The 274,345-nt window shown below is 45.9% G+C and overlaps 4 protein-coding genes across 16 annotated transcripts; all 4 read right to left on the bottom strand.

Moving 5' to 3' along the window:
* Positions 1-9,532: 9,532 nt before the first annotated feature.
* LRRC75A (leucine rich repeat containing 75A) lies at positions 9,533-170,613 on the bottom strand. Its single transcript, XM_014608005.3, has 4 exons — positions 170,347-170,613; positions 118,831-118,959; positions 73,482-73,594; positions 9,533-11,973 (listed from the first exon to the last, which is right to left on the bottom strand). The coding sequence occupies exons 1-4, from the start codon at positions 170,530-170,532 to the stop codon at positions 11,337-11,339; spliced, it is 1,065 nt and encodes a 354-aa protein (XP_014463491.1). The 5' UTR covers positions 170,533-170,613; the 3' UTR covers positions 9,533-11,336.
* Positions 170,614-201,601: 30,988 nt separating this feature from the next.
* TMEM248 (transmembrane protein 248) lies at positions 201,602-219,483 on the bottom strand. Of its 3 annotated transcripts, none has more exons than XM_059717664.1 (8): positions 219,333-219,483; positions 212,069-212,205; positions 210,954-211,130; positions 209,879-210,164; positions 208,458-208,608; positions 206,639-206,822; positions 205,963-206,106; positions 201,602-204,505 (listed from the first exon to the last, which is right to left on the bottom strand). In XM_059717664.1, the coding sequence occupies exons 2-8, from the start codon at positions 212,075-212,077 to the stop codon at positions 204,485-204,487; spliced, it is 972 nt and encodes a 323-aa protein (XP_059573647.1). In that variant the 5' UTR covers positions 212,078-212,205; positions 219,333-219,483; the 3' UTR covers positions 201,602-204,484. The 3 variants fall into 3 exon arrangements, with proteins under 3 accessions (XP_059573647.1, XP_019348896.1, XP_006274077.1); XM_019493351.2 differs by having other exon boundaries at positions 212,069-212,397; XM_006274015.4 differs by lacking the exon at positions 212,069-212,205.
* Positions 219,484-223,304: 3,821 nt separating this feature from the next.
* RABGEF1 (RAB guanine nucleotide exchange factor 1) lies at positions 223,305-250,771 on the bottom strand. Of its 9 annotated transcripts, none has more exons than XM_019493344.2 (11): positions 250,682-250,771; positions 239,006-239,191; positions 236,331-236,497; positions 235,174-235,293; positions 232,824-232,844; positions 232,059-232,225; positions 229,917-229,998; positions 228,584-228,716; positions 228,070-228,161; positions 226,866-227,122; positions 223,305-225,560 (listed from the first exon to the last, which is right to left on the bottom strand). In XM_019493344.2, exons 2-11 carry the CDS (start codon positions 239,182-239,184, stop codon positions 225,162-225,164), a joined length of 1,617 nt encoding a protein of 538 aa, XP_019348889.1. In that variant the 5' UTR covers positions 239,185-239,191; positions 250,682-250,771; the 3' UTR covers positions 223,305-225,161. The 9 variants fall into 9 exon arrangements, with proteins under 9 accessions (XP_019348889.1, XP_019348886.1, XP_019348887.1 ...); XM_019493341.2 differs by having other exon boundaries at positions 232,059-232,228; XM_019493342.2 differs by lacking the exon at positions 250,682-250,771 and adding an exon at positions 244,499-244,991 and having other exon boundaries at positions 232,059-232,228.
* A 622-nt stretch (positions 250,772-251,393) lies between these two features.
* KCTD7 (potassium channel tetramerization domain containing 7) lies at positions 251,394-264,213 on the bottom strand. Of its 3 annotated transcripts, none has more exons than XM_019493349.2 (5): positions 263,672-264,213; positions 262,160-262,329; positions 259,650-259,828; positions 258,796-258,869; positions 251,394-253,253 (listed from the first exon to the last, which is right to left on the bottom strand). In XM_019493349.2, exons 1-5 carry the CDS (start codon positions 263,945-263,947, stop codon positions 253,248-253,250), a joined length of 705 nt encoding a protein of 234 aa, XP_019348894.1. In that variant the 5' UTR covers positions 263,948-264,213; the 3' UTR covers positions 251,394-253,247. The 3 variants fall into 3 exon arrangements, with proteins under 3 accessions (XP_019348894.1, XP_019348893.1, XP_006274081.2); XM_019493348.2 differs by having other exon boundaries at positions 258,568-258,869; positions 263,672-264,145; XM_006274019.4 differs by having other exon boundaries at positions 251,394-258,869; positions 263,672-264,145.
* Positions 264,214-274,345: the final 10,132 nt, after the last annotated feature.

The following is a 274,345-nucleotide window of genomic DNA, read 5'->3' on the forward strand; positions in this document are numbered from 1 at the left end:
CTAGTGTTGATGTCAGGATCCTATTTACATTTTCATAGTCTTTCCCCCCCACTCTCTGCATTAAAGCTACAGCCAGTCAAGCCATCACTGCCTGCTGAAGAATCCTTGTCCATTTATTTTGAGATAAGAGCTGTCAGAAGATTGAAACCACTCTGGAATAGCGAGCTAGGCCAGAGGGGCATGCAAGAGCAGGTCATATGCTGAACAGGCCAAATAGCAAGTCAGTGGAAACAGAGATGGCTCTGATACAAGATCCTATATGCACCATCTGAGGCATATTGCAAGTCTCAGAGCCCATTGCTCCAGCAGGGAGTGCTGGGCTGGTTTGAGATGGCTGTCTGGTGTTGAGGCATGGCTCAAGCCCTGGCCCGAAGCCCACAGAAACCAGTTGGCAAACATGCGCTTTGGTCCAAAACCTGTGAATCTATCCACATCCAGTGAAAAGCTGCCACCACACACATTGGCTTTTTCCTTATTCCCCCTTTGCCCATTTGGAAACCTTCAGTTCTGAATTACCAGACAAGCAGGGCAGGTACAAGAGAAGGGTGTACCAGGTGAAAGCCAGCTGGTGTTCTGGGATGGTAGGAGAGGATCCTCTAGGGTGGGGAAGTAGAGACTAGACCCTGGTAGGTAAAAAGCAGTGGTGGGGTTTAGAGTTTCCCCAAGTGTCTCAGAGACTTGGCTACTCAGATGTCCTTGCGGATACAGAACAGGTAGGAAAGGTCAGAATCCTACATCATGTTACCTGCCCAAATGGCAGGTACCCAGGCATGTGCTATTCTGGCAGGCTCACTAATGGTACCCAAGTGTCTACTGAGCACATGCAGTAGGCTGAGCTCCGACTGGGCAGGTAAGGGGCTCTGTACATGGACACAAAGCCCTGGACTTGTGAATGGTGGGCGACAGATGCTGGCACAAAAGGCCCTGCCTATATTTTAGTCCAGTAGCTGAGAGGTTAGGGCACTTGCCCAGCAAGTGGAAGGGCCCTCTCATCCAGGGCCCACATTGTAACTTCTCAGCACAGTTCTCTCCACCTGGCCTCTCTAAGCCTGCCTTTTGAATTCAAACTGCTGCACCTAGCATTTACTATTCTCCATGCATTTCACCCAGTGGGCAATGCAGTTGGAAAATTATTGCCCTAGTAGGAGCAAGGGTTCAGGCCTGAACCCACATCCCCCTCCTTTCTACAGTAGCAGCCATCTCACCAAGCCATGCACCCTCTAGCATGCTCTGTCTTGGCCCCACATACCTCCCTCTTTTGGTTCAGGAAAAGATGTTGTTTCTTCCAAGATCTATCCCCCTATTTAGTCTGTAGCATGTATTTGTATTACATTTGTTGGAAAAAATATCCAAGATTATAATAGCAAAGAGTGAATAGATGGATTGGAGAATCACCAGGTGATTAGACAGGCTGTAGTTCTCAGCCCAGGGACCGTGACTCAGCAGCTGTAAGTAAGGAGAGAGAGTAAGGGAGCATTGAAGTGTTAGCTGGATGCAGGGTTGAATCCAGGGTGGAGGTGCAGTAGTGCAGTGGCCGTCGATTGCTGGTTCACCCAGAGTTTAAAACCAACTGCTTGGCAGCGGCAGCAAAATTTCTGTTATGGAAGCAGCGTCAATCGACTTTGTGGCTCATTATACTCCACCCGATTCCTGTTAAACTCTTCATTCCACACATGTTAACAACCCTCTCCTTTTAAATGGTCTTAATATTCCACAAATTAAACTATTCTCTCTTCAGCAGTCTGTTAGCTCTCTAGATAATGTAGCTTCTATTTTATAGTCATACTACTATAGACTGCTTTTAATTCTAGCTAAAAAACAAACTCAGGTGTGGAAATAGCTCTCAGGCACTGGCAAGATGCTCAAGGTGGCTAGTTTGTTTTCTGAATCCAAAAAGATGTCCATGCAGTCCTAATGACTGCAAAACTAGTGAAACAATTTTTTTATTTATTTATTTATTTTTTTTACTTAGTTTGTTGTATTTTTAAATACACAATATGATATAGCAGACTTATTTGCTTTTCCTCAGATCTTAATTTGAATAAATAGGATCCTAGGCCACAATCTTTTTAGTAAAGCTTCTAGTTTTATTTTAAAATGATCAAAATATGCATTGTGTTATAGGTGATGATGCACAACATAATGTACACCCCCTTTCAAGAGTAGGTCTGCCATGACTAGATAGAGGGGTATTATCCTCACTCAGTACTAGTGTGTTTGCTGACAGGGACCCAGGAAGTTCTAGCTTTATAGACCTGTAAAGCAGCTCTTTTGCCAAGTCAGCCCCTGCTCCCAGCCGGGGGGGGAACAAAAAACCAAAATATCAAAATTTAAAAAACAGAAAGCAATTGATAGTGAAACAAAGGAGACAAAATGCCTGGGAAGAAGTGTGTGTGGCCTGGAGTAGTCCCTTGTTGTATAACCCTAAGCCAGTGAGAGGCTTTGAATAATGGGTTTATCTTTCCTTCTTAATGAGATGGAGAGAATTTACAGGGTAAAGGAAGAGTGTGTCTTCTACTTCCCCAGAGATAGTAGCAGTCATTTATGAGAAAAGCCCCATCAGAAAGTTACAATTAGAAGGGACCTCAGGAAACCTAATCCAACCCCCTGCTCAACAGCACCATCCCCAGCTAGATCAACCCAGCCAAGGCTTTGTCTGTCTGGGTTTTGAAAACCTCCAAGGAAGGAATTTCCACCACCTCTTTGGGTAACCTGTTTCAGCATTTTACTGCCTTCCTAGTGAGGACTTCTTCCCAATACCCAACCTAAACTTCCCTTGCTGTAACTTGAGCCCATTGCTCCTTGTTCTCTCATCTGCCTCCACTGAGAACAGTCCAGCTCCGTCCTCTTTGGATCCCCCCGGCAGGGAGTTGAAGGCTGCTATTAACACCCCCCTCCCCACCCCTTCTCTTCTCTAGACTAAATAAGAGTAGTTCCCCCCAGCATCTCCTCACAAGTCATGTTCCCCAGTCTGTTATAGGTGAGTGAGGAAATAGACTCAAACCCTAGATCCATGTGGTTGATATTATGTTAATTAATCAGATTGCCTTTAGACACTTCGTAATGATTTTTTTTTTTTTTTAAGAGTAATGCCTAGTGCCTTGGTCCTACATCACAGTCCATCCGATTAGCCCCCTCTTTGCTTCATATTCCGCTTGGCGATTGCGGAGAATGCTGCCAGTGCAACATGCTCAAATGCTATCGCAGCTGATCAAGCTGAAGTTGTGCGCCCTTGTCCATTAATCATGTAGATTTCTTACTATTAAGCATGTGCATTTCCCTTTTTCTTGTTTCTTCTCCAACCCACATGGCAGGGCCAGAATTATGGATAAGCCCTCCCAATAAGACATCAAGCCACTCAGATGCCATCAGCAATAGCTCCCCATCCTGAACATCCCTTCCCCCTGTGACTTGGTAGTAGATAACTAGTATTCTCAGAACTTCTGCTGTGATAGGCATAAGGCAGGGCTTTAATCAGAAATGATTCACAGCCTACATCAAGTAGTCCACATGGGCAAAAATAATCTAAACTATACCTGTGCTGTGATGGGCTTTACATTATCTGTTGCCAAACAGGAATGAGAGCCAGGCATCATTGATGTTTGCTAAAAATATCAGCTCAATGCTCAGCAGCCGTCAGAAAGGCAGACAAAATGTTAGAGATTACTAAGAAGGGAATTGTACACAAAATAGAAAGTATCATAAAACCCCTTTGTAAGTCCATGGTGCATCCCTACCTTGAATACTGTGCCCAGTTCTAGTCCCTACACCTCAAAAAAGATAAAGAAGAACTAGAGAACATCCAGACATGGGCAACAAAGATGATTAGTGGTATGGAAGGGCTTCCCTATCAAGAAGGACTAAAAGAGCTAGACCTGTTCATTTAAGGAAAGGGATGCTGGGGGTGGGGGAAATGACAAGGTACAACAGGGGTCTATCCCCACACCTTGGGTAACATCTCCATCTCAGGACTACCCCCCAACTCTCTTCTGCCACACTCTGATGGAGCAATAATGATGATGTTACTCAGGTGGGAGGCTGCCTATTTAATACCCTAGCACTAGGAGTAGTTATCCACCACTCCAAACCTCACCTACGTAGTGGCCAACACTTCACAGATAGTATACATGTTGAACCCCCAGGGCCAGGGGGTGCAAGTCAATCACCCCCTGTCACTACACCCCCTGGCATTGGGGTTTGCATAGTAGTGTGCCCCACTAAGGGCTCTTTCTCCCCACATAGCCTCATCCCAGTCCACCATACAAACAACAACATAAAGTGAGCCCCTGGGCTATATATAATAGAAGCCCTATAAACCACGCTCGGGCTCCTTAAAACCCCCAAACTGCTCTTTGCACACCAAACACCCCCCAGCTGTGGGTACCTTATAGACTCCTTGAGCCTCATAAACCACAGCAGCAGTCTGGCCATAGCATGCTTAGATAATCCTGCCATGCAGGAACTCTCTTCCCCTACCAGCCTCCACCCTGGGCTTTATACATGCCCAAAGGCCTATCCCCTTCCTGTCAGCTGGCCAGCTTGGGTGGTTGGGCTGTTAACCCATACCCTCCTGGTGCTTGTTTTTTCTGTAAACCCAGGTCTTAAAGGGGCTAGGGTTCCCTGTTACACAAGGGTTTACAAAGTACTAAATGGTGAGGAGAAAGGAAATAGGGATTTATGATTTACCGTCTCTCACAAGACAAGGGCTAGGGGTCACAACACAAAACTAGTAGGTAGTAAGTTTAAAACTAACAAAGGAAGTTTTTCTTCATATCGCGAGTCATTCAGGTGTGGAACTCGTTGCCCGATGTGATTCAAAAAGGGATTGGATCAGTTCTTGGAGGAAAGGGGCAACAGTAGCTAGCTATTGAGCACGGGTGTTAGGGCTGCAACCTCTAAACCCGAGCTTCCCAGACCTTAAATGCTGGAGACTGCAAGTGGGAGAGGAACAGGGGAAAAAACCTTGGTCATAGCCAGTTCACTCTCCCTTTCAGCATCCACTCTCTGCCACTGTGTGACACAGGATACCGGGCAAAATGGACCTACAGTCTGACTCATTAAACAGCAGGTGTTATGTTCATCTCATACGTTGAGTTATTGCTCCTTCAGCTGACATGGAGCTGAATTCTGTACTCCGTTTCAGTGGAGTTCATGGCTTGATATCAAGATAACGAAGATGAGACTCAGGTCCTTCATGTTTGATGTTGTACTGACCCCAGTCTTTGTCTTAAAAGCCTTTGCAAGTGACATGTGATCCATCCAATTGGATACGTTTGCTACCGTGCTGGGTTAATGTGCTTCTGAATTCCTGCGCTGAGCTCTTTTCTTTCTCCTCCACAGATACCTTCTCGTACTTTCCAGGTTGCTCCTCTTCAGCATCCTGTCTGATAACTGAGTCTGGGAAGTGATCCATGAGCTGAGGGCACTTGGGCACTCAGAGTTTTAAACAAATAAAAGCCACATACTGGGAATTGATGCTTTTCTTTCTGGACACGGCACTGCATAGTGCCCTTTATTAAAGACCTCTGTGCTGAGTTTTAGCAGAGAAGTCCAGACCCAACTTCTTGAGCACTCACCAAAGATCTCAGGGTGCACTTTTCAAGAGTCAACAGCACTGTTGACCCCTGTGCTAGTGGGCTAATTTTAGTTTGCATGCGTGATAATTTACCTGGATATCTGTCCTGATCCACATCTCTTCCTGTCCTTTATCAGCTGCTGTCTGCTGATATACTAGTTGTTGCATTCCTCACCAGAGGTGTTTGCATTTCAGCAACAAAGTGCCTTAATCCTAAAGGCTGCAGGTAGTTTTTCACATCTTCCACTGTTCAGAATTTTTTCAGAGGTTTTTAAAGACATTGGGTTTCCTTTTGTGCCAAGCCCAGTGTGTGTCTTAAAGGCCCCTGCAAAGTTTGGCATTGCTATATGGCACTAGAAGTGTGCCAGAAAATTGTGTGCATCTATCTCATGGTATGCTCTTGTCCGGAGGAACAGTCAGTAGTTAGATTTGGAGTAGGAGTGAAGGCTCCTGGGCTCTAATGTCAGACCTGAAGCACACTGTGTCGTTGCCACATGCCCCAGTTTACCCATCTGTAAACAGGGCTTATATGATTTGCCTGAGCCTCTTGCGTGCTGTGGGGGTTTTTACACTTGATTTAATGTTTGTATTTCAACATCATGTGCTCAAAGATGCCAGGAATGCATAAATGATCCTGGGTCAGACAGTGTCACTTGTTCAAGCATCAGCCCTACTTGGGATTGACCTTTTGTTATGGGTGGTCTGAAGCCCTAGCCAGGACCTGTCCAGGAAGGCAATGAGGCACGGTTGTGTTTGCTGGAAGCTGCTCTCCACGTTGGGAATCCTTTCTTTTGTATTTCCTACGAACAAAGACCTGTGGAGGAACGCAAGAACACAGAAGGGGGCTGCTGGGATACTCGGGGGTTAAAGGAGAGCCTCTTGCACAAGGGGAGGCTAGAAGAGCTTGGCTTGTTTATCTTATCAAAATAAAGTGGGGGCTGCGGGGTGCAGTTGCTGTCTATAAATGCAATGGGGGGCAAACATCTAGGAGGGAGGAAGGATAATGTTGGCACAAGAACAACTGTGCAGAGAGTAGATGCTAGTATGTTTAACCTGGAAAGTCAAGGCAGCCTTCTGCCCATCATGGCAACGAGGTCCTGGAGCAGCCTTCCAGGAGGAGCAGCTGGGTTAAAAAAATTTAACTAGGTTCAAGATGAAGCTTGATCATTTTATAGAGGGGTGGCTGTTTGTTGGGGGACTCTCTGCAAAGAACTGGATTCTGCCCAGGAGAACATAACAGAAAAAACGTAAGAACCATTTACTGGGTCAGACCATAGGTCCATTTTGCCCAATATCTCATGTCGCACCGAGACAGAGAATGGACGTTGAAAGGGAGAGTGAACTGGGTGTGACCAGGGCTTTTTCCACTGTGCCTCTCACTTGAAGCCTCCAGCTTCTAAGGGAAGCCACCCTCCTAGTTTTGTTTCACATTGCATTAGTGTTGTGTGCGCTCAACTTGCCATCGGCCCAAGTATGTGCGTATTTTTTAGGTACAGGTTAGTCACCACCTGTGTGATACTGTGACTCTGAAGATGCAGCAGAGCTGGAAATCTCTCAGTGACTGTGAGTGATGTAGAAAATAGCTTGCATATGTCTGGCCCTCTCCTTCTGAGAACTTTACTTTGTGGTTAAAGAGGGCAAACTTGCCAGCAGTGCCCAAGTGCTGCTTCGGTGACTTTTGAAGAGGGGCCTTCAGATAACATTCACAAATCCTGCCACTCTGAAAGAGCTGCATGCAAATGGATATGGAAACTGAGGCATAGAGTGGGGAAATAACTTGCTCAAGGTCACACCAGGGGTTAGCTGAGAATGTGTCCCCAGGTTTTCCAGTGCTGTAGCTTCCCACAGGCTCATGCTTGCTCCATTTGTGCTGATTTTCGGGTATGGAAGGTTTTCTTGGTGCTTTATTGCAAGGTTTATTATTGCTTGCTAATATGTTTTGTTGCATTTGAGAAGAGAGAACTGGAGAGAATAGCAGGGTGCGTGCTGGGGACTGGAGTCGGTATTGTGTACTGTGCAAGTCTGATATTGTCTCTTCATAGATGGATGTATAATGCCACACAAGCAAGCTGGGATCTGAAAAGATGTGCTGTCTGCTGTGATACGGAGACAAGCACGTTTACCTGGGTGGCAGGCTTGCTCTGTGCGTTTCTTCCCCTGCATTACTATAGCATGGTTGATTTTCTCAGAGCTCTGTTCTTATGCATCCTAACAGTTACAGGGAGCTTTAACGTGTCATGACATGCCATTTTTTTCAAAGCTGCAAATACTGCAGTGAAATGTAATGAGCTTATTTAGTGAATAAGGAAAAAAAACTAGGATTTTGTTTCTTTTATTTAGTTTTGAAAGGGAAACGCTGCTCACTATTGAAGTACACTCAGTCAGATGGCTTCCTGGTAGAAATCGAGAGGACCCTGACCACAGCGCAGAACATCAGTGAGCTCAGAGCAGCGGACCTGCAGGTCAAAATGTTGCTGGTGTGACTGTATTTAAGTCATGGAAATAGCCAACTTGGCTGCAGTAGTGTTACTTTAGATGTACAGCAGTGTAACCGAGGACAAAATGTGGTGTAAGCAGCTGCACTGGTATAAGTGAGTACAACGGGGCTTCTTCTGTTGTGTTAGCACCTACCGTGGATTCAGTACTCCGTTGTACAGAGAGCTACGTGTGTTCAAACAGCGACCGCTATCTCGTAGAGATCTTGTTTTCAGCAGAGACTAGTGAATTAATTCCACAGGGTAGACTATAGCTCTTCTGTGGAAACCAGGTTTCTAGTAAGCAACATCCCTCCTGCATTCAGTAAATCTTGACTGGTGCGGGAAAGAGGATGCCTAGTCCCGCAAGGAGCAGTGTCATTTCTTGCTGATTAGGTCTCTGTGCCCAGTCACCATGAGTTGTAGTAGTGGTGCAAACTGAGTGCCCAGAAAAGCTGATACTTGTGCTAGGAGAGTTAAAGCCTAAATGTATTTTTCAGCATTATTACCTCATAGCAGCCGCAGGTTCTGCATTGGTTTTGCTCCAGTTCACATGCGGTTGATGCTGAGAAGCATCAAGATTGGACGCTTCTCTTTGTTCCCTTCCGTTCTGCGCAGTCCACACAGGCTGGGTGAATGCTTTTCACCACGCGAGCCAGAACTGGGCAGAAAGGAACCCTGCTGGGGAGATAAGGCACGTGCTCTTAAGTTTCTCGACAACCCTCCAAAAATCAGAACAGTGCAATCTAGCCCAGGCTTCTGAATAAAGACCTTGCTGGTTGTGGAAGCTGCATCCTTAGGACTCTGACCATTTAATTTCTGTCTTAGCGGCTCCACACTGTGTGAAATACCATACATATTCATTCAAAACTCGTGGTTCTCCTCTCAGACTGACAATGAGAAGACAGTCTCCAACTGCTGTGAGCAGCAGGTTTGCTGAGTCCCAGTTAATCATCAAGTGAATGGTGCTCAGCGTAGGCTTCCCTGTTGGAAACAACCCGACGCTAATGTTAGTACGGAGGTCTAGGAGCATGCAGAGCTCTGAGAGCTGGAAATCCTGCCTTTAACGTCTTCCTATTCAACTGTGTGGGCCAAACTTCCTTTAACGTATCTGGACCAAATTCAATCCAGATGTAAGTAGTGCAGCTCCGCTGACAATCAAGCTTTCTTTTTGTAGACAAGTATTCTCATGTACAGATGTGATTTACACAATATATATATACAGTGCTAAGGGTTTAACACTTGCGCTGTTTTATACAGGTGTCAGGATGTTACAGTCGTCCAAGAGCCAAATTACCCTGAAGCTTGTTTAGGGAGGGAGGTGCCAAATACAAAAGATTTAGAAAGCTACAGTATTTACAGTGTTAATCTAATATGCCTTTAGACTACCCCAGCAGATTTCCATCAGGCTGATATTACTAACCTTCCTCATGTGGATTGTGGTACCAGTTGTGTGAAACAAATACAACCTCCAGTCAAGGCATCTATTAAACATTGTCGTTTATTTTGATTATGGATAGTGCCTTTATTTCAAATAGAATAGTTTACTCACTGCAAAGTTGTATGCCTGTTGAAAAGAATTAGCATTTAAAAAAGTCTTGGATACATGCAAATTATATTGAATTTTGCCAGATTTAGTAAAACGAGAAGCAGAGCCTCTTCTAAGTTAGCTACTTGCATATGAAGGAGAAGCAGCAACTGGCAGTGTTAAGCCCCTCTGGAAAAGGCATGCAGATTTATAGTGCAGGGATATGATGTAGACAGAGCCGAGGGGAAGACTGAAAATTTTGAATGCAATTGAACCCAGAGAAAACCAAGCCAAAAGTTTTGCCATTCATGCCTGAGCCAGAGAGTTGGTGCAGTAAAGCTATTCAAAGAAAGGGACTCTAGCGGAAAGCCAATTGGCTACATTTTATGCCAGGAAATTGTTTGATCCTTGTAAATGTATTAAAATTCTAGAAAGTGGAGATGGGTCTTGCTGCGTTTCAGATCCTTCCTCCACTCTTATCCCCTCCCCAAATTTAGTGGAAATTAAGATCTGGGTTCAAACCCTGCAGCAGGAGTCCCATCTCTGCTGTAACGTGGTCCATTTGCTGTCAGCAATTCAAAGCTGTTCCTCTTCTAAAAATTTTTAGAAACAAAGCACTTCTGGTCACTGGGAGGAAGGAGGGAGTCAAATGACCTAAAAGCCTTGCAGAGGCCTTCAGCTGACTGACGCCTGACTACCCCAGCATGGCAGTGTATAAAAACCTCCTTTGGAAAGGGTTTGTTTTTCATTTACAAACATTCAGTACTGTGATAAGCATCTGGCAGTTTTTTCCCTTTTCTGCATCTCGAGACAGATGTGAACTACAAGCCGTGAGCCCAACTTTGCAGATGGCCCCCCGAGTCTCTAAAAACAGACCCAATGCCACTCTCAGATCCGCTGACGTAAACCCCAAGTAATGACATGGAGATCACGAGTTATCTGGGGTTCACAGTGGCATGACTAAGAGCAGAACTGGGCTTAGGGTTTGGCAAAGTCAAGGTCAGTTTGCTGGTCCAACTCCTGTTAAGGCTAAAGAGAGAGACAGTGGTTCTGGATTGTGAATAGAGCTAAGGAAGCAGGAACTTGAGTGGAAGTGCACCTTTCTGCAGGTGCCCAGCACGAAGAATATGCACCGGTTACATGGTGCTTGTTGCACAGACCCTCTACAAAGGGCTGAATTTCCTCCTCACTGCTTGGCAGCTGGTGCAGGGAAAGATCCCTACTTGTTTTTACTAATCAAGCACGATACCTTGCAATGCCAGTTGAGAAAGGAAAAAGGTTTAATTTTTGTCTCTGCAAGAGTCCTCTTTGGGACAACAGCAGCCTGTCGCTCACATACGAGAGAGAGGCTATTTGAAAACCAAGATTTTGGTATTAATGATCTCTCTTCCAAAAAGGAAATCCTTCCTGCAAAGTCTGTTCTGTTTTCTTCGACTTCTGTGCTATTTAAGGGGCTGGTATTACGACACCACAGAGACCAATGTTTTTGGAAAGAGAGAAAGCATAGCGCATCACTAATGTTTAAAAATATGTGGTCAGCTTTAAAAAATATAGGTATACAATGATCACATTTATGTTCTGTATGAAAAGAAATAAGACGACATTTGCAAGGATGAGAGAAATTGCCAGTCTCAAGTTCTCAAAGCATTGTATAGAAATCTGAACATGTAAATCAACCCTTAATAACCTTCATAGTTGAGGTATCAGTTTTAAAGTGTCTCTGTGTAAAGTACCCAGCCCGGTGATACACAGCCGAACATCATGTTTGAGATGTCACTGCAGCTGTCACGCAGGCAGCCTCCTTCTCGGAGTCGTGTTTATTTGGCAGTGTCCCGACCTCCGTTGTTCGGTCTGGCAGGGGCTGTCTGGAGCCTGTGTTGTTGACCTTGTCGGGTTCATTTCTGCCTCCATCACCTAAGCACGCATCCTCCTGACTCTCTGCCAGGCCATCCTGGCTTTCCAAGTCACTCATCTGGCCCTCTCCAAACTCCAGGATGGTCGGCAAGTTGCCCTGTTTCGGGCATCGTTTCCGTAGGCTGACCAGGAAGGGCTGTGGCAAGGAAAAGATGTCCACGTTGTTGCCCAGATCAATCCAAGTCACCCTGGGAAACTTCTTCAGGTCCTTCAGCGTTTCTGTCAGATCCCGAAGGACGGCTTTTGTGAGCCGGTTCCCATTCAGGGCGAGCGTGGTGAGATGAGGCAGAGCACTGAGGACAGGCAAGAGTTGGAGGAGCATCTCATCGGTCAGTTCGGTGAAGCACAGCTCCACGCTGTCAATGTGCTCTGAGCTGTGCTGGAGGTACAAGTTGACACGGTCCAGATCTTTCGGGGTCAGTGGGATGCCGGACAGATCTACCGTGTTGTCTGCGGGCTTCCCCACCAGGATAGCTTTCAAGCTGCAGAGAAATGACAGAAAGGTTAACAAGGGGCAGGTGCAGTTGCTGATAAGCATGGCTTCCCGGAGCGGGGGGCGGTGGGATTCTTTCAAATAAGACCCACAGCAGCAGGATGGTAAACACCAGCCTCTTTCAGTGCCAGGAGTTTTAAGTCCTGTTTTGTGTTGAGGGGAAAAAGTAACTCATTGCAAAGCCATGCAGCTGAATACTGGAAGCCTTTTAAAGTCACAAAAATAGGAAGTGATAGGAAGCAGTTGCACAGAAAAACAGGAAAGGTAATGGCATGACAGTGCTAATGTATGGCATTTATCTGCCTTGGTAAAGTGTGTTGCATTGGGTGAAAAGCATGATAATTTTTGCTTCTCCCTGTATTATAAAGGAGAAACCTGAAATGACAAGATGAAGCATATTTAGCCTAAAGACCACATCCATGGTGACCTAGCACCTGGATGGCCTGACTCAGTCTAAATTGAAAGCCTCCCATGATTTAGTCATAATAACCATAGTACCCTTCAGCCTTGGAGACCATGGAGATGAGCACTACGTTAGTGCTTTTGATAAAACAGCCCTCTTGAGGGCCATGTGGCGGTTGATTCGTGTCTGTGCCAGACTGGATTTACACAGATGAACAAAACGTGGACATGCCTGCAACAGGGACCCAACCACCTGTCACCAGCTTAACTAACTGTCATAGCTGAGGACTTTCCACTAATTAATTATTCTGCATGAACTGGGGAACTGAGGAGTTCCATGCATGTTAACGACTCCTATCAACTTAGTTAGCTAATGTTTCTCATCTGTTGCAAGGGCAGGCGTGAGAGCTTTGTGCCAAAACAGCAAGCTGCAGGAAGCCCCCAAATTTCATTATGCTCCGAGCTGAAAAACAGTTTTGTCAAGCTACTGTTTTGTCAAACCTTAGCAATTCTCTTTATCTAAGGTTTTGTTGTTAATTTGCTGTGTTAATCAAGATGGAAACAAACCCTTTCTCTGGTGTTTTTTAGACTGTGGAGAATGACTAGAGCTGAAGAGCGTCCTAGAAATCTTAGAGAGAAGTCAATGCAACTGCCTTCATGCTAGTGCTGTTGATTTACTCACTCCACAGTGCGGTGTGAGGTCTAGCTCATCTCTGGAAATGTTTTTGTTGCCTAGGCCTAGGATTTAAGGCTGCACATGTTACTTATTGAAGACAGAGGAGCACCCTAAGGGCTCCAGCGGTGAAGATCTTTTTGCTCAAGGCCTGGTAGGGACTGATAGACTACACAGTCCACGTAAGCAGATATACAACCTCATGGTATGATGCTCTGCCTGAAAACGCTAGAGTAAATTTTCTCAGGGCGGTAGCTAAGCAGGATGGAAGGAAACAATTAAACATTTCCTCCTCATAAAGCAAAGGTTTGGGGTTATTTTTAAACCTCCCTAATGCCGCATGCAATACTCCAGTGTCCCAACATGGACTGCAGAGTTCAGAGAGCTGCTTTCTGGGCATTTTTCTGTTTTGTGACCCAGGACTTAGCAGGACTTAGTCCAGGACCCAGGACTTAGCAACATGCTTGCTGACAGCAAAGCTGCCATGGCTCTCTGTTATCTCCCATTTCAGATATGACCTTTGAATACATTGGTGCTGGCTGCTTTCCACTGGCATTTTCCAGAGAGCAGGAACCCAAAGGACTCGGCCCCTTGAAGCCTGTACTAAACACAACTGATACACTGATTATGATTTTGGTAAATGGGTCTCTGAGTGCAACTATCCTAAGCGATACAGGAAAAATGTGAAATTTCAGGGCAGGTCGTGCTCTAAGGTTTAGCCAAGTCACTGTAGTCACCCCAATCCATGCTGGTATAATGGACAGCCGTGCCTCTACCTCTGTAAAGTCAAGAGCAGATGGGTTTTGAGTATTCTGCTGGTGTAGATACCTTTAGTCCTTTGACAGCTTCGATGTTCAATTCTTAATATGGTGTGGGCTGTATCTGTTCCACGCCGAGAAGTGAAAGGGATGTTTTGTACACTGTGATGCCTGTCACCATAGGGAGCACAACAAGGGGTGATGCATAAGGCTGCACAGAGTATTTCAGACCTCTTGGCAGGCGCTTCGCTGTCCTGAACTCCCTTTACCTGCAGGCAGAACTAGACCTGACACAACAAAAGGTCTGGAAAGGAAATCTGAAATGACACTCCCTGCTTAGGAGGCATGAGAATGGAGGTTCAGGGCCATCGCTGTGCCTGCAAGGCTTTACCTAAATGCCAGCTGTAGAAAATTCACCAGCAAATACAGGCCCAAGATCTGCCCTAAGTCCTATATTCTCACCAAGAGGCTCTGGGATTCTCGGAGCTCACAGACTCTGAATAGTCAGGCAGCACCATTATGCCAGTAATTAAGTCTCTTTGGAACTTGTGTAAGGCTTTCTCTTGAACTTGAGCTAAGGTAGTCCTGCTGACAATATTACGTGCAGTTCACATTTCTCCCCCCCTCCAGAATGAACAGTTTGAAGCAGTGGAGCCAGATGCACGAAGTGCAGGCATGTGCTACGGGTGTAGATAAGTCCATTAGCATAATATAATGGCCCTAGTGTGGGTGCAGCTTTACCATTATAAAGGTGCCATGAACTGCTACAGTTTGTCTTCCTGTTCACACACAAGCTCTGTGATCAGTTATTTGATACCAAAATGACTGTGTTGACGTTAACGAATGTACTGGAATAAAGAGTGATTTGGAAGGAGGTAGCATCAACCCCCAAGCAGCACAGCGAAGTGGGTACAAACCACTGAGCACAGATCTGAATTAACTATGTGTGCTGCTCCAAGTCTGCAAGCAAGGGTGTGTGCCACAGTTTTGCTAGGGGCATCGCTGAGCCATCGTTCTTGCTCTGCCTTTGGAAGTAGATCAGGCTCTGGTTTTGCAAAAGAGAAAACTGAAGTACAAAAGCAAAGGGATTTTACTCAAGGTCACTGAGAAAGCCAGGAAGAGCATGCTGGCCAAGAAACTCTTAATTCTCCTTGCACATGCCTCTTGCTGGGATGCACCTTTTATGCATCCCAAATGGAAGCAGAAGCCCTTGTACATTGCTGCCCTTTAGGGGGTGACATGGAATCCTTTTCCCACACTCCTTTTGCACACATCCACTCCCAAAACACGTCCCACATCCCTTGTTTTTAGGGGATGTTATTAGCTAGACTGGATAGGCATCTGGCTGGGGTCATCTGACCCCAGCACTGTTTTCTGCCTAGGCAGGGGGTCAGACTTGATGATCTGTTGGGGTCCCTTCTGACCCTAGCGTCTAGGAATCTATGAATAAGTTCAGAGCTAACATAATCAGCTGACTAGTGCTGCCCCCTCCCTATGGCGCGAGACCACAAGGGGAAATTGCATTTGTGTGTGTGTTTAAGCAGTTTAATCTTTTGTCCGCTCCCTCCCCACTTTGGCCCAATTCCTTCTTTTAATGGAGAACCAGGGTGGGCAGGGTGTGGTTCTGCCCGAGTGCGATATCCTTACAGTACTGCTGAGTAGCCTGAAAGCTGCAGGCTGCTTCACATGTGGTTTTGATTAGCAATTCGACCTCGCTTCTCCTGGCTCTTGCCAGTGCTCCATTAAGCCTCTGTGAACCCCTGACTGGACGCGTGGCATAAAAAAAAAGACTCGTAAACGTGATTTGAATGTGGAAAACCGGTCTGTTTCTCACTCAGGATGGTTTCCTGGCAGCTCTAGGACATCAAGGAGAATGAGTGTGAAAGCTGGAACCAACAGCCATGGATCACTTGCAGGGAATTAAGATTACTGGCTGTTTACAACCTGTGATGTGCCAGGGAACACAGTTATCAGGTGTTATAGCACAACCCCAGAATAGCAGAGAACATGTTGGGGAGAGGGAGGAATGAGAAGCCCCATGCCACCTGGTTGTAGAAGCCGGGTGCTGGGTAGGTTAAGACTCACTGCCCTCCTTCCCTGCTTTCTGGTGCAGAGTAAGTTTTGCCCAGGGTGCAAATTACACCTCTACAGTTCCAGCATCAAGCAGCCACCTATCTATTGGATAGACTGCTTAACACTTGCACAAAGTTGGAACAGAGCAGCCTAGTGAATAACTGCTTAGCAAAGAGGATAACAACCTGGTTGCAATCTGGTCTCTAGTGTAGTCAGCTCAGTTTAAAAATTAGCAACTACATTTAAATGCCTGGTTCCACAACTGCTGTGTAAAAGGGTGTTGGCAGTGGAGTGGGAGATCGAAGATGCCAGATCATTCGGGCTGCAGAAAGGGAAGTGCAAAGCTTTTATTGCCATCATTTTGGTCTGCTTGATGAGAGCAGCTATTCCTGAACAAGTGGCAGCAAGAAATGTATGACCTGCTTCACCAGATCTCATTTATGACACACACTGCCTTTTTTTCCCCACTCCCAATAATTATACGAGCCAGAGCAGATAAGGAAGAGTAGAACTGAAAGGTCTCTGCTCTCTCCCTCTAAAGAGGCCTGTGTAGCCCAAGTTGAAAGAGAATGTGCATTTGTTTCAGCTGTGTCGGAGTCTACAAGTAGTATGTGTAGGAAGAGAGACGCTTCCACACAAAAGGATAATAATCATACACACATGCACAGACCACTCAGGCACATAATAGCCCGCGCTCTGTAATTTCCCAGATACAGGTAGAGTATACCAAGTGCCATTTGAAATCCAGGCACAGCACTGTTTGCAATTTGTACCCTGTTTCAGGCACTTTAGTGTTGGCTTCCATAGCCATGTTTGTGTGCGCGTGTGTGTACGCTCCTAGATGTGCTTTTTGGAGCAGGCCTGTCCCCCTCCTCCCTCTGCCCAGCCAAATGGAGCCCTGCTAGATCTGGCCCACGGTGGGACTGGCTGCTGCCTATTCGGCCCGCTGGCCAAAAAGGTTGAGCACCATTGATCTAAACAGTCGTGAGAGGGTCAATACTGACCCAGCCATGATTCAAACCTTGCCTAGAGGTGAAGGGCTGGATTTCCTCAGCAACACTAGGGCTTGGCATGTTAAAAACTGCATGGATGCATTGTCTCATTACCTATCCCCTGACCGCACCGACCAGGTTTATTGCTTCCCTTGCTGCTGTAGTCGGACCTGTTGGGAAAACACTGAGATCTGCTGGGCAAAGCTGCTACATACTATACCTACAAAATATGCTCTGGATTGTCTGCGCAACACCGAATTGCAGTAACTTAAAATGAAGGCGGTAGGTGTTTCTATTTACACTGAAGATCTTGTCAACCATTTGTCCCTGGCCTCCCTTGGAGTGACCAGCTATATACAGAAAGGGACTCTTGTACAGATGACCTGTGGTGTTCAGCAGTAGTCTGAAGCTGGAGTCCAAAATGTGATTTATCTGGTTCTGCTGGAACAGGCTCTTGGCTTTATCAGGTCAGGCTGTTAACTTATCAGGCTGTGCTTTACTAGGAGATGAGCTTATTTGATTGCACGGATGATGCCTGACTTTGATTCATTAAGCTATAATTTTGACTCAAGGTATGAGGCTGCCTGCTTTGATGAGGAAACAGAATTGATTCAGGTGACAGAGGAAATATAAATAGGATACAGGCCTAGTTTAATAGTATATGCATGTTTTGGAGTGAACTGCAGGCAAGGTTAGCCTACAACTTATTAACTGTGGTGTGAGACTTATGGGTTGTCTTAGTCACACAACATATCTGTCGGCCAAAGAAATACTGTATTTTCTCACACACAACACGCCCTAAAATATAATACACATCTTGTTTCTGAAAGGCAGAATGAAGCGGGGGAAAGGCCTTGTAGTATCTGAGTAGTAGCAAGTGGGAAGTGGAGCCTGCTCATTGTCTGTTCCCAGTGGATCACGGCAGATTTTACTTTTGGCTTCAGCCAGTAAATGGCAGAACCTGCTCTGACTGTTTTCTCGCACATAAAGCGCACTCCAATTTCAGCAGCTGGTTTGGGGGAGCGGGAAGGTGAATGCTGTTGGAGAGAAAATATGGTACTCCCATGTGGGTGCCACAGGCAGTAATGAAATCATACTTCTCAGGCAGTCCGATCTTATGGTGTTGAGCGCAGTATAGATATCTAAGTAACAGCCTCCTTTGCCGCTGCTATTCTCATTAGCACATATCTACCTAGACAGAGTGGATATAAAAGCAAGCACTTGAACTTATGTCTGCAAATTGCATGCGGGTGGACAAAGGGAAATGAAATCTCAGAAATGAAAATGTAAAGTTGGTAAGGCATTCACAATGGTTCTCTGCTACAGGAGCTTTCCTTAAAAGGCTAAAGTAGTCATTTCAGCGTGGCAGCCTAGACACATGGTAGGTCAGTCCTCACTAATGTTTAATTACCAAATCCCAGATTGGATAGGGCCGGGAGGCCACAAAAGGTTCAGGCTCCTTCCACTCCAGGCTCAGCTGAACACGACAGCTGCTTGCTGTTTTCAGTTTCAATTTGTGCTGTGGCAGTGTCTTTTAGATGTTTTATCCTGGTGGGAAGGTAGCTTGCATCAGAGAGTCACCAGGTCCGGGAGGGTCTGCCATCCCTTGTGCGAAGGAAACGATGCAATAGGAGCAAGCTCCTGGCCTTTTATCCTCCTCCTGTTAGACTAGTGATTGCATGTAGTGTGGCCTGTGCTAGGGGAGCACCTGACAAGCCAGGAGAATTAAAACATATTTCATTTGTGGCTCAGCAACCCCTTTATGCACTCACGTGGGGCAATCTCCTCTGCTCCAGGGGCCTGTCACCGTGTCAATCATGGGCTCTGGCTGTGGAATATAAGGCTCTGTCCACACTCGCTTCATTGCTGATCTAAAGAATACAAAGTCTCTTCCCTTCCTTGCCACCTGCAAACAGCCTAATGCAATGAATTAGCTGCACAAACATTGTCATTATCTAACGGTACTGGCTTTGTGACTAACACACACAACTTAAATATCTAGGCTCCCTGGGATCAAAACTTTGAATCCCAAGAGGTTGAGCTTACTGCTCTGTCCAGCTCTGCTCTCTCAGAAATCGATGGTAGTCTTAGCACTGACTTCAGTAACAGCAGTTAGATCAATGTGGAGGCTTTTGAAAATGCGATGCTAAGTGAGTTGTCCAGAGTCACAGAGGGAATCTATGGAATGACTGCGAACCGAGCCCTAGGTTTCCAGGCCAGTACTTCAATCATAAGATCATCCATTTATAGTAAGTGTTTTGACTAAATCCAAAATAAAAATGCTTATAAATGTCTGACTTGTAACAATTATTATCCAGGAGATTTTTTTTTTATTAAGCATTTTGAATACCGTTTTTCCAGCCCTTGGTCAATTTTACACTGAGTAATACAGTTTGACTTACACAAAGTTGCAACCTTTCCTAACTGTTTAATTCTATGTAACCATAAGTTGGAGGGGTGTTGTGATTTATGCTCATGACTACAGGTTTGGCAGCGCAACAAAGACCCAAGGCAGCTCATGCAAATTTTGATCAGTACAATATGCAGAACCGTTTCCTTGGCTTGTGCTAGGGCAGCTTTGTGAAACGTGACAGCAAGCCAGGAAATTAAGAAAAGTACTTCCAGCCGCTTTCAGCTTGCGCCAATTCATATAATCCTTCTTACTAAAAATAATAAGAGAAACCTAGGCTTAATGCTAATGTACTGCAGGTTGCGCTGGGGAGAATTGTTCCTGGATCTCAGACCAGTCACATGAACCCAGAGTTAAGTTCAGTTTAATTATGCAGACCCGTTCCAGTCTGCAGCACTCCAAAAAGTCTTTACATTTAGGACAATGAATTTCTGTTCTACAAACATAAAAAGGCTGGTTGGGTGCCAAACATATTCAGAGTTGTTCAAGGGAACATTTAATAGTTTCTTTTACTTTGTCTCTTTAGAACAATGTCCCCTTTCCTCCAGATATTTCTTTCTGTTCAAACTATTTTTACACAAAACAAAGTCTCTTCTGAAGAGGTTTTTGACAAATGCATCATTGATTTAAATAATTTTAACCATCCTGTTGTACCTCAGCGGTGGCCATGGCCCCGAACCTGGACCGAGGAACAAAGAATCTCATTGCTCTAATATAATCCTCTCAAAATTATAAAAGCACTGATCGGTGTCCACTCGTGGCTGGAAGTCAGGATGACGACAGAAACAAAAAGGAGAAAGATGCATCATTCCTTGAGATACATCAGGCATGCACACACACAATGATGTCATAAATAACGAGGTTGCAAATGATGGAGTAGTCATGTCTGCCCTTTAATAAGGAGTGAGCATAAAGCAGTGCCTTACGACAGAGCTGGGAGTCTTGTCTCTTGGCTTCCGTTCATAACACTGTCACTAGCTTGGTGCGCAATCTTTGACAAGTCATTAACCTCTCCCTGCTTCAGTTTTACCTGTAAAATGGGGATGTGTTTTACTTATATCCTTAGAGTACTGTCCAGCTTCTGTTGTAAAGTGTTTTAGGATCCTTGGCTGAAAGTCAGTAAAGAAAAGCAAACTTTACTATTAACCTTTTTGCACTGGTCATTGGTTTTCATTCTATAGCCCTTGTACATGAATCATGGAGTTTTTACATGATTACACTGTTACAAGATTATTTTGTAGCGTCCCTCCTTATAGCTAGGCAAAGTCAAGACAGTGGCATAATTTTGGTCATTTATTTCATACTGACAGTGATTATCTCCACACAAAAGCCATCTGCTACCTCTGACCCTTTTCTGTAGTCTTGTTAGCTTAAAGAACACCAGCTTCCTTTCCTTCTCCGAAGAAAATGCATACCTGCACTTGGTGTATCACAGTGGAAAACAAACCTGCACAGGCTGATCTTCCTCACTAGCAATGTTTGGAAACAAACCTCATGCTATAGTAAATGGAGCATCATCTCCATAACCCCTGTGCTAATACTAACACTTGGTATAAGTTTACCCTGCTTCCAGGTGCATCCCCAAACAAGTAAGAGCCCTGGTGATACAACATTGCTCACCTGCTCCTAACGCACAGAACTACAAAATAGCATTGTGGAGCACACCAAACAGGCCTGGTGCAACACCAGATGCTCTGTAAACTTAGGGTGACCATATTACTTTTAAGAAAATCTGGGCTAGGAGGCCTCCGTGGCCAATCTCACCGAATGGAAGTGACCGCAGCGCTTCATCCAGCACTCGCACTCCCCGGCCAGCACTGGTAGGGGGGTACCAGCACTTCCACCTGCCCCTCCTGCCCGTCGCCTAAGTGGGGAGCATGGTCTGTCAGGGGGTGCACCAGCACTTTCAGGGGGTGCACATGCACCCCTGTACACCCCCTACACGTTGCCACTGTGGTCACCCTATGTAAACTGCATTGGTACTGGAACTGTTCTATAATCATTTGCTAATAAAGGAGTTTCCAAAGTGGCCTTAGCATTATCGCCCTGGACTCTAAAACAAACATTGTTATTTCCTGTGCCAGTTTTAGCCTATGTTTAGGTAGCAGGCTGGCTTTCACAATGGTGGCTTCACTTGTGGCCTTTCTTTTGGGCTGCTTAGGTGCAGAAAGACACTTCCGTTTTCATAATACTAGTTTTTCACTGGCATTTTCAGCCAGAACGATTTACTAAGAACTTCTAAATGGCCGGCAGAAACAGAATCCAGAAAGACAGATCCCAGCCTGCTGCTCCAGGACAGAGGGTCTACAATGTTGCTGGTGAAACTTTTAGGCTGTTGGTTTTTGCTGGCAAATTATTATTTGTGTGTGCTCCTTTGCTTTCTTGACACTTGAACCTCTGTCCTGTGGCCCACTTCTGAGGTTTTCTCTTTACATGTGTAACCTGCAGAGTAGCTCTCTGTATCGAGTTAGCCCTTCTGACAGGAGGATGGGGGTGGGTCCCTGCAACACCCTAGAAGTGTGGACAAGTGGTGTCGCTTCTATTTTAGCAAAGACCACATGGAGGCAGAAGAAGGACTGGATTTTTTACTGCAGTGCCAGCTAATTTGCAAGCCCAGTTTTTAGATAACTAAGAGGAGGACTGTCTGTTTTCACCATAATGGCAGTCAGCAGCTGATGCTTCTGTCAACTTCACTCTAGTCTTAGGTGTGTGTGTTAGTTAAGTTTTTGGCACTGCATAATTAGGGCCACATTTCAGAAGTTTCCACCAAGCAATGTAAGCCCAAAGCCACCCAGGAGGTTAGTGGCAGAGTTTGGTATAGAACCCAATTCCCTCAAGACCATCCTGCAGGGTGAACTGGATGAGCCAGAATATAAGACCGAACTTCATACTCCTAATCTTATAAAAATGTGTCATCAGCACATCAGTAGCCCGCAAGATGAAGGCCTTGTCTAAGATGCGATCTGCACTGCGTTGTCTGCCTACCTTGGGGCTCCAGTTGAACTTCTGGGGACGACTCACCCTTCTGAGATCATCAAAACCTTCCTGCAGCACCGTGGTTTACTGGGATCTCTCTCCGTGTGCTGTCTTGGGCCAACACTACCTTGCTGATGAGCTTGCATGGCAGAAGTCTGATCCTGAAGTTTAACTGAATCGGTTCAGCAAAGTTCAGCCTGCTATACAGACTTCTTCCGAGCCTTTCTGATGAATGTTCCTGGGCCATTTGAAAGCAGTTTCCTGAACCATTTGCCCTGGCAGCAGTGAGTAGGTGGAGTGTGCAGGAGAACTTATCCAGGCTACCTTTGTGCCTCCAAAGTCTCGCTTTCTTTTTATCCCTGCTGGATACCTTGCAGCTCTATCTGAATGTCTCTTGCTGGGAAACATATCAGCATGTGTGTGGAACGATGTAAAAATCAGAAGTTGGAGACTCTCTTAAAACGCTTGCAAAATTTGGTGAGTTTCCCCCCCCAGCATGATTTTTGATGGGGTATAAAACGTAAATACGGGGAAGCTAGGCTTGTCAGGGGAATTATTTTCTTAACAAAGACTCTCAGTGATTTAAGTTTCCTTTTCAAACCAGGAGGGCTGGCCAGTAGCAACCATTGGATGTGAATCTGATCAGTGACCACAGACTTTGGAAATAGGACAAGCACTAAATTCAGACTGAAATGCTTTTCCAAAAGATCCTCTCACAGTGGAAGTTAGCCAAATGTGACAGACAAAGCGTTGGCCTGACTGGCAGGAGGGAAGCAGTCGCTTAGGGCAGGGAAGAATCACCAGGAGATGAAACATTATTTGGCAGTGACAGTTGTGACTACCCTCTGAAAGGGAGGACATGAGGGTAAGATCACAGCCGTTCCACAAGGCGCTACTCAGCATCAGTCAAGAGAGTAGAGGTCTGCCTGTCCTCTACAGAAAGCCAAATTTAGATATGTATTTTTCTTGGCTGCCTGGACAAAATACATAGCTGTTACACTCTTACCCAGGCTACATCACTGCTCCCCAGCTGTTTTGTTCTGGCTGCAAAGACACAAATAAGTTGTGTGCATAGCATTGGATGGGTTAAGGAAAGGGACAGAAGGCACCTGATTCTTGATTCAGTCTGCAAGTTTCTGCTGCTTCTGTTATGGTGGTAAAGTTTCAATGTACTGAGATCCTTGCAGCAGACTCTTCCTCCATTTGCTGCAGTCCTGGACGATAGTCTCCTATGGTTGATGTCAAAGTTACATTTTTTCAAGTTGGCCTTGAGGATGTCCTTGAAGTGCTTTCTCTGCCCTCCTCTTGACTGAGCTGGGAGAATAAAACTTGCTTTAGGAGTCTGGAGTCAGACATCTGGATGCCATGGCCAGCCCAGCAAAGTTGATGTTGGATAATCATCACCTTGATGCTCATGGGGTTTGCTTGCAAGAGGACGCTCGTGTTGGTGTGTCTGTCTTCTCTCTGGATTCGAAGCATCTTTCATAGGCAGCATTGATGGTACTTCTCCAGCAACTTAAGGTGTCTCCTATACGCTGTCCACGTCACAGCTCCATTCAGTAAGGTGGGGATCACGACTCCTTGATAAACCATGAGCTTTTTCTCAGCTCTGATGTTGCAATGTTTCCTTGGGTGTCTGAAGGCTGTACTTGCACATTTGAGGAGATGTTAGATCTCTTCAATATCAGGTTTCTGCACATTTCCAGAGCCTCACTTGTAAATCTGAATTACTGGAGATGGGGACTACTTATTAAAAACTTGTTGATGGAGGATCTCAGTCTTCTGAATGTTAGTTGGGGGTGTCATCGGTGTTAAGTCTCCTCTTTGGGCTGGTAGTTCTCTTTCCCTCTCTGCCCTGCATCAAGTACCATACATCGCACCTGCATACCATGCATGCATCCCCTGTGAAGGACCGAGACAAATGTGCCGCTGACAGGCTCACAGCCCTTCAGCTGGAGAGAGAAGATTCCTGCAAGTAGTTCTTAAGGCCTGGGGTGGATATATTCATAGGAGACAGATGGAAATGGAGGACAAGAGAAAGGGAAGTAGAAACCAGTCTGGACAGATGGGGTTAAAAGAAATGAGAGAGAAGGCCATAGCAGGGCATGCATCAAGCATAAGAGTAGAGACATGAAGAGTTGTAGGGAGCAGGGCCTGCATGGGGGACAAGCAGGACAGCTAGGATGTGACACAAGGTGAGAGGAGGGGAAAGCAGGGACAAATCAGCCTGCTTTTTCCACTCTGAAATACGGTGCCCTTCCTCCAGCCACTGCAACATGGACAGGACATTCCTTTGCAGGCAAAACAAATCTAGTGAACATTTAAGTGGGAAGTAATTACAACCAGGCTCGTGATTCATTGCCACAGGAGTAATCCCAGTCACTCAAGGGGACTTCCCTTCTTCTCTGATCTCAAACTGAGCCAGTTTTCAGGGCTGACTGTGGCTTGTTGCCTTCCAAGGCAAGGCAAGCTGAAGATTACTTGGTCCCTTACTTCCTGGGGACCTGTTCCAGATCAGGGGAATCCTGTGCATTTTAAAATGAATCACCAGTTTTAAAATTTGCTGTCATACACCAGGTATGAGAGGATGTCCTTCCCTAGCTTCCCTTTGTTTCCTTTTGGTTTTAGTTCCCAGAGACTTAAAATCACATTCTGCAGCATTTGGGTTTGTGTAGTCGTGATGCTCCTGGGTTGCAGCAGCGCTCCATGGTGCTTTGGCTAAGATTCTCCAATGACAAGTTATTTCAGGGACCTAACCTCCTGATCCACCTTCTGAAGATCGGGCCCCTCCCTATTTGGGGGTCCCACAAAACTGGAGCAGCCAAAATCGCCAGGATCTCTCTTCAGTTCTGCCACTGACTGACCTGGGCCAAGCATCTACTTGCTGTAGGTAAGAGGATTTCTGTTTTGCAGGGATCCTGTGAGGTTTACCTAATGTTGCCAAGCACTGTGAAATCCTCAGAAGGAAGGTTGTGTTGATGAGTAAATCCTGATTTCGGGATTGCTGTCATTTTACTACAATTGGGCACAAAGTTTGGTCAGTAACAGCCCAAGATAGCCCAGGCATGGCACCCCTACAGGAGACTGCAAGGGAAATCTGGGCAGCGTGCTTGCAAGACTGGAGCCAAGAAATCTCCTACAAACAGATGGTGTTGTGCATGGCCCCCTTTCCTAAACACTGGCCTGGCTCTGGAGTTTCAAAGGCAGGCAGGTGCCCTAATCAAACTAAAAGAGTCCTTCACTTGTCTGACACCAGAACAACAGATATAAACAGCTGGTAACAGTGAGGTACCCAGGAGTCATTAATAACCTTTGTCCAGACACAGATTAAAGAGTGAGAGGCAGCCATTGCCAGCACGAGGGTCCTGCTGCTACAGCAGCCCCTCTGCACATTCACAGCTCCAGAAACAGCTCCCCAGGCTCCCCTGCGCTCATCGGGCCCAGGGGCTGCTCCTGCTCTGCCTGCTCCAGCTCTTGGTGCTGCAGACCCAGGTGTGGTCCCGGGAAGCCCGGTGCGGCCCTGGGCGGAGGCGCCGGGCTGTGCAGTTAAGGCATTACGAGGCAGAAGTCGCAGACAGCCGTGACACAAGAGAGGAAGAGGGTCCAAGTTATTAATGACTCCTGGGTACCTCACTGTTACCAGCTCTAATTACATGTGTGGTTCTGGTATCAGACAGGTGAAGGACCCTCTTAGTTTGATTAGTTTGAGAGGCCCTGCACTCTGTACCACAGGGCCCGGCTGGTTCAGCCGCTGGGGAATTTGTTCTGCTCCTTTTTAGCTGTGGTACCAAAGCCCAGGAAGTTTGGCTTTTGGGATTCAGCTCTGTCCCACATAGCTGTTTACCAGCCAAACCCACACAGCCTTGCCCTAGGATTTCTGGGTTACGAAACAGCATCTTTCAACTCATTCTTTCAGGTGATCCAGCCAAATCACAAGCACAGCAGGAGAGGGGAGTCTGGTACAGCAGGCAGCCTGAGCCGCTGAATACATTTCAGGACTTCTAGCAGCAGGAGACCAAGTCTGATGAAACAGTTTGATCGATAGCCCTGATTTGGTAAAGTGTTTTTTTGGTGCTATACAGGCTTGTGCTTTACCAATAAACAGATTTTAAGCCTGATCATCACTCCTGGAAATCATGCAATGTAGACCCAGCTTGGAATAGGAGGCAAATCAGATTTGAAGCACTTTACAAATCCTGGATCATTAAGTGGGTCCCTACAACTTACTATACGTACTACCTTGATGTTAAAGGCCGCTGCAGGAGTTTGGGCCAATCAAGTGAGACTAAAGACAGCTTATGTTAAGCTTTATTCCAAAAATTTCAGTCTTGGGTGTTCCCTGGGTAAGGTTATTCATGTGTGCAGTTTGGCAACTAGAGTCAAACCCTTTCTGCAAACAGCTTTAATAAATCATGTTTTCTGATGGCTTAGTCCGAGAACGCATTAAGTTCCATATAATAGCTGATTTCATTTCAGCCACACGAGAGGTAGGAGTGTGGGAGATATATAGTTGAGGTGGCATATGTGCATGTCCTTTTAGCTCGTATTAATACCCAGACCACCTTCTGCCCTATTACTAAAGCATGTATTAGAATATGTATGCTGTTTAGAGCAGATACTTCCACTAACAGCACTCACTGTAGCTGTCTCCTCTTGGGAAACTATGAATAACAGGATACACAGCTCTTCACCTTTGAATAGCTAGAGCAAATGCAGCACTAGCTGGTAGTCTTTGCTATTTAACACCTGGGGTGCTGAAGTGAGGTGATGGTCGCTAAAAGACACGTTCAGTCAGTGCAACACCCAGGCCAGCCTGGTTTAATGTCAGTGTTCCCAAAGCTGGGTGGGGGGTTTGGATCCAATACTCCTGCACTGTCCCTGTAAAAAGATGGATTGTGAGTCAAAGTTTGGATCTGGGGCTAAGTTATTTGCATCGCGAGGTGTTGGAAGCCTAGTGCTAATAGCGTTCTGGACTTTTAGCAAGTGAAAGTGTGTTGAACACAAATGTCAGAAAAAAAAACCCCAAACCAAACCACAAAACCTTAAATTCTTAGAGATAAATCTTTGTGGAAGCTCTTGTTAAATTCATTTCCAAAAGTATTTTTCTGGGCTGCCGATTTATACAGCAATCCGGACATGAAAAGGTCTAGCTAGCAGGAGAAGGACAAACAGATAGATAGTATTGTTTTCCCTAGTTTATATCAGATCTTAATGGAGCTTTCTTTTTCCAATAAGAGTTCATGCAGTGGGAATGCTCCAGCTAAATAACTTTGTATTAAGGTTCAGTAAGTCCATTAATGATGTACTGGGGCTTAATATACGTTGAGCCTTACTAAAATCTCTAATGTACCTTGGGGACCCTTCACATTACAGCAGCAACACTTAAGTTAGTAACAGTTCCTGGTTTTCTGCATTAATCAATACAAAACACCTCTGCAGTAGTTTAACAAGATCCACAACTATACTTATCCCTTTACGTTTAAATTGTATGTGGGCAGAAAGACCGTCATTAATCTGATACGGCACATTCTGCTATTAGTTATTCAAGCAAGACTGGGGAACAAGACCATTAAAACAATTATATATTGTCATTACAAAAGGACAAAAGTCTCCAGCCTGATACTGAGAAATAAGTGTAGCCTCATAAATGAGAATTTTCTTCCCATATGTTCCATGTGCGAGGCAGAATTACTAGCTAATTGAGCAACATTTGTCTTTTTAGGGTGATTAGGTAATTCCAGTAGAAGCAGTTCACACCCCCCACCCCTTCCAACCATGGACTGCCTTTTAGTTTTTTGAAACAGCACTTTGGATAGCTGCAGTCAACAGCCAACCTGGTGTCTGCTTGATCTAAAAAAGTCTGAATTTAGGGATATCTTATGACACAAGGCATCACAGGCAACTAAAGGCAGACAAGAACTGCATACTTCCCTCCGATTAGCTGTCTTAACACATGGCTACCTCACACTTGCTACAGCAGAGTCTGTATTTTCTACTTTGCAAGACTATGAGATATGCTATAGGCAAGTGACTTCACTTGTGTATCCTTTTCTAAGCGCTTCTGAAATGGGCTGACAGAGGGTAGCTCCCATGTTAGCCAAAATGCCTCTGTCCACTGCTCAAAGTTAAACTGATTAAATATTAGCTTTTCTGCAGGTAAACTACAATGGAGCTTGCTTTGAAATTTTGCAATTACAATGGTAGTTTCTGGCGTCCCTCCCTTTGGTGCCTTGCAGCAATCACCTCATCAAGGGTTTGCTCATAAAGAGCAGCTTTTGTCCAAGAAACTTACTTGTGCAAAACACTATAGAAGTGGATATGGGGCAGTTGATCACCATTGGAAGGTAGTGCAAGAAAAGCAGGCTCAAACAAGCATTCAAAGCAGGGTGCAGAGGTGTTCGGATATCAAAATACGGGGGGGGTTGTGCCCGCTGCAGAGGGTCATGCTCAAGACGATGCAGTGCTGAAAGCAGGACAAAACTAAAGGCCCAGTTCTGAAGTGTCCTCACATAGAGGTAAAGGTGCTTGGTCCTTTGCAAGATCAGGCCAAGAGAGAAGTGTTCGTGGAAGGGACAGCAAGGAAGAGAGAGCGGAGAAGCAGAAGGAGAGCATGGCCAGGGAAGGTCTTGAAGGATGGCACTGATGTGGCTTAACACAATGTGGGAAGCTGGTAAAAGGGTTTGGGGAATGGGAGGACAGAAGGGAAGACCATAGACAGCACTCTCCTCTTTTAGAGCTACTATGAACTTGCGCAAAGCAATAACACTGGGGTGCATGTGGTTTTCTGTCAAGAAGATACCAATGGGGAGAGAAGAGAAACTGCCGCACTTTCTTTCTTAAGGATCTTCCACCTCTGTTGAGAGCAGCACTTGTTGCTTACAGAATCACAGAAGCATAGAAAGTGAGAGTTGGAAGGGACCGCAGGAGGTCACATCTAGCCCAGCCCCCTGCTCAAAGCAGGACCAGATCCAACTAGATCATCCCAGATAAAACTTTGTCTAGCCAGGTTTTGAAAACCCCCAAGAATGGAGCTTCTGCCACACCTTGGCATATCTTGATATGTAAGAAAGGAAACACAAGCAAGGGAGTCTCTTTTGTTTTTTATTCAGAGCATTTATGGGAAAGGCAGCACAAATGGGAACATAAGTGGTTGATATCCAATGCTTTAAACCCACACTGAGCTATTGAGTCTTTTCCTTGGAGGGTGGCTGAACAGCTCCAAAAATGAAGTGGAGGCCAACCAATAGCTTAGAGAGGAACGCTAGCAAGAAAGATTTTTAATGAACCCCCCAGAGAAACTGTTCAAAATAATGAGTTGGTGACAGCTCCCAAAAGACTCTTCCCTGCTTTAGGAAATTAGCACTTACTTTTAGTTTGTTCTCAAAAGTGTTGGCTCTAGCTATAGCTCAGTCTACAAACTGCAATACTTTTAAAGGGCATCCAAAGTCCAGGGATGGATTCTTGCATTGGCTTCTCATTAGTGTAACGAGGTGTGAACTTGTGAAGGGCACCAACACTTGAACATTAAGATGTTTTCACTACAAAGCCAATGAAGGAGGTTAATTGTGAGTGTAATATGTGGGAAGACATTCTCTGATCACCTCTTGCAAGCTCTTTATTCTTGCTTCCAATAAAGTCAAACACTGCTATACTAGAACAGACACTTCAGATGTTGGAAAGAGGGTCAACCTATCTGGCACATCCTCGCAGTGTAACTGTAGTAGTGGCCACATCACAATTAAGCTCCACATCCTTGTGGGATGAATCGGGTCCAAAGCTATTACTATTTAGTTTAGAGGGATCAAAAAAGGAACATGATAGAGGTGTATAAAGTAATACAAGGTCTAGAGAAGGTGATAGGTTGATCCAGTTTTTCACTTCCCAAGAGATGAACTGAAGGACACCCAATGAAATTTAAAGACACGTTATAAAACTGTGGAGAAATGTTACTTACAGCTTAATTTAATCTCTGTTAGTCACTGCCATGAAATACAGTTTGAGGCCCAGGGTTTTGTAGGTTTCTAAACTTACGGCAAATGCCAGAAGTCACACCATGATAAAGGGGTTTATCGAATTCAGCCGTCTGAAATGGAAACTGTACAACATGAAAAAGAAAGAAGCCAAACTCAACAGCGACATATATTTTCTAAGCCTTTGCAAGAAACACAACTTCATTCCCCGAGGACTAAGCATCTACAATCCCCTGACTACTACCCACAACTCCAAATATGCTTCCCAGCTATGCAGAAGAACTTCAGAGAAAATTAGAAATCATCTACTTCACCTACTCTACTCCAAAAGAGACCAACTCAGGAAGGAAATCACCATACACTACAACAACTTAAAAGACAGAAATCCATGCATGTTCCCTGACAATATACAGCGGATACAAAGAGACTACGAAAAACTTTCTACAGCATTCTTCCTACATAAAAAGAAGAAATGGAACAAATTACTCCAAGAACAAGCTCCCCAGCCACAAAACAACCATCAGAGGAACAACACCAACACCATACAACCTTCCAACCACAGACTCGATGAAACTGTAAGCAGCAACCAACCCACAAATATTATCAATCTCTCCACACACACGCTTACCAAAACTGAAAAATCTGTCCCTTCTAAAGGCCTAAATTTCTGTCTAGAAAAATACCCTAATAAAATACTTCAATGTGGAGAACTAGAAGAATTCTTCCGACGCCTGCGCCTCAAAGAATATTTCCACGACCAAACTGAATCCACTCCCAACAACAACTCATCCTCTGACAACATTCAGGAAAGGATCAATGCCAAAAAGCCCCAAAAAACATCAGATTGCACACCTTGCAGTGGACGAAACCCTAACCTTGACCGCTACATTGACTGCTTCAGGGAAAGAATGAACAATGAAATAATCAGCAACACGCGCCACCACAACAACCTCTCTCTACCAGAGAAAAAGGCCATAGAATCTCTAAGATCCAACCACCAAATAGTAATAAAACCAGCAGATAAAGGAGGAGCCGTAGTCATACTAAACCATGAGGATTACATAAAGGAAGCCAAGAGACAGCTCTCTGACACCACCTACTACAAAGAACTACAAGAAGATCCTACTCCCCTTTTCACCAAAAAACTCAACCATCAATACCATCAAATCATTTCCATCAAGACTACAAGAAAAACTACAGACCTTGATCCCCCCGCTACCTAAACCGGGGACTTTTTACATGCTCCCTAAAATCCACAAACAAGGGAACCCTGGCAGACCTATCATATCCAACCGTGGGACCCTAATTGAGGAAATATCGTTTTGTTGAATCAATCCTAAAACCGCTCGTCACCCACTGAGCAAGTTTTGTACAAGATACTACAGACTTTCTACGGAAACTTAAAAACATAGACCACCCTCCCAGCAACACACTCCTAGCCACCACGGACGTTACCAGCCTAAATACCAACATCCCACACCAGGATGGCATCCAAGCCTGCCTTACATATCTACAGGAACAAGATTACAACTCAGAATACAGACCCAAAGATATTAGTGACCTTATACACTTCATCCTCGCACAAAACAATCTCACTTTTAATAATCAACACTTCCTCCAGGGAACACTAAAATGGCCCCACAGTATGCCAACCTTTTTATGAGCCACCTGGAAGAAGACTTCCTCAAGAACTGCACCATCAAACCCTTGCTATACTTAAGATACATCGATGACACCTTCATCATTTGGACTGAGAACCTGCAATCTCTGATTGACTTCCATCAGAAATTCAACAGTCACCATCCCTCCATCCGACTTTCTCTAGAATACTCCAGCACCAACATCCCCTTTTTAGACACGATGATCAGTATTCAGAAGGGTAAAATACAGACCACAGTATACAAGAAACCCACAGACCAACATACATATCTGCACAGAACCAGCAATCACCCTAAACACACCAAAAAAGCTGTAATATACAGCCAAGCCCTCTGATACCACCGAATTTGCACTGAAGAGAACACCCGGGATTGCCACCTCACCAATCTTAAAGAGGCTTTCACCCAGCAAGGACACTCGCCCAGAGACAGAGATCGCACGTTTGAAAGAGCCACCTGGATACCACGTGAAGAACTGCTGCAGTACAGAAGAAAACCCCCCACAAATCGCACACTGCTGGTTATGACCTATCACCCATCCCTTGAACCTGTACGGAAAATCCTCAAACAATTACAACCCATACTAGAAAGAGACCCTATTCTTAAAAAGATCTTCCCAGAGCCACCCATCCTAGCCTTCAAACAAGCACCGAACCTCGCCAACTTCATCACCAGAAGCAAACTTTCTCAAGCCCAGAACACGCCAAAAGGATCCAGGCCGTGCCATGACAAGAAATGCAAAACCTGCCAACACATCTCCACCACCGCCACTATTACTATACCCCGCAACAGAGCCATCAGCATCTCAGGATCTTACAGCTGCACCTCCAGGAATGTAGTATACCTCATCCAATGCACCAAATGCCCTGATGGAAAATACGTAGGGGAGACCAAACTTAGCCTGACGAAGGGTTTTTGAACCCAAAAGCTTGCTTAATAACTATTCTCCAACTATTTGGTTTGGTCTAATAAAAGATATCAAATTCACCCAAGGAACCTTGTCACACCATGATAAATGCACTGCTGTCTGAGGATCTTGGTCTCATCTACCTGTTTGAGGTTACAAGAAAGCATGTAGGCAGTTTTCCCTTAGAATGATCCTCTGAGAACCCTAGCATAGGGCATTAACACGTACAGGACTGTGAACATGATGCATTTTTGCTCTGCCCGTATGGCAGTTTCTGGCAATAAGTGCGTTTGCCAAGCAGTGCTAGCTGTGTCCGTATGCGATAGACACAGCTGGTGACAAAAGGTGTCACAGGCCACGGGGCATACTTTTTTGCGCAGCTGCTCCTTCTTCAAAGTATTAGCAGCACGCAGAATTACTCCCAGAGCAAAGATGTGTCAGGCTTGGAGCAGCAAGGAAGGACCTGACTCTTTCTAGGTAGGTTCAGAAGTAGTTTTTTTCCAAGAAGCTGAAGATTAGGATTATGATCAATTTGGTACTGAAATGTGGGTGATCAAGTGATTTCTGGACTCAAAGGCTTGACACAGATAGGCCAGAGTCAAAACTGGAAGTCTGAAGACATTCGGATCTAGGTCTGGGTGTGTAAACTCAGGCCTCTCTCTCTTGCGGACAGCTTTTCCTGTCCGTGCTTTGGAATTTGTATTCCATTGCAATTATGCAAGAGGCTGGTTCAGCTAACTGTTTACTGCCACAGAAAGTTTTAGGAGATTATTAGTCTGTGTATGTTTAAGCCTTTGTTTTTCACAAGGTCTTAACAAATGAACAGCCTGCAAAGGTCTCTCACCTCCTTCTAAGGAGACTTTGGCTAAAGTGGGTTTATATGAAATGCTCCGAGTTTACCAATGAATGTGTAAAAAATTCCTAAAGCCTTTGCCGGCATGAAGGAAGATACCAATGGGAATTAGTTATTTTCATTCTCTTCTTGTTCCGAGAACCTTTGTAATTCTGTATTTTCCACTTTTATGAAATCTAGACATCCCACCAGCTGCTAACCTCTGAGCGTGCTGTCTGCATTGGAGGAAGGCAGAACCAGACCACTGATTATAGTGACCACTGCTAACAAGACTCCAGTCAAACAGTGATTGCCAGCATTTATCAGATCTTGTGTTCATCCCAGTTTTTGCCCTTAAGTGATCCCAAAAGTCATTTCATGCCTTTGTAATTGGTCAGTTTATAAAATGGGGAGAATAACTACTGCTGAGAGATCTCTAGTGAATAATACAGCACTCTGCCAAACACACGCACGCCACTCTTCTTGCAAGGCACTTGGATCATTAAGGCGCCAGGATAGTATTAGTCTCTCAGCAGTGCTAGAAGCTTAATCTATATTTGTGCTGCATAAGGGACCATGTGAAGTCCAGATCTCTCTCACTCAGTTTTGGGTTTTCATGGATTTCCAGACACTATGTCTCAAGAGCAAGTAAATACTCTGATGACTGAGGGCGATTGAGGGTACTGTTATTCTAGACAAGCTACAGGAGAATTGTTGCACTGGAAAGTATGCTTATTAATTCTCCCAATGCACTCAGCACATATCCCTCTGCTGTTCTAGATGATACATCCATCAGTTGACTGAAGACAATGCATTGGAAGTGGAGAAAAGAATACAGTATAAATCAGCTAGTTATTCACGGAGCAGTCTAGGCACCTGGACATCCCTCAGGCATATGCAAAAGGCATCAATCATGTCTTAGACATGATGGCAGCATCAACCATGCTGCTGGCTGGTCTCAAAGATGACTGGATAGGTTCTTCAGGGCTGGCTGGTCAGATGCTTTGGGTGGCTGTCTGTGCTGGCCCCAAATGAGTCTGCTTGGCCAAAACTGTTTGCATTCCATTAAAAAGACGCAAACCTCCTGCAGCCACCATCTTACCTCCCACGGGGTCTACACTGGCATGGCGGATTGTGAACCCCAACCAAAAAAAAGCAAAGACTGCAGGCAAGTGAACCAAGTGAGTGACACTTGCCAGCCTAATCGTTTACTAAACACTGTGCATATTCAGATCTAACAAGAATCATTTCAGTGACAGTTTTTTGGATATTTAAGCTTGTGTACACTTAAAATATTTTCAAATGTACATGTTTTGTAATTTTCTAACACTCGGTGGTGGCATAAACATTAATTAAATCAATGCAGCAAAGCAGTTAGCAAAGAAATTGTAAACACTGCCAGAACAGTACTTTGTTCAAATGCTTTTGATCCAAACTGTAATTAGAATCCAGTCTTAATTGCAAGTGAAACACTGCAATCCAAGTTAGGGCAATGCAACAGGTGCCCATCATCTCCACTTTTATAGCCTAAAGGAGACACCATGCATGTGGCAATAAATATGAAGGGAGTTAAAGTGGGGGCTCCCTGCCCTGAGGCTTCCCTTTCCAAGGGTGTAAGGGGACCCCATGACTTGCCAGGTCCTGCCCGAAACAGGCTGAAGAAGAGAGCAGCGAAGGGGAAGAGGCAGGGACTTGACTCCAGGCCCCATCATTCTGCAGGCGTGCACACCTACCCACCATGGGACTACCAGGGAGGCAGGCTGGGGGGTCTGGACAAGCAGCTAAAGGTCTTAAAGGAGCAAGAGATAGGTAGTGTGCTAAAAATACTAACCTCCTAGAGGCTGGAGAATAAGAGGGCCAGACAGGGGTAATTCAAGGCACTCCATACAGCTTGGATCCTATGGTACTGCTAACAGCAGACATGTAATTCATGCCCACGCCCACAGGCCCCTTCTGATAAGACTAGAATTCTGCTCCTTCCCAAAAACACAAGCCTTATTCCCTCGAGCAGTTGACAGGTGCAGAATGATCCAGCAAGAGGATATGGACCAGGAGCAAGCAGGCAGAAAGCAGGGCAGCTGATCAGGCAGAAGAATGGGATTGGAGCAGCACTCGGGGAGGTGTGGGGCTCACTTGTGGCATGCCTACCAAAAAGGTTGGCCTCCACTGGTCTAGTCAGCTGTATACATATAAAGCTATACCGTTTAGGAGAATGACTCTCCCATCATGGCCAGACACTGAAATCGAGATTAGTCGAGGACTGAAGCTGCCACCTGCATGTTTTAGGTAGCTGGAGGCCAGTTATTAGCCGTTCTTTTAGGACCTCACAGACGTGAGAAGGTACTTGGCCCGCGCATTCAGAGCCTGCTAATCGCAGGGCCTGGCACCAAACTTCTCTCTCTTCTCAGACTCTAGGCAGCGGCGGTGAGGTTTGCTGACAGGAGAGCAGTGCCGACAACACTGGTATGGACAAGGAGCAGCATCCATCCAGTGTTTGCCGGTGCCCCTCTGTCCAAATGCTGAAGCAGTTGTAACGCTGGAGCACGAACACATGACAGTGCATATCGCTGGTGTGTCAGCCGTCTTAACGTGCCAACGTGGCTGGTTTGAGTAACTGCGTCTTTAATTCCACGTGTAATCTGTTGGTAGTATTGCCCTAGTCCCAGGCTAAATATGGATCCAGACCTGCATCTCATGTATCTTACAGTATTTTGAGTCTGGTGGGCTTGTGCATTTAATATCCCCATGTTCAAGGGTGTTGGAGTTTGGGATTTTGGTCATAGCCCCACTTGTGCTCTGGGGAGAAGTTCCCAGATCTGTACAGCTGCACCGGCTTTTGTATGGTAGGATTAGCAATTTTTTACACTGAGAGAGGGATAGCTACCTGCAAACTTGAGAAATAGATGTCTTCTTGTATTAATGCTCTGTTCCTCCAAAGTGAATATATGTAGTAATTGGTCTCTCTTCCCATTCTGATGGCTCACAGCATTCTGCTAGCACAGTGAAAGACCTGACATCCTTCATGCCCACAGGAAAAAGACAAAGCTATCATAAAGAACAAAGATCTGCATACAAGTAGATCACCAGAGCTCCCCAAGGTCTAACGGCCATAAACTCCAGGAAGGCTGATTAAGACTAGACATAAGAAAAAAGTTCTTAATCCCAGTTTGTGCTGGGATTAAGGACAGCTGGACAGTACACAGCACCTCAGTTTAAAGAGAGAGCCAAATGCATTTAAAAGGAAAAACCAAACCAAACCATCTGGAATGCTTTACCATTACTCAAGTGTCATGCCTGACCTCTGAGAAAGTTCTGAGATATACCAAGAATTGAATCTTATATCTGGTTTCTAAACTTGAAAAATTGGCAGCCTGAAATCCTAGAACCAAATGCAGCGAACTTCTAGAGAAGTTCATATATCTGGATCCAAGCTTGCTCCCCGTATCCCTAGTTTGGGAATCTAAGTACAAAATATACAGATCAAGAGACTCTAGGGCCTCTATATGTCACAACTGTCGACACAGCAATTATACTAGTTTCTGCAAAAGGCCCAGTGGATAAAAAGCATATAGCAACTCTGTATAATAAGGAAAAGAAACCAAAGGCCCTGACACACATTTGGACTTTGACCTCTAGATTATTCTTCATTTCAGATATGAGAACTGACTATGGGACAGCTGACTAGATCTAAAACAGCAATGGTTAAACCATAATTTTCACCATAAAATGTCCCTGCTAAAATAATTGAGTTGCATGTGTATTATAGCCTGCATTTTCCAGTAGGAAAATTGTGTGCATTCCCAGCCAGCTCTATTCTGGAATATTAAATTGCAGCCGAAGCCTCAGAAATAATGTTTTTTGGAGGAAAGGAAATTTGTTCGATGCCAAGAGAATCCACAACATATTTTGAAAGAATGGAATAATACTAGGAACACTGCTCCCATTATAACTTCCTCAACAGGAGACCGAGCAGAATAAGTATTTTAGCAAGTCTCTTTTTTCCTTTTTTTTGTTTTAATAATTGAAAAGCAAACTTTTGAAATGGCACATCTTGTGGAGGTTTTATAGGGTGGCAAAAAGGAGAAAGCCCTTTAGATTTAAGAACAAGTTATCAACTTCTCCAAGCAGCCCCCCTTGCTGACCCACCACCCAGTGAGTTCAGGACAGAAGGAGGGATTGAGTGTCACATGACTTCTTTTTTTTATTTTTTTTTTTTTTACCTCTTTTCAGTCAGGCAAATATAGAAACAAAACTCCAACATTCGAGTAATAAATAGGAACTGCATGAGGTTGGAGTTATTAAATATTTACCAAGGAAATAATATACAGCAAGTCTTACAACTTACCATCTGTACTAGCAATAGCAAAACAATCTGGCTAGAGACACTAGCTTACTGGCTGGTGAATATCTGTATATATTAGCTGGAACTGCTTTTACCTCTTTATAATATAAGAAAAAATCATATCTAGATTATGTTTGGCCTACTTAACATACCTGCAGTACTGTTTTGGTGCCTGTGTATTCTTTCATATGTTCTCATCCTAAAATTAACTTTATTTACTGAAGCCTGCACTTCTGCTACCCTCATTCTTTACCCAGTTGAATTTCCTTCCTTTCCTGTTAGATTCCCAAATGATCTTCTTTACCCTTTACCCCTTTCCTAAAACATGGAGATTCACCCCAACCCCTCAATGGAAAGGAATATTTAGCCCCTTTTTCTTGGGGGGGGGGGGGGGGGGGTACCTGACTCTTACCCTAACAGAGTCATGGTGCTATATTATAGTTCATCGCTCAGATGCTGTTTTCTGGAGGGAGAGCTGCAGAGCCATATTTCAGGCTTCCCCCCAGTCTCTTTACATGCTACACTACATTTATATTCCTCTTCCACTCTCTTACACTTTGCTTTAGCTTTCTAATATGTTTTCACTTCTCATTTTCCTAATTATTTCCATTTCCAACATTGTAGTTTGAGCTTCTTCACCACTTGCAATATTTCCCTTTCCATTTTTTCTTTTTCCATCTCTTTCATACTGTTATTCCACAGGGCGCAACACAGTATTAGCGCTGTTAGATGTGCAAACCCCTACACATGATTCACAAAGCAAACTCAGAGATTTTAAATAGGAATCCATAGTGTCAAAACCATCCTGACCTGTTGGGTCTTTCTGAGTTCTTTGCAACAGGAGAGCTGCTCTACTATTTTGGCAGAGTCAAAAAATGAGTAAAAGGTAAGAGCTGACATTTATTTTCCAAGGGGTGCCTTAGGTGTGAAAAGGTTGAGAGCTGCTAGTCCAAAGGATGTGAGGCCACAATATAAAAGTCACTTGCAAATACTTAGAGATGTATTATTTGCTGCCAGTTTGTTTGTTCGTATTATTTTTAAAGACTAGTGGACATGTGGGTGAAAGAGGAAGGAGCTGCTAGGGCAGGATGCCTGTAGTAAGTAGTGGGGAAAAAAGGAATGAGTTGGGTGGAGGTGGGTGGGATGGGATAATAAGCAGGGAAAAGATCTGGAGAGAGCGGGAAGAGACACAGGAACTGGGGAACAGAAGATTTTGTAGATCTTAAAGATGCACCATGTACCAGCCAGATGCATCCAATGGGCAGGCAATAAGTAGGCCAAGACTGTGACTTCTATTTCCTAAATGGGCTGCATGTCAAAGGAATAAAGCCTAGAAAGATTTTTGTGTGGACTTGATGATTATGACCGCTATCTGCTATGGCGTTTATTTGTATGTTTTTTGTGTGCTTGCTTTTGGCTTCTAGAGGCTTTAGTAATATCACGTGTTGGCCAAATGCATGAGCAATAGGTAGTTCAAGAGCAAGGGGGGAATTTCCTTGATTCAGTCTTATAGAAACATTGAAAAAGTGTCTTCCTCAGTTTACTTACTTCGTCCTTCAAAGATGACCCACAAAAGGGAGAAAGAAATGCTGAATCCAGTTAGAGAGCAACATGAGTTATAGTAGCGTAGTCAGTGAGGTCCAGGCATTACGTGCTGACATCCTCAGCACTAGATAAGTGTCAGACAGGAGCACAGCGACTGTGCTGTACCATGGGTATCCAGTCTGTACACTGGGGCTTAGACCCATGTTACAGGAGCAGGGGAGGATTAAAGGTGTGGAAAGTCCTTGTGATTTAGAGATGACCGGTGGTAGTAATAATTATTGCAGTCCATCCCAACAGTCTGGAAGTAGTGGCGAGAGTCACCTCGGCCAACTGCAGGACCCTCAGAGCCTGGGTGTAGGGACCCGGGGTGCGGAGAAATGAACAGTCCCAGAGAATCACAGAGACACTGAGTTGGACCCGGCCCCGAACAACAATGGCCACTTATGCCAATGGCAAGCTTCCCACTGACAAATGGGTCCCAGTGTAAGAAGTCCTACTGAATAAGAGAGACCTTCAGGGAAAGGGTAACTGCCATAAAACTGAGCAGGGATTGCATCAAGCTCCCCTTCGTGGCAAGTCTCTAGATTCCGTAGATGTAGCTTCTATTTATGCTTCACGTTTCTTTATATAAACTTCATTCCCTCAAAGGAAAGGAAAATGGAGCTTCAGTGGGGGGGGTGAGGGGAGAAGGAAACTTCAGCTCTGATTCTTCAACTCACTTTTCTCATTAGAAAGCTGGAAAAAATATCGCCACTGTTCTTCCTGCAATTAAGAGAGCAACTGGCTGCCAGAGTATGTGCCTGGAGCGTCATTCCCCCCCCATAACTGTTTATTTTATTGGAACACAGATCACATTTGGAAAAGTTTAAGCAACCAGTTGTCCCCTATTCCCTTGTTGCTCTGATGAGAGCCAGAACATGAGACCCAGCAGTCAGCACTGCTTTCCAGGGCCTCTGACTCCAGCTGACTAGGGAACATGATCTCTGGAAGACTGGGCTGTGGAGCCGGATCTGATGTCTTCCTTCTTTTTTTTTCTTCTTTTGCTTCAGGGTTTGGCTCGTCTCGGTGCAGCCTTCAGCTGAGAACGGTATTCCTTGCCCCCACCTCCTCCTACCCCTGAAGGAGGTCAAAGCATTGACATGGGTCATGAAGCCGTGAGCAATTCAAGGAGGATCAAAGGCAAGTTACCTGCTGCTCCCTCAAGTCAGATTGCCACGTGACACTACTTAGCTCCTGGCATAGGTACATTCTCCCCACAAGCAAGTAAATCTCTCTGGTAGCCACTGGGGTAGTGGGTGCTTTCCCTCGCATACTGCCCTTTTCATCACTCCAAGCTGTGGCTGTCGAAAGGGAGCAAAAACAGCTTGGGGCTTCACATCAGCATGCTGTTTTGCAGCTAGACTGCAAATATCTTTTCTGTTTTTACAATCCTCTATCCCCAAAAATGATGCTCACCTGATTACATGAGCTAAAGCAAAATATTCAAGACTTAGAGAAGGCAGAAAAGGGTGCACAGTTTAAATGTTCAAATAAAACTCACTCATTCCCCAGCCTTTACATTCCTATTGGCAAATTATTTCCCCAGTAATATGAGGTTCCAACACGCTGCATGGATTTCCCTAAAGACACAAAATCAGTTATTCCAGGAGATAAGAAAGGCATTGCCAAGGTCAAAACAAACAGCCTTGGCAGAATAAAATTGTAACCCACTGTATTGCTTTTCGGAGTGAAATTGCTGCGACTGCCTGACTCTCCAAGCTTATAATAATCCTAGATGTCCTGCAAAAGTAACCAGAAGCCTTGAAAGTGTCACTGCATTTTGCTTTTCTGATAGTCAGACTTTGCTGTTGGTCATCTTGAATGATGTTTGAAGATGCTCTTAAAACTATAACAGTGCCAAATCTCTTCCCTACACCTGTCTGATCCCAAGGATTTTGCTTGGAGTTTCCCCCATTTGGATCACTTTCTGAATATAATGAATGACAGAGAGCTGTATGGCCTTGATCTGGGATGACTATTACATGACGATGGGAAACTGCAGGGGTTAGCACAAACACCTCGCAAGGAACATGCCCTTGTTAGGGGAACACATTTTAATAAATAAGCCAAGTCCATGAACTGTTCAGTTTTCCCTCTTTGGGAAATCTTGTTGTATCTGTAAGCAGGGAAGCCAGCCAAGGGCATCTTCAGAGGAACATTTCTCTGAGGCTGACAGGTGGGTTGATTGGTGGTGTTATTGGAGTCTCCCTCAATTAGCCAAGAAGCTGTCAGTGACTAATACTCATCCCCTACCTTTGTGTAAATACTGACATTTGAGAAAGGAACGATGAGCACCGGGGATGGCTGCCTCCCAAGGAAACATCTGAAATATTCTGGGCAGAAGAGCTCTTTTGTCTAGTCATAACAACATCTACCCTGGAGTAGGGAAAGAAGAAGCACTGCGAATATGAGAGCACCACCAGGTGCCACGAAAGAAACATCAGCCCAGACAAGAGAAATCCAAATCCTGGATCTGAGCACCCAAACCTGCAGAGGGTTCACACCAGACACCTGGACCCACCTCCCCGTTCTACCCATGTAAGATAGGCACAAAGCAAAAACCTTTGATCAAAACCTGGCCAGATTTGGGAGACTTTCAAAATCTGGATCTAAATCTTACGGTTTGGGTCCATGCCTACTATAAATAAATACAAGAGCTGAGATAACTTTCTTCTGTGTTTTCCATGTCTGCTCTTCGCCGGTGCATGTTTCTAATCTGCTTTGAATTATAGGCAGGGGGATACGAGTCCATTTATCTGAACCTGTTCGCCTATCTCAGGTGAGCTAGGGGTGAATGAACTGTAAGCAGCTCAACCCCCGTTTGAAGAAGATGGTCCAAATGTGGGCAACAAGCATGCTTTCTACAAGTCATGTTGACAGATCATGATACTGCCTGGTTTATAATGGCTGGTAATCTCCAATCATGAGACACGCCGACCTGGAAAGGGAGGAATGTGGGCGGTCAGGATTAAGATGCATTGGCAGTTGCCAAGTGGTTTGGGGGTAAGTTGGAATGACTGCAGGCGGCACGATGCCCAGATCTCACACGTGTTACCAGTGCCTCCTTGTCATGAAAAATGTTAGGAATCCACGGCAGACGTTCCCCAGCTATTCATGCTTTCCTGCTCAGCCAGACTCCTGCACAATCTGCCACTTGCTTCTTCTCACCTGGCCTCCCAACTCACACAAAATGACTTCCTGCTTCAAGAAGTACCAACAGCATGCAAACTGGATCAAACCCTTCTCCAGCCTTGGGGATTATATGCAGTTCAGAGGCCAGCAAGTTCAAGAGAAGCTGATCATTCTGGGTGGCCCTTTCAAAGAGCTTGATTTCCATAAAGTGCTGAACAGTCAACGTCTGCAAACCAGACCCCTGTAAAGTGCCTCGCACTAAGCACCCAGAATCACTCCTCATTGTGAAAATCTTGTCCTGTGGTTTTAATGTTCTGTATCCTAGAGACAGGACCAGCCCATCAGTTTGGTGGGGCTATTCAAATGCAGACCTTGATTAGGACCGCTCTTTGAACACAAATTTGACAGAGAAATGAGTGGAAAATGAGACACGGTGAGGAGGAGCAGGAGGTCAAAATTCGTCTTCCTACAGCAGGATGGTTTAAATTAAAGAATACAAGTGACAGTTCTCAGTTGCAAGTCGGCGTCAATGAAATACAGGAAGGCTAAAAAACCAATTCTCTATCATGCAGGCATTGTAAAAGTTGATTCTCCTACATGGGAAATGCAACTGAGATCCTTGGGCACTTATACAGATGTGGGGAGCCTGCTCTGATGTGCTGGAAATCCAGCGTGTCGGTGCAAACTCAGTTAATCAAGTCTGCTGGAACACATAAATGGATGTGCTCTGGCAGCCTCGTGCATCACGTGTATCACAGCGCAGCGTGCCTCCGCGCTGCAAAAATGGCAGTGGTGCACTTTGAACTAAAACATGTTTGATGTGCTTTAGTTCAAAGCTCTCCGCCACCATTTTCTCAGTGTGGAGAGATGCACGTGACACACGGGCGCTTTCAATAAGTACGGCTCACTGATTAAAAACACCCAGCGCCATGTTGGTAAAAATGCCCCTTGCGTGAGGCAGATATTTTGGACTGACTTTTTGGAGAAGCGACTGACTCAGGGTGGCCTGAAGACAAGTACCATGTGCGGTAGTGACAGCAGTTTCCTTGCGAGGATCACTATTTTTTTTCAACACTGAGGTGGAAGTCAGCTGTAATTGTTTTCATAATGCAAGTGCTCGTGGAGCAGTCGGTGACATTTTGAAGCTGGGCTGGGGAAGGAATCAATGTCTCCAGCTGAATCTCCATTTAATAATTTCTGCCTGCCGACTCCCAACCTTGCAGCCCAAATTTTGGGAATGGACTACAAATATGCCCAAAGTGAGTCTCATCTCCACCCGCTCCAGGAGGGCAATGATTATTAACAAGTTGCCCTTGCAGGCTGCAATCAGAGGCCTATTCTAATCAGGGTCAGAATAGAAGACATATTTTCGGAGACTACCGGACACGCCAAGGTGTGAGATCTCCCTGAAAGGGTAAAGTGAATTTTCTGTTGCTGGTGGCAAATTATTTGCCTCCTTGCCTTCCTGCTCAAGCTTAAAACCTCCAGTTTGCCTCCACTAATCTCTTCTTGTTGAATGGAGCACACAGTTTCGATTCGCTTTGCAAGCCAGCTATCACCTAACCAGAAGGAATATCGAGAACGAAGTCTCCTTTTCAGGTGCTGAGGCTCGGCTCCCTTCAAGACAGGGGAGAAAAAGCCGTATAGGGTTTTTTTTAACAGGATGTGAAGCCTGAAGACTCAGCTGCTAGGAAATAAATGCTGAGTATGAGCGGTAGGCACCGACTGTAATTGCCCAAGGCTTTGGAGACCAAACTGTGGCTTGAATGGTCTTGACAAGCTCAGACAAACATGCGAGGTAGAAAGAAAAGTTCTTTTACTGTAGGTCAACAAATCCCATCTTCCCTGCCAGAAGAGGATTTTTCCTTTGGGGATATCTTCCAGAATGTCTGGCTGTAGATTCATTTGCTCCGACCAATGGCAAAAACAGCTTGTCATTATTAATATGCTTTTGGAGAGGAAAATGATTGCTCTGCTTCTAAGGGTAGCTGCTTTAAAAAGCAAACGGTGTCCAGCGTGTGTGTTGCAGGTGACCAACAGGGTAGGGGTTCACTTTAAGGAGTGACTTAGTGGAAAAAAATTAGCCTCTTTCAAAGGCTACGTGCTATTGTCTACACACAACTAGTATACGAGCAGTATCAGCTTGAATATTATACAGTCAAACCAGCACAAAGCACCACCTTAGTCTAAATGTCATATATGATCAAAGTAAGTCTACCCTTGAAGGGACAGGAGGGGAGGGCTGCCGACTGAGTGGTGTGCGTGCTGCAGGGTTGTGTGGGTGGGACAGCGCAAATGCGTGCACTAAAAACAGCAGGGGGTCAGATCTGTGACCACAAGTAGATGCCGAAACAAATAACGGGCAGCAATGTGAATCGTAGCAGGGGTGCTGATTTGCTTTGTCTCTTCATTTGGATTTAACAAGAAATTCTAACAATAACCACATATTAAATGACCCTTACATGCACTCTGTAACCCTGGCAAACAAGAGAATGAAGGCTGCTGCTCAATTAAGCATTCAAAAATCAGGAAATGCCAAAATGAAACCTTAAACTGCTCCAGGCTGATGTGCATTTTTGTGACAGCCTTGAATTGCAAGCTCACATTTCCCAGATGCTGATATAATATAGCTTCTCGAGCACACCTAATAGCTTGTAAACCGAGTCCTTCTCTTTGTACACCGGCCCTGCGCATGCAAATCAACTCTATGAAATACACCCCGTAAGCCAAGATGCGGGAGACCTCTCTCTAAACTGTCCCAGCCTGCTATTAATTATTCAGTCCAGCTTACATTAGACTGAGAAGTCCTCAGGACAGAGACCATCTTTGTGTGTATTTGTGCAGCCTCTAGCAGAAAGGGGCTCAGATCCCACTGAGGTCCTTTGAATGCTACAATAGCACAGGACCAAAGACCCCATGTGTCTAAGACATTCAGTCTGAATCCAGACTTTGCAGCTTATCCACATTCCTTGTTGGCACAACCGAAAGCCTGGATCTGATTGCCCCTAAACTTGAAGAAATTCAGATCCAAGCCCAGAAATCTGCAACTCAGGCTCATCCCTAATTTCCATGGGCCACTGCTCTAATACATCGTGGCACAAAACCTACCTTCCTTCCCATGTAGTGAATCCAGATGTTCAGGCTCAAAACCCCACACAGGTACAACGCTCTTGCCCGTATCCATTCTCCCAGGCACAGCCTGGTTTCTCAACCAGGCTCTCTTGCTTGAGCTGACTCATTAACTCTGCACCATACAATACTGCGTGCATCAAGATGGCTCTGCCGGTAGACACCCATTCGTTCTGTATAAATATTATCATCAGTGGGTAACAACCTGTGAACAACGAGCTTAGAGAGGAATCTGTATTTGCTTTTGTTGGTGATTTTTATTAAGCATAAAGAAAGGAGAAAAACGCTGTGTAGTAGTTGATCCCCAACCCACAGACCAGACCGACTCATGAAATCTTTTCTGCGCAACTGAATGAACGTAGTCCAAAATCTAATCACTGTCAGTCACCAAGAGATGAGGGCATTTCACTACATTTGTCCTACCACAGCCTTTTGCATCCATGCAAGGACCAGCCTGGCTGCCCGACGCGGAGTGCTAGTTTCTAGCACTTCCGGTGAGAGGCACTTGAGAAGCTTAATTAAATCTAATGAGCCTCAAGCTCATGGTGCAGGAGAATAGTAGCATCCTCATTTTACAGATGAACTGATTTTTCCTAATGACAGGAAATAGGGGGATGGGTGCTGCCCATTTTCCACCAGTTTTCAAACAGAGGGAGGCTGACATGGTTTCCCTGGCACTTCATAATGCTAGCACAAAGTGAGGACAGTGTCCACACCTGGCACACCGAGGAAGAGGTCTCTGCCGCTGCCTCCAAAAGAGGGGTCTACAGGGAGTGGCAGAGCTTCTGCCTGCAAGTCTCCATTTTAGCTCTTCCATCAAATGCTTCAATGAACTGTCTTGGATGCACAGGCTTCAGCCTCCTCCAGTTACAGAGCACGCCATCAAAAATCTGCTTATTCTACACAGCTTCAGTCACAGAGCCTAAGCTGGCTCTCCCCAGTCCTGTTCCTCTCTTGAGCACTTAGAGCAGCAGCTCCCAATCTTGGGGTCGCTACTCCATTTGGGGTCACAACAATAAAAAATGAGGTTGCGCACTCCAGGGGAGGGAGGCATGGGAGGGACACATGCCCCCCAGATGTGCGTGCAGGCTTGGGGCTCCCTGCCCCGCTGTCCTCCCCCCGGGGCCTCTGCAGCAGAGCAGGGCAGGGAGGCTCAGTGCTGCTCCTGGGAGCCCCACGCTGGCTATGATGCCATGGCAAGGCACCCCTGCCCACCTGGCAGCAGCAGGCACAACTCCATGCCACCGTCCCCATTGCCACTGCTGCTGGGCAGGCAGGGGGTGCCTTGCCATGGCAGCATGGCCAGCGGCACCAAGCCTCCCCGCCCTCCCAAGCCAGGTCTCACCCACTGGGCTGCAGACGGCCCAGGGGGTGAGCAGCAGGGTGGGGAGCCCCAAGCCCACAGCAGGCAGCCTGCATCCTCCCCTCTCCCCCACGGGTGGCATGGCTGGAGCGGAGCCCATCGGGGAGAAGGGCAGAGGATGGAGCCTGGCTCTGGCCAGCTGGGGCTCGGGTGCTCCTGGGGGAGAGGGGGCAGGTGGCTGTGGGCCCTGGTCCCATAGCTATGGGGGGGACAGGTGCATCTCAGCCACCTTGGGACGGACTTTGGACGTCAGCCCTGTCAGTCACCAGCTTCTCTCGGAGGAGGAGGATTTAATAGTATGATTCATCAGCAGGAGCCAATGTAAAGAGCCCAGATGCTGTCAAGAGAATTAGCAGACACATCACCACGCTTCTTCTTTGGGAGCCAGAACTAAACTCCTGCTCCACCAGCACCCAAACCAAGATACTACCCCCGGGGCTAAAGGGAAACGTCATTAGCTGTAACTCGTAGCAGGCCTCCTATGCTAGCCCTGCGGCTGCCACTGGAAAGCAACCTCATTTGCTCACGCACACAGACACGCCACGACGGTGGCACAAGTCAGAGAAGTCCACCTCCCTTCAACCGATTTGCTCTTGGCTCTTTGAAAGTTCAGTCGCTTCCCAGCTGCGCCACATCCCTCTTTCAACAATTTCTCCGTGGGTTTGGGCGGCTGCAGTTTAGGTAATAACCAATAACGAAATACACAACTTGATGTAGCTTCTCATTTCAGCCAGATTAATTAAAGTTACTCATCACCCAGCTTCCTGCCTCTAAACTCCAGATACCAGGCAACCAGGAGCAACGAAGCCTTGCCTTGGCACTGCTAGGAAGATGTATTCACAGCATTCAGCCTGCTGCAGGATCCCAGCGGAGGGTATTCTTCAGAGTGTTGCTTCCCAATGACTTGGGGAAAACAAAGATGACAGCCCTCAACTGAGCAACCACAGGAGATCCCATATACTTCATGAGCATCAGTGATAAACGCACATAACGGCAACCTCTTTGTCTGCCTTAAATAGCATCTAGCTGAACTGTTTCCTAATCCGAGTACAATACTCTGGACTTACAGCAATTAACCTTTAGCTCCACAAAAGACATTTAATGTGCTTGCACTTGATTCCATTTGCCTTGCCCCGCAGGTCATTCCAGTAACCCTGCCTCTCTAAGCAAACCCACCCCCATTTGAGAACTGCTGCTGCCGCGTTTTTAGCCCCAGCATCAGCCTTGCAGCATGTCTCAGCAACGTAGTCTGCGCATCAGTGAAAGGCAGGGACCGCTGCCAGCTGAGCAGGGCCAAAGAGCCCCGATGCTCCAGGGACTCATGGACTGGGATGGTCCAGAACCCAGTCACCTACTCGCTGTTCCTTCCCCACGTGCAAGCCACCAAAGGATTGCTCTCTATCTCTGTCTTCCCACTCTCCGAAGGAATTATTTCTGCCTCAGCTACTCTGGGGTAACTGGGACGCAAAGGCTGCACGTGATGGAGCAGAAATACACAAACCTTTCTGAAGGCAGAACGAGGTGGGTAGCAAGGGCACTGCAGAAGCACAGGCAAGACACCCCCAGCGATATTCTAGCTCCTGCTTACATCCGTTATTTCAGAATAGCTCTCTATCGGCCTGTGTCACAGACCAGAGAGATGGAAAGATGAAGTAAGAAAGACCATCTCGAAGCTGCCCAAACAGCCTGGGGCTCTAACCCAATTGCAGCTCTTTGTCACTTCCCTTTTGTAGATTAGTTTTACTTTTCTATTAGGGAGAGGGATGCGCTGTGTGAATAATCATAATGGTTTGGTGTAATTCAGAATGATATGTTAGCAATCGGAGATGTAAATGAAACCCTTTGGGATGAAGTCTACTCTTCAGTACAGTAGCACTATCCCAATTATTACAGTGGAGATGCCACGGTGTAATGGAGAGGAGAATTTCACCATGTTGGTTTAGCTTTTTATGTTTAATCTGTCTCCACGGACACCTTCATATTCGTATTTTTAGCTTGTTTTATACCTGTGGACAAACGTCTCAATTTAAAACACGTGGTTTAAAAAAGTTCCCTTTGTAAGGTATTCTAGATGAGGGCTAACTGCTGCAGCCTGTAACAGGAAAAAAAAAAGAGTTCCAAAAAAGACCTTCTTGTTGTGAACTCACGTTTCTTCCCGCAGAGTAATTGTAATTTTAGAGAGAACAACATTCAGTGGATTGCGGTGATCTGAAACCGGAGACTTCCGTTTAACTTACTGTGTCAGAGCCCTTTCTGCCCTTTCATACAGCAAGCAGAAAGGGAAGGCATCGTCTGACATTTTCTTTGCTCCTCCTTAATGTCCAAAGCCAACCTGGAGTCAAACCAAAACCACTGATCTAAACATCTCCAAGTACTTAGGCCAAAAACTGGATCCAGTTCTGAATCTGGTGGCTCTGGCATCAACCCTATTGTACATCAGACCTAGGTTTTCATTACCTCCTTATTCAGCAGAAACCTACTGTATCACAACACAGGACAGTTTAACACACTGTTGTTTCATATCACCATAGTCTATAAAGAGCACACTATTATTTTTGCTTTCACATGGCTTAGGACATTCTTTCAAGACGTCTGTTGTTCAGTGGATTTATATTTTTCTCCTTTTGCATGAAACACCCTTTCTCCCCCATGCGAGTTTCTGACTTATGAGTGATGACTAGTGACCTCGCAGGCCCTTCTCTCTGTAACATCACGGTCTGTTCTCGCAGAAAGAACAACGGTGTTTTCGTTACGTCTTTCCCACGGTCATGGGGTGCTGGGCACACTGGATGTGTTTTAATAAAGCTGTATGCATTTAAAAAACAGAATGAGGCACCTTTGAGAAAAGGCTTCGTTTGGTTTATTTAATTTGCAAATGAAAGCGCTAGCACGGCTGGCCAGCCTTGAGATGCAGAAGTGTAGGATTAGCCCCAGGTTATCCATCTTACAAAGATAATGTTGTCGTGCTATAAGCCAGTCTGTAACTACAGAGGATTTCTAATAGCCCCTATGCTAAACACTACTGCTGTTCAAATCCATGCGACTCAGACAAAACTCAGCTGTGCAATGCCCAAAAGAACAGGTTCCTTCTATTCCTTATAAAGAAAATATAAAGGAGACTGGCTCTCTGCATCCAACATTGAGCTCTACAACACTAGAATGAAATAACCAAGGTATGTGTATGGCACTGCTATCCATTCTGACAAGATATCATAATTAATCCTAGTTACTGGATGTCCTGTCACTGCCCTTGATAGACTGCTACAAATTGTGTTCACCCCATACTCCAAGGATCTGAGCTATTTTGCAGGGGACCAAAAGGAGATCTAGCCACTACAGGGGAGGAAGCACTCTGCTTCCTTTGTGTCTGCCTCAGAGAAACTGTCTTCAGAGCCAGAGGGAAGCACAGAAAGGTCAGAGAGAGATCAGGTGTATGCTGCAAGAAATATAGGGCACTGACAGAAGTGACAGCTTGTTGCACGATCCGGCCCCTGGAGCGCTCAGCAGCTGTGCCCTGACAGAAGTGCATGGCTGCAGAGTGCTTTAGAAGTGCCTGATCACGTGACCCCCATTACATGAGGGTTCACATGAACGTACTCCAAAGTGAAGCACCTTCATTAACTTGTGTCACTGCAGGCCAGGAGTAGGCCTGAGCTGACGCAGGCCAGCCCCGCCCCAGGTGCTGTCTTCAGAACGGGAGGGGAGGGACTTCCATCTGGGGTTTGCCCAGCCTACACTGGAAGGTGGTGCAGGTGGACTGGAGCCCTCCACCCCTCAAAGTGGGGGGCTGCAATCCACCTGCTCTACCCTCCAGCACAGGCTGGGTAAACCCTAACCAAGCTCCCTCCCCCCACCATTTTGAAGACGGCACTGGAGCTGGGCAGAGAGAGGTGTGGGGCTATGGGAGAGCAGCTGAAGACATGCAGCTGCTCCAAACTGGAGGTCAACCCCCCAGTCCCCTGGACCCAAAAGCAAACATCTGTTGGGTCCAGGGGATGCTGTAACTCATGGTGCTTTCTCTGAAGTGCCATGAGTTACAGCGGGGAGCGCATGTCTGCCAGCACTCACAGTATACACAGATAGACTTTCACCACATCTCTGTCTATGCACACAAGGTGTGGGCCATGCTGGGTCTTCTGTCGTCTCAGCTACGTCTTCTCTCTGACATAATGAAGGGAAAACCGTACCTTCTACAATTATTGTTCTTAATAGGGTGCAGCTAAATCCCTGCAATGTAATTTGTTTAATTCACATTCTGTCAGGTCAGGACATTATTAATTGAAACAACCAGGCTGGGTGGGGAGGGAAAGGAAAACACAGCATGGTAGGAAGCAGAGCTGCCACATTCAGGACGGTTTACCAGATCTTTTCATTATCTCAGCAGAGAGAGGGAGTGCGTGGGCTGCTGGGTTCATTAATGAAGCTAACGGAGTTGCTTAATCAGTCACAGCCTAATGCCTCAGAGGAGGAAAGTGAGGAAAAGGCAAAGGAAGGACAAGGGTGCGGTGGGTGGTGCAGAATGTATTTCTAATGGTGCTGAGTCTGCGTTGTATGGGGACCTGTTGCCACAGCTGCACCGTTAGCCACAGCGATATCACACGGCTGTCCCCGGGGAGACAAACCACATTCTCTGTGAAGTCACAGGGCAGGTCCCGAACAACAGACACGTAAGGGAGTTATCTGCAACACAGTAATTCCCCCTTGCTTTTCTGCACTATCTTTCTTGGTCTCGGATAAATTCTCATTTCTTCAGCCCTGGCCTTCTTGTTGCATTGGAGGATCAACTGGTCACTTTAGGATCAACTGGTGTCAGCTCTGACCCTCCCAGCAGTTCCAGCACTCTCACGCTAAGCCACCTCTTCACAGCAAACAGATCCAAGGCTCCTCTTTGTCTGGGGCTTTCTAACAACCAGCGTCATGGTGGGGGAAGATTAGATGCCAGGCACAAATTAATTTAAGTTCTTAAGGGCGACCACTTAATATTTCCAGAGGAGACTTTCGTTGGACTAAAATGGGCTGGAATTTGAATACTTAAGTGTAGCCACATGGCAATGCACAAAGATCAAATTCCCATCCTCAGTCCTCTTAGTGCAGCTTCTCCTGAAAGTTTGGTGCAACAAGCACATCGACGGAGCCTCTAATGCTTTTAGAGCAATTAAAAAAAAAAATGAAAGCTGTGGAAAAAATCTACCCTATTGCTGCTGCTGCTATGGGAAAAAGTTGTGTCGAGCCCCGGTAGGGCTCGTACTAACCAGCACCAGGGTGTAAGTAGACAGCAGTTTGTATTTAGTATGTGCACTGGGAAGTTAGTTGCCTCCCACTTGCATCCTGCTTGCAACGGTAATCACGTGATTAATACAGATACAGCAGGAACAGCTAGATGGAGACCTGGAAGTGCTGCAGTGAAAGGCCTGGTCAAGGACTAAAACAAGCACGTCAGCTGTCCTAAGAACTGTCATCCCCCCCCAAAGAAATCAAACCGTGAGACCTGTCACGGATCTGCCTGTATCTACTATGTGGCGCACTCCTCACTGCCCTCCACCCACAGCAGTGGCACGTGGGGACAAGATTCGGCATTTGTACAAACCTAAGAGATTTTGAACAATTTGGGATTGTGTTTTAAGTAAATTCTCCTAAACCTCCTGTTCATGTCTGTCACACATGCACACGTGCACACACATATACACACACTCTGTTCAGGCAACACAATTCTTATTTCAGTGCCCTCCCACTGTGAGCGGGTTTGTATTTGCAGTTCTCAACCGATCATTTGTTGCAGTAGCTACAACTGCTGCTTATTGCTCGCCTACAAACCCGGGGCAGCTGCTTTGGATTTTTTCTTGCAAACGTTCATTCTCCTTTTGTTTTCAAAGGAAAAAAAACCCACATAATTCATGCTGCATGTTTCCCTCCATGAAGCCTTCTCTTGTTCTCTGAAAGCTTTGCAGAGACACGAGGGCAGGCAGAGAAAGCAGTGCGAGTAACGGCTCCATCATCGGCGTTCCTCCAGGAGAGGACTGCCTTTTGGCCTTGAAGAACTGAAGAGTGGGATGTCAAAAGATTGTTCTCACCAACAACGAGCAGCTGTTTAATTTTTGCATGCTGATCTCTTACATCAAATCATCCTTTTGTCTGCTCCAAGAAAAAACAACTTATTTTTCTTCTTTGCCCTCTTGTATGAGCTGTTTGGGCTGAATCATCAACACTGGTAGACTCATGTATGTGCCTGTGCCATCCACCTCCCCCCCAACCATGTAGCCACTAGGTTTAGAAATATCACATAGATCAACGTTTTATTAATAAGTTGCATGAAACACACGTATGATGCTGTAATGCACTGGCAAAATGTGTTACGTTTCTCTGCTGACCCAGTGGATAACAGCCCACTTCTGCTACCGGTGAATATTCTCTCCCGTCTTTCAATCAAATAAGAGCGGGCACTATTGAAGAGCTGATGATCCAGGGTTCAAACTCCAGCTGATAACCTAGCAGGGAGATCTTAACCCAATTAAACAGATCACTTGGATCAGGTTTTGAAAGCACATGACTGCAAATAATTAGAGTGAGTACAACGGTACATTTAAGAATCTGGATTGTGGGCATAACTACACAGGTAGACATCCAACTTACCTCAACAGACTGCCAAAATTACCCTGGGTTGAACAGTGCACCAAAACCATTTGCTCCTATAACTTTACACACTCGGAGCCAAATCGTTCCTTTGCACAGGCAACTGCATGTTTTCCATCCCATTCTTCACAGCGCAGTGCAACACATCCTGTGTGCGCCAAAGGGAGTCCAGGCTGAACCCCAGATTGCAAATTCAGATACTTAAATGCCCATTTGTATGTACGGTTACCCCCGATTGTATCTGATGCCAGCCCACATTTTAAGAGTAGTCATAATCATTTTGACTGGAAGTGTCAGGTGGTGATGGATAAGCACTGAACTATCCTCCCAACCAGGATGATAGAGGTGTTGCTGACGCAAGAATGACCCTCAAAGGAGATACCGACACTGAAGCGAACTAGGAAGCAAGCGGAACGTGTTTGACTAGCATGCTTCTGCATTCCCTTTAATACTAGAAAAAGCAGGCTGCCATGTTACTCACAATACTACTTCAAAAGCAGGCTGCTGCCGCGCTGCCCAGCAGCACAGGTAGAACACCCAGTTATACCCAGTATAACCCATAAGCTGCTAAAGTTGTACCCACCAGTACCTGGAACATCATTCCAGATTCGGCTCTCCTCAAGGCATTATCTTAGCTTTGATCCACCTGGAGATCCAGGTCCTATCAGAATAGGTGGGAAAATGCATCAGCGCGTAGGAGCTTTATTCAAATAATCTCAAAGCAAACGGTACAGATGTTCTCCTAATCGCAACCACTGGGAAGATGAGGGGGACTGAGAAGCAGGAAGAAAAAGGCAATGAGAGAGCAGAAGCAGCAGACGGCTGACACGTTAGCAGCCTGACAAGGAGTGAGGTTAGAGAATATTTCCCCCGGTGCCTGCCCTTCCCCTTAACAGAATTAAAATAATTATGTTAACGAAACATTGGGTCTCTTCTGTAATTAGCTACAGTTTGCCTTCGTCCACTGAGGAAAGCCATCTTGTCACACCATGACGATCTGAAGAAAATTGATTTTAACTTCTCATTACACAGAGGGCTTCTAAGGATCCTTAAGCCAGTTGCTGTTCGCTACAGAGACGCAACAGGCATTTAACAAAATACCTGCCAGCGCCAATCCAGCACCGTACATTTCCCCTTCTGAAACTTGATTCCCGTCTCCAGGCTCTCAGATCTGCCTGGACGTTACCAGCCTGCCAATAAAAGCCGTCGGTGTGACAAGTCCCAGTCAGTGCTCCCCTCCATGGCAGAGCCCTTCTGCAAAAGCACCTCCTTAAATCATACGGTGTAGGTTGTAGCTGTGTTGGTCTCAGGACATAGGCAGACAAGGTCCCCTGGGTAAATCCAATCTCTTTTATTAAACCAACTAACAGTTGGTCTTCTACACGAAAGCTAGGTCAAGCACTAATAGTTGGTTTAATAAAAGGTACTGGATTTACCCAGAGAACCGTGTCTCGTTAAATCATAAGGATCAGGTTCTCCCACCCCACAAGATCTGTTTGAAGATTCGTATGTGGGCAAGGAAGACACAGATCTACCCACTACTGGCATCGATAGCTGCTTGGGCACCAGAAAGAGAGCGGATGCTAGCTGGCACGAGCCCCTTGCTTCCTTGACTTGACTTCACATTTGCACATCTTCAAGCTATGCATCTAGTAACTTAACCCACCCTCCCGGCTCCCATCTTTGCAGATGAAGCATCAATCAGAGTGAATATTCAAAGCATCGCAGGTGCTGTTAAATCACACAGCATGGGCTGTTAGCCCCAGGCTCAGGCTGCTGGAGCTCACATCGTTCCACTGCTCTTTATGCCACTAACGATGCTCTCCTCGTTTCCCTTCGCAGTGAGACGTGAGAGAGCCCAAACCAAGGGCCCTGCACACTTTCTCTGCTGGATGTGGGTACTGAAATGCCATCTTCCAGCAGCACTGAATTATTCATAGACAGCTCTCAGTGAAATACCTGCTTCCATCCTGCACAGTGAAAAACTGTGGTCAAAACCCCTTTTGCAAGGTCACCAAGACACCCGCGAAAAGAAACATGCCTCGTTAAGAAAAATGAGTTCTGTTAAAAAGCTGCTGGAGGCTCCCTGGTGGAACAGGCAGGCCAAGAAGGACACGCTTCAAATAGACCGGGAAGGCTGGATTGGCCTTTATTCTGAGTGGTTCACACATGTATCCCTTAGCATCTAGGCCTTCTGCGCAAAAGCTAGATCAAACACAAAGCACCCGCTTTTGCCAACGCCGGGAGAATCGACACCCCAAGCCCAGCAACACCAATCCAATTGTCCTGCCCTGCCCACTTCCCCTCTGGTAGTGGAGAGGCAGGTGACACATGGTGCAGTGCCACGGTGCGGGCAGAGAAATTCACTGTATGCCCCAAGCCCCACTCCGCAGAGGGCTCCCTGTGTCCTGAGGTCAAACCTGATGAGAGCAAAATTGGCCCTGATAGTTCAGCCACTGGCCTCCGTGGTGCTGAGATGCAGGATTCGTAGGGTCCCCTTGCGCAGGCTTGAGGATGCAGCGGCAAGCTCAGAGCAGCTCTGGTCCCCCCCTCACACAGACTCCTGCAGACCACCTTGCACCTGCCGAGTGGCCTTGAAGCCAGGCCTGCCTAATGCTGGAGAGAAGCAGACCTGCCCGCCAGATCTCAGGACCTCCCAGCTGCAGCAGGGAAGAGGCAGAGCGGAGAAGGAACCCAGTCTGCCTGGCTGGCAGGAGACAGCCCCACCACTGTCCAGAGCCACTTGCTGCAGGGGAATTGGTTATTCTCCCGACTTACCAAACATCTTCTGGGGGAGTATTTTGAAGGCATGAAAGCTGCTCGTACAGTAGAGAGAGAGAAGTCTGCGAGCAGGGGGCTGAGGTTGAGGATGCAGGCTCTTCCATGTCCCGCTGCGCACAGGGAAGTTTGGAGCAGGGATGTTGCAGCCCAATGTGGTTATATGCAAGGGCTGAGCACTGAGGCAGGTAGCTAGAGTTACCTTCAGTGGAAGGAAATGCATCTTCCCGAGCGCTCCCGAGGTGTAACCCACTAGGTAAAGAAGCACAGACTGCGCGTTCGAATGGGCTCCGCACCCCACGCCTCACTGAGAGCAAAGCTAGAACACCTTTTAAGTGAGCCCTGAGTGAGCAGGTCACGGACTGGAGAAATAAAGGCTACTTCCTTGAACTGCTGCCCTGTTCACATCTGGTACAAGTGGAAAAGTGATCCAAGAGGCTCAACACACACGTACCGGTATATGCACGGGTGGATGCTGAAACGGGAAACAGCATTCTTGGTCCCTGTTAGGATACAGCCCTATGGTTGTTCACTTAATTCATCTGGTAGGAGCCCGTAATCAACACATTACATTGAAAGGTACCTATTATGCTAGGGTTGCCATGTACTAAGTGCTTTTCTCACTGAGTTACAGTACTTGGCTGCAAATAGTAATTCCTCTGTGGTTTCACACCAAGGGAACTCAGTAAATACACATAAGACTCAAACAGCTCAGGACAAAGCATAATTAGAGCGTATGGGAAAAGAATCACAGAAACTAACAGCAGAGCAATCCCCACAGCTTCTCAGCATCTGCAGTGCAGGCTCATAGCCCTTTAGACAGAAGTGGCATTGCATACTGCCTTGACAATCCTGGCTATGCTCTACAGATGGGAGCCGAGGGAGGAAGTAGGGGATGGTTTGCTTGTGGTTTGGTGAATTCGAATATTCATTTTGATCTTAATCCCGTCTACTCAAGTGCATGGCTTCAGATACAGCCACCTAGCAAGCATTTTGTATCTTGTTGGAATCGCACTTCTTGCTTTGCTAGTGCGATGATTGACCTATCCCAATATATGATCTGTTAGAGCGCCAGAAATAGATCTTTCCTCATATTAGAGCGCACAGGCTTCACTCCCAGAAGCACAGGTCTCTGTTAAACAGGAAGCCAGAAATCAAGTCAAGGGTCAAATAGAGCATGTCCTCACCTGGCCAAGGAACCGCAACAGTTGTGGTAAAGGAGTAATGCAATCAGGTTCTGGCAACAGGAATATAAAGATGGGCTTGACTGGTACTACTGGAAGGGAAGGGTACAAGAACCGACAAGGAAGAGGAGCATTGTCTCTCCACTCTTAATATATCCCAGTCCCTACCCGTTCAAAAAATCCTTGCAATGACCTGTAGAGAAGTCCACCTCCCTGCTTCCTGGGCACATACACTGAGACAGGAAACAGATATATCAGGAGTTATGTCTGTAATTTGTTTAGCAGCAGCACAGAGCTTCCTAATCATTATCTTAATCTCCTGCATCAAATGGTTTCTGTATCAAGCGCTAAACCTCCTGTCAAGTGGAAACACCTCTTTGAGAAAGACATTCACTCACAGCACTTCAGTCCCTGATCCCATTCCCATCCAAGTCAGTGGGAGGACTCCTGTTGACTTCCCCAAGAGCTGAATAGAAACCAGATAGAAGCTACTGATACGAGGGTTGGGGGAGGCATGTAACAGGCCTGCAACACGTGCCTGCAACAACCCATCCCACTACCTGTGGCTGACCCTGCTGGCAAACGTATACTGTATGGTCCAGCTTCATGCTGTGGTTGGGTTGATGCTCTTGGTGGCACCAGCCTTCACAGACAGAGAAAGCAAATGTGATCCAGTGGGCTGGGTGCTGAGCTAGGACTTGGGAGACCTGGGTTCAAGTCACTGCTCTGTGACAAGCTTGTTGTGGGCCTCTGGGAAAAGTCTCTTTGTCTCTCAATGCCCCATCTGTAAGATGGAGATAATATCACTTCCTTCTCTCACAGGGGTGCTCATCTAGATAGGTAGTTTTTCGATCTGTAGTCCACGGATATCTGAGGGTCCACAGACTATGTCTAAGGGGTCTGCAAAAAAGGACTACGGTCAATCGAAAATATGTGAATACCCGCACTTACAGTTCAAATAACACTCATTCCCACCCTCTTTTGCTGGTTTTGATTTGAAGATGCAGAGTGGCTGCCCAAAGAATACCAGAAGTCAGAGGTGTGTTAGGACGTGTCTTCTGTCCTATTTACCCATCCAGGCCAGGATGGCTCCCGAAAGCAATATCTCCAAGGCCACTGTCTAGTTCACTTTGAAGAACCCAGGTCAAAGAGCTTCCAACAATTTTGTGAGAGAAAGGCACATGCAGCCCTGGCTCAGTTCCTACAGGAGTGGCAAATTAACACATTAGAGACTGTAAGGTGGTGGTCAGAGAGACAAGAAGAGTTTGCCTGAAACAGGAAGAGAAATCAGGCTAACAGGGGAGGCTGAGGCTTTCAGGGCAAGCAGTTCTGCAATTCAGCCCATGGGAGTTGTGTTCTTGCCTGGTAATATTCTGTTTGGGCCCTTTCCAACCACTTACACAAAACCTCCGACATAGGGGAATAAAGACTGTTTACCCCATAAAATTAGATACTGCACAACACAGAAAAAAATGTGATTGCTGTTCTCTACATTCATCATCATAATGTTCACAGCTCGAATGATAATTCTGCTCTGTGCAAGACATTTTTATGATTAAATATTTCCCTTGTCTCAGGGAATTGCATTTTATACCCCATTTGAGCTAGTTTAGGAACCTCTCTCAAGAGAAAAGTGATAGATAGCCAGACATAAAGCTCTTGTCAGAGCCACAGAAAAACAATGCAACTCAAATGATGAGCCAAAGTAAGGGCGGCCAGAATCGGGAACGGGCTGCCAAGAGAGGTGGTGCTATCACCTAACTTGGAGGTCTTCAGGAGGAGGCGAGATAGGCACCTGGCGGGGGTCATCTGACCTTGGTCTTCTTTCCTGCCAGGGGAAGGGGGTCAGACACGATGATCCTTCGTGGTCCCTTCCGACTCTACAACCTATGAATCTATGAATAAGCTGAGTGAGGCTGCCACCCCCTTCCCTGGTGAAGAGCTACTTCATCTTTGCAGCAGAATCAAGAAATGGCATCCTGATGTCTCTTGCCATCCAAGGGTGTCTACAGGCAGTTGGTCGGGCATGCAACACACGGGTAGCACTGGGCCATCATCAAGAGAAATGGGAGAGGGCTTTCAGCACAGTGGGGGACATCTCAGAAAGCTTCAAAGCTTGGAGGAAGGGTGATATGATAACCATCACTTGGCATGCAGGAGTACAGACACGCTGTCCATCCCTGGCTACCCCAAGTGTGTCACCAATGGTGAGGTCAAGAGCCCAATTTTCAAAATGAGGAAATAGAGGTTTTGAGAAGACGGGTCTACAGCAGGTCCTAGAATAGGCTCTCACAGTCCTGACTCCCAGACCCCCGTCCTTCCGATAAAACTCCCAAGTCCTTCCGATAATAGTCATTCCCATCCTCTTCTACTGGTCTTGATTAGAAGATGCAGGGTGGCTGCTCCAAGAATACCAGAAGTCAGAGGTGTGTTAGGACATCTCTTCTATCCTATTCACCCATCCAGGCCAGGATGGCTCCCTAAAGCAATATCTCCAAGGGCACTGTCTAGTTCACGTGGAAGAACCCAGGTCAAAGGGCTTCCAACATTTCTGTGGGAGAGAAAGGCTCACTGAGCCCTGGTTCAGTTCCTACAGGAGTGGCTTGATTTCTGATAATGACAGTACCCTGCAATCCCAAAGGGAAGCCAAACTACTTTACAGATAATGCGTAGCTGAACACCAATGTATTCTACTTCTTCACCTTTATGGACCCCTGGTGAAGCCCATGAGGCTGCACAAGGATACGGGAGGAGAGGACCAGGCCATGTTTGAAAACTACTGTCATTTCAGTTTCCATCTCATCCTCCTGCTCCCTCTGGGCTCTGCAGGACCCAGCTCGTTTTCAGACTTGGAATTTGGATGTGACACAACCAACTCCTGGCACAGTAAATGAAAACAGTCTGCTGAGCGATGAACGTGGAGTTCTGCTCTCCTAAAGCAATGCCTGTGTGAACACCACCTTGGATTAATGCACAGTACAGTGGGAATGCATTTTACCAGCTGAACACCATGGTTAAGGGGAGATGAAAGAATACTCTGTGTGAGCAAAGTAGTGTAACTACACAAGGAAGCGTATATGGTCTGGAACGAAGGAGGGAACTGCCCTAAAAAACCATGCAAGTGAGTTGGCTGCCTGTAAAGGATGGATGCATTTTAGGGAGAGGAAAATCAAAGTTGCAGAGATGCAAGACATCACAACATTAAATTCAAAGCAAGGAAAAGGTACCTTCCCTGTGCTCAGAGCCAACTAAGTCTTTGGTATTGGCCTTTGACACAGGGAACAGAGTTTAGCCTTTAGGCAGAAGGGTTACAAAGAGACGTGTAATAAGGAAACTCGTGGATTTGTACTTGCGTCCACATCATGAACTGTAGCACCTGGGGTCCATCCTCAGTTCTTACATGAGGGAAACACCCGGGGAAAGCCCATCAAAGTTTTGGTTGGATAAGGACAAGATCTCACCCAAGGAGTTAATGAGGGGTCACACAACTTGGGTAGATCAGCCAACTGGAAAACGCATGTATTCAACAAGTCAAATACACAAAACTTGTGAACCCTACAGAAATTGCATATGTTTAATTGCAAGGTATAAACCACTGGCTCTAAGTAAGCACGCTGCTTTTTAACGAAGGGCCATTCTTGCGGTGAGGAGTTAATCCAAAGCATTTGTAACCTTGCTCTCATAAGACTCAAGCACGGATGAAGAATACTGCTTTCCCCTAAGGCCCTTATCTCACAGCTGTCCCAGGCAGGCACATCCCTTTCCATAACAATGCGGGCTATTAAACAATCAAGATCCTCTAAATTAGCATCTTTTTTGCCAAGGCTTCACATGCAGGGCTGTGGGAGAGTTGGGCGAGGTTACTCCAGAGGAAGTCGCAGGTCAGCATGTTTCCCCTCCAGTATTACTAAGAGAAACAACAAACCCATCTTCCCTCTGAATCCCCATTGTCGGACACATTCCTAGGAGCAGATTTCATTGCAGAGTTGACTTCTGCTTCACCCGGGCTAAACACTACCACATGCAGCCCTCATCATTGCTATCTAGCTGTTAACCCTGAGATGTTATACTCAAAAGCATGCCAAAGCTTCATCAAATTGCCTTAAAAATCCAACTGACTTGAAATCACTCGCACCATTTTGCTGCTTTTCACACTTCCCTCCATTCCACTGGGGAAACTTGTTCAAGTCCACTTCACTTTTGCTGCTGAACCACTTTTGCTGGGAGGTCTCTGACACGAGCACAATGCCAGTGAACCCTGGCTTCATTGCATTGGGGGATTTCAAAAGCAGTCCACTTTGCCACCCAAAAAAAAGTGTCTTTTCACTGACTTTGAAAATAACTCCACTCCTCTTGGGACTTCTCCCCCTTCGGTAATTTTGTTTTAAACAAAACCCCCCGCACGTTGCATTAATGCCGTAATTCAGCAGTGTCCACCAAAATACTCTGGAGAATAAGCAACAATGCCTTATTAAACAAAGGACAATGGGAAAAAGCACTTGACAATGTTTTTTCATACGGCAGGGCGATATTTTCAAGTCTTTCAAGGAACTACACAAATTGAAGGGGATTTAGAAACCGAAAAGGGACGTTCCTCTATTGACACAAGGACTGCCGTTTACTGGGTCGGACTATAGGTCCATCTTGCCCGCTATCCTGTGTCACACAGTGGCAGAAAGGGATGCTGAAAGGGAGACCGAATTGGGTATGACCGGGTATTCTTTTCCACTGTTCCTTCCTTGCAGCCTCCAGCATTGAAGGTCTAGGAGGTTTCAACTCAGAGGCTGTAGCCCGAACTCACGTGCTCAATAGCTACCGATGCCCCTTTCCTCCAAGAATGTGTCCGATCCCATTTTGAACCTGGCTAAACTGCCAGCTCCCACAACACTGTCAGCCTCCACACTTGAATTACACAAATCACATCGACACACAAGGGCTAAACCAACACCCACTGAAACCGGTGGCTGCCTTCCCGCCTGCTTGAGTCAGTCCCACGAAAACGTGCTGATCCTGTGCGAGGCGGTGGGGAATCTGGACAGCCGTGGGGGAAGCAGACAGACGTCCGGGAATTTGGGAGCAGGGAATGCACGTGCTCAACTCAGCATCAGACGGGGAAAGGATGGAGGAAAGTTGGTGCCTTTTCCTTCTGCTGCAAGTCAAAGAGCAGTTTACCGTGGTGCCATTCCCCCACCTCTGCTCAGCCCATCACAATAGTGATCATGCCACCCAAGGAAAGGGCGTTCATGTTAAAACTGTTACTCTCTAGAGTCTGCCGTCCTCACCCACATTTGCACTGAGACATCAATGGGAGCTGTGAGCGAGGAAGGACTGAAAGATCTGGCCCAGAGTCCGACTCCGAATTCCTTTGTTTTAACTCTGGGCCAGAGACTGAGTATTTCAGAAGTCAGCCACATTGCACTGGTAAATGAGAGAGTTGTAAAGTCTTTGAGGCAGGCAGCATCTTTTTCTTCTGCGTTCATATACAGCATAAAACGGAGGGGCTCTGACTCGCAACTCGTCTTCCGTGGTGCAATGGTAGTCCAGCCACAAAACCAAAGAGCAGCAATACCTCTGGCCATGGCTATTTTGGCATGTTATTTAGGGGGGAGCGCTATACAAAGAGGCAGTTTTCCAGAGGGGCCAGCGGGCTTTCCCCCAGGGAACCACAAGCCGGTGCCCCTAATGCAACCCAAATGTGCTGCGCTTTAATTACAGCAGCCTCGCTTTTCTTTATTTTGAGAGGCAAGTGCTTGGCAGCAGGAGACTTGAGGAGGTTCCAGGCTTTAATTCAGGGCTTGCTAGTTAAACGTCAGAATTGTAATCAAGTCTTTAGGCGCAGTCAGGGATGCATAAATTGCTTTTGCAGGCTTGTTTTCATCAGCCTGCCATTGGCTGCACCACCAGACAGGGCCAGGGAACTCTCCTTTTCATCCTGCGTGTCTATAATAGCAATACGTGCAATTCAGATGAGGACGTGAAGAAACAGACAACACGTGAGAGACACAGACAGATCTGTAATGGGCAAAAACAAGGTTATTTAGCACAGCTCTGCTTTACCCAACAGGACAATAAAAGAAAGTAGGGCAGCCAACTCTGGAGGTGTCCACATGCTTTCCTGCTACACTTGCTGAAAGCGATTCCTGAGTTAGGAGGCAACTGAAACGATCTCACATCACAGTGTCCTGACACGCTGCTGCCAATTTGAGAGACATCTGCCTGACCTTGAGCGCTGGTGGGAAGGTTTTCACAGGACTGACCCGAAGGACTGATCCAATTCCCTCCATCCTGTACAACCGTCCTTCTCTTTCTTCTCTGTTTTCTATTATCACCTGTAGCCAAGGCTGAGCAGACGGCATACGAAAGCAATTTTCCACTGTAATTATTCACAGTGCTTCTGGAGAAAGCAGCTGCAAGACCAATTACAGCTACCTGGATTTCTTCACCACTCGGTTTAGTTTATTAATTTGGTGCAGCACGTACTTACCCTGCGTCTAAAAGAAGCTGGCAGGATTTTTACTTGGTCCCAGAAGTAACTACCGACCTGACCGACATCCCCAGCTGCAGCAGGGACAGAACCACCCGACTGCTGCGCAGCAAGAGGACTGCGACCATCTCACTTCTTTTTGGCTGGAGATAAAATTGCACTCCAAACACTAATGCTTGCTCTGTTTTGAAGAGCTCCCCTCTTCAAAAGGTAGCTCAAAGCCTCTTCTGCACTCACTGTTTCTGGGGCTAAGTCAGGGCCTTGGGGCTGCTCTAACTTCTACTCTCCTCCACAGGTCCCCAAAGAAACCTGTGCTGCCAATTGCTGTGGCCATGCCCCTCATATGTTGGAGCATCAGAGTAGGGCCAGTTAAGAGTCCTTAGTGCCTGAGCTATCTAAAGGGCATGTCCCAACTCACTTGACAGCCTCTTTATAGTGCCAGATAGGTGTCAAGGGGTCTTGAAGGGTTAGCGTTAGGGGTCTTGAGCAATTTTTCCACCCATTTATTTGGTCTAATAAAAGTTATCACATCTACCCAAAGAACCTCATCTGCTAAAGGGTATTGAAGTAACCAAGAACAAGGCTGGGAACATGGGGTCTGTGCTCATCCTGCTCTGCAAGGTAAGTGCTACTGAGCAGCCCCACGTTCCTGTCGCACAGATCCTCCCTGCACAAGGGAACGTCCCAAACCTTTACCCCCGCCCCTGTTTTGTTGCAGGTGAAACTATTTGCCAAAACTGAACCTGATTTCATGAACAGCTGAGGGTCTAATTTTCAGGAGTGCCAAGTGCTCCAGCGAGAGCTGTGGATGCTCAGCCCAGGCTTAAATCCTTGCTGCGACTGCACCTTGGTAGGCACCTGATCCACCTGCTCCTGAGATCAGTGTGGTCAGGCTGGGCCATAGGGTGGGGTTATCTAGCTTTAAGGCAAATCAGCCCCAGCGTTTATAACTCTCCCGTCACGGTATCAGGGCGCCATCAGGGCCACGGACAAATTATGCCGTGCACTGAAGCCAGGTCTCAGATGACAACGTGCACGCTACCTGGCAGCTCTGAGTCAGTGTTCACAAGCCCTTCCCCAGCAGACCAGAGAGACAATGCTCTAATTAAGGAAGGATTTGCAAGTTACTTTGGCTACAGCCCATTAGCTTCCTGTGAAAGCTGCCACTGCCTTTGTGGTTTTGCTGGAACTGGTGATTACCAGTGGGAAAACACAGTAAAAACACTCAGTAAAGGACAAAAATCATCACGTAGGCAACTCAAACCCAGCTTCTTCTGCAGCATATGCTGAGCCACCTCTTGAAGAGCAGCTTTCTGTGCGTCCCCCCACCATCATCTGAGCAATAAGCAGGTCCCACGCTGTGCTTCTTTTGCTGGTTTCCAATACAAATCATCTCTGACCCGGGGAAACATTAAGGACTAGAAAAGCACGTGAGGCTGGCTGCAGCCTGGCAGGTATGGGAGAGAGTTGCTGGGAAAGAATGGAGAAGGCATCACCTCTGGGGCAGTAACAGATGCTTTATTCCCCTTCACATGCAGAAGTGAAATGGGAACAACTTCAAGCCAGCACGTTCGTCTTAGCCAATTAACCCATGGATCTCATCCTAGCAAGTCACATATTTTCCTCTATGCACCTTTCAGGAAGGTTCAGATTCACACCTCATCTTCTTGAAGTGCGTTCGCACATGCCTCATGGAAGGACGCCTGCTCTACAGCACTGCAAAGACAGGTATAGACAGGGCCGGATAGCCAAGGAGCAGATATTACTTTCTGCAGGTAACATCCCATGTCAGGATCTAACACCCCCAAAGCTAAAAATATTCACCTGTTTCACAGTCTGCAATGTTGTCCAGTCGGTGTGGGCACCACTGAGTTTTCCAGCAGGGTCCAGCTACAGAAGCTATATCAAGTTTCAATGACATGAGTTGGGGCAGAAGGAGAATGGGGATTACAGCATATACTCATTCTCATTTCAGAGTGCCAGGCCATGACAGAAAAACAATCCACAGGCAAATGGGTAAAATAACAGAAACCCCCTGGTCTGAACAACACAGTAACTAGTGCTGTTCCTGCTAGCTAAAGCTGGCTTTCCTCAAACATTGGGTTTTCTTCTTAAAAGACTCAAAGAGCCAATTACCGGTCCAGAGTAATGAGAGAGCTCACCGTCACACGGGCTTCAGGTCCTGTTGGATGGAGACACGGCCAGATGACCAAATCTCAATGTGATTTTGGCTTCATCGATGACAAATCACCTTCATCACGTAAGAGAGAGCTGATGACAAACAGCTAAAAAGACCATCATCTTGCAGGGGTCCTGCAGGACCTCAGCCCCCTGCCCACACCCTTTCAGCAGGACTTGTCTGCAGCCTATTGCTTTGGGGGATATATATATATATATGTATCCCCCAAAGCAATAGGCTCCTACATATGTATATAGCTGTATATAATTCTTTATATGTTAAATAAATTCTGTATATAGTTAAGAACCCTTTGTGTGATGTGGCTCTATAGAGAATAGAGGGATCTGTACCCAAGTCACAGCTTCCCTCTCACAGCACTGTTGCCTGCCCACCTATCCCATCCAATTGAGGATGATTACATTTGCTTACTGACAAACCAATGCTTTCCTGGCTCCACCTGTACAGCAGATGCAGCAATTCAGATGCTGGCAGCATGCAGAAAAGTGGAGACCTGGTAGACTGCAAAGAGGCAGCAGAAAAGAAACAGATTCCATAAATTTAACATAAATTTAACACTGGAGAGTCATCAGGACACCTAATGAGGGGGAGAGAGAACTCCACTCACCAGTGCTTTATAGTTTTAATAATGAAAGGCTCGACAGCTAAGCATCACAGACAGCATTACCGCCTGCCTAGGAATATTAAATAATTAAGCATCACGATGCCCTTAGGAGCAAGTAAGTGTGGGCAAACCTGTCTGGATCCCTTCACTCAGCAGTAAAATATCCCGCTGTTTCACGGTGTGCAGCAGTACGACACGAGAGCCAAGGACAATTCTGCATCAGACTGATGGGGAGCTGCAAGCTGGCCAGGATAGAGGGCTGACAAAGCGCTGGTCACTCCTGAATCACCACCGCTGGCCCAGGCCCCATTTCTACTTCGCTTCATCTCTGCCCCTGTAGAAGGGACTTCCCACAGCGCAGATAGGTCTGTGCCGTGTTGTGAAGTTTGCTGACAGTCAAACTACCTGGGAGGAAATGCAACCACCAGACTTTGGCCAAACTTGTGTTAGTCCAGTTGAACCAATGCTCCTGGGAATAGCACCCCTGGGCACCTAAACCGGCGGACTCCAGCAGCTGTACCACAGCGCAGACCATAGCACCTTGAAGCATCCCAGCCCCTCGCACCCCCTGGGGCATATTAGCAGTGCAGGGCAGATAGCCCTTTTGCAGCTCTGACTGCCTCCATGGAGCAAGCCCCGGCCCAGCCAGGCAGTAAGTTGCCAGCTCAAAGCACAGGCCCGGCAGGATACTTAGGACAGCAGGAAAGACGCTGGTTCGTGCCTCTATCCGGGCTGCAGCTCTGAGAACTGCGTGTAAGCAAAAGATGTTCGCTGGCTACTTTGGTACAGTCACCAAGACACAAAAATGGCACCTTTCAGATTGCATTTTCTGTGACACTTTAAAGAGCCTGCCTCCCTCAGAGGGCTTTCTGCAAGCATAGATTTGTCATATTTGCTAGGACAAGACACAGCTGAGACAGCAGTGGGTTTTGCACTTTGGAGGTGGAAGGCTTTGCTGAATCAGGGCTTTGTCTGTACCAATAACTCACCTGTTTTATACCAATTTTCCAAATTCCTTCCAGTCTCTTAAGTGAAAGGCAAGGGGACGAGGCGAGTTAGAAGAGGGCTACATAAGTAAGAAAAGCAGATACAGGCCAAGTTCCTTTGATACTCCTCTTTGTAACTGAAAGGCATGCAAAAATAAGGGGCAAATTTGATCTTCTGCAGCAACATCCAAAACCATGCTGGCCATACTCTGTGGGAGGCACTGACCAGGGACCATCCAACACAGACTCACGCACATGTGCACGCAATCAAAATCCTATCATAAGCACTCACTAACAACATGATTCATGGAGAGGGCCAGAGATCACAGGCCTTCAGATCAAATGTTACTTATTGACATTTTCCGGGCATTTAGATGCAAGAGTAGTGGAAATATCAGAAACAGAGATAGGACAAAAGAAGACTTTCTTTTAATCATTTAGGAATTCATTCTCATAATAGCTTAATGGATTTTCCTTGCCATTTACTATTAGTCGTGATCATCGCAGCCCTTTACCTAAGACAGGTTTCAATATGCTGCACATCTAGCTCCTGGAAGTCAATGGGAGACAATATATTTTGTTTTTCAGACTTATGCACAGTTTCTGGCCTTCTTCGTGGGACATAATTGATTCAGTCTGAAGGGACCTCACTCAGGGAAACTATTCCTTATCCAGCGAAGCATTTTTGACAACTGCTTAGCTTCAAGTCTATTCTTAAATCCCACTGCAAGCCAAGAGACTGGAACTGCTGAATAAGGATGGATTTATGTATTTGCCCGAGTGCTTTCCTGAATCACGCCCTAAAACGGAACTACGATCAGATACATCAACATGCATTTAAAGAAAAAATCCCAGAACAAGCTAACAACTGCATGCCCAATAAAGTCCAATGCTTACAGCCATCACAGCCTCAGGGTTGCTATCATGTGGTCATAGCTTGACTTTTTATGACTCTGAGCCATTAAGACAGTCAAAACTCTCAGCTATTTCTTTCCTCTTCCAAAAGAGAAAGTAAAACATTATGACAGGGTTGGGAGATGAAGCCTGCTAGTTCTCAGGCATGCACACACACAATGCACACACGATAATTGAAGACAGGGGACTAGTAAATTAAAGACAGAGAGAGGCACAAAACCAGCTCAGTAAATGCCTGTTTCAGAGGGTTTCGTCGGTCTCTTCGGCTCTGAAGAGCTCCGTGCTGCCACAGAATAATTTTAATTACAGTACGCCCTAATGGGATAACAAGAGGTGGCTGCTTCCTAGTCTAATTAGGGGGAGAAATTAGGGTAAACCAAGAACCGAGCTCTCCACTTCCTATCCTAGGCCCACACACTGAGAACACCCCTGGGTGCGACCTACAGCATACAGCTGGGGTGGGTGTCCACCCTGCTCTTGTATGCAACGAGCAGAGCTGGTCACTGAGCAAGAGCCCCCTCCATGCAATGGATGCAAAACAAACAGGCTTGACAACACCCGAGTGATAGCTGTGCAGAAGTTCAGGTAACGCCGTCTGTCAGTCTGAGGCATTGCTACCGCTCTCTTCACAGCATTAGCAAGAAACCCTGGAGTCTAGGGAATAGGGGCAGTAGGACCTCGGAAATGCAGCGCCGTCGTTGCCCCTGCAAAGCACGCAGCACTATTGAAACCAAGTGGCCTGAATACATCATGGGATGGCGCCGGCAATAAATTAACAACCTGTGCATACACAACCTGTCTCTAAACCAGTGTAGCACCCTGTAAGGAATCCCAGGAGTTCATATTTGGAGGTTCAACGGCTAGCCAGTGGCTCTAGCGGAGGAAAAACTTCACTTACCAGGTCCTCTGCCCACTTAGCACACCAGGCTCAAATCAGGAAAATCCTTGCGCCTTCCTCCCAGCACCCTGTCCTTTCCACATGGTACTGCTCCTGTCCATGACCAGCATCTGCTCTAGTGCCCAAACCACCTGGGCAGCAAGCTCCTGTACAATACTCCAACAACTACAGGAGTTCCCAGACCCAACTTTAAAAGGGGAGGAGGAGTTCCCGCTCAGGAGCCTAAATCAGCCATTACGATGCAACTGTTATGCCTGCCTGCTTTTACAGCAGTACACGTGCCTGAAATCGTGATTTAACCCTGAGTGAAACAGGGCTTGAAGTTAAATCGTTCTGCCACACTTAGGAATGTGCACATATAACCGTTAAATCATGCAGCTTGCACTCATGTCGATACGGATAAAATTGTGAGGTCCATTTACCTCCAGGGCAGACACCCCTCAGTAACACCCCCAAGTACCACTTACATGTTCAAGCCAGTGCCATCCTGGGGTACTCTAGCAACAGATTAACTGAACCAGACCTTCGTGCTGACCAATTCAGTGACATGCCGGGCTTCTAATTTAGTTAAGAAACAACTTAACTTGCAACAACAGCGGAGGAACCAGCAACCAACCAACCTTCAATGGCCTTGGGACGGCAAGCGCAGCAAAACTGACCTTACTGGAGGCTCCACATCAGCGCTAGTTGGACAGCTGACCTTTCCGGTTTCTGACCATGCTGCTTTAGCCATGCGCTTCTGGGCTCTGGAGCGGACACACACACAGCAACAGTGCGGGCTGAAGGACCTGGGATGCTCTTTTATTTTCTCTTTAAGATGGTTGCTTTTAATTACGTGTTTTCCTTCCCTTCTCCATTGCCAGTTTTAGCCCACAATTCCCCATGTGCAAAATACCCACGAAGCTGAGACCTGTGTCAACAAAGCAACTGCTGTGCTCATTCCATAGTAAATGCCTAATTAGCAAGCCTCTCCTGTACCAATTCATTAGTGCTGTTGTCGCTGATTATCCAACTGCATGTTGGACTGTTCATTTTGATGGGGAACATAATGGGCTCGGTTTCTCAGCTGAGGATCTACCCATCTGTGGACTTTTTGTGCAGCCTTCCCTGACATTCAGCACATGGAGAGAAGGCAAAGGATTTCAGAAAGGGACCTGTTTCACAAACATTGACTTAATCCGAGCAACCAGTCTTAAGGAAGTAACATTGACTTAATCAAGAAGAGTCTCAAGGTGGTAAGTATATACTCAGCTTCAACTGCACTCCCATTCGCGGTTAGGTCCTTAAGCCAGTCAAAAATCCCAAGCCAACAGGCCTTCCTGCTAAAAAAATAAACCAAAAAAGCAACGATAGCCCCAAACACAACTGCTACACAGCTTGTAGCGTTACATGTTCAATTTAACACTTGCTAAGTTCAGTTAAAACGCAAGCAGATGCATGTTCAAAAGCTGAGCTTGTATGAAGTGCTCTCCTGGCATGATGAAGTTGTTCCCTTTCAGACCAGGGCTCTCTCCCAACACAAATGAACTTTAATGCAGTACAACAGGCCAACGAGTCCCAATTGTTGCAAGTGAATGTGCGACACAGCCATTTCATGCTGCAAGATTGACCTAGCATTGCAAAGACCAGTGCCCATCTTCACATCTGCAGTTAAGCCCTACTTCCAGGTCGTGGCACATGTAAAACAAGGTATGAAAAGCAGTTTGGCAAGGCAGCAAGTGCTCTGAGAAAGGCTGGTGCAGAGCTGCTCCCAGCCTTTCTGCCACGTCTGGTAAATGGTGGGCAGTCTGCCATGCTGAGGGCTCTCCACCTGCGCAGCTCGGGGCAGTGCCAGGCCCAGATACCCAAGCAAACTTCTTCAGGGGCAATAAAGAGATAGAGACTCTGCTCCAGGCTACTGTACCCTGCTTCTCTGTCTTGATGCAGCTAGACTGTGGTTGGTACCTCAACTTGTTTGCTGATACACACATGATCCTGGTACATAAGCATAAGCCTCATCATGTTAAAAAAGCCCTTGTTGCCCATGCTCTTCACTATTACTAGGCAAGAGCAACCTGATGGCCAGCCCTCTCCTTAATTCAGGATCGGGCTATCACAAGCTCCCTCTCCCCCTTACTTGGCATTTGCACACTCTATACTCTACAGCAGGGTCATGCCCACTGGCAAGGAAGATGTCCTGCAACCCCCAGCTCAGTCCAATAGCTATAGGCACTCAGCTATGATGTTTATAACATGTAAGAGCTACTCAGTAGTACAGGAGCCCTTGTGCATATGAAGTGAAACCCCTGTGTCTGTTGCAGGGTGCATAAAAATTAATTAAAAAAAATTAAAAATCCAATTTTTTTATTTAAATCAGATGTTAATTTAAAAAAAATTTTTTGTTAAGATGCTTTATTTTAAAAAATAAACCTATATAAAGATAGCTTTAATTTAAGATATGTTAAAGCTCAAAGATATCATCGTGGAATAAGGATTATAACTTCTAATTACATACTACTGGAGACAATATATTCATTTAACATTTTAGGAAAGTTTTATAAATAGGTCACAACAGGCCATGTAGTATATTTGGGACCCAGTCGTATAGGGATCCTCTATAGATTAGTAAAGATGAAAGAAAACTACTCTACCCAATGGGACTCAGTGGTCAGTCTAAGATCCCATTAAGCATCTCTACGATGCTTAGTTTCAGTTCTCAAGCTGTGGATTCGTGTTCCCAGAGATAACATCCTTGTTAACAGCAGTATATGGAGATGAGAGATAATACACCTCATTATCTGCCCATCAGCCCTATTGTCTCTGCAAGTTACATGTACCCAGAGTCAAGCCCTTACCTCTCTCTAAAAGTGCAAAGTTTCAAGAAGTTTAATGAATAGAGCATTGTTGGGGTGGAGTAGATCTGGGCAAGGAGGAGGTGTCTGGAGACAAACACAAGGAAGGAGGAGCCGTAGAAACAAAAGAGAAACATTTTGCGCAGAATTTTGTTGAAATTGCAAAATACTTCTGTAACAACCACTTTGCAGCAGCCGCTGCTCTGAAGAAAGCAGGAGGAACCAAACTGACTTTCCCACAGGACGATCAATGGCACTCAGTAGTGGACTACTTTGAGTGATATACTGAGAACTGGCCTAAGCTGATGACAATTTGTTAACAAAATTGTGCCAAAACAGATGGAATTGTCATAGCCAAAGTGCTCACCATCGAGCTAAAGAGAAATGTAGAAGGTATGCTGGCTACCCTGAAGCCTATTTTCGTAGCCTTGAACACAGGTTATATCCAACAACAAGAATGCACTTTTTGTAGAAAACAGTGATTAAATTGAGGCTTCCTGACCAGTGATTTAAACTGTGATTTAAATTGAACCCACCCTGGGGCCCAGCTGACCGGCAAAGCAGTGTTGCCAAATGCTGGAAACACAGCCGAGATGAGCCAACATTTGACTGCGATGAATGATGCCAGGCCCACAGTGGCTGGTTCACAGCCACGTACCTGTAGACTCAGATCTCTGCAGCAGGAACAACCTCCTTCCCATCCAACCCCTCTATGACCCCGACAGCACAGAGCAGGGGACAAACAAATGGTGCGCGCAGGCAGCTGGCAGCCTTCGGCAGCTGACTCACCAGGACTGAGGCTTCCTCTTCATGATGCCCTGGCGTCTCCACTGCGAATGTGGACTGAGGTGGTAGGTCAGCTGTCTGCAGAGCTTTTCCATGGCCCCCAGCGAGTCTCCCTCCTGGAAAGGCAAAGGGAAGGAGGTCAGGTGGGTTGTTTATACCAATACAGCCCGGGGGATCGATAATGAGGACAGATGAGGTGGTTTGCAGTACAGTGAAGCTACTCAAGACATGACGGCCAATTCTAGGTCATTAAAATTGTGCACGCACGCTCATAGAGCCACGTGACCACATCAGTGGTGCTAAAGCCCTCAACCCTGCATGGGACACCTGCTTTGTGGATGTGATTCTTACTGTGCGAATCCCACTCCAAATAGCCTCCCCACACAGCAGCACCTGAGAGGTCGTGGAAGCTGTCTCTTGACTGAATTGGGTTTCCTAGATTGGTTTATCTGTGCAGAGTCTGAACAGATGCCCTCTGAGACGAGGACCATGCTTATTTTTGAGTCTCCTGCCATGCTTCTCCTGTCGTCGGCGCTCCCTAAAGAACAGCACACCCGCCATCCCATTTTGTTTCCCTAATTGTTCCCGATGCCACCAGAAACCGAAGGATGAGTCAGGATGCCAGTGGCATTAGCGCATCTCTGCAGGTTTCATTTCAAGGGTCTCCCCAACCCTACCAGCCCATACGGCAGGTGGGGTGAAGGTCCACCAATTTCCATTGCCAATGGCACACAATTGCCGTAGCATGACACGGCCAGCGTCACACCCAGCCACATCAGGACTCCCAGACTACACGGTCGGAAACCTGCTCGCACCTGGGGCAGCCTTAGGTGTAGACTCAAACCTTCAGCATTAGGAAGTCCTTAAGAGAAGCAGGAACCCCAAACTCCTCAGTGTGAGGGCTGATCAGATGAAATAACGTTAGGCAATATTGGCGCAACACCCCCCTTTGATTTGCATGCAGTATTTTAGGAAGAGCCCTGGGATTAGCATCCCTGAAACCTACCCATAACCTCAGGATGAGACCCCCTTGTGTCAGTGACGGACTCTCTCTAGGATCCATGGAAATATTTTAAGATATATAGGACAAAGCATCGGGGTGAATCAGTGGCAGAGAGAACAACCCTGCAATGACAGAAGGGCAGGCCCAATGCTTGACGGGTCTTCCCCATCCCTAGGCTTGGTGGTTCTGCTGGGCTTTGCATACACACTTTCATTCAAGCCCATTAAATGTGGAGGCTGCAAGCAATCACATTTTTTAGAAGACGTTTAAATTAAAAATAGAAAACTGGGGTCAGCGAGTCATCGCCACAGGTGGCAGGATGGCTGCTCCGACACCCGACTGGAGCATCAAGGCAGAGACTGTCCAGTTAGAGTAGCTCCATGCGCTCATCTGCTCGGACACCCTGCCTCACCGGACAGAGGACTTCCTTGAAGGAGGCCCTGTGGGAATGAGAGCATCTCTCTCTGAAAAGCAGCTCCTACACTGCTTCGGGGGCATCTTTCCCCTACAGCTTATAGGATTCAGCCAAACTCTGCGGTAGCTCACATCATCATAGCTCTTTGTTCTATTACAGTTGTCACTATAAATCTTTAATCTTTACAAATCAATTAAATCTTTTATCCAAGAATTCCAAAGTATTTTCTGCCCATTGACTTGTTAACCTGTACAACCCACCCATGACAGCTAACGTTAATTAGCAGAAGGCCAAACACCAAGAGATCAAGTGGGTTGCTCAATGTCACAAAACACATTGGTGGCAAGCGCTGGAACAGACCTCGTGCAAGAGAGCCAATCTGGGAGTATGCACTGAATGAATGTTGCAGTATGATTTTTTTTCTTGGAAAAATTTTAGGAAAAAATCAAAATTCAGATATTTTTCTGCAGAGCTTTATTGGGTGTGTTTATTGATGCCCATTGTTTCTGTTGTCCCAGGACAATAGTGTGTCGTGCTATGGCAATGTCATGAGCAGGGGCACATGTTAGGGCACTAAGTACTGTAAAAATAATATCAATGTAAACATTGACCCTCTGTCAAACCAGGAGCACCCAGAGGATGGGAGCCCTAAGGAAGAGCATCCTGAGGCTACAGTAGAGTGAAGGGTCACGGCTGGCCCTGGGTCACATGAAGGAGAGAGGAAAGAGCCGCTGGACGCATCTGGACCCTGCGTGTTGAACCCAAGCAGCCTGGTGAGTGCTGACAGGCAAGGTGACCTGGAGTCCCTGCAGCAAGCAAGCACACATGCCCTGATCCATGTTTCTACCCTGGCTCCACAGCCCAGAAATGCCAGGGGATGCTCAGCAGCCCGTTTTCTGGCTTTGTGCTGCCGCGCGTGCCTGTAGATACAAAGCAGGCTGCATTGCCTGGCTCTGGGAACCTCTCCAAATAGCTGTGGCTGGGAGGCAGGTGCAGAGGACAGAGAGAGGCACATGCTTAGCTGGTGAAAACATTATAGCCAAAGGAGGGCAAAAGGGACTTTCTGTCACTGTTCCCAGTGTACGGAGAGCAGCAGACGCGCACCCCAGGGGGAGGAGAAAACCCTGCAAAGTTCTCCCAGCTGAATGAGGAAAAGAAAGGGCTAGGGGAAGGACTCGAAAAGAAATGCTGCAGCCAAAGCCAGTGGAAGCTTTGATGCTGAAAAAACCCCCAGCACCAAAGATACAAAGGGCTGGGACCCTGCAAAAACCTGAGCCAGGAACCACCTCGGACCCAAGCCTCCCCTTGCTCTCAGGGCTGAGAGGGGCTGGAAATGCAAACTGAAGGGCTCATACATGGTGCTACCGTTCAAATGGGCCAAACCAACCCTGGAAACCAGGACATGCTGGCCAGGGCACAAGTAGGAATGCCATTTCACACGGGGCACGCACCCTGATGCACATCACCAGAGAACCAGAACTCACTCGCTGCCCTGTTCCTACACAGGAGGTTGGGGTGTCCCGAGATAAAACCCCCAAGAAACATCCCTGCGGGCGCTCAAACGTGACACAGAACCGGGCCAGTCCCTTGGGGAGGGCGCGGACACTTGCTGCCAACTCTACATGCATTCAGCGTAGAGAAGATTTCGGTCCAGTGCTAGACTCACAAAGCAGAGGTACCCAATTCCCCTCTCCTGGCTGCTCACCCTCCAGGAAGACAGAAACTCTGCAGTGAGATGTTTCCTAAACGGTCGCTCTTTCTGCTGAACTTCCGCCTAAAAACAGCTCATAAAGGCTAAACCGATCTTTTATGCAACAGCTTTCTGCATAGGTCTAGAGCATGAAACCCCCAGCCGGTCGACAGGTTGTGTATAGCTATTCACAGAACCGCTGTATCACTCACGCTCCCCACGCCTGTACCATCTACCTGGCCACTTATTAACCTTTCCAGCAACCCTCTCTAAGCAGAGCCATCACCTTACGTGCGGTTTGGAGAACAGGCTAACACAAAGATTAAGAAAGAGGCAAGACTAATCCCAGCCGCTGCAGATAGCAGGCGAAAGGGGAAAACGGCATGAGCTTCATTAACCACACCAAGCTCCATGTGGAAGTCTGTTCACTGCCATCCAACCCCTGGAGTAGGGGGGTTATGTCACCTCACTCATTATAAGGGGTGTCTCACAACACTTCTCAAGTCTCTGGTCATGAAATGGTGACCCAAGAAACAGCACACATTTAAGAGGAGAAGCACGTCCCTGAAGACACTGTCCTTTGAGGCTCTGAGGGCTGCCACTGGTAATTCCCACCAAGTGTTTTATATTTTCTTCTGCATCAGAACGAACTGGGCAGGAATGCTTACTAGGATGTCACGCCTTATCCAGCAGGGCCATCCAATTCCTACTGACTCCACATCCACTCCTATGATCTGAATACTCCGACATAGCTGTGAGCTGCATATTTCATACGGTGTAATTTATGGAACACAATTTACCACTTCGCCCCAGAAATCATCTGAACGGGATGGGACAGATAAGGATATTATAAATATTAAATTAACCAAGGAGCAATATGGGTCCTGACAAATTGGCTGCAGGCACACACGGAAATGCTGCATAACACCTCAATCTATTTTTCTGAGTAACAATTTAAGACAAATGCTGTGTATATAATGGCCAGAGCGGAGGTGTTAGCATGCGTCTCAGAGTGCTTAGCTCTGCTATTCAATCCACTCTAAAAGGTACTGAGCTTTGACACAAATCACAGAAAAGGGGGAAGCTTATTCCAAGACATGTTCAAGTTCCAAACTCGGCTTATCCTTCCCGTAACAGTGCAGTCTGAGTGAAAGGAAGGGCCAGGTCAGGATGAGCTGGAAACAGGGGAGAAGCAATTGGACAAATAATCTTTAGAAGACACTGAGCAGTTGTACATCCAGGTTTGAATTTACACTCCTCTTTATGGAAAGCATATCAGCATATGCTTAGGCCACAGGCCTGTTCAGGAAGGCACGCAGACAGGAGTGCAAGTCATGCAGACTTTGCAAGCACCTGCTTAAGTGTTCTTCTAATCAGTGGGCGCTGCTGCTTTGGGTCTAAATTTCATTACAAAATAGACAGGATTTACTTAGGAATCGTACTTTCTTCCAGCTCCCCCTTAGAGCACAACCCCACGACACGGGTCACATCTGTTGCTACAGACCCCGGAGCTCCTTTTCATCCACCAGAGATGAATCCTAAAAGGGGTTTGTGCCAATAAGCTTCCTGCTGCCTCTTCTGCAGGCTGTTCTCTAAGCACACGGCAGCCTCCAAACCTCTCTGGAATAACAGGCTACATCCTATTCCTTACAAACAGCCCCCGATAGTCTGGCTGATGCCTCATGCAGCATCCCACAGACCTATGGGCGAGTGGAAAACACCACTAATTTCAAGACGTCGGGACCTCCCCCAGGTTTTAGCTGGTGCAATTTGTCATTGTGTCTGTGAGCCGCTTATTCCCTTGTGATTAAAACAAAAAAGAGGCACTTTGTCATGGAAACACCATATGAAAGAGAAACCAAAGGAAAGTGCCCTGTTCTGGATATAAATCACTCAGCAGCTGGTGATGACAGTCTGTTAATAGCTAAATACACAGTTGGGTTTTCTAATCAATGTTTTTCGTGTGCCAGTGTTTTGTCAGGACAAAATTGCAACAAAATGCTAAACACAATGCCAACAAGGCCACACTCAGCATTTCTGAACTGCCGCGGTTCGTGCAGGTTCAAGTGCTTTTGTAACTCTGGCCTCTCAGTGCTAGCGACGTCCCGCTGCTCCATCCAGCAGCGATCCCGGAAGGCTGACTGACCGCAGCTTCTTCAGCTAAGCCTATCCAAAATCTACGCGCCGGGGCCCCAGTTCAGCATAGATTGGACCCCTCTACCTTTTAAGAGTCCCAGTTTTGAAGAAATTTGGCTTTGTACCCACAATTCAGTTATGAGACATTGCAAAGACGTGGCTACATGATGAGGTTTGATCCAGAACTGATGCAGAACATCGAGACTTTTCAAGACTGCTCAGCATCCAGCAGTTCCCATTTTGAAAGACAGAAGTTGTGATGGAAACCCCACCGGTTGTGTCACTGTAAGCCAACGTGGGCAAAACAGTGGACCCTCCAGGGAAGAATCTAGCCCCGGCAGGAGAACCACCTAACTCTTCCACCTCTGCCCAGGGGAATCGTATCAAATCCAAAGGCTGTGCAATGGGACAGCGTGTTCTCGGTTTCCTCTGTTAGATACTTCTCTGGCCTTCTCCCTTATTGCCATTTCCCCCAATGCAGAACCATTACGCAGACAGATTAAGTAACTTGCCCAAAGCAATGCCATCTGCTTGTGGCAGGCCTGGGACTTCAAACCAGATCTCCTAAGCCCAAGCCTAGTGTTTTAACCAAAAATGATTCAAAGTCCCTTTTTTCCAGCTGCTGTTAAGGGGAAGCGCTGAATGTGAGCCTCAGATGCTGCGTGTCAGAGTAAATTGAATACAATAGCAGGATCCACAGCTCGTTGCAATCAGTGCTCACTTAATTCACTTCACTCGGACGTGACCCTGGCACAAGCTCTGATGATGCAACGGCCACTTAGATAATGGATTCGGTCTTGGGCACCGTCCAGAAACTCAACGTACCGGCTCAGCCTAGGCCTCAGTCTCTGAATGTTCATTAGGTTGTTTTGAATAGATTTTGTCAGAAACAAAATTAAAAAGTTAAAAACTTCAGAAAAGGTGGCAGCCACGTCACGATGTTGTGCCAAAAATTATCTCCAATATTGTTCTGAAAGCTGCAGTGGTGAGGAGGGGAGAGGAGAGCAGAACGTGACAGCAGAGGATGAAGGAAATACAAGGTACCATGAAACCAGTGGAAGCCACTCTATTATCTATACCCCGAGTGAAGGGTAAAGCCTTTCAGGCTGAAGACAAGCTGCCCAAGCTCTTGGTACACAGAAAAGAGACTTGTGTGAACCTCAGGAACAAAACGTGTCCAACCCAGCTCTAAGGCCCCTCAAACTTTATTGGAAACTTTGAGCTAAACTTTGTGTCCCAGCCCATCTCTATGATAAGCAGGGATCCAGGTTTTCCATTTCCCATGGCAAAGCAGAGAAGAATGTGGATTTCCCTTTTTACCCGAGAAAAAAATGCAGATTTCTCATTTTTACAGAGAAACACGTGGATTTTCCACTTTCTCTGCAGGCTGGCAGAGTCCGAGGCCCCACGGGAGGGCAGCAGGGCAGGGAGCCCGAGCCCGAACCCACCGTGGGCAGCCTATGCCTGCATCCGCCCCCACCCCACGCACAGATTGGGCACCAGCAATTCTGCGAGTGCAGGGGGCAGGGGGAGCTCTGATTTTCCATGGTAAGAAACCCAATATCAAATACCAAAATGTATAGGTATTTAGAATTTATTTTATGATAATGCTTGAGGCACTGGTAGGCTTCCAAACTGCTTTCAAATTGTAAGTATATCTATAAAATATTGTGTTCAATTGATACCTACATTATATATATATATATATATATATATATATATATATATATACAGATACACACACACACACACACACACACACACACATATCCCTACATACATACATACACCCCCCCCCATATGTATGTGTATATATTGGCATTTCATTTTAATCACTGATTTGGGGGTTTAATAAGAGAATTTACAATTTGTTATGAAAGAATTTGTGATTTTTTTTTTAGTCAGAGAAAACCAGGATCCCTGATGATAAGATTTACTAGGAAGAACTCCCCATTAGGGATTAAGGCTACATGCATTAATGCTGGTAAAGCAATTTGAAGGGCTGAGCTGGGAGATGTCAAGGCAGGGCACAGGCTTGTTATGATCCAGACCTCTCGGGCTGACAGGATTAAGCTGGAATTCACATGCAAACAGGTGTGCTGATGAGACCTCTGGTACTTTCTGTTTGTAGCCAGGCCAGAAATGTTGCACAAACAGCCCCGTGTTAACTAGGATTCAAGCTGCAGCCCCAGCTAAGCTGGAACCCAGAAGATCAGAGAGTCCCAGAAGATCAAATGGGATGAAACATGACCCTCCTTTTCCGTGCCTTCATAAAAACCTTTCAGCGCCAGGAAGATTTGAGTGTGCAGATTAAGCCCAAGGTTGGGCTTGATCTGGTTCAAAAGCTCCCACCGGAGCTCTTACGGAAGTGCGGAGATGTTCGCAGCTCAGGTTCACGACACTACAAGGCTTTTTGCTTTTCCTCTCATTTGTTCCCATCCAGAGGGGACTGCCTGGACTCATCCAGATGGTCTAAGGCGAGGCTAGGATACAAGTACCACCTTATTTCTTAAAAGGCACTGATTTTTAGGCCAGGGTAATGGCAGCATTCGTGTCACCTGCTAGAAGCCCGACTTTCCTACTGCCCATTGCTATTTGGGGCACGCAGCACATAACTTCACAAGTTATTTTCGTCCTACAAGGACACTACCGATTGCTGATAAGAAGCAACTGTAGCTTTTAAATCACCAGTCGCTGCCCACCCATTACATTTGAGATGATTGCTCTCCACAGGCAACCGCTTCAGGATGACATTAATCCCACACCTCTTGAGTACCAAGCTCTAATCACAATGCCAAAGCTTTTTCCATTTTAGGATCTCAATAAGCACTCGGCACCAAGGACAGGGAGTGGGGGGACCCTGCCAAACACTGAAACTTGGCCCAAGCAAAAGGAGTCCTAGTCTAGATGGGGAAACCAGGCTGTGACTGACAGCATTACCCCACGTGGCTTCAAGTTGGATTTCACAATTAGTAAAGAGGGAACACGTGTGCCTCAATTGTGACCTGCATCCAGCTCCAATCTGGTGCAAAGAGAAGGAGGGCCACTTACAGCTCCTAGTTACAGCTCTAGATGCTCACGGGCTCAGATCTGGAAGTCCTGGCGGTTGGCAAAGGTAGTAGCCATGATATGGACCGAACAGTCTGGGGTCTGGACGGCAGGAGGCTTTGGACAAGCGTCTTCTCTTTGGCAGCAGCACATGACTCCACACATCCTCCACTGGGCCCAATCCAGGCAGAACAGGGGCCTGCTATGGGCTCTTGCACTCAAGCTACAAGGACTTTTCCTTTAATCCAGGGGGTCCTCAGTTCAGTTCCCATATGACGGCTTCACATTTAGTCCCTTTAGAAATACTGGAGCTGGCTGTTGCTTACCCTAGAGGGAATATAGTTTGTAGGGTGCATCATCATCCTAGCAAAGCTTTCTGCATGTTGGACAAACTCCTGGGCCAGCACTAGACCCGCGGAGCAGGGCTTGCAAGACAGAATGATAGAAAATGAGGGTTAGAAGGGACGTCGGGAGGTCACATCGAGTCTGGCCCCCTGCTCAAAGCAGAAACAGCCCCAACTAGATCATTGCAGCCAGCGCTTTGTCTAGCAGGGCCTTAATCTCCAAGGATGGAGCTTCCACCACCTCTCTGGGTAACCTGGTCCAGTGCTTCACCACCCTCTTAGTGAGAAAGTTTTTCCTAATATCCAAATTAAACCACTGAGAATAGTTTAGCTCAGGGGCTCTCAAACTATGGGTTGTGACCCCAGAGGGGTCGTGAACAACTTAAAAGGGGGTCGCAAACCCGCACACTGCGTGCTGCCATGCGGGCGCACAGGGGATCCCCCACTCATTGATCAGGACCGGTGCGGGGCGCGCAGTATCACGAAGTTTGAGAACCCCTGGTCTAGCTCCATCCCCTTTGTAACCACCCTTCAGGTAATTAAAGGCTGCTATAAAATCCCGTCTCGGTTTTCTCTTCTGCCCAGTTCCCTGAGCCTCTCCTCATAAATCATGTCTCCCAGCCCCCTAACTATTTTTACTGGTCTCTGCTGGACTCTCTCCAACTTGTCCGCATCCTTTCTGTAGTGGGGGGCCCAAAACTGGACACAGCACTCCAGATGTGGCCTCCTCGGTACAGAACAAAGGGGAATAATTACTTCCCTCAACCTGCTGGCAGCACTCCTACCAACGCAGGCCAGTATGCTGCTAGCCTTCTTGGAAACAAGGGCACAGTCTTTACTCATATCCAGCTTATTGTCCACTGTAACCTCCTGGTCCTTTTCTGCAGGGCTGCTGTTTAGCCAGTTGGTCCCAAACCTGCACCGGTGCATGGGGATTCTTCCATCCTAAGTGCAGGACTTTGCACTTGTCCTTGTTGAACCTCATGAGATGCCTTTTGCTCCAATCCCCCAGCTTGTCTAGGTCACTCTGAATCCTAGCCCTACCCTCAGGCATATCTCCTACTCCTTGCAGCTTGGTGTCATCTGCAAACTTGTTGAGGGTGTACTCTGTGCCATCTTTCAGATCATCGATCTTATCTGGAAGGGGGGATCTGGGGAAAGGCCTGCATAGAAACTAGCTCCCCGCCATATTCCACACACTATGGGCAAATTAGGAAGGTTTTCAGTCAAATATGCTTAGGGTATGCTCTGCCCCAATCCTCTGTGTGCTGCTGCAGGGTCTGTGCCAAACAAGAGATACAGAAGGGAGGGCAGGACAGCTGCGCTGGCATGAAAAATCTCCCTGCACTGACGCAAGGAACTTTTTTTCCTATGGGATTTTATTAAATGCATCAGAGAAAATCCATCAAAAATGCGTGGGCTTCCACTCAGCTTCTGCATATTCCAAGCCTGAGTGCACTGCACAGCATTTGGTTACCATTTTCCCAGCCTCGGGGCTCTGGAGGGTTTTGCCTTTTCTCTCTCCAGAAGGTGCTAGGCACCACCTGACACCCTCTGGATAGAGCCGATTCATATAATCATGCTCCAGGCAACAGGGACTCGATAGATTCATCCCAAACAGCACCAGCTAAATTATCTGAGTTATCCAAATGCCGAAAGAGTTTGCAGAGACTAGCTTTTTTACCCTGTGCACGTGGCTTGTGTCAGCAGAGCCAAGTGAACCGGACTGGGTCACCTTCCTGGAGAGGAAGCTACAGCAGACCTGTTGGAGGAACTGATTTAGGACTTACTCTACGTTCCCATACATGGATGTTCAGCTGGCGCCAAGGCTTTCTCCCGAGTCTAAATGTCAGGACAGATCTACTGTATATTATCTAGGGATCCTAAAATGTAGCATCAGATTCAATCCGGCTGGCACATCAACAGCAGCAGAATCACGGTGACCTGCCGTTTACTCAGACCTCCCGTGTAGACACGTTGGGGCTGGCTCAGGAAGCGAGGCTCCTCTTGCTGTGGCAACACCAGACCGGGGCCAGGGAGGCTCTCGGCTGTGTGTTGCTAGCAGGTGTATTTATCAGCATTTACGTTCATCAGGGAGTTGTGCCTTGTGCTGCAGGGAACGGCTCTTCTCCAGGGGTTTCACTTTCTGAATGGAGAAGGCACCAAGCAAAGAGAAGACCTTGCATTGTTTGGGTCTCTCGTGGCTCCCTGGGCACAGAAACCCCACTCAGTGCCAGATCAACGCTCTGCTGCATTTGCGCCTGTCAGTGCAATGGCAGTGCCCCTGGGACCGGGATGCACACATTGAGGATGGAAGGGATGCCCCAATTTTGGGGGGTCCTGGCTTTGGAAAGATCCATTACTGGAATGATACACATTGCAGTAGTGCCTGTGAGCCCTGTCCCAGGCCAGACCCCATGTGACTAGGACTGCACAAACAGAACAGAAAGTGAGTCCTTGCCCCAAGACATCTAGATACAAGACATGAGACAACAGGTAATGCAGAAGGGGAAAGAGGCACGAGGAAGCCAGAAGACGGTATCAGGCAGCACTGAAGGCAGTGGCCTCTGCACTGCACAACCAGCTGCCTAAACTGCTGCCTAAGCTTTTCGTAGGAATCACGACCAAGGCAAGACTTTGCATAAAGCAGACGCCAGGTCCTGCCTGTTCATCGTTATTATGGATCCCCAGGCATTTTTTGCAAAAACAGGGCTCTTAGTCCCAGCATCCTGGACAAATTCCAAGTTGGGCAATTACATTCTGCTGACCTACATTTCCGCCGGCCCTGCGCTCTCTTTGCTTCCTCGGCTCTGCTGCATGCAGCAGACCAGCTGCGGTGCCCGCTCTCAAGCGAGACCTCACAGAAACAGCTGCGCTTTGAGCAGACATTTGGGCCCGTACGACTGTAGGTCAAGGCCAGCGGGGAGCGTACAAGCAGACTCCCCAGCACCTGGCAGGAGCAGAGGAGAAGTGCAAAAAGTAACCCCTGTAAGAAAGCACACCATGCCTGAGGGAGGGGAAGGGTGGTCAGATATTGGCCCTGCCTGGGGGCACAGGGAGCTGAAGAGTGCACATGGGGGAGTTGCTCCTGCCCTCAAAGGGGTGTACAGACACTGCCCACTCTCCCCTGTGGAGCCTAAGGCCAGGACGGGCCAGGATCCATGCCATCCTTCCTTGGAGTATGGGCACAGACCTAGGCTAGGCATTAACACTAGCCTTTTCCAGAGACAGCTGTCCCCCTGGAAGCGTGCATGAAGCTCCCATCAGCATTGGTTGCAATCACAAGCAGGGAGACTGCCCTTCTTGTGTACCTGAGAAATCCTGGTCTAACACAGAAATAATGGGAGGGCAAGAACGACAGCAAAAGCCACAGGGGCCAAGGCAGATTCGCCCACGCTGAAGTGCCCGCTGCAGAGCTGTGGCACAGACAGGCATCCTGGCACTGAGGTGCTGTGAAGTGAAGCTGGAGGAAGTTATTTCCTGCCTCCCTGTGTGTGAGGGCGAGGGTAAGGAGCTTGGAGCGAGAGGTGCGAAGTCTCGCTGCAGTCGGCTGTCAGTGCTTGCAGGGGTGCGCTATTCTGGGAGTCGCCGAAGTCGCTGCCACCTTGCAGCATGGTTGCTCCACATTCAGCCCTGAGGTCCCAGATCCCATTTCCATGCAGAGGTGGCATTCGTTTGAGCGAGGCCCACCCTGATCCAAATGTCTCTTTCTCTGGGGGCTTTGGAAACTGGACCTTTGATTTGGGGCTCTCATGTTCACTACCCTCGGGGCAGGTCACATTGCTTCAGGGACTCCACCGCCCATCTGCCACCTCCCTGCCACTGCTCTCACACTCGCTCCATCTTGTGCTCATCACAATGGCTCTTGTGTCGTTGCTGTTTTAACCAACCGAGGCCCCCTGATGCTCAGGGCAAAGTCCCTTTGAAACCAAATTTGCCAAACCAAGCCCTTCATATGCACTTTGATAAGGGCAAGGCACACAACCATGGCACACTCTCACCCCCGTGCCCTGAAACCAGAGCAGAGATTGATGCATCGTTTCCTCTTTGTCTAGGCACTGATCAGCAGATGATCCTATTTTCCTCTTGGCTCATCTGAATTTTTTTCACTATTAAAATTAAAAGCTGACAGCATTTTCCCCCTTTTCCTCTGTAAGAGCTAACTTGGAACGTGGCTTCCAGCTTTATTCGCTTCCACCTCCGATCCGGCGCTGACAGATCCACCTGAAATAACTCTGCTCTTCTCCTTCTAGGGTTGAATTTGGTTTTGGAAAATTGTAACCACTTCTCTGGGTTGTTTCTCCCCCACTTTTAAGGACTTTTTTCTAAATGGTTTTGCTTTTCCATAACTCTTCATTTATGTAGAAGTGTCAAACTTCACTGCTTTCCAGTAGGACAGCAGGGAGATGAATAGAGATCTCGGTCCTATTGCCAGAGAATTAAAGACTACCAGAAAGTGCGTCACTACGGAAAAGTTTAACCATCCACTTATATATTGGAGAATAAATGGTATCGAAATACTGGGGAGGCCTACGTATCACTCAGTGTGATAGATGACCTGTTGCTATCAACCAACAAAAGGCCATGTTATTTTGGCTTTTGGCAAATCATGAAGGAGTTATATAGAGGACAGGACTATCACAGGGGAGGAACTGGATGACTTCAAGGGCTGGAGCAGTAGAAGGGGACTGAAAGCACCAAGATCTGGGGGAGCAACTCTTTAGAAAGGCACCCCTCGAGAAGACGAGGATCAATGGTCACAAGCTAACAGAGGGAAGATTTAGACTGGACGTAAGGAAGAACTTCTTCCCCGTAAGGGTAACTAGGACCTGGAACACACTCCTGGCAGAGGTGGTGCGGTCGCCATCCTTGGAGGTTGGATAAGCACCTTGTTGAGCTAGTTTGAGCTCATTAACCTCCTGCATATGGCAGGGGACCGGACTTGATGATCTTCCAAGGGATCTCCAGTCCATTGATTCCATGACAGCTCTGGGAGCACTGCTCTAGACTGCCACCTTTAGCCAAGGGACCTGCTGCTATGTGGTAGATTTTAGGAAAATACCTAGAGTCCCACTGAGTTTCAGCACTTATTTCCTTCCTGGAGACTGCCCCCCTTCCTGTCCCTTCAAGTGATAAACTGCTCTGCTCCAAACCACAAGCTGCAGTTCTTCACCTTGGGACCGCTTCCCAACTTGCAAGCCTTCTCAGGGATAATGCTATTGATGCATATTGAATTCACTTGTCAAAAGGCTTTCTTCACCATCTGCTTCCACCTCCATCATCATACTGTTTATTTAACAACTCCTTCCCTTCAGCGTAAGGACAAACACAAGGCTTTTCCCGTCGGCGGAAGGCACACAACTGGCACGGGACACTCGTCTAGCCCAGCTCTCCACGCCGAGAGCGCTGGGGCTTGGCAGACAGTACGTATTCTTTCCATGAGAGAGACCACGAACAAGCACAAAAAATTACAGATGGGGAAATCTCCACGTTCTGCTTTCTTACAGCTATAGCCATGCCTTTTTTTGCAATAGTGATCATTCCTGCTCTGGAAAATCCCTTTCCCCATCGTCACCTCAAAGCAATTGCCACATGTAAGGCCAAAGCTTTGACAAATGATGTCAATGAAGCTCTCATGTCTTAGCCACTAAGGATCAGACCCTCAGATGGGGAGGAACTGTAGAGAAATAAAGGCACAACGCTCCCTGCCATCCTGCCCAGGACATGCACGCTCCTCATGTAGGTGCCCCACCTGCAGTAGGAACAGGAATTGTTCTGCAAGCTGGAGAGCCTGATATTAAAAAGGCTGACAGGCAGGGAGGGACGAAGGGGCACTTGATATTGAGCTCAGCCTTTCAAACCATCAGATCCTGCTGCTGTGGAGGGACAGCTTGCTCCATAAGATGCTTCATGGTTTCAGTTTAGTGCTGCACACCCAGGCAGGCTGGTGGTAAGATGCTTTGAGCCAGAATCTCAGCTGGCACAAACAGCTTCAGTTCCTTCATCCACACCAGTGCCTGGCTAAGGACTGGGCTGCCCAGACTTCCCACCACAAAGACCTTCCCAATCCATCATCCTATGCCTCTGTGTGGCGCCAAGCTCAGCAGGGCCCTGACCCAAGTGGTGCATGTGGGCAAAAGCAGGAAAAGCCAGAACGCCACTTGGAACAAAAGACCGGAGACAGGCAAAGTGTGTCTCCGCTTCCCCTGTCCTTACTTCAACCTGCCTGTTCAGAGGGAAAGCTTCCATAGCATCTAGCACAACAGGGGCCATTCTCCTAAACCAGCACATTAAAGACACCCAAAGAAAGCAACTCAGAGATGCCTGCTGATAGGGCACAGCCGGTGCATCAGTGACTCTCTAGCATCCTCATGTTCCTCATTCTGTACAACAGGCAGACAAGGTTCCTTGGGTGAATCTGATATCTTTTATTAGACTAACCCAAATAGTTGGAAAATAATTCTGTACAAGCAGCTCACGTACAAATCAAGGTAAAAGCTGCCAGAACAAATTCTTCCATGCAAAGGTCCCTTTTCCACCAGCCCCAGACAAACACATACACACACACATCTACCCTTCCTCTTTTTCCAAGAGGAAAAGGCAACTTATTGCTAGAGAGGAAGGCAGTGGATGTGTTGCTAAACTATCACTTTAAGGGGCTTCAGCTGAAATGGTGATTCATTGCACGTGCCTGGTCTGCGATCCATGACCATCTCTGCTCTGAACAGATCCAGTTAGGGAATAAGGAGGCACGTATGAGTCATACCCTCCCTGGCTATGGCGTCAAACCTAGTAGGAGGGGTAATCAATGCAGCCTGTGGTCTGGGTGAGTGCCCAGCTGGCTCACCAACGGCTCCGCTCTACCAAAAATACCCTGGGATGGAGGAAAGGGGTGGCAGCCAAAAGGATTCAGACGTGGAAGTGGCTAATCTCAAGGAAGAGACTGTAGTCCAGTGGGGGCCAACCTTTTGGGCAGATGTGCCAGAAATTAGCCCTGCACTGTCCCTGGCTACCACTCCAATCCCCTTCCCCCGGCTGACCTGCTGCTCTGCTATCTGCCACTGTGCTGCCTGTCCTCTTCCTGCTCCGCCACGTGGCATACAGAGGCTGTCTGTGCCACTTGTGGCACTCCTGCTACAGGCGGGCCACCCCTGCCGTAGTGCATAAACAACCAAGGGCCAGGTGCCCTACTAGTGTATACTGGCTGCCAGTTTTACACCCACTGGCCCCATCATAGGAAAAAGCCCTGCTCCAAACCACTGACCAGGGGCACGTACTGGCCAGGCAGCCATCACGGGGAAGACCCCTATTGTTCTGAGCTTGTTCCTCCTTCCAGGATCTCTGTCCACAAGTTGGAGACTGGGTTGTGTGAACAGTGATGGCCGGGCAAGGAGAGCAGAGGTAATTCCAGAAATACAGCAAGAGGTTTGGGCAGTGCCCATCTCACAGGCCTGACCAGAGAGGCACAGAAAAGAAAGCACGGAGCAAGGCATGAGGTTGGGTTTGCTTCACAACCGGAGCATACAGGGCATCACTGTACGGCAAGCTGAAAGGGATAAGGCAGAGAGGGGGCAGAGGTGGGCAGCAGCTGTGAGAGGCCATGCGAGACGCAGAATGAGGATAAGGGACTTCCCAAAAGCAGACTTCAACCAAGACCGGGAACAGGTAGGTAGGTAGGGAAGAATATCTGGTTGAGAAAGGAGTGTGGGAGGATTCATATTTCCTGAAAAAAACTGTATTAAAGGGACAGAAGCAACCTATTCTGATGCAAAGGGAAGAGGAAACACAGCAAGAAGCCAATGGGGCTCCATCAGCTCGTCTTTAGAGACCCGAACAATCAATCACACCAAACATGGAATCAGTGACATGGGCGTACGGGACTGCCCAAGCAGGGAGGGCTAGAAACAGAAAGGCTAGGACGTAAAATGAGCTTTCATTAGCAAAAAGCACAAAAGATAACACAAGGTCTATACATGTATCAGAAATAAGAGGAAAACTATGGGAAGTAAAAGGTCAGTTGCTAAACAGGAAAGGTGAGCAGAGATGGTTTCAGTATGCAATGCCTTCTTTGCTTGAGTCTTAAAAAAAAAAAGCAAATGGTGAACTTAATCTCACCAGGCAGACAGAAGTGCAGGCCAGAGAACACATCAAAGACTATTTAGATAAAAGAGATGCCGATCCAATTGGCAGTGCCGGATAAAATTCACCCCAGAGTGCTTAATCAACTGGCTGAAATCATCTTTGAATCACCAGTAATTATCTTCAAGAACTCGTGAACAATACCGGAGACCCCAAGGGCTGAAGAAGGGCAACTTAGTACCTGGCCTTTTTTTTTTTTTAAAAAAAAAAGGGAGCTGATGGGGCTCTGGACCAGTCAGCCTAACTTTGATCAAAATGCAAACGCAGGGTTGCATTGAGGAAGCAAAAAAAACCCCACATGCACAGCAAGAGGAGGTGACCAGAGCTATGAGAGGTTCAGTGAACACGGCCTGCGAAGAAAGGCTGGATACATTGGGCTTTTCTCGACAAAAGATGGGGATGAGGGAGGACATGACAGCAGTCCTTCCCGTGGGGAAAAAAGGCTGTCATAAAGAGGACACTGAGCAACTGTGCCCCACAGTCACAGGAAGAAGAGTAAAAGGGAAAAATTTAATTTACAGCAAAGGATGTTTAGGCTGGATGGTAGAAAAAGCCACTTAGCTGTTTAGGCAGGGAAGCGCTTGGAGAGGCTGCACTGGAAGTCTTTAGCAAGAGGTTAGACAAACATCAGTCAAAGAAAGTCCAGGAAGACTAAGTGCAGGAGGTCAGAGAAAAAGTTCTTGGCCTTTCCGGCCCTCCATATCGATGGCTCTTCCTTCACGCCCCAGAAATCGCTGCCTACCTCTTTCCCCTTGTCGGAGTGGCATGAAACATGCATGAATCCCTTGCTTCCTCCCCAGCTACCCGAGTGCCAGACAGCATGGTGCGATGGTGCGGTAGTTCATGCTAGGGCTGCGCGGTGCGCAAAATAGGTCACAATTAATTTTTAAAGAGACACGATAAAGAATTCATGCTGGAGTTCAGCAGGGGGCTGACCCAAACGGGAGGTTATCCACTGGCCTAGGCTGGAAGAAGTGACACTGAGATCTTGGAGACTCTGTCCAACAGACCCTTCACTTTGCCTCCCAACCAACCCTGCCCAGGGTCTTTCAAAATTATTCCTTAGGTGGGGAAGATGAAGCCACAGGACTGCCAGTGCCCAACCCCCTGGACCACCAGGAGCTGGGCCTCCAAAAATCCCAGCATAGACTTAACAGACAACGAGTGTTTTCTAAAATATTTTTTGGATCTTTTATTTTCTTTGTCTTCTTCCCTTTTTTTTTTTTTTTGCAATTGTAAGACCCAGGAAACTTTCTTTTTTAAAAGAGAAGCTGGAATTTCCCTTTTAATTCCCAGAATCCAGGGGCTGTAGCTCGAAAGAAATGCCAAATGTCATGAGACCCCCAATGAATCGTGCGATCTGGCACCACTACGGGTGTTTCGTGGGGGTCACGGTGGCAGGCTGGAGTCTGAATCGGGAAGCCCGGGCTCCGATCTCAGTGCATCCGTCACTAGGAGCTCAGAGAGCCCATTCTGGCGTGCAGCGTTGCTGCTACTCCAGCCCTTGGCCACTTGTATTCAGCCCCCCATCCAAACAGGGCTACTCAAACAGGATCCATGGACCCCCCCTTGAAACTAGTACCGGTCTTTCTATTGGGCTTTAGCTCAAGTCCTTGTGCCCAGCAGTATTTGCAGCTACAGACCCTACTCCGCCAGTATGCAAGAACATTGATTTTCAGTGAAGTAAACCAATGGCATGGCACAACTAGATTGGGAAGGGAAGAAAGACAGTGTGGGTGTTTAGTATTCCCAGCAGCAGCCACCACACTGAAAATGCAAAAGCAATCGCTTAGGTGCGCCCAGCCCTGAGAAACCAAGGAAATGCTGTATTTTATCATCAGGCACCCAGTACGTGTGCAGATCGTTACAGCCCGCAAGCCTGAATAATTCTGCGCTGAGCAAGGTGATCGCTGTTCTTCACATATAAAAAATGAGGCCTGTTCAGAGCCCTCTAGACCAGAACCTCTGTTTTCCACCAAGTTCAATAAATGTTTGCTTTTAAAAACAGGATCTTTTTCAGACGCAAACGTAGCCTATGGAGGGTGATGGATTGCAGTCTAGTTACTCCTGTCACCTTATCTGTCTGCTGTGATTAGCTAGGGGTTTCCCACCTCCAAATGGACTGGACTATTAAACACAAAACACCAATGAAAAGCAAAAGAGAATGTCTTATTTGTAAGACGGTAAACTGGGTTCTTAGTAATAAAATGCAGAGATGATGTGGTGGTAGGTGCCTAAGAAAATCCCAAGGCTGACAGAGTATTACAGGTATCTCCTGACATGCACCAGATCCGCTACTAAAAGTTAGCACAAAGCAAATGTCCCATGGCACATGCTTATAAATGGACAAACTCCTAAGGTCTGAGTGAATGGAAACAAAATGAAGGAGGAACTCTTGTCATCTAACCATGCTTCTTGCAGAACAGGTCTCAGTATCCAAAGCTTTTACGCGCTGAGAGACTGCTCAGCCCAAACCAAACCTCACACAACTTATAGGAAGTAGGCTAGGGAAAGACATGGGAAGAGACATGGCGCAAGCACTTTCTACGGAAACAAGAGCTGTACACTAAAACCTGAATCTCCCTTAAGGACACTTCTCAAAACCTCCCATCATTCACCTCCCGGCACGTCAGCCACGCTCCAGAAAAACTAAGCCAAGGATCAAGCCCAAAATCCACTGAAGCCAATGGAACAACTCTGAGTGGCTTGGATCAGGTCTCAAATGAAGTGGCAAAAAGACAAAGGAAATCCCTTCTAGGCAATTAGGACGGGAACGTCAGGAACAGTAAAGCCATTGCAGTCGACCAGATCTGCAATACTATAAATCACCAAACATCATCACCAAAGGTCGCGGTTCTTTGCAACTGGCTCGACAGCTGAATCTGGAAGAAGCATCGAGCAGTATTGACGGCTGTGGCACCAGGCGTTTGAGAGGCTGAATGTAGCCCCAACCAAAATGTCTTTGATGCAATTCTTTCTGTGACTGAATTGCTCCTGCGACTTTCACTTTAGACTCCCAGCATGTATTGGAGGACAATATAAACCTGGGTAGACAGCTTTGGGACAGGAGCTGAGAACAGGAGGTGCGCCAGGAAGAGCAAGAGGATATAAGAAGTCATTTTTACTAAGGAAAGCATCACTCAAGAAGCCCAAGCAGGCTCGGGCAGAGAGGCCTGCAAAACATCAAAGAGCAGCAGCCATATTGCCTAGGAAGCCCTTGGGTTTTTTTGAGAGCAGAGAGTTATATATGATTATGGATTTAAACCAGAATGTCAGCTCATTTATTTGAAAAAAAATGTAATAGAAAATCCTGAGCAAAAGAAAATACAATGAAAAATTTTCTTTCACCACCCCTCCTAATCAATAAAGCCAAACAAAATCACCCAGTGTTTCCAGGGAAGAGAGGTGACATTTCAGCAGCAAGGGAAGGAAGGGCAGTGCCAACAGGCACGGCTCATGCTAATCCTGTTGCTAAGAGCCTCAGTGCATTTTGTCTGGAGGCAGGAGAGGCAAAGAGCAATGGGCTCAGCTCTGATTATTTTTTGTAACTGGATGATTGTGCCTCATTTAATCTCTTGTGCCATTTCTAGTGTATTCCAGCAATAGAGTCCGTCTGCAAAGAAATCCCAGTAGTAGCTAAATGATCTAGTGCCCAAAATGCTGGATGGAGAGAGCCAGGAAAGCCCGCTGTCTGCTCCGGGACCCGACTCGCATGCACTGTGCAGCCACCAGCAAGGGACACCTTTCCCGCTGTCATCGCCAGGTGACCTTCAAGCTCTTCACACTGGTGATGACATTGTTTTATGATGGCTCAAACAACATGCTGAAACCGCATATGCTAAATAAAGTGGAAGGTGAGAGGATCAGGGCCCCGTTGAGTCCTCCACTGCTGGCTGCCCAGGAGGGGAGCTACAGACACTAAAAGAACCCGAGTAAAACGTAAGATATGACAGCACTTTTAGGGGGGAAAAATCCTAATATCACCCAACAGATTCTCACCGTTCTAGCACTGGGATAAGCCAGAGGGGCTTGGGGACACTGGGAAGTACTGGGATTGTTAACCAGGGGTTTGAACAGGAAGGTGGGAGTCGGGCTTCTTTGGCTTTGTGCTCCGTGGTATCATGGGTCAGCTTGCAGCACCTCGCGGCATTGCTCCACGCCTTGGTGCCTTCCCTGGCGAAATGGTTCGGAGGGCTCTTCCTTCCACTGTGCAGCTTCACTGGCATTTGCAATCCACCTGGAGATCCGCTGAGGAACTGGACTCATTCAAACTCACCTGGGACATAAGTCCCCCTGAGAGGCTATTTTCAAAGACCAACAAGGACCCGGGTGCCTAAGTCCGTCAGGCCTCTTTGGAGGCTTCTTAGTTTCCAGCCTCTACTGAACCTGCAAGTAGTCAGCAAAAGCCACGGCCACCTGAAAAGCGATGCAGCGGAAGCAGTTACCTTGGTCCTTCACGGAGGCACGTCCCACAGCACAAAGCTGGTGCTTAGTAGTGACTTTCAAGTGCGGCCCCAGTGGGGAGGGTGCCGGGTTTGCTTCAGCCACTTGCTGCCTTTGTCCTACACTTGCTTGTCCCCGCCAAGGTATCTCTGCTGAATTGCACTCAACTCCCACTCCTTTTGCCCGCCAAGCCCAACCGTAATTTTCCAACCCATTTGAAGCCGTGAGCAATGAGAACAGCTTGCAGCAGAACGGCTGCCAGCCCCTCCTGCGCCCAGGTCTCCTCGAAGCTGCCCGACCGCTGCAGCAGGAGGATCAAGGCGCAGCCAGACAACGCAGCCCCATGAATGCTTGTGTTAAAAAGCAAGGGTGTCTTTTGTTGAAAGGAAAAATTTCAACCCACTCTTCTGAACTGCTCCAGTGGTCCCAGTAGAGACTCATTCCAGTCCACTACAAAAGGTCTCACTAGGTCTGTTGTCCTGAGCTTTTAAAGTGGGAGTCCCCCTAGGCTGCCTCATCACACAGGGAGGGAGAGCTCTGAAAGAAGCTTTTCAGGCACAGGGTTTTCACAAGGGACCTTGCTGAGGTTGCCTTTCCATTAGTTTGGGCACTCCTTGGGGAATCTGGCAGGGGTTGTGCCACTGGGCAAGAACAGGAACAGGGATGTGAGCCCAGTGTGGCAGGGGAGCTGATGCCTGCAGAGGGGATGGCAGAAACAGAGGAAGAATTGATCCTCTACGCTAGGGCTGAAGCACGAGTAGGGCTAAGCACCTACAGCTCAATGCTCAGGGTTTGGTTTGCACAGGGCTATTTTTCTGGCATTGCAAATGCACCTTCCTGGCTTCTGTTGTAGGGGTATGGCCCAGGATCAACTCTCAGCAGGACACGTACAGTCAAGTGCCAGCAGGGCCTGGAGAGGAACAACTCTCTTCTTTCTATGTGGAGTGCTTCTTATAGGAAAGGCTGATTTACTTGTCACGGGATGCTGGATCTGGGCCTGCTGACACCCCCTTTCATCCTCCAGCACTGACTCAGCCATGATCTCACTGCGGATTCTCTCTCGAGCTTTGCTTAAAGGTCCAGCTCCTTCCCACACAGGCACCAAGGGGGGCTGGAAACGCACAAAAGACAAATTTGTGGCCACTGATTTCCAGCACTCAGGGGTGGCAGACTTGGGACAGCAACCCTGGAGAGTTCAAAGCTAAGCCTCCAGAAAAGGACACAGCAGTCAACTGCAAAGCAACGCTTTTCAGAACCTGAAAGTTGCAGTGTACAGCGTGTGTGTGTGTGTGTGTGTGTGTGTTCATGCATGTGTGGGCGTGCACACACACCTCCCCCCTGCACCCCCCTTAGGGTAATCCTGTATAAAGAGACAGAATAAAAAAAATCCTCCCTATCGTAAAAATACCTCATTGCTCTCCTCCTTTAGAAGTCAGACAGAATTTAACAATGATTTTAACCATTATCATCTCATTAAAAATTGCGCAGCGCTTTTGCTATTCAAGAAACTATATTATTCTCCAAACCTATGCGTTTCATGCAGGATAAGATTCTTGCTACAGTTTAGGAGTTTACTCAAAATTACCTCTAGAGCCCTGTCGCAGGGAGCCATGCAAACCTGGAAACGTGTACGTGTATGTGTGCTGTAGTTTGCACACTGGAAAATAATTCGATTTGTAGCAGTTGGGCTCTCACTTGAGCCTACATTTGGCCTTTATAATCCAAAGGAAACAGACACCCAAACCCTTAAACAGAGGTTCTTTGCTGCATGGTTACAAAATCTGCTTTCCTGGAGAGCTGCTATCTGGTGTCTTTATATTTGAAGACAACTTAACTGGTTAGAAGCATATGGAAATGGGGTTTTTTTCATCACAGGGGAGGAGAGAGTGCACCGTGCCAGGTAACCAGACCAGGCACGAAGCAGCGCACAGAAAGGGAACAGGTGCTGCTTGTACCTGAAATGCAGCACCCCACCTCCTGCGAGACCCCTGCTTAGTTTCAGCAGAGCTTCGAGATCAAGGATGGTTTTAAAAACAGAAGCGGAACAGGAGATAGTTGTAAACCAAAGCAAAGGAAGCAAATAAGGCGAATCCTTTCTTTTCTTAACGATGCAGTTTTTTTCTCTAGCACTAAGCAAACCCTTGATAAAGTCTTATCTGAAAGAGAAATTCCCTCCCTGACAGCCAGCTCCACTCTGCGCAATGGACGTTTCAAAAACGCTTGTGAGAAAGAAGAGGCTGCCGCTTATCTGAATTCCTGGCTATAAAACTCTTTTCATCTTGCCTGCTGAAAAAATAAAGCTCACTGCAATAAAAAGCTCTAAAGACTAAAAGCCACATTGCTCCAGCCTCTCTACGGGTAGGTAGTGATGTGTGCGGAAGTCTGACTGACAGCCCCAAGTAGCAAATAACATGCCTCTGAGCAGAAATTGCTTTTGTGGTTGAAGGCTAATTGAAGGTTTATAGTGTTAATTATCTGCAACACTGGACTGAGAGCATGTCATGGAAGCAGCATTTCTCCTCTGGAATAACTTACCAGGGAAGCCTAAAACACTGGCCCAGGCATCACTGAAAAGTGCCACATAGCAGATGACAGGTAATCATCACCTGGCATGAATACTATCAGCCAGAATGGCTCCAGTAATAATTGGTGTGCTGCCTAGAGCCATGCAAAGCACTCCTTCCAAACTGTGCAAAGTGCTGTAGACAAAGTTGCAATAACATGAAAGGATTAATGCATGTTATTAGTCATTAATCCCATGTTTCATCGAACCCTCAGTAACCTCCATTTCTACATCAAGAGGATTATTTATATGATCTAAATGGTTCCCATCACGGCACTAGTACTTATATTGTGCATTTCAGTCAAGGTTTGCTGTTTGCAAGGGCAAACAGAGAGATTATCCTGGTTTTAGAAACAGAAGAATACTTCAGGCTTGAGTCTTAGAGGGGCTGCCTCTTCACTGCCGGTGAAAGCCAGGCTGGTTGGGATTCTGCTTTGTGACGGGTCGCACTGGAAGGGCAGGGGGAGAAGCTGTGTGCGGTGCAAGGACTAAGGAGCTCCTTAGAGTGACTTCTGCCCACGACTCTTCCACCCTATTGTGGGCAATGCCCTCTGTCGGTGTGCACCCTGCAGCAGCGCATGCAAACCCAAAAGGGCTTAGGAGGAGCAGGAGAAGGGGACGCTCGTACTGGAGCGCTACTCGTAAACTGGAGCCTGACCCCCAGGATGAGATTTCTGTCCAAATAAACTGGACCCGCTTGCAATATTCTGAACTTTTTGTGCCACTTTTCATTCTGCGAACGGTCACAGGACCCTGCTTTTAATCATGCGTCTGTCTGGCTCCGTCTGCATAACCAAACCGTTACAACAAAACAGAGACAAGCGCTGAAAACCCAGAGTCATTCATTATATCTAAGATGTCTCTGCAAACAACGGGCTCTCCAGTTAATCCTCATAGCCTGCGCAGAATATCAAGCAGACAATAACAAACTCCCTCGCTATCTTCAGCTCCCACCCGTGTGCCACGTGTCATGAAATGCAAAGAACCAGGATGGAGAGAGAGACGGGGAAGAGGCTCCAAAGTAAAGTATTGTACAGGCCGGGGCGGCCTCGGCAGCTGTTTAAATGAAGACCTGGTTGGTTACAAATGGGGAAAAAGGGAGTTTCATATACTCCCATGAGAGCCAAGCAGACCCCTAGTGTAACACCTCTGAAGGCAATGTCCCCTTCAGATGCTGGTCCCCTTCTTGCACACTCACTCACCTCCCGATACCCCTGGACAAGTCAGCAGTATTTTTGCCAAACCCCAAAGTGAAGGTTGTTCAGATTCTGGCCCAAACTTCTCCAAATCCCTGAAGTGTTGGGTGGTGGATCAGTCGCTCTTCATTTGGCCTGATTCTTGCAAGCCTGCATCTCTATGCAGACAGAACTGCTCACTAACATGGACGAAAAATTTCATACTGGGAAGGTTGCATCCTTATCTGGGTCAGCTCCTGGGTCAAACTCCACTTGCAAAGTCCAGTAGGCCGACGGTGTCCTTCTGCCCCAAACTCTGCAATGCCCCAAGCACCTTTAACTCCCACCAGAGTCAGCAAAAGGATGGGACCTTAACACCGATAGGCAAAGCAACAGGTGTGGGGCAAGGTGCAAGCACAGCACGTGGAAGAGGTGCGAGTGCCGCACAGGGAGACGGTGCAGAAGAGGGTGACCCAGGATCCAGCCCAGCAAAGGGTTGTGGCCCTGCAGACCCCCCACGCACACTCTGCAAATCATCTTGGGGAAGAAGTCACGTAGCCGGCACGCGCACCTGCAGGGCTCCTGCCCCCACAGCAATTACTGTGCCATAAGCTGCTTACTCTCCAGCAGGCTCTTTTGTCACTGCTGGACTTCACAATTCCACTTCTCCTCTCCCCGCCTCTGCAAAACTCATTTGACAGCTCTCGAGTGACTAGCCGCGTGGTCTGTCGGTGCCTCCCTGTTCCAGCAGAGTTCAGCAACAGCTGCCCACTCACTGCCTCCGTCCACATGCCATCTGCGGCAAACCCTTAAATTGTTCCGACAAACAGACCCTGATGCTTACAAAACTGCAGCCTCCGGCTCCGCACATGGCAGCGGAGCAAGCACTGCCAGGGCTTCATGCCCTGGCCCAGGCCTTACAGCACCAGTATTGCTGCACATGGGAAGGTGAGGAGGATCCCGAGGCAGAAGAGAGAGGCAGACCTGGGAAAGACAAGGTCATGAAGTCCCTGATTTGGGTGTCAAGAGACACTGAGGTTTATGTTCCAAGCTATGCCACTACCTGTACAACCTCTGGCAATTTGCTACATCACTCTGTCCAGCCCAACCACCTTATCAATGCACCCAGGGGTCCTGATCTGGGCTGAGAACACTGCGCACTAGAGTGGCATTGCAGTAATACATATGATGAAGGCCTGAAAGAGTAGAAAAGAGAAGAGAAGAACAGACGGGAGGTGGGCACACTCTGGAGTTGCACATGAAGAAAGTTCTTTAGGTACCTGCTCAAGACATAAAGCACTTTCCCAGCACACAGGCCCATTCAGGTGTATGGTGTGTGCAGAGAAATCGCTGGGGGAAGCCAAGTGGAAGGACACATCTTACATTATTTCCATGATTATGCCTGTCCTTTTTAGAGTGAACTGCACAAGGTCTGTGAACGCTCCATCAGCCCCACTCACAACCCGGGTGCAGCACAGGGAGACAGGGTTGCCTTGTCAGCTGGCTCTTTTATGGGGTGGGATGAGATCTGAAGTCACAGTGGTGGCAGGAGAGGCTCACTCTTGGAAGATCCCAGTTCGGGGATGATGCACTCATACTGTCTTGTGTTGAGAAGCAGATCAGCTGCTGCATTTTGGACCAGGCAGCTCTTTTTGAGGGTGTGTGACTTCATGCCTAGATCCACCAAATTGCAATGCTCAAGCTTGTGGATCAGTCACCTGGGCAGTGGCTGGTAGGCTGGTGTACAAATCTTCCAAATAGAGGTGGGGAGGCTGTTTTGTCATCACAGCTATTAGAAGAGCTGAAAAGGACATGGAAGACACTTGGTTTTCCTAGTCAAAAGTGAGGGTGTTTCAGAATAACTGCAGCACATGGCAATTTCCTGGGCTTTGCAGTTTACCCTGTGCCCTTTCATACCACTGGAGCCTGAGTCAAAGCCCACTGAGGTTGATGCAAGCCTGGCCACTGCCTCCAGTGAGATGTGGATCAGGCCTTTGCTACCAGGTCAAATATTGATGGGGTCACACACCTGCTAAGCTATTTAGGAATTGCTGAAGTCATGTAAAGCAGGCAAATTTAAATCAATCTGATTCTTCCCGTGAACAAGAAATAATCGCGGGAATCACCTAGTTCGGGTTGGTATCGATTGCTCGTGCAACATCGGCAGAGCAGCACTTGACATTCCAGTTAGCTACCAACGGTCAGAGTACATTAAACCGTGGCAGGACTGATGTGCCAGTGAAGAATAATGTGCAATTCAGCTCTAATGTTTTATATCTGTTCCTGTAAGTGAATTCTGTGCTCAGGGTAGAGAAGCATCTGACTGCCATTCTGATTACTGCAGAGTTTCTATATACACCTACCTAGCAAACAGGCATCTTGTAAGGCTGGCGGGCTCGGCAATGAATGAGGTGTCTCTCTGAAGGGACCGCAGTGAAGGGAAACCCTATTCCGAATAATGAACCCAGCTTTCTCATACAAATAGCACAGAGGAAAAATACAGAGGCTGCTGTTCACTGATTGTGTTTTGCCTTGGGCTCATTACATTCTGCTGCGTCCCCTTGGGAGGTAGCCCGTCCCTGTTTCAGCTGAAAAGGGCAGCTCCATTTAAAGATATCTAATCCCCACCTAATGTGGCTGTAAAGAGCACCATGCTTCCTCCTCAAACATCCAAACTTGTGGTACATGAGTATCCCAATATGGCATCACTTAATCAGACTGTATTTACAGATTCAAGTTGCTAGAGTAAAACCAAGGGTATTAAAACGCTACGAAGAACAGACAGGGACTCAGAGCACTTCAGAGCAAAGCTTAGAGAAAGGTCTGCTACAATAAAGAAGTGAAGAATTAAGAGGAGACCGGGAGAAAGTTATTAGGGAAGTTGATACAGAGGGAGAGAGCTTCGGAGATGCAATAAAGGGACCCACAAAAGAGACAACAGGAATAACTCCAAGTGTAAAGAACAAGGACGATTTTTTATGAAGCATGAGTATCAACCTACAGCAAGGGTCTATGCCTTCACAATCAGAAGCCATCTCACGCTGAGAAACACAGACAAGCCAAAGAGGCCGAGAGACTGGTCAGACAGTGCAAAAAACCGTGCTTGTGGTTTGGATGTGGAGCTTGGTGAAGAAGATGGAAAGGGATAGAAGCACTAAAAATGTGAGAACATTTTACAAGGGGATAACTGATGGACGGAAGAACTTCAGCTGCCTGCAAGCCTAATAATAGGACACAGAATGGGAACTTTAAATACCCAGATGTGAGGATTCAGAGTGAAAATACAGAAAGGTGGAGGGTGCACTATAATGAGCTCCTTAAGGGTGAGCTGGATAAAGGCAGATGACAACCAGCACTTTCCAGCCAGCTGAGCTGCTTGGGGAAGAATGACATTTTGAAGAGATTCAAGAAGCAATCCCAAACGCTCAGTAACAGCAAAGTGCCAGATGCTGAGGAGAGGACAAGCCAAGGCACAGACTTTATAAACCAACTTTCAAGGTAGAGAGGTTTGAAATAAATGTCCCCCAGAAATGGAAGGAGGCTCTCATGAGAGGGACAAATATTGAGTGTAAGAATTATGGTGGCATCTTCCTCCTCATTATAGCCATTAAAATCCTCTCTTGGATACCATATGTACAGACTTACTCCTGTAGAGAGGAGAGGTATCAGAGGATCAGTGTGGGTTCTGGAAAAATCAGTCCACTGTGGATCCAATATTTTTAAGTCATCATCAGCTACTCCAGACAAGAGGGGAATATAATCAAAGTACTTGCACAGCTTTTCCAGATGTTAAGAAACCACATATTAAATGTCACCAGATGGTATCAGGGCCACAGTTCAGAGAATAAAGGCTGGTACCCAGTCTTTCAGACAATATAAAAGGACTCCCATCCTTCCACAACCCTACGGCCGTTCACGGACAGCACTTTTCATCTGTCGCTCCCCTGCCCCTGCCCACGGCAGTATCACGGAGAGGGTACTCTGCTCACAACAGCAACAGGCTCTCTGCACACACCTGGAGTTTGCTCGTGTTAGTGAGAAGAAGCCAGCAAGAGCCAGAAACCCAGCGCGCTCGCTCATTGAAGCTACAGCTGGAGATAGATAAGGCAGAAAAAGAGACAAAAAGTAAAGTAGCACAGACACAGATCCTTCACTGCTGGCTTGTGTGCAGATGCTACGTGCTGGAAGAAGTTATTTGTTGTACATGTATACGCTACACACACGCGCGCTTGCACATAAGAACAGGAGGGACTGCATACAGAGAGAAGGAAGAAGGTGTTGACAAAGGGCGGCAGACAAGCTTCGTTCTCTAGCTACAGATCTCTATCGGGGATGGGCGAGGAAGCAGCACAGCTCAGATCCAGGCAATTTAAACTGCCGTCCACTTCCGATTCAATGGAGACTGAATCCACATAAAGCAAAACTATGCATCTGCTCGGCTGCCATCTAACTCCAGGTCTGGCTAGCCAGTCCCCAGCTGGGCTGGGGTGTGCCCGAGCCGTGGGACTCCTTTCTCCACCCAGACACACAACAGAGATCACCACTCGCAGCTGAACTCTCCTCTCCCCTTCGGCCTCGGCGTTTGAGCTTTGGCGTAGGCACAAAAGAGGGGAAGAAAAGATAAAGAAATTAGGAACAGGAGGCTGGGGGAGAACCAAGCCTGTAATTGAAACGCCCTGGGGAAATCAGGATCCTTCTCACGGGATTTAGGGCTTTAAAGAGAGAGATGGGAAACGGCACTCATAACTACATCTTTACATGACACCGGCTGAACATTATCACTGAGGAGCAACGAAGACCTCACACGTGCTAGTAACCCCCAGGACAATCTTGGCCCCTGTGGGGTCGCATTCCCTGCCAGGGTTACAGCACAGCTGGGTCCAGCCGTGCACGGAGGCAGTGCCTGTTGTGTTTTAAGTCTGTTACCCAGTGCTGAGCACCCCGCAGACAACGTTGAGCATCCCACAGAAACCGGCCTTGACTTCTTAGGCAGAAATCAACCGCCTTGAAGTCAATGCAACTTCTGTACCTTTATTCAGGACTTGGCCCAACACCACACACATCTATAGAGGAGGAATTTGAGCATCTGGAATCGATCAGGTCCCGCCAGCTCTGACGCTGTAGCAGATGGCGAGATGTGTGGGAGCATACTCAAGAGCAAACAGATGCCTCCTGCCTAGATGCGGCATGTGCGATTGCTATAGTGTGACTGTGCTTCTTGCATGCCTCGCTGATCTCGAGTAACAGGAAGCTGTAAGTGGCAGAAATGGCGTGGGCATGTGCCAATGTAAACGGACAGCGTGCCAGGCAGCGTGGCTGTGCCAGCGTGACTGCAAACACCGCAACGCTTTGGACACAGAGAGAAATGCAAAGCGCCGTTCTCTCTGGAGTGCTGACGGCAGCCAGCACCAAGGGGAAGTTTGGATTTGGGGTGCAGGCTTGCCACTTACAATGCTGCGCCCCGGAGGCACCAGTCCCCACTGGAGAGAGCATCGCCTTGGAATTACGGCACCGGACTGGCACTCGCCAGCAGCTCCCTGGGCAACCTCGGACAAGGCATTTGAGCCGTCTCAGTTGCGGCTCTGTAAGACGGGGATACTGCCAAATGCCTTGGGGCTTGATGGAGCTAACTTCAATGTCTGTTGAGCTCTCAGACACCATCGTGATAGGGGTCTGACAAGCAGACAGATGGACTTGCATCACAAAAAGCGTGCTTGTGATCCTGAGACACACTGGGCTGAGCAAATCAATCAAATGGATCCCATCTCCACTGTAGTTTCTTCTTTCATTCTTGCTCAGCCACTGGTGATCGACACTTTCCTGCCTGCTCATGCAATCAGAGCAATTAAGCCTCAGAAAAGTGTCCCCACCCCTAGCTTGGAGGCAACACATGCCGACCGGTGTGCTACTGTTTATCATGGGCGCTCTCTCTACACAAAGCTTTGCTCTGCTGAAGACCTACCAGAGAAAGACCTTCAGCAAATCCTCTTTATTAAATCATTCATCTTTGCAAATCCAATTTGCTGTTGGGCCATCGGTTCACACAGAGCTCAAACTCGCATGGGTAAAGCTGGAGAGAGAGAGATTAAAATGCCCAGTCAAAAGCTTTCACTCCACTAGCCAGTGCCTGAAACACATGCCGGCTCCTGCCTCCTTTTGCATTTACTTTCTTAAGGAAGAGGAAGGATTTCATTGCACAGTCTTTGCTGTTAAATGTAAATAAATCATGAGCCCAAAACAGAGCAGGAAAAGAAATCAATACGTTTCCTTCCTATGCAGTAAATTATGCTGTGATTAAAAGCTAAATGAGCTGAACACAAACATCAAATATCATTGGAAAACGTCAATAAAACATAGTGTTACTATTTAATGAGGTACCTGGTTCTTGATTGCTTATTCCCCTAAGAAACAGGTGAATTACTGTAATGTTCATAGACAAAGTACCTGGCTTGAGCTGGGTGGACAGTTCTGGAATCTGTCCTGGACACTTCTGGATGCTGTTCACACCCAGGATAAATAGAGAATTGGCCTTGGAAACCTCCTTCTACCAGCTCCACATTGAGATGCTATCAGGATGATGCCTCAACGCCTCCATTGAGCCTGCAGCGCTAGGTGCTGTGCATGCCCAATCTGAGACAGTCCTTACCCAAAAAGCTCTGATGAAACAAAGAGGATGAATAAAGGGTTGGAAGGGGAAGCGAAGGGGTAACGGGAGGCAAAGTGACCACTGCAGGTTGATCCATGACTCCAAGGCCAGGCCCACACCGCAGACTTGCACTTGGCAATACTGCACATTCCCTATTCCTCTAAAATGTTCCTGCTATGGACACAGCCTAATTGGTGGTCCAGGCTCACTACAGTCTGGAACGCAGAGAAAAAGCCATAAATACCAAGCAAGGCCTATTAGTCTGCAAATGCTTGTTCAAATAATAAGGCAGCATATGGTATTGTTCACCAGACAATCTGCAGACTCTCCACTCTACTGAAACAAGCCTGGGAAACGCTTTCCCGAATAGCTCAATCTTTCTCCTCCGAGATACATTTTTGCAGCGTTTTTCACATTGGATCTTGTTGGCTGCAAGTGACAGGGTCAGGTGAAGTCCTGACTTGATCCTACTTGGCGTCTAGTCAAAAGGTTATCAGAGCAATCCTCTGACTCGTTTCCCTGCTGACATTTCTTTGGACGGGGAAGGAGACACTGAAAGAAGCAAGACGCGGCGAGCGAAACCAAGACCTCGGCTCCGATGCCCCTGCCTTCATTTGCTCACGCTTTCAGTTCATTGCATCTCACATCGAGTGCAGCAGCAAAGCTTTCCAGCGTGTGAACTTCCCAGCACCTTTGATCCAGAAATCTAAAGACACCCGAGTTGGGCAACTGTCGGGCTCAGTTTGCAGCAAGGGAGGCAAGACATGGAGGAGGTGGGAGGTCTTACCATAAAATTAATTATTTGCATGACAGTAGCACCCAGAAGGCAGTGAACGAGATCTGTCTTCATGGACTAGATGCTATCAGCAAAGGGTAGAAGAAAGGCATGGTCTTCATCCGCCATTCATACAGGGGGAACTGAGGCAGAGAGATGATGTTTCAGGGAGGCTGAGCTTTCGCGAGTGTTTTTATCCTGGGGCAACTAGCACGCATTCACTATCCCGCAGTAACATCCTGTTGGAAACCAAACAGACTGTGTGAGATCAGCGCAGTCTCCTGCGAAAGCACGAATGACCTCACACAGCTGAGATCACGGAAAGAATAACTAGGGTGGCACAGCTGGGAGGCTAGCAGGAGCTCGCTATCCCAAGGCAAAAAACACCCCTTATTTGCAATGAAGGCTATGGCCTGGGGCAGCACCACAGCAACGCAAGTAGGCAAATGCATTGAATCCAAATGGCCTAGTCTTCGCCGCCGGTAAGACGTGTTCTTCACCGCCGGCCAGCAAAGGCAAACCCCAGGGCAGAGCAGGCAGTCCACAGTTTTCAGTTAGCAAAACAAAGTACAGTCTGGGCTCTCCCCCAAAGCCATTAATTCAGTCTGCTAAGCCACACGAAAACTGCCAGGTCTTCGTGTGCTGCCAGCTCTGCACTAGGCTGCTACCTTGAGTTAACGAACTCAAGTTAACAACTTCCCTTTTCCATAGTGGAGACAAGGCCCGTAAGAGATGGGGCAAGAAGAGACGGGGAGTGAGGACGGATCTACTGATGCCTGTCAACTCACGCTCAGAAAAGCATCAGTCGATGAGCAAAACAGCTAGGGAGGAAGCACATGTCCCCTGCATCAATCCCGCTGCAACCCTGTCTCCGCAGAAGTGAGCGTGGGAGGAGGCTCCAGAGGGCTGGGCAGGTCCTACTTCTGACCAGCATCCCAGTAATCCGGTAAATCCCCTTCCACACACAACATGGTCCAATCATCATTCCTCCTTCTGCCAGGATTTAAAACACTTGTGCCGACCTCCTGATTGGAGTTCAGTTCTGAAGTTTACTTTGGGCGCTTAGTAACAGTTGCTTTTAGAGAAAGGATCAAATATTTCCTAGAAGACAACTGAGAAATTGCTTTTTCCTGCTCTGGGTCCCTGCTTTAAGCCTGATCCTTTAAGACAGGACTGCTTAATTAAGCTCCTCATTGACAACTGATGGAGCAGAGTCATCCACGATGCCCTGGCAAAGTCGATGGAGCACAGAAAGTTGTGCAAACAGCGCTGCTCTGCGCATCACTTGCCAGCTCATCTGGCATCTGACATTTCCGAGGCATAGAAAAATGCATCTCAGCACAGACACGATCCATCTCGTGGCATTCAGTACTGTTTGCATGCGACTGTGCACTGATTAGCAGAGGTCCTTTTCTGATTAAGGGAGTCAAGCAAGGGTCGCCGCAACCCTGCCGGCTTGTGCAAAGTGCTGGATTCTAGGATGCCAGATTTAAATTGCCAAACAACGACACATTGCAAAGCATCCTGTTTGCAAACAGTGAGCAATGAGCAGACTGCGTTCCCCTGCCAGCCAGCCTATGGAGAAACATAATTTCCTAGCCTGGGAAAGCACTGCACAGAGAACGCATCCCCTTGAGATATAGGGCCAAGCAATGGTCTGTCCCGCTCGGGGGGAACGGCACCTGGCTTTTCTGACTCCCTTGGACCACTGACTCCCCAGAAAGTCCCATACTCAGTGGAAGCGAGCATGTCCCCGTTTGGATCACAGCGTTTCCATTATATGCACCCACACCAGCTTTGTGACTTAAAGACAGACCCTCGCACAGTGACACTAACCATCCATCCAGAATGAGTGCAAAACACGTCGATGCCCTCGTATAATCCCAACTGGATCAAACAAGATGATTATATAAATTCTCCCCTAACTTTCCAAAAAACTACGGTAACAATTAGAAACTCCAGTTCGTCAGACCGCTACCATAAAAATATTGTTGTTCTTTTGAATCCAGGGTAGTTTTTTGTTTTACTGAAAAAAGGACACCCTTGATTTTTTCCCCCTCCTGCAGATAAATGACTAGCCAAAAGCTGACTCTCCCATACTTGACTCTGGTGTCGAGAAGACCGAACCTGCATCACAACCTGAATTTCCTTCACAGACGAGACAGGCTGAAGCCTGTAAAAATCTGTAATGAGAAATCTAATTCCATTACCTAACGACAGCCGAGTCTTTTGAGAAAGATGCGTCGAGATATCAAGAAGGGGTGCTGACCCCATCAGGCTGCTTCAAACTAAGGGAAAAAAAAACAGCACATGTTAACAGTAGATAGATAATCTCCCGTGCCTTTACAGGAGGCAATTCGGTATGCTACAAACTGTCCAAAACCACGGTTTACAGGAGGAAGTTTTGGGGCAGTCGTTTTGGAAACTGCAAGGCTGTTTTTTCTAAGGGTTGGTATACTACTAGTCTCTTTGACATTTTGTTTTTTAATGGCTTTTACAAAGGACAAACAATGTCCCTCCATTCCTGTTGCAGAGTGAAGTTAAATAAAAAAAACCCCCACATCTTGATATCGTTCCCAGTGAAGTCAGAGATTTTGTGTATTTAAAAAAAAAAACCAACACAAAACGTATCCGAGTATGCTGTGACCACACATTAGGCTTCACTTAATTGGCCTCCTGATAAATAGCTTGCACACTTAACTGGGCTGATGGCCAGGGAACATATTGAGGACATCACACAGCACAGGCGCTAAATGACAGCTGCGTGACACACAGCCTGTCCAGACCTGTCCGCTCGGGATTCCTACTCGTTATCCGTATTGCAGAAATGCCAAAATCAGATTGGGGACTCAGCGTTACGTGCGCGCGCACAGCAAGAGGCAGTCCTGCCCTGGAGGGAGTGGAATCAGAGCAGACAAGGCGGGTGGGGGAATTATTAGCCCCATTTCACAGATGGGAGCATGGAGACACAGACACTTCCCCGAAGTCTATGGCAGAGGTGGGATGCAAACCCAGATCTCTTGGGTCCCAGCCCCGTGCATCCTTCCTCACCTCCTTTCTACCTCACAGCTGTTTGCCAGGGATAATCACTCTCGGAGAAAGGAGACTGCGTAAAGGTGGAGTCACGTGCTCCGGGGTGCATCCCATTTTCAACTGCCCCCATCTCAAAGCTGCTGTAATGATTGATTTGTTTCTTTTTGCAGAAAACTGCAGACCTGGCCGCCTCCGCACTAGAGTGAGCATTAAAGCTTCTTAATTAAATCCCCACAACTGGTTTGCTAGTGGGCTTGAGATAAAACACGGCGGAGAATGCTGTCCGAACGCTGCCACAGACAGCCTGGGCTACTCAGGACAGCCCTTGGAGGGGCCCAGTAAGCTGCCCTACATCTCAGGGAGAGAAAAGCCAAAGCAGAGGATTTATGCGACTCACCCAGGTTCACAGACAGTGTCAGCCACGTTGTAAGGATCAGAAGTTAAGAGCACTCGTGGTCACGACCAGCAGCTGCTTGGCAGGTGAGAGCACATGCAGCAGCAACACAGTACTATTTTCCATTTCTAAATCACGTCCCCTTGAAACACTGAGAGCGCTACCCCTGCCAGTTTAGCAACACGGAAAATGCTTCTTCGGTGGAGACACGTGACACGGAGCCACAGAGAACTGAACCGCGCTGCTTCTGCCTGCTCTGTGAGCCTTATGCGTATCAAGGGGCATCTAGCACTGAACCCCAGAGTGTATTCATGCCTAGGAAGAAAACAGGTGATTGAACGGCCCATTGTGCTAGCCACAGTTATATCACAGAATATAACTAACGCTGTGGGCTGCAAATGACTGGACAACATGGGAGAACCGTATGAATGTACAGTGGGATATGACAACGTGAGCAAATTGATCCTTGTGACCGATGCCGCTATGGTGCAACCTAGCTGACAGGTCCTCAATAGGTGATGGACTGGATTTGCTAATTCTTACCAAGTAGGCTCCTGCGTGGCGGCATGGCTTCTGCATTGCTAGATGAAAAGACAAATGGCTTATCGTTGCCAGAGCTTTCTTTTTGTGACAGTTGTGCTTCAGTCGGTGAGCACCGCTGAAGAACGTGTGTCCTTGAAATAAACCATCTCCTTTAGAGTCGCTATAATTTTTGCATGCTTGAACGTTTCTTTATTTGATCATCGTGTCAGCTGTAATACTGCCATAAGCATTTCATAACTCCATGAATCTATGAACTCCTCGTGAAGAAGTCAAGCACTATTAACCACAGCCCTTTGTGCTTTGATGGTGCCTTTCATCTCTGAGCCGCCCAAGGCAAGCAAACAGCACGGGAAGAAAACCATCTACCGTTCAGATCCAGCCAAGGGGAGAAGATGAGGTAAGTGTTTAGCAGCACACAGGAATATCACCACAGTTTAAGACAGGTAGTGAGAAATAAAAACAGCTGCGATAGCTGCAAGAACTCAGTTCAGCAGAGTCAAAATAGAGAAACCCAATTTTTGCAAAAATCATTGTAGGGTCTGCAATGGTTATGGGTTATCTGGAGTTTGGGATTACGTCCACCAGCCTGGAGGAACAGATTGACGGCAACAGAAGCAGCAGCACTATGCACTGAGCTAGGCCCAACACTGTAAGCCAGATCCTATGTCACAGTTTAGATAAGCATTTCTTGGTGCCGCAGCAAGATCCTTTTAAGGATAAACCCAGAGATTTCAAACAGGAATCCAGAGCCTCAAAAACATTCAGACCTGTTGTGGTCTTCCTGAGTTCTCTGCAACAGAAAAAGTACTTTATCATTTTCTCTCAGTCAAAAAGACAAGTGCATGCTAAAGCCTGGCATTTTCTGAGGGGCGTCTTGAGTCTTAAAAGGTTGAGAGCCACTAACTTAGATATTTTGATGCAAGATACCAAAAAAAGACCTGGTACAACTAAGGTTGCATAGATTATCCTTCCAAGTGGATGAGAATCCAGAGCAAATCCATCATCCATCAAAGAGATTTCACTTGTAGGTGCAAAATTTGTGAAGATCACAGGGTAAGACGGTCTAAAAGTTTTGTGGTTCCAGTTGTTCCAATACTTGCAACAGCCTATTTTGGTTGACGGCCCTGACTCTGCTACTGGGTGTTAGTGATGCTCCACGAGACCACGAGGAATGGACCACTAAGCTTCTAGACCTAGAATCAAAGCAAATGAGGGTTGGAAGGGACCTCAAGAGGTCACATCTAGTCCAACCCCCTGCCCAAAGCAGGATCATCCCAAACTAGATCATCCCAGCCAAGGCTTTGCCAAGCTGGGTCTTAAAAACCTGCAAGGATGGAGACTCCACCACCTCTCTAGGTCACCTGTTCCAGTGCTTCACCATCCTTCTAGTGAGAAAATTTTTCCTAATATCCAGCCTAAACCTCCCTCGCTGCAACTTGAAACCATTGCTCCTTGTTGTGTCGAGGAACCTGCCTCTTTAAAGGTAAGACCATATATCAACCTATACTGGTTCATGGTCACACCCAGATGTCCAAGCAAACCCACTGCTGTAACTCCAAGGTGCCACCTCCCTCCTTTCTGTGGGATAACAGATGTGAATTTCAGGATCACACAAAGCACATCCTTGGAGATAAAAGTCTGCCGTGCTCTCTTCAGGAGGCAACGACCTAGCCCGGTATTGGATCTCAAGTTGGGCTAACTTTTCCTGCTTTGGGTTTGCTCAGCACTGACTGCCAGTAATGGTGTCACTGACTCTTAATGCAGGTATCACCGTTAATCAATTCTAGCCCTAATAAAAATAAACTTTTTTTCATTGTTTCCCAAGCCTTTGATTCGGCCTCTTTCTGTTTTTCCACAGCTCACCCGGAAGTGCCTTGAAGAGTACCTCTCTTTATAAAGAAAACACAAGGTGTGGCATAGCACGTTCAGTTACAAAAAGTCCTGGCATCGTCATTAGTAAAGTATGAGTTTCCTAGCCAGCCTGATGTTGCAAACTATTTTAATGCAATGCAGATGTATTAAATCCCATCAAAGATGGATCTCCATGTTGCAGTGAGCTTGTCAAAAGAAAGGAGTGTTAATACAGGATGCAATTGCCTGAGGCTCTTAGATCATTGTTATCCCCTGGGCTATTGTTTCGAATATTTGGGTATAAGAGGTTTCTCACTTATAAATCACCTTCCCCTTAGGACAGATCTTGCTGAAAATAATAAAGAATACTTTGTGCTTCTATAACTCTTTGCCTGTGAAGATTGCACAATGCCTTCGCAAAGATGGGTGTCACTTTTCCCACATTACTAATAGCAAAAACCAAAGCAGAGAGAAGTCAGCTGAGGTACTCATAGTCGCGGACTGAAACAGTGGCAGAGATTCAACTAAAAGCCAGGATCTCTGAATCCTGAGTCCTTAATGTAACCACCAAGACTGCACAGCCACCTCTGAAAATTTGTGACATGAGCACCACCAAGATAATTAATGCAGCATCAGGATCTCAGCATAACGGCCGAGATCAAGTCACAAAACCTCAACAAGATCAAGTCATTAAACTAGAGGATAGAAAGGCTGGATGGATTACATGGTTGGTAATAGGTTACAGGAGGGTGATTCTGTGATAAAGGCACAGGACAGACAATTGCATTATCTTGGTCATATTCCACTGACTTCCCTGCAAGAAGCAAGTTTATTAACAGAGCATCGGAGCCACAGGCCATAGCATGTCATACAATAAATATGAAAAAAAAAACCCATAAACGTCAAAAATCACCACACTGCAATAGGATGTGCAATGTACATCCATCATAAAAACTAGTATCAGTCCTAAGTTATAACCCCTAGGACAATATTAAAATTAAATAAAATCTGTTTGTGCAACACAGGCCTACAGAGCACAAGATTGATATCTGCTTTCTGACAGTTTATGCTCAGACACTCCTGCCAGCTAAAAGAGCTGAAGCTTTCTACCCTCTGCTCCCAGTCTACCACTGTGGGATTTCAGCCCTGTCAGGAATGCCTGATGATCAGCAACTCTTAACAAGTTAATGAGTTCAAAAGGAAAATAGTTAAAATATCACCTAACGTTTCTTCTTTTGGAAATCGGGTCTGTTAGCTCACCCCATGCCTTACCACAATTCAGCTCTGGTGGAGCCTCGAAACAGAGTGACCTGGAACCTACAATAGCCTTTGCCATTTCCTCCTGGAACCCACCTCAATCAATGGAGGAAAAAACTAATTTCAGACCAACAACAGCTGGGTGCAATCATCCCACCTCCGGGGAGCAAGAGAGGCAGAACTGGTCATGCTCCATGCAACTGAGCTCTAGAGACTTCGCCGCCCTTTCTTCTCCCCTCATCTGGGAAATGGGGCAGCAGTAACACACCTGAGCTCAACAGAGGGTACAGATGGAGGTCATCATGGCCACACGTCCATGACATCCTCAGGTCAGAATGAAAAAGAGTTAAAGAAAAACAAGCTACCCAGAAGCCAGTGCCCAAGAGGAAGCAAATACTCAATTAAATGCATGCGATTGTTAGTCGTTATCTTCCCTGGAATCAGCATAGGAAAACTACCACTGGGAGCCTCTCTCAGTGTAACACCCTCTCACGTTGCAACCTGCACACGCGTACTAAAATGCACTGTAATAACCAGTATCAGACAATAAACGCTGATGGTGGCTCCTATTTGTACAGCTCGGCACAATTATCACGTGCAACCACCACAATGTACGCGTGCATGTGCCACTGGGATCAATCTACTTCAGGTCTGACACTGATCTCAATGTTTAAATCTGGGGTTGCTTTATTAATTCCACGGGAGTTACTACCCATGGGGCTATCTATGATCATGGAGAACAGGACCTGGGCCTTATGAGGAGCTGGTAGCAAGGCAAGAGGGATTTGGGCTTGGCAGAAAACCCAAATCCTGGCTCCTTGTTCCCAACACTCCCAGATTTTGCAGAAGTTTTATTGTAGGAGCCAAATTTCAAGTCACCACCACAACTCTGGTACTTTAGGAAAAGCTGGGGCCAGAACGTAGATCAGAAGTATGCAGCTGAGGCTCATCTACAGCCCCCACGCAAAGCAGGATGGCATCTACAGGAAAACTTGCCCAAATAAAATCTGGATTCAGCCTCACTCAACTCATTCCAGCTTCATGCAACATAAATTAAAAGCTCTTTCACTGCTGCTGTTTTGAATTTATTCTCCTGGACTAAACACATGCTGATCTATAAAGCCTGGGCTAGCTTTTTCACATACGGGAGGATGCGTTTGCTCAGAGTGCAGCGCCGCTATTAAAAACGCGTATTTTAGCTAGAAAGCTTACATGCCAGAAGGTCACCCTTAAGTTAGAGCTGTTATAAATAGACCCTGACCAGAAAGGATAACAGTCTGTTAACTAAAAGCCAGGAGTGGACTAAAGCAAAAAGCAGTCAGCAGGGATAAAGAAAGCAAGAGGCCCCAGTCCCTCTTGGGGGTTGTCATTACTGTCAAATAACTGGGGCAAAATCATTCAAGACATGTACGCCCTCATTAGGGATAGGTACCCCATAAAGGTTGAAAGCCTTCAGGATAATGAAGTGAATCAGGACCTTCTAAACCCTTTCAGCTTCATAGTACATAAAGGCCTTCTTCCCAAAATGAGTGATCACTTGGATGTGATTGCATGGATCTCCAGGATTTTGCTCCTCTCTGTTCTCATGTCTCCTAACTACCACCAAGGTAGACTGCAGGACTGATATTTAAAATGTCCATGCTGGCGTCCAAATTAGCACCCCTTGTCCTGAGGGGCTCCCAACTGCTAGGCCAGTGGTGCAGAGCGGCTGCCAAGGTCATCATAACGAAGAGGCTGGCTGGATCATGCAGCAGAGGCAGGCGGCCTCTTTGGAAACAGGAAAGAAATGGACACTTAGGACCAAGCAGAGTCAAATTGCCTCTTGCAAGAAGTCAAAAGGCTACAAGGACAGGTCAAAGCATGGGCAAGGAGTAAGGGAGTCGGTCACCATTCAGGTCCTTGCTCTACTAGATTAGCAGTTCAGCCTTGCTCCATTCACTTAGCAAGGCTGCGCCTGCTTCCTCATCTCTAGAAGACAGGTAATATCACCAGTCTCAGAGAAGCAGAAGCCCAGCTCTGGATTGCAAACAGCTTTGAGCACCTCAGAGGGGATGCGTGAAAAAACAAGGTATGTTTAATTGTTAGGATTCTTACAGTCGTTGTTAACGTGGAAACACGGACCACCAGCAAGTGGGTAATGCATGTGCTAAGCATGAGGTGTCAGCAGCCCCTACCTATTCTAGGTATAAAGTCCTTCTGTATTGCACCAATATAACAATACTGCCTAGAGCAAACTCCCTTTTTGATGCAATCCCAGTGCTAGGGGACCTTGCACATATTTCAGGCCAGCAATTAATTGCACTAAGCTGTGCTGGCATTAGGCCTTGTGCGCAGCAGCGGCCACTGATTCCTTTTTGTGGAGGGTGCTTTTGTGTGTAGGCTCGAGGACCATTCGCTGCTCATCCTCCTGGAGAAAATGAGGCTGAGAAACAAGCCACATCACAGAAACACGGGTGACAACTTCAGCACCTTGACAGAGCTCTCTGCTTTGAACAAGTGCCTATTAAAATAGGCTCCTCTGGTTTCATGTCTAACTGGGGATGGGGGAAACGCCATTCTCTACAGCAGCAATTTTCAAACTGTGGGGCGTGCCCTTGGGTGGGGGGTGAAGGAACACGGGGGGGGGGGGGGGGGGGGGGGGCACATTGCAAAGGGGCACGGGCAAAAAGTTTGCAAGGACCCAGCACCGCTGCAGCCTTGCAGGGTGGTGTGGGGGCAGCCTGGGCAGGCTGCTGTGCCTCCAGGAGCTTAGTGCGGTGGGCGCACAGCCTAGAGTCACAGCAGGGCCAAGGCAGGAGGTGCTGGAGCCACGGTAGGTGGAGGCCACCCCGCCGAGCTGAGTGGGGCCAAGCCACAGCGGCTGCTAGGATGAGGAGCATCCTGAGCCTTGCTGTGCTGTTCCTCTGGAGTGAGGGGAGCAGAGGGGCAGGGGGGGCGCAAACAAAATTGCAATGCAAAGCTCAAAAACGTTGAAAACCACTGCTCTACAGGAAAAAGCACTGGTACCATTAGAGCTGTTTGCATCACTGCTGCCGATTCAGCTGCATCAGTCAACAGATCAAAAACGTAGGCCTTCCTCTGTGCAGAACAGCTTGTTCCCTTTCAACCAGAGATCTAAACATGTATGCGTACTAATTGCATAAACGGCTACCCTTAATTTGCCAGCCCTTTAAAGGCACCGTTATAGCCTTTCTACTTTGAGCAGGGGTCTCACAGGGATGAAGCAATTTCCTACATATGGCCTTACATGGGTGTCAAGATTGCTTGGGGGCAGTCTCATTAGCAGCCCATACTCAGGGCTCAGGCGATCGTGCGTGCAGAAGCAAGCTAAGAGCTAAGTGTCATATAAAAGCTGCTTGTAAACAAATCATAGCTGCTCTGGGAAACCTCCCCGACTTCCCAGTGTCTGTGTAAGCACTAGGATTCTCCTTGTGGAAGCTCTTTCAGTGTTTCAACCCCCCCCCCCAGTTGCAAACTGGTGGTAGTGGTAGTGCAGCCAAGGCTCCAGCAATGGAAGCACAATGTTCCCTAACCCCTGTTCAGAGCCAGTCAGTGCGACAGCGGCTCTGAATCCACTATGGGCTGCAGGAGGCTTCTGAAAAGCTCCTGCACAGATGCCAGGAATGGTGGCTATCATTGCAGGAGGACGGCCACAGTGACTTCTGCACTTGCTCTGTGCTAAAGTCCAACGCATGCTGCCCCTTGGGGGAAAAAAAGTCTTTAATTGAAAAAAAAATGCAATTCCTTCATTGTTATATAACAATACAGGTTATTATTAACACTCAGGGGAAATTATTGCGACAACAGGTGATGTTAGCCTGACTGTGTCCTTCATAAGCTTTCACAGGGAACCTGGGATACCCCTTGAATCCTCTTTGCATTACAGCAGCCCTGGGTAGCCTCACTGCACATAGACTTGGTAAGAGACAGCCCCTGTGCAGAATACTTTACAGTCACAGTAGTAAACCTAATGTCTGGAGAGAAAACAGGGGCACACGGATCAAGGTCATTCTTGAAAGCATAATGCAATTAAGCTGTCAGTGAAAGCTGTCCTTAACCGTCCGGCTCTAGGATCCACTACAAAATGCTACAAGGGATGCGTGCCACTTTGTGGAAAAAAGCAGCCTTGCCCCACCAAACGCATCCCACTCTATTTATCCTTACACCTCTCCTCTTAGGCAAGGGGATATATTATTGCATCCATTTTCTATATGTACAACTGAGGCACAAAGATGTGGAACCGGGGATCTTGAAGAGTCTGGCATTTAACACCTGCCTACATCAATGCAATTACTAGAACCAAACAACTTTGATATAATCCCAGCAATTAATTAAATAAAGAAACCCTTGGGAGAGAAAACCTCTTGCTAGTTCAGAGCAGCTTGCAATCCCAATGAGAAGAAACATTCCATGTATTTTATTTGCCATCTAAAAGACCCAGGGTCAGGATTTCAAAAGCGTTCGGTGCCCTGCAACGATCACTGATCCTAGGGTGCGGAGGCCTTCTCAGTGTCCTGTTGTCCAAGGAGACAAGCTCCTGGGAACGCAAGCCATTGATGTAGAGACTTGTGACAAAAGCTCCAGCCATTAACACAAAAATGCTTTGAAGGCAGGGAAGGATCCAAGCCAAAGGGAACATTTGTCTGAAAACACCTTGCTTCCTAACTCTGCAGGGCAGACAAAATGCCCAGTCTGTCCTGCCCAACAAACCCGGAGTGCCGAGCTCCAAACCCAGGATCCCCTCTATTTCTGTCCATGCCTAAACTGGAAACAGGATCTAGATTCCTTTTCCAGGAGTGTACTGAGCCAGATCCTCGGAGGGTAGAAATAAGCATTGCGTGTGCTGGGAGCTGCAGAGAAAGAACTGCCCATCAGGCACCAGGAGCACTTTTACATGTGCTCTGGAGTAGGGGGGATGGCGCTTTAATTAGAGCCACTCTAATTAAAGTGCTGCAGCATCTCATGTATCAGTGTCTCTGCGCTTCAAAATGGCAGTAGGGGCACTTGAACTAAAGCTCATTTGATGAACTTTGGTTCAAGCGCCCCCACCACCATTGTGAAGTGTGGGGATGCTGGTACAGGAGACATGGGAGGCTGCTGGAGCGCAGTAATTACCACACTCCACCAGACTCGATTAATTGAGTCTGCTCTAATGCACTGTAATTACAGCACATCGGAGCAGCCTCCGCGCTCATGTATAGGCAAAAGTGCAAGGCAAAGCAGGGTACATTAGGAGGGTTCCTGCCATAATTGCACCTGGCCTAAGGCCCCCCCCGCCATGCTGATGCATCTCTTTGAATGATGTAGGGTCCCATTTCAGAACTTGAACTCCATATGAGGAAGGGGACGTGCTTCCTTCAAGGACAGGATAAATCACAGAATGGGAACAGCAAGCAAATCCCTGTTTTGCCAGCACTGCTCAATCACATCACCACACCACAGATGAGTGCACAGCCCAGGCAAGTCCTTGCAGCTGCTGTGGCTCCAGGCTCTCAGTACTGTCAGCTTTTATCTCCACAGGCCCAAACACTTGCAAAGACAGAGTACACTCTCAGCTGCCTCCCCCCTTACTGGTATACAAGTGTGGCAGCTGGGTACTCCCTCCTGCTACAGGCCACAGTGGGAACCAAAAGGCACCACAGAAGTCAGAGAGACAAAAGGCTTAGGAAGTCATCCTAGTTCATCCCCTTGCAATGCAGAAATATTCCTACAATTTTAGTTGGGAATATAGTTCATCGCCCCAATGGTCCAAACACATCCCCTCCACTCAAGCTTGCAAGAACAGCACTGTGCATGGCACCGATCATTGACAACACGATGCAGTTTCCCGAACGACGGATGGGAGCAGAACTCCTTTGGCCACGTAATTAGAGCAGAAGCGCACAATGGGCACCTACCGGTTTGGGGCAGTGAATGTATCTAGCGAGGCTGATGATCAGGTCATGGGTGATGGGGTCCACCAGGTTGCGGAAGCTGGCATATCGGTACAGGACGTCATCCAGCGAGGTCGACTCCATTCCTAAGTCCTGCAGAAACAGGGTTACAGAAGCAAGGTCAGGCGGACAATGACCCCCAATGGCAACAGTCTCTCTCTCCAAACTGACCTGTGTTGGTAGCCTCGTACAGAAGCCAAGGACTAGAGACAAGCCCTCCCTATTCCCCCTGATGTATGTCCTCAGTGAAGGGAAAGGGGGACGCTGGCATGGTGGCGCGGCAGTTTGCACTCCTGTGCTTTCCCTGTCCCAGAGAGAGGACACATGAGGCTTGAGGGCTGTCAACCTGGCACTTTTCACAAGTCCAAAATTCAGCGATTGAGCTATACAAAGGAAGTGGGACTCTCCTTGCACCCACAGCAGAGCAACCAGATGACTCCCCTGAAACTATCCACTACCCAGCAGAAGGCTGTGAGATGAGAATTTGGCTCAGCTTAATCCAAGACAGACCAAGTGGAGGGATTTTGGCACGAACCCCACAACTGTATTAACTACACTAGTGCACTTACGGACTCTTCTGCTCCCTGGCCTCTATTAAGTGGGTGGGGAGGGCTTAGATATGCCAGACTGAGTCCGCTTCCAGCATTTTTTCTTTTAATCACCTTTTGTTTCTCAAGAGCAACTCCCTGGGGGGTTCCACGTCATCGCTCTTAAATCAGCTGCAGACTACAGCAAGTTCCACCGACAAAACAACTCCTCTTGCCTGGCTCCTGCTCTCCCAAGGGAGTGAGCCTTTGAGAAAGTTTCCAGCACCCAGGCCACACGGGACCTGGACTCTTTCCCTAACTTGGCCACTGATTTCATGTGTGATGCCTTCCCTGTAAACCAACAGTAATATTGCTGCCGATCCACCACTCTCTCTCCATCTTATCTGTTTTATACCAGGGTTACCATACATCCGGGTTTTCCTGGAAACATCCTCTTTTTGGGTCGTCCAATTTCCGTCCAGACGTTTTTCTGAAATCTGAACAGATGTCCAGGATTTTGCTCTGTTCTGCAGGGGGTGGGGGTGGGGGGAGGGTGTTTGGAGGCAGGGGGCACATGCACGTGGCCAGCATGCAGCCAGGCAGGGCAGTGGGAGCAGCTGGATGCAGGTAAGTCTGTGGGAGGCTGGGGGGAGCACAGCACAGGAGCCCAGTTTGGGACAGGGGGTGCTACAGGCATCCCTTCCTCCCCCTCCAAGCCCATGTTGGGGCTGGACTTGCTCCACCATGACCTGCACGAGCCAAAGCCACTGCTCTCCAGCCTGTTTGGGATGGAGGAGCTGGAAGGGATAGGGGGGCTGTGGGTCAGGAGTGAGGGGCACCAGCAGGGCTGGGGGCACTATGGGTGGGAAGTGAGGGGCACTGGGGGGTGGGGGGCTGTGGACCAGGACTGCAGGGCACTGGCAGCACCAAGGGGCTGTGGGTCAGGAGTGAGGGGCACCAGCTTGGCCTGGGGTGGGGGGGGATGGACACGATGACTGTGAGTAGGGAGTGAGGGGCACTGGCAGGGGTCTGCAGGTCAGGAGTGAGGGACAGCAGCGGGGATAGAGGGCTGTGGGTTGGGGGAGAGGTGTCCCCATAATAGATGCCCTCTTTTTTGGAACTGCAAATATGATAACCCTATTTTATACAGTGACCTTGCTGGGTCGAGACAAGCTCTTCTGCTCTGGATGTACAGCTCCACAGAATCATAGAAAATGAGGGTTGGAAGGGACCTCAGGAGGTCACATCTAGTCCAGCCCCCTACTCAAAGCACAACCAGCCCCCACTACATCATCCCAGCCAAGGTTTTGTCTAGCCAGGTCTTAAACACCTCCAAGGATGGAGCTTCCACCACCTCTCTGGGTAACCTGGTCCAGTGCTTTACTACATTCCTCATGACATCATTTTTCCTAATATCCATCCTAAACTTCCCTGCTGCAACTTGAGATCCTTGCTCTTTGTTCTGTTATCTGCCACCATTAAGAACAGTTTAGCTCCATCCTCTTTCCAACCACCCTTCGGATAGCTGAAGATTGCTATTAAATGCCCCCTTCAGTCTTCTCTTCTCCAGACTAAATAAACCCAGCTCCCTCACAAGTCATGTGCCCCAGCTGCCTGACCATTTTCATTGCTTTCCTCTGGACTCTCTCCAATTTGTCCACATCCTTTCTGTAGTGGGGGGCTCAAAACTGGACACCGTACTCCAGATGTGGCCTTGCCAGTGTTGAATAGAGGGGAAGAATCCTTTCTCTTGGTTATGCTGGCAATGCTCCTACTAATGCAGCCCAGCATGCCATTAGCTTTTTTGGCAACAAGGGCACACTGCTGGCTCATATCCATCTTATTGTCCACTCTAACCCCCAGGTCCTTTTCTGCAGAGCTGCTGCTCAGCCAATCAGCCCCCAGCCTGTACCGGTGCATAGGATTGTCTGGTCCTAAGTGCAGGACTTTGCGCTTGTCCTTGTTGAACTTTTGCATGGTGTAGCCCCGAGCTCCGTTGAGGCCTCTAGATTTTACTGTAGATCCTAAAGGCTTCTCCCTCTGAGCAACACACACGCCTCACACTTAGCAGAGTTGCGGTGATCGCTCCATGTACTTCAACACACTTAGGATCACGGGCCCCCTCTCTGCAGCACGAGCACAAACACAACTGGCCTTAGTGTTTGCCTCCTTCTCTATCACATCTTTGTGCAAGATAAGCACTTGGGTTTGGTTAACAGAAGTCAATTCACCCAGGAGAACCTGGAACCCGTCATTTAAAAGTTAATACTGCGTTTGTTAAGGAAGCTATTTGGCAAGCCATCACCAACCATGCTCTCTCAAAACAGCTGCACTAACGCAGACACCTTTGTGTCAGTGGGTACCCATGACAGCTTGTAGTTCACATCTTCTCCTGGGAAGGCGTAAGCCAGTTCAGATCCCCTGGCAGCTGACCCATTCGTAGACACGGAGCCGAGATAGAGAACAGCGTTAGAGTTACAGACATATGCTGCAAACCTGGCCAGGTTCCTCCCCTGCCCTGCGAGAGAGAGCCAAGAGGGGCTCTCACAGGGAGCCAGGGTGAGATGCAGCCACATGCAAAATCTCTACCGGGTGTCCTGAGAGCAGGGTGATGGAGCAGTGCACGAGGATCGCTTCAGAGAGGCAGAGACATTCAGAAGGACCAAACAATCCCCATAAATGTCTGAGACCGTGGCACAGCAGGTGCTTTGAAAAAGGCCTGGATCTCCTGACTGCCCCTAATTGCATCTGCAGCTGTGCCAGCTCAGATTAGTGATCAGCACGATCACCCACAGGCTTCAACACACAAGTTGTGCATTCCCATTAGTGTCAACACTGCACAGGAAGTGGCCGACTTCCTGTTCCAACGGCCACTTCGTTACAGGGAGGGGATCTCAGCCACCCATCTCCTCCACTTCCCCCCAGTCTCCTGGCTCTCAATGCTCATCGCAGGGTGGATGGGATCTGCGGTTTCCATATTAAATTCTGGGTTTGGTGGATTAAGCACCTTAAAGAGGGACTGGACTCTATAGGACATGGCGCCAGCATAATGTGCTGGGCAAGAATAACAATCTATAAGCCACCATACCAATAAAAAGGGTGAAAGTTGAGTGCTGATATCTATTATATGAACCATCTAGAAGGATTGCACAATGCACTGCAATCAATCATCCAGAAGCGATACATGGGGATCAATTCAGCTACGATTGAAATCACCCAGTGATGAAGCGCAGCCCAGCAATGATGGCAGAGGGAGAAGGAATGAAGTTTTACTGGAGCAGAGATTCCCTACACTGGGTGCATACCGCTCTTGGAGAAAACAGGTTTTGGTTTTCATTTGAAATGGCAAGTCAGGAAAGGCTAAGCAAGCAATGACCGAACACATACTCTGCAGCCCAGCAAGCCGACAGAGGCAAAGGTGAGAGAGCAGGCAGACGTTAGGTGGGCTCCAAAAACTTGTTTGAATAGGCTTCCCCTCCAAGGGCAAGTGAAGCATAAAACATTGGTACAGAAACGCATCTTCAGCTCCAGATGCACAATCCTCTCCCCTGTCAAAGTAACAGTAAAATTACAGCCCCTTTACAATAACCTAACCCAAGACGGAGTCGCCCCGGCATGGATCTAGCTAGCCAGTCCACCCACATGCTTGACAACAATGGGTAAAAAGCGCTCCCAATTGACGGTTCCTATTGCGGAAAATTTAGCAAGAGCTGTCCTTGCATTCAGGCAGCCACCTTAACGAAGCAAACTGCCCCTACTAAGCAGTCTCGGTATGTTTTACTGATACAATCACCCAGGCCAAAGCCCGCCCAAGGCATGAGCTTTCAGACTAGATTGTAATAGCATGTCAATGCTGCTTAGTCCTCAGGCTGCCCCTGCACACAGGTGGAAATCCAGCCACAATGAGCTGCCGCCCCATCATACAGCAATTCAAGGCATAGAGGCGGCACCGTGTTCAGCGGTCGCTGATGCCGAGGGCAGGTGGAGGCACGTGATAACAGAAAACAGCAAGAGGCTCGATCTGTCTGAGACCGGTGCAAAAGGCGGCTCTCCAGGGACCCACCATGACGTTCAAGCTCCAGCCACCCTACTTAGGCAGCATTAAAGAACAAACAACGATTTTACTCCAAAGGCTGGAAGGCAACAGGAAAGAGGTGAGAGCTCTGGGCAAGAGGAACACGAATAATACAGAAAAGATACATAAGGGGGGAACCGCTCCATGTTTCTGGGCTCGTGCCTCAGTGCAGTCAGTCGCCCATTGATATCAAACACTGGAAGTGAAGCCCCTGGGGCAGGCCCGGGGCAGGGTTGATCTGCTGAAAGTGAAAGGGAAAAGCTCTTTACGAGGTGCTAGGGCTACAAAGGGGCCATCGGACACAGCAACCATGCGAGAGCTCCAGTCCAGCTAAGGAAAAGAGTGAGATATTTAGGACAACCAGACACACAAAACCCTATTGAAATATTGTCTTCTTCCAAGCCAGCTTGCAAAAGCAAGCCAACTATGACTAATCTTTAGTCTTGGTTGCCACTAACGATTTAGCAGCGAATACAGGGATGTGAAACTCATCTGGCATCACAGCACAGATCCCTGGTGCGCGGCTAGTCCACAGGCTGAATGAATGGTCCAGTGCCAGCCCTGTGGGCTGGATCCAGACTGCGCCCCCCTGCCCTTTGCAAGTCCTGTTTTTCTGTGGCCCTGCAGGCTGAAAGCTGGAATCTTAAATCACTTATTTAAAGAGAAATGGATTTGCTTCTTTCCCCTTTTTTTGACAAGACACTAAACCGAGGAAGTTGGCAGTTAGTTATAAAAGGAACCGGTCTTGCATGGAGCTGCAGCCTCAAACAGGAAGCAGCAATGCAATGCTTCTGCAATTGGACTGTTCCCTATTTAATTTTAGGTGCGCCATCATGGCACCGGGAGAGTTAAGATGGCATTTTCACTATGAACACTCAATTCAGTAGGAAATGTTGACTCCAGACTGAAATTTTGCACGTACCACCTCAGCTGAGAATGCAAGGATTAGACTCTTAAGAATAAAAATAAGATGTCCAGTAGATTCTGTTAATTTAATGGCAGTACATAAAGATCACATTTAACCAGCCGTGCCCCTACCGCTTATGATCAACACACAGCAATTATCCATCATATGGCCCCTGTCAAGTTGGACCTTTAAACAATATAATCATTATAATCTCAGTACACAGATATCTAAGACAGGGGTGATTTTATATACTGTATTCCTTAGATACTGGGCTGTAATTCCTAGGCAAGCCCACTGAGGCTGCACTTCAGTTTTCACTTTTAATTAGAAATGGAAGGGCTCCAAACTCCTACTTTCAAGAGTCTGTTACAACTGTGCAGGTCCTAGAGCGATGTCCAGAGCCAGACGGACTCTTGAGCCTGGAATCTGACCCTGCAAATTCCTGACAGTAAAATAATTCAGTGCTGTGCCTTCTGGAGGACACAGCCATTGAGAGCGGGCCATGCTCTAGCACGCAGTCATGTCAAGCTATGCAGATTCTCAATGGGCTGCAAATCCCTTTTTTAACACGATCTAGAACTTAAAACCACACGAGTCCTACAGTTAGGGCTGTGAGAGTGTTGGGTAGTCTAGAAGGATAAGTACAGACAGTCAAAAAGCCTGAGGCTGAACTGATTCAGTCTTTCTAGGTTAGTCTAAGCTGCAAAGATTGAACCAATAAGCAAATGAACAGACATTCACTTCTAATTCAGGAAATGCCGCCACATGTCTGCAGTGGCTCAAGCCAGAAGCTGGGGGACGCTAGAGCAAGGCTCTCAGGTACGTATCCAGCATAGGTGGTGTATTCACTTCCTCTTCCTGCTGCCCCCAAGGTCTCTGGGATTTGCAGTCCACAATCACAGCAGCACGACTCTACAGGGTAGCTCATCACTTCCTCTTCCTGCTTCCAGGTGCCTCTGGGATTTGTAGTCCACAATCACAGCGAGCAGTAAGTTTATCAGGGAATTCTGTACTCTGGGGAAGGGAAGTTGAACCCTGTTCCCTGGCCCCAGACCTCAGCCAAGATTTGCCTGGGGGGACGTGAGCCAGCCCTCACTGCTCCAGCTAGGGAACAGACGGGCAGGGCCAGCCCTGCTCTCTGGAGCAGACAGCACAGCCCAGCCCGGGGCTGCAAAATGCTGGGATGCTAAGGGACTCTGATTTAACTTGAACCAGGAAGGGGTCTGGGACAGAAGTTTCATAAACTGGTTTGACCCACGTAAGTTTACTACATTCAACCAAGTTTATCTTAAACCAGCTTCAGCCCTATTGAAACTGGTTTATATGCACTGAACTTCTATTCTGTTACAGGTTTAAACCAGTTTCTGATCGTTTAAACTGGTTTATGTGCAACTTCTGTCCCTAGCAGAACTGATTTTTAGATCCCGGGCTGTTACTAAACCAGAGGACTGTTACAATGTTCAAGGTCCATTTAGGAATCCAGTTAGAGGGAAGGAAAGAGAAAGACGGTTCTTCCAGTGGGCAAAGGCTGCTCTCTCCAAGTGCTCCTCCTAGCTTTTTGTTTGCCCTTTTGGCTTGTGTTGCCACACAGCTGAGGTCACTTTGCTCCTGTCCTCTCTTCGGGGCATGGCACTGATTCCCCAAGAGTATGCACTATAACTGCCTGCAGAGTCTCTTCCATTTCCAGTCTCAATTATGCAGAAGAAAAGTCTCCAGACCTCCGTCTCCTGGACAGCCAGGAGCGCACAAAATCCCTACACTGGACAAGTTTGGCTTCCCATCCAGTGCAGTCTCTCTCATTATTTCCGACTGGCTCGCTGCTCTCCTCTGCCTTATGCTGCCTTCAGAGCAAGATGGGAGCAGAACGGCACAGCAGGCCAGTCAACCGAAGCATCTCGGTCACCTTCCAGCCGTGAGGGAGGAGGGCTGCTCTACGGTTCAGCAGCAGGTGCAACCCCTGGAACAGCGGTTCTCAACCTTTTCAGACTCAAGACACCCTCCTGTGACTCAATGCATCCCATTTCAAAAACAAATGCATTTATTTCAGTGTTTATCTCCTTGCAGAGGGGTTAGGCACTGGGGGCGGGGGGGAGCAGCCAGGCAGGGACAAACCTAAGTCTGCACTTACCTCCTTGCACCCTTGGAAAGATCTCCTGGCATCCCAGGATACCCTGGTTGAGAATCGCTGCCATATTGGAGGATTCCTCTAAATTGATGGCAATCCCTAAGGGCCTCCTGGATAAGAGACAGGCGGTTCTCTTTGGTGCTGATGGATCGGTTTTGCTCAAGTGAAAAACTCACAAGATTTTCAAGACTTGGGCTCACATTAGTTCTTCCATCCAGGCACGACCACTAGAGCTAATGGCAATATCTGCTCATGGATTCATGGATTGTAAGGCTGGAAGGGACCTCAGAAGATCATCAGGTCCAGCTCCCCCTGCACCAAGCAGGAAAGATAATGGGGTCAGGTCATTATTATCATGTTTATTCCAGGGCCCACTAGGAATAGTAGCCCCCGTATAACCTAAAGTAGCAGAAAAGAGCTTCAGAGATGAGATGGACCTGGGGCAAACAAAGGGATATAAAGAGACAAGCAGAGCAGGCCATGAGATGACAGCGAGTGTCACATTAGTTCCACAATTTCGGCTGCAGATTTTCCTTTCATTTCCCCTTAAAAGCACATGGAGAAATCCTGGAGGTTTACACTCAGATCAGCTTTCCCACAGAGGAGAGGGGGAGTTTTGCCCAAGTAAATACCTGTTGCTCAGATAATGCTCAAGTTTGAAGCCAGGACCTGCAGGTCCGCAGCACAAATCTCTACCGCCTGTGCTGGAGAAATATCTTTTCTCACTAGTAACACAAGGGCTGTTATTCTCCAGCACCTGGCCCAGAGGGTGACACACCACACCTGGCCAGCGCTACATGTTAGGGCTGAGGACACACTCAGTGTGGCCTTCTGAAGCTCACCCATATGGTCTCACTGGCAAGGAACAGCTGCCACAAGGGAGCTGGTTTCGAGGGCTGGGAACCATAATCCCTGTACAACCAGCTTTCAGCATGCTGGGATCTCTCCGGATGAAAGCAGGCTTGCTATTATGCCACCTCTTCTTAAGCGCCTCAAAAATTTGGCAATTACCCAGCCTGAAGTTTAATAGGAAACCAGAGCCAATACGTTCTGTAATTCTCCCTCTCCTGGGAGAGTCTGAATTTTTCGCCTGACGTGCTCTCCCCTCCCCGTGCTACACAGTTGTGTGCAGAGATGCAACTCTCAGCTGCTCTATAAATCCCTTCACCTCACCAGTGTGACCCTCCATCCCCACCACATGTGATATTTTACAACCGTGCAAGGCTGGAACTTGCTCTCGTCCAAGCGATGAGCTCATCTGCAATTTAATAACTTCACACCAGTCCGTGCTGTCAGCAGCAAATCACAGAGCTCAGACTTTGGAGGAAACGCCCAGGCCCTGACTGGAATCGTTAATATTCCTCTCAGCACATTTAGACTCCAGCATCTTCCCCTTTTGCAAAGGGGCATTCACCCGGGGGGCCAGCGCAATGTTATACAGAGAGCAGTTTGGATGCAGAACGATGCATTTCTCAGGCAGGCAGAGCATGGCCATCTGGGTCCCCTCGCTTTTCTATTTTGTGCAGACACACACATCTCCCTTTGCTAGGGCGGTGTGATATGCAAGGGTTTGGGAGACAGGAACCTCTCCGCTCTCCCAATCTGTTCCCGGTTGCCGGCATCCCCAGAGGGCTTTTGGAGGACCAAGGCTGTAGCTTCCGAGAAGGACATTCAACAAGGACATCCCTCTGTGTGGGTGGCTTACATGACAAACTTAAGTGCCATGCAGAGACATCTGCTTCTCAGCAAGGCCAAGAAGCCTGATCACACTAATGCCGGGAGCTTACTTTGGTATCCACACAGCTCAGCCGGGAACCGTCCTGATCTGCAGATCCACACATCTAACACTAATGTTACAGTCAGACACAACTCAGGATGCAATGACAAAAATGGAGCAGACAGAGGCTGTCCTGCAAAACCAACTGGAAGCAACTCAGCACTGCATCTGTCACCAAGCGAAAGCGCTCGCTGCCACTTGCTTTTATTAAATATCGGAGTTGGCCGTGTGCCCTTGCCAACGTCCTTGCCAGGGAGCCTGCTCTCCTCCTATCCAACATCAGAAAGCCCCAGGACTTTTGATGTTGCCTCCCAGAGACTCGTACATTGAATCCCTCTTATTGAATTCTGCACCTTTCCGAACGCAGCTGTTTCAACCAAACCGTACGTTTGGCCCTGCCACAACAGAGCACTAGAGACAGGGACTCTTTTGGGGACAAAACAGTGACAGTCCAGTTCAAACCATTTTGCTGCCCTCCCTCCCCGATGATCCTATTAGACCTGTACGTATTTCATGTCCGATCCAATTTTATGGTTGCCGAGACAAAGCAGAAGCATTACCTAGTGACCAACTCATCCTGGATGGCTCACCAACTGGAAGGATGCAAGAGAGAAGGCTTACAGCCTCTTTCCACGTGCCGCTTGTATTCAACGCCAGGAGAAGACAGCAGTGCAAAGGGGCTTAGATTTCAGGGAAGCAGACTGTGAGAAATTAAGAAATCTAATAAGTAAGTTTTAGTCCTTCTTCTTATTAGACCTTTCCAGTTAAGGGAGATTAGGGAATCTTCCTAAATGCCATCACTAAAAGGCATAATGGAATATATGTGCGAAAATACGGTACTCCCAAAAAACCAAAGAGCAACAATGACTAACGGGACTTCCCAAAGGACTACTGGGCCATTCTAAGGCTTGTGAGGAAAAGCTAAGTGCAGCAGAAATAGCAGAAAAAGTTCATGCCAGACCAAGGCATCTGGAAGAGGAAACAGGAGGGTCTTTTAAACCGCATCAGGTTGGAAAGTAATTTTTAGAGAAAAAGGTGAAGAAACACAACGGGGAATAATAATCAACAAGAAACACTACATTTTTGAAGACAGAACACGGCCTTTTCTCCATTTAGTGCTGGGCACGCCAGCCCATCTCAAAGATTCATCTCCCCACTCAAAGACTGCAGCACAAGAATGAGTGATTTGTCAGTTTGCTAATGATGCTAATTACTGGGCTTCCACAGCTAAGCAGGAGCATGTAACACTTCTCACAGTGCAAGCCACAGGCACTGGGAGCCACACATATCTTCCCTTATTAAGCCATTTGTCACTGCAAATTGAATTTCAGCTTAAAGAAAATTCAGCAGGCCCTTGTAACTGCCCAGGAGACACGTGATGAAACAGAGTATGGCCCACTGCTTGTGTCATTAGTGATGGGAATGCAATTACCAGCTTTCGGTCTTTATTGGCATGTAAAATCTTGCTGAGCCCCCATGCTCATAAATATCCTAATGGTCAGGGCTATTTAGACAGGGCTACTTTCAAAACAGTTTCTTATCTCTGCTAATTACTGGAGTCAGATCATGACTGTCCAAGCAGAGAGGCTTTTAGCATAACCAAGGAAAAGTGAAGGAGGAAGAAAAGGGATTAATACTGCCTGTAATCAATCATTCACAGCATTTTATCTGGGCAAAATGATCTCACAAGGTTACCATTAGCAATGCAATAATTAGGCAAGGCCACAAAGACAAGGAGTGACAAACAGGAGGCATCGCTCCGTGGGTTAGATACAGGACAAGCGGCCTCACAGGATAAAGGGATGGTTTCAAAGGCACACCCAGGACGTAGGCACCTAAATGCCCTGTCTACCTCCGAAACTAAACCCCATTGTAAAAAAAATGTTTTTTCCTGATCCTGGAGTCATCCCAGTTCCAAAAGAGACCCCCCCAACCCCTCAGACATTGGCTCAGATGGCTGGCAAAGGGACCCTGGACCATTCACCTGTGATCCATCTCCCTGTTCTGCTCTGCCCGGAGCTGGCAACATCTCGAAGCAATTACTGTCTTTTACAGGTGACCGATTGCTTTACTGGCTGGCCATCTGGCAGCTGCTTCTCTGCTAATGCGCAAGGAGTTCAAAACCTCTTCACTTATTTCCCTTTGGGCAGGAGCAGCTACCGTGGAAGCGCCTTCTTGAGAACCAGCAGGAGCAGAGGATTCAGGACGAAGGCTTGAACTATGGTGCCAAGCCAGTCTCCCATGTGTTACTTGTGTACCCGTTTAAGAAATGCAGCCTATACATACTCTGCACATGCCCATGACAGCAGAGACAGTTTGCCTGTTAAGCTTTTACTAGCATGAGTCTGAGAGCGCTACCTTACCCACCCTAGCATGCACCTCATTCCACACAGATGCACTGAAAATTTTGGGTATAAAAACTGCAAAAAAATCAAAACCAAAACCCAAAAAAACACCATTTTTGAGTGCATTAAACAGCTAATTCTTTTTTATTGAAACCATTTTCCCATGTCTATCATCTTCCAACACACAAAACTGTAGGGAGATGGACAAAGAAGAATATAAGAAAATGTTGAAAAATATCTGCAATATCTTTTACCGTGAAAAAGAACATAGCAAAGTTAATGGCTGTCACCTAGGGAATGCCTAAGCAAGCTGGAAACAACCTCTTTCCAGTGATGCAAGACTTCCATGTCCAGCATACAAAAATGAAATTTAAAAATCAGGGCTCACTTTGATTTAGGAAAGAAAATAGCAGCTGATGACTGCTCGTTCTGTGCCTTAAGCAAAGGTAAATTTAAGGAACAGAATCCACATTTCAGGGAAGAAAGAGTAAACATTTCTGTGGCAGGTTGACTTAAATAATAAATGATGGGCAGTTTGAACGCGCTCGAGAAAGCTGAAATGATCGGATCTCACAGCAGGACAAACAAGAAGAGTTACGGTGCCGCTTTACAGATAATATTAAACACGGGTCAGTAAGAGACGGGCAAAGGACTGTTGTGTGTTTAGTTTAAACTGCAGGGGGAATGTAATGACTGCATTTGCACGGAGCCCAGTCCACTTCTGGAAAGAGCTTCTGCACATTGCGTAACTATAGACAGGGCCTTCAATATACACCCCATAAACAGCATGAGTAGGAAAGGGCCCAGCACTTGTCTCCTCTAGCTCTATCATGATGAAGGAACTGCTATAACCAGGATCCTGCGATGATCATTAGAAACCACAACCACAGCAAAGCTCCAGGACTTGTGGCTGTCGCACGCTGGCTGGGGCAGGTGCCCCTCCATCTCTGATCTCTCATTGATGCCAGTCGCTGCCAGCAAATGTGCAACAGATACTAGGAAAAAAGTGCCCTTGTTTTTCTCTCTCCCAGTGTAGAGGACATTCATCAAACCACTCAGCCAGCATTAGCACTGCAGTGACATGCTCCACAAAGGGCAGGCACTGAGGCAGAGCAGGGCACGATCTGCCAAGTCCTTACCCCGCTGCAGGTGCAAGGACACCTTCTGCTGTGCTTCACAGGACGTCACAAGCACAAATTCTTTCAAGCTCAGTTCAGCATCGGCTCAATCCCAGCATGAAAGCGCGGGATGAGTCCTCTCCCCAGTGCCATTTGCTCCTTTTGGAAAGCTCCATCTTTCATTACCAGAGAGCATGCAACTTTGTGTGGCCATGATCCAGAAAAGGCTAACAAATCAACCTGGCAATGCACCCAGCCCATTAACTCTGTGGCTGGAGCTCCCATTAAGGGCTCCTCCACAGAGCATTAGAGGGAGATATGACATGTTTAATGAAGCACCTGCTATTGCCATGCTCCTGTGCCATCTAAAAGAAGCAGTTTGAGAGACCAAGTGCTGGCAAGGGGTTCCCAGATCACAAGCCAGGAGCAGGACATTCATTTCCAGGAACCATTTAAGAGGTGCCAAAGTGGTGCAAAACCATTGCAAAAGATGATTTACTGGTTTTGCAGCAACTGCTGCTCAGTGCTCCAGAGCTTTCATTTCTGAAGAGGCTTCTTCGTTGCAGAGTATGCCGGCAGGCTGCTTAACAAGCCCGGCTCCTTTTCCTGAATAATGAACACTCGTGATTATTAAAAAGGAAGGATTATAAAAGCCCGGTTTCACCCATCAGCACCCAGGTGTCAAGGAGCTGGCCCATGACTCCGCTGTTTTTCTAATGTCCAGACTGGCAATGCTGCCGCCAGGCCACGGTCCTGCTGCTGATAGCTGGGTTGTGCTCCTGCCCCCCTGCTCCCCCAGCTCATGGTTTAGCTTGAAATTTACCCCATTTCTGCCCACCAGTTTACCCTCCCTTCAGCCCCTTGGCTGAAAATGAACAGGCACAGCTTATCTACAACCCGTCTATACCATGCTCAGAAGCACACACGTGAAGCAAACCCAGCCCAGCCACTCCTGCTGTGTGCAGGTCAAATCCTGGAAACTGCATCGCACAGCTCCCTCAGAACAGTGCTAAGCCCTTGCTCAATGCTACTATTAGGCTGCCAGTCTCAGGTGTGCATAATTGGCACCCACTACACACACTTCTGGGATTGTGTGTGTGCAGGGGCAGGAGCAATTGGGAGCGCTGGCACCATGGCAGTACTCATGAGCACAGCACACAGGTGGTGTAGACATGCCCACTGTCACCCCATAGTATCCAGTCCCAGGTTTGGTCTCACCAAGCCAGCACAATGCTCCAATTCTGCATTGGCTTCTAGGACAACTCTTAAAGCCACATAAAAATCTCAACTGGTTTTGTATTTCTACCTATCTAGATAGATCAATCTACCAATCTATCTATACATACATACATATACATACAGACATAAAATCACTGATTAAAAGCATTTCCAATATACCTGTGTCTAGTTTTGGGCCCCCCGCTACAGAAAGGATGCGGACAAATTGGAGAGTCCAGCAGAGGGCAAAGAAAATGGGTGATGGACTGGGGGACATGACTTCTGAAGGAGAGACTAAACCCTGGGAACTGGGTTTATTTAGCCTGCAGAAGAGAAAACTGAGAAGGGATTTAATAGCTGCCTTCAACTACTTGAAGGGTGATTGAAAACAGGATGGAGCTGGACTGTTCTCAGTGGTGGCAGGTGACAGAAGAAGGAGCGACAGTCTCAAGTTGCAGCAAGGGAAGTTTAGGTTGGATATTAGGAAGAATTTTCTCCCTAGAAGGGTAGTAAAGCACCGGACCAGGTTACCCAGAGAGATGGTAGAGTCTTTGGGGGTTTTGAAGACCCGGCTAGACAAAGTCTTGGGTGGGATGATCTAGTTGGGGATGGTCCTGCTTTGAGTAAGGGGTTGGACTGGATGACCTCCTGAGGTCCCTCTATGATTTCTATGATTCTGTGGGGCTGCTTTAGGCCCCCAGCTATTTTGTCTGGACTAAGTTGCAGTACAAGCAACTTTGATGGTAAAAGTAGGTGCTTTATGGTCATTTGAAGGTGCTTTATGAGCAAGGAGGCTCACACACACACACACACACACAAACTAATGTAATATAAAGTTGTGTGTATAGAAGCACACATACATTTATAATAAATACAGAAAGAGACAAAAACGACCATCCATAATTCAGATCTTTGAAATGAACCACGTGCAAAAAAATAAAAAGAGGACGTCAGAGTTGCATTTTATGAACAAATTAAATTTCATTCGATTCAGAAAATTAGATGTTCACAGACAAATCAAAGGACACTGGGAGGGAGCAGAGGAGAGGAACCCCCCCCACTAATCTCTTATAACTTTAAGCAGACTATAAGCAACAGCCCCGCTGCCTGGGCTTGCAGTAACTGAATTATTAGAGGTATCGCAGCATTCATAATCATACTTCATTCGCTGTTTGACATTACAGAAGAGTTTCACTAAACACAAAGCATAACTAGTAAGAGTTCTTGTCATCTTTGAAGTAACACAGAGTCTACGTTATAGGCATTTCATGTGATCTCCCATTCATCCTGCACCTGCACGTAGTGTATTCATTAACAGTAATGAGTTGAAAAGCTTTGGCCCACTTTTCACATTCACACTAAGCATTTCATTTGCAGTGTCTCTTATTAAAGGCCCTGTTTCTGCATCCTCAACATGGGTGAGGTGAGAACAGGACACAGGACAGTCCTGACTTGCAAGTTCCAACTCTTGGCTGGGCAGTGAAAAGGTTGATGTGGGGAGTGGGACAGAAATAACACAGAGCAGAGCTGTCTGGGCATCCAGGAAGAGTGTAAAGACAGACCTTGACCTTTACCGTTTCTATAGTCTAATCCAGATGAGCTTTCCAAGCTGCCTTTGCTGCCCGGATTCTCAAAGCCTAGCATGACCTCCCTTTCCATGGGTTAATCCCTTCAAACCAGCAAGTGTCTAGCAAGGCACAGGATTTACCATTCTGCTTCATTTCAGCCCAGTATCCTGTGCCCAGCTGTGGCTAACAGGAATCATTTTAGAAAACAGATCCTGGGTCATGTACCGTGACAACTGAGCAATGCTGTACATGGGGGGAAGACCTTCCCAACTCCAGCTGGTAACCAGAAGAAAGGTACCTTCACATACACTCGCTCACTCTCTCTCCCCCTCGCTCTCACACTCCCCTTTCCCAACACAACAGAAGTGGCTGCATATCATGCCATGGTGCCCTAGGGATTCAAGAAATCAAAGGTCTGCCAAAGCAGAACAGCCCACAGGGCGCACATGGCCAAGGCGCACCACTTTTTGTAGTCGCTGGCAGAGAAGGGAGTGGCATGGCATCAAGCCCAGCTGCCTTGGACTTGCCAGCTTGAATAGCCAAGTGCATAACAGGGCTTACTCATGCCTTTCGAGTCATGGCTTGACTCCTCCATCTCTCTGCCACCATGCTCAGTGCCCCTGGGACTGCATTTCCTTTCCTCCCTCAGCGTGGCAGTAGTTTATCCCTCAACCTGCACTGTTCTCTGCTGAGATCCACTCTCCATTCCTCCATCTCCAACCTCTCTTGCTTCCTTGCACCCCAGCCTGTGTCCTGCTCCACTTCACCCCACCCGGGTGTTGCTGCACTCGGACCTCTTCCTCTTTCCCTTGTCAGATGTGGGAGATTTAATTCCTCTTGTCATTCACTGCTTAACAACAAATCGATAGCCATGTTTTCAGCCAATCAATCAGTCTGAGTTATCTACCATGTCAGAAAGACTTGGAGGAATGGGGGTGAACACAGGATTGTCCATCATTCATATCTGATGCAGAAATCTTTGCACCTGCCAAACTGAACCCGAGGCATTACAAAACTAGTTCCTACTTATGCACTCATACCACTCAAAGGCTCCTGTAAGAATGAGGACCTCATTGAGCCTTGTACAAGACATGTTCAAATACACATGCCCTGTCCAAAAGAGCTTGCTATCAAGACAGGGTTTCATCTCCACCGCCTCCTCCACTAACTTGTAATGTTGTGGTTTGCCGTTACATGGCTGCTGGACCACAACCCCAAAGGGGGCTTGTGTTTAAGTGGCAAAAGGCAAATAAAAGGTTTGCCAATTGCTATGGGATCCTTCTGGATGAAAAGGCACAATATAAAAAAAAAAAAAAATGCCAGATCTCACTTTTACAGGCTATAGTAAGCGTCAGTGGCTCCCCAAAACAGCTCTTTCAAAGAAGGTTATTCAAGGGAAGGCACAAAAGATGCTTTTGAAAGAGATAAATATTCAATTAACTCATCAGGCTGACAGGTACCAGACGCCTGTGTGAACATAAACAAAAAAGATCATACAAATGAATAAATCCAAGAGGGCTCCATTAGAAAGGTGTTGAACTTTTGCATTTATTTACACTCTGATGGGTGAGTAATGCTGATAGCAACACACGCAGCACAAGGACTCCGCGGCACAGGAGCAACGCAGACCACGCTCTGTGTCCCGAGTCATGTGCTTGTACAGCCACCGATACCTGTGCAAAAGGAGGTGTAAAACCAACACCAAGTCAGAAATGCAGCATTTTACACCTATTTTGCCCAAGTGTCGAGGACAATATGGTGGGTAAAGTCAGGGAAAATAAGGTTGTGTTACACATGTATGATTTTGAGTATCTGTCCATGTCTAGTGCATGGGTACGTCCAGTAATGATTCCCAGTCACAAGAGGGGTCTGAACAAGCATTCATCATGACAGCAAAAAACTATGCTACCATGCAGAAAACACTTTGCAAAGGTCTGTGCGTGTCTCACATGGATCCCTTCCAAAGGGCACTCGAGTGCCTCAGAGTCATTAGTGTGGTTATCCGTGCAACACCCCTGTGAAGTGACATTACCCTCCATTGAGAAGAGAGACACAGGTAGCCATGTTAGTCTGAAGTCAGGCAGAAGGCAGAGTAGATATGTACCTTATAGACTAACTAAATAAGATACCAATATCTATAGAGCATAAGCTTTCATAAGCCCCAAGACTGCCCCTGGACCAAGGAAGGTCATGTGCCAAAGCAACCTTGGGACAGTGGGCATATTTTAGAAACATCATTTTGCAAATAAGCAAAGCTTAGCACATAACGTTTAATTGTGCAGGACTCTCCCCCAGCCTGGGGACCCGTACTGAATCCTAAGCCTCAGATGGGGAGCGTTCTGCCCCAAGAAAGTGCTTCACACTGCCGTGCTGTTTTTCTTTCTTATTTGCACCTTTTGCACACGCCACCATTATCCTGCAGTCCCTTGGCATCATCCAAGTCCATTAACTTCCCAGTGCCTTGCAAGCACTAATAGAGGTTGCAGTATTATACCTGCTAATTAAAGAAATGGCCCTTAGAAATCCCACGTTCTGCTAAGTCCAGTAGCTGCGATACAGCTCAGCTCAAAACAGCTTTTCAGGCACTACCTCATTAGGCTGGATTTCTCCCTCTCTTTTAAAGTGACTTACACGAATCTGCGGTTGCACAGGAAGGACATTGGCTCTGTCTCTCTCCAGCCTGAAAACCCCTGTTCTCCCCTGCAGAACAAAGGAAGTCCGGGCTCTACAAGCCTCTTCATGCTGCTGCTCTGGCGATTCAACCTAATGGCCTAGAATAGCTGAGACGCCAGGCCCGTGCAGCTCTGCTGCCCTGCTGAAACTACCCATAAAGCAGCCAAGGGTGGTGTCACTTTGTTCAGGAGGAGCTGCTCCAAAAATCAGCCCATTTCATACAGGCCACCGAACAAACACAAAGCCTCATTGGCTTTCAGGTGGTACGCAGGGTTGAACGGACAGCCTATCTGGGGGAAATTTCCCCCCATTCCCTGCAGGGTGAACAGGTGTGACGTGGCAGGACACGGCCATACACAAAGTGGGCATGGACTGGGGGGCTGGAGATAGGGAAATTCCCTATCTCCAGCCCTTGGAGAGATCCAAGCAGCCCCAGGGGGCAACGCCATCAACCGGCATGCTTGACAGTGAGTGGGAGGTCAGGACTTCAATTGTGCTGTTCACTCTACATTGATCGCTGCCTCTGCACAGACAGCACCAAGAAGGTGGAGGATTATTTTATTTTCCAAAGTAGTTCTTTCCCTTCCTCATTTTTGAGGGTGACCCTGGCCCAAAGTTACCATATCATGCACTTTTCAACTAAGACAGACCTTTCAGCAGCCACTGACACTCACCTTTCCCCCCAGCAGTGTTCCCCTGAGCATCCCTAGTAGGATCCTTTCTCATCTTCATATATAGTTACTGCCCAGGCAGGTGGCATTAGCCTGGGGCTCTCACAAATTGGAGCTCCACTCACTCGGGTTGATCTCAGGCTGCAGTACTCCCCACGCGTCCCAGGAGTTCAGGCCACCTGGACAGAGCCACTGCCATCCTCTCATCCCAGCAGTGAAAGGGCAGAGGAAGGAAATAGTTGGCAAGCTTTTCCAGCTTCCAGGAGCAGACGGGGAGGGAGAAAGAGGAGACATGCTACATCAAAGTCACAAACAGTCATAAAATAATCCTATTAGCAGCCTGATGTTGCTGTGCAATGGTTCCAAGATGCAACGGTGTAGACAGCCTGGCTGTCACATTGACTCCAGTCCAACTGAATGTGCGTGTCGTGGCTCTTGAAGGGTAAATACTGATAGAAAAAAGTACCATTGACAACCATAAAAGCCAACCACTTATAAAAAGGCAGGCTTTGACTTATGTGAGCCTGGACTGCAAATGCACAAAACAAGCAGGGATCGTTTACCACCATTTAATGTGGTTCCATACAAGACAAATGCATCCTGTCTACATTTCCCTGCAATTTCAAGTGGGCACTTCATTTCTTGCCTGGAACAACCATGAGGTTTTGCTATCGGACAGATGCCAGACGCCACCCTGGCATTGCAGTAAATCAGTGGTAGATGAAGAGGTTCTTTAACAATCAATCCAAGAAGTAAAAACAAGGTGGAGGCATAAGAGGAAGAGAGTGCTGCCTAGTAGCGCTAAGTTAAAATCTACCTCCACGTGGATTTCGCAGCGAGATGTTGTGTTAGCTACTGTAGTATAAAATTTCACCTGTTTTGCAGGGGAGTCAAAGCCCATCTGCATTAGGTCCTGAGTGGTGTTAAGCAATGGATTAACAAACCCATGTTTCAGACAAAACTGATCTTCCCACTCAAAGAAACACAAGAACACCAGTTTCTAATGGCTTGTACAGACAGATAACGTCGCAAAACTAATTAAGACAGACAATGGGAATTTCAATTCTTTCATGTGCACAGTCTGGTGTCACCATTCATCTCAAACATAGCAAAGAGCATCAGGAGAGCAGATTCTAATAATAACATGCAGAGTAATAGTGAATCAATACCTAGCACGCGCACAGGCTGGAATATGGCTGTCTGGCATTGTAATCATGGGAGCAATGAAGACTCACATTTATAAGGAAACTTGCATTCAAGAGGAACCCAGGCCACTTAGTCTATGTGATGCCAACAGGGATTGCTTTCTCCACCAGCGACATGCAGCCAGTGATGGGGTACAGCAGTAGCTGTAGAGCTGCATCGCAACACAACCCAACAGCGCGAGCATCAAGTGAAGCTGCACGAGGAGTTTTAAGTAGGCAGAACACCAGTTAATTTGCCACTCCAATGGGGATCATAAATAGCAAATCATCTGATAGTGACCAATTATCAGGCACTGACATACTATGGGGTGGGGACTGTGCTGGCATGGAATAGCTATAATGGCCAATTGAATTAAAGTAGATAATTATCCCATAGGTGACCTCACCAGCATTTACTGTAATTAGCTATGAAGGGGGAGTAGATCTAGGAAATAGAAACTCCAGTCCCTAGGGAAGGGGAGGGCATGCAATGTGCTGAAGCAACCCTGGCAGAAAGAAGTTCGCTTCCTGGCAAGTCCCAGCCCCAGGCAGCATAGGCTGTGTCTGTATCCAACGAAAAAGGACATGGGCGCACACTCCTGCCTCCTCCAGCCACGCAGTATACTTAGACCTCATTAAAGTCAATTAGCGACTGGCATCAGATTCTGCTGCCAAAAGGAAAGCTGCCCACCTGCTTTCCCACAGACATGGTACCATCATCCTCCATGTGGACCCTGGCATTGCTCTGCAGGTCACAGGTCTCATGCCTCCAATGCACAGCATCACTCTGGACGTACATACTGTTTCTGAGATACCCTAAATACTGAAGCACATTGTCCAAAAGAACTGCAGAAATTAGAGCTGCCCTGTTCCATACCATTTACTGCAATAATTGCTCCCTGCAATAGATTCTGTAAAAGATGTAAGCAATCCATGTAGATACTTAACACAATGCGAGTCCCTAGCAAACATTAGTGAGGATGCAGCTTGAGCAGTCAGCTATCTGGAATGGAGCACAGTAGCAGATACTACTCCATAACAAGGAAAGACAATTAAGTTGCATTACTCTCTATTGCTACAGATCTCATTTTAACCAGTCATTTTTAACTGCACTTGTTCATTATTGACCTGAGGTGCAGATATTACTGTGTACAGCAGGGTTAGTGTCCTGTTTCATACAAGAAAATTTGCACTGGCTTAAGATCTACCGCAATTTGAAGCCATCAGAGACAAAGCAATGCAAAAGACTCCAGAGACATTCTTTTTATTTTGATTTCACTTAGGAACAGATTTAAATTAAACAAAAAAAAACAAAACCCAAAACACATTCAGATGGAGATAGGAGCATCTTTCCAGGACCTGGCACTCTTAGCTAACCTGCAGCAAACTGGCATGCAGGCAAGGCTATACAAGCCCCTGTCAAGATAAGGTAGGTACTGTACAAATATGCACTAAGGGACCGTTCCTGCCTCAAACAGCTGACAGCTAAATGACCCATTACACTTGCTTTTTATTTTTTTTAAAGGACAACACACACACACACACACACACACACACAGCACAGACATTAAGAATATATCAACCCCATCCCCAGCTGGGTATGGGAAGGTACCCCAGTGAAACACAGCATGCTACCCCTAAGCACGCTACCCTCCAAAATGGATGTGATTTCATTGCCTCAAAGCAGGACTGGGCACAGGCCAATAAGTTTGCTCTCTCAGGTATGTTTATTGGCATGTGCTCAACACTGCTACAAGGCAGCTGCATTATACCCATTTCAGAGCATAGGGCACGCAGAGTGGCTGTACTGTGCTTTACTGCACTGTTCCCTGCCGCCACCCTGCGACAGCACAGACATTCCCAGTTGGACCTTTCCAGTTACACAGGAAACCAGAAACTGCTGGAAGAAAAATCACCTGAGCCCCAGTCCAATGTCCTGAGCACAAGAATTTCTTTTCGTCCTTCCTTTCTGCATTCATCCTGAAGGCAGGGCATGCCGAGAATACAGCATGGACTAGGAGTTCCCAAATTGCCACATGACCTCAGAACAGTTATTTCACTTCTCTTCACTCTGGTTTTCCCCCATCCATCAAGATGAGAAACACTACAAATACCTTCAATATCTAAATACCTTGAAAAATCCGGGCTCTAGCTTCTGTGGCTGCTGTAAACTTTTCACACGGCGAGCTGAGATTAGTCTCTTAAAAGCCCTGCAAAAGCTCTCTGGTTTCCAGGCCTTTTGTCTTACCCTGTCTGTTCCAAAGAGCTCCTGGCTGGAAGGTGTGCACAGTTGTGCATCTGGAGCTCATTAATCACTCACATGTTTTCTCAGTCCTACCCTACAGACTCAATTGCCATTTGCTGTGACACCCTCTTTCATTTAACCATCACCCTCCTGCAACCCGGGAACTTTAGTGCTTCTTGCCACTGCAGGACAAACCAAACTGAGCAACTAAAATGATGCTCTGACAGCATTTTACTTAGCTCTGGACTATTCATTCAAACGACAATGCTGAGCAATTGTGGTTTCCTTCTAGTCTTCCACAGGGACTGGATTTCTTCCTATGTTCGCATACAGAGTTGGATACAAGGCGGGTGAAATCCACTGGGCACAGGACGATAGACCATAATGATCGGGGAGGTCCCATCTGGGCTTTGTCTATTTGTAAAAGATCTAAATCAGCCACGTGAAACCACCTCTGGGAACGGGACTATCTGCACTTCTCGTCTTGTTTGCATACTTGCCCATCACACTAGATCAGTGGTTTTCAGCCTTTTTTTTTTTTATGGGTGGACTCAAATGGAGCTGCAGACCCCTTTGAATTGTAAGTGTGGGTATCCACATATTTTTGGTTGATCAGGCATCTTTCATGGACCCCTTAGACAGTCTGCAGACCCCCAGGGATGAAAACCACTGCACTAGACAAACCCCAGGTTGAAAACCAGAGGTTGAAAACCACTGCACTAGACAAACCCCAGGTTGAAAACCAGAGGTTGAAAACCAGTGCACTAGATAAACCCCAAGCGACCATGGTGGGCAGCTTCGTAACAAGTAACAATACACTGCAAGATCTCTGGCCTTCCCATGCCAGACTCTCAATGGGCTTTTCATTATTAAGCCTTGAAACCTCCATGAGGCAGGAGGTATCGGGTAGGGCTTCAAAGAGAGATCCAAAGCCTTGCCCAAAGCCGCACAGGAGGTCTGCAGAAGAGCTGTCCAAGAGCCAGCTGCATCTTTTAGCTATAAAAATCATCCCTTCACTGCCATTTTAAGCTCTAGATTTATGCGAACCTCTTCCAATTCTGTTTCAGAAGGGCCCACATCTGGCCTCCTGTTTCTCCCTTGTGATAATTCACCCTATGTGCTCTGATTCAGGAAAGCTAATCAGCAGGAAGCACATGTTCGAGTCCATTCAAGTCCACAGGATTTAAGTATTTGTCTAAGTGCTCTGGTAACTGGGGCCTCAGCAAAGAATTTCACCAACTCTCCATCTCTCCCACCTGCACCCTGCAGCTGCAAGTCATTTTACTGGTGCGATTCTAGAGCATAACACCAAAAGAAAGCGCCACAACCAGCCAGCTTGGGTCAATACGGGACAGCAATCACTAGTAGTGTGCCCCTCAAAAGATTTGGTTGAAAACAGAGGTCCCACCCACTAAAATCACAAGAGATGTCTGCAATATGCAGGCTGCTCTAGGGCTGCAGAGTGTGTGGTCCTGTGCTACTAGGCAAAGGGGAGCCAGTGTGTAAATTCATCCCAGGTGGTTTCCAGTCAGTGCCATTAAGATCTTCATTACATTGGCAACACCTGGCTGGACCAGGAAGGCATAAATGGCTTGAGGACTTTTATGATCCCTGTCTTCCAACCTCTCCCAGACAGAAGAACATGCACTACACAAAACTTTGCTCTGCAAAGTGGTGTGAGCCTTCAGTGCCAGCTCCTCCCTTTGTCTGGGGTGAGTTATATGGGCTCAGCCAAGCTGCAGGAGGGATAAATTGAACCTTTTGTGCCTCACCCAAAGTGAGAAAAGAGGAACACGGCATTATCAGCTGATCACTGCACACAGCAGAGGCTCAGCTTTAAACCCATGCATGCCAAGGATTGTCTACTGATGGTCCATTTGTTCCAAAAGAAGCCTCGTGTTTCACTTGCTGTGACATGCAAGCACTTCAACAAAATGTCCCCCCTTCCCCTTTGTATGTGCCAGAGCCTTTGTCCTTTGGCAAATACAGGATCCCCTATGAACGGGGACGGCTCTTTCCCATGCTCTCCAGACCCCATGCACCACCCAAGAGTCCTAAAGCTGGAGGATGGATGGGATTTAAAAGCCAGAGAAGCACTAGCTAAGCACCCTCTTGGGAATGACCTTCCATTCCCATCACCTGTGGGACATCTCGTTCAGCAATAACAAATGTCAAAGCCCCCTCTCCGCCTCTCCTCCCCTTAAAAATGAGAACGTCTTTGCTTTGTTTGACAATCGTGGCCATTAAGCTACTTTATCAAGGTTTCATTCCACAACAAACAGGCTCACAGCGTGCGCTGCTCTAAACAGCTAACCAGATATAAACATGGACTGCTGCAAAATCAGTTTCCAGGGAATATAATAAATGTCTGGCGACATGCTGCCCATCAGCAATGCTCTCATGCTTTAACAGACTCCCCTTTCCCCAGCAATGTGTTCCAGCACACTAACCTCATTTTGCAGGATACCTAGGTACTCAATCTACTGTACGCTTCCAAGTATCACACCATGCCAAGTTTAAAGCAATTTTAGGTGATGTAATGCAGATTTTGATGGAGTCCTTGCCTTTTGCATTCTGTAACCCATTAGGAATGTCCGTCTGCCTATGTTTTTCTAGCACACCCCATCGCTGTGATTCAGAGGATGCGGAGAGGGCCAAAGAGGAGCGTCTAATGTTATAAACCCCCAAAGACTGCTATACAATTCCCGATGGTGTGGGAAGTGCTCATCCGGGCTCATTAAACTGGACTAGACAAATGCGTTAAATCTCAGAGCCTGCAAAAGCCTCTTGGCTCTTTCTCAGCAGCCAGCAACATTGACTTTGGAGTATTTAGAGAGGTTCAAAAAATCTTCTGAGTGCATCTCTATCCAAAGAGATTTCCACACCAGCAGAGCAGACCTTGCACTCCAATAGGACATTCTCCAGCGCAGCTACTCGTCGTGTGGAGTAGGCTCAGCTTAACCATGCATTAAACAACCAGTTTGGGTACCAGCTATCACAAGGCATCATCTCAACACCTGCAGTCCCTGACAATAAACTGCTGGGATGTCTCTGTTGGAGAACAGCATGGAGTTGGAGAGAGCAAAAAGTACTGCTCTACTGGTTTTGTTATGCTTAGTCCTCTCTCAGACAGAGGAGCCCGCTTACCGCGTTATTGGCTCCTGGGGACTACGTTAGCAAGAGGTCCAAACTGCCTGGAAAGGGGGTGGCTCTGACGAAGCTGCACACAACTCTGTACAATTGGTGTTTTGAGAACGGGCAAGCGAGTGGTGTTCAACAACACATAGCAACAGGCTATTTTTCAGAGCCAGGTCCGCAAGGTCCTGTAACGATGGGAGAAACTGCATCCTGCTTCCATGATAACCATGTGATTACCAGGAGCTAGCATTTGCTTTGGGCTATACACACAGGTTAGACCAGCCCTCCACGCTCATCCATTTTCTGGGACACCTTCTGAGAGGCTCGGAGGGATGCTCCAGCCAGCCGGCTCAGCACAGCAATGCCAGGTCTAAGGGGTACCAGCATCCATTCCCAGCTTTCCCTGCAACCTGCTGCACCCAGGAGACTGGTTCTCTATGACCACTTCACCCCATGCCCAGATATAAGGCAAAGCATCCTATTAAAGTGCCCCCAACAATCATTTTGCCTGACCCAATGCCACCCCCCACCCTTGCAACACCAACGTTACTACGAGACAAAACATCAGGTAGATTTCCGAGAGTATTTCAATTCGCCAACTAAGTCCCCAGAGCAAATCCATCAGCCCAAGGCCAGGCCCCAGTGCATACCTAGGGATGAAGCTCTCTAAGCCAAGCAGCCACCATGGGGTGGACAGAGGGAAGGGCATGGAGTTCAATTTATGCAACACAGGTAAAAAAAAAAATTCGGCTGGAAGAGAAAGTGATTCCCCAGAAACAACTCATAAGATGCTCACCGCTAGGCACTTCCAGCAAGAGATCAGTGACCCTGAGGGAGAGCTGTCCTCCTGCTGCACAGGACACAGGTGTTTCCAGCTCCCACACAAGAGAGCATGGCAGTCTAACCGAGACAGAAATGAACTGATTTTTCCAAAGCCTCCAGGAAAACAGACTTCATTTGTATCATCAGTTCCCTTTCTTCTCCTTATCGTCACCTGCCTGCTCAGAAAGAAGCAAGCTGCAGCTGCTGAATGTCTTCCTTCACAGGCCCCTTTGCTCAGCCAGGACAAGCATGCTGCCTGGCTGGGGAGAGACAAACAGGTAGGGGGGTCCTGGGGTGAAAGCACCAGATGACCCTTCCCAAGTTCACATGCCATCCCCTGCTCTGCCACCTGCCATCTCAGGTAAGTCACTTAACCCGTGCATGCCTCACTTCCCCATCCACGCAATAAGGGGAACAACACTTGCCTACCTTACAGGAAAAGATGCGTCACATTGTGAGGAGTCCACGTACAATGAAAATGGGAACCGAGACAACATAGACATTGGGTCCCTGACACTGGATCAGCCAAGGAGATCGTCCTATGTAACTCGAATCCCATCAGCCTTCGGTTCATTAGTGTTTTATTTTTCTGTTCTTGCCTCCAGCGTGTCAGTATTTTTCCCCACATACTGAACTTGGCATCCCAAGTTAAGGATAACAAAAAATTGTTTTTCAGATATATAGGGAGTAAAAGGAAGGCCCAAGGTGGAATAGGACCTCTATTAAATGGGCATAAGCAATTGGTGACAGACAGGGGGGCAAGGCTGAACTCCTCAATGAGTTCTTTGCCTCCGTGTCCCTAAATGAGGGGCAAGACAAGTCTCACAATGGGATTGTAGAGAGACAACAGCAGGGCGCCAGACTACCAAGCGTTGACCCTGAGGTGGTGCAGAGTCACTTGGAAGGACTGGATGCATTTAAGTCGGCAGGCCCGGATGAGCCCCATCCGAGGGTGCTGAAGGCACTGGCCGACGTCATTGCAGAGCCACTGGCGGGACTATTTGAACATTCGTGCTGCACAGGCCAGGTCCCGGAGGACTGGAAAAGGGCCAATGTGGTCCCTATTTTCAAGAAGGGGAGGAAGGAGGATCCAGGCAACTATAGGCCAGTCAGTCTCACCTCCATCCTTGGCAAAGTCTTTGAAAAAATTATTGAGGCTCACATTTGCGAGAGCCCGGCAGGACAAATTATGCTGAGGGGAAACCAGCACGGGTTCGTAGCAGGTAGATCGTGCCTGACTAATCTAGTCTGTTTTTACGACCAGGTTACAAAACACCTGGACGCAGGAGTAAGGGTTGACATTGTCTACTTAGACTTTAGGAAGGCCTTCGATACGGTATCCCACCCCATACTGGTGAACAAGTTAAGAGGCTGTGACGTGGATGACTACACAGTCCGGTGGGTGGCGAATTGGCTGGAGGGTCGCACCCAGAGAGTCCTGGTGAATGGGTCGGTCTCAACCTGGAAGAGTGTGGGCAGTGGGGTCCCGCAGGGCTCAGTCCTTGGACCGATACTCTTTAATGTCTTCATCAGTGACTTGGACGAGGGAGTGAAATGTACTCTGTCCAAGTTTGCGGATGATACAAAACTGCGGGGAGAAGTGGACACACTGGAGGGCAGGGAACAACTATAAACAGACCTGGATAGGTTGGACAAATGGGCAGAAAACAACAGAATGCAGTTCAGCAAGGAGAAATGCAAAGTGTTGCACCTAGGGAGGAAAAATGTCCAGCACACCTACAGCCTAGAGAATGACCTGCTGGGTGGCACGGAAGTGGAAAGGGATCTTGGAGTCCTAGTGGACTCCAAGATGAACATGAGCCGGCAGTGTGACGAAGCCATCAGAAAAGCTAACGGCACTTTATCGTGCATCAGCAGATGCATGACGAACAGATCCAAGGAGGTGATACTTCCCCTCTATCGGGCGCTGGTCAGACCGCAGTTGGAGTACTGCGCCGCAGTACTCCAACTGCACAATTCTGGGCGCCGCAATTCAAGAGGGATGCGGATAACCTGGAGGGGGTCCAGAGAAGGGCCTCTCGTATGGTTAGGGGCCTGCAGACCAAGCCCTATGAGGAGAGACTGGGGCACCTGGACCTCTTTAGCCTCCGCAAGAGAAGGTTGAGAGGCAACTTTGTGGCTGCCTATAAGTTCATCACGGGGGCACAGAAGGGAATTGGTGAGGCTCTACTCACCAAGGCGCCCCTGGGGGGTCACAAGAAATAATGGCCACAAGCTAGCAGAGAGCAGATTTAGACTGGACATTAGGAAGAACTTCTTCACAGTTCGAGTGGCCAAAGTCTGGAATGGGCTTCCAAGGGAGGTGGTGCTCTCCCCTACCCTGGGGGTCTTCAAGAGGAGGTTAGATGAGTATCTAGCTGGGGTCATCTAGACCCAGCACTCTTTCCTGCCTATGCAGGGGGTCGGACTCGATGATTTATGGAGGTCCCTTCCAACCCTAACATCTATGAATCTATAAATCTATGAATCTATAATGCTCCAGAACTAGAGTCAAACAGCAAAGTAATGCCTCTGCATGCGCAATCCTAAATTTCATTGCAAACAGTGGGCGCTACTAGGATCCCTCTTGATCTGACCCTCTCCCCCCCCCCCCCAGTATATCTGTTTCAGTTTTATTATCACTCAGTAGTATTACAGTAGTGATGACAGGTTTCAAATAAGACCAAGACCACACACAAGGTAAGTGCAGACTGCACACACTAAAGATTATAAGACAGTCCCCACCCCCAACAGGTTACAACCTAAATAGACAAGCTACAAGTTGGAGAAAGTTTCATCACCCCCCCCCCCACCCTGGACAGACGAGGAAAAATGAAGTCATGCAGCGGTTAACAGATGTGCCAAAAGTCACAGAGAGCATCTGCAGAAGAAATGAGAGCTGAACACATATCTCCCATGCCCTTGTACGGTAGCTTAACCACTAGACTACCCTTCCTCTGACTGTTTTTCCCCCTAAGTGACATGATCGTAGAGTACCCTCGCTGGAATGCAGAGTTCCCATGGATTCCCTGCCAAGCGCTCAGCTGAAAAATCTGCGCTCAAAACAAAACCCAAGATAAGTCCCGCTGTGCCACATCCACATGAGAAAAACATGACCAAGAAAACACTGGGAAAAGCACCGCACAGAGGCAGACAGGTTCACATTGATACTGTTCTCCCGTGAGCAGAGAGGGGCCTGCAGTTTAAATTGTGTGCACACACACACACACAATTATATTGCAGAACGTATTCCTAAAGCACACAGATACAACTCTTTACAGCGAGACCTTTGTCCAGGAACTAGAAACTACTTTTCAGGCTTTAGGTCCATGAAAACAAAATGTAGTGCAATATAAAAATATGTAAACTCTCCCTCTAATTACGCTGAAATTGCTGCCACGTATCTCTTAAAATGCTGTGTACATAATTAACCAGAAAGCTCCTACTCGACAGTCTAATGGTGACAGAGTAGGGTCTCGTACTCCCTCCCTCTTACTCACTCCCTTGTAAAAACGTTAATGGAATTCATGGATGCGTGTCTTATTTTGTGTGCGCTTACATTCAAAATGACTGTAATTAGCAGAAACACTTATTTGGTGACTGCTTGTTCAGCTATCACTAAATACTGCAAAACAACTTGCAAAGCCAGAGAACTAACCTGCAATAAACCTTTCCCCGCTAGCTTTCCGCCACTAGCTCCCACTGAAAACAGCAGGGGAGAGGCTGGGCAGCTTTCAGGGAAGGTGGTGACCGCAGCCTCCTCAGGACAGGCAGCCCTAGGGACTTGTTACACATTACCAAGGATATGGGTTTTCTGTTTGCCACCAAAAAAATGCAGATTTTCTCCTTTAAAGCCAAAAACCACAGGAAATCGTGGGTTTCCCTTTGCAAGTTGGCAGAGTTTCCAGCCTGCAAAGGGCTGCTTGGGTCAGGGGGACGCGGGATGCAGGCAGGAGATGTCACGTGCGTATGCACACGCACACATGCACGTGGCCAGCAATACAGCCAGGCAGCGATCAAGAGCAGCTCCCCCTGGTGCCTGCGGGCAAGTCTATTGGGGGGTGGGGGGTATAGGTGACATGGGGGGAGGCAGACTGGGGTGGCCATGGGGAGTGAGGGAGGGAGTGGGACAGGGTTCGTGGATTCATAGATCATTAGGGGCTGGAAGGGACCTTGTAGATCATCGGGTCCAGTCCCCTGCATAGGCAGGAACAGACAACTGGGGTCAAGTGACCCCATTAAGGTGACCGCCCAGTCTCCTTCTGAAGATTTCCAGGGTAGGTGACTGCACCACCGCCTGAGGGAGTTTATTCCAGTCTGGACACCCTGACCATGAAGGAGTTTCTCCTGGAATTGAGCCTAAAGCAGCCTTCCAGGAGTTTGTATCTATTGCTCCTGGTCTTCCCCAGAGGTGCCCTGGGGAACAGCTGTTCACCGAGGTCTTGATGTACTCCCCTGACGTAGCGGTAAGCCACTATCAAGTCCCCTCTCAGCCTTCTCTTCTGCAGGCTGAACAGGCCCAAGTCCCTCAGCCTTTCCTTGTATGGCTTGTCTTACAAGTCCCTGATCATACAGGTGGCTCTTCTCTGGACCCTCTCAAGTTTTTCCACGTCCTTGTTGAAGTGTGGCACCCAGAACTGGACGCAGTCCTCCAGCTGTGGTCTCACCAGCATGGAGTACAGTGGGAGTATCACCTCCTTAGTTTTGCATGAGATGCAATGGTTAATGCATGCTGGCGTGCTGTTTGCCCTGCTGGCCGCGGCATCGCACTGCCGGCTCACGTTCATGCGATGGTCGATCACTACCCCTAGGTCTCTTTTGGCCGTGGTGCAAGTCAAATTGTCGCCACCAAGCCTGTAGGTACATTGGGGACTGTTTGCCCCCAAATGGAGCACCTTACACTTCCGAGTGTTGAACTTCATCTGGGTCCGGTCCGCCCAACTCTCCAGCCTGTCCAGGTCCGCCTGTATCTGCAACCTATCTTCTGACATGGCCACACTCCCCCATAACTTGGTGTCATCCATAAACTTGGCCAGCGAGCTTTTCACCCCCACATCCAAATCATTGATAACGATGTTGAACAGCACCAGTCTAAGCAGTGGCGACGCGTAGGAGGTGCACTTGCATGGGGTTGCAAAACCCCATGAGAGCACCGATGCACCCCCTGACCAGCCACGTTCACTGTTTAGGCATTGGGCAGGGAGGGCAGGCGGGAGCACCAGTGCCCCCCCCTGCAAGCGCCGGCCGATTGCTGCAGCTGCTCCCAGAAGCAGCCGCAGAGATCGGCAGCAGTGATCAGCTGTCATGGGATCAGCCGTGGGGGGACCCGCACCCCGGTCGGTGGGACTGGTCGTGGGGGCGGCACCAGTCACCCATGGGTCCAAGCATAGACCACCGACAACAGCATGCTGCTGGCAACCTTATCCTAAAAGATGAACCCCTACTCCCATATCATCTTACAGCTCATGACACTGATTTCCTACACCTTCGGTAATATGAAGGGTAAAGACAATGGTGTACAAAGGAGAATAATAGAAATTAATCCTCTGGCCTTTTTTGTTCCTTGCAGTACACATACTCTGAATTTGGTTGTCAATGATGCTGCCAGATGTTGTTTGGAGGCAAGTAGTTTCTTTGACCTAGTGCAACACGTTTATGTGTTTTTCTCAAGTTCAACACACCGTTGGGAAGCTCTTAGTCACCATGTGCCTTCTCTAACTGTGAAACCATTGAGTGAAACAAGATGGGAGAGTTGAATTGATGCCTTGAAGCTTCTTCACTATGAGCTTGGCAATATTTATGATGCACTAATTGAAATTTCTGATGACGCTACCCTCCCAGGATCATCTGACAATATGACATGTGCTGATGCAGAAGCTCTTGCAAATGGCCTTTCCAAGTTCAAATGTGTGGTTTCACTCATTTTGTGGTATAACATCCTTTTTGAGATCAACCTCACTAATAAGCAACTTCAGGCGAAGGACTTTGACAGACACTCTGCTATCCGACAGCTGAAACAAACCAAAAAGTTTCTGGAGGAACGCAGGCATGCCGCACAAGGAAACGTGGAGAAGCAGCAAAGATGTCTAGAGCAACAGGAGGATCAAGGGGGACAGACCGAGGGATACACAGGTGCAGAAAGGGAGAACAGGATACAGAGGAGACTGAATGGGAAGGGAGGGAAATGTTGTATGAGAAGCAGAGAAGGAAATCTGCTCGTCTCTAGTTACAGTAGGGGAGAGACGAGAGCTAAAAGAAGCAGTTCTCCATCCTACAGTGAGGAAAACTTCCTTCAAATGGTGAGCAGGGAGGCCTGCCAAGTGTATGTGTGTGAGCCTGCAGGAGAGGAGGAGACCGAGGAAGCGCATGCTCGCATTTAAGGTTGAAATTTGGACCAGAAAATGCGTCTCACACCCATGCCTGCGTAGGCATGCGACTTTCATTTTTAAAGTGAAAAACCAATGGGCTTTGTTATTTTTCTAAGCAATATTGTGCAAAGAGCAAGTCAATCTTGTGATTTCTGGAGGGCTGACTCACCGTTCAGAAGAGCAGAGCTGACAGGGCTGGCACGGCTCCTAGAAACCCTGACTAGCAGCTTTCCATACAATGCGATGCAGAACCCAGAGTCCCCGCAATCAGCGCTCTCAGGCCGATTTGACCAAACCAATGCCCTGAGGCACACCCAAAAAAGGCATCAGGACAGAGGGCAGTCACCACTCACTTCCCCAAGAAGTGTCAGAGCCCAACATGCAGCGATCAGATGTAAAATTTCTTCTTTTTAACTTCGAGCAAGGAAGCTGCAGTTATCACTGCAGAACACCTGCTGCAGTGCCAGTTTATCCCTGCCTGGGGCATCATCTCATCCAGGTTTGTTCGATTTTAGTTTTTTGCACCCAGCCCTTGCTTCCTTTGAAGGCAGAGCTTGTGAGCGCACGTAGTCCCCCTCCAGAAAATGCATTTGAGTTACACAGCAAAGCAATATTGGAAAAGAAGACCAAAAATGGTTTGCAGGAGATGGCTTTAAACATTCTGCCTTGGTGCTTTTGGAGGTGGGCAGGAGATGAAAGAAACACCAGCAAAAGATGGATTTTTTTTTTTTTGCTCCGTGATTTCTGATTCTCCCTAATTCACTGAGCTAATCTTTTCAGAGACTTGCTTCACATCTGAGCAGGAAACGGTTTACTGGCCGTCAAAGCCTTGCATTGACGTGCAAGGTTTTAGCACACTACTCGTGTGAGACCAAACTCTCTAGCCCTGCTCATTACACACTGGTGAGAGAGAAAAAAAAAAAAAAAAATCAAAAGGGAAAACAGTCCTATGATTTTTTTGTTGCAAAAGTCTTATCACATCTGTGGTATCAATGGCTTTAAACAGTTCGTTCTCAATTGATAACATTGCCAGTCCTGTATATGTGCAATATTACAATATTTTTTTGCAATTGCAATTTTTTTTTTTTTTTTTTTACATTTTCGAGCCCCCTTTCTGTCTGCGCCTGGTTTGCCCATTCCTGCGTCCGGATCTGATGCCGGGATTTTCAGAGGTACAAACTACATTTAGGGCAAGCAATTCCCCACCGGAAGCCAGTGAGTCAGATAATCTGCATGCCTTGGTAATGCCCCTAAACAGAGTAGACAACATAGTGGAGAGAGGTTTTATTGTTACCTCCATTTTACAGATGGGAAAAGTGAGACAGGCAGAGATTAAGGGGTTAGTCAAAGAGAAGCAAGGAAGCTGGGGCTGTGGCAGAGCTGGGAATTCAAGTCGTCATTCCCAAATAGGTAGCCTCCCACGTGCCATTCGGTGTTTGACATGCCTCTCTCTTCTCAACACTGTCACTGGCCATAAACAGGGGACAGCTACTGTGACATCCCAGGAGCTGCTCCTGCTTTCAGCAATAATGAAACAAGATCCTCTCAACAAGGACACACCAAAAGCCACCAAGGAGAAAACAATGCACAGAAACCACAGAAGGAATCGATTAATCTCATTAACATGACCGTCGTTGGGGTTAAGGGTATTCAAATATTTAGTTAAAAACTAGATTTGCAATTTGAAGGAGTAAAGAGACCAGACTAATAAGTCATAACTGACAGTACATGAAGCAATAACAGCAGGAATAGGACAATACCTGTAACAAATGACCAGGTCACAGTGAAAGCCATAAATGCCTCTCCGAAGCAATCAAGGGCAGCCCCATGTTCAGAATGACAGCATAAATAGCAGCTTTTTGTCCAATTTAACAGGCAGGCAGTCTATAATTCTCATTATGGAGCCTGACAGGATGGTAATGGCACAGGTAATAATATATCGATTTTGTCTGCAATATTTAACTTCAAGGCAGTAAACCTGCGGGAGCTGGAAGGGCAGTATTCTTGGGCTTAGAGGGGCGAAGCTTTCAGTGCAACCCGAGAAATGCGGATGCCTGATTGAGCAGAAAACTAGCCAAGACCTCAGCTGGTGTAAGCAGACTTCAGTGGCATTACTCAATACCACCCGAGGGCTCATCCGGTGCAAGCATTTCCTCTGCCCCACAAAGGAGCAGGATTAGCAAATGGTAGGCTCAGGTGGGGCTAAGGCAAAGGGTTAAATCGACAGTGCAGGACTGCTAAAAGACTGGAACCGCCTCTCGTATTTTCTAAGTGCAAAGCCATATTTGCAGCGGTCTCCGCTCTAGAGATGCATAGTGCGGGGCACTTCCAGCTCCCCAGGTGGTTTAGTGTTTCTGCTACCTTTTGGCCTCGTTCTGTCAAGCCAGGTCAGCACAGGGAAAAATCGGAGACTGAATTTACCAGTAGGACTACTTGTTTCATGAGCAAAGCAGGCTGGGGCTCATCCGCTCTCATTCACACACAAACACACGCACGCGTCGTGTCGCGGCACGGCACGGCAGCGTTAAGAGTCAGATTCCAGTGTTTACACAATGACGCCTCATTCACGGCAGGCTGCACAGTCAGGTTTCTGCAAAGTACCCATCTCCCAATTGCTCTCTCAGTTGCTCAGTAAGGCAGTTAACCAGGCAGAAAGTTGTGTTGCATTGCACTTTGAGGATTTCCACAATGATAAAATGGGTGCTTGCGATTCAGAGATTGCATTTACCCAGTCCGTAAAATGCTTGAGCCCAAGTGGGATTTCCCTGGCTCTGTGCTTCCAGGAACACCTACCTTGAGCAAGCAGCTCCGAAACAAACCAGGCCAGTCGGTCAGCATTTCCAACCAAGGACATTATTCTCATTTATACTGAAGTCATTTTACCCAACTCTGACAGATCTGTGTGCCAACAAGTGTCACTTCCACCCAGTTCCAAGAGAGGACCCATTATGCTGGGTTTTATAAGACTCGGGCTCAAAGCATCTGTTCCCAGCAACACTGATAAAATCTTCAGGCTTCCCCTTCCCTAACTAGCATAAAGAAAACAAAGATCAAAATGGCCCTTTAAGCCAAGAGCTCCACAAAAAAACCTAATTTGCTCTTTGCTTGTGCTGAATCTGGGACATCAAAACAGGAACGCTCCATTTACATGTCTGATTAAAGCATTTCATTCAATTCTAAGGATCACAAAGGTCTGTTCCCTCCCAAAGCGCTGCCGGACTTGCCGGCCGGCAAAGTTTGACAACAGCATTACATTTCAATATTATTCCTGTGCTGGAAGAATGCCTGGACATTAAAAAAAAAAAAAATGCACAAAGAAAAAAAGAAGAAAGATGACCAAAGGCAGGTTGCAAGCTCCTGACTTCCTTTTTTTATTCTGTTTTTTACATTAAGTCATAAAATGATTCAGAATTTAAAGCCACAAACGGTCGGTGGGATGAAGGGGTGCAAAAACCAGCCAGGCACCTACTTTACTTCCTTCTGCAGGCAAATAAGGGAATTATTTTATTGGTACCTTCATGTTCGCTCAGCAACTAACTCCCCACCCCTTGACACCCTCTGCAAAGCTGCTTCTCTAAACACACAGGCAGGATGCCTCATGCACTCAAAGATATAACAGCCACCGCATTTATGGAAACAGAGCAATTCAAAACAGACTCCCTGAAGGTCCTGCAGGCTGACACAGATACTCCATCTTCCCTGCCTTGACTTCAATTCAGCACGTTAAATGAATCATGAATCACCCAGGCAGGATCAGACCCTCACTTTACCCATACCTTGCACCTCACCTGGCCATTTACACTTGTGCCAAGCGCGTGCAAGGAAGATGAAAGATGCAATTATGGGTAAAAGGGGGCAGAAGAGACTGATGTGACAGCGTAAATGCTATGGAGGGCAGAACTGGGTGCAAATTGTCCCCATCTTTGCCATTATTATTCACTGTCAGCCTGCTGGACTCCTGGCTCTAGTGTCAGCAAGCTGGACCGGCATATATCAGGGGGCTGGCCTTCAAATTAAGCCTTCTGACAAAAATAATATATTTGGAGAAAGGGCTGATTTATCTTTTGGATGTTGAGCCTTCAAGGAGCACCCGAATCACCTTTTCAAGCCTCTCCCCCCCAGCTGGGAGGGGAAGAAATAATCGAGTCTCGGAACAGACTCGTGCCATTTTGGCAATACTGATTTATGTTCAACTTTGTTTAAAAAAAATAGACCAATAAATCCATCACTATGGTCCTGTGAGAATCTATGCACTCATTTGACTTATGGGAAAACTGAGTGGGGAAGTGATTTGTCTATGGCCCAAGAGAGGATAATGTCAGACTTTCTAGAGCCCTCTGGACCCCTCCCTGGACTAAAGCACCTCCGCTCTTTCCCAACCCCACATCCAGCAGGCGCCCGTGTGTCAGCTGCAGAGGCCTTCACTGTCTGGAACATCCTAATGATCATCCTCCACATTAGCTCGAACGCCAGCTGTCAGTTGGGGGATTTAAGAGGTTTAATTCATTAGCTCGGCTAATGAACCAACTTAAGAGCAAACTTCATTATGCTAGCGGGCAATTCCACTTCTAAACCTCCACACTCATTCTCCATCTTAATCTTGCCCTTCAAGCTACAGGGTACACTCTGCAAAAAGCCTTTGGGGATTAAGTGAGCAAAGCTCCCCACAGCTTCAATCCCCCCTCCCTCTGACACACACTTGTTCTTACACACACACATTGTGCCCCTCAGTATATGAAGGACTGGAAGAGTTGCAGGGGGCTGGCCCATCTCAGAGCTACTGGAAGGAAACCCTGTAAACCTTGAGCACAGTAGTCTTCAGCAGATCAATAGATGGCCCTTGCACAACTAAGTCAGGGCATGCACAGCTCTGTGGTCTAGGCATTATTTTTAACGTTTAAAATATTGCACAGGAAAAGTAGGAAAAACAGGGTTCTCAGCTTCTTGAAATAGCTGCTCAGGCTTTATGTTACTCAGCCTCTTAAAAGCAGCCACCGCTGCGTGAATCACTGGGAATCCCTAGAGTCGCTCAGCTTTGGCCTGTGGCAGAGAGCCAAGCCTTCCTGTGAGGGAGGTCTGAAATCACGGCACGTTTCCTTGCACGCATTTCAGTAACGACGTGCACTTGTGGAGCGCCTCCCGTCCAGAAAGCTTCAGGGAATTCATCCCGATGCCAACCCCTGATGCAGGGAAGTTCTGCTCCCCCATTTCACAGTTAGGCAAAGCAAGGAAGGGAGGGGTGGAGGGACCCAACCAAGGTCACAGTCTGTGGCAGAGCTGGGAGAGGACTCCTGGCTCTAGTGTTAGCCATATGAGCAGCCTTCCTATTCCACACTCTCTCTTGGCTATAATGCGAGCCGTTGCAGCACCCCTAACTGGGGACGGTGTGGTTCCCATGCACTGGTTTTATTGCAAAGCAAAATCAAAAGGAGAGTGCCCAAGTCTGAGGGACTGTTGTTTGCACTCAGACACTAGGCGCTGGGAAGGTGGCTCTTCAAACAGGACTTGGTTCTTCTGGAGTTCACACGAGCCATGCCAGACACAGCGGTAGTGCTGGCTCTACGCATAAGGTATGACTACAGCGGTGTCTGCTGCGAGCTCCATGGATGGTTACAACTGCTCAGTCGCATCATAACCAGGTCCACCACCCAGGAAAGATCAGACCTAGGGAACTTTAAAGGGATGGCTTCAATGCTTTTGTGGGTCACTAGCATAGAGCATGATAGCCATTTCCCTTTAAATCAAGGTGAGCTAATGGCATCGTCCCTGGCCTGCACAGAGGGGAATATAACTGCAGCATCAATAAGTGGGCAGGAAACTCCCATCACAAGCTCACAGTGTGATGGTAGTAAAATCATTTTGCTTCATATTGCCTGTTTCCCCATGTGCAGAACAGAAATACACAGTCACATCCATTTCACTAACGGTTGCAAAATACTCTTCCATCCTCAGGAAGATGGTACCCTAGGAGAGCAAGGCAAAGCCAGGTCCAAATTCAATCCTTTGGAAGTGACAGTCGAAGCTGCTGGGACACCCAAGTAAAGTGCTCTCCTTCATGCTTCCAGGCGTGTTGTTTGTGAAGCCAACAGACCTCCAACCCTTGATCTCTGCCAAGGACCAAAATATATATAAACCTGCTGCAGAATTAGAAAGCAGCTAATTATGCATCAGTGTCCCCCACCCCGCAGCCATCCTGCAAGTGGGTCTCAAATGAATAACCCAAGATTTACCCAAAGAGGAAGACAGCAGTTCTTACTCCTCTGCCTGTGACACTGCCCAATGTCCCCAACCCTAGCAACTGTGTTATGAGCCTTGCTTTCCCCAAGCCATGGAGCTGTGCAAACACAATGGGCGTGCAACTTTCTCAAACCAAAAAGGAAGGTGCCCTCATGCCTGCAGAAAGAGGCTTGAAAACCTGGAGTTCTGAAAAGGTGGAAAAGCCAGAACATGTCAAATATGTGCATTTTTCAAAAATGTCATGCTTGAATATTCATATATCCCTGGCATCACCTGCCTTCATTTGGGGCATGTCACATCTTCATGCCCGGGGGGTGGACCATAAAGAAACACTTTTGAGTAACTATCGCATCAGAGCTGAGGACCAAGGGGGTCATGTGAAGTCTTAACTACTGCAGCCTCTCAAGCCTGCACGTAGTGAGCTCCGGAGGCCAGGCCAGGGGCAGTGCAATGCTGGTGACGGAAGTGCTGCCTGCTGCTGACCACGCTGAGCCTGCGTTTTGGGTAAACACAGATGTCCGGCTGCCAATCCACTGCATTGCTTCTGCACGAAAACTTCCTTTAAAAGTAAAAGAACGCGGCTGTCCCCGCTCTGCTCATCACAACACCCTGGGGAACATATTTCCACTCATAAACACCACGCTCCATTTGCTTGAAAAGTTTTTAATTAAAACTGACATTTTGGCGCATTCTGCCAGCACCTCCGTCTTACTTGAAAAACTGCTGTTTGCAATGCTGACCACCTTGCCAGGATGTAAATGGTTTGCATTCGGCTGGGGAAAAAAATCAGAGGAAGAGCCTTTCCCAGTTTAAATCAGGCAGGACCAAGTTCCACCGCCTGGAGAAAGACAAGCAGTCTCCCCAAGCATGCCAGTAGGTTGACTCTCTGCTGACTTCCAAGTCAGCACCTTCATGTCCCTGAGTGGAGAAACCAACCTGACAAATTTTATTTGAAAGCTAGGGATGGACTTTTAGAGAGTCTCCAGTGCTGGCCCAGATCTCCTCTCACTGAGACAACCAGAGCTTTAGTACTGATTTCAAAGGGAAGAGAGTTAGGCCAACCCTAAAGAGCCTGTGAACATCTCAGCTAAGTGGTAGCAGTGACTTGTTCCATACGGTTTTTGGAGGATGAAATGGGATTTGCACCCTTTCTGGCCAGGAGCCCTCATGTGAGCACTGCCACAAATTGTGACATCTCTGATCAGAGCCCGTGGGTTGAAAAAAGAAAAAAAACAATACATTTGGGAGTAAAGATGAGTAGAAAAAGACACAGTGAAGCTGGAAGCCGCAGGAGGCAGCTCACTGCTGGCCTTTTCCACACATACCCCACACAAGCAGGGAGGGAGCGACTGGACCAACACGTACCACAGGCCTTGGTGGCTTTTCTGGCTTTGAGACAACACTTGGCAAAAGAGTAGGATGGGAGTATGAAACTCTTTCTGCTCCTTCAGGGAGGGTGGGATCAAAGAGCGTAAGTGGGTGAAGAGAAGGGCCATGACACTGCCATGCACATGCTTGTGCAGCATCAGCTCCAGAGTCAATGTGAAGTGAAAACTGCTATACATTGGGCTGACCCCCTCGGGCAGGTCTTGCAGCTCACTCCATTGCATAAGAGCATTAGGCGCATGCCAGGTGCAGCACTGCTGCCCTGCAGGCTGGGTTTCAAGACGGCAGCATCTAGTTACCCTGGCCTACCAGCTGGCTGCAAGGGCTCTACAGGCAAAGGAGAAGTACAGGATTCAGAGGCCGGCTGTTATTGCAGCAGGATGGTGCTAGGACCTAGAATGGTAGCTCTCAACGTATGGCCTGTGGGCTGGATCCAGTCTCCAAAGCAACTAGATCCTGCCTCAACATAGGGGATCAGCAGCAGCAAGCAGCTCAGCCGAATGCATCCCCTTCCCTGTGCTCTGTGGTGTGTTGCTGATCCCTCCCTGCTAACCCTCACTCAATGCCACAGAGTAATGGCCCTTGGCAGGGAAGGAGGGGAAAAACAGGTACAGTCACTCAGCTTGCAGCTCTGAAAGGTTGAGTCCCACTGGCCTGGAACAATAAAATATAGTCATCTATGCAAGATAAGATACGAGTAATTAAGCAGCAGGCTTCAGAGCACATGCCAGCTGCAGGTGGGGACCAGGAAGGAACTTCCTCCTTCGCCCTGCCCAGCCTGTATAGCATTGCAAAATTGCCTTGGTGTCACAAGTAGGGAGAATAACTCTTTTTTTTTCCCCCAGTGATGCATCAGAAATTAGCCATTTCTAAGGACAGAACTCAGAACTGGGGGTGGGGAGGTGGGGTGGGAGGTGTCAGCAAACTTGTCCGGCATACTTGATCCCAATGGCCCAATTCCTATCTCTCACCAGTTTAGCTTCCCTGATTCAAGCGGCATAAATCAGGATACCCCATCCAAGTCAAAGACAGTACTCTGAATTACTCCAGTTCACGAGCTGGCTCTGTACTCTTCAGCACTGGAGCTGTGATGGTTAAAGAACAGTCCACTCCCTCCCCCTAAATAGGTTAGCATTTATTTAGGGTTAGTTAAGCTCAGATAGATAGAGCTAATAAACCTGGCAGCATCTTTCCCTCTGAAGAAACACACAGCTATATTTATTGCACTCAGGAGGCTAGCTCAGGTGGCAGATTTCTTAAATGAATTAACACATTTTTCAGTTCAATTACTGTCAGGAGTCTTTGGACAGCGCCTTAGACCTCATTCCCCCTGTGACTGTGGCTGTGTGTGCAATCGAGTGCGTTCAACTACTGCACACATCTCCATAGGAAAAAGAGCAGGCATGAAAACGCAGCTGGGCAGGCAGCAGAGGCAGGCACATGGCTGTGCAGCCCAGGAACACTTGTTATTTCCTCATGAAATGAAACTCAGACACAAAGAAAGCATCTTGCAAAAGAAATAAAAGGAGCGCTTCATGGAGTTGGTACGTACAGTGTGCCCAGGAATCCCACATCATACCTCTGTTGTACAACCTCTGTTGTACAAAACAACTAAGCAGACATCATGCAACATATGCTGGGTTAACCTCTTTGGAAACTAGACCCACAGCACCTGCATGCATCCAGCAGCTTCACATAAAGAAACCCCACTGGTGTCAAAGCTCAGCCCTGTCTCAGCACAAGTAAAGCAGGACCAAGGTAGCTATGTAGTACAAGGGGCCTATGGAAATTAGGCACTCAGCTCCTGCGGGATTTCAACGGGAATTGCCTAAACTCTATTCAGCTCCTTTGCAAATCCCAGTCAAAGTTAATGAGGAAACCCCTCATCTGAGAAGCTATCCCATTTTCTTGTGCAGTCATAGAGGCTTGGGTTAGAGACTGCTCTCTGCCCAGTTCAAAAACGCTGAGAAAATGCCATGGATTCAGATCAGTACAAGAGAGAGTAGGGGAGCAGGGGAGGACTGGAAAGCACAGTATTTCTATAAAGCAACAAGGTAGGTCCTGGTGCTTGAAAACAGTGGCTCTGCTTGGAAAGGTGCCATTCAACCAGAGCAGGATTTGACACTTCTCATGTGACTACAAGCACAGCAAGTAGTAGCCCCCCTCCATCCCCACCACCTCTTGAGAGAGGCAGGGATGCGCACTGGAACTTAGAGGAAGGGCAAAGCCGATTGCTGCAGGGCTGCAGGGGAAGAGCTTTCCACCGAGACCTTAAAAGCAGCAGCTGGGATACTCAAAGGTGTCTGAGGGAATAAAACACCTAAATTCACAGATTCATAGATGCTAGGGTCGGAAGGGACCTCAAAAGATCATCCAGTCCGACCCCCTGACTAGGCAGGAAAGTCCTGGGGTCAAAGGACCCCAGCCAGATGCCTATCCAGCCTTCCCTTAAAGACCCCCAAGGTCTGCAAACTTCCTCCAAAAATCCCAGCCAGAAGCCTGGGTACGTATTAAAAGTCCCGCAGCCAGCAAGGGATACAGAGGGGTGGAGCAGCACAGTCAAACCCCACTTGGCTGTGAGCTCTCAATGCAGGGTCTGGCTGGGCCCCTGCTTTCCCACGTTGGAGCCTGGGGGTGAGTGCTGCTGTTACAAGTCATCTCCTCCCATCCCCTGCTGTTGAATTCAGCAAGAGGGTTGGGTGAGAGGGGTGAACAACAGCAAAGTCCACCCCTTGGGCTCAGGAGCTGAGCAAGAACAGACCCCAGCCCGCACTGCTCACACGCCGCTCCAGCAGGAGCCCGTGCAAACCATGCAGCGAGCTTACACGACACAGCCAAAATGGGGTGGTCATACCCCTCCTGAACTGTTCCTGGACCCAATACTCCCACCACTCTGACTGAGAAAGATTTGCCCTATGTCTCCTGACCAAGATAATCCACCCCACAACCCTCTTTGGGCTGCTGCCATTTGTCCCAAGGCAGCTTCAGCTCTGCAGCATGTGAACATGCAGAGCTCCTCAGGACCCTTCTGACCCTACGGGACGTGGGACAGGGCTGAGCTGCAGCCAGGGAGAACACATCCTGTGTAAAACACACTGCTGCTCCGGCACTTCCCCGTTCCAGCCCACCTCCAACTCTCCTGCAGGCCCACCCCCACCATCTGGCTCCAAACTTCAAAAGAGGGGCAGTCGCCAGCTATGAACCGACAAGGTCGAATGCTGAATGCAATTCCCTCGGCCACAGGAAGCTGCCGGGGAGCTCGCTTTTCAGAACAGCCATGCAACGCCTACGCACCAAAGAGAGAGTGAAAGCAATCCTTAGACTCAGGGAGACACTGCGTTTTTAAAAGAAGCAGGGAAAATAAAAAAGCCAGCCAGACTGCTGGAGGATGACAGCCCTGAACCCCAGTTGGCTGGAGGATGGGAGCCCTGAGCCGCATCCTGCACTTCATGTCTGCTGTGAAGGAGAGGCAGCCAGACAAGGGGGACAGGTTACTGCATAAATACTGTTGTGCAAATGGACAGAGGGTTAAGGATGGGGTGGTTGGTGGGGGGGGTGCAGTCATGAACCTCTCCCAGCTCTTAAGACAGCTGGCTGTGCTGGATTTTTGGACAGAGCACATAGGAAATGGTATGGGCAGGAACTCCCAGTCTTTTGGGGGGGATGGGAAGTGGTGTCTAACAGACTGTACAATCTCCCTGTTTCTGCAAGTCCCCTGGTAACAAGCTACCTTCCTGCTGGCCATCAGGGAAGCCCAGTCCAATGGACTAGACTAGACTGGGAGCCCAGAGACCTGGGTACTGATCCTAGTAGCTTGATCTGTGCCCCTCTGGGACAAGCTACAACCTCTTCAGGCCTCAGTTTCCCCATCTGAAAGATCTATCCATCCACCTAGGTGCAAACTCAGAGGAACAGTACATATCCACAAGGAGTATTCATCTTCTCAAAAGAAGAAGTTCAACCTGGGCAAAAGAAACTCAATCACTTCTGAATCCATGTCCTCCCTGGATATACAGACACATCACAGCCACTGACACAGCACACTGTTCAGTCCTAACAGGGACATTTCCATGCTCGTTACTAAACTACAACTTCCTGCCTGCCTATTCCTCCACTGAGTTAATGGCCTGGAGCCCCAGAATCATCCATGCTACCATACTGAGTCTGAGCACATACAGACCAGGGTGACAGAGAACAAGTCATGCTAGCGCCTGCTGCAGAGGAAGCTGGCTTCCCCAAAGCACAGCTCTACATCACAACCCCTTGCTTCTCCTGCCTTCAGGGTGACAAACAGTTTCTGTTCAAATGTTTGTCCAACAGCTGTTAAATAAGCAAAGTTCAGAAGCACACCCAGGTAGGAATGAGATAGGAAGCAGCCAGCAGGTGTTCCCACAACTACCTTCTAATGGGCTCCTCCAAACCTTGGAGAGGAGCAAGGCCTATAAATGCCATAAGCTACAGGCTGCATTGTTGTAATATAAGCAGATGCATTTAAGTTAACATGCAAGTACCTGAAGCACAGTTCGCACCAATCAGCGCAGCTCACTCAGTCATCCACTGAGGATTCAGTCCATCATACTGGCATGAGTTATACTCATGCATTGGGTTAGCAACTCCAGTTTCTACATGCACTTGGGCTTCCCCTGCACAGTGAAAACTGCCCAGTTGTGCTAAAACTAGGTGAAGGGGGCACAAGCCCTGGCTAGGGTGACAGACATGCTCTCCCAGTCCAGCTGGATACCTTCATCTCCAGCTAGCTGTTCCTCTGAGCACTAGGAGTCCCATAGGGGTCATGAACCTAAGGGAGTAACCATCAAAATGGGAATAGATATAGATATAGGTTTGTCCAACAACCAACCAGATGAGAATGGGACCTTGCTAATAACCCTATGCTACTCAGCCAACTCTGGCTTGGAGGTAGTTGAGTTTGACCCCCTCCTTCCTTCTCTCAGACACTCCCCAATATTATTCACCATGACAAGCAGCAGGCTCAAGTGTTGCTAGACTCTGATCAGGACCAGTTTGCTGGGAGGCCACTGAGCCATGATGGTCCATCTCCCGACAGATCCCTCTGTGGAAAGGGAAAGGAACAGTAGGCAGCAGTGAATGAAAAATCAAGGTGTAATGAAGAAAGATGCAGAAGCGTGAGACACAATTAGCATGGGAAGCACAAAAGAGAGAGGGGAAAGAAGAACTTGCAAAAGGTAAAAAAAGGTGAGAGAAGAAGGACCCACCAGCTTGGGATAAAAAGGTGATACTAAAATATCAGCACTCTTCTGCTAGCAAACCTTTCCAGCATCCTCAAGGTTAAAAAGGGGCTTCCAGTGGCTTCCTCACTGGTCCCAAACCCACAGACTTGAACTTGGGGATAACTTGCAAGTCACATCACCAGGTTTTGTCATCCAATCCTCCCTCAGCACTCCACACAGAGAAGACACCTGGCCCCAGGTGTCCTAATCTAGGAGATGCTCACTTCATCAGAGGCACAGAAGAACAGTCTTAAGCCACTACCAAAGAAACTTGACCCATGCCCTCCTGACTAGAAGCCAGACTCACAGGAAGATGAGGAGCTGCAACCCTGATAGCCCTCTGATTTTAACCCTTGGCAGAGAAAAACCCTGCCTGGCAGAAGGAACATTATCTCCCAGAGGCCAAATTAGATTTCACAGATCTTTGCCACGTGGCCCCCAGCCCCTTCTTTTCAATGCAGATCTGCAGCCAGGGGATACTTCAGTTACCAGCATGTGCGCTCTGGGATCAAGATGCAGCAGGGCAGCCAAAGGCTGCAGCCAATCTGCCTGAACAAAACCAAACCACTGCACCTGGGATCAGCTACAGAAGAGCCTTACACACCTCCTTAAAGCTGGTGTCTAAAAGCTTTGCTGAAGAGGCATGTTGAACACACCTGCTTACTGAGCTCAGTTTTGATGTTCTAAGTGACTTTAAGTACGTGCTTCATGACTACTGAAGTCAATGAGATTGAAGCGCTTGTCTAAGCGCAGTGTCAAAATGGGGCCACGGTTCCCAAAGAGGCATAGTTTGGATGACCAGGCATAACACACTGTACAGTCCCCATTGACTAAAGACTTACAGTGAGCAGGGTAATCGTAGTACATCTATCCTACGGCAATGATTTGAACTTAGCTTCTTACCCTGCTTGCTGTTGTTTGGATGCAAAGTGTGTAATGTGCTGGGAATTTCTCTCAATGCATTTCTGCTCCTCACACAATAGCAGCTTTCTGTTCCTGGGGAAAGCTAGAACCTCAGAGCCACTCCTAAAGAGATACGATTGATCTGATACAGGTAAATAAAGGGTAATAAAATCTCAAACAAAGCAGGTTACATGGAGGTTAAGAATCAGCAGAAAGGATCTTGCTGAGTACACTAAGTAACTATGTGGGTTTGCCTTGCACCCTTAAAACAGACACTTTCAATAGTCTTTTCAGAGATCTAATACAACCCTCTGCAGTTGAATGCTAAGGTGTTGCTACGTATGATAATTTGTGCTTACCCTAGTTATAATGCTGCAATGGAGAAAACCAAATCGATAGAGGTCGTGGTGTATCTTGGTCACAAGTCTTGGTCCAGTAACGAGTAACCAGCCACAGGCAGGGAACATGCAGCCCCCCCAAACCTAACTAGTGGGAGAGAGATTATACTAATCAATCAGTCAACTGCTACTTATGAACAGCAGAGACCCAAGAGCAAACCCTTCCCTTTAATTAGTTTGAAGAGCAATATTTATCTTCCTAAATCAGACTGTTGCCTCTGCAACATCATAACTCACTGGTCTCCCATTAAAGCAGAGGGCTATTCCCGGATGGAAAGCAGCGGTTCTCCGGCTTCAAACTCCACTACAAAACACTTTCCTAGGAAACACACACCTCACTAGAGAGTGAAAAATTAGTGGATGCCAAGCTGCACACGGAAGAAGTACTCCACAGCAGGCACAAAGGTGTCATTAGGATGAATTACAACTATATTCCCACAGCAGCTACCACTCAAGGCAGTTAATAAAGTTAATTGATTGGTGAGATCATGACAAAGAATTGCTCTGTAATTTTGCCAAGAGTCCCCGTGCTCTGGCGTTGGAGAAAGACGTAAATAGAAGTCTCCAACAGCCCTCCGCTGTCCCCGCCGTTATTGCTGAATTATTCTCTTGCCAAACCCCAAAGGACTAATAAAGACATTATTACCAGTAATGCAATGCAGGGGTATCAAACACATCTGGCCCAGAGGCTGGATGAGTGGTCCAAGGGCTAGATTAATGGCACGTGGCTGGCCCCATAGCCTGTATCGGGTCCACAGACCTTCTCCCCCCCCCCCCGCAACCTCAATGCTGGATCCAGCACATGCAGTACTTGTTCTGGCCAGTTTAGGACCATGCTACAAGCAGCACCCACACAGGGGCAATTTGGGAAGCGTGCCACACGCGGTGCCTACTCCAGCTGGTCCAGGACCCACATGACAAGCAGCACCTGAGTCTCTGACCAAATGGGGCAGGTGCCACATGTGGTGCATGTCCCAGACTGGCTGGGGTGGGCATCACATACAGCACGGGTCCCAGGCCAACTGGAGCAGGTAGTGCGTGAAGCATGTGTCCCAGACTCTGCGCACAAGGCCAGTCCGGTGCACACTACATGTAGCGTATGGGTCAACTCCACATTCACGGGGCAGCAACCAAGGGCTGGACAATGGGGCTTCCTGAACTGTATTTTTATACAATTGATGCAATTAATAAAACAATTGATAAAGCATCCTATGCCAAGGCCCCCAGGGCACCACACGGCCACTCAGGTTAAAGCGGTGCTTAAAGAAAAGGCCTGGTCCTGCAAAGTGCTGAGCAGCTCCTCAAACTCTCACAGATCCCAAAGGACTCTTACTGCTGCTTCTTCAACGGGCACTGCGTACCAACAGCCACCCACACACATAATCAACTGCAAGACTAGCGCACAAAGGCTGCTTACAGATGTGGGGAAAAAAACGACACTTAACTTTAAGCTTGGTGCACCCCTGCACCAAGTACAATGCATGCCCAGAAGAGGCATCACGTTAGTTTGACCAGGCTCGCCCAATATCTGTATCGATCCGGCACTGCAGGGGGGCTTTTTGGTGCTTTTATCTAAGAGCTGATTGAATCAGCTTTAGATAAAATTGACAAAAAGCCCCCCTGAAGTGCTCGATCTATACAGACGCTGGAGAGCCAGGTCGAACTAACATGCTTCCTCTTTTGGTAAAGTGCTGTTTTGGGGTTTTTTTCAGGTCTGACAGCAGCTGAAGTCTGCGAGCCGGTCTTCAGAAATGGAAGGATCAGGCCCAGATCATTCAAGGTGCTGAGTACCCTACATGTGCCACTGCACTCGGTGCTCAGTTACTCTCAGGACAAGGCCCTGCAGAACTGCAAAGTCCTGGCGGATATAGACAGCTGGCTTAGGAAGTTGTTTTATAATAGGAAACTTGATTTTTTTTTTTTAATCGGTTACATACGGATAAAAGAATTATTTCCATAAAAGGTGATATTCCATCCCAGTGTTTAAAAAGACTAGGATACCCATTGCACATGGTGGATTAATATAAACACTGCTATGGTGTGTTTTGTATTAGTCAAGTATTAACTATTTTTGTATCCATTTGCTCCTCACTTTGTTTGTCTCACTGGCAAAAAAAAAACACATCATGAGCAGCACCCGCTGGGAGCCGACCCAACGAGATTCTGAGCAGAGAGGGTGATTTATGGGAAAACATACATGCATGCACAATGCTTCTTCTTAGGACTTTTAACTTCACAATTTGGATTCAGCACTCTCACATATCAAATGGTTGTTGCTATTATACAGAGGAAAAGGAAACAGCAGGATAGTTGCTCTTATCACTACCTGAAAGAGGCTCTTGCAAAATTAAGTTGCCTTAGCAGTCAAGGCACCCTAAGGGGGCTGCAGTCAATTTGCTGCAATTAAACCCAGAGTCTTATTTTAAAGAGAGGCGATAGAATGGCCTCATTGCAGGACCCCATCCTGCACTTTCCCCAAGGAGCAGCCTTGTAGTTACAAACTCCAGTAAACTTATTTTCCATTTAGGTTTTTTTTTTTGGTTTTTTTTAATGATTAAGGCTTCCTTTGCTTCACAATGCTTAGTACATGCATAGCTGCCTGCATCTTTGAAGCTCTTTGCAAATACTAAGTCAGTCTTGTTGCAACATATGAGCGAGGCAAGTGTCACTCATTTTACAACATGAGACGGGGAATGGGGAAAACCGTCACAGAGCACATGATCTGCCTAGAGCTGAACAGCAAATCCGTGTTGGAGTTAACGTGCGGGAGTTTCTAGTGCCCGGTTCTCTGCTTAGTTTGCAAGGCTCTGCTGCCTTTCAGCAGCTGATCGTCTCCTGGAGCTATTTATGAATGTGACTTTTCTAGGGATGCTGGTGACTACATGGCAGTACCCAGTTCAGGATATAGGGCTCTCTCGGAGCCCATCAGCCAGCATACCCGGGTCTGATCCAAAGACAGCAAGAGCCTTTTGAATTTTGTCTTCAAAAGGCTTTGAATCAGGCATTCTCAGGAAGCCTGAAAATCAATTCAGCCACAAGCGGGACAGCACATTAGCCTTGCACACACAGGAGGGGGAAACTGGAGGTGCTGCAGCTCATCTTCTTAGCATGCCTAAGAAGCCTGCTCCAAGTGCTCACCTCCGTGGCAACCTCAGTGGGCTTGCAGCAGGCTTTGCAACTGGGATTTTTAAAGGAGCCCAAAGGAGTCAGGCACGTAAATTCATCAGAAGTTGAAAATTAACACAATTTGGTTCCTTGGAAAATCCAGGCTTCTGTGCATTACCCCTTGTTACTATTATTGTGCATTATATTATGGCAGCAGCCAGGTACTCCCATCAAAAAGGAGACACCTTTGTATTTGGGGGTCTTACAAAACCCAGAATGAGCGGCAGTCTCTGCCCCAAGGAGTATATAATCTGAACACGGCATCCAAGTCAGGTTGCTGCAGGAGGAATCTCACCCCCGAACTCCTCCCTTCAAACTCAGACTTTGGGAGACATTAACTACCAGGGAAACCCACTGCCCTCTCCTTCCCATTCCCACTACCACGTAACCCAGTTGCTCCGAATCCTCCGCTCCGAGATGAAGACAGCCTTGGCATCAGACCTCCAAGAGCCATCCTTAAAACGTTCGAAAGATCAGGGGTTTGTTCAGTGCCATTCCCACCTTTGCAATCAGAGGCAGGGAACAACACCACCTCATTAAAAATGTGTTTCGAGTCTATTATAGTTATCTAGGACAAACTGTTTCCTATTATGACACGGCAAGGTATATTTTGTCTGAGCAGCTTGAGAGAAACACTTGCCGTGACGACTTCTTAGACTCTAACAGGTTCCCCACCTCCTTCCAGCGCTGTTAAATGAATTTCTCACTCAACCAGCTACCTAGTCTCCCCCAGTCTTGGTGCCAGGATACCCTGAGAGTAAGATCTGCCAGAAGGGCGGTCCGTGTTCAACACCACGGTTCACTCAAATCCCTAACCCCGGAAGGGACGGTGCAACCTCCTGCCCGAGGCAGGAAAACCCTTCAGCTCGCAGCCATGAAGCGGGAAGAACTTGAGCACTTCACAAACGTGACGCCGAGCCAATATGGGAGCAATGCCCAGCATTATCTCACGAGGAGCACGATCCAAACGCCCACTGAAGTCAGCCGGCATCTGTCCGCTGACTGCGGCGGACACTTTTCTAGCAGCAAAGTCTTGGCTCGTCCTCGCTTGTGGGCAGCAATTTACAGCTCAATTCGTGACCCCTTTTGAGCCTGGCTGATACCCGAGGGGGGGCATCCGTGCAACTATCCAACGCTAAACACGCAGCCCTCGCGGGCACGCCTGCTCGTGTCCAACCGGTCCCCCAAAACCCGTCTCTCTTGGCACCCGTGGACCCCCGCGGAAGGGGGGATCCACGAAAGACGACGAAAAAGTGTTTGCACACGCGTGCTCACAACCCAAAGGGTAGCAGGGCCCGCAGCTACGTGTTAAAGAAGGTCTGAGGAGCATCCCAGGGAGTTGGGCGGAGGCGCAGGAGGGCCCGGGGCCGGGGGAGCTCACCTGGCGCAGGTGCCGGAGCAGCTCGGTGGCCTCGTGCTGGCGGCCCTGCTGGACGAGCAGCAGCAGGTCCTGCACCAGCCCCACGCGGCGGCGGTAGGGGGGCGCCGCCCTGGCCCCGCCGTCCCGGCCCAACGCCTTCCTGCGGGGCGCGGGGCTGCCGCCGCCCTTGCTCTGCCTGGCGCCCATGCCGCCGCCGCCGCCGCCGCCCGCCCGCTCATGGCCCGCGGGCTCCGGGCACAGCCGGGCTCCGCGCCGCCGCCGCCGCCACCGCCGGCTCGTGGCAGCCGCACGCGGGCGGGGCGGGGCGGGCGGGCGGGACCCGCGGGCTCCAGCTCTCCCCCTGCTGCCGGCTGCCCGCGCTGCACCGCCCCGGCCCGGCCCGGCCCGGCCCCGTGTGCGGGCACGGCTGAGACACAACAGGGCAGGGCACCACACGTGTGTGAGAGCCAACGGGGGGGGGGGGGGTTGTGTGAGAGAGAGAGAAGGTGTGTGAGCGTGTGTGTGTGAACATGTCAGTGTGCAGGTGTGTGCGCGCAAGCAGGGGCATGCTTGGGTGAGCATGTATGAGAGAACAGGGGAGAGCATGAGTGCGAGAGCGCGCAGGTGCGTGTGTGAGAGAGAGAGAGAGGTGTGAGCATGTGTGAGAGAACGTCAGAGCACGGGGGGGTGTGTGTAAGAGAGAGAGAGAGAGAGTGAGTGAGCAGGTGTGTGAGAGCATGTGTGTGTGCACGAGAGCAGGTGTGTGGATTGACACCCAGACTAACCCAAATGTATGTGAGCATGTGCTTCTGTCAGCATGCGTATGCATGGCGGGGTGTGCATGCGTGAGAGTGAGCAGGTATGTGCACGAGAGCAGGTGTGTGGATTGACACCCAGACTAACCCAAATGTATGTGAGCATGTGCTTGTCAGCATGCGTGTGCGTGGGTGTGCACATGTGTGTGCGTGTGGACTGGCACCTTCTAGACTAACCAAAGTGTGAGCAAGAATTTGTGCATGTAAAACAGCGCACACGCGTGTGGACTGGCACCTCCTGGACTAGGCAAAGGCCCCCGGGCCGCCCCACAGGCCTTGGGTCTGGCTCCAGCCTGTCCCACCTCCACCTCTGAGCTGCTCGGGTGGCAGCACCAGGCAGACGGACAGCTCTGCTCTGCCACCACCGGCGCGGCCAGGGTTTGAATGGGACGGGCAGAAGGAAGCACAGTGAGGAGCTCAGCCCCGAGGAAGCCTCCTGCCTCTAAGGAGGGCTGCCCACTCCCAGGGGGCAGTTCAAGCCCGAGTGCAGCAGTGCTGCTGATCTCCGCCCTGACACCAACCTGCCTTGAAGAAGGATCCCCAAGCAATACACCTTTTTACCACCCCTGGCGGGCTAGGAGGGTCCGTCAGAGCCCGGCACATGCTGACTGCTGAACGGATCGAGGTCTGCCATCGTCCCTCAGCTGGACGACAACAGTGTTTTAATACCTGGACACAAAGCCTTCAGCGCTTGGAAAACTCCAGTTGTTGTAGAGCGCGGCAGCCCGTCTTCTCAGCAACGCATCTCACCTGCTCTCTGCCCCTACCCTGCCTTCCTATGGAAGTTCAAGGCCTCTGCCCTTATCTTCAAAGCTCTCAAAAGGCGGCAACCAAAATAGCAATTAAAGCCCTGAGGCAAAAGACTGCTCAACTAGTGTTTCACAGTAAGGATAAATGCTCACCTCTGCAGAAAACCAGGGTCTTGCAGGGACTGGCCCACTTCTGTGAAACACACCCCAGGGAGGCCAGTACCAGCGCAGACCTCAAAACCTTCCACTCCAGGTGCCACCTACATGCCTCGGACCTTGTTTCCTCTAACCAAGCAGCCTAGAGCAACATGCTATTAAAATGAATCCCAAAAACAAGTCATGCACGCACACAGCAGACATTAATCATGTTGCAGGGAGATGCTTAAACATTACTGCTGCGACTGTGGAACAAAAACGCATAAGGGAAAGAACCCGATGTAATGTCATCACTCGGAGCCTTGCTTTTTCTGTACTCCAAAATAATTAAAAAGCAAACATCTTTTAAAGACGCTTTCATTTACATGCAAGCACACACAAGTGTGGCGTTACCTTTGGAAATAAAAGGTGACCCTCTCCGATATCTAATGACTTCCAGGACACCCAAAGAAGTCCTAGTCCCCTGACAAAACCCTTCCGTGCAAACCCCAGACCTATACAGAGTCCTGTTAACTTCAGGAGGACTCTACATGGGCAGATGGGCCTACACTGTCAGAATCCTGTATGGGATCCTGGATTAAACTAGAGGCAGGGATCCAGCAGAAGATGTGCTTTGCTGGTGGAGTAGGGCACCTGCAATTTACTTTAGTAGTCTTAAATAATACAGCTGAGCTGTGCTAGGAAATGCACTTCAATACAGTTGAGTGGTAACATGAGGCTTTGCTGCCACATCCAATAGTAACTCTTTGCCAAGATCTTGCAGACATGTTGATGGTTTTTTCAAATTTGAATTATAAAACGGGCAAGCGATGCATGGACTGGTCTGCCCCTTTATCCATGTCTAGCTTTGCCTGGAGTTAGGGTCTAATCTTGCAAGCTGCTCTGTGCAGGCAGAACCCCAAACACGCGCCAGCTTAGAGGGTCTGCCTCTGTGAAGCAGAATAGAGGAGTGTTATTCCTTATCTTCCACTGCTGAAACCCAGGGGAGCAGGATCAAACATCCTCTATATATCCCCCTTCCATTTATTTGCCACTGTGTAGTTTTCCCATCCAAACCAATGACGTGTAATTGTTATTTCATGACCAACGACTGTGGGCTCAGCTCTGCCAACACATACGGTTTGTTCCTTCCTTTCTACAAAGTAGGAACTGGCAGCCAACACACTCAAGGCCAAAATGTGTTCCAGCTAACCCAAAGGATAGCTCTGCCTTGGAGCCTATTCTTCACAAAAGCCTGTAGGACAGCTGGCTGCGTTCTGCACAGAGAAAGAAATCTATTGTAAATAGAGAAGCCAGCAAGACAGGGTTAGCTTGCTCTGTAAACTGTATTAAATAATCAAGAGGAAGAAAAAGCTGAGGTTGAAGGCCTTGGCCTTTCCGACTGCCTGCACAATTTCAGACGGCGCAGAGGCAAACTGTGCTCAGGAGTCAGCTAAGGTGGGCAGACCTTTTCCAGAAAGATGGTTTACAGGAGTAGAGAGTCTAGGTAGAGAGCCCTTCTCATCCCATACCTCCTTCCAACCAAAAAAGAGCTCATAAATATGTCTGTACTGGTTATTAAATGACCAGAGTGCTGGCAGCCCAGCACACCAGTTATCCACAGCATGGGCGCATTGCTTAGGCCACCAGTGCCAAGTTGGTGCCCCCATGTTGACCCAGAAGAGCTGCCGCTGGTGGGCAGAGGGTAGCTCAGTTTCCATTATATCTTTTAGCTCCTCAGCAGAGGATGCCAATTAGCACCAGTTATGATGCAGACACCTATCCACAGGAAGTGGAGAGAAACCAAATTAATTTCACCCAGGCTACCAGAGAGTAATGAATGATAGTTTCTATGCCAACACTGCCAGCCTGAACCCTACAGGGATAAGAGGCCCTTGTAACCAACCCATTACCACTCTCTCATGCAGACCTGCTGCTACCGCTCCTGCTGGTAGCTGGACACCCAATCTTAGCAGCCACAAGAGCTGGTGCAACTCCTGAATAAAGTAGCACTTGCTTAAGTGGTTCACTCAGGCCCCTGCAATTATCCTCTCAGGAACAGCTTGGAGTCAAGAACGGAGAGCCATTGCCCTCTATTTTTGCTGCAGGGAGAGTTCTCCATTTTCTCTTCTACAGTGAACAACCCCTTCTATGGCACCTTATCACAGAAAGCACTTTAAAGTCCTTGTTATAATAGCAGTAGAGTACAAAGCCCACCCATCCTATAGAGTAAATTAATCAGAAAGATGGAGATGCTCCTAATCTCTCCAGCCAGTGGATTTGCATTTACTTACATCAGGTCAGAACCTGACCCAACCCGTTCCACAAAGCCAGTGCATAAAGATTAAGGACCAATCTGCAGTATCCTCCTTTCACCGAGATATAGTAATGAGACTTTTCACTGAGTAGGATGCTATTTTCCATAAATCCGGATTTCACAAGCTGCCACCTAAAGGTATAGAGAGAAAGGTAATTTTTAAGATGTCACCCTGCCCTGCCTTCTGCAGGGATGTAGGTGCAAAGCTGAGAGATTGACCAATGACAAGGGGAAAAAAATAAAGAGTAGTTTTAATAATTTGGGATTTGATCCTCTGTGACCCAATTAGGCTGACAGCTCTATTTGTTTTATTTACGAAAGGAACCCAAAAGCATGAAAATTCCCTTGTACTTCTAGGCTATTCAGAGAATTTTGCAGGGCAAAACCCATCAGTTGTTCATCCTTCGAATTCAGAGATGACCAAGACATCATGGGCTGGCTTGGTTTCTGTGAACCCGTGAACGGCCAATTTGTGCTTTGAACTGTCTATGGCACACCAAGCAGGAGATGCCACTTTGGGTTGCTTGATCAACAGTGGACATGCTGCCGTTGCGATTTTTACACAGTTTGTGCTTCTGCTCTGCCTCAGCAGTTCTTCTCGGCTCATAGACTGTAGCTCCAGAATGGATGAGGCTTTGCCAGGCGGAACAATCACGAGCGAGATCTTCTCAAGGCTTCGGGTCAATGTTGAAATGTTTCAAGGATGACTTGAGGGAGTCCTTGCAGGGTTTCTTCTTGCCTCCTCCAAGACCACTTTCCCTCCTTTAACTCACGTAAAAGACCTTCTTTGGCAGTCACTCATCTGATATCCTGGTGACATGGCGTGCCCACCTCATCTGTGATTTCATCAACAGAGTCTGGATGCTTTCGAATGCCTGCCTGTGTAAGAACCTCAGTGTCCAGGACCTTGTCTTGCCATCTTACCCTCATCAGCTTCTTCAGACAGCCGACGTGAAAGTGGTTCAGATTCACAGCATTACACCTGTACAGGTTTCACATGCATACATCAGGATTGGCAACACGATGGCTTTGTAGACCTTCAGTTTTACCTGTTGACTGATGCCTCTGTGCTCCCACACATTTGTATGTAGACTACTGAAGGCCACACTTGCTTTAGCAATTCTGGCATTGGTTTCATCATTGACGTGAAAAGTGTAGTGCCACGATAGGTGAACTTGTCCCCTGCCTGGAGGGTTTGACCACTCACTGTGATGGTAGACTCTATGTAGGGTTTTCCTGGTGCATCACTACTGTCTTCTTCCATCAGTCACTAGTGATTAACACTAGCATTTGAGACATTGATGCATCCTAAAGCGGGAACTCCAGACACTCAGATTTCCTAAACAGAACAAGCTTTTTCCCCCCCAACCACCAGAAAGATTTCAGTTAGTAACTTTTATGAAAATCCAGCCCCAAAACTGTTCAAACTGGGAGACAACCCAAAAAGAAAACTCATGACTGAATATGGCTCACTTAGAGCTGAGAGTTCAGGGCAAACTTTCCATAACAGATGACCTGCTCCCCAATTTCAGCGTTGAAGGTTTTTCACCCTAAATATCCAGCATGACCAAGTTATATTGCATCTGTACTGGCATTCCCCGACTTCACGTAACAAAAGTATTCTCTAACAGTAATGACTTTACCATCCACAATATAACTCTAGACCTTTTGAGGTATAAAGTGGTTATTTAAAGCAATACTCCCCCCAAACGGTAAGAAGCTTCAGACACAAGGCTCTGATTTGGAGCAATTTCTAGTTCTGATTCTAATAGGATTAAAAACATACACTCTCTCTTTGGGTAGGATCAGAGGAGCTGCTGATTTGAATCTCTTGATAAGGATGATGATTAGAAATTAAGTTTTAATGCCAGCATCAGATGCATGTCAGTGCTGCTTGCTACCTGAAGCAGGCTAAGCTAATTATTAGAAATATCACCTTGGAGATGGACTTTAAAAGAATCCCAGAGCTAATGAGATTTTTTTTTTCTTAAAAGGCTGCACTGCTTTGTCCATGCCTTGAGATGCCTTTGAACTCTTATGGCCACATCCACATGAGCAAGGGCGTGTTTGCAGCAGCACAAACAGCAGTGGCACAAATTTTGCCATTACTTTGTGCCACAGTGATTGCCCCTGCTTGTGCACGCCCCATCTTAAGGCACACTTGAGCAGTCCTGGGCTGCCTGCTCCCCCATCTCCACGTTTGTCCTGGCATATGGCATTTTGGCGTGCTTTACGCAACCTTTTTTGCTACCTGGAAATCCTTAGCAAATGTTGCCCCAGTGCTGCAAATTAGCAGCACAGGGCACAGCTTACCATGCAACACATGCAGTTTGTGCTGTCGCAGAGTTTTTCGGTTCCACAAACCACACGTGCCTGCATGTCTGGATCCAGCCTATGAGGGCAAGAGTGCTCCATCTCAATAAAAATTCTCTAAGGGAGAAAGGACAAATTGAAAAATATGGAGGTTAAAAAGGACAAAGGGATATCCATATCTGAAGCTCTATTCAATCTGGGATTGACAAGAAGGAAAAAGAGTTAGGCAGCCTTGAAAAGTCTCTCATGTAACTCAGCAAGACATCACTGGAATGACCTGAACTCTTGAGCTATAAATGGTGTGTTATAATAATGGCAGAAAGTTGGTGTGCTGAGAGGTATTTTAAGGGGAGAAGTAAGGGATCCTTCTGACCCAGGAGGAGTTTGAAATGCTTTGCTGAGTGCAGATGAGGTCTTCCCATCCATCCTCACTTCTACACCAGGATAAATCAAGGATGCATATCCTTGATGGGACTGGCCCAGACACCCTTTCCCCCAGGGTTTGCATCCATTCCCTTTGCTCTGTGCAAGGTAAAATACAGATAACCAAATTATACTATGCTGCACCACAGTGAAAAATCCTTTCCTTCCTTCATCCCCAGCAATGAAGCAAGGAACCTTTCAGAGAAGAGTTAGCGTGGAAGCAGGCCTGGGGTTTACCTTCAGTATCTTTTTTACTATTCAAGAAAGTCAGTCCTGGCGTCTGAAGGCTTCTCATAAGTAGGAATCTATCCAAATTGATTCCATGGGCAGATCATGGGGCTGGCCACCATTTTCACAGGCTTATTGCAGTGGGGCCCCTCCCATGCCTCTGATTGGCAGGGTGGGGGGAGGCTGGCAGTCCTGCCCCACCCTGGAGACTGGCAGATGGCCCAAAACCACAGCATAATTACCCTGATAAGCCCATGGAAGTAATTAATTGATGCTTTATTAAGTAATCTCAGCATGCACTTAAACTCTAAACTGAAATATTTTATGAAATTAAAGATATACACAACATGAACTGTAACTAATACCATCACTATAGTTCATTAAATGACATTATAAAAGGGCGTTTACTCGATGCTAATCTTGAGACAGGCAATTCATGCTAGCTGTTAAATGCCAGCATGCAGCAGCAGTTGCTGCTGACATGTTCTGTCTTTGGGACGAGCACTTGTCCGTACACCGAGATGGCATACTCACCGTCCACTGAGTTCGCTGGAATGGCAAGGCAGCATTTTGCCCGGGCGTACAAATGTAGAAACCGGTCACAAACAGAGATCCAAAACACAGGCACAGGCATACGGCACTCTTTAACAACGTTCATGTAAGCAGCACACTCCCTGTCCAGCTCTTTCTGCCATCCAGGGATTGATTTCAGTAGCTGAGGGTCACAGCTCAGAAGAGGCACCTGGTTGAGGTCTAAAGTGCAAACAGCTCTAAGGAAGGAGGCAGACAGTTGTCTAAACCGTGGTGGCAGTGACAGGTCATACCTGTAGTACTGATTCAGCTTCATGGCTATTGCCTGGAACCGGTTCCTTCTCCACTGGTTTTCACGAGGACAGTTTTACAGTTCTTGTGATGCCGTGTCTTGACCCTACCTATCAAATCCATCAGCTTGTCATGTGTGTGGTGGATCACAGCCTGCCAGCCTTCAAACCACATTAGAAGCTCCATGAAACGAGTGGCATTTTCTGCCACAAACTTCACTTGATCTTAAATGTCTCCCTGTTCCCGGAGAGTGCAAAGCTTAAGCATGCACTGTGTGCTGGGTGCGATTTCCAGCTCCTCGCTCACAAACTGCTGTTAGTACTGCATATGCATGGCACGGTTGTAGCAGGGACTCAGTCGAGCCCTGCACTTACTGTGGCAATGACTGCTGGTGCACTCCACAGGCAATGGACTTTCAGTCAGCCCTGAGGAGAAGCAGCGAGCCCACAGGCCGACAACGCGCTCCACCACGCCCCGGCCAACCCCTGGGCTGGAGCGAGAGCCAGGAGCCGGACTCCACAGGGGCCCAGCCCAAGAAGAGGACAAGTGACTGGCACAGCTGTGGGTACAGGGGTTGATGAGCCCTTCTGGGGCTCTCAACACCTGGCAGCAGCTGCAAGACGCATGGGGGCAGGCAGGGATCCAGGTTGCAGCACCAACCCCAGAAGAGGGGGAAGACCAGGGTAGGCACTGGCCCACACCACCTCCTTACACCAGAGCCAAGGACCTGAGATCAGGACCAGATTTGGACACCATTATTTAAGTTGTATTAGTGTATTTATTTTGTTACACAAGCTGGGTGCTGCTGACCACAGAGCGTTACCAAGTCTCCCGAGTTCAGCCAATTCATGCTGACTCTGGGCCGCTCGGTTTCCTTCCTTCGCAGACCCTTCTGCCTAGCAGACGAAGCCAAATTGTTTTAAAATTGGAAATTATTAATAAAATATTGTGTTCAACTGATACCGATATATATAGTCACATTTCATTTCAATCGGAGAAAAAACGCAGGTTTGGGGTGTTTCATCGGAGAATCTGGGATTTTGAAACAGGAAAAACCAGGATCCTTGCTCATAAGCCACAAAGCTAAAACCAAACTTGGCAGAAATCTGCATCTCAAGTCCCGTGCAAGAAGCCAGCAGTGCTTACCACCATGAAGTACACAATAGGGAAAAAGACGTCCAGATGGCTCTTTCCTTCTGCTTATGCCACCACCATTGGATCACCTCCAATTGACTTCAGAAATGTAAAAAGCAGAAGCAGGCACGTGATACAAACCCTCACCCTTGCTAAAGAGCCTTTGAAGGACCCCAACCGTTGCTCTCCACTCCACTAATACAACACATCTCCAAGAAGGCAACATTCAACCATAGAGGACTTTGAATAGCATAAGCTGTCTTTATAGGTTGGGAAAGACTGAAATGCTAGCTCTAAACAACCGCTCCTGAGATGCAGGCTCTTAAATACTTAGATATACAGATGTTCCAGGCTTTGAGCAAGAGCAGTGCATAATTGACAAGGAGTATAAATCAGCTGGAGAAAAACAACCATGAATGAGACAGGATTGGCATGCTTCTGGTCCACAGTAATGCCTAGCTACCCAGAGGGTATTAAGTACAGCAGTGCACCTAACCTTGGGATGGCTTTCCTGGGTTTAGCAAGCTAAGAGAGAAAATAAAAATGAAAGCACTCTCTCTCATTTGTTTTGGTCCAATAGTCCACTGCTTTTCAGACAGCATGTTAAGTGTTGGTGGAGAAAAAGGGAAACTTCTGAAGTCCAAGGACAGTCAAGAATAGTTAGCCAAACTTAGCCCAAAAACCCCCAAAGTGGAAGTTCAAGAGTCAGAAAAGATCAACTCCTTACAGCCCCAAGTGGCTGATAGTCAAAGACCTGATTCATGAAAGCATCCAACCATGTCATTAAAGGTAAGTACATAGTTAGTTGCTATCCCAACTATGCACACCCGAGCACCTTCCTGAATCAAGGCCAAAAGCACAGTAGGAAAGGAAACAGAAGTAAAGAGAGGCAAAAACTCACCCAAGGTCACACGGCAGCTCAACAGCAGATGAGAGGTCCTTGCTGCCCTACCCACCAAACTGCACTGGCTCTTCTTTCCACCAGTTGAGGTGGTGCAATGCATGTCCCCTCCACTGACAGAAGCCAGGTCTCTGAGTCTAAGGGTGCCACTAGCAAACCCTCCTCAGGCAGGGGCAGCCTAAAGTGGCAAGAGGATCCCCCCACCATATACAATTTACAGTGAAAGAAATAAACTGCAAAAACACTTTCTTCCCCACAATGCAACAGCATCCATCCAATGCCTTTGGCAATATTAAAAACAAGACACGGACAGAGGGAGGTTAGGCATTTCTTCCCCTGCAAAGGCTTCTAGTAAAGACTGGATCTGATCATGCAGTCTTAGGCAAGTCCCTTCCATCTCACTTCAGTGCCTGCAAAGGGGATAGTTTATGGTCCATCTTTGTAAAGCATTTAGATTTCAAATGCTAGTGCAAAGCTTGCACCAATATAAAGCCCCTTTGTTATCCCAGGAACAAATACATTTCCCCTTTCTTCACCCCCAAGGAAGGCCATTGGGGCCAGGTGTTGTTTATTCAATGCTAATCTTGAAACCGGCAATTCATACTAGCTGTTAAATTCCTGGATGCATAATCCCGCAGCAGTTGCTGCTGCCATTCTCTGTCTCTGCAGGGTGAACACTTGTCCGTACACAGGGATGGCACGCTCACCATCCACCGAGTTCCTCTGGTTCTGGACTCACACTTGCTAGGTAAAAACCCAACATAAGCCATGCAAGAGTTTTCCTCAAAATGCCAAGTCATATTTACACCTCGTGGAAGGAATGGATTATAATAAAAGCAGGTCTGGGTTTTGCCACTGACACATGCCATTTAATAATTAATTTCCATCTGGGGATGGGGGGGGGGGAAGGAGAGAAAGGAGAGGGAGAAGAGAGATCTTTGTTTAGGCAGTGGGTGGATTTGTTCAATACAAAGGGATTTATTGTGTTAGGGTAACTCACTTTAGCACTTAATGGGTGCTGTGTGAATTAATCCCTCTACATTCAAATTCTCTTTGTAAAAAGAAACAGGCACTAATCTCCCTTTCCAAACACAGAGAGGTTTAAAATCCTGGCGTGGCTTCTGGCCAAGAACACATAACTAAACAGGTCATTCACCACATAGTCCTTCCCAAAGACCACTCAAGTCCCATCAGCAGAAGCAGCAGTGCACCCACCATCGCTCCTCCCAGATTTCCCAAGCACAATGACTCCAAACTCGAACACTAAACCCCAGGAGAATCCAAAAATGCTTAAGCTGCTGGAAGCCCTTCCTGTGACTTCTTTCCCTGCTTTCCCCCCCCACCATTTAGACGCCATGTTTATAGAAGTGGAAGGCTGAATTTACAAGCTGTCCAAAGCTGTTTAGACAATCCAAGCCAGCAGCAAAAGTTGCCAGGAGGGCCTTGCTAGATATTTTTGGAGTCATCTTGAAAACTAAGGCCCAGGTCATCCTCTCTCTTTCTCTGTCTGGAGAGGGATCTAATGGGCATTGAGAAGGTTTTCTGTATTCTGTATCCAGAGGGGAAATTAATCCTCAATTTCTAATTGGTAATTATATTATAATCATCATTTTGTGCCAGTAGTATGGGTCCTCCTGATAGCCCCATGCAGATTGCACTCCTTTTATAGTCTGCAGAACAGCACACAACAGGCATGTCCCTTGCAGACCTAGCAGAACCATCTATAAGGGGCAAGAGACTTCTTCCACATCCCTGGCCTATCCAATCCTTTATCTCCCATGGGAGAGAGTGAACACCATCGTTGTAGGGTTTTATAATAGGCAAGTTCACTGCCACTGGACCCAAGACCTCCCCACTATGTCACATGCCTGATACTCATGACTGCAATGCCCAGTTACACCAGTTAAGGAATCTGGGTTTGACCCAGAGGCCAGCGAAGACAATGAGTACCCAGGCTTTGGATGAGTCCTTTTATTTTCACTCATACCCAAGAGCTGTCACCTGGTTAAAAGCAAGAGAGGCATGTAATCCTAGCCTGCAACCCAAGCTGTATTTGAACCAGTAACCAGAAGATAAAAAGCTCATATATCAATCAAGCCCCTCCCCAGCAATCTGCAGGTGAAAACCTGGTCTAAAATTAAAATTACAGAGGTATTTGCTATGACTTCAACAGGGCCATGGATTCACTGTTTTATTACAGAGGTAGAAGCTAAATAATTTTAAATACTCATGTTTCAAAACCTTCCAGGACAAATAATGAAACGCACATAAACCTTAAGGCCAGGGTGAAAAGTTAAAAGAAAAAAAAGCAAGCAAGCAAACCCTGGAGGGAGAATCTAATCTAGCAACCTGAATGTGCGCTGCGACTCCAAACTCCTGGGTTCAATTCCCAGATCTGCCAAGAGCTCCCTCCCGAGCGGGACTGAGCTGCTTCGCCCCAGCCCCTCTGTTTCCCCATCCTCCAAATGGCACTAATGCCTGCCTACCTCACAGAACTGTGACCGCATTTAATTCATCAGCCAGCCTCTCTGAAATGTTTCAAGACTCCTGGATTAACAGCCCTACAGAGAAGAGCAGCATTATTATATTATATCTATATTATATATGTATACAGCATAAATCCAGAGGCTCATTACTGCCCAGCAAGATGCCTGAATCATCAGCAAGAGTGAAGAACTCCAGCAGAGTGACCGGAGATTGCAGCAACACTTTCAGCGTCTGCGTTGAGTGTGCTGACGAGATTTAAAGGGAATATGTTGGAGGGGGGACGGAGAAAGCGGGCGAGAGTGAGAGCAAGAGCAAGCGAGCGCAAGTGCACACACTATGTTTCAAATAACTAAGAAATAATCAGAAGCGCTGGAGGTGGCAGAGAGCAAGTTGGTGTTTGACTCTGACACCCGATTCTTTCCGAATGCTTCACAGCATCTAGCCATCACATGAAAATGAGTGCTCTGAAGCAACCAAACTCCATCCATCTCTGTTACCTTTTTGAAATGAGCAGCCTAACCCCGTTTGCATCCAACTTGGTGAACAAGGATTCATCGGTCATGATTAAACTCTGCATTATCAAATCCAGCTTGTGTGCGCACACATCTATAATTGCGTATTTCATTTACTGACTACCAGATTTCCACAAGAGATTAAGGCATGTTTGATGGAGTTTGCCTGAAGTGATAAATGGACTGTTGCTGAACACCAGGCTTAAATGGGTTTGGGAGATGACCGCAGGCCATTAGGAACTGAACTCAGATTATTAACTCATTTCATGTCACCAGCAACCAGGCACCTGAATGCTGTCCATGAATGACCTGTTGCTGATTTGAGCCAGGGGCTTACAAGGTACAAGACTTCACGCGCCCCCAAGCCCCGAGTCATCCTTACCCCATTTCAAAGCGACAAGAGATAAGGGGCGAGTTTACTGCATAAAAACAAGTTGCTGCTTTTCTACAGTCTTCTCCTTGTCAAAGCTCAGCGACAGATGTATGCTAGAAGCAATGCCAGACAGATTACATTTGCAAATTTTCACAGTCAACTGCCAGTTGGACTCTTGATGCCTGTTGTTTAGGAGGGAACAAAGCAAGCACTGTGCTCTCAAACTATTAGGGAGATAGGAGGAGAAGCTGAACTGGGGGTTTATTTATCAGAGGTAGAGCAACACTGATGCAAAGCTGAGTAAAGCTGCTTAAGAACCTGTACTCCGTAACGAGCACAAAGCCTTATTGTTTTGCATGTTGCCAAGTTCAGGCACATTCTGCAATAGGGGTCCAAGAGGAGCACGCTTACAACCTGTATCAGTCCCAGCAACTGGCTGCCATTCTGATTTCATTTTGTATGAGTTATAAATGCATAGTTCTCTGGGCTATACAAATTAAGGCTCAGCTTCCTGCCACTTGAAGTGCCTGAAAGGAAACAAATGCAGGCGTGGAGGCAAGGGTAGGAAATAGATCATTTCGTCTCCCTCTTGCATTGTATAAATTCAGAGGCTGAAGGTCATGCAGACACAAGGCATTTGCTCAGTCTGCCCTTGGCTTCAGCTTGGAGGCCAGGACATCCTGGACGGAGTGCCATCCACCATTGATATTGGCCTCTGAGCCACCTAGCTCACCAGCACGTGACTTGAAAGAAGAAAACACGCCAGCCATTCTTGACGCACACAGGTAACAGTTTCTCTGTCGCATCAGAAAGGTCTGGTGTGGCACCTGCCACAACCCTCGACTTTGAGCATATCACAGAAGTGAGAGCTGACGGTAACTTGCTACTGGCATCAAGCCATGCCTGGGGTTTCATGCCCCAACCACGTGACAGCATCTCAAGGCAAAGAACTGTCCCTTTTGACCATGAATATCCAATTGCAATCAGGATGTATTCTTGAGCCTCACCATATGCAAACTCCAGGGGATTTGAAACCTGGATGGGACTCTGCAGCCTCAAGCCATCTCTACAGGCTTAGCTAGAGCCAAAAGAGGTGGCAGGGTCACATACCAGTCCAGGCTGGTATGTGACCGTAACACTGTACTTGCTCATCCCAAAAAAAGGGAAAAGAGGAAAGTCACATCACTCACCCTGGGGAATGGGCCCGTGGAATTGTGAAAGGCTGCTTCACTTGAGGTTTTATTTAATCATAAAAGAAAGCACCACTGCAAGCACCTTTACTTTTGCTAAAGAGGAAAATTTCTGTGGCAGCTGCCATCTTCCCTGATGCAAGACACAAGCGTCTTGAATTCAACAGCCAGACTCAGCAGCTGGACAGGAACAGGTACCTCATGTGCCTGTAACCAGTGTGGCAAGCTGCCGATGCCAGAATAATGAGCCACAAGTCTGGGATGCACAGCAATATTGCAGCTCGTGTCCTCTTGGGACCGTTCCCATGCTTAGACCTTACATAATAGAGTGCGATTAATCTCGGCACTTGCATGGCCGGCATGTCAGCAGAGCCCGAGCCATTACGGCAACCCACACTCCCATTATCTTCCTGCCACCCTCCTCAATAGACAGACCTGGACAACGGACAGGCCTGGTTTTCTCGTGTCCGGCACTGCGTGTGGCTGTTTACATGGACTGCACCTGTTTTGCACTGGAGCACAGAACTACCAAGGGGACACTCAGGAATAACGCTCCACTGTTTAGGACCCGCATATGCTGGGTATGATGGCTCTGCTTGCCCACATTTGCCTGGAAATGGACTCAAAGAGAAGGACATGCCCCTAAAGGCCAAAAGCTGGTGAATATGAAATAATGCATCTTCCCCCATCACTTGCTTGTCTATGAGGATTTGGGGTTCTCTACTTCCCATTGTAAGAGAGAAAACTATGCATTACAGAAGAACTTGCAAAGCGTCCACACTCCCCTGAACTCCAGTTCCTACGGCTTGTCAATATTTGATCGGTAAATTCCCATTATTAATTACACAGAGGGATGGGGAGGGGAAGAAAGAAAGAGGAGGTAGTTCATTATCTAGAACAGTAGAAGCTGGTAAAGTATTTTGCACAAAATATTTGTTTTCTAGAGGGGAAGTGGGAGGTGGAGGGGGTGAAGAGAGAAAGAGAGTTTGCACACATGTTTGCATGCATGCGTGCACCAGTGTTTGGGGGGAGGTGGTGGGAAAGAGGTGAAATAGCTTCAACATTCCTTGAGATGGTCTGAATAATACAGCACAGATGGAGAATGCATTCACAGGAGGAAGTTGTTACTGCATACTAAATCCCAGCATCTGTGTGAGCACACAAAAGGTGGGGGAAGGAATTTGACTGAACAGACAAGGCAGCACCATTCACAGCTTTCGCTCTGCAGAAGACTTATAATCCCTTGCAATCACCAGCAGAAAGGTAGCAGAAATTGCTCCTTAACAGGATTATTTTTCTTGTCTCAAGAAAGAGGTAGGAAGGAAAAATGACTAGTCAAACCTTTATAAAATACAAACAAACAAACAGAAAAAAACCACCCTCGGCTAGGAAAGCTGCAGGTCTTTGCTCATAGGAAGAAAACCGTACCAGCCAGTTCACAAAGGTCTGGCTCGGGCTGACGGTACTGGCTGTCATTCTGCTCATTTGGGATTAAACACATCCCTGTGTGCATATACAAGTTTAGGGGGTTTAAAAGCCAGCTAAGGGATTTGGGCACACAACTCGCATTTATTTCAGGGGACTGAAGGCCACAACTCCCTTTGACCAGCTTTCAAAGCTCAACACGGATGCACTTACTTGTATTCCTGTCCATACAATTCATTGCCGTCCTTTTCTTCAGCACCCCAGAGCCAGGTCTGTATCTCAGCCTGGGATTGGAGATTGCCTGGCCTCACGGGACCCAGGTCCTGAAGTTTCTATACTCCACTGCAATAGGAATATTCAGTTTTCATTTTGACAAGAAAGATGAGAACACAATCGATGGGCCACAACCAAACCTCCCCATCTGAATATCCCCAACCCTGAAACATGGGGAAGACTCAGCACCAAGGCTAAAAATTATGGGCTTAATCCTCACTTGCAGCAAGTCTGCTTCAAACTGCCAGGAGTGTGAAAGAGGCCTAGGTCCTTCCTATAATTTCTCCCTCTGGCTCCCTTCCACGCAACTTCCTTAGAAAAGCATGGCTATTCTCACTATACACCTACTGTGTTGCTTGACATTAAATAGCACAGTTGCAGGTGTGGTATGAAAATTTGAGGGAGAATTAGGAGTAAGAAATGCTAAACTCTGGAATGATTACTGGATCTGTGTAATGTCCTAGGGCCTGATTAAATACTTGTGTTAAGTACAATACACCTAGAGAGCAGAGGATGTCAGCCAGTCCAATAATCCCAGCTCGCATCCCCCCTCTCTATCACACAGCAGTTACATCCGTAGCGCATCACTACAGAAATACCTCCCAGAGGTCAGCATCACTGAATGGCACAGAGTTTCTTTGCTGTCATTACTTTATCAGTGGTAGAGCAAGGGGGCTCCTGAACCAGGAGAGTCATTTTAAATGATGGGCTGCTGCAGTCACCCTTAGGTAGCGAGGGGACAACTCCATCACCTCGTCCCTCAGGTGACAGATGCCAAGAAAACATGTTTCATCACCACCACGGCACCCTTTAAAAGCAAGAGAAGCTCCAGAGATGCAGCAGAGGGAACAAAAAAGAGAGCCAGATGATAACTGTGCAGACCCAGTTCACAGGCCTCTTTCCTGCTTAAGTTGCTTCTGCCCCACTGTAGATAAAGTCACCTTTTAATGGAGCCAAGAGCTTAATTGCTTTAACTCTTGAGCTGCCAACGGTGGCAACCATATTATTTCTATTTCAAGGAGGAGACAAAACACATCCCAAGATCTGTACCTCACCCACAGCCTGGATCTTGCTTTAAAGGCTCTGGCCCTTGCCCTCTCTGTAAAGATACCGGATGAGCAAGGCCTTTGGATGCACATTGAGCCTTTCCCGAGGCAGAGGCTCATGGAGGTAAAGGCTTTCAATGGGTTTCCCATAAAATCAACATGGGGTAAATCCCCTGAATTAAATCTTTGGTCAATATGCACCTGCCTTTTCAGCAAGTCTAGGCCCAGGTTTTGAAGGGTATTAGGCACCCAATTCCCACTTGAGCCAAAGCAGCCCATCAACACAAATCAATGGGATGGGGAAGAAAGGCCATCCAGGTTCCCCTTCAATCAGTACACCCGACTGATTACAGCAGCGACTCTCAACCACGGCGCTGAGATTCTTTAGGTGTGAGAAAATACACAGATAAATGCAGGCTCAGACTTGTCCCTGCCTGGTCCCTCTGCAAGGAAGTAAGCGCAGTAACGTATAAACTGGGTTTTGAAATTGGATAGAAACTGTGAAGAGAACAATTCACAAAACTTATAGAGGACGCCTTGTGTCCAACGAGGCATGCCTCAAGTCCCAAAAGGCTGAGAACCACTGGATTCTTGCCAGTCAGCTGCAAATAGCACATCCCGCAAAGCTCACTCTAGCCTGTCTAGTATTGCCCCCACTGTTCAGAATTTAGTTAAAGTAAAGAGCATCCCCTGGACCCCCGTGGCACTGGAGGTGGCATCGTGCTGTCTGCAGAGCACATACAAAGCTGGGCGGCAGAAGCACCAAGTTTCCCCATGCACTTTTATCAACAGAGGAAGCACTGAAAAACTGAGGAAGCACTTGTCAGAGTGAGAGGGGACAAAGAGCTGACAAAGTTACTTATCCAGGGGGTGATTCTTGCCCCCTAGGGCCAGCAGGAAACCCCTGAGCAGCCAGAGAACCTGCAGTCCCTATTCATCAGGTGAGGCACTGCAGTGAGAAACTTGTTCAAGGCCTGAGAGTCTTTACACCCCAAGAACCATTTCTTAACAGAAACTAGATCTACAGAGGGAAACATCACTAGGGTGCAAATGGCAGCGCTTCATTCCTCCCTATTCTCTTTGCTTGTAAAAATTATCCAGAGCCATCTTCAGTTTGAGATGTGTGAGAGCACTTTGCACTGGAGCAGCTCACTTTAGAGTCAGTCTGCTGCCGCAGCAACAGATGGCGTTGACAGATCAAAGCCGTGGCACCTTGGAAAAAAACAAGGACAGGATCTGTCAACGGCACACCTTAACACTTCTGTAACCATCCCCTGGTAAAACACTCCCAAATGCCAAATCAACAGACTGTTACAATCCAGCTGCGACTCGAGCCCAGTAGTTGCACAAAAGGCATCTACCAGCTATCAGCTTGGACCTTAGCACGGCCAGCAGTGGATCTGGACCTCCACCTGTGGGCAGACAGTGGCATTGCTCCCTCTTTACACCTAAAGGGCTGAGACACGTGGGGTATGTCTACATGTGCAATTAATGCAAAGCAAACTCCAGAGCAATACACACAGAGTTTATTGCCATTTGAATGTGCACTTGGGAACACAGCACGTTGAGCTGGGCTGGGGCAGCCCCAACTGGCAGGGGCGCCAGCAGGGTCGATCTGCCAGCCTGGGGCTGCTCCCCCCAGTTCAACGTGCTGTGGAGGGGCTGGCTAGGGAATGAGGGTGCTTGAGTGCAGGGCTAGCTGGCAGGCAGCCCCCACACCGAAGCACCCGCGTGCCCCAGCCATCCAGGGTGGCATCTATACATGTGCTGCTGCAGGGTTTACTCTGCAGCAGGACAGCATTTGTATTTACAAGTACTACCCTGCTACAGAGTAAATTAGTTTACTCTAGCCTCATAGGGGCGCATATGTAGACGCCAAGACATTTACTGCACAGTTAATTAGTCTACTGTGCAGTGTCTCATGCAGACACACTCATAGTAGGGTAAGCAACCTGTCCAATAGAAAGCTTAAGACTAACCTGGGAATAGAAACTCAGATCTCCAGAGTCCCAACCCAGTACTTTACCCACCAGACAGCCCCTCCGAACAACTGTTGCCTTTCAAGAACACAAGAACAAGATACACAGCCATGATTCCTGTTCAAGACTGCCTCCTCTTATTACAGACCCAGCTTTGGAGCTAAGGCAGTTCCTGTAGAGCAGCAATGGTTTTGAATTCCTCATGAAGGATGGTTAGTCCTTTCATATGTTTATCTTGTGTCAAATTTTAATAGCAGCACACAGAAAAACCAGTCCTGCAGCACTGGAAATAACTGAGACCTCAGAGGTTTGAAAGGGGAGGAGAAGCTACTGCTCTTTAATAGGAATAACAGATCTTGGTGAATTAATAGCTTGGGCAGTGGGCTTTGCATGTAACGGGGAGGTCTTTATTCGTATCAAGGTGATCATCTTACCAGCTACATGTGAGATGCCAAGTTGCTGACTCCGTAAGTCACAGCAAGCTACCTGGAGTCATCTGCTGGGTGCCAACACTTGTCAAAGCTGAGGCAGTCCCAGAAACTGTGATTCTGTCATCAAACACACACCCACACACCTAGCATGTCGTACACCTCTCCCATTCCTGATTACCCCTGCAAGAGATGAAACTAAAGATAGAAGCATCCACAAAATTAGCCCTCATTATTTGGAACGCTGTATGCATGCAAGAAAACAGGACATCGCACAGGGTTTTGGCTCACTGTGCCTGCATGGTGGTGATGGCACGTTCTTTTTAAGTAGCCCCTTCTCTTGGTTTAAAGAGGGGAAAAAAATGACTCAGATGTTTCTTTAATTCAGTCTTTCCCGGCTGCTTCCTGGGCTCTTACAGAGTCTGTTTACAGCTATCCTACCAGCAGAGCACCCTACCAATTTCTTCCTGGGAAACAGATAAGTGAGTTACTCTACCTAGTTTTAGGCAGACAAGGTTTTTTGGGTAAATGTGATATCTTTTAGTAGACCAACTAAATAGTTAGAAAATTGTTCTTTGCAAGCTTTCAGGCGCAAACATCCTTCTTCAGGCATAGGGAGGGTCTGCCGTTTTGTGTTCTCCTGGATGGAACAGAAGCCAGTGTGCAAAATGCAGGTCTGTTAAAATGCAAATGCGTGGCAGTGAGAATCAGAGAACATGGGAGACAATAGGTGCGAGACAGGTAGGTGTGGGGAGGTAAGTGGGGAATGTTAATCTGGTGACAGAATGTAGCTGGTAAAATGCACAGGTTACCTGGGGTTATTGGATGGCAGGCAGGTTATAATGTGCAATGAATCCAATGTCTATATTTACTCCAGGGTTGTACTTGGTAGCCGTGTTGGTCTGAGACAAGACGACATACAGAAAACTAGGACTTGTGGTTCCAAAATTATATCTTTTATTAGATCAACTGGGAAATTGCAAGGAGAATCATATGTCTTCTATATTTAATCCATGATTTTTAGTATCCAGTAGATTTATGAAGTGACATTCGTAAGCTCACCTAACGGTGTTTTGTAAATTCCCTTTGAGGGTTAGAACCAAGAGACTGGAGAGAGAGAGTGGCCATCCTGTGAGTAGTGTGCACCCAGAGGTAATTAGGTATTTTGGTCTTCAATAGATTTTCGGTGTGTATTCATTCTGGTGTGCAATTGTTGTTTTGTTTCTCCTACATATTTTCCATCAGGACATTTAGTGCACTGGAAGAGATGTATTACATTTCTGGAGGCGCAGGTGTAAGATCCAGGAATGGCGATGGCTCTGTTGTGGGGTGTGGTTATTGTGGGAGTGGTAGAGATGTTGGCAGGTTTTACATTTCTTGTCCCAACTTTGTCCGCCCATGTCCTTAGACCAACATGGCAACAACCACTCTACCCAGTTTTAGCACCTTTGGAAGCCTAGGGAATGAAATGAGGCTGTAATTTAGTTTCCACCATATTATCTGTCACCTTTTCCCAGAATGTAAAATCCTTCCGTTGCCATAAAAACAAAACCCAAGGAAGGCTGCAATAGCAGCACACAGGGTACTTAAAAAAAAAAAAAAAAAAAAAAATGGAAAGCTGTGAGAATTTGCTAGATGTACAGTAATTTTTACGGACATCTGCCTCCTTCCAAGAGTCACCGAGCTCACAGGCACATTGAAAGGCTTCATCATTACCAGTAGGTTTCCCTGCACAGAGAAGAAGTCAATTATTTGTGGCTGCAAAGCAGCCTACTCCAGCTTAGTGAAAACAACAATGAACCAAAGGAAAGTCTCTCCATGAGAGAGCGCAGTGTGGGTGTTTCTAGCAGCAGTGACCCCCAGAATAGCACGGCTGCTCGGATGCACAGACAGCACAGGTCTTTGAAATGTAACGATGACAAAAGGTGGCATGAAAATCTCAGACAAGGCAGCAACGTAGCCGAGTATCGCCGTATGGTGAGGCTTGAAAAACTCAGCCCATTACATTCATTAGTTGGCTGGTAGTCCCTCACTGTGAGAGCGCTGAAGGCAATCAGCCCCCAGTCTCAGGTTGTTCCTATACCGAGAGGCTATGGAAGTAGAGCTCATCTCTAGACAGGGACCATGACAAGGTTCAGGTCCTGGAAAAGTCGGTCATGGACACTGTTTGGATTCAGAGGTACTGAAAGTTTGCATGCAGTTTCCACAGATTCCTGGCCCACGGTGACAAGATTTCTGTGCTGTCAGCAGCTCTCAGGAACTTTCTGCCATTGGGGAGCATGGAAAACTTGTGCAATTTGTGTACAGTGAGATAGTTGACTGTACAGGATAACTCAAGGGCCTTAGGACTTGTGATAGAGTGCAAACATGCCCCCTGACCTCCCCAGGCAGAGGGCAGGCAATGGGCTCTACCACCAGCAAACAAAACCACTGTTCTACATGGCTTTTTATTTCACATGCTCAGCTTGGCCGGGTACAGAGGTGTCTTCCTACGTTCAATGAGCCTGCAACGAGCAAGCAGGTATTCACTACTTGGACCCAATTCCATTTAAAAAGCCAAACCCAACAGCAGCAGTGATGCAGAATTAACCAGCCAGCTTTGTAGCAGGACTGAGTGATCTGTCTGCTACCACCAGCCATCACGGCCCTATGAAACCCACCATTTCCCTTAGCCCCAGGCCCCCGTCATTCCTGCACAAACCTGCCCTCCATCTGCCAAGCAGATCCCTGAACCTGCTAAACACGCACTGATTTGGAGTGCAGGGACACATTCATCTAGCTGCTTCAACCTTGCTTCTGCCTGGTGAGTATTCCCATCAAGATGCTGGGATTGAATGAGAGAAGGCCCAGCCTGCTGCTCCTCTGTCCCATCCTGTGGGGCTGAGGCTAAAAGGAAGCAGGTGCATCTGGGGTGTCCTCATGCTCCGACATAAGCTGGCTGAGACATCTTGGGTTGGAGTCTCAGGCTCCGATAGGATTTGGAACAGACACTAAAAAGCAATTTTGAGGCTGCTCCAATTTCAATGAGAGTTTGAAGTAGCTCTGCCTCAGAGATGAACATTGGAGGCTTACAGCTGCTTTCTGTATCAGGGTAAACCCAATATATTAGCCAACATAGGGCTGCACGTATGCAAACCCTCACATGGATTCAGATTTTCCAGTATAAATGATGCCCTATAATCATACGGCTTTGCCTTTTTCTATAAGGGAACAACAGCAGCGATGCACGTACCTTTTTAATGCTTGATGTGGTTCACCTGCACTACGGGGACTATATTCCTTTAGCAACACCAGTATGCACCAGTAGTTACAGCAATATGACCAGTGCGTGCTGACCAGGCTTGGCAACTGCTGCCGATATCTGCAACCACTACAACTTCCTTCCTTTCCACAAAGGTATAATCTTGCACTACTAAGTGTCCTAAACAAACTGCAGCCAAACTGAACTCTCTGGCACTGGACCAAGCACAATTGGCAAGGTGATAGCCCACAACTTGTGACAATAGGTCACTGGAGCTGGGCGCCTCAGTCGTTAGGAGAACAATAATTTGGAGAGGCAACTGAACAGCATGGATAGAGAATGAACTCATCTAAAGATTGTGGCATCCAGGAAAGACAAGCGCAAGGAGTTTATTTACCACTGCTAGGGACCTACCTAAATCATGGTTTCACAAAAACCAGTGTTGTCCATGATCACTGGGAAATCCGGTATCAGCCATAATTTCCTACAAAAATCAACAACAAAAAAAAGCAGTAGTGACACAGACTCAGTGAAGCGCCCTCCACCAATCAGCGGAGCGAGGTGGGGCTGCCCAGGCCCCTCTGCCAATGAGCAGTGAGGGGCAGGGCTGCTGTGAAATGCCCACGAAATTGGTTCTGCAAGCGAGCCGCTAAAAACCTGTCGTCTCTCTGCAAAGCAGTTCCACGGGCACCCGGCAGCGTTACCAACAGGTCGTGTAGGTTAGTTACTGGAAAGACTTTAGCTACCACCTCTGCAAAAGTAGGCAGGCTGCAAGTAGCTAAGGGCATTTTGAGCCAGCTCTTCTGTCCGTTTCCAGAGACAGATGGATTTCATTTCCTGCGACTCTCCAGGGCTCTCTCCACATCAGCATCACCTCAAGGTACAACTACAGTTCTGCTCCAAACCCAACCACACAGGTCCTGGCTTCCATTTAGCGGGACAATGTGCTCCGCCCACTTGGCTTCTCAGATGGGAGTGGACTGAGGTACCAGTTGTGCTGACGCCAGGGCTGGGAACGTGCCATGGAAGCAGCAGCCCGAGTTGCCACACTTCACTGGGGTCTAATCCAGGCCCTCTGGGAAGTGCCAGAGCCGTTTCACAGTGCAACCGCAGTCACGCCAGCTGGCCTGGCTCCAGCGGATGCCTGCAAGTTGAATAACTCAGGTTTGCCAACACAGCCAAGACCAGCCCTCAAACAGGCACCAAGACACTGGCCTTTGAGGACTGGAAAAATGGGTGGTTATTACCAGTGCCTGTCCCTTGCCAAGCTGCTTGCAATTTAACCCAGGCCTGAACACCACGATGTGGCAGCAAATGCCACCACAGCCAAATGCACATGGGTGTATGGGTGATGGTCATAACTACTGCAGGCAACCTCTACATCCTTCTCACAAGGCCTTCTTTATTAGGCTGAGGTAGAGCTACCTACCCCTGCCAGCGCACACAAGAGAAGCCCTTCCTGGTGGGTCTGGGCTTTGCACTCCATCAAAGCCATGTGGAGGGTCCTGTGGGCAGCTGCACTTTCATTCACCCCCTTTTATATGATTTGGAAACAGGTTGATGACTTGTTCTTTGAGGAGCTAGCACTTCAGGTGTCTGGAAGCAGCTCCCCTGTCTGCATGGCATGTTTGGGGATTCAGAAGGGCTCCTCTTAGCCTGCATTAGTTCTGCTTGTAGCCTGGAAAGTAAAGGAATAAACTGTGTCAAGTAGACCTGGGGAAGCGATGGGCTTCCAGCAGGTGTCTGGGGCTCACTGCGAGGGGAAAGCAGATGCTGTTAGGAGGGAAAGGATGGGGTAAATTGGTCAAGGCTATCACGATATGACAGCAGTACACTGTACTGCTCTTGCCCCCTTCAGAGATCCACTTCATAGACACAAGAAGCTTCTGAGTGTTCAAGGAAGGGAGGCCCGGTGAGGGACCTGCTAATACAGCAACAGTGCAATTCAGGACAGGGCAGGGAAAGCACCCAGGGAATTTCTGCTTGGCTATCAGTGCTCGGGTACTCAGCTGGACATCTAGCAACACCATGGGTTCTCAGACCCTTGGCCCAACCTAACCTGACTTGCAAGGCCAGAAGGGATCATATCATATCGTTGTCCCCAGTAGTCCCTTGATATGAAGATAACAGTCTTCCAAAAAATAGGGCAGTCATGGGTGAATCTGTAGATGACGGAGACCAATCCATGATCCACACATTGGACTGCAGATGTGGCAAATAGTTTCAGAAGGAAGGAGGAGATCCTGGTGATGTTGGGACGCAGCTCTTTCCCACCATTTCTCTGGTCTATCCATCTCCATAGTGAGGCGAGTTTGCTCCAAATGGTTGATGCCTCGTTATATATCACAGCACCATTAGGGACTATTTAGTGCTTGAATCTTCCAGGTACTGATGTTATTGCATTTCTTGAGATTGGTCTTCAAAGCGTCTTTGGATCTCTTTTTTTTGCCCACCTCTAGACTGGTGACCATCAGTGAGTTGGGAGCATAGGACCTGTTTTGGGAGCCAGTTGTCAGACATCCTTATGACATGTCCTGTCCAATAGAGCTGGTGATGTATAAACATGGCTTCAACATCAGTGGCATTTGCTTGAGCCACAATGCTGGCATTCATGCTTCTGTTCTTCCAGCTGATATGGAGGATTTCTCAAAGACGCTGCTAATGGTAATGTTGCAAAGTTTTCAGGTGTTTCCAAAATGCCGTTGGAGTTTCACACCCATACAACAAGGTAGACACGACAACAACCTGATAGACAAGAAGTTTGGGAAAGGTGGCTATCCAGGCAGGGGAAATGCTCAGTGTTCTCCAAGGATCCCCCTTATTTGTAACATGTGGAAGAGCAGCTGGTTGGGTCAGGGTGGGTTGGTAAAGGATCTTGATTTGTGTGAAGTTAGCAGAGAGTCCAAGCATTTCATATGCTTTACATAAGTGATCAAGAGTGACCTGGAGCTCTTCAACTGAGTGGGCACACAGGACAATCATCAGCATATTGAAGATCAGTAATGGAGGTGTTGGCTATCTTGGATTTGAAATATAAGAGGTCAACATTAAACAGATTCCCCTCTGTATGATACCAGATACTGATTCCACTGGGAAGCCTATCAGCTATGAGATGTGGAACAGCGCAATATAGATGGAAAGGAGTGTTGGTGCCATTGCACATCCTTGTTTGACTCCAGTTTTAATAGTGAAGGGGTCCGTTTCCAAACCATTGCTTAGGATGGTTGCTGTCATGGCATCATGAAGAAGTCTGATAATGGTAACAAATGTTGGCAGGCTTCCAAATTTCATCAGGATCTTCCATAGAGTCTCTTTGATTGAATCAAAGGCCTTGGGTAAACGAAGCCCAAACCAATGCAGCTGCAGGCCAGACAAAGGCAGAGTCTCTAGCACTAGCAGGTGCTGCCACAGTCAGTACCTCGTACCTTGGTGGGACTGCCCAGCCCTGCAAGCTTCCATCCACAGAAGCAATCAACCAAGTGTGGATTTATTTACATCAGAAGGTCATGTAAGTCAGTGTAGCAGGCCCAGGCCACCATATGAGGCTGGCCTGGTCCTCTACAGCTGGCGATTATAGCAGGTGACAGGTGAGAAGGAAAACTGACTCCCTAGGCATCCCTGAGAAAGTCACTTCCCACCCTGTGCTTCTGACCCCTTTTTTAAGTCAGAAGTTCTCTGCAATGAGAGCCTCCTCCCAGCCCACAACTACATGCATGGGAGTTAGCAGTGCCTACAGGCCCTATTGCACCGTAATACAACCCATGCAAACTTGTCCACTGCCCAAGCAGACAGCAAACAGGTTACCCGGGGAAACACTGTGAGATTAGCCAAAGACCTCCCTGCAGACAGACCTGGGCCAAGAGCATCAACTTGCTTGCTCAAGCAGGTACCCTTACTTTGGGCACATGCTTCACTGTAGTAATGTGTTTTTGGTTGTAGCCACATTAGTTTAAGCACATAGGCAGGCAAGGTTCTTTGGGTAGATGTGATCTCTTGTATTAGACCAACTGAGTAGTTGGAAAAAAGCTCTTGCAAAAGTTGCTTGCAAAGAACTTTTTTTGTAACATGTAAAAGATATCACATCTGGCCTCACCATAGTAATGGGATGTGGCTGCCATCTAGTGACAACAAGATGTAAACTCAGAGAAGAGGTTCGACGCCAAAGAAAAGGGGAGAGCCTCCCTGCATCTGGCCTTATCCGTCCCAGCAGCCAACGCAGGACCGGCCCTCACTGGACTGCAGCCACCTTGCCCTCCACCAACCATTGAGATGCACCCCCAAGGTGGATCCATACCTTGGATTTCAGTGGCGAGCCCCACACCCAGATTCCCTGTCCCTCCAGGAGCACCTCAGGCTGGATGAAACTGCTGTGCAGACCAGACCTTTGACCCCACAGTGGAGAGGGATTTTCATCGGTAGATCTGAAAACACTTTACAAAAGCAGTCAGCATGACTGTACTGATAGGGGAAGTGAGGCATGGAAAGGCATGACCTGATCACCCTGCAGGTTGGAGACCTGTATACTGGGTCCTAGTCCAGTGGTGCAGGCAGAAGGGCCCATGGAGCCCCTCAACAGTTACTGCTTTGATTAGCACTGTCAGCCAGGTCTCAGCTCTGAAACCTGGACTGCGCACACAGGTTGGCTCTCGGCACCTCTGATCATTTATGACAATGGGGGACTGCAGACCTTCATCTCTGGTGAGTTTAACTCTCCCAAAGAGGGTCTGTGTAGCCAGCCCATACGGTACCAAGTAGTGCCATCAGAGATGGCTTGGGTACCAGCAGCAGCAGAGCCACATTAGTGCAATGCTTGCTGCTGCTGGGGCTAATGGACCTGAAAAGCAGGGCCTGCAAACTAGGCAACACACCACACTACTGCTCTTACACCCTGGGGTGTGTACCCAGCGCTGCTTGGCACAGACAGCAGGTTCCAACCCTTTGTTCTTGGCCCGATTGCTTGGGTAAACCAGCAACTCCACAAGCAGAAGCTTGATCAACACCCTCCACAGCCCACCCCCCTCAAGCCACCTAGGCTTCAGCAACGGAAAATGAAGCCAACAGGGAGTTGGAGGGCCAGGAAACTCTGCACCCTGAGATGGGGCATGCACAAAAGGGTCCTAGTGTGAAGCTGCTTATCACCTGCAGCAGCTTTTATGATCCAGTTCAGTGCGAAGTGTCCAATCCCAGGACTGACCAGGCAAGCAGCAGATGGCACTGCTCCATCAGTGCTGGAGCAGTCCCTTAATGGTCGATGGAATCTGCCTGCAAACAGGGCCCTTTCCAGGGCAGCAGCTGTACAGCAGCATTTTTATATTGCTGGGAAATGCCGTAGAGTTGGGTAAAATGTCCAAGTTGTTTCAAAACTGAATCCCTGGCTCCTACTTCCCATCAATCTGTTTCCTCAGGCTGTTTGCTGCAGAGGCGCCCTGTTATCTAACAGCAGCTGCAGAACAGATTTATATTTTAATGGGTCAGAAGGGGATCGCTGAGGGACCTTCTGCCACACTTCTGCAGCTCCTTGCATGAAAACAAGCCATTTCTGACCCACTGATTTGCTCTCCTGGAGACCAACATTTTGCTTTTAGAACAGGCTGCATTAAACCTTGGCCCAGGTATTCTAAAAATGCCTCTGTACAGTAAGAGAATACAGTCCACCCGCCCTTACAGAATGACACAAGCTTTCCATGAGGCTCATGTGTCCCTCTCACCAGGATGTTCTGCAGGAAGTAGGAGGGGTTCCAGGGAGCTCAGGGAGGGGATCTGCTCCTTTGCCAGCTGGCATTGCTTCCTTGAGTTAAATGGAAAACAAATGACTATGTGCCCCAGCACTTTGTCTCCTCCCATTTGCCAGCCCCTGCAGCTACCCTAGGACACAGGGCTTAGGAGAAGATCCCAGCCCTTGGAACAAGTTAGTGCTAGAACTTAAAGCAGATGCATTATAAGCAGATGTGCAGTTTCCACCTATCATGGTGTCTCTTGGAAAAATAGTTCTGCTAAAGTGAGCAGAGCCATGCCTCTCCAAGGGACTGGGGAGAGACCAGCCTGCTTTGAACCATGCTGGGTTTTCACATTTACAGCCAGATTTAGATCCCTAGCTCTTGGATATTAGATTCATAGATGTTAGGGTCGGAAGGGACCTCAATAGATCATCAAGTCCGACCCCCTGCATAAGCAGGAAAGAGTGCTGGGTCTAAATGACCCCAGCTAGATATTCGTCTAACCTCCTCTTGAAGACCCCCAGGGTAGGGGAGAGCACCACCTCCCTTGGGAGCCCGTTCCAGACCTTGGCCACTCGAACTGTGAAGAAGTTCTTCCTAATGTCCAGTCTAAATCTGCTCTCTGCTAGCTTGTGGCCATTGTTTCTTGTAACCCCCGGGGGCGCCTTGGTGAATAAATCCTCACCAATTCCCTTCTGTGCCCCCGTGATGAACTTATAGGCAGCCACAAGATCACAATATGTGCTGCATCAGCCACAGTTATTAACAACTTCCTTGCTGCTTCCCAGGGAAGGGAGATGGGAATCCTTGCCTTGTCAAATAGCCAACACCTGGCTCTGGTTGAGCAGGTGGCTCCACTCCTACCTGATGTTAACACGCACCTGAAGCATGCAATGCAGCAGTCTGCCACGGAGGTTGAGAAGTTGGTGCTGCAGCTGGTTTCAAGCTGGCTTTTGACTTGCTGGATTTCCTTTGTCAGCAGCTGTCTGAATGTTTTCTGCTGCACTTTTCAGTGACCTGCAGCTGTACCGAAATGATCCAGGATACGGTCCTGTTCCATTAAACATAATGCCAGTGACAAAGGGGCATTTCTTTCAAAGTGAGCCATTCTCAGTGGGTAGCAGTGGAGATTCCAGCCATAAAAAGCAAGAACTGCATTTTGCTTCACCAAGCAAGGGGAGCTGCCTGTGAAGCATATCTGAATGAAAGGGCTTGCAACCTGGCCAACTTGCTGAAAGGGATGAGCGGCAGAAATGAAAGGGCTGGTCTGCACATAGAGATGACACTGATTTAACTATGCAAGGGCAATTTCTGACCAGAACCAGCTTAAGAAAGGCCCTTACTAGCTCTGCGAAGCTGAGCCCCAGAATTGGTAAGAATTCCAGGTGGGTTTCATTGTAGCCAGGGTATACAGAAGATGGCTGGCTCAAAGACATCTGTGTTCAGAAGACTCAATATAGGAGTTTAGCCAGTTCAAACACTGTGTTTATAACGGGGCCAAGCAACTGATTCTTAAGGGGAGGTAAAGAAACAAAAACCTTAAGGCAAGTCTGGACAGAGATGAGAGCAATCAATGTTTTAAAACACTACAATATAGGGAAAATTGTTAGCATAAAGCTCTGCTTGAGAAGCTGTTTCAGTCCAAATACCGCATCTAACGTGTTGGAGGAAAAGAAAGAGACCATTTCTTCTTTGTCATCCTACGAACAGGACTGTTTAGGTTCCAGGATTTCTATTGCTAGCCTTGCCACACAAACATCACAGCCACATGCTAGCAGCTGTCACAAGCACCAGAAAATTAAAATAGATAAAACAAGAGGGAGAATAGCCAGTTTTAATGTCAACCTCCCAGCTGCATGCGGTCTGATAAGGAAGCTAGTAAGCTATCTATGGCAATGGACACCCATGTTTGGAGCCATTTCAAAAAGGGAACTTTCAGAAGGGCAGCACCTGTTATATTCTAGTCATTCAAATGTAGCAAAAGCTCTCTAGCTTCAACACTGCTTCACCCAGAGTTAAAAACTGGAGCAATTTTACTACATTTGCATCCTACCCAGCTTGTTATGTTGTTCTGTTACTGTGTGGACATTTGCTTCCCTTTTGAAAGTGCTCTAACTGTATGTGTGTCTATACCTTATGTGAACCTGGGGAAACATAGGCAAGATTATTTCTGTTCTTGGGAGTTTTTCCTGAACTGTTTCTTACTCTGCAATATAAAGTCATTCTGTTTGGGAATTTAATTCCCTAAAGGACATTAACTCTGCAACACAATAATGGTGTCTGTCAGGACAGAGAGCATGTGCCTCAGATTTTCTTTCAATCTAAATGATGAAAATGATCATTTGAGGTACAAGGATTAGCAATTTCAAAACAAGTAGGCAAGACTGATTTCTGTTCTTCCCAACACTTTTTTTTGTTTGTTTTTAAATCTTAGTTCCTCTTATTCCCTTTTTAGTGCAGAACTTTGTACCTTGCTCATGAAGCTTGCTTGATCTATTTGTAACCACATAATCAGACGCAGGATTGCTAATCCCAAGGGCGGATGAGATGGTCTTGAGGGTCACGAGCACTGCATTTCATTACACTGGGCAAGAAAGCGGCTACTGTAAAAGAAGTCATCTCAGGCAAAGTGTTTACTGGAGCGGATGCACAAGGTAGAGTTCAAAATTTCAGTCTACTGCCAAACAAATTCCCTCTTGCACTGCCTAAAAAGTACACTTATGACACCTCTAAAGAGGAGCTGATTAGTAAAGATATAGACACCAAGATAAACTTTTTTTTTTTAATTCTGCAAAGCAATATGCACATCTTACAAACACAAAAATTAATCTAGGAGAGAAATGTAATTTCCAAATCAGCTATTAACCATCATGCAACAAGACAAGTGAAATGTAAAAAGACAAAAAAAAAAAACAAACCAAAAAACAAAACACAAAACAAAACAAAAACCCTGAAAAAAATAGCCATCTTAACCCTACATCACCTGCAGAGAAGGGTAGAAAAACAAAAACCACAACAAAAAACAAAACCCCCCAAAAAACAAAACAAAACAAAACAAAAAATCAAGGCTCAGATTTTTCTATGTAATGCCAAAGAAAAATGCAACAGAAATGGCAGGTTTCTAACAAGAAAACACTTACAAATAGAATCAAAACTGATTCAAGTCATAGTTAAAAAGAAAAAGAAAACAAAACAAAACAAAGGAAAGATCAATATGATCCGAACAACCACTTTAATAAGAAGTTTTTACCCTTCTGTTTGGCTGCATTTAACTTTTGTACATTGTGCCTCAGTACAAGCCATTATTTCCAAGTATTACAGTCTTGGCTTGCTGGGTCTTCCTTCCCCCCTCCCCTCCCTTATACTGCAATACTTAGGTACCAAGAGGTAAGGTAAGGCTGAAAAAAAAGATACATACCCCCCTTAACACTCCTCCACTTGGATGGGTAGGTCACAGTCGGAGCTTTGATGTTTATCTCAATCCAGTTGTTGCTGGGTTTGACTGTAGGTAAGTTTTAAAGCAGGCAGTTTCTCTAATTACTGAATATAATCTCCATTAAAAACTTGGTTCCCCAAGGAGTCAAACTGTACTTTCAATCTGGTTATTTCTCTTTGGGGCTTTTAGGGTTTTCACTGCAGTTTGCCAAAATACATCTTGCTTTTAAACATGATAGCCAATGTGTGCTGTGGACGAGTTTGGTTCTTACAAGCACTGACCAACACACTTGCTTTCCTCTCCCCAACTCATCAGTTCTCAATCACTTCCGAGTGGATCTCAAAGATGAGGACAAAGCAAACAGCTAGGAATGCAAAAGTTAGGAGCAGTCTAAATGCTCTTCACTTTAGGCCTTCTAGCTACGTTTAAGTTTACTTCTTCGGTTTGGTAATGTTTGACTACTCAATAGCAGCGTAAGCTAAGAATGGAAGCCTTATTTATTGCCTGGACTCCAAACTAAATGGCTGTCTCTACAGATCAAATCTTATCATTTCTGGGGGGAAAAAAAATTGTGAAGTGACCAATACACCGTATAAGCAAATGAAACGGTGTAAAGGAACCATTTCCCTGAAGAAAAGTCAGATTATTTAAACTTGAAACATTTGGAAAATGCACACAAATTAGTACAGCTCTCCAAAATAGTAAGGACCTCTCTGTGATGGGCTACAGAACGCTCTAGTGCCCTTTTTGATGTGGGCTTATTGTTTCACATATCACACACCGCAGAGCTAAACCTAGCGAAGGAAAAAATAGATGCACTTGTTTACAAAGCTATAATGATGGTACCCGACAGGAAAGAGGAAAGATGGCATGGAGGGCTGTTAAGGCAACCAGTGAGATTTTAAAAGCAGTGGTGGAAGGTTCCATAGGAAAACCCCTGACTCGTGAGAATTAGAGAAGTTACTGGTGGATTGCTTGGAGAGAGACTGCAGAAGACAGCAATGGAAAATAAAGGTTCAGAATAAAAAGCACTCCAAGAAATAAGAACTACGTGGATTCCAGAATGGACACAGACCAGTGTTGAGTCTATGAGCAAGGTTTCCTTCAGCTTATTCACCACAGGATTAGCCCACTAATCGTCAGCTTTGCCTCACCTGACAGCATTATATAAAAACTGGACAAAGTGAATAAAACATTGTCATTTTCAGCTGCCCTCAAGAGATGGATGGATGGGAGGTCCCAAAATGAAGTATTACAATGGTCTTCAAGGTCTTGTGCATTTCTCTTCCCTTTCTTATTTATACTTGTCCCCAGTTGCATGGAGCCCTAACTGATTACTAAAATGCATTTTTTTTTAAACTTCACTTTCTAGAGACTGTCTAGAAAGCTACTGTGCAAAGAAGTTCCTGGTTCAGAGGCTGTGCAAAGGAAGCTAAGTGAAATGCTTTCCATACAACCCCTCTGCTAATCAATGCTCTAACATTCAACTGGGCATGTGAAAAATGAAACTGAGCATTTTTCAATATTAAAAAAAGAAAATGGGACTTGGCTCCATTTAAATTTCTTAGGATGGATAAAAGCACAAGTCTGTCCTACCTACTGTTGTATTAAAGTGTGAATATGCATTTCTTTTTCAAAAGATCTAAAACTGTGTATATCTTTCTTACAAGCCAGGCGCAAATGGATAAAAAGAAAAAAGGTAGAAGCCACACCTATACATTAAACATGTTGTCAATCAGTGGCTTTGGAAATGCAGTATTATATCAAAGGTGCATACTTGTTTCAAACACACTGTACATATCATTGGGCAAAAACAGAGATGATGGGAGGTTGGGTGGTTTTTTTTTTTTGTTTTTCTTTTTTGAGACATTTGCAAAGGCATCTTACCCTGCCCAGATGCAGCTAGACAAAAATATCTTGCTCTGACTATATGTAGCCATATCACTAAACATATCTACACAAACATTCGGCTATGTCCACAGGTAAAGATTGAAAGATTCTGGCCGCACTACAATGCGGAACAAGTGCATCATCTGACCTGTTCTGAATATACTTTTATAAATATGTACAAATCAATTACAGGCACTTGAAATGTCTTTGGTTGGAATAAACCAACATTGCAAGATAATGTATTCACAGAGTGTTAAGACCCATTCTGGGTTCAGCAGGCAATGATTATGGTTCTCAGTCATTTTCGGTAAAAGGAGACGATGGATTATGCTTCTGACAAAGCAACCTAAAAACAAAACAAAACAGCTGATTACACTCAAACAATCACAGCCAACAATATTTGTGCATTACTTATCTCCATGCAACTAGAATATCTGTCACTGCCATCCAGAGAACTATGCTATGTCCAAGTTGGAAAGACTATCAAAATAAGTCTACTGATATACTACAATTTGCAATTATCAAATCTCATACTGTTTTTGAGTCTCTTAAAGTAAAGGTTGCATATAACTATAACTTTCTGTGAGGCCTCTGGCAGACAACCAATTAAGGTATGATGGGATCTGATCTGCAATGCCAAGAACCTCTTACATGTGCATGACAGGGGGCACAACTATGCGATCAGGGATCAGATCCCAACTGCACCCTATTACCAGTGCAGGGAAAGGCAGGGATCATGACCCCAGGTTCTCCCTACACTGGCAATTAACAAGCTGGGTGCTGGCTGCACCTAGCTCAGAGCACCAGGTAGCTGGTCTAGCACCCCCAGCCTTGGGCGTGTTGTTCATCTGATCAGTGCTGGCCATACATTCAATTTATGGCACAAAGGGAGCCAGCCAGAAAAGTATTACACATTTTGTGACTTATTCTCTGTTTAACTGTACCATTAATTGCATCAGTGTGTGGCTCCGTTACAAACTAAGACATGATTGACTGGTTAATCATGTCTTAAGTGTAACATCTACCAAGGGCCTTACAAAGCTAAATGCAACTGTATCTAACGCTTTCAGCACAATGCACCTCTAATCTATAATAATTAAAACAGCCTTAGACCAGTAACAAAGTAGTAACATTAATTTCATTTGACATTGATTACACGCAAAAGAACTAGATCTCGTATAATGAAGATTTCCCATCCTCTTTAGATAAAAGTATTAGGACCATTCCAAGCTGTGCATTCAATGTTTTTATAAGCTCAAGTGAAAACACCACACAGTTTTGTACATACAGTGTATACGAGTTATACTTGAAAAGCCAAATCAGTACTGCATTTAGTGAACTTCAGCTAATATTGCACACTCATACAATAAAAGTCTTAAATTTAAGGAGCTACAAGCACTGGGCAAATACTGATCACCCTGTGGAAGTATTGCGCTACAGTGCTCCTTGAAGAAAAGGCAATAGGGGCACAAAGAGGTTAAGTGATTTCCTCAAGGTTTTAATGCGGTAGTGGGCAGAGGAGTCCCCTGTGCAGTCCGCATTAATCAGGGTATTTCATTTATGCTCTGGAAAGACTAAGACAGAAAGTTCCATGACCTCCAGGGTCTGGAAATGAATGCAAAGAACCAGGCAGGTTTTACAGCCTGTATCATGTTATGAGATGCTAGCATCTCCTTGAAAGAAGATCAAGTCAGCATGTCTGGAGTCATGCGCTGATAACATCAAGTCAGTACATATAAAAGGATGTTTTCTTTCTGCCCTGACAAGAGTCAATGTTGTGTGCATCATCATAGCCAGACTTACTTTTTCAGGGCAGAATTCTGTATTGCTTTGTCTTAGTTTGCTTGGTCTACCTTTAATAACTGCATAGCAGAACATTGTAATCACCATCACAAAGAGAAAATAACTGGTATGCATGAGATGCAAGTTTATTAGGGAGCGATCATCCTGCAAAGAGAAACAGAACAGTTTACTGATTCTGTACACAGAGAAGGTGTTTCACATTCAAGTGGCATCCGAGCAGATAAGTGGAGAATCCACCTCTCCAATCTAGCTTCTTTTCTCTATGCGTAGGATATTCTTCACATTGCCAAAGCACAGCTTAAAGTTTAAGGTAGGAAGCAGCCCCATGTTTCAGCACTTAAGATGACCCAAATTTTCAATTAGGGTTAAAATATTTGATGTAGATTAGCAATTACTTTAATGTAATTTTATTGTTCCTACAGCCGTGCACACCCTCCCGCTAGAAGCACCTTTAAAAACAGCCGGATTTGAAAACGCAGGCCTTAGCCAACGAGGCTGAGAGGTAAGTATGGGATACACAGAGGGTGCCATGAAACGTAGATGTCTCTGTCAGAGCTCTGGCCAAACAGTGCCACATCACTCACTAGCTTAGGATCTGAGGAACAGAGTACCTTATCTAATTAACGTGGTATCAGACATGCATTCGTGAGAGCACAAAAAAGCAGGTGGAACTTACATCTGGAACTATAACAGTTAGCTTGGGATTTAAAGCATGATAGACCTTTCCAATGGCTCCTTTGTAACACCAGAACGGGTTATAATCTTGTGCATATTTTGTATTCGAGTCCCTGGCTGTAGTAAAAATCTTGTACCAGAGTGTAGCATTGCTGTATGTTTCTGGGACACAATGTGGTGGCTGACTGGAAAACAAACAAAAACAGACAAATTGCTATTTTCTGTCTTGTATGGGTAACTTTCAACATGTGCTTAGACCCATTCTGCCTTTCAGCTGTGTTAATTGTTGCTTTGTTCAGAATCATTCATAATGTAACAGCAAAATATAACTGCTTAAGCAAAGACAAGTTCAGAGCTGGTATCAGCCTACATCTTTCACTGAGAACTGTTCCAGGCGTCAGCCAACCATGATTTATGTACTAGTTTTTAAACATATCAGTTTCCTTTTTTTATTTTGATACAGCTTGAAGGCAAACCCTACTTGAGTTCTTGTAATGTATGAATACTGCTGTCAGGGCATACCTTTTTTGGGAGATGATGAACCCTGGTACACATACAGAAGACCAAACCTGTCGCCACCAGGACCTGGGTGAAGCAACTCTTTAAGAACCCAACTCTCAATCTGCTTTTCATTTCTATTTTTTGTACACATGGATTTTATCACCACTGTTTATTGAATGAAGGTCTGTTACTTGCAGAATGGGTACAGTGCAGGCAGCTGCCGTGTAAGGTTCCTCACACTGCCTCCACCCCGCCTCTGAAAGTGCCTTTATGAGAGAAAACCTGTCACTCGCCGACATACGTTCGAGCCTTGTCTCCTCATCGCACGTCAAGAAAAGTGGACCTGTTAGGATACTTGTTTTTGCCATGTGACCATCCTTCTACTGGAGAAAACAGACCACATTCCCACCAGTCACCAGATAATAATCACAGTTTGGTCACTAGTAACCTGGGCTTTGAACCAACTAGCAATTTAGAGATGATGGTAATAAAACCTAGTTTTTACTATAGTGGTTTTCCCTAATAGATATAAAAGGATCTAATACCCTTACCTACCCTGCTGGATACATAGCTGTACTCATTGTTCCATCTTAAAAAAAGATTTTAATAAATGTATCTTATATTTCCATTCTTTATCTATTTTAATTCTCACTGAGGCCTGAAGATCTTACAGCCTCCAGTGTGCTGTAACCATCAGGTCCTACTGAATCCAGGTAGAGTCATCTCCAAGAAGTCTTAACTATTGCAGTATTTCTACACCCCTTAGAAAGCACCAGTTCTCAGTTTTCACTAGTTTTTTGATTACAGAAAAATAAGAGAGTTTTTCTACTGCAAACAACTCAGAAAGACCAAGACAGGTCAGAATGTTTTTGACGCTATAGATTCCCATTTGAAACCTCTTGTGAATCATGTCTGCACACACCTGACAGTGTACCATTGTGTGGTACCCTTGAGAGGATCTCAGGGTGCACAGCATCCTGGCTGAGAATCAAAGGATTAGTATCTCTAGGAGCATTTAAGCACTGGATCAGATTGCCTAGAGAGGGGTAGAATCTCCATCACGGGACGTTTTTGAGAGCAGGTTAAACAAACACTAGCCTGGAACAGCTTAGGCAGGGATAATTCTGCCTTGAGCAGTGGGTTGACCTCCTGAGGTCCCTGCCAGCCCTGTTTTCCTGTGATCCTAGCAAAGGAAAATGGATCACCTTACATTCACAGTCAACGTTGGTACTCATGGGCACACTCAAGAAAAGCATCCAAGTCATTAAACAGAAGCTGCTTATGTACTGCTAAGAACAACAGTTTAGAGATTCACTTACACTGTGACAGGAAACACATTGCTGGCTGCTGTGACAGTCATACAGGTTGTGAATACCACCTGCTCACAGTGCCCATGGAGAACACAGTCGTCTGAATTCCAAGCAGCAGGCAGGGTGAATGTAATGTTTATCTCCTCGTGGGATTCTCTGCCTTTTAGAATAAGAAAAGTGGTTTTTGTGCTGACAATGGTAACAGTGGCAAGTACGAGGATGAGGAGGGCACGCAGCTGGGCCCAAACCCAGCCCTGTGGTGGCATTTTGGGGCCATCATTCAGAGGGAGCAGGAGTAAATTGAAAACAGCTCCCATTTCTGCTGAACACCCTCCCCCCCCAGCAACCACACCCTTACTCAACACAATTACACCTGCATCTGGTATTACCACAGTCATATCTTTAAGGCTTTGATTTTGGAAAGTTCCTTCCTACAAATACCACAACGTTAGCCGTTTTCATCCCCAAACCTGGACTTATCACCTGCTTTTCCTAGAGTTTCATTTTTAGTTTGAAGAATTCCATCCAAGACATATAACCATCCAAAGACAAGTGCCTTCACGTGCTCAGCAATGCCAGCTGGCAGAGCCCAGAGATCACCACTGGGGTCTCTAAGAGGTGATACAGTTTGGTTCACAGGGATGAATCTGTAACTAACACACAGTTTAAATTCAGGTGGCCTGAATCAAAACTGTATTATGTAGTTTGGGAAAGAGTTAAAGAGAGATACTTACCACCAGCAATAAAGATTTTCAGCTGCAGCATGTTTGCTACAGGATCTCTTAGATACAAACATCTTAATTTCACAACACCATTATAAAACCCCATTAAGTACCTGCAGGGGCTGACCATAAGGAGGTTTTTACCACATTTACCATTTCTAGTAAATCCCTACAAATGGATCTGTCCAATTGGCCTCACTGGAAAAGTTTAATTATTACTTGCTGCTTTTCAATTGCTCAACATCAGTCCCTAGGAAGTTCATGTTATATTTTGTTTAAAGCACAAACACAACCTTTCTAGTTTGTGTACAGCTGGATCTATAACACAGAAGGCACTAAATCTGACTGGGGAGCGATCCCCAGTGCTTTAGTGTATACCAGAGTAGGGACTGCTAAGGGAGCATGTAGCAGCTTCTTTCAGAGAATTCTGCCGTTTTAAAAAGTCTCTCCAGTAAATATTTTTGCAAAGCATCATCTTGTTAATCAGCAGGCTTACATGACCCCTACCATTCTGAACCTAGGGGAAAATAAAACAAATTTATCAAAATCAACCATGTAGGATCTCCTACTATATGACGACAGCATTGGCAAGGCACATAAATTCTAGGAAAAAGATCCATCTCTTCATAAACAATTGGATGAATATTATACTGTTTTCCAGCATTTCTAATTTTATAAACACAGTTCAAATATTTACATTTTGCATACCTGAAAGTCCAATTTGGTGCCCAAAAATTGTGGAACTTAAATGTGTGACATTACGGGAGTACCCGCCAAATGGTTTGAGTGGGTCCAGTGTCAGAGTGATTGTAACAGAGATGTTTATTGGGCCAGAGTCCTCAAGAGTCTGTGGTGACTGTGTAGATGATCTGGCTTGTCCACTAGTCACTGTACTTTCTGGAGTCGTAGTGTCGTTGATGAGATGCTTTAAGGTTTCATTTTCTGATATACAGAAGTCCAAATCATTAAACCTCAGGAGGAAAGTATTCCAGTCCTTAAAGAAACAAGATTTATATTAGATTAGCGAGGCTAGCAAGAGTTTTAAATCTACACATCACTGAAATACAAATTCAATCCAGCCCCGACATCAGTGAATAGAAACATGGTCATTGAAATCTCAACAAGACATACCTAGCATTATTTATTAAAATCAAAAGCTCATTCTGATTCCCATCACACTCCAACTAACTGACTCTCTATAGAAAGAGACATACCTAGCTTTATTTGTTAAATCAAAAGCAATTCTGATTCCTATCACACTCCAACTGACTGACACTCTATTTTCAAAGCTGTAGGAAGCCCAGTATAACTATTGTACATATGTTGGTATATTCAACACTGACTTATTCTACCCAAGAACTATTCTGTTCCACAGAGGACACAAGGAATTGCCATTTAAGCCTCCCTCATGTTCATAATCCCAATTGTGGAAGAATTTTCTAAGTTAACTTGCACCAAAAACAAGAGAAGCTCCATGAACAAACTGTTTGTCAGAACATAATAAAAAAAAGATAAACTCCATTACTAGAATTAATGTAGCCTCCTAATGGCCACTATCTATCTTGCCCTCTCCTTATCAAATTAATTAAAAATGAAGACTATTCTTTATAAAAAAGGAAGCACACACTTACAGGCTGGAGATAAACAAAACAGTGATGTAAACGGAGATATTCTAGGTATTTACTTTCAGAAAAACAGGTTAATTCAGTTTGTTAAGGCAGCGTATGCCAACACTAAACCCAAGAGTTGTGTATGTTGCACACACAGGCTGTTCATACTATACCTCTGTCATCTCCGGAGACTTGATCTCTTTGATTTTAAAGAAGTAACCCAGTGTCAGAAAAGCTATTGCCATGGCGCTTACGCTGATCATGAAGACCACAAGAGGAGGTCGACTACTGATATAAACCTTCAGGTTCTCCAAAGGGTTTATGCAGAACATTATTCTGATTAGATCCGCCTGAAAGTAAAGAAGAGTAAAACCAAGTGACATGGAGAAGAAGCATCTTTTAGTGTCACCCAATTAACAGAAAAATGCAGTCACACTCACTGAAATAAGGCCCAGTTAAACAGCCATAAAGTATGATCTGTGTTGGACTGTTCTGCTTGGAAAACATAAAAATAAGTCTTAAAAAAAAAGAGGAGAGAGAAAGCATAGCTTTAAGTGCCACACTCCCAACCAATACAACTTCTAGCCAAAAAAAGGAACTGAAAGAACAACACCACCACTTGCAACAGAATCAGTACTTCTAACACAAGCTTTCTATCACTGCCAGCTAACGGGAACCTGTTGTTCATATAGCTCGTTTCATTTGCTTTCTTTCCCCCCTCCTGTTAGGAGAAGGCCTGTGCAACTACTTTTGGATCCCATTCACATGTACTTGAATTAGTAAAATTACTACAGAAATATGATTTTAAGGAAGCCTGCAGAGCAGGGTCTGCAAACTCCCAGGTGAACCCCTGCACTTCCACGCTGGAGGCCAACATCTTAAAAAAAAATCATTAAACACCTGTCTGTGACGTGTGAAACCGATGATGGCACTGTGCAGTGACACCAAACAAATAGCATTTTAGAAGTGACACTGTACTCTGAAAAGTGACAAGGTGAAATGCCTCATGAAGGCATGAAATACTTGCATCTTGGTTAAGTGCACCCCAAATCTGATGAGTGCATAAAGAAGATAGATAGGATTTTTCTAACTATAAGGCCTGTAAACTTGGATCTGAGTTGGGATGGAGCATTTCAGGCTCACACATCAAAGATTTTGTAAATGAAACCCCTAGCAATCCTATTACTGAGCGAGCAAGAAGAGAATCCAACTGGCTCCTTTCTGTTGATCCTGCAGAACCAACAGAAATATAAACTTACTCGAGTCGGTAAATAAAGATGGGACTTACACAGAGCATGGCTATTGAGTAAGAACTTTTTGGACTGGAGCTGCCATTTAATCCTATTGAGTCCTCATTTCTTTTGAATGGTCTAATCTTTCCAGCATGCCAGTGACGGGAACAAAGTTCTTTTGGAGTTCACTCATCTCCACCCACAAAGAAAACAAACAGCCAAGTGTTAAAGTGCAGCTCTGAGGCATCCACTCCAGAAGCTGCACAAGCGGGGAACGGAAAGCAAATAAAGAGAAACGGGCTTGCTTGATCTGTAGTCCCGTGAAAAGGTCTTTAATCTCTGCAGCATCCAGAAGGACAGGACAGTTGTGCTGTATATGCAAGCTCTGAAAGACACAGAAAAGTTGCTAGACAAGCAGCTCACGAACATGGCACTGGTAAGGTTAATCCCCAGCTCTCAGAGGCTGAACTGAGACAATTCCTTGATCAGTCTCATGAAGTCGGGGATTCTGCTCTCTGCACGTGTACACCTTACGGTTTCTCATTATAAGCACTTAATCGATGCGACCCATACACTGCAGGAGACCTGCAGCCCCTCTTTTTCCTCCCACATATTCCTAATATTTTACTGACAAGGAAGTTTCAGTCCCTCTCTTCTAGGAAGAAAAAAATTACATTGATTTAGGGGAGGGAAAGGTTAGTTCAGTAAGCAGAAGGTCGAATTCCTGTGGCTACAGCACAGCACAGCCTTACACATGCAGCTTCCCCTCCCCTACAACCTCCTTGTTAAAAAAAGGAGTTATTTCACAGCACAGAGCTCAATCTCGCTCCAGTGATTTCCAAGCACTTACCAAAGACTAGGAACACCAGGCACTGTGTCAGCATGAATCGCTGACAGCACTACAAGCATCCAACTCTAAAAATACTTAAGAGCATGGGAGTGTGGGATAGCAAAGGGCTGGAGAAAAGCAAGTGGGAAAAGAAGGTTAAGTGGAGAGATATTAAAACACATCCCACCAGAGTGCACACCTCTAGCCAGACAAAGAAAAGCTTTGCTGCTAGCTTGGGAAGAGGCAGGCACAAGAGGAGAATTGCCTCAGGTAACACAATAAAGCAGCAATGGCCCTTACTTCTAAAGCTGTCTCCTATCTCGCTGTTGGCAGGATGTGATGCCACTTGAGCAAATTTCTGAAGTGTTCACCCTGCTTAAAAATCCTGAATGTTCAGTTTAGGAACAGCAGAGACACATCAACATGGAAGCAGATCAAACAGAAAACCCACAAGCCGAGCTGGTTCAGCGAGTGGTCCCTTCTGAATTTCCTTTTCGAAAAACTAACACAGATGCAAGGTTTATTACAGCATTTAATCAAAGCGGGATGTCGCCCAACAGCAAAGACAGCACTGCAGCTCCTAGTAAAATTAAGGGACTGCCAGCAATTTCATTAGAAGTCCTGTTCCCCAAGGGGTTTAACTCAGCCACAAAGACTGACGTGCTGAAAGCTACAATACAAAAAAAAAAAAGCATTAGGTCGATTCTTTATGTTACAGGAGCACCAGGTTTCAAGCACTTGTGGCTTAATAGTCCCATAAAACTGAACGGCTTTAAATGCAATCAGAAAGTGTTGCTGCCTGCAATTTGCAAAGGCTAACAGGGCCCTTTGAGCATCTGGAAGGGGGTGCGGGCCACACACATACACCTTAGGTTTTTAACATTGCTGGAACTCAATGCTCCAAGATTCCTTCCTACACAGATCAGTGTTGGAATAGGAACGTGCCTGCAAGACAGCACTCAAGTACAACTCCGTTTTAAAGAATATCTAAAACACTTCAGTCAGCCTCGCAGTAATATATTTGGAGGTGAGGGGGGCACCACCTTTGTGGGACTGCTGCTTTGTAGCACAAAACCTGTGGCCACTATTAGCACAGCAGGAGCTGGGCACGGACATGGCCTGCTCCACCTCTGTAGTTTATAGAGATTTCAGCAACGCTGATAGGATCTTTGAGCAGTCCAGGCAAGTCTGGCTGGGTTCTGGTACGGTCTGGTTGGAAGCTGCCATCGGTCCCCCATTTGGAGAGCAGTTCCAGTTCCTTTTTTATAACTGCTGCAGGCTCTCTGTGTGATTTTATGAGCTTCATTTAACTTTCCTGTACCTATTTTATATACAGTTACGCTGATGGACAGTCATTAAGAATGTTCTGAAAATATTTGCATAGTGCACTGACATCCTCACAGGAAGGGCAATGAACCATCACGTATCATTCTTTAATTATGCAAAGTATAGAAGAGACTTAAACACTGGCGCTGTGTGCAACCCTCAGCTTGTCCCCTCGACACCACCCCTTGCAAACACTTACCCCATTCTACAGCCCATGCTAATCTCAAGGCCAACAGAGTACGCTAAAAATAAAAAAAATCCAAAGGGCCTCGCTTTTGTCAGAAGTTCCAAGAAAAACAGCAATGTTATATCTGAGTTAAGGTTGAGGGCATGTGTCAGTAACTACAGGAAAAAAAACACACTGCTGGGAAGGCATAGCTCTCCCTGCACTAGACATTACAAGGCCAGGAGATATACAGCTAAGGTTACAGTTTTATAAAACTCCAACCAAAAACAAGTGAGATACTGGTAAGGGTAAAATCAGAATCTGAAGCAAATAGAGCATCAGTAACTATCTTGGAAGGCAAGAAGATGAGGAAACGGTCGTCTGTTCCCTGGCTGCAACGCGTTCTTGGCAGTGGTAGAACACCAAATATAGCAAGCTCAAAGGAGCACAGTTTTCAATCCTCATGAATAAATATATGAAAACAGTTATGAAGGTAGAACGCTTGAAATGAGTCTTCCAAGAGGACCTGGCAAATAAGGGGAACTTGATGTTTCCTCCAAAAACACAAAATGCTAATAAATAAATGTAAACGTTAATAAATTTCCACTTCTTGTCCTTAACATCCAAGCAGCTACATTCAGAACCCCAAACCAGCATATCACATAGACGTAGGTACCAAGATCAGAATGCCAAATCGCTAGGAAGAAAAGCAAAATATAAAATTTTAAACATGGAGGCCTGTCAAGGTGTTCTATAATTTTAAAATGATGTGTCCCACCAGTTATAAGCTTCTCCTAAAAAGCTAGAAGATGAAAAGCCACTTCTTTACAAGCATCATTTTCCTCCTTTGCTGTGCATAAGAACTATCAGTCTAGATATGAAAGATTAAGAAATTCTGGAATATTTGAAGGAGAAAATAGCTATGAGAGCGCTGTGGCCAGGTCAGTCCACTTCTGATCTCCCCGCTTGTCAGTGTCCCTTTACACCTTTACATCTGAACTACTCACTACCTCTAAAAAGCCTGTTACCATAGCCATACAGTGATGTTGAGGTTTACCAGGAAGTGCAGATTTCAAATACGTCCCACAGCTAATACTACAATGGCATTCAGGAAAGCGGTCACAGTTGCATGAAAATAATGTTGTGTGACAACTGAACTGCGACCCTCCTAACAAACCAGCCGTAAGTAACAACAACACAAAAGCACAGTGTTGATCTCAAAACCTTCACAATCAAAAACAGGAAACATTAGTAGATTGAAAAAAAACAAAAAACAAAAATCCCAACCCACTGGTCTAATAAATTAAGTGAGATTTTCTTTTCTTCAAGGCATGACTCAAGGGTAGAACATCAAAATTGCTAAAAATTAAACCTGCAAAAGATCAACAGCTAACACTGCCTGTTGTGATTCTTCCGAAGAATTTAGCAGCTTCTAAAGCATAAAACAGTCCCTCGAGGTTACAATCAAGACTGAATAAAAATATTTTTAACTGCTACCTAGAGGCAGATTGCTGAGCAAAATAAACTTGTTTTTCCCCCCAAATTTGAAATGGGATAGAAGGCCCTAGAGTCCCCAAAACTTTAACTTATAAAGACACAAACCAAAGAAAAGTAAAAGTCTCCAGACATGCACAGGCTTCCCTTTTATAAAATAATGGGCTTTTTATTAGTGGAGTCAGAATTTCAAACTTTTGAAATGGATTTCTTTCAGCGATAGAAGTAGCTTATTAAATCAACATTTTCTGTTCTAATGGGAATTTCACAACAACTTGCTACCACACTAAGAAATCTGGAATTGGGAAAAAGGACATGTTTCTACAATCTTTTCCATCCTTCTACCACTGATCTCTATGATGCAAAACTAAGAACTTCAGAATTTGCTTTAGGTTAACCTTGAGGAATCAAAATGCCCCTGAAAGGTGAAAATAAAAAGCCTACAACTTGTATCAGAAGCAGAGAGCAGAACTGCTTTCTACAGACATGCTCAGAGCCTGACCCCAAACCTCTGGATTTAACGTGCAGTGCAGAACTCTGATTTCCCAGCTTACCTCCCACTCCTGCCCTATGTGCCTCCAAAGTAAAGGTGAGATTAGGAATCAAGATTGCTTTAAAAAAAAAAAAAAAAAAAATGGATCTGCCTTCCTTAACAAAAAACCCCCAAAAAACGTGAATTCCCAATACCCAACTAAGATTCTTATATTACTACAACTTAATATAAGGCAAAATATAGATTCACCAGTTTACAGTGCACCTAAGCAATCAAAGATGATGTTCAGAAGTACATTTAATCCGAGGCCCTTCCAGATTCTTTTCATATCTCTTTGCTCTCATGAATCACAGCCTCTCTTGATTAAAATGAAAATTAGTACTTTGATCATGAATTTCCAAAATGATCCCCCATAGCTAATAAACTCACAACTAGCTTTCATACAGGTCCATTTAGGGTGTTCTGAATATAACCTTGTTAGGAATAATCACAGTTGCAAACCTGCTATCAAACCCATGAACACAGAATTCTATGGACTAAAAAAGGCACAGAAATAAGAGACCAGGTTAATGCAGGTTAGTTAAAGGAAGGTACATACGCAGCATTCGTCTCGATTCTCATACCTATAAAAAGTACAGAGAGAGGTAAAGTGACTTGTTCACGGCTACAATGAGGTTTAGGGTCAGACTAGAGATTAAAACAAGAGCATTAACATTCCTGAACCCTAGCTCAATGTTGCAACAACTAAAACACAGCTCTCTCTGAAGACCAGTGAGTTCAAATGGTTTTCAGAGATAATTAGGACAGAAATTTTAAAAACCAAGCAAACAAACTGAATTAAAAACAGAAAGGAGAGAGTGGTATGCCTCTAAGCAAGACAACCACACGTAAGGAAATTCCAAACATATAGCATCCTTCTCCAGCTACGATGTGCCGGAGTCCAACATCTTGCACTTAACACAATCCACGATCACCTGAGAACTGCAGTCAGTAGAGTATCATATGATGTAAAAAAAATCTTCCTAAAATTAGAGACTGAAGTAACATTTGTGCAAAAACTTTGATAAGTGCAAAGAAGTTCTTGCTATTAAAATGACTTGAAAGAAATCAGTGCATTTGAAGATTTAGGAAAAGGGGGTAGGGAGGGGAAGTTATGAACCAAGGGAAATGAAAGTGCCTGAGGAAACCTTCCCAGAGTAACTCAGTGGACACAAGCTTCTGAGTTTAACAGGGAATAAATATGGTTTAAAAACACCCAGCTGTACAAATCTATCAATCGATAGACAGATGGACAGATACACACATGCTTGAAAATCTGGAAATCCTCTCCCAGCACAGTTTTAAGTTGTTGCAGTTTCTGCACTATGACTAACAAAAAAAAAAGGCAAGTCTGCATGAAGGACTGACTTTTATGCCTCTAATGCTGTTGCTTACAACAACCCTGTGTTAAAAGTTGCTTGGTTAAATACCAATTCCCTTCAGCAGGAAATGTCATGATACTGCAGCAGGATAATTTTACGGTGTTTAAAAAAAAATGTTTTGCCTGATTGTTCATTATCAGGACAGTATAGAAATGAGAAGCCAAAGAACAAATGAGTTTAAAAAAAAATGGAGCCAGTGTTATACAACCTGTGCATTTCCTACCAAGAAACAGACATTTTTCGGACCATATGCTGAGAACTGTGCAAATTCCACATGCCTTAAATTTTTGGGAAAGCTTCCTAAAAAGCATTGAAAAAAAGAAGATGGGGGAAAAAAAAAAAAAAAAAGCATTTCAAACAGCTCAGTAACCAAAAGCCTTTTAAAATGACTGGTTTAAGAAGGTTCAGGTTGCAAATACTGATTTCATTAAAGGCTACACATTAAAAAGTACGTGGCCTCAAATCAGCAGAAACAAATGTTAGCAGAAGGCTCCTCTCCTGTAGGCTTTTAGTTTTCTAATGGGAACTTCTGCGAGACCGAGAGACCCGAGCACAACTCGAATCACAACGGACACTGACTGACAGACCGAAGAAACGGCAGCTTTACCCGACGTGACGGAAACAACACCGAAACCGGCTGGACGGCGCAGCCCACAACCCCAAAACAGACCGAGATGAGCGGCTCAGCAACTGAAACTCAAAGTTAAGGATGACAGCCTACAAGACGTACAAAAAACCCCAATCTTGGTTCCAAAACGATACCTTTTATTAGACCGGCTGGGAAAATCGCAAGAAAACCATGCTTTTCTGCAAGATGTCGGGATCGAAGTCCCTTCGCCAGGCTCTGGGAAAGGAAGAGATGGTCAGGATGGGGAAAAGTCCCCGTACGTAGAAAAATAAACGTCGTTCTTGCACCAAGGGAGCCGAAGATGCAAGGCTGTCGGTCTCCGTTTGGGTCCACGAGAGCGTCCCCACAGCTTGCAGAAAAGGACAATTTCCTTGCAATTTCCCAGTCGGTTTCATTTGGGAACCAAGAGTTCTCGTTTTTTTGCGCATCTTCTCGTCTCGACCGAGCGCCCCTGAAAATAACGTTGTGCGACACCCGAAATGCGACTCTCCTAACAAACCATCCCCAAGTCACGACGACGCAAAAGCACAGTGTCCCGCGGGGCTCGGCCGAAGACGGAGGCAACCGCTGCCGTTTCGAGCGGTCCGACCTCAAGCCCCGCACGCCGCCGAGCAACGACTACCCAGGCGGGCGTGCGGGAGCCCAGGGCTGCGCGAGCTCTCCGGACCCCGACGTCCCGCTCGCCGCTCGAGGCCCACCCTTTGCAAAACGCAACCCACCGGCTCTCGCAAGGACCAGGTGGGTAGGTAACTTCAGTCCCCGGCCCTCCTGAGTGCCGGCAAGCACGAGCCCCAATACCTTTTTAACCAGAAAAACCAAAACACGCCATTCCTGTTGGGAGCGATGCCACCCGCCCATTGCACACAGGCCCGGGGGGGGCATCCGGATGCTCCCACATCCACACCTGGCACCTGGCGGGGAAAGGGAGGGGCCCCAATAGAGGGAGCCGCTTCAGTGGCTTACCGGGCGCGGGCGCGGCCCGGCCGGGCTCAGAGGCGGCGGGGGGGCCGGGGCCGGCTCTGCACCATGCTCCCGCCCGGGGACCAGGCCGCTCGCAGCGCCGCCGCCTCAGCCGCGCCCGCCGCCGCCGCCGCTTCCGGGGACGCAGCCGTCACCTCTGACCCCGGCCCCGCGGACGGACGGACGGACGGCGGCGCGGGGGGGACAAGCTTCCCCGGCGGCCCGCAACGCGAACCCCGCCCCGGCCTCTGTGACATCACAGGCGGGGGCGCGGCCGCCGAGCGCTGCAGCAGGGCCGTCCCACGGGGCTTGGGGGGCGGGGCCGCAGCGCAGCGGGCTGGGGCCCCAAAATGTTGCAACTACTCTTGGGGGGGGGGGGGGGGGGGGTGCATTTGATGTGTTTAAAAGAGTATTAAAGAGAGCCGCAAGACAACTGTCGGGCATCACCATGAAGTCTCTTAATGACTCTTGCAGGGACTCAGCAACCTGGTGCAGGTGCCCCAAGGTGGGGCCTTGCCCGCTCCGGGCGTCTCCTGGGGGTCACGCAGCGCAGCTGGGAGCGGGGAAAAGGGGTCGTCTCCCACCTGGGGTGGACATCGTAGAGGACGCTGCGGCTGTCCTCGATTGATACGAAACTGGATGCCTTTATGTCCTCTATTTGTCTCTTGAAGAGGAAAAGATACTAGACTGGGACTTGGGATATGAAACCCAACGCCTTTATGTCCTCCATTTCCTCCTGAAGACAGGACGTAAAGGCACCGGGTTTCATATCAATAGAGGACAGAGTAGCAGAAAACCGGAATGACAGCCACCCTATTCGCACCTGACACAGAGGGTCTTGCCCAGCTTCGTGCCAGCACCACCGTTGGGCCAAGGAAAAAGATGGTCCTAAGAAACTCCTGCCTCCTGCCTGCACCATCACTCATGCTAAAGATAATGCACAGCCCCCCTCCTGCCATGCCTAAAGACCTCTCCTGCAACTGCCCAAGCGAGGAGAGGAGAGGCTGGCCTAACGCGGGCTGGGTTTGTATCACAATAAAGCCCTTGTGTTCCATTAGGTTTTGGATTAAATCCGGCTCTGGCGTAGGAGAGCGCAGCTTTCCAAAGTAAGCAGAGTCCTTGTGCCAAACCCGGACTTGGCTCATTTATTGCTGGAAGGGGAATGACACTCTAGGTAAAATCAATTGCATGAGGCTTGGTTTCAGAAACCTCAGGCGAGTTGCTGCGTGCAAGAGACAAAGCGAACAAAGTCGTCTTCTTGGAAAAACTTCGGCAACACTCAAGTTGTTATCGCACCCGCATCAGCCAAAGCAGAAACACGGCCCCTAGCATATTTTCCAGTCACCTGCAGGGTGTGTTGGCCAATTTGGTTAATTCACAAATTGTTGCTTCCTGCCTTCAAATCATTATGCTGTCAGAGGATTAATTTGTTTGGCAGGCTTCGCGCTTGGAGCTAGCCAACCTGAGAACAAAGCTCAAATCAGGCTAGACAACAACCTAATTTCTGTGCTGACCTCCAGGAAGTTTTGGGCTTTATTGTACCACTTTCTTTCAAAGTTAATTCTCTCCACCATAGCACTTCAGAAATGAAGTCCCTATGGCCAGCCACCAAGCGTGAGCAAAGAGAACGGTACCCCACCCCCCAGGCCAGCCTCCTTTGCTTCTCAGGAAGCACCTCCCTATGAAAACCTTCAGTCCCGTAGTATCCAAGTACCAGACGCATAGGCTAGGAATTTATCCCTGGACAGGTCGTGCCTTACATCTTCACCCCCACCCAGATGTAGCCGACGCTTGAATAACTACTTCTGTATCAAAGAGCAGTTCAAGCTTCTCCTTTATCAGCAACATTGAGGATCTCAGTCTAGACCAGCGCTTTTCAACCATTTTTCAATTGCCGACCCATAAAAAAATTTAAAATGGAGGTGCAGACCACTCTGAATCCTGTGTGGGTATTCACATACTTTTAATTGATCAGTCATCTTTGGCAGATGCCTTAGACGCAGTCTGCAGAACCCCCACAGGTCTGCGGACCACAGGCTGAAAACCACTGCTTTAGGCAGACTCTTGTTTTAATCATTCTATCAAACAGACCTTGTTCTGAGCAGGGTTAACACTGCTCAAAAACAGAAGCAGATGACAAACCTCTATTACAACGGGGCTCTCCGTGCTGCTCACACCTGTGTCCGCAAATTAACGTGCGCAAGAGTGCAAAAACCGTTCCTTCAAACCCACCTGAAAACTCTCCACAGCAGTTCAGTATTGTACTATGAGGTCACAGAATGGCCGTGTCATCTGACATCCCTAAACACAGTTGGTGCTAGTACACGCCAATGATTCAGTTGAGATTTTTATCCTTGCCGAGGTGGTCAGAAATCAGGCCAATACGTTGTCACAATACAGAGTGCATATATGCCTTGCTTTTTCTGGCCAATTAAGGAATAAAGCCGATTTTCCAACAAAGAACTCCTACAAGTTCCTATACCAGAAGGCCAGAAACAGCGAATGGGACAAGTAGAGGGTGCCAAAAGTAAAAAGAGGCCAAAAGAAATACATGTCATAAGGGTTTTAGAAAGTTTTCCTTCTAGATGGCTAATTTATTATGGAAGGGTCATGACTCAGCTCCATCTATTGAAGGAAGAGATCCCCATTTCCATTTCCTCTAATGACTAGCACCACGTTTGCATATTAGAATCTAGGGCCCCTTTCAGGTGGACCACCAACCTTCATCCGAGCTGTACAGCCATGAGGTAAGAACATATGCTAGAGGATTATTTGTGAACATAGACAATAGTTGGGCAGAATCACCGACCAACACATTTAAACAGCAAGATTCAGTTATCGTTAACACAGTGATTGGATGAAACCAGTGTTTTTTCCATAGCTTGACAAGTTCTAATTGTGAAATAGTTTCCCCGGTGTTAAAATGACTTTTCTGATTAATAGAGATTTTCTGATGTTAAAATGGTCAGAGAAAAACCTCTAACTACATGTTATTATTGCAACAGGGGGAAGAGGAGGACCCTGTTTTTCCTGCATTTCAGAAAATTATTTTGAGCTGATCTGAGAATAAAATATTTTCATTATCAAGTACTTGCTCCCGTTTATTACTCAAACTGTGGGCACTTGTTATTCCACCAGTAAAGTAATTCCTGCAATACCCAAACTGGGCCAATACTAAAATATATATATGTATATGCCGCCCCCCAGTTACTTTCTCTTCTGGATTTCCACTGTATCATGTCCCTTTCATGTCTGTCTCACTACTACCATTGGGACAGGAATCACTGTTATTATTTATCTGGAACACCGCAAAATGCACTTACTGGCACTTTATTTGCCAACTTAACTAGCTTACATTTACATTAGACAAACTTATTTTACTGTATGTCTGTAAGAAAGGAAACTAAGCATCCCAAGACATTTGCTTTTAAAGTTTGTTTACCCGTTATTAGGCATCCCCCTTTCCCAAGCACTGGACCAGACCCCAAATTTCCATAAGAGACTGGGATTGTACCAACAGTTCCAACACTAGTCTCAGGTACGGCTGTGGGTAAGTCATAACCTTTCCACCTGTTTTCCAGTTTGTAAAGTGGGAATGGTGCTAATTATCTAACTCATGGAAGATCTGAAGCTTAATGTCTCTGCAGGTACGTTGGTGATTTGATAACAAGAAAGCAAGCAAACGATAAAATAACTTAGCTATAAACAGACTGAAGAATAGCTATTTGCTATTTTTGAGTACTGCACACATGGTCTCTTTGTAAGAGCAAAAAATAGTTCAGATAGTGAAACTAGTTAAGGCCTTCAGACTTTCAAGTAGACAATCTTCTGACAACATATACAGTACTTGAAAGGCTAAGATTTCTCCCCCTCTACAAATATGAAGAAAAATATAAATAAAATGTATATTAAACCCTAAATTGACATTACAGTGAAAGCCAAGAGGAATTTTTGAAGAAGTCATTAACAAGGGCATTATGTACATGGTTTTATTTAACACAGCAATTTATACAGTCGCTAAAAGTTTGTTTGTTTGTTTTTTAATGAAAGAAATAATGGTACCTGGATATTAGAATTAGCACCTAGTGTATGTAAAGAAAAGAGACTTGGCAGCATTGAGTACTGTATGCACTGATCAAGTCTTAAACAGTCTAAGAGTAGAGCCATCAAGATATACTAACTATTCTTGAAGTAATTTCCTGTGATCAGCTGATTAAATCACTGCTTCATCTCTGCAGGGAATTGTGAGTTCCTAATTACCTCTGAAACACTAGGAATGCATAGTTCAAAAGGTTAAATACATCAATTTGACAGTTAAAAATAGGACAAATCACAGTTTTGGTCTGAAATTATTGCAGTGCAAATTTTGAAGTGTCTGCATTTTTAAAGCAGTGGAATACCGTGAAGAGGTAGGTAACTCTTCCCCTTGATGGTAAAATTTAATGTTGGCTAACAATAGCCCAAGCAAAGGAAAGTATCTTCAGAAAATATTACATATCACAGGTAGGCAAACGAGACACAGAAGACTAGATTTACTAGAAGTTATATAAAATGTTTCATTGGAATAAAAAATTATACTGTAAGGTTACATTTTCAGAAGAGTAAACCATTAGATTATTCTTCACATGGAAGGGTACACAATGATGTAAAGCTTTTGTGAAGTAATTAATTGTATTAACCAACTTGATGCTCAGAGGCTTAGCTTTGTTCACTTTCATCACTCAAAAAAACTCTCACTGAAGCCCAGAATAGTGCAATTTTGTAAAAAATTAATGTGCTCTTTCTTGCCGTTAAAGGCTGAAGCTCTCAGTAAAGCAGCCTGTAAAATATGAACATATGATGCATACCTGGATTGTCCAGAGGCAGGCAAAGCATGACTCAAGAGCGAAAGATGGCAAGAAGATATAGGGACACTACTAGGAAAAGAAGTCTTACCACTGACCCAACTCCTGATCCATTTTCCTCTATCGGTGTTTCAAGTCTGTACAATTTTTTTTATTATTTTCCTCCCCTTTTAAAACTTGCCTCAAAACCTTTTGAAAAATGCAATGCCTGCATCTACTGGACAAAACAGGGCTAAATGCTTAAAAATATTTAGATGTCACGGGGTTTTTATAAAGAATGATTGTGAAGATTAAGAATACGATGATACTGTCAAGTTTGTATGACTTCTGACACTGTTAAGCTTTCAAATCTCAATTGCAGAAAGATTTTCCCTCCAGCTACTCTTTACCATCAAGCCTACTGAAATGTATTAACAGTTACTTGCCTGCTTACTGTGAAATTATTTAACTAAGAAGGTGCTAAAAACAGACAAGTTCATATATTGTTTTGCACTAATTACACAAGATACCATGCAAAGTTGCAACATTAAACTTTTTAAACCTATTTACAATTCTACATATTTTACAATATATCTTTCATCTTTACAACTATAGAATTAATTCTCATACTAACATTGGTACCTTTCCATTTCTGCTTTTTTTTTTTTTTTTTTAAATAATCAGTTTAACTTAAATTTAAAATGCATAAGTGCATGCTGAGAAGGAAGCTTTCAGGAAAAAAAGTTGTCAACGGACTAGTGTTGCTTAAAAATTACACTGGCTTGTGTAGAAAATTTAAATTCATTTGAAAAACCACAAAAGCCTAATAGAAACCTACTCTGACTAAAATAAATACAGTTTATTACACACAAAACAAAAAGCCTGTACCTTTAAAAATGTACTGATTTAAACTTATTTGATATTTTGCCTCGAATTTATTCCCCTTTTCAAGCAGCTGTAGTAACAGGGGACGGAAAGGATTCCTTTTGAAGTGAATACTGATCATTTCTTATCCAGCATAAACCTGAGGCTGCAGTGGCGGGGGCAGCTTGTCATTCTCTACGTTTTCAGAGTCAATAGCTGCTAAGGCTTGATTTTTTGGTTTAATCTCCAATGGATATTTCTCAACAATATCTTGAACTTCCTTGGTGATCCCATCAGTCCAATCAATGAGGTCTCTCTCAAGTTTCTTGGCTTCACTGACAATTCTTTCCTGTCTCTCATTCAACTGAGATAGGAGATCTAAGTTCTTATACATTTGCTTAACACCAAGGCATACATCAGGTGACCAGTTTTCAGATTCTTGCTTCTTCGGGGACGTCTGGCCAGACATGTAGCGATCAAAATCCTCCTGGCTCAAATTCAAAGACTGAGCATCTAGCTTTTCAATGAAGGCCACTGCACAGCACTAGAAATAGAAGACAGTAAGTGTTAGTGCAGGCTGTATTTTGCAAGATGTAACCTACAGCATGCCGGTCTTTTTCTTTGGGTGTTACTTAAACAACCGGATTGCAAGCTTCATGGTTCACTAGCTCACCACACATTAACCCATCACTCTCCTCAGAAGCCCCTCTGTGTGCCCTGCTAAAAAAAAAACAAAAAACCCCAACAAAAAACCCCCTACGCAGAAGCAAACCAACCTCTTCCTTCCACCCCCCTTCCAGCTCAAAAAAAAACAACAACAGGCAGCAAAAAGCAGTGAGGGGAAACACAACTATGAAAGCAACTTAATTTAAGAAATAGAAAGAGCAAATGACAGCAATACAAGATCCAATCAGGTCATCAGATCTCAGCTGGAGAGGCCAACTATGCATATATGACTGAATGAAGGAGTTTTAGTGCTACTACTGGGTCACTGCATTTTGAAGCTGAACAGTAGTTTAAAGCTTAGGATAGCAGAACAAAAGGATGCATGGATCAATTGCAGGATAGTTCATCGCACTATGACATAAGTTCACACTGCACTATTTAATCCATTTTGGAGAAAGTAAGTATGGAGAGATGCATCTCAAGTAAAAATAATGACCCACTCTTGAAAAGAACATGTATGATTCAAACTAAGCATTAAGTATGGTTTAATAAAAATAATGTTTTCCTTTATAGCTGAACAAATTCCAGCCAAACTCCTAGTTTTGTTCAGCCCAAGGAATCCCACTTCCTCAGACTTGCAGAATATCGTCCCCTTCAAGCACAATGGCTTGATCCTGCAGATCTGTCATGATAAGCACTCACAGACTTGAATGGAAACTCTGCATGTATAATGGTTGCATAATCAAGCCTCGGTAGTTCAAGAGTAGTTTGGCACTCAGGACAGCCTCTCAATATTGTTACATATTGGCACTTTCTCTTTTCTTAATTTTTTAAAGAGGTTCATGTAAATCAAAACAAACTTTTTTTTTTTTGTTACTTTCTTACAAAATAAAAAACTTAAGAATGCAAATGGGCAGAGGATAGGTCAGAATCTAGGTTTTAGAACTAGAAGGAAACCAGAGCACTGTTTGGTTCACCCAACTTTGAAAGGGAAAAGAAAAGCAGAGAAGATATGAAAGGAGGCATTACAGCTTGAGAACAGTAATGCAGCACTTCATAAGAGGAATGACTAGACTTTTTTCCTTCCTGCGATATTAAAAAATCTTCACCTCTCCTGGGACCACCTTAGTCAAACAGGAAATAACTTTTAAATGTACAGCATCACTACTGTTCTTGTGCTTACCAGATTGGTAAAGTAGTAGCCATCTTCTCCTGTCATTAACCTGCTTGGATTACAGAAGCGGGTTATATACTGGATGTTTGACTGCAGACGGGGTGGGTTTCCCTTCAGAACGATGTATATAAGTGTTGGTAAGAAGTCATCAGCAGAAGCTGGCTCATTTTTTGTGATTTTGATAGCATTAAATATATGTTTGCTGCATTTGGTGATGCATGCTAATTTATCACGGGGAACTCGCTTTGAATCCATTTCAATAATATCTGTAAGATAAGAACCTTGAATTAATTAATCCACATATCAGTCTCTCTTTTTAGCAAATCTATGTACAATAGTTCCCTGGTTACCCTAGTTTAGTTTTCAATTTGTACTACACTTGATACCACATCAAAGCTACGTTGCTAATTTCAGAGCACCTCAAAAAACATGAATTTATTCTCACAACAGCAAGGTGGAAAAACATTCTTATTTTACAGATGGCAAACTCCCAGAGCCATACAAGTAGCCTGTTGGAAATTCAAAAACTGAACCCACCTCTGGCAGGGGCCACAGGAAGGCAGATAAGAGACCTCTGTAACTGATATTTGAATGCAAGTAGCACAGAGAGTCAGAGAGCAGGTCTATACTACTGGTGGCTACATTTTTGGCTTTGGTATAGGAAGGTTTCTAAATATGGAGGATAAAAATAGCATTAGCCTGTTTGTGGTTTAAGTCAACCCTAACGCAAGCCATTTTTAACAGATAACTCAACAACAGAAGCTGTGCTCCCTAGAATCTCTTGAGAATATGAACCAAAGGATGTGCCTGATCTTATTGGTTGCCAATGTACACAGTGAAAATATCAGGCAAACATGCTGACAGGCACTCTGCGAGGTCCTGAATCAGCAAGGATGGGACTATTCTCACACTCAGAGAGAAAGCAAAGTAGAGATGACTTCATCCTAACACAGCTTAACTACCTCTTTCTGATTAATGGAAGCATGGGCTTAACAGCACACCCACTTCTTATACTACCAATGAACCAAATGCAAGTTTCAGGAGTAAGATTAATTCATCTGTAAAAAATTAATTTATCTTAATAATAAAGCGTATAATATTCAGGATAGCCGATACTTGTTTAAAGCAGGAAACAAGCTCTATCAAAAAGTAGATAGTTGTACTCAGCGTCTTCAAAGCATTGACTTGTAATAGCTCATTTCTAGTCAAATACCTGTAATTGCTTTCACAACCATATCAGAGACTTCTGGAATGTCCTCGTTGACAGGAACGCATAACATCTGAGGAGTAACCCAGTGTAAAGCCCTACACAGAGAAACAAATTTGTTGAGAATGGACACTACTCACACTTGCTAAGATGACTTGGGACCAGTTGCAACAGATACTGCTAACAACTTTAGTTACGATAACATGTGAGGTGTGTTCTGTTAAGAGGCAATAATCCTGTTATCAAATATATTTGGTCCCACCAGGAAAACAATGTTGTTGCATAGTAATGATAACAGATATAGTTTTCTTGGCAACAAGTATGAGAAGGTTGCACTAGTAGTTTACCCAGTGGAGTTAATACCTTTTAAAGTCTTTTTGATAATGGAAGCAATCCATCACAGTCCCTTTGGTTAATAAGCTTGACGCTCTTGCGTACAGAATACTGCTTTTATTATAGACAGCCCTGATTCATTTTATGACTTCAGATTTCTAGATTATTTCAGAACAGAAACACTTACCTGATTCTCTTTTGCACAACAAGATCCTTCTTCTCATCATCTGTTGTTTCAGGGCAGAACACATATTTATACAGTCGAGTCATGATGTATTTTTCAATCTGATCCATTGCTTTTTCAACTCTTTCAGGGGACACTGAAAAGTAACAAACCCACCCACCAGAACATGGTAATTTAAATGGTTAACTGTTAAAGGAACCACAGGATTGCTTGAAGACTTCACGCTAGTCAGCCACAATCACCAAGTCAGACTAAACTCAAGAAATTCCCTGCATCTGACCACAGCAGCAGCAAAGCTAGGCAAATATTCTTAAGTTCAGTAAAAACTGATGCTCAGAAGCTAATGCTTTAATTTTGCTTAGTAAAAGAAAGGAGAGTGTAGATGTTGCAAGATAAGGACATGTTCAGGTGTACAGCAAAGTGTGAAACTGGCGAGTAAACAGGATTGTCCCTTTAAAGAGAGGCTGAGTATTTTGGTTAAGAAACCTCATGTAGGACCCTGAAGGGATGATGTGCCCCCTTGTTAGTTTTTCTCGTTAAGATATTTAATGTACTTTGCTGTCAACTGTGGACTGCCTGCCTTTGGGGAGGCAAAGCATGTGGACTTGTAACAAGGCTAGGAATGAAGGTATGCCTCCTACAGTTAGCTCAATGGAACTGGGACGAGATGTACATTCTTCCTTATGAATTTTAACTTTGGTTAAACTCAGAGGTATTTTTGTAATATGGACGGAGCTACAGGCATTTTGAACTTTCTACACACTTCCACCTCTGTGCAACTATTTGGAGTCAGAGAAGGTTCACCTTTAAGAGTAATTACATGATGGTGGGTGTTGAACTATATTCTCATGGCATCCTATTTCAAGCATTGAGAATGCTACAGAAATAAATTAGATGTACATGATAAACTCACTATAGGTTAAGGTATAAAACTGTTAGTTCTAGGAGAGTTGCCTTTGCAGGCCCATGTAGGTCTCTGCTCTGCTTATAACTCTGACCATTTACTTTCCCTGTCCGTCTGTGGTATCATAGTTAAGGTGTGCCACTTCCACACATAATGCATAAAAAGTAGTCAGCAACATAAATAATCTACTGGTGGAACACAATAGTTTGGTTTTTTACTGCTTTCTCTATTGTTATGGCTTTTAGAATTGCAGGAGCTGACAGAAACTGAAGTGTAGTACGATTGCTGGGAGGAGCTCTAAATATAGCACTGACTATTAAAAATTAAGTCTCATGAGGGCTCAGATGTTTGGTTTGAGGGATGATGCAAGTAGCCCTCCCTCCAAAATTATACTGTCTCAGCAACAACACAAGAAAAAGAAATGCTTGCTACCTTTCCAACGGGTCTGTAATTTCTCTGCTACATTTTGATAGAAGTCTTGGGCACATTCAGATTGTTCCTCAATACTTAATTCCTACAAAAGAAGACTGACCATAAGTGAAAGGCAACAGTATCACACCAGTTGTAAAGGGAATGTAAGTCACCTGCTTATCCTTTCACAGAAAAGATCTAACACCAGCAACAGAACACAAATTCATTATAAGCAACACCACTGCGTATGCCACTTTGTCTCTAATATCAAAGACTAATTTGAACCAAGAAAGCAAGATAAACATTGTCTCGGCATTTCAATCAGAAGACAAGTTTGTATTTATACTGCAGAAAACTATGAAAAAAATTTAACGAGTAAAAAGATGGAACTTGTGCTCAGAGTGTGGGTTGTATGACCTAAAGAAAGTCACTTGATCTTGCTGCACTTTAATTTTCTCATTTCTAAAACAGAAACAGTACTCAGCAACCCACCAGAGGAGCTGCAACACTTAACTATGTTAATATTTTTAATAATTTGAAATGGAGACATAACAGAAAATGCAGTGGCAGTAACTTTGGAATACTAAAGAAAACCAGACACAAAAAAAATTAATTCTTAAAACTGGATCACAGTTCAACAAAGCATTTAAATACATTTAACTTTAATAGAGATGAAGGACACATTTAAAAGCCAACGGGAATTAGGAACACACTTAAGTTCTGCACGTGCCAAGAGCAAACTGCTTTAATGAGATAATCAGGCATACCTGAAGAGGTGACTAAACATTTAAGCATGCTAGTCACAATGAAACAGACCTTCCTCAATTTTGGAGCCCAAATGGGGCATTACAAATAGTACAGGAAAGCTAAGGCATCAGTGTCATGATCTGGCAGCATTTAAAATAGCAAGATCATTACAGCTTTCATACAAAATAAAGCCCACTATAAAAATCTTATTTTTCTAAAACTGACTTGTGAGAAAGAGACAGGAAAGCATAATAGAAATAGTGAAGATTTTAAACATCATTTGCCATTTCCACTGCTGTAGCTCAGTAGTGCTCCACCCCTGGCCCACAGGATGATATCATCCAGTCCACAAGACACCTTGCAGGCCCGAGAATTTGAAGGTGGGGAAGTGACAGCAGCCTACTGCTGTTCCCCTACTGTCAAGTTTTTCCAGACCTGGAAGGAGACTCACGGCCTGGATACTGTGGTCTCGAGTGCTAGGCTGAGTGCGCAGGGCAGCAGGGAGCCCAGATGGGCAGCACAAGGCCTGATCTGACCCAGATAGGCCCTATGCCACTTGGCTAGCCCATGCAGCCTGAAGATCAAGCCCCACTCCTTTTGCTAAACAGAAGAAAACAAAAATAGCATGAAGTACTGAATGTTTTATCACTTCAGCTGTAGATGGCGCTACTGCCATGACATTTCCCTGAAAACAGACAGTTTTTGGAGTAGAGCAGTAAAACAGTCAGCCCTCCTCCCCATCTTATTCTACCCATAAATAAAAAACAAAAAGTAAAAAAAACTGAATACAAATAACAATCTGGATTTGAGTATGCCTCACTACATCAACAACAGTTAGGCACCCTGTATCCATCCACAGGAAGTTTTTTTCCTGGAATTGACAAAATTCACATTTTGACTGTTTGTAGTCAAATGAATATGGCTTCCTGAAACATTTGAACTTACAAAATTATTTCCCCTCTTTATTCTTTTCTCATAGACATGAGCTTTATATTAGTTTTCAGAACTGCTTTCTTACACTTAGACAAAGAACATCTATGTTAAATAAGTACTCTGAAACCTACTTTACACCATGTGGTTTATGCACAATTAATTCAGAACAATCAGAAGATATACGACTACACAAACATAAAGAACTTCTTTTTATGATAACCCAGGCAACATGGAGAATGAAAAACAAGGCTGAATAAGATTATAACTTCATCCTTCTCCGCCTCTACCATTAGAAGGTATGTAGAAGCAACAATTGTGTAAAAAAATGCAGTATGTTTTTGCAATAACCTGTAATTACACACAAGTCTTAAAAGTATACATGTTCATAACTGAAGAAATTAGACTGGCACCACTGATGGACACTTTTGGGTTCCAAGTCACTTGTTTTAACTGTCATTTATACAACGTACACAACACACCTACCCTTTTGTGATGCATTGCTTCCAGAAACATTTTGCACTGCTTGTAAATATCTTGACCAGGTTTATGATAGGTCTTGAGAAACTCTATGAACTCTTTGGACACTCGATCTGTCTCAATGCTGGCTTGCCTGTTTATGGAAGGGCTAGGAGCCTTAGCTTCCTGAATCTCTGCTGGGAAAATTTAAAAACAACAGGTTAAACTGGCTGGTCAGAGCATCATAACACAACAATTACAGCATGACAGAAGCCCAATTTGAATTATTATTACAGTTTATAAAGATAAATATTCCACTTTTTTGAATGGGATTAACAGTGAGATGCTGAACATCATTAAGCACAACCATAAAAAGTGACTATTCAACTGGGAAATGACAAATATGCACAGCCAGATTCGCATTTACATGAGCAGCACATCTGCACTCTCAAAATGCTATAAGGAGCCCTAAAGTGCATGTAAGTTGTATTTATACGTTCACTTAAAGGCCTCTTTTTGCCAGAGCAGTATAAAGAACCGAAGTGTAGATGAGATTTTGGCCTTGGGTTCCAATCAGAGTAGAAACACCTTATCTGTGTTCAGAAACATGTTTGCAGCCCAACAGAGGGCAGGAACACTCAGTATTTTTTTTGGTTTAAACACAGGACAAGTTCACAAAGCTATATATGTATATATTAACATAAGCATGTTTTGTCTTCTGGGAAATATGTACTTTATACAAGATACATATACAAACTTGATATGATCTTTCCCACCCAAGTTCACACCCACCTCTCAGTTTGCCAGCCAACACTGTTGAAAATGAAGGATTGAATGTAAGATGATTCAAATGAACATGATGAAAAGCAAGAAGCGAAGAGACAGAAAAACATGAAAACATTCTTAATCAGCATGATATAAGCAGATCTACAACCCAAACAAACACATTTGTAAACATGCAGAACAAAGAACACATTATTTAAATAGCCATACATGCAGGACTTCAAAATCAGAGAAGAAGAATCTTTCAAAGAAATAGATATATTTATACAGTTTGATTTACTATTCAATGCAACTATCTTAGACGTTTAAGATATTACAAGAAATTCATTTATAGTGTGCAGCTTCAGGAATTTTAACAAGGTTGAACACCAGGCATGAATTAGCCAAACTGAAATTCTTCAGGTCTACTCCTATCAATACAATCTTCTATAGATGGAAATTTAGTTAGGCACCATTAGTATTCATGCAGTAATGTCAACTTTTACTCTCTACTGTCCATATGAATCAAGTATTTAAAAGATTTGTTGTGATCAATATCAAAAAGGTAAAACCATTCATTTTCACCTATGCAAGATTTTTTTAAAGACTTTTAAAACCTTCATACTAGAAAGTTCAAAGCAGAAGATCAATGTCTATATAATGATCAAGCCTACTGTTCTATGGTCTAGTAGATAAATACGTTTGACAGTACACAAATAGTTAGTATAGAACATGCATCTTAAACAGGATGCTCATTAATTTTGAAAGTGTATTTGCTGTACATTATACACATTTATTATTTTAATATTGTTAGCATAGAATGTTAGCCACTGGTTTTCTTCAATATTCAAAACATATTAATCCAAAGTCTATCATCCATCAATTCTTATAAAATTTTACTGAATATCCATAAAAATGCCTCATCCTGCTGCTTTTAAGAAACACAAGTTTTTTTCCCCCTTTTGAATCCATTTGTAACTATTAAAAACTTGACTCAAATGTCAATGGCCTATCTCTGTATAAAGGCACAGTGTGGGGTTAAAAAAAAAAATGGAGTGAGAGAGCAAGCCAATGAAAGCTCTCATTCTTCACAAAAAGGTTACTCATTCTTAAAGTAGCAATACACCATGAGAAAACATAATAAAACATTATCACTTAAGGAATTTTGCTAATCTCAGTACCAAGATCTTTCAGACAGCTTACTGCAGATTGTTCATTGCATAGCATATTTTAGAAAACAGCATCAATAGCAAACTTTAGTAAACTTGGCTAATACTTACTGAGTTGCAACGAAGCATACCTACCTACTTAGAACAGTTAGTTACAGAAAAGGAAAAGCCCACTTGCACAGGTTAGGAAGAGCCTAGTCAAAAAGATATGCCAGCACAATACAGAAGGCGGCCAAGAGTTGAGGAAAGAATGGACAGTTTTTAAGGAGCATAATCATCATTTGTAATTAAATCTCCTTTTCTAATCATTTCTACTCAGGGTAATAGGTGCCACAGCAGAACATTAGCATATCAACTACTTCACACTATGGTTGTGCCATTACTTGGACTGAAGTCAGAGGTAAAAATATAAAAAGTGTTTTTTTTATATTATGCAAAAACATGTTTGTGACGGATAAGCTGCAAAATGAAGACACTACGTCTTAAGAATTTCTTTAGAGACCAGAACATATCAGATTGCCAAATACCATGGTACAGAAAAGCTTTAGAACAAGAGAGATTAAAATTATCTTTTTTTTTCTTGCTGTCCTTCAGAGTAGATATGGCAAGATATACATTCTGTCTTCAAGGCAGAGTGTTACGTAGACCAGGAAGAACAAAAGATTTGAAGATATGTTCTAGTTCTAGTTATTAGAAAAAATATATATACAAACTGAAGCTACATTTCTAACACAGTGTTAAATTTCAAAGATTCTGCTCTGAATCAAGGCAGAGCTGGAACCATTTTTTCCAAGACAAAAAAACCAAAAAGATAAAAAAAATAAAACAGGGGGGAAAAAAAAAGGGGGGGGGGGGGGGCTTTTATCACTCTATTCCTGAAGGACTGTGTGAAGATGGAAGTCAAAAGAACTTAAGTTTTTTTTCTCTCTCTAAATGTAACATATTGGCCTGAAGAAAGGTGCTTGTGCCTGAAAGCTTGCAATTAAAGACTTTTTTTGCAAAAATCTAGTTGGTCTAATAAAAGATATCACCTCTACCACAAGTTCCAATACATACTGGTTTCAAATTCACACACCGATTTGTTTTTCTGGTCACTCTAGTATTCAGTGGGATAAGTTCCAGTTGGCACAACCCTAGTTTAGATTTTTAAAAGCCCAGCTAAACAAGCTTACTAAAAAGGCAGACAGCTTGCTCGCACTGTGCTGCATTACCTTCAGTAGGGGAAGCCAGCTCCCAGGAGGGAGTAAATATCTCCTTCAAGTCCCTGAGAATGTTATCAGCATTGCGCTCCCTCCCAAGCTGTCCTTGCTTAAGGTTTTTCTCTTGAGCCACTGGAATAAATGCAAAAGCAAGCAAGACACCAAGAGCAAGAGTGTCAAGTGACAAGGCGAAGGGTACAAAAAAATTAAAACAAAACAAACAAAAAACCACACATGGAAAACAAAGAATGAGTGCTGCTGTTCTAGATCAAGGGCAAGGAATTAAGACATTCAGTGACTTAATGCTTTTTTGTTTAGCCAGCTGGCATTCATGCACTGAGAAGCACATGCTCCAAAGTGAAAGCAAAGTATATTTTGTTTCTTTTCAAGGAAATATGCAGTGTCACCAAAGCCAAGGCCCAGCAATGTCACCTTTCTGTAGCAAGAAAACACACGGGTGATTGAAGCTAAGCTTTCTGGAGTTCCTCCTTCAGATCCAAACTTTCACATAACAATTCAGTGCCCAAGCCAAAGCGCACAAAACATGCAAGCTATTGCCATGCAAGGCACCAATGCCATTTTTTCCTCCTTTTCAAGCAGGCTCTACATCTGAACAAACATGAAACTCCTCCAGATGCTGCTTTTGTGTTTTTAAAGATGCTGTATTACACATGGTTTGTTACAATAATTTTTTTTTTCTTTAAAAGACATTGCTGACATACTCCTATTTTCTTGACAAAATCATTTGAAGTTTTTAGAATTATGAGGTGTCATTTGCTGCTTCATCACAGCATTTGCACATATAGACATCAGTGCATCTTAGGATCCTATTTTCATTTGTAGCACTCCAATCCTTCCAATCCTATTTTCATTTGTAGTGCTCCCCTGCAGTTCCTAAACTACTGCATCAAAGTACCTACAGCTGATCACTGATCCCGGTCAGAAACTGTCAACAGAGACAAAGTCCTTCAACCCAACCGCTGCTATCACAACAGTCTTGGAAAAGTCGAACCATCATTCTTTTCCCTGATGTTCAAGTATAAATACCACACTGGCCTTTTGAGCACATCATTTAGGTTGACGTTATTTTTTGTTTTGACACTAATAATCCATAACAAGGAATACATTGTACAGGATGGTTACAAAGGAAAAAAGATAAAGGTGATTACCCTTCTTGGCTCCTGTCCTGGAAGAAGCACTAAAGAACTTCTTCACTGTAGTCACCTTACGTGTCTTTTCATTGGTTTTCTTTTCCTCAAACTTGGAAAAGGTGAGAGACTGTGCCCCTTGTGTGCTATGACTGCTGGCAAAGGCTTCTTCCTCTTCACGCTGAAGCCTAGAATTAAAGGAAGTTAGGTTCTTTTTTCCTGGTTAGCTTCAAGGTTTAAGTTAATTTAGCCACTATCCTTCCTATCAACAGGGTCCCTACAGAGTCTTCCAATTTTTTTCTATACCACTTATATCTGCTTCTACCAAATGTCTGCTCTCCTGCTTATCACAGTACAAGCATCGGTGCAACTGTCTCCTACCTGACCGTACCATCTTTCACAAAATCTTTGCCACAGTCATCTTCCTCTCCTGTAAACTTTGCCATGAATGTCTTCATTTACTGCTTTACCACATTAATTCCTCACTAACGAGATACCATATAATCTTACCCTCCTTTATGCTTTCACATCTGCTTATATGCTTACTATCTCACTATTCGCTTCATTGCCTGCTTCCGTTCAGAGTTTCACAGCTTCTGTCAAAGTTATGCTTTGTACTGTCACCATCTTCATCTACCTTACGATGTCTTTCTTCCTGAAAAAGTTTCTTAATTTTCAAGTAATCCTTCCTTTGTTTTAGTTGCCTGCAACCCCTACACCCTCCTCCTGTTACACTTACCTTATTTAAGGTCAAGCCAGGACTTTGCTTTGAATAAGTGACACAGCACACAAATATACTTCCCTAAGAGCATATTGGGAGTCACAAGCAGCCTTACAATTTCCTTCTAGGCCTGGTAAAGCCCATTTCTTAAAGCTAGACTGGCTGGTGTTTTAGTTGGATTTAAATTTATCTTTCTAACCTACATAAATTGCAAGGAAGAGGGACGCATACTAACTCTTCAGAGGACACCTTTCTTCCTGTGCAGACTTCAACATTATGCATAGTCCATGCAGAACAACAAAGAGGTTGGCTTACTTTTCCTTAAACTCCAAGCGACTGCTGAGGCTGGGCTGCAGCTTGTCCCTGTAGTTATAATCTCTGCAGCAGGAACTGTATTTTCCTTACACTCTAAAGCAGGGGTCAGTAACCCACAGAACATGTGCCAGAGCATGAGCAGGGCACATGAGACCATTTTGCTCAGCATGCCACAGCCAAGCCCTGGCTGCTCAAAGCACGTGGCTAGGAGGCTACAAGGCCTGCTACAAGCAGCCTAGGCTTTGCAGCTGGCAGCACCTGCCCAGCCTCTCCCCTCCCCCCACTTAGCAACTGCACCAGGTGGATGCCACCACCAGAGCTAGTGTCAGTGGTCTGGAGCCCAGTACAGCTGTGTGCAGCCTGCCAGCTTCCTGCCACAACTGTGCAGAGCAAAGGCCAGCTGTGGCAGGCAACTGAAAGGCTGAAAACAAGTGCACTGGGCTCCAGAGACCTGACACTGGCTCTGTGCAAGTGGCAACTGCACACATCTCAAGGTGCAGGGCAAGTAAGGGACCAGGACAGCGCAACTATGGCCTCTGCCCCTCCATCCGCCTGGGGGTGCATGTGTAGCTGCTGCCAATTGATCAGGCCCCTTGAAGCTTCCGTGCAGTCTGCCCCTATCACATTAAGTCTAGGTGTGGGTTAGGGTTCAGGTGTTTTTGGCACTCCGGCTCTAAAGTCCTGTGCATTTACTGCACTAAACCACTGAAGGTTGTCCCTTCCCGCTGAGCAGTGCCTTCTTGGAAAGGATTCCCGCATCGGTGGTGCTTGGACACTGCTCTAAAATGAATATTACATTTCCTACCTGCCCCTTTCAGCAGTTGATTCTTTTTATCTATGCCAAGCACCATGAAAAAAGAGCTAATTACAGTGCCCCTTTGCACGGCACAGTAGAAGATCTGCAGGATGTGGCAAATTCCAGAGCAGGTGTCATGATACCCACCTTTGAAAGAATCCTGTCTTAATGACAGGTAGCAAATATGAAATGCCTCTCAACTATGCAGTAAAGAAAACACGTTTTCTTTTTAAAACTTTTTTTTTAATTGAACACGAAATCTTTGGGATCAGGGAATTAGCAAACAAGATGGGTATTTTCATCAACTAGAAAAGTAAATACCTAAAGCTGAAACAGGATGTTAACTCCTGGTAAAACCCAAGAACATTGATGGTCATATGTTCTACATTAGATAAAATGTGATCGTCAGTGACTGACAACATCTGCCTCTTGCCTTGAATATAGGCAGGACAAAAAAAAAAAAAAATTAAACAATAAAGTATAATTATAATTTAATTGGTCTCAGGGGAAAAAAAAGAAAGGGAAAAAAAAGAATTTTATTTGAACTAAAAACCGTCCTTTCCAGCCTGCCAAACTGAATAGCTCATGAACAAGAGATTTTTTGTTTAGATGAGGCACTTAACAAGTATCTACTGTTCTTTAGCTCCTCCTAGTCTCCACATTGCAATGCCCTTCTAAGTTATGCCAAAAAAAGGTTACAAACAATGCCTGCCTAGACATAAGAAATCTGTTTTCCTTTTTTTCTCTCCTCCAGCAACCATCTTACTGAAGATGACCAGAGCAAGAAGGAGTCAAATTGGAACACAGGAACATCTGAGAAAGCCATCCTACTTCACACGGGAAAGAAACTAAGGGGGTCTTTACCGCTCCGCCAGCTCCCAGTCTTCTTGAATCTGTTTCTGCCGGGCCTTATGATATTCCTCTCTCCAACACTTGGAGCAGAAGCCCTGCCAGGCCGGGTTCCCATAGTAACCACATCCTTTCTTGCATAGTAGCTCTGACTGATCAACATGAATTCCTCTGCGCTCAGATTTTAGGCTCATTTTCTTCCTGTTGAAAGAGAAAAGGGTTAGAGAGAGGAAAACTTGCTAGCAGACTGCTAAAGAAAATCCCTGCCTATGTTACAATAAAGTGTAAATATTTTAAAAAATGAATTTGTTCCATTATACACAAGCTACCCTACGTTTTAATCAGAAGGGAAACGGCTTCTTCCCCTTTGAGAACACCCACAACTACTTGGGCTTCTCACCAGGCAGTAGCAAAACACGACAGGATTTACACAATTTGCGCAGCTTTGGTTAACTTAAAGGGCAGTATGCAAGACAGCTATTTAAGAGCAGGCCTGATTTTTCACTCTTCCCCTTGTATAAATGCATCAGCCTGCAGGGTAAAATGCTACTAAAGAAGAATGTTCCATTTCCACGAAGGAATAACTGCCTGAAAGTGATTGCACAAGGTGGTAGAGGATCAAACAAACTATCTTTATTACATTATTACTTTTGAAATCAGAGACAAGCACAGTCTAAATCCAAAGCTAGGCTGAAGAGTCAAACCAGGAAGTCATTATCTCAGAGAGCAAATATTCTCTGCTGTATATTAGTACATAGTCATGTTAACACTTGTACCTCCCTAATTGCTTTTATGCTTGAAGACAGCTACTTTATAGAGATACAATCTTTCTATAGACATGGTGGCAGAGAGCTGCACCTTCAGCCAAATGTCACTGACCTCAGCAAGCCTCAATTCTGAGGCTACCTTTAACAAGAAAAATTCAAGCATATTTAATGACAAAACTCTGGGTTGTTTTGGGTTTTTGTTTTTAAAGGATTTAGGCTGTCTCAAACCTGCAGACTGGAAACAATAGTGCCAATTTACTTGGTCTGGTGGGATACCTGCTTGTCCTTGTTTTTCACAATGATGGAGCAGCTAGCTAACTTCCCAACAGCTGCCAGCAGTTCTCCAATCTGAATTACTTACTCTAATTTAAATTGCTTGGTACAAGTCCAGTGCAGAATTGCTTATGACATTAAATCTAAGCAACTATGTACTAAAGATTGCTGCCTATGGCAAAACAACCATTGTGGTTTGAACCAATAGGCCTACCACCCACACAGATTGCAACCAAAAAGTCAGAACCTTTTGTCAAACCCTAGTCAAACTACTGCAGGAAACTCTGGCCTACAGTCTGTTAACTAAACTGATCCACCTTTGATGTCAGAAAACCCATTACTGTTTCTGCCCCCCCATTACTCCTACTGAGAAGCAGTTTCAGAACCCCACTCTTTTGATGTGCAGAAATCTTCTAATTTCCATCTTCAAATTTATTCACAGCCAGCTATGCCCATTTGTTCTTCTCTCTTTAGTTTAAATAGCTCTTCTAGTCCCAGTATGTGTGGCTACCAAACAAACACTCAAGAGCAGCAGCTCACACTCAATACTGAGCAAACTATATAAGCACATAACTAACAAGCATTCACACAAAACATCTTCAATGACCTTCAAATCACTAGTTATTTAACAGCACCATTCAATACGTATTTTCCCCTGTATTACCATGTTACCAGTGACAAACACATAAAAGCAAATGCCATCACTTCACAAAGTCTGATGGCAAGGAAGATGACAGGCATTTTGACTCAGGCTAAATTATTTCCCTGATGGCTAAGGAAATATATTTTAAAAGTTACACAGAATGAAAGGTATCCATGTTGTAGCTGTATTGGTTTAGAGACAAAAGAAATCAGAACTCGTGGCAGAGGTGATACCTTTTCTTAGACCAACTAGATTGTTACAGTCTTTTCTCCTATGCCTGAAGAAGTGTGTTTGTGCCCGAAAGCTTGCAATTAAAGAAATGTTTTTACCAAAATCTAATTGGTGTAAGAAAAGATATCACCTCTACCATGAGTTCTGACACAATGAAAGCAACGTACTCTAAACAAGAGTCAGTTTAGGGGTCTAGTCTTAAAAATGTTCATGTTTGGACTCCCTTCCTCATTTTGTTTTGGTTTTGGGAAAGCAACAAATTACCGCAACAAATTAGCACCATCCAGCTGAGACTCCTGGCACTTAACAGGCAACCATTTAGCTAATGAGTTTGAAGAGAGTAGAAAAAGCTATTTCATACTTAAACAAAAATAACTGCATTTACTCAACCTGGACCTTACATTACAGACATGGGCACGCTATCAAGCTGATTGAGTAACACAAGAATAAAAGTGAAACATGAAGACAGTCTTCTTTCTCTTCCCTCTTAACTCTACAAATAAACTTACGTTAATGCTGCACAGAGGAACTAACCGAAGTCAACAAAATGGGGGTAATGAAAGCCTGGAATAATTCTGCAAATTCTCTTCAATTACCAAAGCCACTTCCTAAAAATGTAGCAATTAACTAAAGTTTCATACTAAAGTCTGGAACAGGACAGCTGCCTTTTAGACTGTTCCACTGAAGAGGCTTCTCTTAACCAAGCGTGGTTTTTCAAACTGCACGAGCAATAATTTTATCTGCACTGTTTTCATTTGACATTTGACTGCTTCCCACAAAGGCTCCTTGTTAAAAGAAAGAATCAGCTTTCAAGAAAAGCTGTCACCTTTGTTAGCTACTAGAATCTTTCAGGCAAGATTTTATGCAGAACATTTTTATAACAGGAGTTTTAAATCAGTTCTCCTTGACCATTCCAAGCTGCCAACTCACATTAGACCCCAAACATATCATAGTATAAGACAAGAAAATTTGGGAATGATTGCCCATAACTAGAAGCAGAAACTTAAGTTTCTTCTGCTAACAAGGGGAAGCAATGCTCGAGACTCCAATGAAGCAATCTAGGACAATGAGAGAAGCAGAACAAAGACCCACCCTATTACAAACCCCCATCATTGCTATTGACTTCAGAAAGCTTCTACCTCTATATCCAAGTTGCTACTACAGTGGTTCAAAGCCTCTCACAATTTTCTGAAACTCAAAAGTTCACCAATTCAGATAAACCTGTCCTTCTGTGTATACTGAACTTTTACCATACACTGCAAACACTTTTTACCACATCAGAACCAAAATCTTAACAATCTGGATTTAAAACTAGCAAGTTGAGTCTCTAGTTGAGAAAGTCTTATGTAGGAAAAAAGGCTGGAAAGTCAGACCTGTGTTCTCCCCTCTCTGGAGAAACATAAAGGGGTAATATCCAGTGCCAAGTCACTGAAATACTAAACTGTTCTCTTTTCTCCCTTCCTTTAAACATCTCAAACTACAGTTAGTTTTTTGGATCCAGGAACTAAAGAGGTCACCCTGAATCAATATGAACATATTGTCTGCCACACTTCAAGATAAGACAGATTTTTCTTACTTTGCCTACATTTTTTATTCTTCCCCCGCCCCCAACAATCTCATTTATAATGAAAATTATCTGTAGCCAAGTCAGTTTTTCTGCATATCCGCCTTTATGTGAAGTTAGTTTTCCATCTCAAGAAATCAACTATTCATTTAATAAAATAAAGAGCACAACTGAACTGCTGCATTATACAAATCTACTACCATTCCTAGGAAAAGATTATTACTGGGGCTGGGTGCCTGAAGGTCAAAGAGATCACAGTGGGGGGGGTTTTTGTTTTGGTTTGGTTTTTTTTAAAGCTACCATTTTGAGTTCTAGGATTATTCCTCTACTACGTTGGCACAACTGGGCCCTTTACTTGTATTTGGATGAACATAATGAACAAAAGCAATGGCTGCCTGAAGCTCATTTTAGATGGTGACTCAGTGCAATGAAAAAAAGCAATTCAACTTGCATGGACTTTGGAGATGCAAACAGTGTTCTGGGCAGCTTCCCTGCTGCCTGAGCAATGAGATATCAAAGGGAAACAAGAAAGATTTCTCCTTGTCTTCAGGTAATGGAAGCACTCAGGTCAAAACGTAATCATGAAGCAGCAGAGGGCCATGAAGAAGAATGAAGTGGTGCAAGTCGCAATGGCACACTCCATTGATGCTAGCCAGCCATCCTACATCAGGTACTCAGTGCTCTTCATGCACACTCCTCTAGTAGTCAGGAACCTGAGAAGCACTGCATCTCTGTTGCAAAGGTGAAAACATCTCTGGTACATTTCCACTAGGTCTGCTCTAAACATACAGCAGCAGCAGAAGTGCTGTGAAGGCAGAAACTCCACCCTCCTATGCCCTCCTTGCAAATGTCATAATAAAGAGCTTCCCTTCAAGCTGCTGGACTGTCCTGGCCTCCCCAGGGAACCCAGATCAGTTATAACAAGGCACACCATCCTGAGCTACATTTTCAGAATCATCAAGGAAATGGAGTTTTTACGTTTTTAAAAACCTGATTTTTAATTTAATCATTTATTTTTCCCCTTATACCTTGCTCAGAGCTGATCTTACAACTTTCTTTTTACATCAAGGCCCTCTCTGTGATGCAGCCAGCCTTCAAGCTCTCCTTCAAGCCTTCATATACATTGCAAGAGAGTCAAAACAAATATACCAGATCACCATAGGCATAAGTATGGTTTACCCAGGAGCATCTGAATGAACAGTAACAGTGCTAGGCATCATAGCTTACTTTCGCTATTCCAGGTTTGGGATTGGAAAAGAAAGAGACCAAGTATTTACTGCCTTGAGTACTCAGATGAGCACAGTGAGAAAAACTACGTGTTAGAGACAGCTACATCAGTGTGCACTGTTCCAGTTACAAGCCATAGCCACTTGCATTTATTTGTACAATACCCGAAGTGCTGCAAATGCATGTGGGTTGTTCAACAGGTATAATCGGGCAGCTACACTGCCAAAAATCTCTAAAGATGGAAGAGCCCAGTTGTGCAGCTTTTCTGAGTTCAGATAGTTACACATATAACAAAATGTCCAAATAAGTGTATCATAACTTTGTGGTGTAACTGGGAACTGGCTTTGTACTTCATATAGTGCCTTTTTTCCTTTTCTTTTCTTGAGTTCAAGGAAAAAAGGGAGCAATGATGATACATGCCAGTACACAAAGACAATGAAACATCAATACACAAAGGAAGATGAAATAAACAAGGTAGAAAAGACATACTTACTTACTGTAAATTTTCTCCCTCCTCCCCCTGCCACAACATTTGTTTAGTGAGACTATAGGGCAACTATTTATAAACTTCAGACTAAACACAACATCACTAAATAACACGCTTGCTACTTTGGTACAAGTCGAAATCTCCATAGCATTACTCTTTCCTGCCACCCAAAAGCTCTTTCACTTTGAACTTTACTTATGTGTGAGAATATTGCGTGTAGCAAACCACTGTGCTTTCATCAAAAAGAGCCAATCAATACTCAATAGGCACATTCAGTTGATACAGAAGTTTGAGCAATTAAAAAAAAACAACAAACCCTCAGTAGCACCTCTGCCTGACGGTACCTCTTGATATACGAGTGTCAGTTGTAACTGGCATATAGTCAAAATCTGAGCTGCGTGTGAATACAGGGCTTCAATTACTGCAGCTTTGATGGCACTAAAGAAACCACGCATATCATGGATGTCAGCAAGATGGAGAATCTCCTTAGCCTTGTCTTCCCCCCATTTGTTCTTCATATCATGGGTCCTCCTTTGAATGTCCAACAAGCCAAAGCAAAGGTCCAATTTCTTTTACTCGGCTTGCGCTTGCAGTCAATCGACTCTTGGATCTCCTGGTCGTTCTCATCAAGCCAGTCTTATGTTTTCTGGAAGACAATTCAAACGTCTCTTCACAGGCACTGATGATAGTAGCCTTGAGGGCACCCCACAAGCTCCTGACATTTTCCCATCGTTGCTTATTGGAATTCAACAGTTTCTCATTCAGGCACCGGAGGAGGGTGTTGCTTGCTTGGGTCTTCGAGTCCTTCAACACTGATCTTCCATAGGCATTTCTTCTGCTGCAGCTGTTGTTTAGGAGCCAGTCTGAATGACATAACCAAGCAGATGAGTCAGTGATCACTCCAGCAATTGTCAGCTCCCGATGTGGACATGTTTGCAATCCTAGGCATCGACATTGATATAATCAATCAGGTGCTAATGCTTAGATCATGAGTGATGTCATGAGGTCCTGTGCCTGTTTTTCTGGTGGAACAGGGTGTGGGTGATGGTGAGTCCACATTCTACACATTTGGTCAAGAGGACAATGGCACCAGAGTTGACCTTTCCTACTCCTTTCTTGCCAATGGTTTTGTTCCAGAGGTTAGAGTTCCTTCCATCTCTAGCATTGAAATTACCAAGAAGAATAAGTCTGTTTCCCTCCACAATGTCAGAAAGGACTTGGTCAAAGTGGGCATAGAATTCCTCCTTGGTTTCATCGGCAGCATCAAGAGTCAGGGCATACATGCTGATGATGGTGGCATATGTCTGCATAGGAATGCAGCAGAGCCAACAGTGGTATCAAAGTTACACAGATTGAAACAAAAGGTTTCCTATTTTTAGATGCATACGGAATGCAAACATAAGAGGTTAGCAGAAGAGAAACCATGTTCTTGGCATTCCACTAAGCACACTAAGTGTACCTTAGTCTTTAATACTGGCAACTCCAAACAGCAAAAAAACACCATGATGCCTAGCACATTTGTCTATGAACTCCTGAATCCCTCTTCCAGTCTCTCTGTCTCTTCAGAAAGAAGCAGAGTTTTAAAAGTATTCTCTTGGCTTCTATCATGTTCCTTAGAGACAATCCATGCAGATTCCATTAAGCAGCTCTGATCAAATCCTACATTTCCATGGTCTAAATCCCCACAACGCTATTAACCCCTTACTACCATGTTAATCCTTCCATTAGAAATAATCAGAAAACTTATTCTGAAACAATTCTGAATGCCTGAAGCAAAAACATTTAAACCAATTCATTATCATGGTTCTGGCATTTTAACATTTTAAAACTCACACCAGGAAGAGAAACCAAGGAAGACTGCATACACATATGATAAATAATCAGCTGTTTCTTCACATACTTACTAGTGGCAGAATGGCAGATTAGACTCGCATAACATGAGAAGGGTTTCAGGTGGGACCTCCACTAGTTCAAAATGTACTTTCAACACTTTAAAACCATACATGTAACTATAAAACAGATCACATTGCTTTTTCTATAAAGCTGCATCTTAAAACAAAAAGCCTACCAATCCCACACAGGTCACTCACAATTTGTAGAGTAGAAATAGTGCTAGTTTAGAAGAGTCTTCACTACCCTTTGTTAAGAAATTGTCAAATCCCACCTAAACCAGATGTCTAGACTAGATAACACAACAGTAAGCACCAGCAGTCACTCTGTGCTAACAGTCATAGGTTGTGTCCAGATAAGCACGGACATTTGGTTCCCTGGGGAAAATCAGCAGCAGGACACTTTGTGCCTCTGCTAGTTGTCCCTGGGGAACACCTGTGCCATGAGCCCTCTGATGCGCAGCAGGTTACCTCACATGGGGTAGGGGAGGCTGGGGCCAGTAACTGCACTGGGCCCAGCAGCCTTACCTGGGATCCTGGGGGCCGGGCAAGCTGCAGCCGCAGTGCTTCTGCGGTTTGGAGCATGGCTCCAGCTGGCCAGGATCTGGTTTTGGGCAGCATGCGCTGCCTCCACGTGAGCCACCTCCATGTGTGTGACCCTGCTTTTTTTCTGTGTAGGTTTTTTTTGACTCCTGGATCTCCAGGGGTCAAAACCCTGCCCCTGCACTGCAAGGTAGTAGTACATGCAATGCCTGAATGTGCGGTATGTGGCACCAGAGACGAGTGTGCGGCACCACATATCACCTGGACATGGCCATACGGCCAGCAATGTGGAGCTGAACTAATGCTAAAGTGATGGTGGACAATTTTCACAAATTAATCATTGCATACAAAGGAAAAATGGTATACCTCCAGATACACCAAGATGCAAGAGAACCAAAATTGCCAAAATGAAGAAAGATAATCTCAGCAACTACTCCCATGGGAAAGAGCAATGTCATTATTTCACAGCGTCTCCAAGTAGCCAAAAGATCCTCCAGTAATTGTCTGTAACTGAAACACTACAAGCTGGCATCTGAGATGGAATTAGCTAGTCAGACATTGTACTATTTTACTACTGAATGAAAATATTCATTCAGAAAAGCAAGTCAAGAAACTGCATGGCATATGAGTGAGTCATGTAAGTGCTCAAGCACTCATAATTCACACACAAACCTAACACTAAGTGTTCAATCATGTAATTAGTATGAACTTGGGAAAAAACCTAGGAGTTAAGTTCTTTCATAAGGCAAGGAGGGGCTAGATGACTTGGATCAAATCATACACAGAAAATATGAAACCACCAACCTAGTAATACAACTTCCTTTTTTGTCCTACCCCAGCACAATATTAACCCCTAATATAAGTTTTAATGAGAGTGGTTGATTAAGTAATTAGATAAACAGCAACAATGTTTATTTCCTAATATACTATTACTCATCATCAAATGCATGTTAATCAGGAAGACAAATATTGAGCGAGAGAACTATTTTATCTTTCATTCAAAATCCATACTTTTGCTCCAACTACTGTTTTAAAATAATCCCAGATCAGTATGCAATCCTTTCAATAATGTGGAAATGCAACGGCAACATATGATTTAGCAATACTTGACACAGGACGTTATATCCCCTCATAATATTTTTAGTCTACTTCTAATGTACTGGCTGGCTATCAGGCCTCACAATTCCTAGTAAACCTAATTCACTATTTATTCCAGTTCTAAAGAAAGATTTTGAAGTTACACTTAAAGCACTACCCACTTTCCAGTACAGATGCTGCAAATTTGAACTACAATTTAAATTTGTCCACGTCAAGGTCTCAGATACCATATGTAGTGCTGAATACTAATTTCCATCATGAGGATCAAAAATAAAGTTAATGGATTAACTGACTATTTCAAGGCATCTTTACCTTCAAGTCTCATGCCTTGTAATACAATAAGTTCTTTTAACCTGCACCAAATGAATCACACTACCGCAGTGCTCAGAGAAATTCAAGCAATTCACCATTACAGTTTATAACTTATCTACAAACTTCAGGACTGCTAAATGCAACCTCAATTATTACACTCCTGATGTTAAGTATAAAGCTAAAAATAAAAATATCAGTTCCTCAGTTGAATACAAAGTAAAGTAGTTTAAAGGAGTTTCATTCAAAACTCAAATCCTGAAGCATTATGCTTACGTGCACCTGCCATGATACTCATGGCACTTAACAAGCATGATTTTATATGACAGACTGATGACTTACTTAGGTCATAAGAAATACAATAATGACAAGGAGAACAGGCATAATAAAGGACTTTATGGTAAATGATAGAAAGACTGTTACATAATTCCTAACACTGAATATGGATTTTGAAAAGTCTTCTGTGAGTCCAGTAATTTGTGATTACATTTTAAAGCACCCATCCATAGTTTTCAGTGTTCTCCTAGCCCCCAGAACAGATATATATCCATTTTAATTAAGATACTTCCTTCTTGGAAAGAGAAGGAGTACTTTACAAACTTAGAAACCAAGAACATTCCAAAATATTGCATATTCACCTATGTGTACATTGTTAGCTTTTTTCTTTTAATTCCACAAATGTTTCCAGCTATATTTAATGTTAATGATTCAGACTAAAAAAACATTTCAAAGAATCTTAGTGACCAGGACTTCGCATAAACCTAAATTAAGTTAGTAAAATGGATCACTAAGGATCTCTAAGATCAGGCTGGATACCATTCTTGGTCAACAACAATGCTTAAGTATTTATGAGAGAATAAGTGCCCCATAATATGGCAGTATAAATGCTCTGAAATCATGCCATTTCATCTATGCTTGAAAGCATTCAAATGTATTAAATACTACAAAATGATAACAATTTCTAACTTCTAACAACTGTCATCAGCTCCCCTTGGAAAGATTTAAAACTTAATCTAGACTCCTTTCGGTATATCAACATTTGCCATACTTCCTCTGGGTCAAAAGCGTCTTGCAATCTGGGTGAACCCTCTGCAAAATTCAAACATCTTGCTTAGGGAAAAAAAAAAAAAAATCAGCTTGAAAGGTTTTACGCAGCCAACTTGCCTTTAAGGAAGTTGTATTTATCCCTTGGAAATGCTGACCTTGAATGAGCAACTTCTCAAAAGCCTGTCAGAATAATCCATGCGTTAAAAACCACTTGGAAACTGAGGATGGAGACTTCACTTTTCTATCTCAAAAATAGTTCAGTTTTGGCCCAGATCAGCAGAGGTTCCCAGTCCAGGACTCGCATCTGCTGGCACTACAAAAGCCACCACTGCAACTGGCAACCTTGTTAGGAAAACCAGCTGAAGCTGCAAGCGCACAGGGTTGCACCAAACCGGTTTTGAAGGGCTGGGCTGTGCAACCTGGGAGGATCTGATCTGAAGCAGGCAGGCAGCAACTGCAGGTACCAACTTGCACTACAGCTGCCCAAAAGCAAAGTACACTTGCTCTGTGCTTAAACAGAGGACTTCAGTTTTCAGACTTGCGGTTATATTACTTCACAGCACTAAGTGCGTGGCTTTTTGGGGTCGCACATCCCGATTGTAGCCGTACTGGTCTAGAGGAAAAAGCTATCGGGGCTCATGCATAGAGGCAATATCTTTTATTAGACCACAAGCTTTTTGCAAATCCTGTGAAATCTTACTAAGTACGAACTTTCATTTCTAACCCAAGGAAACTTTCACAATCTTTTTCTCCGACGCCTGACGCGCGATCCATTTTTAATAACTTAATTTAGCCTTAGGCGAAGTCCTGGTCGTGAAGATGTCATGAAATACTTGGGTTTTTTTCAGTCTAAAACATGAACATGAAATACAGCTGGGAATATTTGTGGCATTAAAAGAAAAAAATAAGAGCGAACAAAATCCACGGACACTGACGAGGCTTTTTGTAACCGCTCTCGGTCACTGCGTTTGTCCAGGACTTCTCTTTCCAAGAAGGAAGTATCTTAATCAAAACGGATCCATGTCTGGGCCAGGGGGGGGTTGTTTTGTTTTGTCTGGGGGGGGGGGAGGGGAGGCAAATACTGAAAACTATGGATGGGTGTAAAAAAAAAACCTTAACATTATATGTGCACACGTACACACACACACACGTGTGCACACGTACACACACACACATGCATGTGTGCGCGTGTGTATATGTGTGTGCATTTGTGCCCCAAAAGCTTGCAATTTAAGAATTTCGCTGTGCAAAAATCTTGTTGGTCTCATACAAGAGATCACCTCCACCCATGAGCCCTGATTGGTTTGTTTTGGGGAGGTTTTTTTGGGGGGGGAGGATTTGGAAGGAGGGGTTAAGGCTAAATTTTGGGCAGAAAACAACCTATTTCCTGCGATTTGAGAAAGGTCAGTCCCCCAAGACACCAGCCGGCTCAGGCTGGGCTCCTAAGCAGCAGCAGCCGCAGCGGTCTGGTCTGCCAGGCCGGCCCGACGGCGACCGTGAAGGACTGACCCGGCTCTGCCCCTCAGCAGGGAGGCGGACACCTCACCCCGGTGCGGGAGAAAGGCGGGGGATGGGGATACCGATACCGATGCCCCGGGCCCGGCCCCACTCACCTGCGCGACCGTCGCGGCGCAGACAGGTCCCCTCAGCCCGGCCCCGCGCTCCCCTCCCCCCGCTGCGCCTGCGCACACGGCAGCGCCTGCGTCACTTCCGATCACGCCCCTCCGCGGTGACAGCTGGCGGCGGGGAGGGGAGCGGAGGGGCGGGGCTGTGACGTCACCGCATTCCAGAGCCAGCCGCGCCCTGGCACCCCGCCGCGCACGTGGGCTGGGAGCAGCGCTCTGCTCCCCCGCGGAGCTGGCAGGGGGCGAGAGGGTCCACACCAGCTATGAACCGACTGCACAGAGGAATTTTCCATCGATTAACTCCTCTATATGAGATACCCACTTTCATGTCTACCCAGGAGAACTTTTGCAATCTTTTCTCCAATGCCTGATGAAGGGTGTTTGTGCCCAAAAGCTTGCAATTAAAGATTTTTTTTTGGCAAAAATCTTGTTCTAAGACAGCATCTCTGCTATGAGTCCTGATTGCCCTTTCACAATATTTCAGGGGTTTGCAGTTGTGACCCAGAGCTGTGAATGTGATGTTGCTTGAGTTTTTGCGGAGCGATGTCTGCCACAACGGTCAATAATTTTTAGATTAGATTAATTTTTAGATTAGATTAGATTATTTTTTTAATTCTTCGCATGCTCCTGAAAGTGCACTTTGAGTTTTGGCAGAGTTTTTGGTGCCAAGTTATACTGTTCAGATGATCAAAACCAATACTGACCATTTTAATAATTTATTTCACAGCACTGAGACTTTAATACATAAAATGTTACCTTTCACATGTTTCAAATAAAAATACATACATTACCCAGTTTACCTGGAATTTAAAAGCAATGTGTAGTAAGACACAGGATGCTACAGGATCCATCGTGTTAAATTAACATTGATCGTCAATTTGTTTAATCGTAAAACAATACAAAATAATACAAATTTGGACAAATTTGGAATCATTCCAATACCCAATCACTAGGGCCAAGGATTGTGTGTTCCCCTCTCCCCACAAGACATGAAGGGTAACAATGGATGGAGACCTATACAATTTATAACTTGGCAAAATAAAAACCACTTATAAAGTCACAGTGAAACTAGTCATAAACTCATACTAAATCTGTGCAAGTAAAATGACTGGGGACCATTGTTCTGGAAATTTGCATCCAGTTGGAGACCTATATACATAAATAAACTGCGATTCATAGTTCTCATCTCAGACGTAGCTTATTCAGAGAAAGAGAAACAAACTTGCACATTTGTTTGAATTTTAAATAGTTTACATACTGAAAAACACAAGACTCCCTCAGATCCGCTCTGAAGTAGAGGGAAACAACCAAAAGCACATTTCAAAATGGTTTAAAGCCACAAATAACTATACAAGTCAGCATAATTGCAAGGTTCAGTACTGCCAACAATGTCTTAAGACAGAAGTGTCCAAAGATTGTTCTCAAGAGTTACTAAAACAAAGAAGGGAAAGAAAGGTCTGTCACAGAGACTGTGCTCTGAATCCCTGCCCTGATCCCTCCCTGATCAGCTTCACGATCCCACACATGCATTTTGCCACGTGCAAAGGGCAGGGATGCAAAGCATGGGATGTAGCCTGGAGTTCTTCCAACACATCCTTAACTCTGCCATTAACTATGGCTGAATCACAGGCTGGGAGGAGGAGCTATTATTTACCTCCTCAGATATTGCCCTACGTCAGTGGATATAATTCAATAGCCCGCTCCAATTTTACCACCTGGCGAACCTATGTGGCCTTGCAACAGAAAGAACGGTCAGTAGCAAGCAAGGGAAGACAAGCTGAAGTAGCCAAGCCTTTTGCCACTGAGACCAGACCAACTGACAGACTTCACAAGAAAGTATGGTGGAAATTAACATTTCTTTGCCTCTCACAAAACCAGAGCATAAGAAATTAAAGTCTCTGTCGGCGGCAAACCATCGGCTTTAGCATGAGAATTTCACCAATGGCACTTTCGCTATTGCTGGATGGGGCCAAGAATTCCTGATTGACCACCATGCTTAGTGTGATCTGAAGATGTGACTAGAGAGGCATACCAATATGATGTTGTCCTCAGACTCCTTGACTCATCAACGATATCCTCAGAAACTAAAAGCACAGACAGGCACCATGGGCTGAGTACACGGCATTACTTAAAACAACAACTATAAATGGATTTTTTTTCCTTAAATAATGCTCTACAGGAAAACAATACAAGTGAAAGGAGGAGGAAATGAGTAAAAGAAATAAGAAGAAAGCATTGTTTGCCTCAGGGACATCTTAGCAACTAATGAGAATGTCAGTGTCTATAGGAAGTGACAGCTATCGGCCTGTAACTTCCAGGGATATTTTATGTGCAGACTGGATACTCCTCCTTTTTCCCCAACATGTGAAATTCCTGCATGCAGTCTTACAGGGTGATACACATCCTGCCCAGACAGCATCCAAGTAACCTCTGGAGTTTAAAGATCAAAGAGCAAGTTGGAGGGGTGGGAAGAGTTGTCAGGATCATTACCTCATCTTGTATTCTCAGGCTAGTCACTTGATCTCCTTATGCCTTATATAACTTAGCAGCTAAGTTATAGCTGGAAAACAAGAAAAAAAAAAAGCAGGAAATTCTCATGTCATAAGGGCATAAATTATGAAGTTAACACATCCTAATGGTTTTATAATTATAATAAAAAGAGCACACTAAAAGCACTGAACGGCTTCCATGGAAGCATACAGCTTGGGGGAGAAAGGGTGCTCAACAGAAACAACAATCAGGGAGATTAGCTCAGGAAGCCTAAAAATGGATTAAAACTGTAAACAGTACCACCACGTTTGTGCTCTGACTTGCATAGGACACCAAGTCAGGATGTTTTGGCCCCCAAAAGTTATTAGTGTTTAATACAGCAAGTCTTTAGAAATCATTTTAAATGTTGCTGACCCTTCTGAAGTTAGCGAAGTGTGCGTTGAAACTGCCAAAAGGGCCAGTCAGACCGAGTAATAGCACACAACGAACAGGAAGCACTGCCTCCTCCCTTCAAATACCTGCCTTGGCCAACTTCCCATGCTGCCTGCTTTATTTCACTGTTCCATCAATTCCCAATTTCAGTAAAGATTCTTGATGAGCATTTCAATTAGATTACAAAGTACACGGTTAGCTCCTCTTTGGGGACTTGCTGAGAAGCCAGAAAGGGGTTGCACATTTTATTTGTTAGAACACCTTCAGCATATTCTATTCATTTAAGATGAATTAGCTAGAGTGTCAACTGTAAAACATCAGGGACCTTAATGCTGAAGCTTATGATAGATTTACATTCTTCAAGAGTTCTCCACATTCAAGATCCGCAGACAACTTATTGCACAATAAAAACTGGAATTGCCACCGTTTTGTTATACAGTTGTTCCCTGTTTGTCTCTCAAGCTTTACCTCTTCAGTCTCAAACGTTTTTTCTTGAGCAAGATCTATTGCACAGATACAGCAGCTATATTTCTCCAGGTAGTTTTATGGTTGTTTTATAACCTCCCTTTTGGTTTCTCCCCCAATACAGGAGAGAACTGCCATAAAAGCATTTCCCCTGTCAAACAGCTGCAATCATTTTCATGTGTCAGTGTTAACCTAATTAGAGCCAATAATTCAGACCTTTTTTATGCCATTCACCCAACTCTTCTGAGACTGAGAAAAAGAAACATATATGGACTACAGCAAGCACCACATTACACTGGCAAATCAAACAAGTACTATGGGACAGGATGTTCAGTTTCTGCCAATGTATCTTCTTTAACACTGTTCTTTAAACTTGGATCAATATTATTACTTAAGAAAGTCAGTGGTTAAGATTTCAGCTCATGTTGTTGCACACAAGCTTTTTAAGTAAAACAAGAATCATCTGGTGATTTGAGCAGTAGGTTGGGGAACCAGGATCTGTTCAATGCTCACCCTGTGATCTGAGAATGACCAGTTGTGGCCATGGACAAGTCCTTGAACCTACTCGATTCAATTGCCCTATCTTTAAGATCAAAAGGCTGTTGCAAGAATTAAGATTCACAGTTTAGGGCTGGAAGTGACCTTGTGAGATCATCAGGTCCAGCCCCCTTGCTCTGGTCTGGGTAGGAAAGACTGCTGGGGTCAAATAACAGTCAGTGGTTATAAGCTTCTCTGATAGCAATCACTAATAAGAGCTAAATATTTTAAATATTTTTCATAGATATTTCCCATGGACAAGGGGAGTAACACACCTCTAGGGACAAAGAGAAATAGGTCCATGGGCTTCTTTATGCTATATTTATACACATATTTGTTCACACAGGCTCTGGCCGGTATAAACTGAATGTTACACACATTTTACCTACTGTAGTTTTGAACGCTAAATGGATACTTCTCTTCATCCCAGTAATGCTCTGATAGCCCTGGTAGAATAAGAATTCATGTACAACAACTATGTTAGATCAAACATAGTTCAGGAAGGGTGATAAGCCTGGAAATTTGAGGCTCTGGACAAGACCACCATTCTTCATTTATGCTAATATATAGATGCACTATTCACTGTGGAGTTTTGTCCATCTGAGTACAGTATGGTTAATCTTAGATGCATTAAAACAGGGATGTCAAACATCCAGCCCACAAAGCCCATGAAGCCTGTTAAGTGGCCCCTAGTGCTGTTCCTGGGTATGAATGACCTAGACCTGTGAGCAGAGCCTGGGTGATGTGCCACATGGGCACCCACCCCAGGGTCTCTAGGATGTACACTGCACCGGTGCCTGCTCCAGCGAGTCGGGACCAGTGCTGCACAGGGTGCCTGGTAGCACTCAGCAGGTCCCAGACCAACCAGAGCAGATACCACGTGTATTGGATCTGACCGGGTTGAGGAGGGGGTGTAGGAGGGGAACATCCAGGGCCCGGGGGTCTGATCTGGCCTGTGGACTGGCCTCAGGTTACTCATCCAGTCAACAGGCCCAGATGAGTTTGACACCCCTGCATTAAAATATCTCTACTGAAAGAGACTTCGTTGCCACCAGAATATAACTGGCCAATTTTTACATATAAAATATTCTTATACATGGGAGCGCGTTGCTGATTTAGTTTGCAAATTTAGAATTTGAAAAAGGTGATGCTATGTGCCAAGAAACCACAAGTAAATAAAGTTATCAGAATATATTCTCATGACCTCCTCCTGCACAACTCTTCTCAATTTTTGTCAAAAATTGAACACACAATAGGCAGTAACATCTAAAATCTATGTAAAAAAAAAAGGTTGTTCAGAACAAGTCTAGTCAATAGCAATATTGTTGCCTCTCATAAATGAAGTCCTAAGATACAGAATGTGTGTTAATAGTGAAAGCATAATGGCTCATATTTGTGGGTTTTTCTTAAATTGCACTTATTTTTTCTATATCTCATGGAAGATCAAGTTATTAAAGACTTTTAAATAAATGCAAAATAGAACATCTTGATTCTTCCTTCTGACCATTTTTAAGACGGCCAGCCAGAATAAGTTGTCATTAAATTCACTGGCAAACAAACCAGTGTTGTAAAACACACGACCGGAAAGAGCCAACTTGTCATCAGAGCTTCTGTCGTGTAACTGCTGGAAAGTGATTCTAATGCAGTCGAACCCCCAGACTTGCTTTTAAATCACTGCAACAGGGATTATTTCAGTCAACAGTATTGGCATTCAAACTGCAGCCACGTTCCATGGGTGGGTAAGCAGTGGCAAAAATCACTGAACTCTTCAGCAAAACTGTAGTCTTCTTCTATCTTTAGTCATTATATTAAGTGCTGCTAAAAACCTTGAGCTCTATCACTTTCACAATATGTGATATCAAAGCTGCAGAAACCTTCCATTTTGGACCAGTTGGAATCTATTTTAGAAAGTTCAGTCTACAGCTTAAGGGTCCCTTCTTTTGGAAAAAAAAAAGCAAAGCTGAGGAGCCGACAGAAGTGGAGAACTCATGTATAAGTCTTTACTCTGCTTAATTAAATGACCTTGGTTAATTTTCTTGGCTGTTTCCAGACTAGCCTGGCCCATGTATACATGGGCTGTCATATACCCACCTGGTGACTGGTAAAAAAATTAAGTACTAAAAAAAAAGGTGTCAACCAACTTAAAATACAAAGATTGTTGTCTTCTGCTTCTTTTTCAGAACCTAATTCTGGTCATAAGCTCAGCATTTGATTGTGTTCATTTTTAAAACACTCCTTACAACTTTTGAGCTCCCAAAGAACAGCATTTTAAATTTAGGATGTATCATAAACTCCTAAATCTAATAAGTAAAAGTATGGATGAAGGTTTAATCAATACAAAAAATATTATTTCCTTCAAAACATTTTTTTCCAAGACATGTTGTGCACAGAAATCCTTACTGCTACAATCAAAATGCCCTAACTCAGTCTTACTGAGATTTTTGATGACCGATAAGCAAGTTAAATATAAGTTGCCTTAATAGAAAGTTGCCTTTTGGTCAAAAGTTGAATTAATGCAATGGAATGCAACAAGGAAGAAATACACAATTTGTTATTTTTCCCCCAAGATTCAGTTTTAAATTTGGCTCAAGTGTCTTTTTAAAAGAACTGAAATGACTTAAGAAACTCCTCCCTACAGTAAAATGTCCTGATATTTAAACATATTCTTTCATTTTGGATGTAATGAAATAACTGGGCTTTAAAGTGTGAAATTTGCAAATTTCTGAATTTTGATTTTCAGTGCCTGGGAAGAAAAATGATCCTGCCACTGCATCTCCTTCAATATGAAAATAAATTTGCTACAAAGATATATTACCTAATAGATAATGGAGAAATGTTTAAAGAAGAATTACAGAGGTTAAAACAATTTTTAAAAAGCTACAACAAAGAAAACAGGGATGATCTCCACGTATCTTGAAAATTCTTTGGGGGATCTGTGAAGTGTCATTATTTATCTCCAGCTTCACAATAAGAATACCAAGAATTTTTTTAAAAGTCAAGAATAGAGTAAATTTATACTTTGATGTTCCTTTTACCTCTGTTATTTGGAGAATAACTATAACATTATCTCATACTCCCAAAGCCTTTGCAAACGATTTCCTTCATATAGCGCTTCCTCTTTTTTTGCAGGTAGTGTAAACAGTTATCGTTCCTAAGGCTATGAACAGGCACAATTATCCCTAAATAATTGAAGGAATGTCATCCAAATTTGTTAAATGTCCTTTGGATCATAGGAATCAAAATACATTACCTAATCAAAATGCTGACTTATAAAGCATATATAAATAACTTTTAGAAATCCAAAGTACAGCTTAATAAATAGTCATAACCAACTTTAACATACGCATAATTATTCGTTTTTAAAAAAATTCTGCTATATCTGAGTTTTCACATCTTTGTGTCAGTGATATTTTGGCTTCAGAGACAGATGAAGGATGACTAAACTATTACATGAAAGGGTAAAAATGAAGCCACATATGTATGCTTTCAAATGGTCCTAGTTTTACTAGCACCCACGACTTTATGGTAATGGAAGTAAAAGTTGCATTATCCTCTTTTCCAACTGTGTGGTTATAAAACACCAGCAAGCATGGAGACATCGTTTGGAAGGTATCAATAGCTCATTTTTACGTGGCAATCTGACTCGGTGCCTAGTTGTGATACTTGAGCCAACAGTCCTTTTTCAGGCTGGTGCTTCAAGACTATCGTGTAACGGGTCCCTATGTGCTGAGCAGCTATGCATTAGCTAACATGCCGGCAAGAGAACTCCAGTGCATGTCAGCAGCAACGCATTTCCAGAGACATGTTGCAAAAATATATTCAAAGCAATTATTGTCTATTAGGGGGTTTTTTTTGCACCTTCTAGAGAGAACAGCTCACCACCAAGTAATCTTGAATTCATAGATAGGACGCTTGCAGTAATAATGGTTTATCAGATGTTTATCACACACCCCAATGCACTGATGATCCACAGTAATTCCCCTTTCTGAAAGGTCTGTCACAATACAGTGAAGAAGGTCATAAACATCAGCTACAGCTTCCCAGGGGCCAAAAGATACATCCACTTCACAGTGATGTTCAAATAGTTTTGACTCGCTATCATTTCTTTCAAAACGTAGAGAGTTGAAAAGTGGACATTCGTATGGAGTGATGGGCATTTCTTCCTTGAAAACACAGACCTTCAACTTTGCAAATCTTGCTTTTCTCTGCATGGCTCGAAGTTTAGCAATTTCAATTATCCGCTCCAAGTGTTCTAAACAATCACACGCACAAAAAAAGATTGAAATTAAACCAGTGCAAGTCCTGTGAGAAACAGAGCACAGTATTTTCAGATGCAATCAAAATGTAATAAATTATTCTGTATACGGTGCTAGAAATATTTAGCAGATATGTTCAAAGGTTGTTTGTAGCTAGATACAGTCTAGTACTGTAACAAGATACACACAGCTGTCTTGAGAATGTAGTGTCTTTGCTATATACATATATGTCTTTCTTAAGTTCTGATTAATCACAACCTTCTATTGGAAAACTTCATTGTAGTGCTTCAACCATATGATCAAAATTCAACTTTAGGAATGAGGAAAGGAACACTGTACCAAGAAACTCCTGTCTTCTGGTCTTAGAGTCACAGACATGTGTATGGCATTATTCTCTGCAAGTCAAGGTTCGTCAAGCAATGCATTGTTTCTTAATACAAGCAGCATTTTGATAAGGATCTTTAAGGAATGATATTATGCACATACAAGAAATAACGCAAGACATAATGATATTAATAATGCCTCAAAAACTTGGATGATTTGATCTTTACAGCTCTTTAAATATACGGCCTCAGGCCCAAGGAATTACATGCAAAATTCAAGAGAACCAGTGCAAATTAAAAGAAACAGTTTCTGGTTCTTCCTTTATGGCTTGATGCTGCCCCCTGCTCAAGTACACTGAAAAATTCCCCATCATCATGAATAATGTTGGAGCCTTACTTAGACTACTTGTGCAACAAACTGTAAAATATAAAAATACTGTATCCTTTGCTTACCTTTGTAATATGGCATTAAGCCCAGGAAAGCTTGTCTAACTTTTTCTCCTTTAAGAGGTTGGACATCCTCTAGATTGTCTAGCAATGGTCCAATAGAATAATATTGTGCTTCCTTGTAAACTGACCTCACTCGTTCTCTTGACGGAAGGTCACCAGATCGCAGAAAGTTCAGTATGTCTCTAAACAAGGCGAGAAAATGCTATATGATAACATGTTTTCAAAATTGAAAAAAACAAAAACCCTGCAATCCTGGTTCTCAAGTGTTCATTTTATTTGGGCCAGCAATTCTGCAGCTCAGAAAGTAATTGAAAGAACTGTGAAGTGTATTTCCAAATACACATATTTAATGTCCTTTGTCATTTCTGAGCCTTTGATTGGGAAATTTGATGTCTGTGGCACTTGAACACACCAAGAAACTTGTTCATGAGGCTTTGACCATCCAACATGGAACAGGATGCAGATTACAGTCTCTTGTAAACATGTGCCAACATAGTAATTATCACCGTAATCAGTTAACCTCTGATTTTCCTGGAGGACCATGTTGATTGGTCCTCTGGGCCCACCCAGATGCCCACTGATATCAGTGGGCCTCCGGGTGAGTGATCCCAGAGGGGATCCCTGCAGGGTCCAAATGTATAAGTGTATATCTGTGCACCTACGTTTATTTTGATACAGGACAGATCTTTCTTTTGAATGCCACTGTTTAAAGTGGTTTAAAGAAGAACATTTTGAGGATGGAAAACACATTTCACAAACACTAACAAATACATTTGGTTAGTGACCTTATGCCCCCTAACAAAGAACAGCTATTATGGACACTTTTCATTATAATATAGTGGATAAAGTATAAAAGAACTTGCTTGATTTTAGGGTACATCGACATTTTGAATATGTACTACAAATATCACAAGAAAGTCCGTTTTCTAAAAGGGGGTTTCAACAGCAGACAGTTCGCAAATGCCAAATGGCAAGAACTGCTCATTTTCAAATACGATAGGGTAATCATGCCAGGAAATTCTTCCTTCCTGTATTTTGGATGTTGTGGCAGGTGAAGAAAAGTCACTGACTGGCTTTGAAAAGGATTAAGTCCTTCTTAGCTGACGAGATGAGGAGAACCCCTGGGCAAATCAGGTCTTATTTTAGAAATGAGGTCAGAATGCCAAAGACACATTTGAAAAGCAATGGTCTAAGCCTGCAAACTCATACTACTGACAGCAGTGCTTCTCAGTTGTAGCAGTCCCACAGACACCAAAAATGACTAAGCATCAGTAGCATCATGATCAAAATAATCAATTGAAAGAATGCTATACAATTTTAGGCCTTCAGAAGGATTATAACAGTGCAGAGCTGTAAATATAGCATTGTCAGAAATCAGTAGTTTAAACAAATGCTATGAGCCTTGTACTGTTTTGCCACCCACAGTAAGTAAATATGTCTTTTAAAGACAACAAAAGGTGGCTAACACTTTGTTTTCTCCGGGTCCTAAGGAGTGGATGAACAGTGGACTCTTACAGTCATCAAGCCAAGTACATTTTGCACCTTATTTCTTGGAAAATGACATCCCATTAGAAGCACAGATTTCACTCTAACCTCCTGCTTTTTGGAAACGCCTTATAAATTAGAGCTGAGTCGAATTTCTAATTACACAGTCTAATTTGGAAGCAATCTGGCAGTTTTGAATATGGATAAACACCTGCAGGCTTGAAAGACAGCATGATATCTGAGCCATATATAATGTTAATCTGCCTGCCTAAATTTAGATAAACCAGAATTTAGAGAAGCAATGTGCAATCCAGGCTAACAACACGTGGGTATGAGAATGAGAGGCAAAATGGAGAGAGAGAGAAATTTTGTAATATTATCCAAAACTAAGTTCTAGCAAACAAGAATATTTCAGATTGAAGTCAAATGACTAAATTAGTTGGACAACTTCTGCGTTGCATATTTTCTTCCCACAACTGGCTGCACAGCTGTATTCTACATTACATTTGTTCCAATGTCCACAGATATCCTGAAAATGATAACAGCTGAAAGAGGACCTTATCAAAGAAACCTACTAAACATCGTGGCTCCACTCTTTGTTTTTTCTATTGTAATTTTTACTCTACAATCACAAAAAAGGACAGAAATATTGTTTTTGTGAGTCACGCTGTCCAACAGCTTGTCTTTTACACGTTAGGGAATGCAAGTCCCTGCAGAGAAGAACACTGTATGTACATACTTTTGCTGAGAATCAAAAATATTTTTTTTCCCCTTGTAAAGCTGGCTATAGCTGTTAGTAATGAAACGAAGAGGCGGTTTGGACTGTGGTGTATTCTGAAGTTTGACTGCTTTCTGAAGGAAGTTTCCAAAACTCTGTTTGCAAGTTAATCATGCGAACCTGCTAAAAAACAACCTTCAAAATGGGATTGAATTAGAGGGATGCAAATTCACCCTTGATTTTTTTTTAATGAATGTTTCTTTTTTCAGTAACAGCTTCAACATATTTCTAGTAAGGACAATGCACATACCCAAAGTAAGTTCCATCTCTGTCAATAAAGTATCTGCCTTCAGCATCTGTTGGAATATAGTGCCTTCCGCTAAACATAGCAGCCAACATGGTGTCCTCATACCGTCTTAATGTTGACAGCCTGGTAGTGAAATACATGCCTCCTACATTAAGTGGAATAACTTCAGGGAACTGAAAAAGCAATCATATCACCATTTGAAAATTATTCAGTGATGCTACGCAAATGTGTATATGCCAAGACCCCTCCTCCTCCCTCCCCATTTAGCAGATCAAACTCTCTACAGTACACGGGATAACAATCATAAACACAGGATGAGCCGTCTTGAAAGCTTATGAAGAATGGAAGAACATGGAGAGAGTCAAATCTTCAGGAAGGTGACCATCTCAACCAAAATGTGGCATGAACAAGGACAAATTGCGGCAAGTTTAAAAGGCTACAATTAGGATTTTGAAGTTGTGCAACAAAAGAACGAGAGGACAATGACGGGATTTATTTAGGAAGGGGAATTAATACAGCAAGCCAGAAAGGTGACTTTTTTAGCAGCAGACTTTCAAAGGATTGCAAAGAAAGCTAGTCACGAAGAGGGAACAGGGATTCTTCTTACCTTTACTTTTTGGCAAGACAACAGTGATTATAGCAGCCAGGACACAGGGGACAGGAGAGCTTTTAAAGACTTCATTGAGAAAAAAGTGACAAAATTTAGCAAAAATGTGACTGCGGAAGAGAGGGGAAGAGAGGATCATGGAGGATACTGAAATCACAACATGATGCAAGCGGAAGCAGAGATGGCAACAACAAGAGAAGAAATGTCATTTTATACTTGATCGCTACTTTCTATTTTCTAGATGGCCTTCCACAGTGGTCTAGTAAGTACCTTAAGCCCTCTTCCCCCCATTATACCACACAATGGTGAGTTTTAAGTCACTAATATGCAGAACATCCCCCCTCCCACCCTTACTGTTTTTAAAGTTATTGGACATATTTATGCTCCTTTTCAGGTTGCCTTTCACGCTCTCATTCATTAGGACAGCTTTCATAGCAAAAGTAAAATTAAAGCATTAATGCTCAGTTACGGTTCTTTGGAAAGCCACAGAATCAGCAATCCTCGGGGCAAAATCAAACCCGTTTTCAAGCAGATGCTGCTCCACTGGCTTCAAGATGAAAACCAACATAGTTGCACTGCAGTCTGTGGCAGGCCCGGCAGCGTCTGATGGACGCTCTTTTCTCCTATGGGAGCTGCAGTGGTACTAGGGTGCTTCCTACTGGTATTTAATAAATCCTAAAGTGGGGTGGGAAAGGAAAGGGGAGGCTTAGGAGCAATGCAGAAAAGGCTTTCAAACCCAAAAGGAAGAGCTCGGTTTCATCCCACAAGCCGGCTAGCAAAGGAAACTAAACTGGAAACTCTTCAAGGCTCCGCCATGAGAAATACTATAATCCCCAGGTCCTGAACAGAGCGAGCTCAAATGGAAGCTCCTTATCGGCTCAGAAGAGAAGATGCCCGCAAGCCCTTACCTGCTGAGGTAGCAGCGGGAGCGACTGCCCTGCCTGGGTCGCAGTAGGTGTGGCAGGCTCTTGGAAATCATCCTCTGCATCTGAGCTCGACATGGCATCGTCCGGCTTGCCACTCACTTTGTTCTGCCCCGTAACAACCACCATCCCTCTGGCTCTCGTAACCAGGTCTGCTGGGCAGGCAGCGTTGGCAGTGCTGCTGAACAAGAGACGAGACCCAAATGATCTGGGCGCTTTCCCTACAGGCTGCAGATCATCGCGGGGCAGGCAGAGCGACATAGTTGTCCTGCTTTGCACAGAGCATTTAGACTGGCATTGCTATTGCTATTATTGGGAAGTGAGTCACAAACAGGTTGGTGATTATTGTACTCCGACTCCGGCTCCTGCACGAGCATATCTGGAGGAATGCTGCTGGCACAGCAGTGACAAAAGGTCTCTGTCAGATCCCACAGTAATAGAGCCTCTCACTGGTGGAATAAAATGCTGATTTTCATTGGCTGCCCCTCTCGACTTCCTTTCAGCCCAGATCCAAAAAAAGGAGCATATCCATTGCCAGCTGAAGTCCTATTCGCTGCCCGGTGAGCAGCTGCTGAATTGCAATTGGCTCCTCGCAGAGTTGTTTTCTGACAACTGCTCTCTTATTGGTTGTTATGCACCACCTCCAAATGATGTTGCTGTCAAGTCATGTAATCATTTTGCAACCCTCCGAGCGTCTTAGCTCTGGAGGCTCGGCAAGACTTTAAGCATAGTAAGGCTTATTTAAGGAGAGCTTTTTATGCAGTCCTGCTACTTCAAATAAAATGCCAGACCCTCCAAAAATGTCCATTAATATCTTGCCTTCTAACCTGGAGCATATGGTTGCAAAAAAGCACAGTGGAAGTGCTTTCTGCACTAGTTTTCCAGCTAGCTGCATCATACCATGTTGTGGATTTAGGCTCAGTTTCCCAGAGGACCAACATATATCGGTCCTAACCTTTTAAAAAATCCCCACTGTTATCATCACCAGCAACAACTAAATTGAAGTATATCTGTCCCCTATTAACATAGTATCTAGGTGCCTCTCAATCTTTAGCCCTCCCACCTCTCAGGGAAGTTGTCAAGTGCTATTTTCCCCATTTTACAGATGAGGGACTGAGGCACAGCATGACTCATAAAGGACGCCTGCCGCAGACTGCAGACTTGAAGCCAAGTTTCTTATGCCCCAGGCTAGTACCTTAAGCATCTCTCTGCCTAGGTTTTTTAACAACTGTCGCAAGCAGTCTCTTTATGAAATGAGTTTGCTGAGCTCAGTAAGACTGCATAAAATGCTACAACCGTGGTTCTCAACCTTTTTATACCCAAGGCAACTCTTGGTAGACTTTGGGGCACCCCTTGGAAAATGCCAGCTCTCAGTTTTCACTGATTTTTTTGACTACAGAAAAAATAATAGAGCAATTTTTCAGTTGTAAAGAACTCAAAAAGACTGCAACAAGGCAGGATGTTTTTAACACTGTGGATTCCTATCTGAAATCTTCAGGTTTATCTTGTGAATCATGCTTGCACACTTACAAGTGCTAACCTTGCATGGCACCCTTGAAGAGACCTCGTGGTGCCCTGGTTGAAAATCACTATTCTACAGTGAGGGGCACAGTTCTAGTATCTACATAGGGACATCAGATCAGACAGGACTTCTTGATTCAGAAAGACCTTTACATTTGTACTGTTAATTAAAAAATGACAGGCTTGAAGTATCAAATAAATCACCACAGCTAGCATCCTTGTTGACAATCCCAGCAGAGAAGCCAGTGACCGAATGAGGATGAACACAGAACTACCTTCCAGAGGCGGGTCTCTACATTCAACGTGAAGTTTAAGGCAAACCGGCCGGGCAATGCAACAAAGGTTTGGCTCCTTGCTATGCTGGGTCTGTTCTGCTGATACAGGACTCCTGTCTCCATGAGCCATCTGCCCAAACCTTTCATTCATTTAAAAAGACTGTCCCCTCTGTCCCCAACAAAAAGTGTGTTTGCAAACGTTTATGAAAGATGGAAAAGCAGCTTATAATAGCAGCAGCCATCTCAGCATCTTCCCAATAGAAACTGCAATAAAAGCAAGCAATCAAAATTAGTTTTTCATGAGGCTAGCAATTAAGCCTCTTTCAAGAAGGAAATACCTGAGCGATTACCTTTATCTTCCTGCCAGAAAACAGAATGGCTTCTATTCGCAGCAAAATCAGAATAGACGAGACTATATATTCCACTTACAAGCTCTCGCTTTTAAGTTTGGAATGGTATTTAACGCCAAGCAGTTTTTAGGATGCTCCAGCTACATTAACTACAGTGAATTCCTTTTTCACACTAATATTTAATTGGTCTAATAAAAGATATCAGATTCACCCAAGGAACCTCGTCTGCCTTTTTCACACATAAGCACCTTTTGCACATACACGTCACTGGGGATACTAACCACACAGCATCATAATTTCTAGCACATTTAGTTTATGCTCCTTCCTATTAAGTTAAGAGAAAGTCACCCAGCTACTTTTGGTATATTTTTACTGTTTGCAACTTCTTGACTTGAAAATAAATTATTCGCCTCAACCAGATTTACTCATCATTACCTGTCTTACTCCTCAAGAATTACTCATGACCTGTTTTAATCTCCTATCCACGAAGTTGAAATTACCAAGAGGCTTTCTTGATTAATAATTACACATTTTGAACAGTATTTCATCTGTTTACAGGAAATGCTGTAAGTTGCTATTTGCAAGTGTATTCCAGGGAGGTAAACATACAGTACCGAAGATAATATTTTGAACATAGAGAGAAACAAATTATAAAAGGTATATCATTTATTTTTTAAAGTGCGAAAAACCTTTCTTACAAGTCTCTGATACTAGTGGGATTTGTTTTGCAGCAAGTAGCACAACAAGAAAAAAGGATTTCACACTTCTCATAAGTACCAGCAAAGTTTTAAGCAAATAATGGCCAAGGTACTCTAGGAGGAAGTCAGAAAACAAGATAAACACAGCACCCTGAATGAATGCTAAAATAATAGAGTTGAATTTGTACCGAAAATTGCTAATAAAAACAGTTCTGTGCTGTACGTTAATATTGAGCCTACAGGATTTTGCTCAATGGATTTTATTGGTTTTAAACCTAGATCAGATCTAGAAACCCTGCAGCCTCACTGCAGTTCAAGTACCGCGAGCGTAGAAAGAAGAGTTGCTGGCGGAGATTGCAAAGGATGCTCTGAGATTCTGGAAGTTGCGTAACTGTTCTGACTCGGGTTGTTGAGGCCTATATTCTGGGACTACTGAGACACCGAAAACAAAAGATGAGAAAGTCACAGGAAGACCTATTCCTGGGAGAATTTGTATTTGAGCACTGCCTGGTGGCTAATCCTTTTTCCACAGTCCACTTCAGTCAGATTAGTTTTGATGCTTTTGGCTAATTGTCTTTTGAGTCCCTCTTATCCACTCTTAATTTCCCTCTTGCATTTGTCTTGTTGCAGTGTCTGTACCCTCTTGCTGACTTCATAACTAACTCTCAACTCTCTAACATCTGCTTAGTTTGAGTAACTTCTTGAAGGTTGCCCTTTCTTCAGACTAGTTATAGCTTGGCTTTCCATATTCCCTGTTAATTTAGGAGTATGTATTCCTTCTGATGCTCTGAAGGTCTTATAAGCTCCATAGTCCAAGAATGCCCTTATATTTGAGATCAATGCTCTTTTGACTTTTGCATATTTAGCATCACCACTGATTTTGGATGTGATTCCTTTTCCCTGGATGATGAACTGCATTAACTCATAGTCGTTATTATTGTGCGGCTCTGCTGGAATTACTTTTAGGCAACACTGCTGCAACACAAGACCCACGGAGCTGGTCGTGGGGTTGGACACTTACGGCACTGAGCTAAAGAACAGCCTCAGTCACCCCCCCGGGGTGCTTCTGCTCCATGTGTAGACTAAAGAAACATTAGAGGGGATGGTGATAATTATGATCCATGATGCTACAGTTTAACAGTGTCTTCACTTTGATTAAAAAATGCTTTGCCTTAGTAAACATAGGAAAAAATCAACACAGAAACAACATACTGCAAGGTCATCTAAGAAATCAGCATGGTTTGAACATAGACTGATTAGAGCAGGGGTTGGCAATTATTTTGGGCGGAGGGCCACTTACTTAGTTTTGGCAAGCCACTGGGGGCCGCATGACAGGCAGCCCAGAGCAGATAAATATTAATTTTCTAAATTTTTTAGGGGCGGATAGAATGGCCTGGTGGGCTGCATCTGGTCCCCGGGCTGCATTTTGCCCATCCCTCGATTAGAGGCAGTTAGTAATGTAATACCCTGCCTAGAAGGAGAGCACATTGGCAGGAGGGATGGAGGTGGACAGTCGAAATATCCATCACAGTTCAGAACATAAAGCTGGGAACTGCAAAGTGATGGAGCCGGCAGAGCATAAGGGAGAGGGCTCAGAAGAGGAGCCTGGAGCCTGTGGAATTAAATGGCCCCTCAGCTTCGACTGGTGTCTGACATAAAGGGAAGTCCCTGTGTCTGCAAGACTGTGTGTGTACATCCAATGATGGAGCAACTTCCTAACAAAGGAAACGTACTGGTGTACATTGTACCCAGCTCTGCCTCCTTCAAGCTCCTATTTTCAAGCTGAAAAAAAATCACCATTTCAATATTTACACAAGTAAATCTGATGCCCAGACAATGCTTCTTGATTAAAAAAAAAATGCCTCCAAATGATTGTTCCCTGTCAAATGCAACACACGGAAATGACACAAAGGATCACCTTTCCATGGGGGCAATCTAGGATAACTATTTTAAATACATTAGCCTGGGTCAACTATGGAAAACTTTACTAAATTTGCTTAATACACTCATTAGGCTTGTTGTCATAATGCCTATGGGAAATCAGCTCATGGATGAGGGCAGATGGTTCATGCTGAACCCTAGCAAGGCTAAAGCGCTGTTGTTCAGAAAGCAGAAATGCTTCAGACTGTTGCCAAATCACTGTTTCCCCCTTCCAAAGAAAGTCGGTAGCCCCCACTTGTCATTATGGCAAAAAGCCTCCAGATCCCCTCTGAGCCTGGATGACCAGGCAGCATCAGTTTCCAAAAATGACTAGTTTTGCCTTCAAACTATTACAACACTTACGCCCAGGGCCACAAAGGACTGTTTGTCACCAGAACTTACCTGTGTGTGTATTCCAGGTTGCTCAAAAAGCTCTTTTTTGAGCAAAAATAATCCACCCTCAGTTTCCCAGATCGAAGGGTCTCTGAGAAGAGAGAACCGGTTTGCTTTGTTAGATACTAGCATCCGTCTCCAGGCAGACACCTTGGCCTGAAAACAGGGAGTGACCTAGATCTCATACAACAGACTGCTCATTTGCACAATAAGAAACATGCCCTGCAAAAACGAGCAATGGTGCAGATTACTATTAAAAGATTTTAGAGATGAGGTTCTGTTACAAAACCAGTTTCTCATCCCAGCCTAAAAGCAGAGGGGTTGCTAACGTGCACATCTCAGCAATGTTTTTAAATCTTATTATGAAACAAAAAACTATTTTCCACCAAATAGGACTGGTTTTCAATTTACAAAATATAGACTGCTCTATTCCTGCTTCCTTCTTACAGGAGTGCAGGAAAGAATGTATCATCAGTACTGGTAAATTCTTTATCTAAATTTCTCAGGGATCATCCAAAGCTTTCAGGAGAACTCGAATATTCTTCAGATGAACAGATTTCAGTCTCCATAATAACTTTAAGTGCAGAGGACAGAATGAGATTTGGGCAACCATAGTTTACCTGTGTGGGTAAAGTGGTGGCAGTGTGACAAAATCTCATTGAACATTACCTCTTTTTTAAAGGGCACAGCTTTGAGATGGAGGAATTATTAGGAGTGTTTCTCCTCTACTTCTTCCTTTCTCCCTTAATCAGCTTTTAACATGAATTCAAGCTATAGAAAAATGCTAGTAAGAAAAACAAACCTATGGTATACATTTATCATATGCTTGGACTATCTATTCGTGGAACACCTACAGGCATTAAAAGTCCAGCATCCGTTATTTAAAAATTAGTTGTCATTAGTTATCAGAAACAAAGCCTAACAGACCCTCTCTAAGGTAGTCCTGATCTGGTTGATACTGAACATTAGTCGTGTTACTTCATTTTAAGATCAGTCCATGATAACATCTAAGCTTCGAGTTCAGTTTCCCAACTTGGGCAACTATATTTGGAACTTCAGTCTGTGATTACTAGTGACTACTTAGCACTCACACTGCATATTTGAGAGCCTGTCTGAGTGCTCAGCTGTGGACTTTAGTGTCCTCACCTAGGAAATCAAGGTTCAAAGCATGCATTTCCATCAGCATATTCCAGCAGTACAATATCCTACATATTCAAGTTCAACCTGCAATAACAACATCTGGGTTTTTTTGTAAACAGGCAAGAAGATCACTGTTAGTAAAATGTTTCAGGCATCAGTGAGAGAAGCTAAATGTCTAGATTAACTGTTGGAAGAAAATGAATGATCAGCTTATTTTGTTTTACCTGTATGTTGACATTCATTTATAGGCTGTCTAGGTTTTGCTTCATTTTCTGGTCACCCTCAGGCCTCCCAGCATGTGACATCAGTATCCCACTGGCCAGCACTGGCAAAAGAAGTTTGCCTAAAAAAAGAACATGAGCAAATCCCTCTGAAGGGCTGGTTGGCTTCCCCTGTCCAACTACTCGCATCACTGTGTTTGGACTCTCAGCATGGCTCAGAAATGCACATCTCATTCCCAGATCCTCCCCACATCAAAGAAATCTGTTCAGCTAAAGCAGACGTTGATTTATATTCCTAAAAACAATATTTCTCACGTTATATCTTTTTAAGAAACAAAACAAATTCCAGACCTTGACTAAGTTGATGTGTCCAAAAGGTTGTACTAAGGCCAGGTCCCAGACAGCTAATGGAGGCACTTCATTAATAACCTGAATCACCACTCTAAATTAAGCATCAGATGCCTTAGCATCATTTAATTAATCCTATTATGTAGGAATGTCTCTTCCCAATTTTCAAATGACTGTTCCACTTAGCTGACGGGATTACATCCCCAAAACTTGATAGTTGACATTTTTCCTATAGGTGCTCACAGAAGGGTTAAGGAATGAACCTTTCCTGCTTGTTTTGCGACATTATCTAAGGTAGAGGACAGCACTGGACCGGTCTCAAGGACTATTCCTACCTAGATCAAAAGAGGACCAAGCCTTTCAGAAGCAACTGCTATATCCTTAGCCCTTTCTGCACTGGTTTAAAAAACTCTGCATGCGAGGGGAGGACTCCCAAGGTCTATTCATGTCTGCGAGGTTACACACATATGATACCAAGTTATATAATAAAAGTGTGTGGAAGTTTCAGAGCCGTGGCCCTCAACTAATTTAGACTCCAGGCCAACCTTGGAAAATGCCAGCTTTCATTTAAGTTTTCACTCATTTTTTGACTAGAGGAATACTTCTGTAGCATGAAATTCAGAAAGCTCATAACAAGGCAGAGTGTAACGCTATGGGGCGTTTGTACATGACACGAGATTTCCTGTTTACGCCGCCACAGCTGAGTTTGTTTGCATGAGCAGGATTTCCCACCACTTTAAAAGTATTTTCTATTCCTATTTAAAAGCTCTGGGTTAATCTTATGATTCATGTTTGCACACCTAACAATGCTCACATGGCATGGCACCCCCGAACAGATCTCAAGGCACCTCGGGTGCCGTGGCCCTGTGGCTGAGAATCAGTTTTAGGGGATTTGAAGGACACCTGCTAGCACAGCCATCCCATACCCTGGGATCAGGGAACCAGCAGGCTGAGAGAAAGAATGCTCGAGAAACAGTTGTGCCTCCACTCATGTAGGTTTATATAGCAGATAGAATACACTTTTAACCCCAAAAATGCACTAGTTCATGGGTATTCAATCTCTGGCCTGTGGAGCTCCCCATGGGTCAGGAAATATGGTGGCAGGGGAACGGAGGCAATTAATATGGTTATGCCCCCCTGCAAAATTTCCAAACCCCAGGCCCCATGCAGTGGGTTGGAGCTCGGTCACACCTCCTACCCCCACCCAAGCCACTCCCCGTCCTGCAGTTGGATCAGGACTGGGCCACACTCCCTCCTCTCTCTGCAGCTGGATTGAAGCTGGGCCAGATTAGGACCACTCTTCTCCCCCGACTCCCTCTGCATGGCTGGACAGGCCCTGCCGCACCTGCCCCAGGTTCTGGATCAGGACCACTGGCCTGATCTGGCCTGTGGATGAACCAGGCACTGCCCAACCGGCCCACCAGGAGAAAAGTTTGAGAACCGCTGCACTAGCTACCTTGCCAGCTAGCTCTGCTCCTTGTTCCATTGATCAGACTGTTTAGGGTCTTGCTGGGCTATGCAGGGGTGTATTTCAGCCACGCAGCAGTCCTTTGCTCCCAAAACTGCTTTATACCTTTTGTTTCCTGCGTTATTTAAACTGCTGCTCAGACAGTCACTGACTACTAGAGACTACTCCCATGATTGATAACCAACTATCGGGCACCTTCCTAAATCCTTGTAGGTCTAAACACCCATTCCATAACCCGCTGCCCCACATACCCTTCTTACCCCACAGCCTTCCTCTCCATCCGCTCTTTCCCCACTGCCATTATCAATGATGGATGTGACAGAGGGTGTAGCTGCTGGCTCAGCTTTATGCAGAAAGGACATTGGCATTCTTGCCCTCACGTGATTGTGTGTAGCAGCAGGCAGGACCAAGGGGCAATCTGCAAAGCTGCAGGGACTCCTGGATCTCCATCCCCATAAAATGAACAGGCAAACAGTCCCAGGGGATGGGGAAAGGAAGAGGAGGCTGGAGTAAGGGGATGAGAGCAGCAGGCAGGTGGGCTTTGGTCAGCCCTACACCGAGGAGCTGGATGTCCCAAGGGCTCAGGCAGCCAGGGCTGTGTAGAGAGGAGGAGCTGGACTCCAGCCTGGGGCAGCTGCAGGTGCTGCTCGAGTACTTTGGGATGGTGGCTTCTCTGGAGGCTTCCCCGCGGACAGGGGGAGCATGGGTCACCATAGCCCTGATGTTCCTCCTTCGCCTATGCAGCCCCTCCAGCCCCGTGGAGAAGCGGGGCCTCCCCGCGGTACCTGCGCCAAGCCCGGCTGCAGGCAGGAACTGGCATGGTAGCTGAGGAAACAGCTGTCCCAGGATGTGGGAAGCTCCAGGCGACATGAACACAGCAGGGCAGGCTGGGCCTGGGTGGGCAGATGGGGGTCCCGAGCTTGCTCAAGAGCCTGCACAGAGCTGTTCTGCCCCCTGGCAGATACCCCAGACAGCGTCGGGCACTCTTGGCACTGCCAGGCTTGGCCCTGCTACCAGCCAAGCTGGGCATGGTGGCGCCTTTTCCAGCCTTTAACACCCCTGCAGTGCCGGTGGGTAACTGGAGCCCCCCTCAGCTGTGCTCATGCCAGCACGGGGCAGGCCTGATGGACAGAAGCATGGAGGCACCGAAGGGTTTTGTGCTGGGACTCAGGGCAAGAGACAAATTATTCAGAGGCGTCTCTTATTTCAAGGCCTAGCACTAAAGCTCTAGCCTTCTTGAGCCCCTGGGTCGCTCTCAGTCCTGCTGCACGGAGCTGGAACAAGCACAGATGAGGTGAGAGTTTCAGCTCCAGCCACCAGCAAGTGGATGGGCCTGACCCAGGAAAGCGCAGAGCGGGAGGGCCAAAAGATAAGGACGATCCCACCAGCGAAACATCTAGGCCAGTGAAAAGGAGATGAAGAGTGGGAGACCAGCCTGAAGATGCTCAAGAAAGCTAGATTTTCTTTAACGCCTCTGAACAGGAAACGTACATTTGACTACAACAACTGCAGGAGGACTAGACCACAATCCTTGGAGTAGTTTTTGCCTAGTTTAAAATTAAAAAAACCCCAAACCCAAACAAACACAATAAATATAATCCAGCAAATGAGGGCTCGTTCCCAATTATTTGTGCATAGTGCCAGGCCCCTGGCATAATACAACAGCCTCTAGTTTCAATTTGGCTGGAGAAACATCCATGTTCTGGCATGTGTGATGATGATGTGCCACAGGACTCCTGCACCTCCCCTTCTCTAAAGCCCAGATCCATCCAGTCCTCAGGCTTAGTCAAGGCTCCACCTGCGCCTGAATCAGCCCCATACTCACCAGAAGAAAGAGCTTCAGTGACCATTGACATGTAGTGATTCATAGTGTACGTGCCTAGGAAAAGATCACACACGGAGAAGGGATTACAGTATACACTACAGCGCCTTTTGGAGAGGCAATAGATGATGGATGGACATACATCATCTATGTGCAGAAGGGCAGCCCTTCCCCATTTCAAGCCCCCCTCCCCCCAACCCAAAAAAAGTCATAACTTTCTTTTGGAAAGAGATACAAAAATTACTCCACTTGCTGCATGCAATTACCTGCTCCATCAGTGAGACATCACCTCATAGCCAAAGGATACAGAGCTGAGCAGGCCAGTGAGACAATTTACCACAGAAAATCTGCTCAGTAGTCCTAAAAGACAACCAACTGCACCATGGTAGTGAAGATATTTATTATTTGCGTCCCAACCTCACTAAGCATGCCAGATTTCCAGGTGCACTCTATTCAGATGCAGAGGAGATTTTTTTCCCTCTCCCAGGCATTCATAAATTTGC

This window comes from Alligator mississippiensis, chromosome 14 (genome assembly GCF_030867095.1).
Source record: "Alligator mississippiensis isolate rAllMis1 chromosome 14, rAllMis1, whole genome shotgun sequence".
Classification (NCBI taxonomy): domain Eukaryota; kingdom Metazoa; phylum Chordata; order Crocodylia; family Alligatoridae; genus Alligator; species Alligator mississippiensis.

Coding starts and splice junctions, on each gene's coding strand:
- LRRC75A (XM_014608005.3), bottom strand. CDS start 170,532: ATGGGCGCCAGGCAGAGCAAGGGCGGCGGCAGCCCCGCGCCCCGCAGG. Junction 118,960..170,346: donor TGCTCCGGCACCTGCGCCAG/GTGAGCTCCCCC, acceptor CTGTTTCTGCAG/GACTTAGGAATGGAGTCGAC. Junction 11,974..73,481: donor AAGAGGAAGCCTCAGTCCTG/GTGAGTCAGCTG, acceptor ATTTCTCTGCAG/CTTGAAAGCTATCCTGGTGG.
- KCTD7 (XM_006274019.4), bottom strand. CDS start 263,947: ATGTCGCTCTGCCTGCCCCGCGATGATCTGCAGCCTGTAGGGAAAGCG. Junction 262,330..263,671: donor TCCCGCTGCTACCTCAGCAG/GTAAGGGCTTGC, acceptor TTGCTTTTTCAG/TTCCCTGAAGTTATTCCACT. Junction 258,870..259,649: donor CTTAATGCCATATTACAAAG/GTAAGCAAAGGA, acceptor GTGATTGTTTAG/AACACTTGGAGCGGATAATT.
- TMEM248 (XM_059717664.1), bottom strand. Junction 208,609..209,878: donor GCACCAAATTGGACTTTCAG/GTATGCAAAATG, acceptor TTATTCTAAAAG/GCAGAGAATCCCACGAGGAG. Junction 206,823..208,457: donor AATGTGTTTCCTGTCACAGT/GTAAGTGAATCT, acceptor TTTGTTTTCCAG/TCAGCCACCACATTGTGTCC.
- RABGEF1 (XM_019493341.2), bottom strand. CDS start 239,184: ATGAGCCTAAAATCTGAGCGCAGAGGAATTCATGTTGATCAGTCAGAG. Junction 235,294..236,330: donor CAGGACAGGAGCCAAGAAGG/GTAATCACCTTT, acceptor CATTTATTCCAG/TGGCTCAAGAGAAAAACCTT. Junction 232,229..232,823: donor GTTGGCTGGCAAACTGAGAG/GTGGGTGTGAAC, acceptor AAATTTTCCCAG/CAGAGATTCAGGAAGCTAAG.